This window comes from Ambystoma mexicanum, chromosome 9, assembly GCF_040938575.1.
Source record: "Ambystoma mexicanum isolate Mex_15411 chromosome 9, UKY_AmexF1_1, whole genome shotgun sequence".
In the NCBI taxonomy this organism is placed as follows: domain Eukaryota; kingdom Metazoa; phylum Chordata; class Amphibia; order Caudata; family Ambystomatidae; genus Ambystoma; species Ambystoma mexicanum.
In genome coordinates, this window is record NC_090931.1 from 868,620,207 (window position 1) to 868,908,564 (window position 288,358).

Sequence of the window (288,358 nt, forward strand, 5' to 3'; positions counted from 1 at the left end):
CCTCAAAAGGCCCACTAGGCCCCATGGACAGGGCTAATATAGCCCCCTCCTCCTACACCTCTCTGCCAACCTGGATGCCTCCCCAGCGTCTTCCGCAATGGATGGCCCCTGTGCGTGCTCATCTGTCCCCTCTGCTGCTGAGGAGGCCACATCCACCTTTGCCCTCTTGGACCTCCCCTCAGAAGCTGTGGCAGATTTTTGAGACGCAGCACCAGTCTCCTCGCTGCCCGAAGATGATGTGTCCAGTGGGCATGACTGGGCCTTGCGTCTCTGCCCGGTGGAGGCATCCTTGCTGCCTTGCTCCACAGCACCTTCTCCGCCCTCTTCTTCTAACACAACTGTGAATATGGAGACATAGAACATAGACATCAGGGTACTGCACCGATGTGTTTGGCACCAAAAATATGCGCATGAAGTACACTGCTAAAGGTTACAACCATCATCACCCTCCACAACACACAGGTACATGCAATATACATACATACACATACATGTCTGTCCTTCACAACAGACAATCACATCCGTGGACATGGCACTGTCTCGGACATGCACACAGACATCCGTACAAGAGGCATACTTGCTGTAAGGCCAAGGTGCACACTCCCACCATACATCAACATGCACATGCACTGTGGAGGCCAGCAACACATGGACACTCAACTGACGACTCCAGACTGAGCTGCAAATCGCTGATCTGGGTGTACAGCGCTGCGTAGAATTTCTCCAGGACCTGCATGTCGGTGGTGTTAATCCGGCCCCTGAGCCCCCCCTGTTTGGCACCAGCCTGGAAAAAGTGCAGGGCCCTGCTGTGGGTCCTGGGTTTGAGGTCCTCTCAGCGCTTGTTCACGTGGTGATAGTCACAGGGTGCCACCCCCTCCGCGTTGATGACACCCACGATCTGGTCCCAGATCAACTTCCGTCCTTCCTTGCCGACTTGTGTTGGTCCTTGTAAGAGGGCAACATAATGGCCCAGGACATGCTCCACCAGGATGCCACCTTCCCTGGCTGTGAAGTTGACAGCCCTCTGCCTCGCTGCCATGGGGTTGCCACTAACCTCGGAAGATGTTGGTTGAGACATGGCAACCCCTGATGCAGGTGTGGGTGGGCAATGTGGTCCTGGGGCTGGGCTGTGGAGCGGTGGTGATAGAATGGCATGTTGGGAGTCTTTGGGATCAGCTGAGGAGGTCACAGGGCCAAGGACAGGAGCACTGGCAATGGCTTGACAGCAGGCACTCAAATTGTAGGGCAGGTGGGCAGCATGTACACACAGTGGGCAGGCAGCAGCAGATGCTTCATGGGAGGCAGCCCAGGGCAGTAGGAGGCATGTAAAAAGGATCGCAGGCAGGAGCATGGTTCTTCCATGTTTCTCGCGTGGGCAGTCGGAAACAGTGATGGTTACTCTGCACGTGAGAAATTAGCACATACACGTGAAATCAGAGGAAAGGGCCTAATCACGTAAGTTACGTGATACGCAATGGCCATTGGGCATTGGCGTTCAGATTCAGGATAAAGGAGTGCGTAGGAGAACATCACACTGCACATGTGAGTTGGAGCGGACGGACGTGTGGACTTCAGAGATTTTTGGGGTGCCACGCAATTTGTTCACTACTGTGACAGTGCAAACCTCTTTTTTTGGTGGGGGATTTGCCTCTGCGCACACATTCATGTTTTTTTCCTTTTTTCTCGGTGAGTCGTATTATTCATACTCTGGGTGCCCCTGTGTGTCGCGTACCCCCATTATTAACATCACATTGGCTTTCGTGGGCTTCATGTACACATTTTTTGTGTTGCTGGGTGCTACAGCGTATCACATACTGCTTTTTCTTTTCATGGGAGCTACCGAGGGGTCGTGTACATGCATCTTTGATATTTGGGGTGCCTGTGGGTTATGTGCCCCATTCATTTTTTCACCAGGGGCAATATTGAGCCTTGCTGGACCACACTAGGATGTTTTACATCATGTACCCTGCCCCCTCACTCCTATTGCCCAGGACAATTTCTTGTTGGGCCTCCCATTGTACAAATCCATCTGTACCAGGGTTGGGTAGGCCCCAAGAGGGAAAGGGGGCAGAGGGGGCCGAGATGGCCAGGGTCGGGGATGTGCAGAGAGAGCTGAGCGCCATGCCCAACCGGGTCTGGGAGCTGCAGGTGATGCTGCTGTCCACTGCACCCAGGGTCAGGGAGCTGCAGGTGATGCTGCTCTCCCCACCACCCATGGTCAGGAAGCTGCAGGGGCAGCTCCTGTCCCCAACAAACAGGGTCAGGGAGCTACAGCAGTATCTGTTGTTGCCCCCCCGGTACACAGACACGCAGGGGCAGCTGATGGCCGTGTGCCCAAGAGGAAGGGACGTCCCTGCAAACACCTGACCCCAGCACACTGGGTCATGGATCTGCAGGGTCATCTACTCTCCCAAGCACCCAGGTTGAGGCACCTGCAGATGCAGCTGCTGCCCCCAAACGCCAGGGTCATGGTGATACAGCAGTATCTGTTGTTGTCCCCCCCAGGTACACAGACATGCAGGGGCAGCTGATGGTCATGTGTCCAAGGGGAGGGGACGTAAAGTTAAAGACCCTGGACCCAGCTCCCATGTTAAGGGACATACAGGGCCAGTAACTGACCCAACATCAGTGCCTGATGGCATGGCCAAGGCCACTAGTGGTCCAGCCACTAATGCCCTGAGTGGTCCCAGCCACACAGACAGGGTCTGCACCACCTTCCAAGAGGCAGAAGCGTGCAGAACCGGGAACGGCTCAATCTCAAAGCATGGCAAAGGAGACCGCCACATCGAGGAAGAGTAGCTACAATGATGATGAGCTCAAGATCCTCAGGGACTACGTGCGCGACCACCACCGTGACATGTGCATGCGGCCAGGGAGCCCACATATGCCTGCTCAGCGTATGGTCCACTGCCAGTGTGTCACGGATGGCATCAACGCCTTGGGGAATGAGAGGCTTGTGAGGCCATGAAGCTGTGGAATGAGCTCCACCGTCTAACCTAATCGAAGCTGGGTGCCAACCTTGCTTCTGCTCCGGTGACTGGAGGGGGGTCACCACAGGAGAAGGATCTCACGCCACATGAAGAGGCCATGAGCGAGTTTATTGATGTGGATCAGCTGCAAGGTGTGGGAGGCCTGCCAGATTACGGGAAAATGTCTGATGAGTGATGAAGCGTGTGCATCCTGAATATGTGTATGTAGATTAAATAAATATGTATGATTGTGCAGCACTTCTGCCTGCATTTGTATGACTACCATGAGTGAACCATGTCATGGTGTATTGACCCGTGCTTAGTGTCCTGCAGCGTGCATACAACCCATGTGCTGCACATCGGTTGAACATGGCTTTGGGACAGTAGTCATCCACAACCGTCAGATACTAAAAGACATTTCTAGCATGCCAACACAATGTGGAATCTGGCTATGTACATCATTGATATTAGTGACTCAGCTATGCTTGTGTCTGAAACACATGCTACACATCATGCACTGCATGTAGTAGAAATTCCATCCACACATCTCCATAGGTGGTTTCAGGCTATCCATACCTTCCATGAACACTGTCAGCGGGTGTGACATTTTGCCATGAGTGACATAGCATTTCACTACACTGTGCAAATCCCTGCCGCAACTATGGCACTGAGCCTCTTTTAAGATATTTGTCTGGAGTCTTCCAAGTTGACCTGCCATACTCAACACACCACCCATGGGTGCATGGCCCTGTCCCTCTTGTGTGGCACTGCCCCCTCTTCCTATCTCCCAGCACATGTCATCAATCTCTCCACATCACAACCCTGGTACATCACACTCAGTGCATTTCCACATTGTGTGCACTCCCTGTGCCAGTGGTACACTGGTGTTAGATGTAATTGTCGTGGACTTGGCTGTAATTAGGTGTGCACATGTTCTCCTGTAGGCTAATGTTATGTTGCATATCCACTTGATGAGCCACACATGTCATGTTTTAGTTTACTGTTTGCTGTTCCGTGGGACAGGGTGTGCGTCCACAGATACATGTATGTTGGCAGGCAATGTGTGCAGTGCTCACATGGTCAAGGACATGGGATGTAGTGACAAGTCTGCATACACCATGATCTCAGGGATTGTTGTGTATAGTGTGTGTATGCAAATTATGGCATGTTAACATGCATGTCAATGTGTTGCAGGACAGCATTGTGATGACAATGCATGTAGTATATGCAATTAACATGATTCTCTATGTCTTTACGTGTCCATGTGCAGCTGATGAGCCACCAGATTCAGGGGAGGAGGTAGAGGAGGAACGGGAGCCTGAGCCCCGAGAGAGCACCAATGGAGGATGTATTGTGGCAGCCCATGAGAATCAACTGATGCTACAGTCCATACGGGCCATGACTCCAATGATAACAGTAGCTCTGGTGGTGAACCAGATGTCCATTCCTCTATGCTGTCGGAGGTGAGTGCATCAAGTGTTGGAGCTGTTGTAGCCCATGCATAGGCAGGGGCTCACATCCCCTCACAGGGCCAGTCAGTGTTGCCACATCCATCTGTGGCGGTTATGGCTGCAAGGCCACGCTCCACTGTATTGGCTTTTGGTCCTGGGACGGATTACCAAGGGAGGGATGCAGTCCTGCAGCCACAGACAGCAGCTTCACATCAAGGGCCATGCTCCGTTGGGTCCGGCAGGTTGGGTCCGGCAGGTGTGGGGCATGCACATTAAGAGTACAGGCAAATTATCCACAAGTCAAGATAAACCGGATAGAATTATTAACAATCTAGAAAAACTCATTAGACGAGAAATCGCACAGAAATTGCATGCTACAACTCTAACTGAGTATTACAAATCACAAAAAATACCCAGAGGACTTCGAATTTATTTAAAACCTACACTCTGTAAGGACAATATTGAATTTGTGGCTAGGTGGGAACGAATTCTTAACAAATGTTCATTAGATCTCATTCTGTTGACGATTGAAGAATTAGCTGCATCATTATCTAAATTGGACACGGAAATAACAGAATTAAAAGAACAATTTATCTCGCTAACCTCAGTAGATGAATTAAAAAACATCTTGGCCCTGACAAATGAGAAACTTGATTCATACAAAAAGGATATAGAGCAAAGAAAGATTCGAAAATATCGTCGTGACACATTGGACTATTCAAGAGACATAGTCTACACGTGGCAAGAGTACTACCAGCAGCAAAATCAACAATTCCAGAATTTAAAACAAAGAACACCAACACAGAAAATACCGAGAAGAGGAAGTAAAAGTACAGAGCCATCAAGTGACGCATCGAGTGAGGGGAGAGACTTAGCTCCAACACAACAACCATCAACATCAGGGATTGTACCCACAGGATTAATCCCAAGTGTCCAGAACGAAGAAGGTTTACTAGATGTACCTGATTTTTTAGAAGACGGCGGGCGCGAAGAGGGAGGAAGAAACCTAAGGAGCAAGAAGAAAATTCAAACTTGATCCTTAATATTTCGACCAAAATTCTTAACAAACAACAATTGGATCTACTGAACCTAGGCCTTTCTTTTGTACCAACAAATCAAACAAATTTATTTTCAGAAGAAGTGAACTTATTCAAATTGGTAAGGAAAATGAAATTAAAATTATTTTTTGATGCTGTACCTCCAATACAAGAAAGATCGACAACATTTGAATCACTTGAAATGAAGTCAAAAAGTATGTTCACTCCTAATGTTAAGAATTCAACATTAGATCTGTTTGAAGCAAAAATGAAGAAAGATCTGCGTTCAATAAAATTTGCTGATATGAGACAACAAAATCTCCGGAAACACCAACATAAAATACTCAAAGAGTTAGCAAATGATAGAACAATCGAGATCAAACCAGCGGACAAAGGGGGTGCTATTGTAATTATGGATGCAAATTTGTACAAACAAGGATGTCTGTCTTTACTAGAAGACACCAATACATACATGACTCTACAATATGTTCCGACAAGAGAGACCCAACAGATGATTGAGGAAGTGGTGAACAAAGCAGCAGAAGAAGACTGGATAACAGAGAAAACTAAGGAATTCCTACTCAATAAAAATCCAATTCTCCCAGTATTCTATGGACTACCGAAAGTACACAAAAACTTAAGAAATCCCCCTTTCAGACCAATAGTTGCAGCAACTGAAAGTGTCTTTGACCCGTTGTCCAAATATCTAGACAAACTTCTTCAGCCCATTGTCCAATCTACATCAACTTATTTAAGAGACACGACCCACTTACTTAACATATTGAACACACTCCGTGAAGTAGAAGATAATTGGATACTATTTACACTCGATGTACAATCCTTGTATACCTCAATTCCCCATGAGGAAGGACTGGAGGCCTTTGAGTGGCTGTTACTCCAACAAGAATTCTTTCCATCTAACAAAACATTTGTCATCCAACTTGCTAAAATGATCCTTTACAATAATTACTTCAGATTTCAAGGACAATATTATTTACAGATTGCAGGAACTTCAATGGGGGCAGCCATGGCCCCAGTGTATGCCAACACATTTATGTTTTATTTTGAAACTCAGTTCATCCTAGACAACCCAAGATGGTCAGAGAAGTTAAAGATGTGGAAACGTTACATTGATGATGTGCTTGGCATATGGTGTGGCACAAAAGAAGAACTGGAAAACTTTCATGTATACTTAAATTCATGTAATGACAGAATCAAGTTCACACTGGAAATTGGAACACCATCAGTGCACTTTTTAGACACAAAAATCTATTCTGAAAATGGAAGACTACAAACAACAGTTTATAGGAAACCTACAGATGTGAACAACAGTTTATTTTTTACAAGTCACCATCCTCAACATTTGAAAAAAAACTTGCCCTTGAGCCAATTACAAAGAATCAAACGGATAGTTTCAAAAGAGGATACTTTCTTGGAAGTAGAAAAAGATCTTATGTCACGATTTGAGGAGAGAGGATTCCCTCATAACATTCTTACAGAAGCAAAAGAAAAATGCCATCAAAAGACAAGATCAGACTTGTTAATGCATAAAACCATAAAGGATAAGGACAATCCCCCACTGATCTATTTATCACAGTACTCTACCAAAAGTACACAAATCAAAAGGATTTTGCATAAGAATTGGAAGATTACCAGGTTGGATACAAAACTCAGTAGTTTATTCCCAAAACCACCATTAATGGCTTACACCAGAGGGAGAAACCTACGGGACTCATTGGTCAAGGCAGAGAGGGTAAATATGGTACAACAACAATTCTTGTCTAAAACAAAGAAAGGTACATTCCCCTGTTTGAATTGCAGTCAATGTAATAATGTTCAGAAAGGACCAACAATCAGACATCCATACACAGGCCAGAAAATTAATTTACAAAATTTTGCTACTTGTGACAATAAATGTGTAATTTATGGACTCATATGTCCATGTGGTAAATATTATGTGGGCCAAACACTGAGACGTGTAAAGGATCGTATCTCAGAACACAAGTCCAATATAAGAACAGGAAATCTAAAGTCACCAGTCACAAGACATTTCAGGGAGCACAAACACACAATCTCACAACTTAGATTTGTAGTTTTGGAAACAATCACACGACCAGCCAGAGGGGGCAATTTACAGCAAATTCTATCTCGTAGAGAGATGTTTTGGGTACACAAATTGGACTCTCTTGAGCTTAGAGGTATGAACGAGGAGTATTGCCTGAATGTATTCTTGTGAAAAGAAAAAATAATGATGTTAATGTTCCCTGTATAAATTGTCAACTGCCTTCATAATCTTTTTGTTCTATTACTGTCACATGTAAACAGCCAGATACACTTGAGAAATTTCTGGAGTTGTTATTATAATGTATACCTGTCTCCCACTTATTAATGTGGAATGAGGAAAAGACAATCTACAGATTATGTCCTTGATACTACAACTCCCAGAAAACACTGGGGCTAGATTTAGCTCGTTGAGAATAAGGTAACACTTTAAAGTTCAGTCTGGTAATCAGTGTCAATACGATATATACACATAAGTAATAGATCTTACAGGGTAATGACTATTAAAATTAAATATATACGGCCAGCATGCATTTGCGCACTATTTAGCAATCAACACTACAACTCCCAGAATGCTAATCTGATCACATGATCTACACCGACATATGACCTCAAGTCACATGACAATAAATAGGGAGAGAGGTTCGAAAACACGCGCGGCTCTGGCAGAGATTGCAGCGTTTGCGTTGGAGTGAAGGAACATTACCAATAAGGTATGATGGAAATGAGAGAGGTCACAATATCCATTAGTGAAATGGGTTAAGTTACATACATTGACATAATATTTTTCACGTAGGTTACCTTTGAGAAGTTGGGGACGGGACAACGAGGGGCCCAGCACTACAACATACACTACCTACAGTGCAAAGAGGTAACTTTTTGAATTCAAGTGAAGGAATCATACGAACACATGATGCGCGACCACATTCTGATAAACATTATTCAATCATTATTTATGACAGAACGAAGACTGATTAGAAGCCACAGATGCCAGTCATCTTTGAATTGAGAAACATACAGGATATAAACAAGAAACACAGGTAGGAATACTGGTTCCCACACGGATATATTTATTTATTTGATCCCCGGTTTAAATCACTAGTTAATGCAGATATTATTGTCATTCACAGCACATCAGATTGCTACTTCATTAGATGACGTTTTCACCATTCCACAACAAGAAGGGATGCTCGAAGTTCTGAAATTAAAGAAAAATGAAATAGCTATACTTTGAATTTAGTTGTTGACTGTGAATTAATAACAAGTTAAGAAAACATTGTGTTTACATTGATAAGTTATTGCTCCTGAAGAAGAGAGGCACACTCTCGAAACGCGTAGAGCTCTGAATTAGGAAGGCTTTCCCCTTTTTTAGTGAATTATTGTATATTCTTTTCGAGTGAATTAAACCTGAACATTCTTTTTTGTTATGTAAACAGTATTAAAATACTATTACGCCTTCATAAAGACTTTTTGAAACTTTTATGTATATTGAAACAAATCATTTCATGTTGGTATATGTAATATTTGTACAAAAGAGCGGCCTAATTGATATTTTTTAATGCTTAAAATCACCAACAAGTGAACAGAAAAGCATATTATATTTTGTTTGGATCTCTTATCCAATACCCAGAGGTGTGCAGGGGACGGGAGTTCCCATTGTCAATGGGAACACCATTTTATGCATGCACATTTGGTGGACATGTCGCGGCTGGGGAGACAGTGTGGGAGCAGTCAATGTTGCGTGTTGCACAGTAACAGGGTGCTTCCTATGAGATGTTGGTTTAGGACATATATAGGGTGGCCAATTCTATGTTCTCCCGACAAACACAGGTAGAGCACCAGCTGCAGGCATTGCGGTCCACATGCCGCACACACAGGCTGCACATGGAGGCCAGCAACAGGAGCTGATGGGTCGAACTGAGGTCTCTGCAGGCATCCCTGTTTGCAGAGGATCGGGCCCACAGGGAAGCCCTGAGGTAAGAGTTTCTGGCCCTTAGAGCTTCAATGGAAGTGTGAGAGGCAGCCTGCAGTACACAGTACGAACAGCAGATGCAACTGTTGACTCATATCATCTTGGAGGAACTCTGTGCATCCCGCAAGGTGTTGCATGCGGACCTCAGAGGCTTCATGTTGCAGATGCATTCATCTGGGTCTCGTCTGGCCGCTGCAATGGAGGACCAAGCCAGGGCTATACGTGGTCAACCTCCCTTACCAGTACCACCTTCGCATTCTACACAGGAAGGTGGCAAGAGCAGCAACAGCCCTCCCAATCCATGATAGCCGTGCAGTCCATGAACCCATGGAGGGAATTTTTTTTTTCAACATCCACACATGTGGGTGTTGATGTGCACCCTGCCCCACCCCCCTCGTGGTTGGACCCCCCCACCCCCGGGCCAAGATGGACATTGTTTTTCTTTTTTTCCACCCCCCCCTGGCCAGATGTTGGCATGTCATATTTTGTTTTGCCCTTTCCTGGTTGTGGTCTTTGTTATTTTTTATTATTGCCCTTGCCATTAACTCCTCAGGGACTACGTGCAGTGGTGTATGTGCAGGCATGCCTAGTGAAGTTATCTAGCATGTTTGCATGGGGGTGCACAGGATGGCATGTGCTGGGAATCATAGCTTTGTTTTTCCATGGCACAAGTGTGCTGTGTCAATTATACTGTACAACTGGTGTTTTAATATGTTCACCCATGTTGTTCTAATAAACCATGATGTGGCGGTGACTGCTGTCCCAGGTGAGACATCCTGCACCATTCGGAGTCCACGCTCCTCATGCCTTCCACCAGACAATGTCCTTCCTTTAACAAATTAGGAAACACACTTACTGGTGAAGGTCATGTTGGATTTACAACATGAAGACACAGTTATTTGGTAAGCATTTGCACTGTCTTGAATGTTGTGCATGCTTAATTGTTGGGCATCTTTGCTGCATGTGTCGGTTGTCTTATATGTTCTTTGCATTCTAACATGGTGTTGTGGTAATTTGATTAGAGCTCATGTCACTGCGTAAGCTACTTATGTGGATACCTCAATGGGTGCACAGACTGTGCTGTGCAGCATGTCATTGTACATCGGTAAACCAGGCCATGGACTCCTTGATCTGTCATTTCCTTGTTATTCACTCTCTGTGCCTCTCTCTCTCTCCCTCTATCTGGTGTGGTACACTGTACTCCTGTACAAATCAATGTCAATGGCCATTCACCCTGTGTAACCCCGTGTTGCTCCTGCAGTCTGTGTTGTGTGCATATTTTATTTCTGTTGTCAACTGTGATCATGTATGTGCATGTATTTTGTGCTGTTACTCTGCATTTCATTCCATGTAGGTATAGCGTCTCCTGATGGTGTGCATCGTATGCAAGGCAGGCGAGTTCCACAGAGAGTTGAGTGCATGGCATTTGCTGACATTGCCATGGTGTTTGCATGGGAACGGAGAACTGTGTGTGTTCACTCTGGCTTTACTAACCTTTACCTCTGTCACTATTGCTCAAGGGTTGTATTACTCACCCAGGGGTGATGCCAATGATGATTATGGTCTTGTTAATCTGATGGATTGCTGGGGACAGTGTTTACTGATTACGATAACTCTGCTTTCTGATTGTGTGTCAACCTTTCATAGTTGGTTGTGAGTATGTAGTCAGGGACATCATATAGGGGTCGACAGAGGTCGCAACTGCGACTTCTGAGGTCTCCCTTGCTACCCTAAAAAAAGTATTTATTTAAAAAATAAATTCCAATACAAGCTCCTGGGCTGTGGCCAGCACCATATGGCACTTTACTTCTGGAGTGGCTGGCTTGCTTGTTAAGGCCTCTTAAATAAAAGAAAAAAGGAAAAAGAGAAAAAAAAGAATGGTGTTGCCACAAGTCTAACACTTTCAGCACTAACCCTAAATAAGAAAGAATAGTAATACCAAATAATGTGTCGTTCTGGAATTTTATACAATAATTGCTATACTCATGAACAATTTATTTCAGGCACACTTCAGGGGGTGAGTCACTGATTTAGTCTTTTCTTAAACACCTCAACTCAGCCTTTCATCCTTCTGAGGTCGATAAATGAGTACCAACACAGGTTGGGTGATATTGGGAGATTATTTTTTCTATATAAAGCGCTTAAGCGTAAGTGCTATATAATAACATATCATTATCATTTGGCCATGCTTTCTTAGTAATTTGGTAATATGGGTCTATACACACTGATGGGAACGTCCCGGTGTGTAGTATGGTCAACTGTTTGTGGACTGTGGCAAGGGCAGATGTTTGAGCTGAGGTGGGCCTCATTCAACTTTTAACAGGTCTAATGAGTTGCACATCTGTTCCCTATTGGGGTTTGTGGTATTAGGAAAGTTTCTCAGATTTGCTGTGACTAATTTATGGTTCACCTATTAGTGTGTGCTTACTCCCTATCTGCTAATGTTCATTCCTCAATGCTGTCCCTCCAGAGCCATTTCTTCATGTTACTCTGACCTTCTTCAGGTGAGGCAGTTATTGATGGAGATTTTTTGCAGGGGATCTTTATCGTTAGCAGGGGCCAACATCTGGGATACACATCCTGCCGCCCTCGGTTTGGGGACTCATTTCTTTGCTTTCCATGACCTATCCATGTGTTTCATCTTCTACTCTTCCTTCTCTCTCCCTCTTCCCTGCTAAGCAATCCCTCTGCTTTATCACTCTCTCCATTCCTTTTGCCCTCGCTGCTTGATGACTGTCTGTTTAATGTGCCTCAAGGTCTCACACGCCCCTGTCAACACCAGCAATTTGTGGGGCAGTTGCCTCCGTGACGTGGACTAGTGTCATCATCACTGCACTTGGGGAATGACACAAGAGAGTTGCATCTCTTCGCACTTACCCAAGCATCCACTGACTGGTTGCACTTGAACCCTCCGAATACCACACCCCTCTGAACATCTGTGTACTTGTTCCTTCTGATTGCACCATGCAGGTACGGCGTCTGTCTGTTGCACCTTGTCCTCGGTCCATGCATGATGGCATATTGATGCACTTGTGAAAATATGATGAATCACTGTCCAACAGATTCACTGTTCCATGCACTGTTGATAGTGTAGCAAAGTTTAGTATGTAATTACTGTTCCTGTCCAGAATATTATGGATCTCTATGAGCGGGTGTTATTTTTGTACTTGTTCCATACATCGTTGAGCACATTGAGACACCTGTATTATGTATTGGCCATTTATCTATCTCCTTTGACATTACATACCATAGCACAGTCTGGTGATTAGTTAACATGACATATGGGACGGTGTATGTGACACACAGACTATTGGATGTCTAGTTTGGCATGCTGGTAGTGGCATAGTCCCTCTTCTATGTGTTTCTTTTGGAAACCCAAAATTAAATTAGTTTTACTTCTAAGGGATACACACAATGTTGCACTTTCAAGGACACATTCTCAGGGTGGTTTGGTGGGCAGAGATGATTGGCCATTTTTCATAATTGAATGGCACCTGGAATGTGCCAGGGCTGTGTGCACTCCACAGGGGTTGGATTTTAGGTGAAAAATGTAGCCACAAGCTGGGTACGGACAGCCTTGCCACGTGCCCTTTGACCTGCCATGTGCAAGCAGCGTGCATGTGGTTGCGGGTGTGGGGGCACCAACATGTCCACCGGTACGCCATGCCGTGTTGCAACATTGTGCAGGACATATGCTGCCACAATGATCCTGCACACTAGTGGTGGTGCATATAGCAACTCACCACCAGAGTGGTCAAGGAACGGAAATATGACTTGAGCAGTCCGAATGTGCACTCTACTATGCTTCGAGTTGCAATATGGGCTGTGTTGAATCTTACCTGGGGTGTTGTGGCAGGGTTTCATATTGGCGTCATCATGTAGGTGCTCAGAGGATAGGCACTATCCCCTGTACAGGTACATATTTTTGTCATTGGAGTGTATTTGTGTGTGTGTGTGACATGCATGTATGTGCACAGGCATTTATACTCACCAATGAGCCATGTGTTGCCATGCCTCCCAGCTTCCAGAGCCCATTGTGTAGGGGTGACATTCTGAATATGAAACTATCGTGGGTGGACCCTGGATAGTTTGCATGTACAGACGTAATGATACCCTTAGCATCACATCCAACCTGCACGTTGATGGAATGCCAGTGCTTGCGATTACGATATGTGTGCTCTGTTGCCCTAGGTGGACGTAGAGCCACATGGGTGCAATCAATGGCACCAAGCGCCCTAGGAAATTGCGCCACACCATAAAAATCCTGGACCATGGCCTGCGTTTCTGCAGGTGTTCTGGGCATGTAGATGTGCCTGCAGACTGAGGGGCGTGCAGTCATTATTGCCAACACCTGGTGTAGGCAGCGTGACTGCGTGGGCTGTGAAATGCCCCCAGCTATGGCAGTTGTCCGCTGAAATGACCCAGTGGTCAGAAAATGCAGAACATTGAGCCCCTTTTCCAAGGGGCTCAGTGCTTTGGAGCACAGGGTGGGTGATGTTAGGTCATCCTCCCACTCCGTGAACAGGTCTAATATGATATGAGGTGGAAGCCTATACCTGCTATTGACCGGGTCATCAGGCATCCCAAAAAGGCTGGTCCTAGGTAGAAAAATCCAGGCCCTGGCCATCCTCCTCCTCCTGCGGTGTCCCACATCAGTGCTGCAACAAATGGTACATGCATCGTAGCTGTATTTGCGCGTTTGTTGATCGTGCTGGCTTTTTATGCATTTATTTTTGTGCGTGTTGACGTGTCCGCCAGCTATCACCTGGCATACGTGTTTCGGGATTTGCATGTATTTTTTTTCCGGGGCGCCCGCAAGCCATGTTCAATTCCATGAATATGGGTTTTTAGCACACGCATGGGCGTTGCGAGGATTTTACTTCGGTACATCCCTCGTTACACCCAGATTTTCTCTGTTGTTCCCCATTCCATATGCTCTGCCCCCTTTTTAGGTGACTGCGCAGAACCCAACGCCTCTTTGCTACGACTCTTGCGCACGGCATTCGTGGTGTTGCAGTGACGTGTTGGACCAGCGCGGATTCCTTGCAAGTCCCTGGTAAGCCCGGCGCATTGTGTTCCATGAATACACAAACTGGCGCTTGCACACGATTTCGCGCGCAAACCCATTATTTTCTGCGCAAATCATTCCATGAATAAGGCCCTAAGTCTGATTATAACCCTTTATAAGCAGAAGGTCATCCTGATTTTGATATATGAAGCTGAAACAGCCTAGAACCTGCCTAGTGATTTCTGGGAGGTGATCAAGGGATATTTTTGGAAAAGGATACTGCACCTTCCAAAATGCTTGCTGATAGCATTTAATAAGGATCAATTGGGTCTGCAGTCGTTACATTCTAGTATTTGTTGGAAGGAAATCGTTGGCACTATTTAGGAAATGTCTAGATCAAGACCAATTTGCACCGTTTGAGATCCTAAGAAACACTGACAGTCTGGGGATCGGGGATTGGCTTGTAGACATTTGGAAATACAACTGCAATGAGTGGTTGAGTAATATATAGACTCCTCGATACAGACATTATTGAAGAACCCCGAAAAGGTTAAGGTAGAAATAAGATCAATGGACTGGATAGCTATCCATGCACAAAGACTGACCTCTAGACTTGCTCTGAATCTGGAGGGAGAAAGGAAGTTCATAAATCATTGGAGGCACACCAGGACTGGATGGCAGATAAGCAGTCTGGAATGATGGAGGAAGTAAGGAGAGGATCAGAGGGAAGTTTGAAGAAGAGTTGTGTGTCATCAGCATAACACTGGAAGTAAAAGGAGAAGGTGGAAATTAGGTGTGCAAGCAGAGCAAGATAGATGTTAAAGAGCCATGTAGAGAGGTTGGAGCCCTGGGGGACGCCACAGGTGGAGATAGAGGTGGGAGAGGAGAATTGGGTGTGCAACATTCATCTGTGAAGGAAATGGGGGGATATGATGTATTGCCCCCGTCCCCCCACACACTCTGAAGCAAGTGAAAAGAAAAGCTATTTTCTAATTGGGAAGCATAGCCTTCTTTTAAGAAATGTGCTTTTCTTTTTCCAAGTGATAGAAACATAAACAGACTGTGCTTTCCGTCCTTTGAATTATCCAATAAGGTCATTGTCCTGGTGGAGTACAGGGTGAGTGGGTGTATTGCTGGTTGTCATTGCACCCTCCCTCACCTTCCTGTCAGAGGCTGGACGGTAAATCCGAGAGATCAAAGACAATCTGCAGAGTATCCTTTAAAAGGTAGTGAAAATATTGTAATGTTAAGCCCACAAAGTCAGCAAGTAATTGTTTTATAATTCAGAATTAAACGTTGTGGATATACAAATGCAATGACTGTAATTTTATAATGTGTTGTAAGCAAATAAGATCATTCCAACCCCTCCTCTCTTGCCCCCAACATCAACTTATCTATACCAAAGGTGTAGGCATATTTAGAGTGCCAAATTATTTCAGATTGACCTGTCCACCATTTACTTTCAAATAGTTTTATTTAGACTTAGCAAGGTGAGAACTGCTTTCCTGTTAAGGACAGACTGTTTATTTTTTGTATGTGATGGGTTGGGGACGAGACCTGTGCTTTTATACCTACAGGATACAAAAAAGCCAAACTTTATCAAAGAGGGTGATCTACAGGCAGTTCATGAGGTGGCAACGACCAGCAATCTGTTGCAAAAGTAATATTTCACAGTTTGCCACAGACAGAAGATGTGAAAATTGTCGCTGGAAGACATATTAAGGAGAGGGGTGACTTTTTCTAACCATTTGGGTTGGGAGGGCTGGGTAAAATCTGCAATCTATTCTCTGCAAATCACAATGCAGCTACAGCCCATGTACAAAAGGAAAAAAAGGTAAAAGATATATGCTTGAGCAAAACCTCTCATTCACACCTGAATAAGAGGGGTCCTTGTGGAGCTGTACTGGTGTTCTCCAACCTGGACCTGCCTTTCAACTGAAGGAGCTTACCAGTCCCCGACCCTGGAAAAGCAACTTCTGGGTCTAATTTCCTTTTTTTGCCTCGTGGCCTTTCATTTGTTTCAGGTGAAATGGGCCCTGCAGCTCTGGCGGACGCCAAGCAAGTGCCCTGTGCTGGAAGTCTTATGATTCTGAAACAAGCTCCTTTCATTTGGGACATTAAACATGTATAGTGCACCTATTGCAGGCGGTCGCCGCCTTCTGGCAGTCTCTGGCAACGTTCTAAGCACTTCTTTGCCTATTTATTCAGTATTCCCCGACATTTGCACCATGCTGCCAAAGAGAAACTAATAGCTTTTCAGGGGACATTTAGTGTGTCAGCCCCCGCTGGCTGCTTTTCCTATGATAGTATGCAACCATTAACCACCTCATTCTATTCTTTTCACGTTATTATTATTTAAACGCCTCACTTGCATCTTTGTTTTTCCCAGATGTAAGGCAATGGGGGGCTCCCAAACATCAGGTTGAAAGTCCCCACTTGCCATGCCCCATCTTCAGCCTTCCAGCCCTGTCCCAAAGCTACCTTCCAGGCCTGTCCCAAAATCTACAGACTCCATCTTTGCTCCTCAGCTCATCAACACATGTAAATACATTCAGTAAATATGTGCATGCTTGTACAATTTAGCTACACATTTATTACATGGACATAATGTAAGTGGTTAAATAGCTCAGCCGGTTGATGCACCAGTTGCATCCCATCAGAGGCAACTCAGACTTTCATCCTACTGAAGGTAATCAAATGAGTTCCATTGCGCGGGTCTTAGAAACATTTGTTAATTACAAGTGGGCTAAGAAGCTGCAGGATTGTGCCAGGAAATGCTAAAAACAATGCAATTTTTGCACGCCTTGTGGAGCTTATATTTAGATGTCGTAATTTACAGTAAGACTTGGGAAGACCACCTTAACATATTTGAAGTGTAACTGTGGTTTTAAAACTGTCATTGTTTGGTGAGCTTTCATTAAATAAATCTGACATTTTATAGGGGTTTTAGCGATTCGACACCTGTCCCTGGGGCAGTTTGGATTGCGTTGTGTCGGTAGGAGAGTCCCCAAGGTGTCCTTTTGCCGCCCCCAGATTTTGTGAGACTCATAGGCCTCTGAGAGAGAGGAGTTTCCTTCCTGGGTGATGTGATGTGATAGGTTATTTATAACGCACTAAATACCCAGAGGTTTCTAAGCGCGTACCCGGGAATCGAACTTGTGTTACTCCGTGATGCCTTGCTTCGAAGGCGATCACGTTGACACTGAGCTATACCCCCGAGACTAGGTGGGGGAAAGAGATTAGAGTTTGCTGGAAAGGAATTCCATGTTGACCGCATTCTGAATCCTGCTTATGCTGGCTGGATGTGTAAACAGCAGTGCACATGTGCAGAAAGCCTAGGCCAGGGGTATGCCCGTTCACCTCATCCGCATAGCGTGGAGTGTTTGCACGCGTTTCTGCAAGTTCCCGGAAATTACTTCTGTGTGCTCCATGGATGTTTATAGAAAAGCCTCTAAACAGAACATTCTTTGGTCAAATGTTTAATTCGCAACAGAACTAGCAAAGGGTCCAGATTGTAGCGGTGAATATGCATTAGTTGAGGTCCAGGGTAGGAGCCCGTCAGCGCGTCATCTCGGTGCACGTAGCAATAATAGCCACTTTCCAGGGCTACATAAATGCAAAATGATTCTGTTTAATACTAATGGGATCATATCCATTTCCTATGCAGATTAGGGAACTGAGACACAGAATCAGTTAGTCACTTACCAAAGATCACACAATGTGTTCAAGTGGTGTGGCTAGGATTCTAACTCTGGTGCCTAGCTTCAGGTGATGTGTTAGAGAAGGCTGATTGCTGTGTTGGGATTTCCAGCTATCTATGGGCCTCATTATGAGTTCAGCGCTAGTAGATGACGTCTGTAGCCTGTAGTCCGTTGCCAAGTATGTGGAGTTGTACCACCCTTGGCAATTGTGCACACGCTAGGCGGTCTTCATTAAAAGGCATGCGGTAGTTTGTTTATGCGTCCGTTGGCGAACGTGCTGCTGCTCCCGGAATAGCTGTCCTAATTTCGCCTACAAACTGATCAGTTTTTAGCTTTACCACCTGCTTCCCGGTATTGCTAAATCCCAGGCGATCGAGTGACGCCGTCGATGTCCCCTCGATGTAGCCAAGGGGGCTCAAATATCGAACTTAAGGCATTTAGGAAGAAAAGCATTGCTTTGGCTGAGTACAGATGTACGGTCTGCGAAAGTGTACGAAGCTCGGCGCCACCGTGGCGGCCACTTCTGTTAGGCTATGCGGCCCAGACGAATGTCCACAGTGGAGGCCCTTGGTCTCAAAATACTATCTCAATGGAAAAGGGCCGCAGAAAAGGGTGTATTCCTCTGGAAGAGGGAGACGCTGATATCCCACGAGGGAAATGATTCTGAAATTGATTAAAAGAATCACTTTCTATAGATTCTTCTGCATTTTTTTCGGTTGCTGCCTATAATATCGATGTGGGTCCCAAGCTACATTGTCGGCATACACAACTGACTTGTTGGTGTGTATTGTAGTGCTTAGCACCCTCTGACACTTGGACCACCAGGCACTACTTGCTTGTCCTGCAGTGTGCCTGGTTGTCACAGGCCCTCTCCTGGTACTCCTAAAAGACTGATGCCAAGGGTTGGGCCTCCGGTTCTGCATGGGTCCTTGACTTTCGTGGGGTAGGGTGATCCTTAAGGCTCCACAATGACTTGACTGTGTGTCAACTGCTTTGTACAGTTAACAGGGGGCTGTGGTCAATAGGGTTCCCAATAGAGCTATAAATGAATCACCTAGCGCTGGGCTATCCAACTCCAGGCCTCGAGGGCCGGATCCCTGACAGGTTTTCAAGATACCCCTCATTAATATTCATGAGATAAATTTGCTTACAATGATTCTAAATGTATGCACATTTTTACTCATGGGCCTCATTATAAGTGAGGTGGTATTGGTGAAACAGGCAGCTTTTCCGAATACCATCTGAATTACTGCACCTGACTGTAGCATTAGTTTTACCCATGCACAAAAAAGGATGCTTGTGCGTGGAGGTACTGCCTCCCTTCACAATGGCGGTAATGGTGCAGGTGGTTTTACTACATGCAGTAATATCGCCACTGGCCATATGGAGTAAAATGCGACTCCAGATTGGGGAGTCGCATAGGACACCATTGGTGGTGAATACAGGTTACCAGTTGCATTAATAGTAATTCAGTATGGTGGTGTTAGCAATGCTAATCGCACTAAAATCATAATGAGGCCCATAGATTTAGCTTGAAATCCCAGCACAACTCTCAGCCGTCAGTGACACACCATCAGAGCGCATCCTCAGCTGTGTACTCATGGCAAAGACTGGGATAACTAAACACAGTGTTTTATAGACTCTCAAATATGGGTACATTTTTAGCAGCCATTTCCCACTTTGGAGGCTTCATTGAGGTCACAAAAGATCCATTGAAAGGCATAGGCTCTACCATCACGGCACCCTGGCCAAGCAGACAGAGGTGTTGCTAGGTCTGGAAAGGTTCCAGGGCTACGCTAAATTTGGGACTGTCTGGACTGAGGGCTATCTAGCCTTTTGGTTGTAGCCCCTGAGCTTCTCTCTGGGGGTACAACCAAAAGACCTGGGCAATATCTCCCCCCGCCCCAGACTCAATAACAATGCCTCTGCAGCCGCTCACTTTTGAACCCTAAGGGGATCTCACCCTTTCTTGTCCTTGAACTTCCAAGCCATTGTCAGCGCTTCCATGCTGGCCCCATTGTAATACCTGCTACTTTCGTATCCTGGTAGGACAATCAAAGGGGCTGCAAGTCATCCAAAACAAAACCATAGTCCCCAGCTCATGGCACTGGGGAGTGGATGACAACTCTTTGTAATTTCAGTTAGCTCAGAGTCCCGGATCGAAATAGGCAAAGTCTCCTAGGGACATTCTGGTTTTTAGAGGCATTGATGTACTGGACCCACTCGACCTGCATGGCATGATTTCTGCCTACCAACCAATCAGATGCTCCTTAACAGGAACACTGCTTACACCTAGGGACAAAGTAGCAGTGTAGGAAATCCCCTAGATGCTCACACCAGAAAAAATACAACCAACTAGGGAAAAAAGGCCAATACACCTCTTGCAAGGATAACATGTTTTATTTCCATACAAAAGGAAAAAGCGCCAACAAAGAATTCTGCTGCTGCGGAATGTTCTGCCAAAATATGCGTGGGCAACACAATAAAGTCTACAGGGTCATTAGTGACATCATGATATACAGTAAGAACATGCGCTGCTGGTTGGTGAGACCCTACACATAGGTCACCGGCTCCATAGGGGATGCCAGGCCATTGGTCCCAGCTCGGTCTGTCCGTCTTCTTCCACGTGGGCGATGTTGCAGTCGTCATCAGTCAGCAGCCGGTGAAGCAACAATTATACTACTTCCTAAGACAAACACATCTATATCTATGTAACAGTACACCTGGTACAAACAGATAGGGGCCCAGGAGGAAAGCCGAGTTCACACTAATTTGCACACTTCACTCTCTCCCGTAAAGGCCGGGATTTCTCCAAGGTCTGCCACCCTCGCTCTCGGCAATAATTTCATCCCTCCCTGCTCACACACAAATCCTGTGACCTAGAATTAAGGCGGGAAGGCTCTGCTTTCTGATCTTTTGATTGATGGGGGTCCAGTAGGTTTATGGTCAGCAGTATAGGGTTATCTGGTACATTGGAATTCAGGGGTTCTAAAGCCAGGGCATTGGGGTAGTAAAACCTAGGATCAGGACTCGTGGGGGTTAGAGGCCGTTCCCTCCTTCTCGTAAAATCGTGTCATTCAAGACACTCAGCCCTCCTCCTGTGGTCTTGCAGGGCACATTCTTCCCAGGGCGCAAAGATTGGCAACATTTTAGGACAATGAAGGGTTTTATGGATCTGTGCAGCTCTGGCCTTTCTCATCAGTGTGTGGGACCCAACCTATTCCCTTGCTCATGTTCATGGCCTAGGCCTGGAGTGCAGACTGCTGTGTTACATTTCAGCTTTGTGCCACAATATGGCTGCTCATATCTTAGGCGGCTGCTATCCTGCATGTGCACTACACCTACAAAACATGAAATAATATGATTGTGTGAAAGACTGTAAGGGCACCTCCCTCCCCCCTGGTTTCTCCCATTACTGATTAGAGCCTTTGCCTTATTCTAAAGCACCTGGGGGTGCAGGAGGATCGTGTCCTATCCCAACTTTCTGCCCTTTCATTAATTCTACATTAATGAACGCCCCTATAAGGCCACCTTTGCTAGTCCCCCGGTACCGTTTCTCTTCTAACCTTTCAGCCTCCAAATAAGGCGGCGATCCCTCCTTTAGAACCCATGCTCTACATAAATGACGCAAACTCTGGCCAGACTGCTGTACTCCTCAGGGGTGCAGGTCATGTATATAAAACACCCATCTCCTGCTAAATCGACTCAGTGCTCTGTATAATGATCAGGGTCAGGTGGGGGTGTAGGAATAGTGCCGAGAGGGTGTAAGGGCTGCTCTATCACCACCATGCATGGTTTGTTTGGGTCATCTGTTTGGACAGCACTATCCTTTGTACCACGAGGTGCATTTGATCCCCCAATTGAATCCATCATCATGGCACTGTTAGGTACTGTTTTGACAGGTGCAGAAAAGAACCAATATGAACACGATCACGGGGACCAACATCTTCACGATCACCCCCATCCAGGACGGTGTCCAAGTGAAAAGTCCATCAAACTAGTCATGTTCTTTTCATGTTCTTGTATGTCAGCTTCTGGTTGCCTTTGTGATGCGAGGGAGTGCAGTGCTCCTATTGTTTGTGTCAGGGAGCCATTCTCTGCATCATTTGATGGCACAAATGTGTAGGTAGTAAGAATCGCCAATTTTCTGGCAAACTCCTCCTTCCATTGCTGTGATCAGGTCTAACACATATCTTTTCTGAATGGTCATCAGTATTATGGCACACATTTTGATCTTTTTTGCTTAGAGTCCTTGTTCAGTGTCGTTTGTCAGCTGCACAACCTCGTTTGTACCCCAGATTGAAGCAGAGATGCGAAAAAAATGTCTTCTTTGCTTAACAGTTTATATTCATCAGGTATTTCTTTGAGCAATTCGGACGTCTTGAGACAGATAATTGGATCTTCTTTTCCGGCATAACTTGCTGCTCTTTTCTTTCTCAGGCAAGACACAGAAGATGGGGTGTGGTAATGGGTTACTGGTGGAGGTCCATTGCTGCTGGAACTGGTGTTGGGGCAGGCAATGATCCCATTGCAAGGTGTTCTTCAGGGTTCACAAGGATTGCTGAGTGCAGCACGGCCAATGAGCAATAGCCCCTCCATGATGGCGGGAGGTGCAGGAATGCCTCCTGTCCACACACCCTGTAGTAGTCCATTACTGCAGCAGTGCCTTTTTTTGAGGTCTGGGATAAACAGTGTCTTATTGCATTTGAGATTGGCCCCCACAAAAACAGTTCCTTGAGATTAACCCCCACGAAAACAGTTCCATTGTTATAAAAGCACAGTTCATGGGTTTCCTGTTGCTGCACTTTTTCTGGCTTCTCCATTGGTTCGACCCAAGTTAGCTTTGCGACTTGTTCATTCCAAAATTGTGCACATACTTCATTCACCTGAGCCAATACTTCATCTCCGAATCCCAGTAACCCTTCTGCGGTGCAACTCATTGAAGTCTCTTGCCACCTGCTGTCTACGTATTTCACTAAATTCAGGTATGGCTTCCGAAGACGCTGAGTGCCTTTCGGGTTTTGCTTGCATTGCAGCTGGTCAGGATCCATAGTTTGTAAATGCACATTTTGTGCCTGGAATGTGCCTTGCAGCCTACAATGTGCCAGATGAATCAGGCATTGAGCCTCTAAAATTGGTAGTTCTTGTGATATTAATACCTTGGGTGCCCCTGACGCATGTGGCATCAACAAAGAGACATAACATCTTCCATTCACCGTTCCCTTTCCCACCAAACTCATGTCTGCATACCAACTTTTTGAGAATTCTGGATCATACACATCTTCTATTGTATCTAGGAAGAGTCCATTATACTTATCATACCTATATTTTCAAAGTTGCCCTTTCTTTCGTACCATACTCATGTTATATACATTTTCAAGAGACCTGGTGAAATCAAAAGGTATCATGGACGGGGCAATAAAACTAGAAGTATTACGAGCAATGCTGTCATTTTTCATTTGATCATTAACATTGGTGTCTGTGGCCACAGTGTTGTGTGTGTAAAGTTTGTTTGTCACATATACACCCTGAATTACGATTTTGGTTAAATTAGCACCCTGAATAGACCCATTAATGTATTTATTTATTTTGCATTTATTTCAGTGCACAAAACCCATGGGCATCTATGCGCTAGTTACAGAAGGTGCATAGTACGTAGTACAGTTCATAAAGTGCAGAAACACACATATAGGTTACACGTGTATGTATACATACAGGCACAGTCTCACCTCATGGGGCATTGGGCTACATCAAGCATGCAAAGAAGGGAGTAAGATAGGTTTGTGTATACATACTGGCAAAGCCTCACCTCATGGTGTGGGGGACTAAATCAGACATGCAAACAAGGGAGTCAAGGTAGGTATGTGTATACATACTGGCAAAGCCTCACCTCATGGTGGGGGGGACTAAATCAAGCATGCAAACAAGGGAGTCAAGATAGGTGTGTTTATACATACTGGCAAAGATTCACCTCATGGTACGGGGGGCTACACCGCGCATGCAAACAAGGGGGTAAAGATAGGTGTGTGTATACATACTGGCAAAGCCTCACCTTATGGTGAAAGGGGCTACATCAAACATGCAAATAAGGGAGTCAAGATAGGTGTGTCTATACAAAGCCTCAACTCATGATGCAGGGGGGCTACATGAGGAGTGTAAGTGGACATGAAAAAATAGCATTTGGGATGGTGCACATACCGGTCACAGATTAGTATAAGGAATAGACAACACCTTAGGAAGATGCATAATCATCAACATTGGTGAGCAAACAAGGTTAAACGCATAGATAATGGGGACAGTTGTATAGTAAAAAAATAGGATGTGGTCCGGAAGAGGTCTCACCTGAGGGCTGCTTTAGATATGAAGTGCGTAAGGTGGCGGCACAATGTGAACAACGTGCATTCCTAAGTTCATTGAGTGGGTAAACAGTTCATTAATAGTACATATGATAAAGCAAGTGAGACAGCATGAGATAGGGAGCGCACGTAATCGTGCAGAAGTGAGTCGTCAACAAAGGCCTTGTAAAGCAATATTCAAGGTCCCAATGACTACTTCAGACATGGGCCATGGACTAAAAGTCACTAAGGCAGCAGGAAATGCAAACCTTACCTTTGGCTACAAGATCAGGATATGCGGTACATACAGTTCTGCGGGTATGATGAAGAGTATGGTCGGCATACCCCAGGAGGATATAGGTGCCGGAGGGAAAGCTGGGGAGGGGGATATGGCAGAGGGAGTCAGCTGTTGATCGTCCATGACCAGACAGGGCCAGACAGGGGAGATAAGCCTTACAGCCCAGCCTTTGTGCTTGACCGGCTCCACCTCCCGGCCGATGCTGGGTTGCACTAATAGGACCTTAGGCAGCCAATCAGGGCTGGTGATGGTGGGGGCATGACAGCCAGCTGCAACACAGCTTAGCAGGCAAGTCTTCTCCTTGGTGGATGTGGTCAGTGCCCATGTTGTCCTATGCCTCGCTCAGTATCTCCACCAGGGCCGAGATACACAAAGGAACAGGAGTGATCCCACTCCTGCAGGAGCTTCAGTTGAAGCTACTCCAAAGGTGGTGGGAGCATGGCAAATGAGATGGCCGGGCCAGAAAGGGGAGATAGGCCTTACAGCCAGGCCTTTGTGCTTGGCTGGCTCCTCCTGACGGACGATCCTGGGAGGCATACATAGGGCCTTAGGCAGCCAATCAGGGCTGGTCGATGGTGGTGGCACGACAGTGAGCTGCAACACAGCTTAGTAGGCAGTTCTTATCCTCAGTGGACATGGCGGTGGCCATGTTGTCCTGTGCTTCGCTCAGTATCCCAACCAGGTGCTGAGATGCACAAAGGAACACAAGTGATTCCGCTCCTGCAGGAGCTTCAGTTTGAAGCTACTCCAAAGGTGGTGGGAGCATGGCAAAAATTGTAGCATTTTTTTGTATATATCCCCATTCTTTTATATGCCCTCCCCATGTAAAAATGCACCCCAAATATACCAAATATAACCAAACTATTGCAAATAGTCCAGCAACGTAATGCATTGTACATATATATGAATATGAAAACCTTGACACAGTACTATACACATCACGTTTCCTCATATAAATAGAACTATTGGAGCTCGCCGGATCCATTGCAATGTTCACCTAGAAAGCAATCTGTGATTATAAGAGGCTGGAAATAAATATAGCAATAGAGAGAGGTAGAGAGAGAGAGAGAGAGAGAGAGAGAGAGAGAGGAATTAAGAGCGAGATTGAGAAAGTGGGAGAGAGTATGGGGAACTACAAGAGTACAATTCCTGTGCAAATGTAGTGTATTGCAGCGTTGTGTGGGGGTATTGGGTGATGCTTTTTATTCTTTAAAAAGGGTACTTTGGCTGACATGCAGGTGGAATTTCAGTATTGAGGACAAGGGGCAGTTCAATTTGTCAGTGCAGGTTGGGGCAGAGGAGCCTTTCGGACATTAGAGAGGTGTACCCAGTATTATAGCTCTTTCATCTTGACGGCAAGGGGAGTGGCATTAACGACCCGAAATGGACCGTTATACCTGGACTAGTTCCATCAGTGAACACAATTCCTAACATAAATTAGAGCACCAGGGAACAGTTGCAGAGGGCGTGACATTGCAGGCATGTCAGCTGCAGCGCCAGTTGCTTCGTATGTCCGGGGAGGCGCAATCTGTTGGGAAACACATTTTATTGCCTTTGTTAGGGAGGTCAGGTAGCTACTAAATTCCTCCCCCAAAATGAATGCTGCTCTATGAGCGTCTGACACGAGAGAGCGGTGTGTGCATGTGGTGTCCTGTGACCACTTTGTGGGGTGATAAATGGTGGTCTTTACAGGGTTTTGTGCGCAAACTGAATAATGTGAGTGGTAAACAGTGCACCCAGTTTTCTTTAAGGTGGTGCACAGTTTCGACAGCTTGCTTTTAAGCAGACCATTTATCCTCTCTAGAAACCTGTTGGCCTGTGGGTGGCAAATGGTGCAAAATCGATGCCTTTGAAGAGGTCATTGAAAAAATGTGTGCCATTATCTGACCTCAATACATTGCACACATCGCACTGAGGGAACACTTCCTGCACAAACAATTTGGCAGCACACTTAGCGTCTGGATGTGCACAAGGTCCTGTCTCTGCCCATCGTGAGAAGAGACAAACAACTAAAAAGAAGTAACAAGATCCATTACACCTTACCCCCATGTCTGCATAATCAATGTGGAGTTTGCGGAAAGGCCCGGTAGGGCGAGGCAGGGTTCCTTTGATAGTCCATAGTGTGAGGCATATGTTGTAACGTTGGCATGCAAGCCAAGCTTGTCAAATTTTCTTGGAGTTTGGGGATGAACCAGTCTTCCTAAATGTCTTCTGTGATGTGTAGTTTGAAAAAACATGTGATGGATGATATAACTGGTCGAACGCTACTAGTAATAGTTCATGGGGCATCACCGCTTTCTCTGATATTTCCCGTCTCCATAAGAGATCTGTAGGATACTGCAGAACTTGTGGCACTGAGATGTATGTTGCGTTTTCCACTTCTGCATCCGCTGCAGTATTACCGAGTGAGACCTCGTCTGTGTTATTAGTGTGGGCGGTGCATTTTACGTCTGCCACTACAGATGGCTGGGAGAGTGCATGGATGAGCTTGTTCAGTAATGCATTGTGTTGCACAGTGGATCCGTCCACCCTCCTGAATCCCCTTCTCTTCCACTGTGCTAGTCCTGCATGTACTGTGGTGGTAACATATGCTGAGTCAGAGTAAATGGTCATGTGATACCCTTAGGATGCTTGCAGTGATTTAATAAGCGCTTTGAGCTTGGCCGCTTGAGCTGAGAAATGCATTGGTAACCTCTTCTGCACAAGTGTCTTGAATTCCCCATTCACTAGGCAGACAACCTAGGCATGGGGAAGTAGATGGTAAAATTATCCCCTGACTTAGTAGGGCAACAATAATGTCCCTTATCCTTTCCTATGCCTCTCTTGACAAGGGGTACTGTCTTAACCGTGGCAACACCGCTCCTGGCTTGAGAGCTATCTAAACTGGGGTCACCCCTTGCAAGAGCCCAACATAATGAGCATTTGTCATCCTCAGTCTCTGAGGGACCTGTACTAAGTATGTGTCAGTGAAAGGGGTGGTGCTGCAAGGCCCATTAATGGACACTGCACTTTCCAATACTGCACCATGATGTCACAAGGGATAGAAATTGCCAGCACAATCTCAGCATCGTCTAATCTATCTTCAAATAAATCTGCATCTGTCACTTCCTTGAGGGGCATTGTATGGTCGCTACACAACACGGTGCACCACTTACCTCCTACATCCTAGTCAGTTCTGATTGCAACAATGCATTTCACTGACACCAACAGACCCTGCAAATCTAGGGACACTATTGTTCCTGCCACCAGTTCAGGGGACACAACAGGTCGGAAAATGAAATCAGACGGCACCAACAAGCTTTGCCAATTCGGGGCACTGCTTCGAGAAGCACTGTTCTGCCATACACAAACAAGTCAGGGTCCACGGGGATACTGCGAACCACAGCCTCTCCTCCCCTTGCATGTATTATAACCATTACTCGCATAACACACATGCCCGGAGTGGCACACACTACCCCTCCATCGTTGAAAGAAACGGTCATGTTCAATTTGCTCAACAGGTCTCGCCCCAATACATTTATGGGGGAGATTTCAGAATATAACAAAGGTGCACGCACCACAAGTTCTTTTGTATAGAGAACTGTGGTGACAGCCACAGAGAAGCCATCCGTGTCAAGAGTTTCACCTGATAATGGGAAGTTTCCCTCACTGATGCATGATTTAGTGGCCCCTGTGTCAACAAAGAAGATGAATTGTTTGTTACCTATTTCAGCGCCGACCAAGGGTTCCTCGTCAGGGTGGACTGTCATGAACAGGACTGGGCATGCAAGAGTTCTCTGTGGGCTGTCCTAGTCGGGATATGCGTTGGTACCAGGAAATGTGAAGGGATTGTTTTCCACTACCTCGGTAGGGTATGATGGTGCCATTCAGCACTGCGTCAGTCGTTGGCATATTACTCCCGTACATGGGATTCTGTTGGGGCATTGGTTGTGATATTCGTGGGTGTTGCACTTGTGCACCTGGGGGTTGTGGTGGTAGTTGAGTGTAAACCTGATGTATCTTGTGGGGTATGGTGGTTAGCCTCGGTGTTGGCATCTGTGGTTGGGCCATGGGTGGTGGACAATAGTTGCTTTATGGATTGTATCCTACCCCCTGCCTGCTTCTACATTCCCTAGAGAAATGTCCCCACTTCCCACAGCTTCAGAATTGTGAGGGACCCATACCAGCTCCTCGGGGTCCCATCCCTCCAAATCCCCCTCCTTGCCCCCCTGAACCCGCCTCTCCCGCGCTGCTGACCTCCTTGCTGCCACTCTGGCTGGGGGCACTGAGGTCCACCTCTCCATTGTCCTTGTCCTCCTCCTGGCCAAAACACTGCCATTCTGGCATCTGGAGGGGGTGGGGTCTGCTCCACCACCACCATTCGCACACTCTATGGTACTGCCCCCTCAAATGCTATCTTCTCTAGTTTACTTTGAACTAGTTTTGCTTCCTCCAGCTGCAGACTTGAGCAATTTCCTTTTCTTGCTCTTTTATTCTTTTATAGTAATGTATGATGATAGTTTGTATCTCAGCCCACCCCTTTGCTTCAATGCCCACTATTTTTTCTGGTTACTTCTGGACATCTTTGGGCAAACTCCTTTAAATAATGAAGTAAAAAAGAGGAACTGATTGGTCCCACTTGTCCCCCGTCTCCACACGCCACATCTTCTGAATCTTAATAATGTATTGCACAGGGTCCTCATCATCTTCCATGGTATACCGCATGATAGGCTGTAGGTCTGGCATATCGGGTATGTTTGCTGCAGCGCGTCTCACACCTGTGCTCTGATATCATTAAAAGGCACAACATCATGCGCGTCATTGTATAATTTTACTCCAGGGTACCCTTCCTTAACCCACACATCTCCGGCTTGGTGAACCGTTATTGCAACAAGCAAACTTTTCATTTCTCCAGCATCTAAGGGAATCCTTGCCATCTGTTTTTTGAAGGCATAGATTCATTTTCCTGGCCCCGGAAGTACGGGGCGGGAGCAGAGTAATCAACGTATTTGTATCCATTTGCACCCAGGGCACATTGTATGCTCTACCTGGGCCTTTGTGCAACAACAGCATCTGAGTACCCGTGTTCCTTCCTTCTTTACGTCCTACACTTCACTTTTTCGTTGCTACTGCCGCTCGGCCAAACCTGTTCTTTAACCGTGGTCCCCACAAACCTTCCACCCACGGCATAATATCCATCGTCTGTTCATTCCCTTCATCATCCTCAAACTCTTCTATTGAATCCCATTCCTCTTCCCTTACCTCCCTGTCCATACCCCTGTCTGACCTTACAGTCCCATACTCTGTGCTTCCTGCTGGTCCGTCGCCGACCTCCCTCCTTCTCAACGTGCGCATCCTTGATTGTCGAACTGTCTAATCTGAACAAAATACCTCCTTGTCTCCATTCCTGAAACCCATTCCGCTTCTTCCCTCCCCCATGCTGGGCCGCCCTCAATCAAGCCAATTCCACACACGTAGCCTCCAATGCCTTCTACAGCTCCTTCTGTACCTTACTGTCCTGGGGTGGGTTAACATATGGTGTCGGTATGTGGGGAGGTGGAGTTGTCGCTGAGATGGCAATGCATGTCAGGTTTGTGCACTCCGTGGCTGGGCAAGTGGTGAGTGGGTAAAGCTGTGTTGCGGGGGCCACATCCTCTATCATTTTTTACAAATCCAGTATATCCTTCCTCTTCTGAAGCTGTTTACCCTTATATTTAGCAGCAGCTAAAAATGGGCTAATATGGTCTAATATCTATCTATTGTGGGTGCCCTGCTCTAGCCAGGACTGCAGCATCCCTCAACTGTGTGTCTCTGCCACCCATTGTTTATGATACTTTTCAATGTTGTCCCTGTACAATGGTAATGCGCCACAGATATATTCTAATGGCATTCCCCCCTCCCATCTTGCAATTTGCGTGCCCCAGAAAGCCCAGCCCTTACAAATATGCACTGCGCACACTTCAATTACAAAAGTCTCTACCAGTCCACTGTCTCCGCCTCCCTGTCACACCTTGTGAACACCTCTCCTTCCCCCTTTCCGCATGCACACACACACAAATTCACCACACGTTCTCAAAACAATTTATCAACACCAGCCCACCTCTGGCCTCTGCCTCATACACAAAAATCGCAATAGAATAAAACAACAAGCTAAAATAACAAACTAAAACAAAAGCCGCCACATCCACTGAGCCCACTAATTATACAGAGCTCCTAATTTTTCCTTTCTTCTCCTTGTTACAAAACAAATCATCTTCCCTCCCTCTGCAAGGTTCCCTACACTCCTGTTTTTCCTCCATAAAATCCTCTGAAGTATCCAAAGAATAATAATAAAAAAAACTCTCGCCAAATGACCTTAACACACCTTAATTTCACCCATGCATGCCACACTCCCCTATGCTCGCTACCCCTCGTTGTTATCCCTTGCAAGGTGTGTACTCACATCTGCGTGTTCACCCAAGCTCCTCCATCTTTGGGTCCCAATAATGGTCTGCAATCTCCGATTAGCCGAGCCCCGCTTCAAAAAAAGCAGACAGGAATTCTGTAAAAATGTCTCCTGCACACCTTTGCGGTTTGCATGTTTGGGACTGGTCAATGTAGTTTGGAGTCACTGTAGTTGGGAGGGTCCCCTCTCCACAAGAGAAGCGGCCTGGAAGCCTGTCATCGTGGGGGTCACTGGGATCACGTCGGAGTCACCAAATGTAGGTAAGTCCCTATATGCTCACATCAGAAAAAAATACAACACACTAGGGAAAAAAGGACCAATACACCTGCAAGAATAACATGTTTTATTTCCATACAAAAGGAAAAAGTGCCAACAAAGAACTCTGCTGCCATGAAACGTTCTGCCAAAATCTGCAAGGGCAACACAATAAGAAGGTCTACATTATCATTAGTAACATCATGATATACAGTAAGAACCCACGCTGCTGGTTGCTGAGACCCTACACTTAGGTCACTTGCTCCATAGGGGATGCCAGGCCATTGGTCCCAGCTCCGTCAGTCCATCTTCTTCCACATGGGCAATGTTTCAGTCGTCATTAGTCAGCAGTTGGCCAAGTAACATTTATATTACTACCTAAGACAAACACAGCTATATCTATTTAATAGTGTACCTGGTACGAACAGACAGGGGCCCAGGGGGAAAGCTGGGGTCACACTAACTCAAACACTTCACTTGCTCCCAGAGAGGTTGGAATTTCTCCAAAGTCTCCCACCATCGTTCTGGGCTTTAATTTCATCCCTCCTGCACCTCGCAGAACAAATCACGTGACCTAGAATTAAAGGCAGGAAGGCTCTGCTTTCTGATCTTTTGATTGATGTGGGGTCCAGCAGGTTTGTAGTCAGAGGTCTGGGGTTATCTGGTACATTGGCATTCAGAGGTCCTAAAGCCAGGGCATTGGGGTGCTATAATTTAGGATTAAAACTGGTGGGGGTTGGAGGCCCGTGCCCTCCTTCTTGTGGGATTGCACCGTTCAGACACACTCAGCCCTCCTCCCTTGGCCTTGCAGGGCACATTCTTCCCAGGGCACGAATGTTGACAACATTTTAGGACAATTAAGTTTTTCTTGGATCTGTGCTGCTCTGGCCTATGTCATCAGTCTGTGGGATACAACCTATTCCCTTGCTCATGGCCTAGGCCTGGGTGCTGTCTGCCATGCTACATTTAAACTTTGTGCTACAATTTGGCGGCTCACATCTAAGATGGCTGCTATTCCTGCATGTGCACTACACCTACAAAACATATGATAATATATTGTGTAAAAGACTGTAAGGGCACTGCCCTCCCCCATGGTTTCGCACATTACTGATGACAACATTTGCCTTATTCTAAAGCGCCTGGGGGTGTGGGAGGATTGTGTCCCCTTCCCAACAGCATAAAGAACATACAAATAAAACTAGCCTCCATCCTATGCATCTTTACAAAGTACTCTTCTAGCTTCTGATCCCTTAGCATTTCTGGAAATGACCCCCCGCCCCAGTCCACCTTCCCATACATGCCACAGTTCCCACAATGTTTCTCTACGCATATCATTTAGCATGTATGCCCTCTTTTATTTGCTTATCCTATTTTGCTGTGAATGCTGTTTTATAAGAGTACTTTGGTTGAATGTCGCCATACCTCATTTTGTATGGAGGGGTAGTAATTAATTAATATAAACAATTGGGTGAGCCTTATGGTGTAGGCAAAGGCATGCCACAAAATGAGACGCTGCCCCTGAGGGCCCCTCGGCGTTCCTCAAAGAAGGGTATTATGCACCATAGACATTTTAGCTGGCCTGGGCCTCCACTGATGCCAAATCATTATGATGATCATGCTGCCGCAGTGCGCTGCCGCAGTAGTGTGATGCAGGAAATTACTTTTCATTTTGCTCAATGCATTAGTTGGACACTGAAACAATGGGCCTCATTACGAGTAGGCCGGTAAAAACGGGGTAATTACCGGCATGCCGGTAAGAGCTGGTCCGTGCTCGTATGAACCCGCTAATAGCGGATGATTATGAGTGCGCGAGCATGCGCGAACCCCCATGCCGGTAACGGAAATACCGGCATGCCGCTAAAGGCACTCCAACCCCCCCAATAGCGGCATCACAGGACCCGCCGATACCGGCACCGCCTCAGTGCAACCCCTAAATACCGGCACGGTAATACCACCATGCAAGAACCGGGTTCGCAAAAACGGACCCGGAAATTACGTCATCGTGCAGGAACGGGAAATGGGCCGGCGGCCATCTTTAAAAACACAATCCATTGCCATCCTCCCCAACCAGCAGTCCTTTCGTGTTGCGCTGCATCAGAAAACACTCAGGATGTCCAAGGCAACCAGGAAGATGACCTCCCGGAAGTGGAAACAGCGTTTCTCTGACGCTGAACTCAATATGCTGGCAGACACTCTGGGCCAGCATGCAGATATCATCAGGTCAAATGACATGAAGCATGCTGCCCAGATGAAAAAGAAGCAAATCTGGCAGGAGGTTGCCCAGAGGGTGTTGGCTGTGGGGACCACCCCACGTACAGTACGCGACTAACGCAAGCGGTGGGACGACCTCCGCCTGATGGTGAGGAACATCCTGGCAGTCAACAGGAGTGCGGCCATGGCGACAGGCGGGGGGCCACACTCACCAGCAAAGCTGATGCCATGGGAGGAGACTGCCAGCTCATTCATTGATCCCGAGTCAATAGAGGGATTCGGAGAGATGGAGATGGGCGCCGCATCATCCACAGAAGGAGGTGAGTGACCCAGCACATCCCTGTAGGGGAAACCATGACGTGGCACAAGTGACGTGGAAGTGAGACTAGGCAAGGCAATGCTTGTCCCAGACTCACATCAACATATCCAGTCAAGAATGCGTGCCACACCCTGCCACACACAAATGCATGCTGAGTGCCAATCCCGAGGGTGTCACAGTCGTGTCCACTACACCCGCCCCAAGCCCCATTAATACCCCCCCACCCCATTTGGAGGCCGACAGCAGTGACGATGCCTGCCTCCACGACTCCGACCTCGGAGATTCCGACATGAGCCCCTTCGAGGTGGACAGCACCCTGGATGTGGGCCCCACGCAAGCGCCATCAACCACCCTGGCTACCACCACCCCGGCTACCACCACCCCGGCCACCAGCACTCCCGCTACCAATGACACCTTTGAGGCTCGCCTGTCGAGGGTGGAGGCACAACAGGAGTCGATGCTAGATCTAATGCGGCAGTATATTGCTGATGGGGAGGACTCCAGGAGGGACATCGCTAATGCCATTGGGGAGACCACAGCAGCCATCGCTGCAAACACTGCTGCCGTTAACGCGTCCGCAACTCTCATGAGGGACTGTTTGGAGGGAGTGATGCAAGTCCTGACGTCCATCCTACACCAAATGCACCGGCCACGCCTTTAAGCAGGCATGGGACCAGCCTCTGACACGTCCACTGCTACAACCCCTTCAACCTCTGCCCACTCAGGCCCGTGCGGATGACCCGGAGGAGTGCACGGCACTCGGACATGCCACCCCCGGATACCAAAAAGGCGAAGAAGTAGGGTGGCCTGACAATGGTCGTCGGACACATGGACGTTGGTGAAGGGAACAATCTTCAGAGTACATTTGGGGACATCTGGGGTTTGTAGGGTGGGTTAGGGAGTTCACTGTGGGTTATTTGGGGTTTGTAGGGTGGGTTAGTGAGTTCACTGGGGTTATTTGGGGTTTGTAGGGTGGGTTGGTCAGGAGTGTTCACACTGTTGCCTGTTTGAAAATACACCTGTTGTGTGCCAAAAAATTAAATGGCTGGACATTCTTCATTTTGTGCATGTACTTTTAATGTGTGATGGTGTTCAGTGGCCAACTCCAAACAATACAAGTGTGCATGTACACATGGAGCCAGTGTGTCAGTGACACATGTCTATCACAGTCCCTGTGTTTCAGAAGTATTCGTGAATTAGTGCTTGGCGTACAGCATGGCCATCCCTTGCATCACGTACTGGCAGGGGGGCTACTTCACCTCCGTCTTCATCCTCATCATCCTCACCCAGGCCATGCATGTCAATGTCAGGTGGCAGTGGTACATTTCTCCGGATGCACATGTTGTGCAGCATGACACAGGCCATGGTGATCTTTGCCTCCTTCTCAGGCCTATATAGGAGTGCCCCACCAGACCTGCTGAGGCAGCGTAACCGGGCTTTCAACAGGCCAAAGGTCGGCTCAATCACCACACGGGTACGGGTGTGCACACGATTGTGCTCCTCCTCATGGCTGTTCTGCGGGTTCTGCACAGGGGTGAGTAGCCACGGCCTCAAGGGATATCCTCCATCACCTGCAAGCAGATACAAATAGGTGTGTGTCACTCTGAACTGCCGCTTTCAGGGAGCACAGTCATGGCGGCAGTTATTTGGTGTGGGCATGCACATGTCCCTGTACGCATGCAAAAATGTTACCTAGATGCAATCTATACTGTCATGAGGTGTTGTAGTCTGGATGGCGTTCAATAGATGATGCAGGGTGTAATCATGCACGCTGAGGCAGATGTGCTGTGGTAGTGCAACAATGTTTAGCCTCCAATTCATGCTGTTCATCCCTCACTATGCATGGTCACACTGACCACATTGCCACAGTTGCCATCCTGTTCATTCATGCATTGTTTGCCATCACCATGGTGGCCTGTTTGTGCCTCTTACTTCTTGGCATCGATATGCATTCATTTTCATATGTGGCCCAGTGATGTGTCATGTTCCCTTTGGCTGGTTCAGGTCAGGAGTGTTTAGCTCTGCATGCATTCTCCAATCACCAGCTATTGCCACCCAGGTGCAGTATGCCCCCCCTTTCCCACCCAGGTGCAGTATGCCCCCCCTTAAGAATCCCCACACATCAGTACCTCAAAGCACTGCCATGGGACAGTAGTGCAACTCACCAAGCAGCCAGGCACGTGGTCCAGCATGTCGCTCCATGTGACGGGGTAGCGTGGAGTTACGCAGTGCCATGGCATCATGTGTTGATCCGGGAAATCGGGCGCAGCAATGTGTGATGATCTTGCTGGAGTCATATACCATTTGCACATTGATGGAATGGTATTGCTTGCGATTGCGGTACACCGCCTCTATGGCATGGGGGACTACCAATTCCACATGGGTGCAGTCGAGTGCACCAACACAATTGGGCATGCCTGCCAGTGCATGGAAGCCCACTTTGGTGATGGCTATCTCCTGGGCATCCGTGGTAGGGATGTGTGGCTGCTTGCGTGCTTCAGGAGGGCATCCAGCACTTGGTTCAACATGCGTGAAAATAATGGCTGTGAAATGCCATGCAGCTGGCCCACTGTGTGTTGGTAGGTGCCTGTGGCCAGGAAGTGTAGCACAGACACCACCTTCAGTATCAGGGGGATGGCAGTGAGTATTTCTATGAGGCTGGCAATGTCGTTCTGTATCATGTCCACTATGGTGGTGATGGTGTCACGGTCCAACCGGTACAGGGTGTAGATCTGCTGAGGGGTTAGGTTAAAAGGGGTGGGTCTGGTGCGAGGGATTGGTGGTTGCCTACGAGGCACTGCTGCCTGCGCTGGTGGTAATTGCTGGGCCTGTCTCACCCTCCTTCTCCTCCTGCGTCTCCTCTGCGCTGCCTGTTGTTGCTGCTGTAGTTGTTGTTGTTGCTGTTGTTGCTGTAGTTGTAGCAGTATGGGCATGTCCTCCAGCGCCATGATTGCAACAGCTAGTGGTAGCATTTTGGTGTAGGAAGGGGTGTGGTGTGTGGGTGTGCTCATTTTATACTGGCCCAGCCTCCATTGACTCCACCTGTGGGGATTGTGTGCACCTGTGGCAGCTGCCTTGTATCCTGATTGCTGTTTGCGGGTGGTCCGCGGTGCCTGTATGGCCGGCATCGTGCAGCCGTGATTACCGGCTTCGCGATGCCGGTATTTGCATGTCCACGTGGGTTGGGATGTCCCCCTATTACTGGCATGCCGGTATTTGCTCCTCGAAGGGGTGCGTGTACGCGCCTATGCCGCTATTAGCGGCACCGTTGTTTAGGGTCCCGGTTATACCGGGTTTTGGGTCCCAATACACTGGAACGGTAAACGATGCCGGTATTTCAATACTGGTATTGGTTTTGCCTTACCGCCAACCTTGTAATGAGGCCCAATGTCTTTGGAGATGATTAGTTGGGGATAGCGGCTTGTTACTGTGGTCTGTTTGTGTTAGGGGTCCCCTCTCCATGGGGGCGCTGGGTCCCCAAAGGATGCAGGAACCCCTTCTACACCAGTGAATGCAGGGCCATTACGCAGTGGGTCTCTGCAGGTGAGCAACCCTTACCTCAGGCCTAGAAGAACCTAGCCTTCAAGGGTAAATCTTACAGCCAAGAATTAAAACCCCAATTGCACATGCCCAAAAACTAGACAAAGAGGAAGGGTTCAGCAAAATAGAGCATGCATGTCAACCTATAATAAATCCACAACGGCATGAAGCAGCACACAATACCAGTGGCACATATCATCATCACCAAAGAACATGATTTCAATAGTTGCTATAAAAGCACACAACATGAATAAGAGAAACAAGCACGATATCAATAGATGTTCTTAAATTGACTTTGATAAGCATAAACTACCCTATGGAGGCATTATTTATACAATTACGACAAGGAAGAGGACGCTATAGACTAGAACATCACAAAACAATGTGATCCAAACTGTTACTCGTCCCTACGCCATATCCAAGATACACTATATATAATGAAAAAAATACTCTAGGTTATTCAATAATCATTGAGATACAAATAAAACACACTTAATCAATTCAAGTGGTAACATTCGGACACAATAACATTTGTACTGCAATTAAAAAAGGATAACAGTTGATCTTGTTAGGGTGGATTACCGTGAAATGATTGAATGGAGAAATTACTGCATTCTTTTTTCTGTAATAATGTGGGGGGACACCCCCTAGTACTCTAACTTAACTATTACCCTTACCCCACCCCACACCTATGTTTTATTTTTAAAAAAAATCGGCAAATTTGAAAAACAATCGGTAACAAAATGTGATAATTTCTCCATTCGTTATTTTAAAGTCGATCATTTCTACGGATGCCTGTCAGGACTAGTACTGGATTTCAATAACTAGTTTCTCAAATTGAAGCCAGGCCCTTTTCAAAAGGTGTGTGCACAAAAACGTACACATTGTGCGCTTGGGGAGCAACACAGAGCCAATGCTTCTCTAAGACTTCATGTACCCTGAACCAGTAGGAGTGGCCATAACCCTTTTCTATTCAATTTAGTGTGCAAAGGGCACATGAATTAAAAAAAAGTGCCATATCGTCTGGCATTTTCCCCCCAACGAGAAGTCTTTAATGCCAGGGGTAGTAGTCGCAGTCAACGTTTTATGCATGACGTTTTAACAAAGGGTGGTTAAATAATGACCAAATAGGATTCCAATCCCAAAGCCACGTGCCGTGGCAGGCATTGAAAAAGTGAAAACTGGCTCTTAAAGCTTTTATGTACAAGAACATCTATTGGCAGGGGATTATCCCATGATTAGCTCATCCCTAACCTCGCCAACATGGCGCCAGGGGACACAAGAATAGTGCTTAATGCCTCTGTGCATTCACCGAGCTGCGAGTGACTCAAGAGCCTAACCCGGTAGAGAAGTGGTTTGATCTTAATAATACACACAACGCTTGGAGTGCTTTATTCTAATCAGGGGCTCGATTACAGAAACTTTGCACCGTTCAACTGCAACGTTGCATGGCACTAGGGCAAACTTTTCCATAGTGCCATAAACATTGGTGCCATGTTAAAAACCCTCTGCAACATGACAAGTGCATTTGTGCATGGTATAGGCACTATGGCAAACAAACCATGCATTTTTGTACCAAGGGCAACGTTTGCCCTAGTGCTAGTCCCAAACAAATTGCACTTGTCGCCATGGTGCAAAGGTTTTTGAATATAATATGGCCACAATGTGTTTTGCACGAGGGCAAAGTATCCCCTTGTGCTGATACCGTGCCACTTTGCACTTGCACCGGTGCAAAGTTTCTGTAATCTGGCCCCTGGTTGGTATACCCAGAGCGCTTTTCGGAGGCATGAGCAACCTCTTAACTGTCTCCACTTTCTCCCATTTCGACTCTGAGAATGGAGTGGAGTTTGGGCGCTCTTCTGGTCTAGCATGCTGTGGTAGCAATTCTAGACAGACCCGTGGCAGAGCATGCCTTTTGGAACATGCGCAGCTGCCTCTGTGAACCTGATGGGGTTTTGGAAATCAGTATTGAATCATTTGCGAAACAGAGGGTCCCGGTTTCTTATTAGTGAGGCTGCACCTTCAGGCTTTAGACTTGCCATATCGGTTACTAAAACATCAAAAATAAAGAAAATAGGACTGGGGCGAGGACCTCTCCTTGTCAAACTCCCGCATCACATATTAAGGGGAAAGGACACCCCCTCCTCACTCCTCTAACTACTAAAACAGATTGGGCCTCATTACGACCCAGGCGCTAATGGGTTAACGGCGCCGTAAAAGGCTACGGCGCCGTTAACCTATTAGCACCTAATTACGAGGTCCCTTTGCGGGACCGACCTTAACGGCTGGTTACCATCCGTTAAAGTAGAGTGCCGCAAAGGGACCTTGGTGCTAAGTATGGTGCCGCAATTTGCGGCACCGTACTTAGCGCCTTCTCCATTCCCATTGAGCCCTATGGGGCAAAAATGGGAATGGGGAAGGGCCCATGGTGAATGGGGAATTACTGCCCCGCCAACCTTGGAATGGGGCGGCGATTCCGCCATTCATCATGGCGGACCCCGGCATGGACCATGGTGCTAATAGCACCATGGTTTAGCGCTGGGGTCGTAATGAGGCCCATTGTGTGTATTGTCCACCCAATACCCAGCAAACCCCTGCCTAGTTCTTCTCTTAGAGACCTTGGGCCTTCATCATAAGTGTGGCGGGATTATGGGTGCTGGTCGCACCATACCCGCATCTATTTCCGGACCGCCACACTACAACTCAGCGGGCAGGGGGCGTTGCCCCTATTGGGCTCCATGGGAATGGGGACTAACATTTTCCGGCACCTGACTTCCTGACTTCCTGATCCGCCGGGACTTGTAATGTCCCAGTGGAAACGGGAAGTCATGCACCGCAAAAGTTTTGCGGGTCCGGCAGCAACCCGCCGGAAACACTGGCAGGGTTACCGCCGGACTCGTAATGAGGCATCTGGTATGGCTGAGAGCGAGTTTCTATAGATTCTTAGGGCCTCATTACAAGTGTGGCAGTCCAGAATTATGGATGCTGGTTGCACCGTACCGCCACCCATTACCGGTCCACCACACTACAATTCTGCGGGTGGGGGCCATTGCGTCTGGCCCATCTGCTGGGCATAACGGCCCCCGCCTGCAGATTTTCTGATGGCAACGCGCCGGAAGCACCAGCAGGGGTTACCAGACTCATGATGAGGCCCTTAATTTCACCAGCGCCTTGCATAGGTGGTCTCTAGGAAAGGCAACAAAAGTAGTTCTAAGATCTACAAAAATCAACCAAATTGTCCACTTTTTAAAGATGGAAACCTCGCGATTTTTTAAAACAACCCAAAAACGTGTACTACCGTGGTGATTCCCCTCCTGAAACCTACCTGAAGATGTGACAATAGCCCGTTTTTCTAACACCATGTTTCCTGTCCTTTAAGAACGACTTCACTACAGACCTTGGACAGTAGATCTTGCAATGTGATCTGTTGTTTGTTTGAGGGCACATACCTATCTTTCTGTTTAGTTTTGCTATAAGGTGGTGTTTAAGCACTGCTTGTGCACCAAAACTATTGCATTTGGGTACAGATAAGGGGAGATGGGATGTGAGGAGGGACACACAGCTGCTAGGTGTTATTTGCCTTTTTACCCACTCATTGACTGCTCATGGCCATGTTAATCCCTCAGGCCAGTCTCACCTACTACCTGCCCACTATGCCCAAAACACATCCGTCTGGTATCTCTTTGAGCTAACTCCATCAAGGAGCAACATCAAATTGTGTGCTCTATACTGCCCACCAGTTTTATTTCCAAGCAGTCTTCAGTGTGTTAATGGCTTGATCGGAGCTGTAAATATATTACTGGTGTAATCAAAATGTCTTCAAGAAGTTTGCCTTCAGCCACTTGATTTCTAAGGAGCATGCGTGTCCTTTCATCTGTTCATTGCACTGAAGTCCAGTTAAAAACAAGCATAGGCAAAGCCAAGAGTTTTGTATATGTATTAGAAAGGCATTTGGCAGGCATTGCTATTTTATGCCAGGTATTTAATTTTTTTCCAGCTGTTACTCTCTTATGACATGGTAGGGCCATGATGGCAGTGCCTTGAAAATACCTATCCCGTGCCTACACAAAAGCCAGAAATGTTGATTTTGCCAAAAGTTGTTATACATTGACACAATTATTGCACCCTGCCAACTGCATGAAACCAACATACTTGCATTTAAATAATTGGAGAATTTGAATATATAGGGGACCCAAATCCAAGGCTTCCATTTGAACAACAGAAGAGGTAATCAGTCGGCTGCTAGGACTAAGGCCTCCTCGGCCTCGCAGGAGGTACAGACCGTAGAATCAGCTGAGAAGCTTGGCAAGTAGTCTAGTGGCTGTTGCACCCCGCTTCACCATTAGCATCTTGCCCAGCGTGTCACAGCCAGCACAGAGAGACTGAGAATGATCTAACCACTGCCTCTGATGGTACGCTCTAAGGTTCTGAAATTCCAAAATGAGCCCTTCGGAAGTATTTGGCAAAAATCCTTTTTGTTTTTCTTCTGCCACTGCCGTTCTTAAATCATCCCCTCTCTCCTCGCATTGTTCCTGCTTTTTGCTAGTCCCTTAAAAGCCTTCTTCAGAGAGCACACAGCTACACTCTGGGCCTCATTACGAGGAATGCAGACCCATAATAAACGGTGCCGTTAAGGGACCGGCACCGTTCATTACGGGCCGCCCCATTAGGAGGTCTGCAGCGGGTCCCGCTCTGGAACGTCTGGTCAGACCAGGCGTCCTTAGCGGGACCCGCTAGCAGACCAGGATGCTAACAACGGGCCCATTATTAACGGGCCTGTTGTCAGCATCCTCCCCATTCCCATTGAGCCCTGTGGGGGCTCATATGGGAATGGGGATGTACCGGGTCCCGAGAATGGGAAGGGGAATTACTGGGCCCTCCAAGATCGAAATGGCCCAGTAATTCCCTATTCCTGGAACCCGGACCCGGTACCCGGTATGGGGGTAGCTATGCTGGTAAGAACGGCATGGCTACCTCCATACTCGTAATCTTCGTTTAGGGGATTGTAACACATTTATTAATTCTCCTATCATCTGCCTATGGGCTTTACCAGGCCAGCTGTTGGTTTGCAAATTAGTCATTCCTAGAGAAAGTGCTGGTTTCTTGACCTAGGGTTTACCAATACGTTCATGAAGTTCTCGTAGATACAAAAAGGGATTATCTACATCACTAGAAAGGGATAAACCATTCTCCAAGAGAGGTCGAAGACCACGTAGAGCTTGAGGACATCTGACCTCTCACTTAACTTCGACCAACCTGCTCCCAAGGAGATACCAGCAGATTTTTGACTACTTCTGTTACTAACCTGTGAATGACCCATGGCATCTAAATCGAATGACGTATGGGGCAAAGTTAGTAGATCACGGTCACACTCCACGCGCCGTGCAACTCTAAAATCCCTCTGCATATCCCAACTAGCTACATCGACCAATAGGTGATCAATATGATGGCACTTTGTGGCTGTTCCAAAAGTGGGGTGAGCTGGACATATCATCCCGTTGAATAACCAGGGTGGCAAAGGGACAGTGGCAAATAATAATCCCTGTGAAGGCACCGACCTTCATAAAGCGGGCCCTCAGAGACAGGTGCCAGAGCAGTCATCTGCAATCAATTTCCAGATGGGACTGCTGGGGTAAAAAAGCTGCATGCAGGTATGCTCTTTTCTTCTTCAGGCACCAACACATGTTAGAGAGACTTTTGATTTTGCACTCAACCACCAAGGTGTCCTCTAAAGACAATCCCAGAATGTTCACCATGGGCAAACAGAAAGCAATTGTCAAGAAGGGCATGGGTAGAGAGTTGGCCCACTAGAAACGGAGCAGGACAGGGATTCCTCGACTCACCCCTTCTCCCTTGGAAAGCCTTTGGCTTAGCAGCTGCGTGGGAGTTCTCCTAGTTCAGGGCCCAAAGGCACAGACTGGCCAGGACAGAATGATTTGGAAGAATGCTTTGGATAGAAAAGAGGCTGGGCTGACAGCCTTGTCAGACTGCCTCAAACATAGTCTCATGCACAGGAATGGGTCGGAGCTTGTGCAAGCCCCATTCCCTCTACGTACAATCGGAACACATCATGTATCGTCTGGACGCGTTACGTCAGTCTCCATACCTAGGAGTCTCTCTAGACAAGCTGTATCGTCTGGACGCGCTACGTCAGTCTCCATACCTAGGAGTCTCTCTAGACAAGCTGTGGATGAGATTGCAGAACCTCATCCCATGATCCATTACAGGTCCCCCTCCCCCGGGTCACCTTAGTTCTCACAGCCCTCAGGCATCCAACAGTGTTAAGAGTGGAAGACATGAGAGAGTTGGCCTCCAGCTGGGTCTAGAGAAGTGGTCCCTGCGTGCTTTGCTGTGGCCTTCCAGAACAGCAGGTTGGGTCCTGAGGAAAAGAGAGGCCCTCACCCCTCATTATACTCCTTGTCTACACCCCTGATAGGCACCCCACCACCATCGGTGGGAAACAGCCACTCAGGCCACAGAAGAGGGTCCTGACACAGATACAATTATACAGGATCCCTCCAACAGTAGTCTGTGGTGACATGACAAGCCCCATGGGTGTCATATAGGCGTGCTACCTGCAAGTCTCAAGTTTGAATGCCAGTGAGGCTGACTCCGCATGCCCTCCTTTCCTGGTTGAGCAAATGACTATCTTCGAATTCAATAGCGCTGATATATTTTATTTCTAGTGCTACGAAGCTGCAAGACTACGTCATAACACCCTTTGCAAATTAACAGGTTTCCAGGGAATGGTACTTGTGATCATTTGGAGTTGAACAATACGACAGAAGGCAACATGAATTGTTAGGAACGATGTCAGAACATCTGTCCGCATCTGGACCTGATTTGGATACTTTTGGTGTTGGATTCAACATGCAAGCTCTCCCTACAGCACATTGGAGACGCCCCTTTCCTTTCTGCACCCCCCTCCCCCTCCTTTCTTAACCCTGCCACCCCTACTCAAAGAAAGCAGTAACTTTGCAAGCATTGCTCTTTATAAGTTGAAATGAAGGTCGATATTAATGATATAAAACGTTATGGGCCTGAGTCACTGAGCATTTTCCTATGGGATGCAGCATTATAAAACGCTGCGAATCAGGCGCATATGTGTTTTACTTCATTAACAATAGCACAGATATCTGACCAATTAAGTGACTAGCACATTGTTCCCGAGTCCATATTTAAACTGCGGAATGCCGGGCAGTCTTTTTAAGACGTCTTGGTTTGCACCCAGCTTTCCTTTGCTATCCAGAGCTGGGCGCTTCTCGCGCGCGCACCGAGCCAGCTGCATTGCAAACATTGCTGGGCCGCGCTGCAACGCGATTGGAAACACAATCCCCCCCGCGTTGTGCTGGCTCCTGCTGACATGATTTATTTCTCTGGCCCTAAATGTGAGATGGAGCCCGGGCTTCCTCCTGCACCCGCGCCCCGCCCGCTTCCACCCCTCCCTGCCTCCCGCCGCATTGCATCATGAGCTGAAATGTTCTGGCATCATGTGGCACCTGAAGTTCCCCTCGCAGTGCACCATGGGAAGACGTTCAGCTTTCTCACCAGGGCCCATCAATAAGCAGCCCCCTAATGATATACAATGTTGCATAGGCAGTTCAATAGTTGCAATTTTATTTTTCGTCCACAACAAAAGCAAGACGATTTATTGCATGTTTCAAACTTTAAATCAAGACCTTTTGTCAGAAAATATTATTTTACATAATAAAATCCATATATGTCCTATTTTAGCGTTGGTTTCCAGTGGCACCCCGCCCCCAGTGGATGACAACACCCTGTAACCGTGGCTGGGTGGAATTGTCTGACCCAGTAGAGCAGGTGGCATTTTTTAGCATGGTTTTTTTGTGTGCTTCCTGATATCCTTTATTGTTGCTGCCAGTGCAATGTTAGGGTGCGATGTTCTGTGAAGAACACTGGGAAGCCCATCTGAATGTATTTGATGAATGCCTGCACAGTAGTTCACCAATTAAGTTCTCCAGAAGTTGTAATATACCTTTCCTTCGTCATCTCATTGCACAGAAGATGAACACGCGAAACTTAGCAGTGTTACAAATAAAGTGACATAATGAAATACAGAGAGAGAGAGAGAATTCAGCTCTGCGCTGTCAAAAGGTCACTGCATGAACATCAAAGCCTAAATGAAAGCAAAATAATGCAGACTTTTACACAGTGAAAAAATCATTTATGTTTTTCAGTGGAGATTTCTAGAACTTCAAAAATGATACTCGTAGGTGCGAAGTTTCCCAGTGTCATGCAGAATCTTTGAGCCAGTCCTTTTTTCCCTGCACTGCATGCTGGGACTTGGAGGCCCACCCTTGCAATGGGGAAAACAAAATTATAAGTTCCAGCATGCAATTGGAAGCAAACCGTAGTGAAGAGAGGGTCCCTGGAATGGCCCTTGTGACGGCTATATGCATGACAGCCCGAAGCCTGCGAAATGAGAGCTGCCAGTCTCTGTTTGGCCAATGTCAGGAGGACCTGTACATTCTATGTATGCAAGCAGATACTCTTTTTTATACAACTGTTCAAACCCTATCCAGCTGACGTCTTCGAAGACACAGGTGCCACATCACTGGACCAGGTTGACTAATGATAGATATCCAGCCGTCCTGATATCATTCGAGACACCACGACATAGTAACATTAGTCACAAAGTAAACTTGCATCCCTGCACGAAGTTACACAGACACGCATGTGCACACATGAAGAACACGCATACACAGCTCTGTAAATAGAGGACCGATACATTATTCTTTCATTAGCCAAATGCCAAAACGTAGAAACACAAGAAAGCAAGAATCACACAAAACAAACTTGCAACATCTTATTGCAACTAACTATAGGGGACTTCAGGGATGTATAAGAAACCTGGAAGAGACGAATACTACTAACCTCGAGAGAACGCAATACAATTTGCATATATAGACATAAAGGAACCATAGACCGACTGTAGTGAAATTGCACGAAGCCACAGGCCTCAGAATAAGGAATGAAGAGATGCAGATTCTGCTGCACGAAGCGAACGGCTGGTACTCGCAGCCAAGGACAAGTGCGGGTGGAACCTTCCTGATTTCAGGCGCAAGGAGCCTGCAAAATAACAGAATAAATCCTCAATAATTGTAGATCCAAGAGCTCCGTTTTGCGGTCCTCACCCACGTAACACGGCTGAGAGCGAACAACAGCCATTTACCCCTGGTGGGATGAGGAGCTGTTCCCAGCAAAGCAGACAAGAACTGATACATGTGTTGCCCAACAACCATTACAATCCGCAGGCATTCTCTCAGGCTTGGTGGATATACCAGTGGCAACAATTGGGACACAAAGTCTTTCTCATTACCGTGAGAAGGTACACTAAGTGCTGAGAGCACAGCAGGGTCTCAGGTCTGGGGAGACCCGCTCCAGCCAAGCATGTATTGACTCAGCCATGCGTCGAATAGGGGGGACCCCTTACAGTATATTCATGCTATTTAAGAGAAATTGAGACTTGAAATGCGATAACCGTGGGTCAAAACAATAGGATTATTCTACCATATACTATGTCAAGGGTTGACAGAGCAGGTGCAAAAAATGCCAGGACTTCCACTACATGATAGTGGTTTGTAAGCCTATTTTCCTGATGGATCAAAGCTGGTCCCTCTTCCTATCCTGATGCCATTAGAGCAGCAAAATTCTTGGTTCGTGAAATTTGCCCACAATGGCGTGCATGCTAGGTCCTGCGGTCTGACAATGGTCCTCATTTTGCCATTGAGATATTTCACCACATCACAACCATGCTGGGAATACAACACAAATTCTCTTGTGCCTATCACTCGCAAGCAAGGGGGTGTGTGAGACCCTCAACGGGCTGCTCAAGGAAGGCATTGCCAAAATAAAAAAGACACTAAGCAAAAGTTAGTTGCAGTGTCTACCTTTAGCATTATCCACATTGCGCAATAATCCCGGGTCTAACCACCATTTAACACCACATGAGGTGGTAACCGGGCAGCGCATGAGACTTCCACTGACTCCTCCCACTAGGGCGCTGTTAGATGCAGAAAAAATGTCTGATGTATTGGGACAGGAAATGTACGAATAGACCGCTTCCTTGATGGCTAGTTCCTCTTTTATTTCTTGCCAACTGCAGGGACACCGGGAAAGGCCCTAGGAAAGGGAGGAAAACAACAACCCAGAAGCAAACAGGTGACCAAGAGTTTTTAAGGGACTTCACATGATGGTGGTACAAGCCCTGGTTTACAGGACCGTACACAGTGGAGCAGGTCACAGATCGGGCAGGAAATTGCAAGATAAGAAAGCCTGGAATTACCCTGGACACGTCAAGCCCTGTCAAGCAGCTGCCTCTCCTAGCACCAACAAAGAAAGGGCCAGCGATCCACAAGCAGAAGAACCAAACGATTACATCGGAACAGCTCAGCCCAGCATAGGCCAACCTCTGATTACTCGCTCCAAAGCAAGAGAGATAGGGAAAGGACTTCCTACACATCCAGAGTGAAGACACACTGTCTGTTTATCATTTTTCTTTCCACACACTGACAGTATTCATCGTGAAAGTTGTGACTGTTATTACTACATTGTCCAATGCTTTCCCATGATCCTCATCAGGGGAGTTGCTAGGTCTGGGAAAGACCCGGGGCTAAGCCGATGTCAGAACTGTTGGGACTGGGGCTAGCTAGTCTTTTGGCTGTAGCTCCTGAGATTCTATCCGGGGCTACAACCAAAAGATCAGGGGCTATAGCCCCCTTACCCCCCCCCCCTAGCAACGCCCCTGATCCTCATCCTGTGACCCTCCAAGGCCAATTCGTCCACTTTGTTAGGAGATCCAACAGTACTAGAAGATTTATTTTCCTGGTCTATTTTTCCCAAGTATACCCAAAACTGAATACCCTTCTGAGCTTGCAGGATTTTGTGATCCTAGGATATGCACAGTTTTGGAACAATTGGCTTTCCTTGCAACGACTCAGCATCACGTTCACAGGGCTTGAATTAATTAAATACTAACGAAATTAACACATTTCTAGCGCATTGCAGGAGGTGAACAATCATCTTCAAAGCTGCACAAGATTGCGAAGAGGAGTAAGTAATGGGGTCCATTATTAAAAGCTTGCTAATTGCATCTTGTGTCTTCTTTTTCTTTGGTATTTTTGCTCTTATTGTTTGGCAAATGTCCTTTGTTATAAAGAATAAAGCTGTAACCCCTACTAACACAACCCCAACTTCGGCAGGGGGAACTACTATGTCAGGTGAAGAAGTATGCACTGCTGGATCAGTAAGGAGAGGTAGACGCTGTGCTTATGTAGATACGGGAGCGGTTGATCTTTATCTCACTGATTCGGCTCGAGTATCCAATAACATGTGGTACAAGCACATAACTGAAATAGGTAACCAAACCACTGGGGAGAGCTGCTATGTTTGCTCTCTTATCGACCTACACCATCAGTGCCTCAAGAACGTTTGTGGCAACTGAAATACCAGCAGCAAGAGCACAATGCCTTATGTACCTGTCAATGTGTACTACCCGAGGAAGGTTCCAGCGGAGGACAGCAACATTGAGGTGGATGTCCAAGACAACATTCCCATACGAAGATAGCTATATAAAAACACTTGACATGATGGACAATTATTGGAAGAAAGACCAGGCTGAACAATACATAACTGACGGCTGACAAAAAGGAGAGACAACAATGATAACACTGAAGGAACTACCATGTTCCAAGAAGGGATCTTAGGAAATAGGAGAATCAGGATGTTGTGAACGACCACAGATGCCTGTGTATGGCCAAATATACACAGCTGAAAGATGGAAAGAAGATGACGTAGGGAGAAAAGCACACAAGCTCCTAACAGTTCCAGTGAACACAGTTCAGGCAGAGAATGACAAATTCCTAAAAGAATGGGACACAAGTGTGAAATGACTGGCCTGGTGGAGATGAAGCTGGACCAATGCCCACAATACTACTGAAGAAAACAGGATTATGTTTCCAGAATGATTGAGCAGTAAAGGTTGGAGAAAACAAAGACTGCAAGCACACACTGAAGGGTCCAGACATGAAGGGTGGGGTGGCAGTTTTAATGGATCGTTATTTGGCGAGCAGATCTAGGGCATATGAAAAACTGCCACCCAACTGGGGAGGAGTATGCTCACTAGTGCACATCAATACGCCAGCACTACTGGTTCCACAAAAAGACGTCAAAACAGAAGGCTTCCCTAAAATGGATTATGCCAGTATAAAGAAGAGGTCAGTAGAATTGAGTAGGATAAAAGTCAGAAATACATGGCGTCAGCATCGGAAGCTTCTCTGGATGACATACCACCTGAACGGCGATTGCTCAGTAGGGCAGAAATGTTCTTTGCGTCAATAGTTCCAGCTGTACAGACATAGACAAACGCAAAATGGCTCCAGATTATGAGTTGGGAGCTGATTTAGACAATAAACTCAACTATCAACGGCTCTAACGCCAAAAAAGAAGAGCAGTAAGGTTGATGGCTCGCCAGAACAGATATGTCCTTGACCTTCTCAAGGCGATACAAGGAGGAGTTTGTGCCAAGATCGGGTCTTCTTGCTGCACGTTCGTGCCAGCCAATGATGAAGCAAATGGAACACTAACTGAAGCAGTTACCAGATTATCAAGAATTCCATGTCAAGATGCCGGAAGAAGCCAAAGGCGCAGGAAAAATATGAATATTCTCATGGATACCCACATGGAAGGGGATGGACTAAAAGTATTATTAGCAGCACTGATACTAGTATTATTGACACTGTATGCGATAAGGATATGCATAAGACAATGCAGGAAGATGACAGAGAAAACAGTAGGGATGAACATTTTAGTAGACAATAATGGTGAGGAGGACAAGATAGTTGAAGCATGAAATACAATAAGAACGCAGATAAAGGAGTGTCCACTGTTCCTGACTGAAATGATAGTATTCGATGATCCCAACGACTACACGAAATATTGGGCTAAATGGGTGTAGTGAAACCCGGAAGGAGAGTGCTGTTACATGACATGGAGTTTGGGTGACCAAGCAAATTACTATGAACATCTGGGAGGAATAATGAAGATATGGCTCCCGAGAGCTATGGTGAATAAGTTTGGAGATGTGTTTGACAGGTCAACCCGACGGGGGACTGAAGAGAAGGTCACTGGAATGGTTCCTGTGACCCCTATATGCGTGACAGCCCGAAGACAGAGAAATGAGAGATGCCAGTCTCTGCTTCGCCAGCCCCCAGGTGGCCCAGTCAATTCTACGTATGCAAGCAGATATTTTCATAGACAACCATTAAAACCCTATCCAGCTGACGTCTTCACAGCCACAGGTGCCACATCACTGGACCAGGTTGACTAATTATAAATATCCAGCCGTGCTGATGTCATTAGAGGCACCACGACATAATAAGGGTAGCCATGAAGCAAACTTGCATCCCTGCACAAAATTACTCAGACACGCATGTGCACACACGAAGACCACACATACACAGCTCTGTAGATAGAGGACAGATACATGTACATAATGGCAGAAGCCTTTTTCTTTCATTAGCCAAAAGCCACAACGTCGGAACAGAAGAAAGCAAGAATCACACAAAACAAGCTTGCACCCGCTTATTACAACTAACTATAGGGGACTTCAGGGACATATAAGGAACCTGGAAGAGCCTAATACTACTAACCTCGAGAGAAAGCAATACAATATACACATATAGACATAGGTGAACCATATAACAACTGTAGTGAGATTGCATGAATCCACAGGCCTCAGAATAAGGAATAAAGAGATGCAGATTCTGCTGCACGAAGCAAAGGGCCGGTGCTCGCAGCTAAGGACAAGGGCGTGTGGCACATTCCTGACTCAATGGGCAAGGAGCCACCTGCAAAATAAAAGAATAAATCCTAATTGCTTAACAAAGAGCTCAGTTTTGCGTTCCTCATCCACGTGGCGTGGTCGAGCCAAACAATAGCCATTTAGCTGTGGTGGGAAGAGGAACTGTTCCCAGCAACGCAGACTAGAACTGATACATGTGTTGCCCAACAAACATTACAATCCACAGGCACTCTCACAGGCTAGGTGGATATACCAGTGGCAATAATTGGGACACACAGACTTTCTCATTGGCTTCAGAAGGTAAACCGAGCGCTGAGAACAGAGCAGGGTCCTAGGCCTGCAGAGACCCACTCCAGCCAATCAAGGAGGCCAAATCATAGGGTGGTATGAAATAGGCAAGGGCCAATGATAGTCCTGCGATCCTGCAACAATGTACTAACTTGTTTTTGTAAAAGTTTCAGGTGACACCAACTGACATGGAATGACCTGTTAGCTAACGGTACTCCTAACCCAGCCACCCAATAGAATGAGCTCTTAGATTTTTGGGAAAGGTCAGAAGTTGTGACGCAATTTGGTAAGAAAAGCCTGTGAAATGAGCCCAGAGCTGTGATTGCTGGAGATTTTGTTTTCCTGTATGATCCCTGTCTGTTATGGAAAATAAAGGACAGTTCTAACTTGCCCATGGATGAGTCCTCCGTCATTGCCTGGGGAGGGTTCATTGGGCCTGGACACTCAGCTGAACGGTGACTGTGTAGCACGAACCTCAGTCCTCTGGTATCCCTTTACAGTGGAACTGTCTTGCAGTGTCACGCATGGAACTTTGAAACTTGGCAGATAGAGATACTGGAAAAATACACACAATCACCCCTTTGTACATTGCACTGCCCACCTACCACCTTTTCTCCAATCCACCATCCATATTGTCACAAAATTACTTCTGCTGTGCACGGGTACATGGATGAGTAGTGGCTAAACCGGCTATTCAGCCCCACACTACTACTAAACAAGAAATGAACCAGTCAAAAAGGTGAAACAGGTCCAACCCGACAGGAATGCCTGTTTCGCCTCTTTTGATCATGTGGGCTGAGGGCAGGCTATACTCTTCAGGAAGAATGTGAGCTGATAACTGTAGCAACTCAGACAATGGTTACAAATATAGGTGGATTGTGGAGGTAGAGTGTGGAGTCTGCTGGAGTTGCCACATTCCCTGTTTCTGTTTCTACTGAGGAGAAGCCTATTTGCCTCTACATGACCTCCACCTGCCCGCAGAGCAGGCCGCGTAGTGTGGAGGTAGAGTGTGGAGTCTGCTGGAGTTGCCACATTCCCTGTTTCTGTTTCTACTGAGGAGGAGCCTATTTGCCTCTACATAACCTCCACCTGACTGCGGAGCGGGCCGCGGAGTGTGGAGGTAGAGTGTGGAGTCTGCTGGAGTTGCCACATTCCCTGTTTCTGTTTCTACTGAGGAGGAGCCTATTTGCCCCTACATAACCTCCACCTGACCGCAGAGCGGGCCGCGGAGTGTGGAGGTAGAGTGTGGAGTCTGCTGGAGTTGCCACATTCCCTGTTTCTGTTGAGGAGGAGCCTATTTGCCTCTACATAACCTCCACCTGACTGCGGAGCGGGCCGCGGATTGTGGAGGTAGAGTGAGGAGTCTGCTGGAGTTGCCACATTCCCTGTTTCTGTTTCTACTGAGGAGGAGCCTATTTGCCTCTACATAACCTCCACCTGACCGCGGAGCGGGCAGCGGAGTGTGGAGGTAGAGTGTGGAGTCTGCTGGAGTTGCCACATTCCCTGTTTCTGTTTCTGCTGAGGAGGAGCCTATTTGCCTCTACATAACCTCCACCTGACCGCGGAGCGGGCCGCGGATTGTGGAGGTAGAGTGAGGAGTCTGCTGGAGTTGCCACATTGCCTGTTTCTGCTGAGGAGGATCCTATTTGCCAATACATAACCTCCACCTGACCGCGGAGAGGGCCGCGGAGTGTGGAGGTAGAGTGTGGAGTCTGCTGGAGTTGCCACATTCCCTGTTTCTGTTTCTACTGAGGAGGAGCCTATTTGCCTCTACATAACCTACACATGACCGCGGAGCGGGTCGCGGAGTGTGGAGATAGAGTGTGGAGTCTGCTGGAGTTGCCATATTCACTGTTTCTGTTTCTACTGAGGAGGACCCTATTTGCCTTTACATAACCTCCACCCGACCGTGGAGCGGGCCACGGAGTGTGGAGGTAGAGTGTGGAGTCTGCTGGAGTTGCCACGGTCCCTGTTTCTGTTTCTACTGAGGAGGAGCCTATTTGCCTCTACATAACCTCCACCTGACCGCGGAGTGGGCTACAGAGTGTGGAGGTAGAGTGTGGAGTCTGCTGGAGTTGCCACATTCCCTGTTTCTGTTTCTACTGAGGAGGAGCCTATTTGCCTCTACATAAATTCCACCTGACCGCGGAGCGGGCTGCGGAGTGTGGAGGTAGAGTGTGGAGTCTGCTGGAGTCCGTGGGAAAAGCAGGAGCATGCAGCAGATAAGAAATTAAACCGAAGAATGTTCACTCACAAGTTGTGCTGCCCGACTGCTACTGAGACAAATTAAGCGATAAGCCCTACTCTGCCTCTCAATTATAAGAACTGCCCAAATCATATACATCTTTTTCCAAGACCCCACCAGTGTCCTTGAGCGAGTGTCTGGCGTGTGGGGACTGCGGGAACCCTTCCTTTGACCCACACGCTCCTATTCATAAAGAACTGACAGAGCCATATTCACCTCTCCTCAACTCCTCTCCGGTGCCCCTGAGCGAGTGTTTGGCATGTGGGGACTGCGGGAATCTTTCCTTTCACCCACACGCTCCTATTCATAAAAAAATGACAGAGCCTTATTCACCTCTCCTCATCTCCTCTCCGGTTCCCCTGAGTGAGTGTCTGGCGTGTGGGGACAGCGGGATCCGTCATCCGACCCACATGCCCCTACAGTAAAGAACTGGTCAAACTACAAATGCCCTCCCCCAACACCTCCCCGGCCCCATTGAGCGAGTGTCTGGCGAGAGGGGTTTGCGGGAAGCACCCTCTGACTCGCATTTCTCCCCCCCCCTCGTGCTGACTCAGCTGCTTACCACGTTTGTCACCCGTTTTCCTTCCTGCATTCGCGCCGGTGCTGCGAGTTGCTGGCTGGGGAGAAGAGACAGATGTCTGCGCCGTGGATTGATCCTTTCTGCCCAACCCCTGATTCAGTTCTTCTTCTTCTTAATTATCGGAAGCGTGGGCGGACCCACGCAGGCGCTTCCGCATCCTACAGGATGATGTGCACCGTACCCACTAATTATTATTTGGCTCCATTTAAGCTCACAACTCCTCCCACCTCCCCGTCTGTCTCACAAAATCCAACATCACACTACTCCTCCTCCTGCCTCTCTCCCCGTCACCTCCCAGTATAATCCTCTCACTCAGCTCAGCCACTCCCAACGCATTCAAACGAACCCTCATCAATTCTCTCTCCGTAACATGTCTTTCACACCTAATCAAAAAATGTCCCACCGTTTCAGGTACCCCACACACCGCACAGTCCCTTGATTCACACTTCCCTATTCGAAATAGACAGTCGTTCAGCCCCACATGACCTATCCTCAACCGATTCAGCATCACCTCCTCCCCCCTCCTCCATTCTAAACTCCCTGCATCCACCTTCACCGACACTTTCCCACGAACACCGAACATCCACCTGCCCTTCACCCCATTCACCCACCTCTCCTGCCATTCATCCAGGACCCGTCTCATCATCACAGCCTTCACCTCATCCACACTCAAAGGCAACCTCACATCAATCGCTCCCCTCCTCATACCCTCACCCGCCGCCAGATCCACCAACTCATTTCCCAAAATGCCACTGTGACTGGGAACCCACGCCAACTCCAAATCCATACCCCCACACACACACCGATCAATCTTCATCCTAATGTCCAATATCACATCCTTCCTATCACCATCCCCTGCCACAATCGCCTGTAACCCACTCAATGAATCTGAGAACACCACCACTTTCTCATACCTCAACTCATACACCCTGTCAATCACCAATGCAATCGCCACCAACTCAGCCGTACAAATAGACACATCATTCGTCAGTCGTCCTATTTTATACTCCCCAATGCTTTCTAGATAATACGCCATTCCCACTCTCCCAGACATAGGATCCTTTCAACCATCCGTAAACACCTTGTATCCTTCCTTTCCTGCCACATACTCCTGACCCAAAGCTTTGATCTCACCCCGCATACCTCTCTTCTTCGATACCACATTCGCCAACTCCAAACACACCTTTGGAGATCTCATCATCCACCTCGGCCTTCTCTCCAAATCCGTCTCTGTCACAATCATCAAATCACCCACACCCCACTGCACTCCCTTCTCCCACATGTGAAACCCAAAAGTGCCCCCCTTCCTCCTCCACCGATCCCTGTAATAGTCAAACCTCCAGTTATACTTCAAACATTCACGCACCGGATGAGCCACACTCTTCGCACTGCACTTCACCCACCATCTCATATTTAACGCATCCCTCCTCAACCCCAATGGCATCTCTCCCACAAGCACCTGAACCGCATTCACTGGGGAGGACCTCATCACACCCGAACACACTCTCAATGCCCTCGCCTGTACTCTATCTAACCGCAACTTCTGACTCGACGTATAACCCACTGACACCTGACACCCAAAATCCATCACACTCAAAATCAACCCCTTATACAACATTCGTAAACACTTCTGTTGCGCACCCCATTCTTTCCCGTTGTTCTTGACAGATTGGGTGAGTACCGAGAGTGGTCCGGTGTTGAATTCTTCCTCCTCTCGCTTCTGCAGCTCATCTGGCGTCATCTCACTTTTGGGCTTGTTTAGGAGACTCATGATTGCTTTTGGGCTTTCTTGTCCGACACCTTTTGTCCGTAACACGCCACAAATTCACTTCTTCGCCTCGCTGAGCCTGATTCAGTTCCAGATGCGCGTTGCCTAACGTCCCAGTGCCTCGCCGTTGAAACACACTCCCCTGGGTCTTACAACTCGCCGGTTATCCAGCATCCAGAAGACACACAAAGTAAAACATGCCAGGAAACCATGAAGACGCACCTCATATTAAACACCCAAATACTAGACTGAGAACGAAAATAATGGGGGAGAAGCAGATTCCAGTCCATAAAACCTTGCAGCTCAGTGACATGAATTAATGCCTCCCCCCAGGTCCCTCAATTGACTGCCTAACTAAGAATAAAAAAAAAACCCTGCACTGCATAACAGGAAAAGAAACTTAAAGGCAACAACAAGTCCATCGCTGCTATGAGCATGGGCCAGGAATGCAAAGGCAGCCAACACACATCTGAATTAAAAGACACCAATGAAGAGCACAAAAAGATAGAAACACCAGAAGAACAAATACCGGGAAAAAAGTCCAAACACTTACACCTGGTACGAGGGCACAACAAGAGAGAGCCATGATTGCTAAAATGCAATGGAAAAACCAACATGAAAGCCTAATAAGAACTGACCTCAACGCAACGAGAACTCCACCCCTTAATGCTAAACGCATGGAGCATTTATCCCTGGACTTGACTGAAATAGAAGCTCAGATGGAATTACAGGAATAAAACAGGAAGAACAGACACTGTGCATACCAAGCTGCCCATTCCATCAAAATGGAAACTAGTTTTCCCATGGACTCATCAACAACCAGTCTAAAACAAATTACGAATCTAGACACAATGGAAAACATGAGGGCATGCACGAATGACACCAACAAATGCACATGCCCCATAAACACAACTGAACATCAAGAATCCATTGCAACCACCATGGTTGATCTCCAAACCATGTTGGCAGCAGTAACAACCCAAGCGATGATGCTGTATGTCAAGCTTCAAGAATAAATACTGAAACTGCTAAAGAGCACACAATGCTATTAGGATCAATTTATGCCAAACAAAAGATCCTTGAAGCATTAATATCCCCGATACACGAACGCCTGAGTACTGAAGCAGAAACCAGTCGTACCTGGCAGAAACGGTTAGCCGAAATTGCTTGACAAGACACAACGGATAAAGCATTAATCTCGTTAACATCGACATGCAAAACAAACACCCAACCAGAAACAAAGGCACAGAGACTGTACGAGCAAAGCCACAAGGCCACATGTAACCAAACTGCCGAGCACTTGAACCCCGACTTGGACACGATGCTAATTGACTTAACATCTGATGTGCCATATAGCAAAGAGAGTAAAGCTACTCCTGTATGCATGGACAAGCAAAACCCTGAAATTATTGGACCAAAAAGAACTCAAAACAAGGGGAACCAAAATTACAGTATCTTCGAACAACAACATCCTAATGGTTCACCTCACACAAAAACTAAAAATATGAAAAGCCAACCCAAAAAACAACAGAGAGGATCCAGAGCGTTTCTTAGAAACTTGCTCCGTTGTACAAACGAAAATAAGAAAGATGTACCCAACTAGCAGAAATAAGAATTGACAAACTGAAACAGAACTCTGCAGCTCAACAAACTTCCCAAATCAAAAAATTGCCACCTCGAATCAACACTGCAACAAAGTCTGACAAATCTGAAGGAACCGATCAAGGAAGCTTAGAATCACTGATGAACTTGTCAACATATTCAATGCAGGATTCTGAGCATGACCCTAACGGGAAAAACTACGAGATCTGATCAACACGAAGACCAAATAAATACGTTGTCAATGATTATCCTAGACTGCTATGAAGAGACCATCACAGAATCAAATACGATGGAATTATCATGTGACGACATTTCTGATGAAGATCTAAGATCAATAAACCATTCTCTAACCCCAACTCTACTGGAAACACCCAGAGAAGAAGAAAGGATGAAGACAAACAATCAAGCAAGACGTAATCACGAAAATAGAAGCTGGAGCAAACAAAATACATCATTAGTCTACCGCCACTTTGTAGACCCATCACACAAGCCCCAACGCTATATCCTGCGATTAGAAAGAAGACTGAAACATGACACCAAATTGATCCTGAACAGGGCCAACACACTTCAGTTATTCCAGGAAATACCTAATCTAAGATCTCTTACCACCAAAGATCTCAAAATAATTGAATTCATTGATGACAAGAATCTAGATAAAATCTTGATACACTGCCATCCTGCAGAAATGACGAGGAAAATCGTATCTTGCAAGAACGACATAAGACAATTAGGTTTTGATCTGACCACAGAAGAGGCCGTCGACCAAATACAAGTGGACACATCACCCCTGAATGAACAAAGAAACAGCAGAATGTATTCAGAAATTAGCAGTTCCGATAGCTTGGGAAGCAGTGTGAACCAAGATAGGTACATGACTTATGATAAAGAAAATAAAACAACCCATGATAATTATCCAGAACTACCATAATGGAATAGACGAGAACATAATAGAAGAGGTACTCACCAAACCCCTTTTAGGCGAGACTTTAATTCATCAACCAACTTCAACGAATCAGATGACAAAATACCACAATAACAATGAATGACAGAGAACAAACAATTGGTGACCTTGTGTTCATGGAACACACGGGGATCCTCACATTTATTTCACAATGACCAGCGAATCTTGAATGAAGCAAACATCATATGTCTACAAGAGACATGGCTCATCGAGCCCCCTAACTGCGAAGAACATTTCACACATATGAACCCTGTAATTGCAAGAATGACAGGAAGATCATCTTCTGGGATCCTTACCCTGATCAAACAGGACCTACCATATGAAATGATTGAATATGAAAACATAGAGTGTTGGGCACAAAACACAATCCTGAAAAAGCAATTGCAAACAACGCAAGGAAGGTCTGAAAAGTACACCATACCTTGTGCAACTTATCTCAGTATAACAAACCTTTACTGGAATCCGAAAAAACAAGAGGACGAGCATGTAATTGATACTGTTCTATCCATGATCGACAAGATCACACAGATATATGAAAGTATCGAACACATCATATGTGGTGACTTCAATTTCCACCTATACGATGAGGGAGGAAAGAAAATAGAAGAACATCTGCTTACGCCTCGAGCACTAAGATGGTCAATGGAGATACGAAACCGGAACTTTGATCATCTTCACGCAGTGAACAGTAACACGGCCAAGCCTACACCTACTTGGTCAAGTGGAAACATGAAGTCAATCCATAGACTACTGTTACACAACAAAAGGAATTTCTGAAACAATTAAAGATGCGGTAAATCTATTCAGTACTTCCAGCGACCACTACATATTGAAGCGCACATGGGAAATAAATGGAATCTGTCCGCAAAGAATTAACATTCCTTCCCTGACGGCAAACTTGAGAATGAACCGTCTAAAGATATCACAAGCAAAACTAGGAATATTGATGGAAACTTTCAAGAATTCTAAGCTAGAAGACCCTCACAAAGTCAATGATGGATGGTTACTTAATCAATTCAAACTGACGATCGTCCCGAAAGAACATCAAAACTCGAAGCACAAATACATCTACAACAAATCAATTGCTGAAAAAATAAAAGAAAAGAAAATTGCAGTGAAGCAGCCCAATACGAACCCCCATCAATCAAAAAAAGAAAAATCCAATTAGCGAAACAAAAACTCAAAAATTGGTTAAAAAATGCAAGAATGATACAAGAACAAGATAAAGCGGTAAGTATGATGGATGTCCTCAAAAACAATAACACCCAACGCTTGTGGGAATTGCTAAATCCTAATCCGAGTTCAAAGGACTCCATGATAGTAGATGTCCCAGAAGCTACCTGGACCTCCTATTTTACAGAGCTTTACAAAGAAAGAACATCAACACTCGAATATAGACAAAAAAGATCTCTCCTAAATTAAATGAATTGGAAAATAAGATACAAGATTAACGATCTTGAAAACTCGATACAGAAACACAATCCATCAAGAGACCCGGGCGCCGACGGGCTCTCAAATGCGATACTAAAAAAGAATCCAAAAATCTGGGCTGCCTTCTGTGGAACAATCCTTGATCTTATTAATTGCACTAAAAGAATACCAGCAACATGTCAATTGGCAACGATAATCCCCATATTTAAACAGGGCTCAACAAAAGATCCTGCAATCTATCGTCCCCTGGCCCTTCTTGACCCATTGGGGAAAATATTTGCCAACTGTCTTCTAACAAAGCTAAATGCCTGGTCGAACCAGACAACCCACCAGGTAGTATGTCAAACCGGATTCGTCCGAAATGTGGGTACGAGTGCTAATCTGCTAATCATGAATTTATTGAAGCACGAAGCTGACCACTCACGAACCCAAACTTATGTTGCCTATGTGGATTTAAGTCTGGCATTTCACAAAATCAACAGAGATCTACTTTGGGAGAAATTGGAGATGTGGGGTTGTTCGATGGATATACTCGAGCCGATAAAGCTCCTCTCGAACACGAAGATTCAGGTGAGAATGTCGTCCGATGGCATAGTAACCAACAAAATCAACACATGGCACGGTCTAAAGCAGGGATGCCCTCTTGCTGCTGCATTATTTAAGTTGTTTACATCTGACTGCGAGGAAAGCATCCACACACCCACCATAAATCTGCCCAAACTTAATGCTAGACCGGTACCATGTTTAATCTATGCTGATGACATTATACTCCTTGCAACAAAAAAAACGAGGACTGCAAATTGCTCCAAACAACACACTAGAGTATATGGATCACAATGAACTGTCAATAAACATAACCAAAACGAAAATCATGACATTAATCAAGAAATATCCAAAGAAAAAGCCACTTTCAATATTCTATCTTCAAAAACAAAAAATGAAACAAGTTGTTACCTATAAATATCTAGGAATCTGGATCAATCAGTCAATGAACGAACTTCCGTGGGCTCTCCTCCAGAAATCAAAGGCCAGAACCCTGGCCAGACAAGCACTAATTATCCATCGCAAGTTTGGTAAATTCTCTCTGAAGCCGGTTGTAGAGTTTTACAAACGAAAAGCGACAGCGATACTATCATATGGAGCCGAAACTATGATCAATATCGACCAAGCAATATGGATGCATCTAGAGGCCATCTTCTGGCGGAAAACTCTCGCTCTCCCGCAATCAACACCTATGCCACGTATATGTTATGAGCTTGGCCTACAATCCTTATATTCAATAGTCATGTGGAAAACCCTAGACATCTACAGGAAATTGCACAACGAAGACAACATACCGGCAATGGACATCTTAAGAACCTCTGAAATGAAGTCCAACAACAAGACTCTGACAAAATGGAGAGAAGCAGTAGAGAACATATGCCTGGAAAAGGACATTCCGCTTGACATGTTAATAAAGAGACCACAACATGCAAAAAAGTAATTAGCAAGAATGGACTGTATTGAAACCCAAAATGTAAAAGATGTATACAAGCTGAATCTGAAATGTGACGGAGAATCAAGAGCATTAAACCAATTGCCACACTATTTGAACTTATTTCCGGAGCGTCAAATCAGACATATAATCCTCAGACTCAGATTGAATATTCTCCTCACCCGCCAAATAACAGGAAAATGAAAAAAAAATGAAAATAACAGTACTGATTGTTGATTCTGTAAAATGAATGGACAGATTGAAACCATCGCCACATAATAATGGAATGTGAAGCACTCAATCAGCACCGCTTCACATACAGCAAAAGATATGCATATGCCCCAAACAAACTCGAAACTGAAGAACGCTGGTCTGATATTCTAATGGGCAACAATAGGAAAATGGTGACCACGATCGTTCATTTTTGGAATGAAATCGCCTCTGAAGACTTTGGGAAAAGCCCCTAACTTAACTAAAGCAAAAGATTGCACTGTAATGTTAACAAGTATAAATGTAAGGTTTAAGAAATAAACCAAATGCATTTTAATTAAAAAAACAAACAAAAAACAAATATAGACTATTAATCAAACTTCAAACTGCAATAAACATATTGAAATACACACAAAACACCCTGGAAAAGAAACCAGAAGATTCAGATTTTTGTGAATAGATTGACTATAAAGTTGCTGTTCGAGCAAATGTCTTTGAAGAAAAAGGTAGAGAAAGGGGGCTTTAAAGTCACTATGGTACCACCAAGGGGACTAGCTGGACAGGATCTCTTCACAGAACATTTGTTTTCTTAGTTCCTCATTACAAGGTAGGCGATGCAGGAAAGAAATGGTAGTAATTCCATAACCACCACTCTTCCTGCAACGCCAGATTTGCCACTGGTGGATTGCGGAGTGGTAAATCCACTGATTCTTGGAGGATAAGTGGAGGATTTACCTCCAGCTTGTTGCTGAAGTAAACCCTTCACTTTTTCTAAAAAATACGGGTGGATTTACCACTCAGTAATTTGGCTAGTGGTAAATCCGCCAAACGTCTCCAATGATGAAATGGGGATTTATACCACCCACCACAGCTTGTAATCCTGTGGTAAACCCACGGGACCAATAGCAGTAACAGTAATTCTGTCTGGTGATATTTTGGTAGATTTACCATTAAAATGCTACCAAACTCGTAATGAGACCTGTCTTTGGGGGATCAGCACTGTTGAGCCAGGCTACTAGGAGCTGCCTGAGGTGGTGATTCAGTGTTGGGTTGGTAAGCTGGTCGACTGGGTACAACATGCAGTGTGAAACAAGTGGCAATGGCACGTGGCACAAAGAAGCTTGGGACAGGCAGGTGATGTCAGAGTTGGTATAGATCAGAGGACTTGCTTGGCACCTACAGGAGAGCCTTCACCTCCAGTGAATAGGGCCCTGTTTCCAGTGGAGCCAGCAGAGAGTGGAGCCAGCAGTGAGTGAGGCCTTGGACCACAGCAGTCCACCTCCATTGTTCCCTGTGCATGGTTAGGGGACACAGATCTGTTCTGCCTTGGTTGCCTTCTGTATTCACCTCCCTGGCAGAGGCATTTGGGATAGACTGAGACCCCAACAGAGATCCCATGAATTCATCGCGTCCATCAGAGTCCAGAGATAAATCAAAGAAGGAGAGGATTTCCTCTTCTTATAAGGTAAAATGTCACAGGGGGTTGGTCAAGGCAAGCCTTCTACAAGGGGCACAATCCAGACTGTAGTAACAAGTGCCCTTTGAGTCTGACATCACAGAGCACCTTGTCTGAGAAAATGGTGGGGGACAGGAAGAGCATAGAGCTCTAAGAGATACCAGCCCACCTCCACATCCTTGGCTTTCTAGCTATGCCCCCTTCCCATGCCTGCTAATTTCAAAGGGACTCCAGTGGTCATCACCCTGGTGTGAGAATGGCATTGTTATGTCAGTGTTGTGTTTGAAGTGCCAGTTTCCAGGAAACATCCTGGTGGAATCAAAGAGGCTGCATCCTAGTCACTGTTCCACATGGCAGTTGTGGAGAGAGTCAGATCCGACACCAATATAGATCAGTCTTTTAATATCTGGGCCCTGCTCACAGAGCTGACATTAGTGTGATATCAAATTGCTGTGGGTGTACATTTGTATTCTTTTAGCAGTCATGGCTTATATTTATAGATGTACATGTCACCAGACTGAATAAGGAATGCTGTTATTACATTTAGAAACAGTAGTTAAGAAGATTAAAATTCCACCTCTGCCTGTAGGAACTTTGTGTTTCATCAGTTGTCAAGAATGCACATGCGACCTTTGAACCTGCCATGTGCCATTGCAGCGCTGTGGACCAGGGGGCCTGTAGACTATCATATCAGCAAAGGCATATCTGTCCACTATAATTTTGGCATGGAGCATTTATGAAAGAGGGTTCTGATTAGTAGCGTTCCATATCAGGAACAGAAATGCCTGCATCATTTTATGTTAATAAAAATAAAAAAGCTATAGCTTGTACTCCCTCGCAGATGACAATCGGTCAAACCTATAGTCTTACCTTTTTCCTTCATTGAACGTCCAACAACCTGTGATCATTTCCTCACTGAATTTCCCTTGCTCAGAAGGAGGACACTTGAGAGATAAAGGGTTTTGAGAGACAAGGGGGAGCCTTCCCAGCATTAGCTCGTAGCCGCACTCTGCGACATGAACTTCTCCCAACATATCTCAGCCCCTACTCATGCTAAAGGTCGCATTCTAGACTGGGTGCTCACTGCTAATGCTAACATCACCATATCCTCTATCGATCCAGTCCCATGGTCTGACCACTTCCTAATTAGTTTCGATCTCTCACTACAGATGACCCACAAAACGCCCACTCTGCCGCTCAGCCCTATTCTTGTCCGCAACACGTGAAACCTAAAGCACAAAGTCTTCAAACCATCCCTCCTTGCCTCAATCTATTCGAACTTTACAGCGCAATTACAATCTGCTCAGGACCTGGCCAATCGCTACCATGCTGGCCTGCTCCTTGCTCTTGAGCAGACAGCACTGTTAAAATCCATAATCCTCAAACCTCAAAAAGTGAAAAACACCTGGTTTTCTGAGGAGTGGGTTCTGGTTAGCAGGGACAAATGAGCCCTGGAACATCTTTTCAAAAAACACCCCTCTACAACAAACTGCCTTGCGCTTGCCACAGCAGCTTTGCAGTACTAACCTGTAAATCAGTTAACTATAATGACTATATTGCCAATGCCAGCTCTAACAGCAAAGGGCCATTTACTATTCTTTGCAAGCTTGAAACCCCCATCCCTCTTACTGTCACTACACGCTCTGACACAGCTTGGTGTGCCACTATCCAAAATGCTCTTTTGTTTAAAATCGACTCCCTGCTCACCAAAATGAGTGCAAAAAACCTTACTCGCCAGCAAAGCTCACCTTCCCCTCCCCCATCGCCGTACTAGGTCTCCTACCATGAACACCCCTTGCTTCTCCTTCTCTCAAGTTTGGCAGGAGTTAGTAGTGGACACCATCAGAATGCTCAAACCATCTAACTGCAAAGGATACACATGTCCTGCTCACATAATCAAACTCTGCGCACCTTCACTCACTCCTATCATCACAGACTTCACCAATGCCTCCTTCTCCTCCAGCTCCGTGCCCTCCTTCATAAAAATAGCATAGGACTCACTGCTCTTAAAAACCCTTCCCTTGGCCAAACACCCCCACTAACTACCGCCTCATCACTACCGTCTCCTTCCTTCTCATAATTCTAGACCGTCTCGCCTATACACAAGTCCAGCATTTCCTGGAAACGAACCATATGCTTAGTAATAGGCAATTGGGATTCCTCCCTAAAAAAAAGCACGAAAACAGCCCGACTTGATTTCAAAATCCAAGGAGAAACCATCCGAGACTCTGTTAAACTAGCAATCCTGCCCCTGCTAGATCTTTCAGTGGCCTTTGACCTGGTTGATCATGACATTCTATGCGAACATCTCCTTAATTAATCACTTCCACTTCTTTTGGTTAAATCATTCCTTAGAGTTCGTGTTTTCATAGGAGACTCAGCGGCAGGCACCCTCCCGGCACCACTTGGTGTCCCGCAGGGCTCTTGCCTCTCCCCCACTCTCTATAACACCTATACCAAAACCCTTTTTGATCCCCTTGACGCTAGAGATATCTATACAAATTTTGCTGATGATATGCAAATCCTCATTCCCCTTTCGGGTGATTTAATTTCTGACTCTATCAATGAAGTTTACAGCATAATACAGAACTGGATGGCCATGCACAATCTCTGCATCAATGATGAGAAAACTGTACTCCTCATCATAGGCACCCCACACCTCCCTAAGCATCTGGACTCCTCCTTCTCTGCGTTCTATATCGATGGCACTCCCATCCCGGTCCTGAAGAAAATCAAAACATTTGGAGTTCACCTCGAAGCTGATCTCCCTATGGCTAGACACATTAGTGCCTTAGCCTTGTCAACGGCCTACACAGCGAGACACATCTCACTCACTAGACAGTTCTTCTCACCCAGTAACTTTCTCACCCTCGCTCATGCACTAATTCTGTCCAAAGTTGGCTATTGCAACATTCTGCTGATGGGCACTTCCTCTGCTAACCTAAGCAAATTACAACTGCTCCAGAAAAAAGCTCTCTGTGCTGCCCTTGGCCTCAAGCGCTCTGATCACATATCAGCCACGAGACGCACGGCAAACTGGATCCCTATTAAAGCTCGGGTTTAGTTCAAAACACTCTCCCTCACACATCAATGTGTTCATTTGGTGGCCCTGCAATACCTCAACAATTGCATCTCCAAATCAACTCGCAGTTGTGCCCTCAGATACAGCCAGGGCTGGATTGGCCCACCAGGACGTTCCCTGGTAGGCCTCGGGGCATAGGCCCACTTTTCCTGCTTGGGGGTCTTGGGGAAGGTTGGGTACATAAATACATTATTTTGGAGCGAATCATCCAGGTCAGCCCGAGTGGTTCACTCTGCACTGGCTGCTGCCTGCCTCAGGCTGTGCATTTCTACCCGGCCGTGTCCGTGCCTGCGTGTTTGTGGGGGGCACGCCTGGGGCTGGGCATCTACCGTCCGCACGTGCCCTAGTGTGACATGCGCAGGTCAGGTGCAGGCAGCCCGGGCTGCAAGTCTGCCGACCATCCTCAGTGCTGACTGTTGCTGTCGAGACTGAGTGCTCTGTTCTGACGACAGGGCAAGGCAGGGCGCGCTCAGGCACTCGCTGCTTGATTGACTTATTCTGTTCAGGTCGCTTAAAAAAGAAACAGTGATTGCGCTCGTAGAAGATGCATTCGCTTAATGACAGTGTGAGTCTCAATGGTAAACATAATGTTAATGACAATATGTGTCATTAGTGCGCCAGAACATTTGGGATTTCAAATCTGTATTGTTGTATACCCTAATACGCAAATGCTTTAGTACTAGGCTAGCCTTGGCCTCTCAGATAAAAAGAAAAAAGCCTTTCCCCATAAACTTAACCCTGATATTTTGGGGGACCAGTGGCGGCTGCTGTGATAGGGCGGCCGGGCGCCACCCCCCCAAAAAAAAGAGAGAAGCTAAAAGAGATTCAGTCAGAGAACTTCTCTGATTGAATATCTTTTAGCTTTAGTGCTGCTGCATGTCCTTTGCCAACAGCGCGGGGCGCTGTGGCAAGGAAATAGGCCGGCCTGGCTTTCACAGTGGGGCCGCGGGGCGTGTCCCAATTTAGTATATTTTTTTTCTATAGTAGAGTGCGTGGAGCTTGTAGCTCCACGCACTCTACGTAGCCCCTTTAATTAGAAGCCTGGCGGGGCGCTTCAGGGGTGGCCCCGCCAGTATGAAATGTGCGCAAACAGCGCACCTATCCCTCCCCTGCCATAGATACAGTAATGTCATTGGCTGGCAAACAGCCAATGACATTACTGTATCTGAGGCGCAGGGTGTGTGCGTGCGCCTGCGCCCCCTTCACACCCTGTGTTTCTCTTTCTTTCCAGCCGAGTCCGACGACGAATCAACAACACGAGTGTGCTGCTGCCCAGAGACTAGGCGCCGCGGCCACGGTTAGTACCCCCTTTCCTTTCTTCTCTGGGCCCGGGGACTGGGAGTGTTACTTACACTCCCCTCCCCGAGCCCAAACTATGTGGTCCACCACACGGCCCAGCCAGGGCCAGGGCCCAGTCAACACTGAACGACGTGTAGGCCAGGGTCTACACGTCGTTCAGTGTTGCTGCCGAGTGCCGAGTTGACTGCCGTCTACTTGGGGCGAGCCTGGTGGTATCAGGCAGCCCGCTACTACCAAGGCTCGCCCCAAGCTGTCGGAATCGCGACATTTAAGAAGCAGTACCAAATTCTGCTTGTTGGGGAGAAAGTGACCATTTTGTCTGCAGTATTTTTGTTAAATGCATTTTTGGTTTAATGTGATGTTGAGACAAATCCTGGCTACAAATCTGTTGCATACTGTTTTCGACCGAGCAGGGCATTATGTTTCACGCATCGGTAGGCAGTGCAATACAACATTTTCCCTGGGGAGTGGGCGGTATGTGCTTGATCTAGCATTACGTTATGAGTGGTGGTTTTAAATCGAGTGGACCATACACATAAAAGGTGCCATATAATTCCAAGGAGTGGTTCTGGTGAAATGATCGTGAATTAGGTGTTTGGGAAGTTACGTTGGTTTGTTAATGTCAGCATCTGGTGATGTATGGTAATTCATTATGTAAAACATATGCACGTTATGGTAACCTCACCACCGATTGCCTCTGACATGAGGGCAGTCTCACTTTAAAAGTTTGTAACTTGTGGCAGGGCCAGCCAGATTAGTTTCATTATAGGTTGATAAATGGAGTACTATAGAACAGGGTAATAACACCCGTTTTTCTGCTTAGAAACTGGAGTGCATGGTTTACTTTGATAACTGATTACAGGAAACTCACCATGAACGGCAGAAGTTGAATACTATTGTAGGCTGCCAGCTGTGCCAATGCTCACAAAGTGTCTGCAGGATCAGAGGAGCCAGTGGAAGCAACCCACTTCCCACAGCCGCGGGAGGCCGCCGACTGCCTCACTGTAGCCGCGCGATCTCCCATTTGAGTAAGAACCTGGCATGTAAAGTTGGTGCAGCCCTTAAGCGCTTCAACATCATATGGCAGCAGAATACTCGAAGCAGTAAAATCGCTTCATAACACATTCAAAGCATTTTTTCCGCATGGCCAAAAGGATACAATGGTAAGTCCTAACGGGATGACTGAGTATTACAATCGGGAAAAGCTTGATGAAAAAACAGCATTGAAATCTTGGTGTAATTTCAAGAACCTCTAGGAGCACAATGCGCCCTGCAGAGCAAGAAAATGTCCTTACACATGTGCATTAACTGCTCCAGGGCCCACTGCAAGACTGCCATAGCCCGACCTGCAGGAAGCAAGCGAGATCTACATAACGTCCTGGCGTTTACCTCAGGCAGGAATAATTGAGGAGGGACTGGGGATACATTCTGAGATTACTCCACAAGTACTGTGTTGCCCCCGAATAAAAATGAGAAAATAACAAGCTGGTAATCGTCACTTTTAAATGGGAAAACATTACAAAGATGATTGCCGGCTCATCATAGATGACTCTACCGTCCTGCATTTTCAGAAAATAATCATATGCTTAATCAAATGCCTTCGTGCCTCCTACCCAGATTTCTGCAAAGCACTCTCCAAGACCAAGACCCTGGGTCACACTGCCGATCAGGGGTGTTGCTTGGACTGGAAAAGATCTGGGCTATGCTAATATCGGGACTGTCAGGACACGAGGCTAGCTATCCTTTTGGTTGTAGTCCTTGAGTTTCTATCCAGGACTACAATCAAAAGACCAGGGGCTATACCCCCCTCAGATACCCCTCCCCCTAGCAACGCCTCTGTGCCAACCACCTATGAAACGCTATATTATCATGTATTTCACTTGTCTGTGAAGAAGGAACCATGCCTAACAGTTAACATTCACAGGAAAGAGGAAAAAAGCAAGCAATTCAGCCTGCAGTACAAGCTGAAAAAAGAAGTGGAACTGTGGTCTGGGCAGGGGAGAGGCTAGGCGGAAGCATAGTGCAAAATGTGCTAAGGTCTTGCTGCCAGGGCATTGAAATATTCTAAGTGACTAGTAACTAAGGCTCCTATTACAACTTTACACTGGCACCAGGACATGAATGGACAAATCCTCTGTATAGAATGTGGGATATGGTTGTAAAAAGTAGAGGAATGGTAAACAGAAAAAAATAAAAGTAGTGGAACACCACTCCCGACTGTACCCGCTCACTTCGATCACTGGCTAGATTAAAGGTCACCATCATTGTTATGTAGAGAACAACACTGTGGTCTTTTAAATAATACAAGTGAATATTTGTAGTGCACGCTTAAATGAATCACTTCTAGCAGGCTAATGTTGAATGGGAAGCGTACAGTTAACAGAAAGTGTACATTCTTGGGTAAGGCTTTTATGCCTTCAATTAATTTTACCACCCACTTTCAATCATTTGTATGGCACAGTGTAGTGGCAAAACCCATTGCCGCCACATCCTTCCTCTCCTCAACAAATGGCTCCAGCATTTTCAGCTGCATGGATTTTCATGCAGCGCAAATGCTGGATATCTCTGGTAAGCTAAGCAATAGAGGCATCTGTTTACAAATCTGAACATTAAAATTGGAGGCCTTAAAAGTTTAAACTAGGGAACAGACTACCAAACGTTTTCCTCTAGGTTTTGGAATTCTTTGCTAACACAAGTGTGCCTTTTTCAGGCGATTGAATGTGTTCCATGTTGCTGGGTAATTTGGTGAGTTTTGTCACTTGATCCGCTAGGTGTACAGGTGCACTCAGGGACCTATATCTCGCAAGTGTCCTTTTTTTATTATATCAAATACATGACAATTCATTCTCTAATTAGGAAGGCGTGCCAAATTCTAAGTAAAACTGTTCTTCCCTCATTTTCATTTTTTTCGACTTGTAAATTGTTTAACATTATGTCCAATGTTGTGCCATTTAATTATTTAAGAGTAGTTTATTTGTTAATGCAGGGGAGTGAGACCTGCAAAAGAGTTCCAAAACAGTTGGTCTACTTACTTTCCCCCTTTCAGAAAATGCCTAAAATCCCACCTTAGTAAGAGGATGAGCGCATGTGAATGCCAGTAACAGCAGGACAAACATGTTTCCATCATTACAGACTATATAATGAATTTCTTTATGCATACACCATAGTACCAGCTATTCTCAATACAAGCTGCTGTGAAATACACCATCACACTTGCACACGTAAGAATAGTGTACCACCATTAATATGTAAAACCGAATGCTTTTTTTCATATTTCGGTGGGTTTTTTGGACAGTAAATTGCACATTTTGTTGGCCATTTTTCCAAAAGGTTCGCGGGGGGAGAGCCACCACGCACCCCCCTTGGGGGGGGGGTGAGTTTGCACGGTGCGCGCGCTTGCTCCTAAATTCACCCTGGAAAATTTACGCCCCACCAACTTTCAAACTCACCAGCAGCCACTGTGGGGGACACAATGTTGTTGGTTTTAGTGGCTGCACTATTCACCAGATATAAATGCCACTGAGATTGGCGTGCGTTTTTTCTTTTTGTTTCTGTTGCTTTGTTCAGGGGTCATTGGTTAGACAGTGTTTTCTGTTAGTGACAAGTGGAAATGGGGGAGTTGGCCTTCGGCTGGTGCTGATGTTGGAAGGCCAGAAGGGCTGGGAAAAGTCAGCCGCATATTAGGAAATGATCTCCTGGCAAGTCAATGCACCCGCAAGGCCTGCACAGCTGATGCCCCTCTGCCTTTCACGTGACGTGCACAGGCCTTTGGAGGATTCTGCACGCGAGAGAATACTACTGCAATGTCAGGCTTGCAGAACAGAGCGTTCTGAGCTTCCGTTCCGACTGGCGTGGTGATTGGCATGCACGAGGTGGGCAGGGTAGGGTGGCCAACTGTCCCAGATTTCGCGGGATTGTCCCGCAATTAGGGACTCTGTCCTACAGTTTGCAGAGTGGCTGTGCGGGATGCAGGTTGTCCCGACGAACCTGCCTCCAGCACAGCCACTCTGCAAAATGAAGTGGCCATGGACACAGCATGGCGCTGCCGCCTGCTGCGTTCTATCTCCAGGCGGCTCTGCAGCCCTGGCTCCTTTTGAGCCTGCAGGTCGAGCTGTAACGCTCTGACCCCTGGCTTCATTGAACTGCTAATGCTTGGTTCCTGGGGTCGTGATGGTCATGTTTGCCTTTAAAAAACGTGACCATCACCTCCCAAGGACAAACCATTTGCATTTCAATTAAGCCAGGAATTAAGATCCATTAAAAAAAATTACATTAAAAAAGGGGCGGGTCATATGTGAATGACGTGATGTCATCACCACCTTGTGGGCAAGTGTCCCGCGAAAGACCGTCAAAGAGTTGGCCACCCTAGTGGCAGGGTGCTCTTCGTTATGCAAGCAGCATACGCATTCTGTTGGGATCCGAGGCAGGGACTCTGGCCTCCTATGTGCCTAGGTTTGCTGCCCTCATGAAAACGCAGGCGTGGGCCACGTTCCTTAGAGAAATTAACAAGCATGCCTAGACGACGGCCTGCTCATCCCCAGGCGTGCCGCCTTGTTTGGCCTGCACTCGGAAACTAACCTGTGATTGGCTGCCCCGAGGCTCGCTTCTGCAGACGCTGTCAGTGCCGAGCCTGACAGTGACATGAGCGTCACACATCGAACAGCCTGCCTTTATGTCCAATAATGTATACTTAAGATGCGCAGTTAAAAGTAATGCCACTATTCTCTTCTAGGCAGTTACACCAAGACACTTTAATTAATACCAAGACCATGTGAAAGTGTGATCACAATGCCTGTGGAATGGCTCCTTAGTCGTTCTCTGCAGGGAATAGTTAAACACTCTAGTTTAAAAGGTGCGCACCATTCACTGTGCCCACTGCCAACAACATTATAGGAACGCTACTCTCTTGGGCTAATTTTTGGGTGCTCGTGGTTATTCCTCTGCGAGGCAATTGTTTTTTTGTTCAGTGCACTTTGCTGCTTTCTTCGCTTAAGAAAGATCAATTGAATGAAATGTGTATATGCCTCTTTAACATCTGTTCACTTCCTGTGCCATCACTTGCCATTGCAAGTGAGGTCTTGATGAAGGGTGGGACACCTCTCTATAACAAGACGCTGATTCCTGTGAAATGGCGCCTTAGGATTGCCCCTGCAGGAAATATGTTAACACACTTGGGCCAATCCTCCCATGTTTGTTTAGGTGTTTATGATTAATCTTCTACCAGGGAAATGCTTTTTTTGTTCTGTGCACTTGCTTCAATTGGGAAATACCAATTGCAAATGTCTATATTTCACTTAAGCATCTGTTCACTTCCTGTGACGTTGCTTGTCATTGCATATACTAATGACTCCCCCCACTTTTTTAAAGACTTGGGCCTTGGTTCTTTGGGAAATGTGCCTTTTCTTGGTCTTGGAAATCAAAGATCGGCCTCAGATGCATGGATTGTATTGGGCGGGGAAATAGCAAAATGTGAGACACTCATAATACAGTAAATCATTTCTACTGCTAAACATGCAGGCCCACCTGGCTTCAGTAATTCCTATTGCGAGCTATAGTTTCACACAAGCCACACACTGGGTGTTAAATGCATTCTGTGCACACTTTATGAATTGATATGGTATTTTGTTTGTATCACGCTCATACACAGGTGTTTCAGTGTGCGACGAGGCAAGGGAGGGCAAACAAGGGAGGGCAGAACAACGATCTTACTAGGCCTTACTAGTGACGTTGAGAACGCGCAAGTGCAGAACATACCAAACACAGTCAGGGCTCAGAATTTGCACTCGCCAGTGATGACTGATATTGTTGGCAAATACAGTGTGCTGTGTGTATCTGTAGAATTGAGGTGGCCAGTGACTTTTTATGGGTGGGTAGTAGCTTACAACTTGGAATGTTTCCCTTTGACATATTGAACATGGCCCGCACAGTCAATCGGTGCTGTACCCGAGTATTATGTATATCCTCTGTCCTAGCCTTTTATATGTGCCCAATGCAAGCAGTTACGCGCCAGAGTCTGACTGAACCTTCCGGTCATTAACAGTCCGTCACTGTTACCTGCCATAGTCATATTGTTGGCGGTAAAGTCCCCCCTTTGAGGCATACATCTTTGCTGACCCACCAGTTCTTAATTCAGATCTTTTCCTCCAAGGAGAGCCCCATCCTTTCTCCCATACATACACACTCGCATTTGGCAGGTTCAAACTCATGGCATCCCCTCTGTGCATCCATTGACTTCAATGGACGCTCACCCACCCAAAACAAAAACATCTAACTTGAACCGCCCTAGTAACTCAACAGCATGAGCTGCATGCCCACGAGCTGTGTTCCTGGCCATTTTGGAACAGGCATGTGAAGACCCCATACTCAGCTTTTCATAAACTGAGAATGATTTCAAAGTGAGTGATGGAGGCCATCAAGTTTTGGGCTCACATTCTGTCCTCTCGCTGTGTCCTTGCTACCTGCCAGTATAGTACGAGTGCGTGTGTTGTTTTATGTGACTGGTTAAGGCTGGGGCGGGCATTGACTGGACGGTATAAAACGCCACCTGGAGTGAAAAGTTATGGGGTGACTGACCATTCAGCACATTCTCAGCCCACATGGACTGAAAACAGTATTATTAACTCTGGGGAATTGGTACACTCGCCCAATATATTCGCATTATGTGTACACACTGGTGAGTGCACACAGTGCAGGCTGGCTTATTTAAAGCCAATTCAGTGTAATCATAGTGTATATATTGCTGGGCACAGTGCTGTCTTAACTTACACTCATTGGGTCTATTCAGATAGTTTGCACAGTACAGGTGGGCACTCTGTTGTCTACATCGAGACCTATTAGCTGCACTTGGAGTGTATGCTTGGGGTTTGTGCATGGTGCTGGCTTCATTGATCCCTATTCATTTGGTTCGGAGTGTACATGCAGTACAGGTCGGGCAGAGTATTGGCATCATAGTCGTCCACTATTATAGCCACAGTGCACACGTAGTATTGGGCCGAATGCTGCATTTTATTAGACCCATTTGTAATTTTAAACAGGAATGTACAGGGGTGACTTGAGACCTGTGTGTAATGGAGATGTACACCCAGTCGACGTTGGACACACCTGTTTCAGTGAGAGTATACTTTTAGCCTGTGTGCAGTGCAGTCTTCATTGACACTTCACTGGGTTAAGGTTTATTATAGTATTGTTACTGGGATTTCGTGTGCATGCACAATGCTGGCCCATTGACACATATTCTTTTACTCAGTGTAGACCCATTATTGGTTGGACACGTCTGGCTTCATTGGGAACCATTCGAGACAGTTACATGGCATACATAGTAGGTATTGGAGATGTTGCTACTTTCTTTGTGGTTCATTTATAATTTGGAGCATGTCTTCACTCAGAGTGTACACATGTAAGGTGGTTTGCACAAAACTGGTTTGAGACGCTTGTGCACTTGGGATGTCCTTGCAGTAGCAGAAGTTGGATTCGTCTGTTTTGAGACAATGGGCCTCATTACGAGGCTGCCGTTGGTATTCATTTTCTTCTGGCGCCCAGAAATGGGTAATTACCGGGTCATTACGGCGTTGCCGAACCCGGTATTTTCCCATTCCTGGGCGCCAGAAAAAATTCTTCCCCATTTCCATTTCAGCCGCATAGGGCTCAGTGGGAATGGGGAAGCCGGATGCACAGGCACTGTTTATAACTGTGCCGGTGCATCCGACATGCTGTGCTCGCTGGTGCCTGGCGGAATGAAAGGCACCCCGGAATGAAAGGCACCCGCGAGCACAACTCGGAGTTTGCGGGTCCGGATACAACGCTACCGGCAAGCTTACCGGTACCGTTGTATCCGGACCAGCAAGCTCGTAATGCGGCCCAATGTAGTGTAAACCTTGGTCATATGCACAATCCTAGCCTCATTGACACTCATTCACTGTGCTAGGGCCTATCATGTTATGTTACTGGAATTTATTTTTGTACTGTGCACGATGCACCACAGCCATTTGTATGGTACTCAGAAAGATATGGGTTATCAAAAAATCTACTCTTTAGCCACTTCTGAGCAACAGCCAGGCGCTTAACATAAGACCTATCCACCCGGAGTGGGTCCTGACTGCTCCACTATGAGGCTCTGGTCAAGGCATCCATTCCTCTTGGGATTCACAGACCTGCAAGGAAGGGAGTTGTTTCTCATTTAGCAAATCTCTGTACACCCGCATTTTTCAGCCTTAAAAAATGGGCTGTTATTATCAGAACAAGATGACAATGTTCTGACTAGCTTTAAATACTTTTTTTGATATTGCAACTTGTTTGCCCATTGCTTCCTGAGGAACGTGAGTGTTTTTGACTGCAACACTGCAAGTGCATGTTTCCCCATACCACTTTGTCTCGCCCATTTTTTGGAGATTTCCCAATTTGGGAAGCTAAGGGGCAGCGCAGGATCATCATTACAGGTGGATAACCCGGGTTCTACATTTTGCAAATGGCAGCAGTGCACTGGGGTGCATTTCTGTGCTGGCACTGACCCACTATTGCAGAATGGTCATAAAAGGATGTTTTATCTATTTGGAATGTTATATTTTATGAGCAAAATACAGCTATACAGTGGGTGTAAAGTAAATTAAACACCTCAAGTGAAGAAAGACGTGATGTTTATTGCAAGCAGAGCAGTCAAACATTTTGAGGGTTGGGCTCACTGGCTGTGCTTGCTCGTTTTGCCAAAATATGAGGCCACGTTCAAAAAACTTTCCAGGGCCACTTTTTGTTCCCAGTCCAGCCCTGGGTCCAGCTCCAGTGTCTCCCCTGCAAACTCCTCGTTTCAAATCGAAAAAAGCAGGGGGAGCGAGTTTCTGTGTTACAGCACCCGCCCCCTGGAACTCCCTCCCACCAGCTATCAGAAATGAGCAATCCTTCACTACTTTTAAGAAACTCGCAAAGTCCTGGTTATTTGACAAATAGGAGTAATGTTTCCTCTGCCTGATATCTAGGTTCTTTACCTATGAATTGTCTTTATGTCTACTGTAACAGCGCTGTGATACCCCTGCGTCTGGGTGTTTCAAAAATGCAACACATAAATAAATAAATAAATAGCTCCAATCTAGGTTTCTTCCCCAGCCATCCATATAGACGTCCCTTCAGGATACCCACTATTTACCTACTACCTAAACACCTTTCTTAATAAAATTGAACCGCTCAAACAGAAACTCTCTTAAAAATTGCATCCGTTTAGATTATTTCGTCCTCCCAGATCCCAACACTGTGTTCTGACAGGTAGACTGGACCATAGAGTGGGTATGATACTACAATCAGTCTTCAGGCTCAGAAGTGTCCCTCAGGCTCTATGAGGAGACACAGGGCAGAGTGGCTCTGAGCTTCTTTGAAACCACAGCTCAAAACCTCTTCAACTGTCCCCTTCCACTTTGCACCCCTCAAGCTTTCTTCTTCTGTTTCAGCCCCCAATGTTGCCCCATCTTGTTGTTTATGACCATACTTCCTTCTGGTTGAGGCTGGTGCAGTCACTGTCAGGCAATCACTCTCCTGAGGGCGCATCCATCCTCTGCACACCAAGAGTAGGCACACAACGCTATCAAGGTTTTAAAAAAAAAATGTAAACAATTTTTATTATTTTTTTAACAACAATACAACCAAACTTGCAGTACAGTTAACATTATTACAATATTGTATTTCTTTAATAATATAACTGCTCCCTCTGCCCACCCCCCTCCCGAGCCTATTCTTCCACACCTTCTGTTCCTGCGCCTTGCAGGTGGAGTCCTTCATCCGAATTCTCTACTGAGTCGCAATCACTCGACCCATCTTGCGTGGGCCCAAATATCGTAGCTACCAGATGCTTCCAAGCTATCAACATTTCTGCTTCCTCCTCCCCACCCGAGTTACTTGCCTCCTGCCATACTGCAGTTTCCGCTTCTGACCACTTTTGTAGATCTTTCCACCACACTTCTACTATCGGACCATGGCATGCCTTCCAGTTCATAGCAACTCTACGTTTTGCAAGTATATAAGCCAGGTCTTTAAGTTTACTGACGTGCTTCAATTTGCGTGGTCTGGGGAACCCTCCTATCAGGCACAGCCACGCCGATTCTATCATTAACTTAACCCCTTTTGTGTTCAGCCTATCCGCCACTCCCCTCCAGAAACTTTCAATCACTGGGCACGCCCAGAACATGTGTACCATCCCAGCATTATTCTCGTTACATTTAGGGCATGCTTGCTGCCCTGCATTCACAAATTTAGCTATTCTTTGGGGCGTCATGTAAGCTCTGTGGGTGATATACAACTGTATCTGCTGCAACCTGGCATTTCTTGACACCTTCTTGTGATATCTTTGGGCTCTCTTCCACATCCCATCTGTCATAGGGGTGCCCACCTCTTCTTCCCATTCCTGTCGTAATCGCATTGGTTCTTTCCCCACTTTGGACATAACCATCTCATATAGTCTGGATATCTCATGTCCTCCCTCTGCTATGTCGTATATAACTTCTAAGGTGGCATCCGGTTGGCCTTCCAGTATTATCTCTGACCACATTTGTGTAACCCGCCGCACCACCCTGTGGTATGAAATATACTGTCCCCTGTGTAATCCGATTACCTCTACCAAAGTCTCAAAACCTATAATCTTCCCATCTTGTCATACATCACCCAGCGTTGCTATCCCAACTGGTTCCCAGTGCTTCCTGATCATTTTCATTAGTTGGGCATCTTTTCCCACCAGTGCCATGAGTGGCACCTGCGGGGAGCATGGGGAAGGGCTCTCCATTACCCGACAGGCCCTGTGCCATATGTCCCATAACAGCAACATCATTTTCGGGCACTCTTTCATATTCTCTCTGGGCAGCCACATCATTTCTTGTAGAAAAAACGGTGCGCATTCTGATGTAAACAGCCTAGATTCCCAGGTCGTTTCTTCAGATGACCATTTCGCTACATATTGCAATTGACTCTCTAAGTAATAGACCTCGTAGTTCAGCAGTTTTATCCCTCCTTTCTCATGCGTATTGTGTAGCTTCCAGAGGGCTATTCTATTTCTAGACCCACTCCATAGGAAATCTCTACATATGCTATGTAATTGGGGAAATAATCGTTTTGGGATCAGATGCAGTATATTACTAAAGTAATGCAATAGTCTCGGCAAGACCACCATTTTTAACATTACCCCTCATCCCATCATCGCCAAAGGAAGCTCCGCCCAGAACTTCATGCTACTCTCGATACCCTTGACCGCCCTCTCTGTGTTGTGCAGGTGCTCTGCCTCCACCGTATGGTAAGTGTCTATTCCAAGGTACCTAAACGTGTCCACCTCCCACGGTATTGGCAATACCGGCAAGTGCTCTTGCGGGGTCCCCTTATATCTGCCCAGCGGGAACACGCATGGCTTTTTAGGATTTACTGCTATGCCGGACAGGAACGCAAATTGTTCCAGCACCTCCAGCACATATTGGAGGTTTTCTTCAGGGTATTTCAAGTACAAAAGTATGTTGTCTGCATACAGGGACATTCAATGTGGCTCTGCTTTAATGGTGATACCTATCACATTATACTGCTGTCTTAGGTATATTGCTAGTGGCTCTAGAGCTAAAATATATAACATTGGGGACCATGGGCAACCCTGTCTAGTGCCCCTGCTAAGCTGCCACCTCTCCGAGATTATCTCTCCTGTTTTTACCCTGGCTAGAGGCGCGCTATGTAAAAATTGGACCATCTAAGGTACCCCGGCCCTATCCCATAGCTGGTCAAGGCAGCCATCATCCAGGGCCATTTTACTGAATCAAAAGCTTTTATTGCGTCCAGTGATACGATTGCCATCTCTCCCTCTTCTTCATTCGCATACTCAATGATTCGATGGAGCCGCCTATGGTTATTCATAATATTCATGCCTGGGACGTACCCAGTCTGGTCAGGGTGTATGAGTTTGGTGATAATTCTTCTCATCCTGTTTGCTAGAACCGCTGTATTTTGATCTCCTGATTTAGCATTGACAATGGTCTATATGATCCACAATCCTTGGCCGGCTTATTAGGTTTCGGGAGTGGTATAATTATCGCCTCTCGCAGGGACTGTGGGAGCCTACCCTTGTCATATGCCTCATTTAGCATTGCCAACAGCAGGGGAAGTACCTCGTCTTTATATTTTCTGTAAAATTCACTCGGGAGTCCATCAGCTCCCGGGGTCTTGTTTGTGGGTAGCTGCACCACTACCTCCTCCAATTCTTCCAGGGTGATCGGGGCATCTAGCTCTTCTCATTCTTCCGAACTAATCTGTGGCAGACCTATGTCTTCTAGTGTTTCATTTATTCTCCCATGATCACTCCCCACTTGATCGTCATATAGGGTTTGGTAATATTCTACACATTCTTGATTAACCGCTTCTTGGGTGTCCGCCGTACTCCCATCATCTCTCGCAATTATCCTGATTGTGGGTCTGGGGGTTTCATTTTTATAGAGTCATGCCAGCATTCTTCCTGGTTTATCCCCTCCCGCATGCGACCTCTCTACGTACTTCCTATAATTCAGATTACACAGTCTCTCCCAGCATCCCACACATTATTGCTGCAGCCCCAGTATCTCTACATTCTCTGCCTCAGTGGTACCACCCCTTCCCAGCGCTTTCTCCAACTCGTCCTCAGCCTCTTGTAATTCAGCCACTACCCCCCCTTGCAGGCCTTTGGATTTCGCTATGGCCATTTCCCTCACTACTATTTTAAAGGCCTCCCACAGCACACCAGCGGATTCCACACTACCAGTATTAATTTCAAAGTAGCTTACTATGTCGTCTCGCAGGCTTTCTCTAAATATAGGGCCTCATTACAACCCAGGCGGTAAGTTCCCTACTTTACCACCATGGTGTAAACTCTGTTTACACCATGGTGGATGGCGGATTTACCGCCCCATTCCAGGGTGAGTGGGGCGGTAAATCCCCATTCCCCATTTACCCTTCCCTATTCCCATTTTTGCCCCATAGGGCATAATGGGAGTGGGGAAGGCGCTAATTACGGCACCGTAAATTACGGTGCCGTAATTAGCACCAAGGCAGGTTAGCGCCTTACATTTTAACGCCTGCTAAAAGCAGGCGTTAAAATGGTAATCAGGCGTTAAGGGTTAACGGCGCCGACGGCGCCGTTAAACCCTTAATGCCTGGGTTGTAATGAGGCCCATAGTATCTCTCAGCGCCTCAGCACGGAGGCGCCAAGTCGGTATCCTTGTTCTCGGGGGCTGATGTTGCCATTCCAGTATCAACGGTGAGTGGTCCGATAGGACCCTCACTTTGTATTCTGCAAGTGTTACCTCCGAAATCAGTTCATGCGTGACAAACATGTAATCCAGCCTAGTGTGCAAATTTTGTGCGGCTGAGTAATGGGAGTATTGTCTCTCTGACATGTGTTGCGTTCTCCATGCATCTCCAAACCCCAGGTCCGTCAGCAGTGTCTGCAGCGCTCTGGCCGCTGGGGCAGGTCTATCTATTTTATTATCCGATCTATCGATTCTCGGATTCAGCGCGCAATTAAAGTCTCCTACCCAGACTACCCTCCCCCCCAGGCAGCTACCCATCTTACTATATAGAGACCTAAAATACGCCGCTGTATCTTGGTTCGGGGCATATGTGTTAATAATACTTAATTCTCTGTTTTCTACCAGCCCTCTTATCATTACCATCCTTCCGTCCTCTGCCACCGTGGATTCTAGCAATTGGAAAGGGACATGCAGCACCACCTATGTTATCACCCCTCTGGAATAGGCCGAATATGTGGCACCTACCATAGTTCCCCTCCATTTTTTTTTTTATCACTTCTAACTTATCGCGCATGAGGTGTGTTTCCTGTATCAATGCTATATCGGTTTTTGTCTGCGCAAGTACATCATAACCTTGTTCCTATTGAGCCCTCTTACGTTCCACGTAGCAATTCTGAGTTCTCCCATTATTTATCAATCTGTCTCTCACCCACCTACCGGTGCTGTTTCTATTCAAAACATTTATTCCCACGTGGTGACTCATATAGGCTCGGTCCCCAACTTCAAACAACACACTCAACTCCCCAACACCCGTCCCACCCTCCCTTTTCCATCCCCTTCCCCAACTTGCCCAAACACAATATCTACCCCTCCACTACTTCCCAACCCTCCCAACTGTTGCCCAGCTGCATCCCTGGATCTCAGGCACCCCCGCATGTAGCCCTTAACCCAACAACACGCGCGCTTGGGGCTCAGCGGGGTGATTCAACCCTAGTGGCTTTTCTCCTCACTCTATTTGCCGGGTGTAGGTCATGTCCGTTTGTGCCTCCTGCATTATTAATCACATTGGAATATAAATATTTAACAGTGCCATCTATATTCCAGTCCAGTATGTCCAGCATCACTCATCTTGAGCAATCAATGTCATTCCACAAGGTAGCCCCCATTATATCTCTTTCGCGGCAACCCATAGCATTGCCACACATCACTTATCTTGTGCCTCTTGTCTCTGATCCTCTTCAACGTCCAAGCATCCTTGGGCATCCAGCCAGTTCGTCGCTTCTTCCGGGTTGTCCAAGAAATATGTTTTGCTCTTATATATTATCTTGAGTCTTGCAGGATACAGAAGCATGTATTTAAGGCCAGCTGTGCGTAGTCTCCTCTTCACGGCTACAAATCCGTAGCGGTGCCTTTGTACTTGCATGTTGTAGTCAGGGTATGCAGTTATGGTCGCTGCCGCTCTTTTTATCGTCACTCCTTTCCTGAAGAACTCCAGGATCTTCTCTCGGTCTCTACAGTTAAGCATTTTCGCTATGATCGCTCGGGGCGGGGTCCCTGGTTGCGGCCTTCGCATCAGGGCTCTATGTGCGCATTCAATTGCGAATCCTTGAGAGAGCTTGCCGGCCCCAATCTCCTGCATAATCATGCTCTCCACGTAGTCCGTTGGGTCTTAGCCTTCCTCTCTTTCTGGAAGGCCCACCACACGTATGTTATTACGTCTCGCTCTTCCTTCGGTTTCCTCTGCTCGGTTCTCTAGATTCGATACTTGTTGCTTTAGTAGGTGGACCTCTTTAGCATGGCTGGTGCTGGTTTCTGCGTTGGTTTTCACTGCACTTTCCAGATTAGTCGTCCTCTCCGCTAGCACCCTCATGTCGTGCCGCAATAGATTGACCTCTATGCCCACTCCGTCGATTTTGGTCTCCAGTGCCACTTTCAAGTCTGCCATTGTTGTCCCCCACGAAGTTTTCAGATCCGTGATAGCAGCCAGAATCGCCTGACCATCTCTCAAGGGGACGACTTCCGCTGACCCGCTGGTGGGGGTCTGTGCCGGGGTGGTCGGGGTCTTAGAGAATATATCTATCATTGATTGTTTATCTTTCGCTTTACCTCCTCTCACAGACATTATCCCACTCTTGGTTGAGTAATTGCAACTCGCCAACACCTGGGCCTTGCCCTGGAACCAAAGTCAGTACTGCTTTATGTGGTGTGTTGACCAGATTTTGGTCTCTGCCCCTCCGATGTCCGCCCGCACTGAGATGTCCGTGGGGATTGTGCACGATGCGTGCCCACTTAATCCTCCGTCTCATACAGCACCTTTCACCAGCAGTGTTCGTGTGTCTGGCCTCCACGCCCCAGCATGCGTTATGTTTATTTTCGGTCTATAGATACCGACCTTCAGGTGGGGCGGGCGCCATCTTGTTTGAATCTCCACTGTTTTCCGCTGCTTCACTTCACGGCGATGCTTTGATACACGTTGGCCGCAGTGTGAGCTGATCTGCCAGACTACCGGAGCATATCAGCTACGATCCTTGTTACAGCCATTCACTTGCATCCAGGTCCCCTCCAATAACGCTATCAAGGGCTGTGCACATTTCCTGCAACTTACATAGTAGGAGCTCCGCTCTGCAGGTCAACTCCCTCCCTCAGAGAATGGAAGGCTTAGGCCATACCTCTTGTGGGAGGCCCAGTACTTTTCCTGCTTTTTCCTGATTGATGTTCAGACCTGTCGTGTCCGGAGAGGACACAGTTAAAGAAATGTGATGGGGCTCCGTCAAGCAACACGGACCTACGGGGAAAGTCGTTGCTCGCATGCACAATGGGGTTGTAGCCGCAGTACGCAGCAGAGCGGGGAGAGAAGAATAAAGATAAGACAGACTTTCTTTTGTCTCCGTGCGCAATTATTTTGTGCTCATTTCTTCCCCCATAAACGCGCATCAAAGGGCCCGCCTTTGATAAGCAGGAGACACGGAAACTGGCGACGAGGAGGGGATGGTCGCAGAGCCATCTTTCTGTGACAATCTTACCCATTGACTTCTCATTATACAGATCAGTCAATCCCAGGCAGGCCCATCCAGAAGATGACTCATGCATCGCAGAGAAATTAATTATCAGATGAGGAAGGATCTAATGCAGCCACTTTCCTCAGACCACTCCCATTTGACATGGGAGATCAGCAAGCCTTAGGACGTAGATGGGAACACTGACTCAGGAGATTCAAATATTGTTTAGCTGCATATGATGAGAATGCCCCGGGCAAATTTGCCAGAAGGTTGCTGTTGAATTTAGTTGGAGACGAGGTAGAGGACCTGATCTCCACTTTCCCACCTGATGAAGTAAAAACATTTGAAGGACTCAAAGACACATTGGGCCTCATTAGGAGGTTGGAGGTAGCCTTGCCGATAAGAGCGGCAAGGCTACCTCCATACCGGCATGAAAGTCCGGCACCCGCGACTGGGCAATTACCAGGATATTCCAACCCTGCTGGACCCGGTAATTGCCCTTTCGCTGGTGCCGGTAGATCCCCATTCCATTTCAGCCTCATAGGGCTCAATGGAAATGGGGATGCCTGTAGCACCAGCACCATTCAGAACGGTGCCGCTGCTACAGGCATGCTGTGCTCACGGGTGCCTTTTATTCCACCAGGGCAGACCTGGCGGAATGAGAGGCACCCGCGGCACAACTTGGAGTTTGCCGGACCCGCAACCTCGTAATAAGGCCCACTGAGCACCTACCGGCAAGTCAGATGAGTGGGGAGTCCATGGAGGCTTTTGTAACCCGGTTGCGAAAACTGGTAGCTCATTGTGACTTCCATAAGTTCCCAAACAACGAAGCCATTAGACTGCAAATTATAGGAGGATGCCTCCTGTCCACCTTTAGAAAGAAATTGCCGCATAAGCACCTCCCTTTTGCTATAATTCTAGAGATGGCGAGAACAGAAGCAAGGGCTGATTCCCAGGTGGCACAAATCAAAACAGGAAAGAGGTCTGTGAGAGAGCAAGCATGCCAGGTCACCCAGAGAGGGAGAAGCACTTCAGCAGTCAACTTGCCGTCAAGGAGGTATGGGACAACTGGCCGATGCTACAGATGTGGCTTACCATTTCCCCATGAGGAAGGAGTAAAATTCTGTGCACCAATCGTGGGAGAGACAACCAAATGGCCAGAGTGTGTAATGCACAACCCAATGGAGTGCAAGGGAGCAGCAGCACAGGCAATAGACCAAACTACAACGCACACTTGCCAGTACCCCAAAGAGATGTCAATGCAAAGAGGGAACTGGTGAGTCACGTGCGACAAGTTACAGGATGGCCTCCCTCACCCCCATTTACACAGGAAAGAACCCAATGGGACTATGCATACATGACAAGTGATGTGGTAACAGCTCCAGAATAAGACATTTACATCCAAGTGGGGCAGCACTCTGCCAAGTTTGTCAGCGACACAGGAGCCACTTTAAAGATAATGTGCATATCTGAGGTTCGCAAGATAAAACACCCACCTAAGCTAGTCCCGTCAGAAGTAAAGTATTTCAGTGGGTGGTAGAATGACCTGTCGAAAACCATGGAAAGTTCTCAATGGAGTTGAGGTACAAAGGATGACATACCCTAGCGGAACTACATGTCCTCCAGGGAGAATTACCAGGGAGCAACCTCCTGGGTCGACCAGCAGCCGTGGAAATGGGAATTGCCGCCGTAACATATGTTATGACACACGAAGTACTGGTCAGAGAGCGATTTGCAGATCTATTTGAAGGAATTGATGTTTGAAAAGGGATAACTCAAAAGTGATGGGTGGAAGGTTTTGAATGAATCTGACCCACTGGCATTGCTCTGTGTAACCTTCCACACCCTCGTTGTTTAGCCCGTCTGTGTCATTGCAAAAGGGGTCCAGCCATATGCAAATCAGTCAGGTGCTGCCACCAATGGTAGCAGCCCAGCCCAAACTGCTAGGCCAGGTTGCCTCTGCATGGAAACACAAGCAACCCAGACATGTTTCGGCCTTGTTGGGTCTCCTCAGTGAGGTACAGTTTGGTTCCCTATGGCGCAGCGAGCAAGGGACTCATGTCTGGGCATACCCTCTCTCACATAGTGAGACAAACTATAACCACAAAAGTGATGGGTGGAAGGTTTTGAATGAAACTGAACCACTGGTATTGCTCTGCGCAACCTTCCACACCAACGTTTTTTTAGCCTGTCAGCACCATTGCAAAAGGGGTCCAGCCATATGCAAATCAGTTAGGTACTGCCATCAATGGTAGCAGCCGAGCCCGAACTGATAGGCCAGGTCCCCTTGGCATGGACTCAAGCTACTCTTCACTGATGAGGCCCAACAAGGCTGAAACATGTTTGGGGATGCTTGTGGTTTCATGCATGTGACCTAGCAGTTCGGGCTGGACTTCCCCTTTTGGGGTGGGACCAAGCCTGATTTGCATATGATTTTTCCCCTTCTGTAATGGCTTGGCAGTTGAAGAACAATGGTCTGGAGGGTTGCCCAGGGCAATGCCAGAGGATCAGATTCATTGTAAACCTTCCAGCCATCACCTCTGATAAGGGAACCAGTCACTTCACATTGACGAATCAGTCACCCCGGTTGCCCAACATCCCTGAAGAATACAAATCCACCTACAGCCACAAGTGGAGAAGGAGATCTAGTGTCTGTTAAGTGAAGACATAATAGATCCTGCTTGTGGCCCCAATCCATGGATTTCACATGTGGTAATTTGACAAGATTTGTTTATGTGTTGACATGAGGCAATCCAACAAGGCAAATGGCCAGGAATGCCATCCAGCCATGCACCTGGATGACATGATCAGCCTGTTAAATGGAGCCACAATATTCACCAAATTGGACTTATACAAAGGTTAACACCAGATCGAGTTCGATGATTAGTCACAATACATCACGACATTTGCAACTAACAAAGGTTTATTTCGCTACAACAGACTCTGTTTCGGAATATCATCCGCCACTGAAACCTTTCAGGAGAGCATCAGGAGAGTGATTTGTCACATTAAAAACTGCTTCAACTATAGTGACGACATTTTGGGTTTCGGAAAGGACATGGATCAACATGACCATGCACTTAATGAAGTGTGCTCGGCGCTGTTGCAAGCAGGGTTGACCCTAAACCCAGAAAGTGTGCTTTTCACATGAAAAACCTTAGGTTCTTTGGACATGTGTTCTCACTGAAACGAATGAGCCGGAACCAGGAAAGGAAGATGCCATCATTGAGATTTCACCTCCGAAGGATGTAAGTGAAGTACCTGGCCAGCTATTGCAGCTGGTACTTGAAGAATTGTGCTACTGTTAGCGCTCCCGTAAGATAAAGAATTCCGGTGGGATTGCCGTTGTGACGATGCATTCAGGCAGATCAAAAATGGCATCGGATCAGCAGAGTGCATGGCATGCATCGATCCGACCAAGTGCACTGAGCTCACACTTGATGCCAGCCCGGTAGGTCTGGGTGCGATTTTGGTGCAACACAGTCCGGGAAGAGAGAGCCCAACAGCAACAATCACGTATGTCTTATCAGAAGTGGAGAAAGATACTTGCAGCTGGAAAAGAAAGGCTTGACAGTAGTCTGGGCATGGGAACACTTTCAGATGTTCCTACTGGGAAAACCTTTCACAGTCGTCACAGACCACCAGGCATTGACCACCATATACGGGAATCCCAGATGCAAAATGCCTCCCCGGATCGAGAGCTGGGGGTTACGACTGCAGGATTTCAACTTTCCAATCATACACAAGCCAGGAAGAGAATACAATCCAGCAGATTTCATGTATCATTATCCCCTCCCCTTGCAGAGAGACGAAGTATCAATCACTCACCAAGGACCACCAAAGCCACTTACACTGAACATGGTGCGAGAACACACTCTCAGAGACAGAACAATGCAGAAAGTAAGGGAGCTCATAGCTTCTCAGAGATGGAGGGACATTGATGTGGAGTGTCGAGGAGTGTTCAAGCAAGAGATGCAGGCGTTCAAAAATTTGAAAGGGTAGCTGTCAATAAATGCAGACGACATCACAATGAGAGGGAATCGCATAATCGTACCAACTGATCTGCGATAGCAAGTGGTGGATTTGGCACACAAGGGTCATCAAGCAATGGTTGCCACGAAGCGACAGATAAGGGACACCATGTAGTTTCCAAGAATAGATGCCATGGTGGATAACACAATAAAAAGGTGTCACCTATTGCAGTGTACAGATAGAGGCAATCATCCAGAACCACTGAGGATGTCAGAGATGCCGGAAGCCCCATGGACACATTTGGCGGTTGAATTTTTCAGACCATTCGGATGCAGAAAATACTGGATGGTAGTGATGGATGAATTCTCTTGGTTCCCTTTTGTGCAGATTGGCTAGCATTGCCATCCCTAAGTTGAAAAATATATTCTCAGTGTGGGGTATCCCTGAAATACTGAAGTCGGATAATGGACCGCCCTTCAGCAGCTTAAAATTTGTGAGGTTCATGAATTACTTGGGTGTCCGGCATAGGAAAATAATACCACTTTGACCACAAGCCAATGGAATGGTGTAGAAATTCATGGGGAGTCTCAAGAAAGTACTGCTACAAAGCGAATTGAGCAAGATGTCACTAAACCAAGCCGTATGCAACATGCTCAAAGTCTACGGAAATTCACTGCACGAGATGATAGGGAACTGTCCCTCAGGGATTGGGTTTCAGAGGAAAGCAAAAACAAGGCTTCCCCACTGAGCGCAACCACGAGAAAGCAACGTCATAGCTCTACAGAGAAAAGATGCAGTCAAGAAACAAGAGATTAAAAGATATGCTGACGAGAGGAGAAGAGCAAGAACGTCAACACTACAGGCGGGAGATAAGGTGCTTGTGATTCACAGGCAAGAGAGAAAATGTGAATCCAAATTTGTGCCATCTCACCTAGTGATACCCCAGATCAAAGGATCGATGGTTACCGCCCAATCTCCAGGTCGAGTAATCACACGAAATATATCACAATTCAAACTATATTCTGAAGAAGGGGAAGAAAAGGTTGGAGAAGAAAGGGCGAGCGAAGAAGAGCAGTAGGAGTTGAGAGGTGAGTACTGGAGAGCCACAGGCACTGGATCAGGGCCGGAAATACAGCCAAGGCCAAAGCGGTGCATCAAGAAACCAATAAGACTGATAGAGGAATATAAGATAAACTGTGAGTGCATTGCATTTACTTGTCTGCAAGGGGGAGATGAAGTGTCCTGAGAGGAGACAGTTAAAGAAATGTAACAGTGCTCCATCACACAACACAGACCTATGGGGAAAGTAGTTGCGTGCATGCCTAATGGGGTTCTAGCAGTGGCACGCGCCAGAGCGGAGAAAGAAGAATGAAAAAAAGAAGCACTGTCTTTTGTCTCCATGCCCAATTATTTTGCGCGCATTTCTCCTCACATAAACGCGCATCAAAGGGCCCGTCCTTGATAATCAGGAGACACGAAAAGGCCCACTTTGTCTAATGAGTCCAAATCCAAAGCCTCTGCAGGGATTTGACTTTGTGATGTGCCCCTGAGAGAATCGTGGCCTCTTAGGGCTAATGTGTCCCAAAGACACAATGGCAGTAGCCTATCACAGTAAGCAGTGGCTTATTTTGTTGTTAGCCGAAAGTACCTTAGGGATGGTCTGGGGTGGATGGAGGGGATGGGGGCACCTCTGTATTGAAGACATGCATGGTCATGGATTCTGCCTGCCTAGCAAAGGGAACTCAGCGGCACCATGCTCGCCTTGGAAGCAAGACAACACAGAGCAACACAGGTTCGATCCCGGAGTCCAGCTTAGAAACCTCTGGTTATTAAGCACATTATAAATAACCTATCATATCATATCATTACCACACCTGGTTGATGTTTATACTGCTTGCTTGGGTACGTTCGAATATTGCGACTTCCTGTGAGTGGGAGGTTACCAAATGGTCGAATGGATGCACCATCCTGATTGGAAGCAGAATTCACACCCAGCTCCCAATAGTCCTACATAAACACAGAGTGTGTTCCATTACTTGGCCTAGACAACACTAACTAACCTGAATAAGCCTGTTATTAAACCCTGCTGAAACATGCCAAGGCCACCCTCACCTCAAAGCTCTGCCACTGGGTGAGAGGACCGGACATCTCAAGAGGGTATTACCCAAATTGTTCGAACACAATTGTTCGAATGACCCAATTGACCGAAAGTCAAGGGTCCGAAGTGACCTTTGCACAATTGACTGTATATATATATATATATACATTTATATATATATAAAAAATGGGGGCTTGCGGGGGGTTTCCCCTGCATATATGTAACAATTGACTTTCACAATGCGGTAAATTGTGCAAAGGTCAGTTGTAGTTCAAACAATTCGTATACAACCCTCAAGAGACCAGACAAAGCTGACAGATCGATGTTCCCTTCCCTTATTTCAGAGGGAAAGTTGAGTCGAAAGTTCCAGGGAACCTGTGCTCCCTCTGCGGATCAGACACAGAGAAGTGGCAGGACCGGTTACTGGACATATCACAAGGCCTATCATTATAGAACCAAAGAATCAGCCAAGAACATCAGTGGTGTTGTTGGGACTCAGAGGCGTGACAGCTTGAACACTTCTGCATATGACCAGCACTTTACAGTCTACGAACAGCATGGCTGCTCTGCACTCCATCTTCAAGTGCTCCTCCTTCTTCCTCTGGCTTTGTACATTCTCTAGCAGTCCAACCATCATCCTGCTTGCTGTGGCATCCCAGTGTCACCAACCAAACTGTCGCCGTAGAATCAGACACCACCTCTGCTACAGGTAAACTTTGACTTTACAAACTTTTACTTACAGCTATTGCTACCCTTCCATCAGTACCGTCAGGGCTCAAGTCGAGGGTACACGCGGGGGGCTGTATCCCCCACTTTATTCAGAGGGTGGACTCAGTCCCCTCCAGCTAAAAGAGAAATATTGGATGTCCTCTTTGAATTTATGAATTAAAGCAGACCTCTTGGATCAAACCGCAGTCCTCAGGTTTGTAGGCCAAACACTTCACCGCTGCACTATATAACCGATCAAAAATAACAAAAAACTGAAGTGAAAAATCCCATTTCGGTACTGCACGTCCCACGGAAAACATTTGTATTGATTCTTGGAGTTGAAAACATGCACACATTTTAACATTTTCAAAAACACTATTAGAAGAAAATGTCCTTTCTTGGTTGTGTGCGTGTGTTAATTTTATGAAAAGCAAATGCCATTCGTCCTCTGCAATTTGTGTGGTTATGCCAAGCCATTTTAATGAAATGCGCATATTTCACCTTGATAAGCTAATTTCTGGTGATGTCACATCCCATTGTGTTTGTTGATGAGTCCCCTCACTTTAATTTTTAGGACTTGACCCCTGAGTACCGTCCTATGAGATTGAGTTCTGTACTAGGAAGTAGTGCTTTACGAATGGAATTTATGAGATTCTGGTTCGACCGTCTCCCCAGCTAGCACATATTAGTGAGGAGACAATCGCTCCCGGCTGATCAAGCTTTTTGTGGCCTTTGTGACAACTCTAGTTGAAGAGAAACCTTGAAACATTGCATTGTTCACTGCCCGGCACTAATAACACATTACATGCTGTATTTTAATAAACAGATCCATGACCCCTCTTCTATTTATTGTGATCATTTGTGGATTGGCTTGCTAGTGGCCACCCTTCATCAGTGTCCCTTGCTGTGTTGGTTTTTAAAAAATGCATGAAGCTTACCGATGATGTTTTAAATACATTTTTAGTCTGAAATTATGACACTCTTCACTGTGGATCTTGGAGGTTTTTGTTGTGATTGTTATGGGCGGATTTTAGAGATCTTTTGGCTTTTTTTGATTGTTATGAATTGATATGTTTTTTATAATTATAATCGTATGAAGTGTAATTTCGTAAAAGGTTGAATGTTATTTAACAAAATACAATAACAAAAAAATCTATGTTTTAAAACTGAAAGCCAGTATTTGGTGTAATTTACAGTATGTTTAATTATTCGTCGTAATGCATCTTGTATTCACATCACCCTTATGTTAATGTTAAAGGACATTTGTACCGCACACTATGACCAGCAGAGTGGTCCCTGGCGCTCTGGTGGCTCTGAAAGAGGGGAATTGGAGGGTGAGTTAGTGGGAGGAAGCTGGACAAGTACAAGAGAGCAGTGATGTGCTGTTGGCACCCTCAGCGCGGTGGGTCCGTTGGCTGGGCCTGGAGTGTTTGCAGCCAGTAGTCGTCGTGTACTGTTGTGAGAGTCTGTGTGTTTGTTTTGTTGTTGCAATGTAGTGAAGTTTGTGCAGTTTGATAGTGCTGTAGGTTTGTGATTGTGTTTGGTTTGGAGTTTGAGAGGTGTAAGCAGAGGGGAAAATTGTTAGTGGATTGGTTAGTTGGCATTTCTGTCTCGAAGTGAGGCGCTGGGTTTGCGTAATTGCCCTAGGTGGGGTATGGGGGAATTTCTGCACCTCTGTCCTGGTCTGAGCTTGTCCGGTATTCACACTGTCCTATTCATATCTGACCTTCCTTCATAAACATGAACCTGAACCTTACCTGGAATCCTTTTCTACTCATACGGCCATTGTACCTACTAAAGTCCGCAACTCAGTTAAAGTGTGGCGATTGCTAATAGACAGTGCGGAACTTGGTAGCAATTATGGGTGAATGAGGAAGTTGGCTCGAATTGGCTGGGGTTGTTGATTGTCTTAATGGGTGTCACTTGTGTTTTATTGTGTTTTATTTGACCTGGCGTTGCCTCTCTAGTTGTGGTGGGAGTTTTAGTCAGTTCTGGGTGTTGTCAGTGTCCTCCTAAGTTTAGTCATTTTTTCCTTTCCGTTGTTTTGGTTTTCAGTTTGTGTCTGTGGTGTTGAAGAGCCAGGTTTTTAGTAATTTTCTGAATTTTAACTGATCTTTGGTGCTTCTTATTTCTTTTGGGATGTTGTTCCAGGTTTTTGCAGCTAAGTGGTAGAAGGAGGTGCCTCCAAGTTTAAGGTATGGTTTTAGTTCCAGACGGATTTCATTGCTCGAGTCTCATTGGCTTGTAGATTGTTATGTTTTTTTTTTTGGGTAAGAATTCCAGTAAGAGACATTGCTTTTTGAAATTCTGACCAAGAACAGATGGTTTTGTAACACATGCCTATTAAAGACATCACAAGTTGGCTTGTGTGAGATGTTCTGTGAGTCGTGGCTCCCATCAGATTATTTTCTGGTATGTGTGGTCCTTTGTTTTTCTACTGCCAAAACACAACTGCAAATACTGCACACGAATATAGAATTGTGTGAGCTAAAAAGACAGAACATATGGGTGTCTTTTGTTTCTTTTGTAACAAAAAGAGGCTTATTGTCAACGCTAAAAAAACAAAGTTGACGTGTTGGGTAATAAGGGCAAGAAGAGGTCCCGGTTTGAGGTTGATGATGTGCCTGTAGATGTGGTGACTGTCTAGATTTTAGGTTTGACAATAGGCTTACCAGGACATCGCAGGTTGAAACAAGCAAGATAAAAATGAAACGGGGGGGGGTGGAGGGGGTGGACGGGACAAGGGGATTCATATATTTCCAGATTTGTAGGTAACAACCCAATCCAGGCCTTGGATGTCCATGGGACTAAGGTGCTCCATGCAACTACCTCTTGTACAGATCTGGTTCTACGCCCAGTGCTAGGAGTTTTAGCTTTTTTAGAAAGCCTTTTTAGGTGAAGTCCAGAGACACTGTATGCCCCCTGGCTTTCAGAACTGGGAATACATTCTGTTATCGACATTGGGCCTCATTATGAGTCTACTGGTCCGGGAACTACGCTACCGGTAAGCTTGCTGGTACCGTAGTTCCCGGACTGGCAGGCTACGAGTTGTGCTTGCGGGTGCCTGTGTGCCCGCCAGGTCAGAGGCCCCCACGAGCACAACACGTCGGATGCACCGGCACCATTCACGGATGGTGCTGGTGCATCCGGCTTCCCCATTCCCATTGAGCACTATTGGGCTCGAATGGGAATGGGGACAAATTTTTTCCAGCACCCTGGAATGGGCAACTACCGGGTCTGCCAGGATTGTAAAACCCTGGTAATTGCCCATTCCAGGGCGCCGGAAAAAAACGACTCCGGTGGCAGCCGTGCCTGTAATACAGGCACGGCTACCGCCAGGGTCGTAATGAGGCCCATTGTTGCCTTAGTCCTGTCTGCTTTTGGCCTAGAAGCTAAAATATGCCAACAAACCTTGAAAGAGGTTCTTTCGTTGCAAGTCCACATGTAAATACATTCCCTGCTCACACATGTTAGAACAGCTCTCTCGGCACACGAGTTGTCAGATCTGTGGCACTTCCCAGACACGATTACAAACATCTTTGGGGACGTTGGGTAGCACAAGGTATTGGGAAGTAAGGAACCAAATGTTATTCAGCAATTCCCGACATCCCAGTTGCTCTTACGGCAGAAGGGTAGTAAAGAAACCTGAGGCGATGAAAGGGGATCTATGGGTCTGTGTGCGTGCCAAGATAAGCCGCTTGAGACGGTTTCCCACTTCCGGTTGAATTATACCCTTTGGAGGCATGGGTGGCGGCACCCTCTTTTTGAGAGAAGCAATATTTGTGATTGCAGAGGTGCACTAGCTATTTGCTCCTAAGAGCCAATGCTGTAATATAAAACTGGTTTCCTCCATCCAGTGTAGCATTTGAGAAGTCAATTACAGAAAACATGTGCATGGATTAATAATGCCTTGTAGAAAGCCATTCTGGAGCCGGAGAGTGAGAAACATGGATAGTTAGAGTTTTGTATTATGACTTTTTATATGAATGTATTATTCTGGGAATTATTGTGGGAGCCCTTTTTAATTGCATGAAGCTTTTATTAATTCATGTTCTTGGGTATTAATAATTATATGCTGTATTTCATTGTGACTGATTTGTCTCTAATTAAGCTTTATAGAGATAGCCTGAGGACCGTATCGGGAGTTATGAGCCCTGAAGACGAGATTTACAGGCCCATAACTGGACAGACGGCGTAGTCTATAAAGCTATTAAGACCCGGCCTTGGAGTGAAGGGGGTTAAAAAAACCAAGTCAATCTGCTGGGAGTGGTTGCTGGGAACTAGAGAACTAGGTGGTTCCCAGCAACTACGTACCATGCGATGAGGAGGGAGCTGCAGGGCATAGATTCCAGCTTGGCCGCGTCTGCCGGGTGGGGCCCGGTAAGGTGAGTGAGCAGCGTTCAGAGCAATCATGGTGGAGATTCCGGGCTGCATCTTCCAGGCGCGGCCGGCAAAGATGTTGGTTTGTTAAGGGAGTCACCACCCACACCATAATAAGGTAAGAATGAGGGACCAAGGCCAGGGGATTCTGCATGTCTGACCTGCATCTTTCGGTGCGACCTGGGTGAGATTTAATGGTGTGGGCAGGGGTTCTTAGCGCAGCAATCCGATGATGAGAGGGAGTGCTGCGCTAAGCAGCCTATTGGCAGCGGTGACCAAGTCATACGGCTCCCCCACACATTGGCCAATTTCCAGGCCATGTGAAATTTGCAAGCCATATCGGCTTGTACGGCACAGAAATTGTGCAATAGGGGATTGCCACGTATTATTGTATATTTTGTCTTATTGTAATGGCTTTGTGGGCTAAACCATAAAGGGCCTCATCACAAGTTAGGTGGTATCCCGGCAGTAAATATGCCTAGATACCGCCCAACGCTATTAGCCGGATCCCGAGTTGCGGTGGTGCTGTTAGTCCCCATTTATTTTGAGTTCATAGGACTCTATGGGGCTTTTCGGTGCTATTACCACAGACGGTAATAGTTCCAGTGGTAAGGGCACCGAAAATGGGTGGAAAGGGGAGGTTTTTTATCTCCAGCAAAAAACTGGAAGTAAACCTCCCACTTTCCACCCAAACGCAGGATTGGGCAGAGCGGTAATGCTGCAGCAATAATGTTACCGCTGCATTTTTACTGCTCTGCCCAACCCCTGATGAGGCCCAAAATGACTTTGACTTAGAAAAAAGAAAAAAAAACATTGCACCTTAACTCAATGTGAGAACATATTTGTATGTCTTTATTGGGAATTCTTAATTTCACTTCCTTGTATTGTGTTGCCAGAAACTGGAAGTTTGCTTTTTGCCAAAATATGAGGCTGAGACTATTGGCTTTATGGCAATCTTGTAGATCAACAACCCTGCTAACCCACATCCAATTTAATATGCTCCTTCCTACAAACATAGCGGGAAAAATGATAAGGCAAATATATCAGAGAGTGTCAGTAGTAGATGGGACACCATTTCCTCTTCAAGTACATTTTGACAGGTGGGAACGCCCTCCTGCCCCTTGTGTCTTTAGTCCTGCCCCTGGTAGGCTTTTGATATGAATTTTAATATAACATTTTTTTATATCAAAATGCTATCAAATATGTATTTTTATAGGAGGTTTGACATGTTTTGATTTGAAAAGGGTATCTTTTATATCAGTTTGATATGAAGTTTATATTAAAAGGATTTTAATATAAAGTTTATATTCAAATGTTTTTAATATGGGAGAGTACCTGTGCACTGTTGCTTGGTTTAGAGCATTGTGAGTTGTGAAGCATTAGCCGGCGAGTGTGAGGTGTTGGCAACGCTTTGATGATGCGGGAGTGAGTTGTGGCCTTGATGGTATGACATCATGATGTTATATAAAGCTGAGCTTTGATAAGCCTTTGAATAATTTTATATAAACGTTATATTATTTCTATTTATGAAAGAAAAACAAATAAAAAAATTTGCTATAAAAAATGTGGTTTGATATAAAAAATGTATTCCATTTTTTATATCAAAATGCCAAACAAATTGTTATCAAAATAATATCGATTTTCTCTATATAAAAATGTTAAAAAAAAACATTTCATATCACTTTATGATATTGGAATTTAGTATATCAATTTTTTTTATATCAAAATTAAAAAAAATTGATATCAAAATCCTTGTGAACATATTATGCCAAAATCTGCGCTATGTTTTTCAAAAATAGCTGAGTTACATGTCCTGTGAATATATAATTTATAATATATATGCCAAAATGAAAAGTGAAGCTCTAATTCCAGGGCTACAAAAAGAAACACAGGCAAATGCATCCAAAATGCTGGGGCACTGGATTCTACCATTCTCCCTGTTGTGCAGAAGGCAGTGTTCCAGCAACACAGCTGCAGGTGAAAATGCCACGGCAGGGCAGAGAATTCACAGATGACGACACACACACGAGGCCCAGAGGTCTGACTCAACAATTTCGGTTTATCTGTTTATTACAAATGATATGAAGCCACATCAGAATGATCCAACCTTGCAATGAAGCCCCAAGGCTATTGTTATCACGCGCCACCATGTGCCTGGTGTAACTAAACTGTATTTGCATTGCCCCATTCATTGTAAAGGAATCATATTTAGGAATCATTATTATTATAGCCCCAAGGAACCTGCGCATACATGAAATATGGCATTTTAAAACAGTTACCCTCAAAGCTCTTCGGTGAATATGTTTCCTTATTCCCACAGCAGAAACAAGAAGCCTCTGGCTTTCCTGCCGAGTGTGTGGACGATGCAGCTAAACAGGCCTACATTGATGATTATTATAAACATCAGGGCATACTCTTGCGTATGGAGCACATTGAGGACAACCCCGCTCGCCGCCTGTATGCAAAATGATGCTTTAATTTGTTGTGGGGCAAGTTTGTGCAAAGAGTTAATTTACCCAGTACAACCATCATTGCAGACCCTGATGTGCTTCACGCCTATCTATTTGATATTTCTTATGACGTGAGGAGCTGCGTGTTCATAGACAATGAAACTGTTTATCTGTGTTGGCGGTATGCCGTAGAATACCCAACAACTTCGGACAACACAATATATTCATAGCGGTGTTCACAACCGCTCATGCACATTTTGAAATTGCTTTCTGTAATGGAGCAATTGCAAGCACAAGTTCTGTATCATGATGCCGATAGCATTATTTTTGTCAGCCGCCCTGGGGATGTCAACCCGACCACCAGATAGCTTCTGAAGAATACATTGTGGAGTTCATTTCTCTGGGGCCCAAAACATACGCCTATTGCACATCCCTAGGAACCATCAACATGAAAGTAAAAGCTATAATGTTAAATGTTAACAACACGCCCCTGATACATTTCAACAGTTTAAAAGATATGGTGCAATCCTTTGTACAGGGAGATGCATGTGACACCCCACAGTCTATCGTCATTACACATCCGTGTATAGTGCGCAATAAAAGACGGTGGGAAATTAACACTGTCCCTCTACAAAAGACCCTCACGGTTGTGTTTGATAAAAGAACACTGGCAGCAGATGGGTTGACCCACCCCTAGGGCTATTAAATATTTTAACAAGAACCTCTACCAGCCCCTTGCTTTTTCACAGCACTTCTGTAGCTGTAATTGTGCCACAACCCTTCAAGTTGTGTGTCTGAGCTTTTGACTATTTGCAGCTGCATGGTTATTTTTTCTGTTACATTAAAATGTGTTTACACATGTATTTTTCCTTTCTGTATTATCTGTTTTATAAATAAAATGTGTTTACAATTCATAAACCTTTCTTGTTCTTTATTACGTGGTCCTGTATACTATATGTAAAATAACACACATCACTTGTTAATTATATGCCATCAGCTATGTTGTGCTTCGGGACACCAACTTTTAGAGAGCCTGGTTTTAAGCACTCTATAGAGTTCTGTTGTTTTCAAATGTTTACTTTTTTTATTTTCACAGGTTTTGTTATAAACTCTTGACATCTTTATGTCATAATATATTTCTACCATTTGCATACAGGGTGTGTTTGCCCTCCCTACCCGTTCAAAATAAAAAGACAACCAGGTTTTATAAAACAGTAGATTTTTATTCATATTTAAAACATGTGTTTTCATTCACATTAAATAACTCGAGTTATCATCTGTTGCACACCAATCTTCTCAGATAAAAATGTCGATATATCATCAATTACTTCATACACAGCCTGTGCCTCAACACGTCAATAAGCAGATTTTCATAATAGAGAGACGTTTGACAGGAATTCATAAAGTTCCCTGTCAAACAACCAGTGGCCTTTAACAAATCGAAAAATGTGTTGCAGGTTGGCTACATTTGCTCGCAATGTGGCCCGACCGGCGACCCTAGATCTATGTGACCTCCTTTGTGATGCTTTGCCAGTAGTTGTCCATTAGTGGGTGATTGCTGTTGACACATATGTTTGCCATGCATAAAAGATTGTTACATTTCTTTCTGTATATCGTTGTTGGTACTTCCAGATAACACAGCAGCCTTGGACATATAGTAGCCAGCTGCTCTTTAAGTAGATCGAAAAATAACCGCTGTTCACATCCAACGGCTGGTTTCACATTAAATTGATCACTTTTCAGCAAATGTAAATTTTTTATTCCCTGAAAATAAGCGATAATACATATGAAGACATATACAATCTCAGGTCTCATAGGTGAGTGTATGGGGTTCCATGCACATTGCTCTACCATACTGTCTTTGGCATTCTTTATCCCCCCATTTACAAACTTTTTTCTCGATAATGCTTCTAACACACATCGGCAGCCCCGTCTAAATTGCATCATTTTCAAAGGGGCGTTATTCGCTGTTTGTATCACCCACAATGTTTTAGATAGACATCGCTCCACCCCATTCCCAGCCCTTAGCTGTGTTAGCGCCTGCATCAAGCGTATCATTTCTGCAAGTCGTTTAGAGCTCAGCATGCGACATATTATATGCAGCAAATTATCTGTGTAAGTTTTTTCCAAACATTTGTGAGAATCCTGTTGGGGGGTCATCAATTTTGTCCCCTTAGCACCATCTGTTTATTTATTTATTTATTTTACATTTATAAAGCGCTCACACAGCCCGCAGGCATCGAGGCGCTGTTGCAGGAATTGTTTGTTTTTTCTTAGTTGCGTAATTGTGTTTTTTTTTTGTCTTAGTTACGTATTTATAACGCGCTTAAAAACCAAGAGGTTTCTAAGCGTGGACCCTTGGATCGAACCTGTTGTTGCTTCGTGTCGTGTTGCTTCCAAGACACGCACGCTGCCGCTGAGTTATCCTCCCGGGACAAGTGTCTGTGAAAGTGTTGTTTTAAACATGTTTTCCCAACAACAGCCATAAAACCTTCGATAGCAATGATATCGATCCAGATCATAACCGTATCATTTTGTACGCTATTGAACTGGGGTTATCGACCCAGCCCTTTAAGACAAGGTAGCAATACTTGAGATGGATAGGGATGCAGACGATACTCAAACATCAATAATCAAACTAACTCAGGAAGTTGGCAAATCACAACTTTTTTATTTGCAATTGTCTGAAACAGGGAGTTACAATGAACATCAACAATTCTCTCGATCTTCTTGCTCTCAGCAAGTTTCACAACAAAGCAGGTTATATAGTAAAAACTCATCATTACTAACATCATCCTACATAGTAAACTACAAAAACATAGTTGATAAAGTGATATGATTAGAGGGAACATCTAGGTATGCGTTCCATACTTGTCGGGAAGGTGATTGGGTCTCTAACATCAGGTGGGACAACTAAGCCCTCCTCTAGTGCAGGTCACTACGAACGTCATCAAATACACAACGTCCCATTGGATACACAAACTATAGGGCTCTATACTATGTGTGTAACATCTCTCAGGAACCGATGGTCCCTTTGGCATTGATGGTCTCGCAGACGGGTGTCGGCCATCTTTACTCCCAAGATGGCGACACATGTTGCCTGTTGCAGTACAATCTCCCAATTGTCTGAGGTTGTGGTGGCTCTGCCCCCTCTGCAGAGCACGGCATATCAACCTGCAGCTACAGCACGTGGATGCGTTGCTACTCTCTTCCAACAACGCTCCGTAAGTGCGATAATCTAGGCTTTGGCTTTCCTCTTCTGTTCTTCCCATCTAACCTCTCTAAGATCTAACTCTGTCTTCTCAATTTCAGACTATTTCAACCCGCGGCTCGAGACATTGCATCCCGGTCCACTGTTCGCAGCCTGTTGCCATTTGTCTGCCATTGCAGGCTCGCTTTCCTCGTCGGTTTCAAAAGATACATTTGGTGGGTAGACATAGCGCTCGTCCTATTAAACAGCCCACTTGAGGAAGTGAGGTGGGAAGAAGCATGGGAACCTTCAGGCGACCACAGGTTTTAAGAAGAGAACAAAAATCATAACCCCAAGGCTATTCGACGTAACTCAATAGCAATTGCAGACCAAGTACTCAAAGATCTAGCAGCCTTAAACTCCAAGATGGCATTTGCAAAGGTGCTAAGCAAAAATACTACAAGTGACATGATAAAGGAACCGCTAACAATCAATCTATCCCAGAACAAAGATTTGTTGAGCTCAGACTGCTCATAGCAGAGTGCTCCACTAGCAGGGCCACTATCAAGCCACTATGAAGTTGACACAAAAAAGCACTAGAATTGAAAAAAGCTTGGAGAGTGATTTTTGCTACTCCCAAAAACGATTCAAGGGGCAAGGACAGAGCGAAAGACCTAATTTTATTGCCTCCTGTGTGACAAGGACAGTACCCGTAATGTCACTGAATTGACGGACAGACTAAGTCACTTCCTCTTCCTCATCATCATACTATGAGTCCAGATGTCCAATTAAAACAAAATGGAACTCTCAAGCCCCAAAATGTCCAGCATTGAAGGAACAAAAAGGACAGCAACCAACAGCAGTGATAATTGAGAAATTGATGAATGAATTGCGACCAATTCTGATGTCGCCTACCTCAATAGCAGTTGCACATTTAACAAAACTGTTTGAGCAATTAAATGAGAATTATCGTGACCAAACTACCCTGATAGCACTGCTAAACTCTAAAATAATAAAACTTGAATCTGACTTGGTCGACATGATGACTCAAATTACGGTGAGAAGGAGAGGGAATGACATCTCGTTATCTGTGATGAAAGAATCACTGAAAAACAACTCTGAGGACGATAGACATCTGGCTGAAGTTACCAGACAGGCCCTTACATTATTGCAAAAAGAACATGATGGAAGATCTCATCCAGCACCAAACCAAACACAGAACGAGAGATGTCAAAATGCTCACCCACATGTACAGCTGGCATGCACATGTTGAATCCAATGCCAACTTCCAAGTGTTGACAATCTAGAACCAGGGGGTGCCATGGAGAACCTGAAAACTCATCAGAACACGGCCAAAGCTCTCAGTACTGTAATCAATCCCACAACTAAAGATAATGAGATAGAATGTAGCTCAAAAGAAAGATCTACCATAATGATGATGCGACAGAGATAACTGTGAAGATAACAACACCTGTGGCTAGTAAAACATCTAAGCGCCCGTCTAAGGAGAGAGAATCATCCATGACACAAATGCCTGCAGTGATACCATCAACATCTGGGATGAGGGAGGGAGCAAATCCAGCCTACTCAAAGGCAAAGTCTCCAGTATCTTCTCCTAAATCAAAGGAAGTTGAATGGTTTGATATATTTGAAAAACCTCAAATGCCAAACAAATCACAAAAGAACAATAAAGCAAATGAATCAGAGTTGAAACATGGCAAATGCAAAAAAAAAATGCCAATTCAAAAGAACAGAAATGCATGCAATGCCTCTAACTTCTTCAGAAACATCAAACCCTTGAATATAACGTTCAATAATCCTGATTTAATCAATGAAGAAGCAGGAAAGTGTTCAGTAGGAACCAAAAGAAATTCCAAACCTGCAAGCAAGAATGAGACCCCTGAGAAGGAGACCGCAAAAAAAGATACAATTGAGGTCAGTGATGAGGAGAACGGTAATGAGGATTTGATGAACATGTCCACATACAGTATCTCAGAAGACGATTGTGAGGACGAGGCCATGAGTGAGAACACAGAGAATCAAGCTGATATGAATTTACGAACCAATGTGGGAGAGCACCATGACACACCGAAATGCACTGAAATTGAGAACCAGACAAGATCAAACTCGGGTAAACGAACCAGGAAACGTGTGATATCACTGATGCTCACACCCGAAAAACTCACTGAAGCCAAACCATGCGAAACCATGAAAAACAGTACGAAAAAAGCATTCCATACCATCGAAGAGAAACGTAAGAGAAGTATTCAGAATAATACTATGGCACAGTTCGAGAACAATACCAAGTTACATCAGACCACAAACTTGGATCCTGGAAAAAGTAAGATCGAAGGCACCACAAAAGAAAGGACGATGGCCCAGGAAAGAGAGTGGAAAACAAACGAACGAAGTGAGACGAGTATGGCTCAGTCTCAAAAAGACAAGAAAATCCCTTGTTCTCAGGACTTGATGTACTCTACTCAAACGTATTGAATACTGATCAAACGAATGGAGAAAAAGAGAGATTCGCCAATAAATTGACATCTGGTATTGCAGTTATTCCACTTCATCCTGGCCTTAAGGGCTACACAAAGTGCAGAAATCAAACGTGTCAAAATACTGGATGATCTAAGCCGTAAAAAAGCCCTTTTGTACATTGGAGCGCTTAAACTCGTCCAATTAGTGATGATGTGTGAGAGACAGCTCATGGATGCAGGCTGCCAAGTTTATGAAGTTGATAATGCTCTACCAAACTGTGGAACACCAGAGTCTACACAACCAAGCCCAAAGACAAAAGGAAAGAGTGAGATGTCGTTATTAAACATCACTGCAACACCAACGCCTTTAACCAACAAAAAACGAAAGGTAGCAGACCATGAGATAATCGACTCTTCGTCACAAGTTGCTGATTTACAGGAGGAATTGATAAGGAAAAAAAATTAAATCACGGTGGAAAACTCAAATGTGAAGTACACCGGAATTCGTGAGGCTGCTAACACTGACCACATAAACAAAGAAGAGAACAGTTGGGCATGGGTAGCCAAAGGTTTGAGGATGAACTTCTAGACATCATTGATAGCGTAATGGTGGAAAACTCTGATCCACAAATAGTCCTGTGTGGAGACCTGAATATGAAGCTAATTGAATTGTCAGCATATAAAGATACAATGAAGAATGGAGTAAACTATAAAGAGATCCAAAATAGGAAAGTGTGGCTTGAAGAAATGAATGACCAAAGTATGAGACTGATGAACGGGGCTACAATTGGTGATATGCCCCTGGTTGAGATCTGGGAGAGAGGGTCCCAAAAATCAATCCTAGATTACTTCTTTATAACAGAAGCAATGGTGCTGGAGATTCTGACCCTAAAGGTAATAAAGACCCCACAAAGCGATCATAATTTAGTAACTATCGAATAGAAACAAAGAAATCTGTTACCGAATGATCAATGGAAACACAAAATAACCCTTGAACCTGGGCACAATTTCCTGCGCATAAATAACAGTGACATAAAAGCACTAGCTGAACACATAAAACCAAAGTCTGGACCTGAGAAGAACGACCTGATAGACTATCAATATTTAATGGAAATTTATAAGATCAAAACAAGAGGGCTCAAGAAACCAACCTATCGGAGACATAATTTTGATCAACAAGTTGCACAAAAAAAAAAGGAACTGAAGAAGGGTTTAAGAAGAATCAACATTGCAAACAACCTCAATCAAAATGAGGAAAAAAGGAAATTGAAGAACATCTATAAAAACTGGAGTAAAGTTCATAGACCGCTATTAGAACAAAGAGATGCAGAAGTAATTCTTGAATCCTTGAGCCAAAGGAATGCAAAAGGATTCTGGTTGTTAATAAATGATCTAGAGAGCCCACCTAAATGCATCACTAACAAATATGGTAAATGAAAGCCAATGGATAGCCCATTACAGCCAACTATTTAGGGAAAAACAGGACACATTATGCCCGCTCCTTAACACAAGCCATCTGTGGGAAATTACTATGGAACGAGATGACATTGGGAAATGCATACAAAGGAGTAGTTCCTCAAGGGCAGCTGGCCCGGATGGCCTATCCAATTATATGCTAAAAATCAACCTTGAGGAATGGTCAGACCTCTGTGACGTCCTATTTCAGAATATAATAAAAGAAGGACGTGTCCCAACTACCTGGAAACTAGGAATCATTGTGCCGATCTTCAAAAAGGGCTGCCAAACAGAACGAGCAAATTATCGGCCTGCAGCACTTTTAGATGTGGTCGGAATTCTTTTTGCGATTCTCCTGTTACTACAACTATCGAGATGGATAAGAACAAACAAAACCTTTGATGCTCGATGAACGGGTTTTATCAAAGGCGTAGGATGCAGCTTGAATCTTCTCATTCTGAATCTGCTAAAAATAGATGCTATAAGATCAGGTTGCAAAGTATATTTGGCATTTATAGACCTAGCCAACGCTTTTGGCGGTGTTGACCTAGAAATACTATGGTCCAAACTAAAATCTCAGACACACATGTGCAGATTCGTCTAGATAGTGAAGGCCATCTGACCATGCCCATACAAACGGCAAGGAGAGTCAAACAAGGGTGTCCTCTAGGAGCTACACTCTTCAGCCTTTATATATCAGAGGTTGGAGCTGCACTGGATGGAGTAATGTCGTCCCCACCAAAGTTGAATGGGTACCACATCAGCTGGATTCTTTACGCAGACGATATGGTCCTATTGGGCCTGACCTCTCTTGGCCTTATTGAAAGCTCAATGCACTAAAGACTTAAATTGAGGATATTGGTTTGGAGATCATCATAGCCAAATCCGAAATACCAGTCCTGGAAAATTGAAGGGGAAGTCACCCCAAAAAGAAAAAATACAGATGGACATTGGGAGCAGATGCCTTGAAACAAGTATTATACAGCCGATATCTGGGCACCCTAGTAAATGCTAGTATAAATGATGTCCCAATGGCTAAAAAGATTGCAAGCAATTGCAAACAGCTAACAGCGCAGGGTGCCATTATACAAAAAAAGTATGGAACATTTTCATAAAGGCCAATAATACATTTGTATAAGAGTAAGGTGGTGCTGGTTCTAGTTTTTGGAGTGGAAAGTATGTTTGGCTGTTCAAGCCAGATTTGGTCCAGGCGCGAAAGTACCTTTTGGAAGAGAGTCCTCTAGCAGCCCCAAGGATTTCCCACTGCATGTGTACTATATGAAGTAAACTTGACTACGCTAAATTCCAGAATAATGTGGAACAAGTTAACCTTATATAGTAAGACCTTGGAAGAAGCTGACCTGCCTCCTTCCGATGAATTGATCGAATGGAAAAAGCAGGAGAGTGAGACCTCACTAACAACGTGGAGACAACAATGTAAAGATATATTGAAACAACTGGTCACTGGTGAAGAGACCTTAAGAAATAATCCAAATCCTGTAAAAAAAATAATTGTTACAACTAGACTGGATTGAAACATCAGAAAAAAGAACAAATCATAAATGTATGAAAAATTCGCCCACGGAAGCTAAAGGTCTCAACAATATACCCAAGTACATGATATTATTTCCATGTAAACGTCTAAGGAAGAACTATCTAAAATTTAGACTGAATCTGTTCGAAACCAAAGAAATTCAAAGGCAAAGACAAATTATACGAATGGAAGATCTAAACTGTAGATTTTGCAATTGCAATGAGGAAACCTTAAAACATTTGGTCCTCTTTTGCCCAGGACTATGAACTATTAGAACGACCTACTTGGGCCAAAAGCTGAACAAATGCTTGACTTACAGCGTTGATGATTGGTGGGTGCAAATGCATAACAGTGAATGTAAAAACCTGACATTAGCACTTACAAAGTTTCTTGATCAGCTACAAAAGAAAATGAAGGAAGTGAAGTGAATAACACTGCTAAACAAATGGCTGAATAGAATCTGCAAGAATGCGCTGTAGAATAGCAGAAGGATTAACAAAACTTGACTCTTCTTTTTTTAAGTATAATTTTAAGTAATAGAGTAATTGTGTTTTAGAAAGCTTTTTTTCTTCTGTTATTTTTGTCTTTAGTGTTACATTTCAAAAGTTTGTAATAAACTATATGAAATTAATAAAAAAATAAAATAGTGTACCTCATCCATGACGACCTGGTAAGCCTCATCAACATCCAGACGGACACCCCCCCTTTGCTGAAGGTAGTGTCTGTGCTGCACTTCCTTGCCACAGGCACCAACCAGCACACAGTGGGGCAGCTGCATGGCATCTCACAACCATGTTTCTCCCGTGTGCTCAACCAGGTGCTAGATGCCCTCCTGAAACATGGAAGGGACTACATATATTTACCACGGACTGTGGAGGAGGTGAATGCTACCAAAATAGCATACTATGCACTGGAAGCCATGCCAAAAGTCATTGGTGCCATCGACTGCACCCATGTTGAGCTGGTAGTCTGTCATGCCTGAAGCTCTACCATTCCCTGAATGTCCAGATAGTGTGCGATGCAAGGCAATTAATCACGCATTGCTGTGCAAGACTCCCAGGATCCACATATGATGCCATCGTGCTGCGCAACTCCACGCTTCCCCGCTACATGGCACGACGTTCTGCACAACGTACCTGGCTGCTTTTTAAGTCCAAGAACAGGGCAATGAGGGGCGTTGCCTGGGGGGTACAAGCATAGACAACCTGCCTGCTTGCAGGGCTATGAGGGGTGTTGCCTGACGGGGGGCATAAGCATAGGCAAGCTGTCTGCTGGCTGGGGAATGAGGTGTGTTGCCTGACGGGGGGCACAAGCATAGGCAACCTGTCTGCTGGCTGGGGTATGAGGGGTGTTGCCTGGGGGGGCACAAGCATAGGCAACCTGTCTGCTGGCTGGGGTATGAGGAGTGTTGCCTGGGGGGAGGAAACAGCGACCTGGGTGGCAAAACTGTGACTCCATCACCTCGACAGAATGTTCGACACAGCCAATGGATGCAGATGTGGCATGTCTACACAGCTGGGCGTAAATGTAAGCAACATACACAGCACCCACCCCAGCACATACACCTTGAACAACATTGGACATGAACCATGGGTACCAGGATGCACCACGCTGCAGGCACAATGCCTGAAATACATGAGCGGAGCAAAGTCCATCACGGGACATGCTGCCATGCCTGGGGAAAATCCAACTACCACTCATGGAAATCTCTGTCACTGCACCCACCCCACAGGTGCACCGCAGACCAGTATACCGGCCCAGGCATCTGAAGGGACACTTACAATTGCAATGGTGCAAGCAAGGAAACTTATGTAATCACTGATCAGTTACCACCACTAACATATGAGCGAGTGGCGAGTGACCCATCCACAGTACCTCTGCTCCACCATGCCAGTACACACCCACCCCCCTCACAGAAATGTTTGCTGTCACTGGCGGACCATACACCATTGCCATTGGGGCTTGATCATATGGGAGAAGGCAGTGATGGAGAAGTACATGGTGACATCAAGTAGTCGTGAACATGATTAGCAAACCACAGTGTATTATGAAGCACATCAGGCAAACATGTCATGATATATTCCACATGTATAGTACACATTTCAAATGCAACACACCCATTAGATGTTAGCAGATCATGGCCATTATCAACTAATTTGTGTGAGTACTGTACCTGATGCAAAGGTCCCTTAGATGTGAACGGCACACATACCCCCAAAGCATGGGTCATCCCTAAGTACACTTACCTGGGTCTCACTATGAGGAAATGTCAAGTGCAGTCATGATGAATCTGTGGCATGTGACCATGAACGCTGTACAGGCATTGCACACAAGGGATGACAACAATGTTCACAAATACACTTTCCATTGCTCTTGTGCAGGTGATGCCGGGTATGCTGTGAAGCCGTGGCTCCTGACCCCCATCAGGCAACCAGTCAATAGGCATGAAGAGGACTACAATCGTGCACTTGTACTCACTCGTGCCACAATTGAGCAGACTTTTGGCCTGTTGAAGGCCTGTTTTCGCTGCCTCAGAAGTTCGGGTGGGGCACTCATTTACAGGCCTGAGAAGGTGGGCAAGATAGTGTTGGCATATGCCATGCTGCACAACATGTGCATCTGACGAAATATACGCCTGACCCCTGACACGGACCAGATTCCACCAGAAGATGAGGAGGATGATGGTGAAGAAGATGCATATCAACCACAGTACAATGTGAATGAAGGACGTGTTGTACAGCAAACTTTGATTGCACAATACTTTTGATGGACTGGAGAGTACAATGCACTCGGAATGGGGGACACTGAGTACTGGGCACTGTTCAGAAAGAAATTGACACACACTCAAGAAGCAATGTCCAGTCATGTGTTTTTCATATGCACACCAGGTGTATTAAATTAATGAAAACTATGTACAGTGAACAGGAACCAATGTGGACCTTTACCACTCAATATACAACAAACAACCTCCCACCCCCCACAACCCCACACACCCACGCCCCCACCTCCCTCCACCCAACATCCCCACATACCCACTCCCCCACCCCTCTCCCCACAACATCCCCACACCCCTACACCCTCACACCCCTCCCCCCAACATCCCCACACACCCACTCGCCCACCCCACTCCCCCCAACATCCCCACACACCCATGCCCCCACCCCTCTCCCCACAACATCCCCACACACTCACACCCCCCACTCCCTGCACCCATTTCAAGTTCAACTGTGTCAGGCTACTGATGCCCCCTTTTAGGTGGAGGGGGTTGTTCCTCTGGCCAGAGCATACTGTGCAGCGACCTCCGTACCGGGCTTGTCTGTGTAGAACTAGCCGGGGTTGACCTGCTCGATGGTGCGGGTTGTGGTCGGCCTGTGCATCGTGGTGTTGGGCCATGGTGGAACCAACTGGGTGACAACCTGTGTCATTGCTGCCTCATGCACGCACCGGGCCACATGGTAGACAGCATGGCTTATTGTCCTGCCGTTGTCAGTCCCTCTGCTCAGGCGTGATGTTGGCTTTTTAGATGTTGCGGTGTGTTCGGCCTCGCTGTCTGATCCCATGCCTGTGGTGGACAGAGCAGCACGGCATCAGTCATGGGTGAACGTACATCCTATATACATCGATGCTAGTACATTTAGAGCCCTGTGCATTGTCGTGTACATGTTGGAGGGGCGGACATGGTGCTTACAGCAGTTGGGGGGGTGCAGTGTCTGGGCATCCTTCTGGTGCAGCCATGATGGGCATGGTGTCTGTGGGTGGGCTACAGGTGGATCGTGGCTTGCGTTCTGTAGCCATACCTCAGGGGCTGTGTGCCATGTGATGTGGGTCACATGTGCAATCGGTAGTGGAGATGTGTGTAACATGCAATGGGATGGCACAGTGGTCAGGCCTGTATCTTTGCGGTGATGTATATGTGTGTGTGTGTGTGTGTGTGTGCATGCAGATGGTGCTTGTGTTTGAAATTGGGGACTCATGTGGCTTGTGTCAGTGGGGTTGGTTGTGTGTTTTCATGGCAGGGCTGTTGCAGTTTTGTAGGGGCTGACTTTAGGTGGGAAGTGATGGCCCATGTATTTGCTCTCATCTACTTGCCATTTTGACTCCACCATTGTACTTGGGGTATGTGTATGTGATGACTATTGTATTACGCTAAGGGTCACTCACCATCATCCGCCGATGATGGGACTCCCATCTCGGAATGGCCAACTCTCTCGATGGCCTCCATGTCTATAACAGAGCTGCAGGTTTCCTCCCAATGTGCGAGTTTTATGGGGGATGATGCTCCACCACCTGTTGCCTGGGCCTGGCTGCGGTTTGCCGAGAGGATGTTGCGGACACGCAGCCGCAGATCGTCCCAACGTTTCCTGCAGTCTTTGACTGTGCGTGGGGTTGTCCCCACCACAGAGACCTTCTGAGTCACCTCGTCCCAGATGTTCTTTTTTCTTATTTGTGCCGCACGGCGCAGGTCTGGGAAGAACACGACATCTGCATGCTCGACCGGAGTGTCGGCTAGAATGTTGAGTTCCTCATTAGAAAATTGTGGTTTCCGCAGCCGCACTATGCCTTTTCGGGTAGCCTTGGCTATGTCCTTGATAACACTGTCCACAGTTTGCCAATCCAGGTGTTGTAGGCAGAGGATTGCAATGGATTGTGTTTTTAAAGATGGCCTCTGGAGCATTTCTCGTTCCGGCGCAATGACTTTGCTTCCGGTGCCAGTATGTACGGTATGGGTATCAACGGTACCGTTCTGTACGGCATCTAGGATGCCGGTGCCCGTGTCTGCGGCATGGATGATGCCGCTATCAGGGTTTTGTAGGGCCTTACCGGCATGCCGGTGCTGCCGTTACCGGCATGCTGGTATGCGCGTGCCCGATGACTCGGAATCAACCGTTGATTTCCAGCAGCAGTGCAACACGGATACGGCTGCACCAGTATGCCGGTAATTAGATTTTTTTTAGCGCCCAACTCGTAATGAAGCCCATTGTGTTTTTAAAGATGGCCGCCGGAGCATTTCACATTCCAGCGTGATGACATTGCTTGCGGTACCGGCTCTACCGGTGACGGTATGTATGGTACTGGTATCAACGATACCCTTCTGTACGGCATCTAGGATGCCGGTGCCCATGTCTGCGGCATGGATGATGCCGCTATTGGAGGGCCTTACCAGCATGCCGGTGCAGCTGTTACTGGCATGCTGGTATGTGCGTGCCCGCTGAATTGGAATCAACCGTTGATTCTGGCAGCAGTGCAACATGGACACGGCTGCACCGGCATGCCGGTAATTTGATTTTTTTACTGCCCAACTCGTAATGATGCGTTGCTTCCGGTAACGACACTTCCGGTGACGGTATGTACGGTACCATTCTCTACGGCATCTAGGATGCCAGTGCCCGTGTCTGCGGCATGGATGATGCCGCTATCGGGGGTTTGGAGGGCCTTACCAGCATGCCAGTGCAGCCGTTACCAGCATGCCGGTATGCGCGTGCCCGCTGACTCAGAATCAACCATTGATTCCGGCAGCAGTACAACACGGACACGGCTGCACCGGCATGCCGGTAATTAGATTTTTTTTACCACCCAACTCATAATGAGGTCCATTGTGGTTTTTTAAAGATGGCCGCTGGAGCATTTCAAGTTCTGGCGGGATGATGTTGTTTCCAGTACCGGCACTTCCGGTGACGGTATCTACGGTACCGGTATCTATGGTACCATTCTGTACGGCATCTAGGATGCCGGTGCCGTGTCTGCGGCATAAATGATGCTGCTTTTGGGGTTTGGAGGGCCTTACCGGCATGCCGGTGCAGCCGGTACCGGTATGCGCGTGCCCGCTGACTCAGAATCAACCGTTGATTCCGGCAGCAGTGCAACACGGACACGGCTGCACCGGCATGCCGGTAATTTGATTTTTTTACCGCCCAACTCGTAATGATGCCCATTGTTTTTTAAAGATGGCCGCCGAAGCATTTCAGGTTCCGCCGCAATAACGTTGCTTCCGGTACCGACACTTCCGGTGACGGTATGTACAGTACCGTTCTCTACGGCATCTAGGATGCCAGTGCCCGTGTCTGTGGCATGGATGATGCCGCTATCGGGGGTTTGGAGGGCCTTACCGGCATGCCAGTGCAGCCGTTACCAGCATGCCGGTATGCGCGTGCCCGCTGACTCAGAATCAACTATTGATTCCAGCAGCAGTGCAACACGGACACGGCTGCACCGGCATGCCGGTAATTTGATTTTTTTACCACCCAACTCATAATGAGGCCCATTGTGTTTTTTTAAAGATGGCCGCTGGAGCATTTCACGTTCTGGCGGGATGACGTTGCTTCCGGTACCGGCACTTCCGGTGACTGTATGTACGGTACTGGTATCTATGGTACCATTCTGTACGGCATCTAGGATGCCGGTGCCGTGTCTACGGCATCGATGATGCCGCTTTTGGGGTTTGGAGGGCCTTACCGGCATGCCGGTGCAGCCGTTACCGGCATGCCGGTATGCGCATGCCCGCTGACTCAGAATCAACTGTTGATTCCGGCAGCAGTGCAACACGGACACGGCTGCAGCGGCATGCCAGTAATTAGATTTTTTTACCACCCAACTCGTAATGAGGCCCATTGTCTTTCTCAGTCCCTTTCTTTTTGGTCCCCCATGGGGCTCTGGGTCTAAATGTCAACATTTGGGCAAAGGCAACACTGCAACAACAACAGTAGCTCTCTCCGGGACCCTGCACTTGGCGACAGCCATTATCCTGGAGGAAGAGAGTGCTGCTCACAGCCCTAGAAAATTCTGATGACTGTCCCACAAATGACATGCCAGTGTTGTACGAGTAAAGTTCCTTCTCATGCTGGTCTTTGCAACCTCCCACTCATACGAAAAGTATTATGCCAGCTTCAACAAATCAATCACAGTGTTGCTGTTGCCACAGTAAATAATACTCATTTTTGTTGTGGTGTACCGAAACATGTTTGCGTAAAGATTGTTTTCATGCCGCACCACAATCTCCAATATTGGTATGGCATAGAGGGGTCATGGAACATAATTTGCGTTTCCGCATCCCCTTTGCTCTCCGCCATACAAATACACCAGCATTTACACCAGTATGACATTTCCATGACATGTTGTCGACATTTTCATGCTGTCATAAATGCTGTGGGTTCCCGTGAAATCCATCGTAAATGCTGCCTGCCATGCCTAAATGGCAGGCAGAGTTTACTCATTGCACTCCCTTTGGAGTACAAAAGTGAGACATAAAGGAAACTGCAGTTTACACCTCTCTTTTGTACTTAGTACAAATTGCGAAAATTGTGCAAATAGGTCTGGATTGCACATAAGTTCAAAAGTTGACAGTCCTCTCACCGCAATTTACAGTGACTTGCAAAATTAGCCCATTAACATTCCGGCCTGATAATGGAATGCCTTAGTGCAGCTTCACAATTTGTACTTGTCAATAGCCATTAACGATTCATTTACAGCAAGTAAAAATGGTTCGCATTGTGCATGGGGGGAGCTGACATTCATGCTAGATTGAGAGCAACATTTATGTCAGTTATGTGCATTTCAGGGCTACCACTTACAACCTATAATTTGTGTTTTCCACACTTCTCATTCAGGTGTGCTAATATAGCACACACATTCTGTCAGATGTATCATTTGGAACAATAAATAATTGGGGTGAGTTCTAGAACCTGGAGTATTGACCGTGCAAGCAGTGCACATTTCAAGCTCTAGTATGGCTGCACCTGCTCCTCACTCCCTGCAAACACCTTGGGTTTCTTAGGAGATGTAAAACCCAAAAGAGGAGCAAATCCACATTAATTTTGCTCCACTAAGTTCCTGAATTCTCTGATGAGCCCCAAGTGGGCCTCCCACTTGTATCTGAATTCCGTAAAGGCTCCAATTGAATGCTTGCTTGGAACTTGTTGGTTGCCTACACGACCATTAATCTGGATTCCGAGCATTCAGAAGCGTGGAAACTGCTCTCCAGAACACCCGTGAAGAATTGCTCAAAGGTCTTCACTCCAACTCATCCACTATTTTTATTCTACTGGATCTCTCCTCTGCTTTTGGCACGTTCAACCACTCCATTCTCATAAAGCGGCTCCAGGATACCCTGGGTATCTCGGAGCGGGCATTGGACTGGCTGACCTCCTTCCTCACTGACCAAGGTTATTTTGGGTTATTTCTCTTCACCCCCCTCTATCTCCACCTGTGGCATTCCCCAGGGCTCTGTCCTTTCGACTTGGATCTTCAAAATCTATCTCTCCCATCATGTTCACCTTATCTCCACTTCCTCCCAGCACTTCCAGTGTTATGCAGATGTCACCCAACTCTTCTTCAGACTACACTTTGCATCTCTTCCTACTTCCTCTTCTCATTCCTGATTGCCACTCCGCTATCCAATCCTGGTGCAGCTCCAATGACCCCTGTCTCAATGCCAGCAAGACTTAAATTCTTCCTATCGGGACTCCTGCTCCCACCTTTCTCCCTTCATTCTGGTCACCCTCTATGGCCTCTCCCTCTCCCCTTCCTCTGAGACCAGAAACCTGGGAGTTATCTTTGACTCCTCCCTCTCTTTCATTCCTCACATCTTCGACCTTGCCAAGAAGGCCCATTTCCAACTCTACCTCCTCCGAGGCATACTCCCTTTCCTCACTTTATAAGCCGGTCAAGTGGCACAGCGAGTAGAGCACTCGCTGTGACATCAGTGCAGAGTCTGCTAACGCAGGTTTGAATCCCGGCGGGGCCAAACTCAGCCTTTCATCCTTCCGAGGTCGATAAATGAGCACCACACACTGTGGGTAATAATAAGCAGCGCTCAGATACCTGAGGGTTTGTAGCGCTATATAAGTGCCAAATTATTCTTATTATTATCCCAGAAGCTTAATGTCCCCAGAGCTCTGGTACTCTCCAGGCTGGACTATTCCAACAGCCATGTCCTTAATCTACCGTCTTCTCCTCCCTGTCCCCTTCAGCTAATCCAGAATAGGGCAGCAAGTCTTATTCTTGGCCTCAAGCCGATGGACTGTATATCTCCAGCCCTATCATCTCTCCAATGGCTCCCTGTTGCTGCAAGGATCATTTTTAAATCCCTCTGCATCATCCATAAGGCTGTCTGGAGCTGGGGTCCACGCGATCTGCAACTTGCTCTCACCAAATACTACTCTTCCAGGTCCCTCCAATCCACCAGCTCCAACTCCCTGCTTGTTAAGCGCTTCTCTAAGTAGAGAGCGGGTGGCTGTTCACTTCACTGAGCTGCCCCCCTCTCTGGAGCAGCCTCCATGCCTCCAACTTTCTTTCCGCCTTGAGCCGGATCTACTCAAGTTCCACAAACATCTCAAGACTTTCCTCTTCTCCTCCTCCTACCCTCTCCCGTCCCATGCTAAACCCCCACAGTTGATGTGATTGATGGTCTGGGCCCTTATGTGTCCTTCTGGCTCGTGGCTGCATGTCCAATTGCCCGCAGCATACGCCCTCCACCTGCACTTGTCTTCGGCACCAACTTGCCTGTGATGACTTACAGGCCTGCACTTATTGTATTAGGCTCGTGGCCCACCTTCCACCAAGTTGTCACTCCCTGGCACTTATCTGTTGCCTTTACAATTGGCTCTCTGGTACTTCCCCCTCCGTGGAACCTCTAGCACTTACCCCCTCGCCTGTCCCTTCTCTCTCTGCACTTGCATGCTCTGAATGCTCACAAGGCCTCCTAGGACCGCTATTGTATTTTGCTCATCACTGTTTATCATATTGCACTGTCTTGCTTCCCTTGTTCCCTTGTCTCTGCCTTGTGGGTGCTTTGAAACACATTGTATTGATCTATAAGTGCCTTACAAATAACCAATAAAATAAAATAAATAAATAAAACATATTTGCTTTGAGGAGCTTAAACTTCCCACCACTAACTTCCTATCCAAGTTACATGACCGATCTTTGCCCCAAACAGCATTTAAATAACATTTTGGTCAAGTTGGCTCATGGAAGGGAGTAGGTTCTTGAGGCTGTTACAATGCTCTTCAGAGCTGACAACAAACATTTTAAGGATACATCGTAAAGCGTGATTCAAACTACGCTCATTTTTCCAAAACATTCACTTTGTTGTCAAAAAAGTGTCAGTATTTTCTCACTTAATTAAGGTGTATGTGTCATCTGGACCATGATCTGTGGGGCTAATAACAACACTGCCATCATTTACGAACCCACATATCATCTGTTTGATTGGACATGGCACAAGTAGGTTTTGACGTTTGTCCCCCTTTTGTGCATTTAGTGACCAAACGAAAGTAATGAGGGTTGTCTCAAAAATATATGCCAGAACTGCCCATGTAAAACCCATTTTCATGCTGCTAGTGTCCAAAAAGGCCTTTCTCAACAATATATGCCCACATTGCCCCCCTTTTCTACTGCTAGTGCACAAATCAAATCCTGAATTCTATCTCAATGTATCCACATGCGGACCCCGTTTCTGCATCATGTTGCTCTCAATGGACACAAACTGCACCTTTTCACCAGACACCCACAACCGCATGCATACACATATGTACACGTAAAAACATTCACACAAACAACGCTTTCTTAAAAAAAATACCCTTTTTCTTTGTTACAAGCCTTAAGGACAGACATTGTTAATTACTTCACACGCTTATATTGGAAAACCTGAGCCCTTCTTAAACTGTCCCAGACAACCTCGTATGTTTTAGACTTAGACACCTCCAGAACAGTCTTTGTGATAAACCCATCTGCTTGTACTCTTTGTTTGACAAAGGTCTGCATCATGTACACAACATTTGTGCATCAATCATCTGCAACACTTAAGGAGAGCCGAGAGTTTTGCGAGGCAGCGACTATCCCTGCATTGTTTGCCATATCTTCTGCCAGGGACACAACTCCACCAAAACTGGGGGGGAGGGTAGACTATTGTTTCAAATGGTGGCTTTGTCAATTGCTAGTTCAAGGTCTATTTCCATATGCATTTTACCATAATCCCATGTAAGCGTCAGTGACATCACATTTGGGGTGTCTATGAGCTGTCAGTAGGCAGTCAGAAGCTCCTGGGAAACTGAATAGAATTGGGGTCCTTGTGTTTGTGCAACAGCATAGTGTTACTTGACCTAGCATCACTTGGCCTAACATCCTCTTACATGGCACAATAAGGTATAACAGCTCGAGAAAGAATGTTTTGAATTGATAATAATAGAGAAACGTGACCAACTCTGATGTTTACAAAGTGAAGAAGGTTGTCCCCATCTACTGGGTTGTTCGCTGGGTGAAACATGTTGACAATAACCACCTGAAAATCCTTCTACCTTAGCCCTTACAGGAAACATATTTTGTCACACGATTCCAGCCCTGAAACAACACATGTTACACAAAGCAACGTGAATGACTTGAAGACACGTATTGATTCTTAATTTCAGTCGGACCAACAGAACTCTCCACACTCCTTAAATGCGAAGCTGACAAACACCACAGACAAGGACACAAACAATTTACATTTGCATAAGAGGTCATATCAAAGAGTTTCAGTCATTCGCCCGTGAGGCAGTACTCTGGAGGGCACAACCAATTTCATTGACTGGCATCAGCAGGGGAGGTAATACACTTTGGTCTTTCAGCAGTCAGCCTGCTATTCTGGAATCTTTGGTGCACTGACGGACTGGTGAGACTATATATCTGCCTGTCAAATCAATTGTTATGGGACGGAGGGAGAGCCAGTGCAACGACAACACAATTCTAGGTGACGCCTGAAGGGTCACTAAGAGATGAGCACCAGCAATTTGGCCCTGAAATCATTAAATCTGCCCCATTCTAAGAGATTTGTTTCAGAGTAGTGTGAACACAATAACTTTTAAGGTCTCCAATGTTTGCAGTTGAGTCAACGTGATATTACATTTTTCACCTCTGATCTCACAATTTGGATAAGCAGTGAATCCATGAATTTTAACCCACTGCAATTTAGGCGCTTCACCATATACTTTCCAAGTTTTAATTGTTACACATATGTTTTGGCTTTCATCGACTACTATAATATGGTCATAAAGTGATTACTTGCAAAGTAGACAAATCACATAGTAAAGCCATCTATGTAAATCGTTTGGAAGCACGACTCCATCAGCTGTTCCGGCCTGTTCTTAAGATGGCCGCCCGGCTCCTGATCCACAATGCAGGCCGCGTCACCTAGCAATGACAGGCCATTTCAACGCTGCCCGAAATCGCCGGCAGGAAGAAGCCGGCTCACCCCATCCGGCGAAGGCCCACGGATAAGGCCCTGTTGTGCACATGGGCATGCGGGGTAGCCAACACCATCTCTCATCCATCCTTTCTGTAAGGTAAAAGCCATTTGTCTCTCCTGCTCTAACGGCCACCGCTTCCCACTAGCCTTGCACAGCTCGTCCCACAATACAGCTGGGACTACGTCGTCATGTGCTGCTGCAGGAGCCACACCCCCACCTGCATCATGCCATGCTGAAGAGCTGCAGATGTACCAGCTGGATACATGCCGTGTCTCGAGTGCATTTTGATCACATCCCTTTGATAAATCACGGGAGAAACTGCCTTAAGATGGCCGCCGCATCGAGTGCAGCCTGTGCCTGACCCTGTCCTCCGTGCCTTGTCCAGCTTGCTAGACGACTCACGTGAATCTGGGCCAATCAACTTTTACATGGTGAGATTCTTACGCACCCCACCACTTTATACACCGCTGTGCCTCCATACCTTTGCACAAACCCTGTTATGAGACTTTTTATGAGACTTTTTTTCTCCATATTGCTACTCTCGTCTGTTAATAGAACACTTCTACAATATAACTCGCCATTGCAACTTTCCTGCCTGTACTTGTGTCCACTGTGGATTGCCTGTTTTTACATGCCTGCTCACTCCATTGCAATCCACTAGCATTAGCCCACCTTTGCCAGCTTAAGTAGGCACCCCCTAGATGTGTCTTTGCAAAACTGAGCTGCTTAGTACAGACCACTAGACCAACCCATTTGGCACCTGACCATCGCTCGCCAGACAAAGTTGCATCCTTAGTGCCTATTGCAAAAATTGCATATGATGGTCGCGTACGGGTCTCCTACTCAATACTGTATCAAACACACTATTACTTGCTCACGCATAGCATCCTGTAGAGTATAATCCTGCATACTAGCAGCTCATAGCCTCTTGTTGCCTATTGCTATAATAATAATAATTTGACACTTATATAGTGCTACGTACCCTCAGGTATCTGAGTGCTGCTTATTATTATCCATGGTGTGTGGTGCTCAGTTATCGACCTTGGAAGGATGAAAGGCTGAGTTTGGCCCTGCCAGGATTTGAACCTGCGTTAGCAGGCTCTGCACAGATGTCAAAGCGAGCGCTCTACTCACTGTGCCACTTGACTGGCTATACTAGCCATTACGTGCCAATTTGAAATAGCCCACTACTAGACTTGTGCGCCCTATTGTTGCCTATTATTTGCCACTATGTGCCAATTTGAAATAGCCCACTGCTAGACTTGTGCGCCCGGTTGCCTATTGTTAGCTACTATGTGCTAATTTGAAAAAGCCCACTGCTAGACCTCTGCGCCCGGTTGCCTATTGTTAACCACTATGTGCCAATTTGAAATAGCCCACTACTAGACTTGTGCGCCATCCTGTTGCCTATTGTTTGCTACTACGTGTCAATTTGAAATAGCCCACCACTAGACTTGTGCGCCCCCCGTTGCCTATTGTTAGCTACTATGTGCCAATCTGAAATAGCCCACTGCTAGACTTGTGCGCCTGGTTGCCTTTTGTTAGCTACTATGTGCCAATCTGAAATAGCCCACTGCTAGACTTGTACGCCTGGTTGCCTATTGTTAGCTACTATGTGCCAAGTTGCAATAGCCCACTACTAGACTTGTGCTACCTACCCTCTACGATGCGCCTCAACAAGCCACAGGTGGCCTCTCTACTGTGCCTTATCACACAGACACACTAATCATGTCACCCTCCAAATACGCACCTTGCCTAACTGTGGACAGAAACAACAGACTTTGAGCTAGATTACCCCGTCTCTACGAGCCTATATGTCATAGCAACAAGGACTCTAACCCTCAATACAAACCTACCTCACAGTACCCTAAGCCTTGCCCCAACCTAACTATACCTTGTAACACTACTACTCAGCCTAAACTCATTCCTATAAAAATTCAAAACATACCTAACGTCACCATACTATCTGGTGCCCTGATCAATTCCAGATCCTTAGTTGTCCATTCCACTGACATAGCTGACACCCTTACCTCCTAGCAGTCACCGAAACATGGTTGCACAAAGCAGCAGGCCCAGCAGTCTCTCTAGCTATTCCTGAAAATGATCAATTAATCAGAATGGACAGACCTAACAGCAAAGGAGGTGGTCTAGCTATTATAGCAAAAACCAACCTCATTCTAAGATTAATAACCCAACCTCCACTCAAATCATGCAAACTGCTCATAGCCAAATTGCCAATCTCCAACTGCCATACCTTAACTATCTACCTAATATATAGACCTCCTGGCCCCATTGGGACATTTGAGGAAGATCTTTCCAGCCTCATAGCCAACAACACGAAAGATTCCCCACAAATCCTTTTACTAGGCAACCTGAATTTAGGATTTAATGACCCTGACGACAAACCAGCCCAATCCATATTCACGATGCTAGCTGAACATGGCCTAAACCAAAAAGTGATCACCCCAACTCACATCAAAGGAAGGATCTTGGACTGGATCACCACCTTAAACTGTGATACCATGATTACCAAAATCTCCCCTCAACACTGGACAGACCACTACCTCATCGACTTTACACTAACTCTTAATAAACAAAATACCAAAGAGAAAATTATGGCACCACCCCTACCCACCAGAGCCAAAAAAGCATAACTCCAGATAAACTTCTGCCGCTACTATTACCCACCATCAATGCTCTCCCCAATCATTTGCATCCTGAGATCCTGGTAGAAAGCTACAATAATGCTGTGAAAAAAGCACTAGATACTATTGCTCCTCTAAAAACTTCAAAAAAGTAAACAACAAGCAGACCTAAATGCTTGGTTCACCCCTCACCTAAAAGAATTAAGAATGCAAAAAGGAAACTAGAATCTAAATAACGTCACACCCCATCTGAAGAAAATAAACTGAAACTCATACTCTTCGCCAACAACTATAAAAAAGAAACCCTACTTACAAAAAAAACTCTTTAATGAAAGAATTTGTAATGCAAGCTCCAACACCAGGGAATTATTCGCTATCCTAAGGGAGCTGGAATCCCCCATACCCACACCAGACAATATTGCCAAAGACAAACAATAGTGCACTAGCATACAAAATGCTCTAACAAACACAATTAAAAAAACTCCAAACCAAAATCTCCCTAAAAAAAGACACTCTAACTTCCAATGACACACCACCTACCACCAGCACCACTACAACGAACCTACCAAGCCCTGACCTATTAAAATTTGCCAAAATGTCCATTCCAGAAACTGAGAGGATCATCGCATCCCTCAAACCGTCCAACTGCAATGGTGACAGCTGTCCGGCACTGCTAATTAAGGACGCTGCAAGGGACTTAGCCCCTTTCATAACCAAACTGATCAATGCATCCTTCTCCTCTAATACTATCCCAAGTAATCTAAAAGAGTCTTGGGTCCTACCTCTGCTCAAGAAGCAAACGCTCGACCCCGCTATTACCACTAACTATAGGCCTATCACCACAGTACCTTTCCTTCTCAAAATAATAGACAGAGTAGCATACTTACAAATCCAGCACTATCTTGAAACCAATCAACTCCTAGGCACCCGCCAATCAGGCTTCAGACCGCAGCATGACACAGAGACAGCCTTAATTGATCTCAAAGTACAGATTGATGAACTCAATGACAAAGGAAACACTGCCATGTTACTTCTCCTTGATCTGTCGGTGGCCTCTGATCTGGTGGATCACACAGTCCTGTGTGAACACCTGGCATCGGCTGCCCACCTTTCAAACGAGGGCATAGCATGGATCCAATAATTCTTGGACAACCGTACAATAAGGGTCTTCTCCACAATGGCATCAGCATACCCTATCAAAATAGCTTGCGGTGTACCCCAAGGTTCTTGCGTCTCGCCAACCCTGTATAACATCTTTACCAAGCCCCTATTCGACAAATTGAACAGACTGGGTGTCACCTATACCAACTACTCAGATGACACTCAGATCCTCATTCCCCTTTTGGGCAATTTCGACTCTGATACGGCCTTGGTAAACAAAATATATCTTATCATTCAGGCATGGATGGCCACGCATTGCCTATGCCTGAATGATGATAAAACTGAAATCCTGCTGCTTGGCTCCGCTACCAACCTAAGAAAACTCAGCCCCAACTACTCGGCATTCAATATTGACGGCAAAGTCATCACAGTTGCCAAAGCAGTAAAAACACTAAGCTTTCACCTTGATTCGGCACTAACACTAAAGAAACAAGTTAACTCCCTAGCATCCTCTACTGCTTATACGTGAAGCTTATCAGGGCAAGTAGAGCTTTTCTCACCCAAGCCAGCTGCATCAGCATTGCCAACGCCCTAATGCTCTCCAAACTTGACTATATCAATGCTTTGTATTTGGGAGCCAAGAAATACATCGACAAGATTCAAATATTGCAAAGCAATGCCCTTAGAACGGCCCTTATCTTACCCTCTAAAGAACACATCTCTAACAAAAGAAGAGAACACAAATGGCTCAAAATCTGTGACAGAATCTCGCTAAAGACAGCATTACTCACCTTTAAATGTCTTAATAACACTGCCCCCCCCCCATCTGGCAGCAAGAATAGTGAGAAAAACATCGACTCGCCCCACCAGAACTGCCAATTCCTACTGCCTACAGGTACCAACATTTAGACTAAATAAAACAGGCGGCAGCAGCTTCCCAGTCAAGGCAGCCCAATACTGGAATGCTCCCCCCCTTGATGTCAGAACAGACCAATCTTACTACAGCTTTAGAAGGAATATCCGCACTTGGCTACAATCCAATGACCCCCAAGATTAACCTTCAAATTAATCAACACCTATCAATCGGACTGTATATATGTATATTCCTAACTGTTATCATTGTTGTATATATGCATTTTCTTTAACTGATCAATCTCAATGTAATACATCACATGCATCTCTTGCGTTGCAACTAAGTTTTTAAGTAATCATGTTTTCCTGCTCTCTGTAGCGCCCAGTTACCTTTGGGTTTGGCGCGCCATACAAATTCAATAAACAAACAAACAAACAAGTTACGCCAAAACAATATTATTATGGCTTTATTTGCATACCCTGAGAACTACAAGTCCCAGAATGAAAACTAATGCACGTCTGAAAAATTCCTGTTTTACACTACTGTACGTTTAGCACTTTAAGGAGACCCTCCAGGATATTGTGGCATAAAATAAAATAATACATTCTGCAGAAAAAAGCAAAACGTTATGGGCATCATTACGAGTAGCCCGGTAAAAACGGGTTCATTACCGGCATGCCGATAAGAGCGGGTCCATGCTCGTATGAACCCGCTAATAGCGGGTGATTACGAGTACGCGAGCACGCACGAACCCCTATGCCGGTAATGGTAATACCGGCATGCCATTAAAGGCCCTCCAACCCCCCGATAGCAGCATCACGGGACCCGCCGATACCGGCACTGCCTCAGAGCAACCCCTAAATACCAGCCCGGTAATACCACCATGCTAATACCGGGTTCGCAAAACCGGACCCGGAAATTACATCATCGCGCAGGAACGGGAAATGGGCCGGCGGCCATCTTTAAAAACACAATCCATTGTCATCCTCCCTAACCACCAGTCTTTTCGTGTCGTGCTGTGTTGGAAAACCCTGAGGATGTCCAAGGCCACCCGGAAGACGACCACCCGGCAGCGGAAGAAGCGTTTTTCAGAGGCTGAGCTCAATATGTTTGCTGACACTCTGGCTGCACATGCAGCCATAATGAAAAGCAATGATATGAAGCGAGAAGCCCAGATGAGGAGGAAGGAAATCTGGCAGGAGATTGCCCGGAAGGTGTCAGCCATGGGGACCACCCCACGCACCGTGCGTGACTGCCGCAAGAGGTGGGACGACCTCCGCTTGAGGGTGCGAAACATCCTATCGAGCAACAGGAGGGCGGCCATGGGGACAGGTGGGGGTCCACATTCACCTGTTAAGCTGATGCCCTGGGAGGAGACTGCCAGCACTTTTATTGATCCTGAGTCAATAGAGGGATTCGGAGGGATGGAGATGGGTGCGGCAACATCCACAGAAATAGGTGAGTGACCCTGCACATCCCTGTAGGGGAAAACATGACTTAGCACTAGTGACGTGGATGTGAGACTAGGCAAGGCAATGCATGTCCCTACACCCACATCAACATATCCAAGTCAAGATTGCGGCCCAAACCCTGCCACACAGAAATGCATGCTGAGTGCCAATCCCATAACCTACACACAGGCAACATACCAGGACCGTGCCCATGTAACCCAACACACAAACCCCATATCAACAGCATGCCACCTGCCATGCAGTGAATGCTAACATTCCCCCTCTGAATACCCTACGTGACACACCTGTAAGACATGAATGCATGATCAAATTAATAATGAACAGCACCATTGTATGCCTCTGCCATGTAACACCATCACTGATGACCTGCATCTCTTCTATCCCCCAGGCACCGATGAGGAAGAAGCAACCCAGGAGACTACCACAAGGGCATCCACCTCACACCCTAAGAAGAGGGCTACCACCACCACCTCCGCTGGAGGCAAGCAGGCCACAGCCACTGCCAGTGTGCCTGTGTGAGCTGGGACACAGCCAGCAACACCTGCTGCCAGTGTGCCTGAAACACTACTGACCCAGCAGGCCACACCTGTCGAAGGGGAGTCCCTGGAAGCACCCGCCTCCACTGGGGAAGAACTTGATGCCAGTGTGGAGCCTGAGGGAGACATCGAGGTGACATGCCTGGCCACCCCGAGCCCCGTGTCCACCCCCTCACCGCAACACCTGCAGACACCCACCTGCAGTGAAGCTGATCCCTGCCTCCGTGACTGTGACCTACCCACCTCTGATGAGTACAGTCCCAAAAATGGCGTCCACGTGACTGCACAACACACCACTCCAGCCCCCTCCAAAACCCTGGAGACACGATTGTCGACGGTGGAGGCCTGACAGGAGCCCATGTTTGATCTACTCTGCCAGTACATAGCAGACAGGGAGGAAACCAGGCGGGGTATTGCCACAGCAATTGCGGGGACCACAGCGGCCATCGCAGCCAACACAGCCACAGTTAATGCATCGGCTCGGCTAATGAGGGACTGCCTGGGGGCGGTGACAAAGGTGCTGACTTCAATGCTGCTCCATATGCAGCGGCCACGGCTTGCAGGAGGTGTGGAACCTGCCAGCGACTCACCTACTACCTCCACACCAGCTTCATCTGTCCCCACCAGCCCAGTGCGCCAGACACGTAGGAGTGCAAGGCACACTGAAATGCCGCCTCCGGACAGGAAGAAGTCCCCGAAGTAGTGTGGGCGGACAATGGGAGTTCGACACAAGGTTGGGCGTGAGCGGTGCATCTTGTGGAGTCTATTGGGGGTATTGGTGTTGGTTGGGGGGGTTTTGGAATTGGTTGGGGGGGTCTGGGAGTTTGTTGGGGGTTAGGGAGGGGGGAGTGGGCACATTTTTGCTGTTGTAAATAATACACACGTTGTGATAAGAAAAATCCATGGCTGGACATTGTTATTTTCGTGTGCATCCATTTAATGTGTTACTGTGTTCAGTGCCCAACTCCCAACATTCCCTGTGTGCATGTCCACATTGGCCCAGTGTCTGACTGACATATGTCTTTCATAGTCCGTGTGGGTCAGGAGTATTTGTGAATCTGTGCTTGGCGTACTGCATGGCCATCCCATGCATCATGTACTAGCATGGGGGCTACTTCACCTCAGTCTCCATCCTCATCATCCTCACCTGGGGCATGCATGTCAATGTCAGGTGGCAGTGGTACATTTCTCCAGACAAACATTTTGTGCAGCAAGACACAGGCCATGGTGATCTTTGCCACCTTATCAGGCCTATATAGGAGTGCCCCACCAGACCTGCTTAGGCAGCAGAAACGCACCTTCAACAGGCCAAAGGTCTGCTCTATCACAACATGGGTGCACACAAATGTACTCCTCTTCATGACTGTTCTGCAGGTTCCGCACAGGGGTAAGTTACCACGGCCTCAAGGGATATCCTCCGTCACCTGCAAGCAAATCCAAATAGGTGTGTGTCACTCTGAGCTGGCACCATCAGGAAGTACAGTCATGGCGGCAGCAATTTGGTGTGGACATGCACATGTCCCTGTACGTATGCAAAATTGTCACCTAGATGCATTCTAAACTGTTATGAGTTGTGGTAGTCTGGATGGCGTCCAATAGATGATGCAGGGTGTCATCATGCATGCTGAGGCGGATGTACTGTGGTAGTACGACAATGTTTAGCCTCCCATTCAAGCAGTTAGTTCTATGCATGGTCACACTAGCCACATTGGCCCAGTTGCCATCCTGTACAGTCATGCATTGCTTGCCATCACCATGGTGGCCTGGTTGTGCCGCTTACTTGTTGTCATCGATATGCGTTATTTGTTTAATTTGTGCCAGTGATGTGTCATGTTCCGTTTGTGAGGTTCAGGTCTGGAGTTTTTAGCTCTGCATGCATTCTCCAATCACCGACAATTGCCACCCAGGTGAGGTATGCATCCCCCCACCCCTTTCCCAAACAGGTGGAGTATGCATCACTACACATCAGTACCCCAGAGCACTGCCATGGCCCAGTTGTGCAACTCACCAAGCAGCCAGGCACGTGGTCCAGCTTGTAGCTCCATGTGACGGGGTAGGGTGGAGTTGCGCAGTACCATGGCATCATGTGTTGATCCGGGATATCGGGCGCAGCAATGTGTGATGATCTTGCTGGAGTCACATGCCATCTGCACATTGATGGAGTGGTATTGCTTGCGATTGCGGTACACCGCCTCTATGGCATGGGAGACTACCAATTCAACATGGGTGCAGTCCAGGGCACCAACACAATTGGGCATGCCTGCCAGTGCATGGAAGCCTACTTTGGTGTCGGCTATCTCCTGGCCAGTCCATGGTAGGGATATGTGGGTGCTTGCGTGCTTCAGGAGGGCATCCAGCACTTGGTTCAACATGCGTGAAAAAAGTGGTTGGGAAATGCCATGCAACTGCCCCACTGTGTGTTGATAGGTGCCTGTGGCCAGGAAGTGGAACATGGACACCACCTTTAGTAGCGAGGGGATGGCTGTGCGTATTTCTATGGGGCTGCCTATGTCGTTGTGTATCATGTCCACTATGGTGGTGATGGTGTCCGGTCCAACCGGTACAGAGTGTGGATCTGCTCAAGGGTTAGGTTGAATGGCCTGGGTCTGATGGGAGGGATTGGTGGCTGCCTACGAGGCACTGCTGGCTGCGCCGGTGGTATTTGCTGGGCCTGTCTCACCCTCCTTCTCCTTCTGCGTCTCCTCTGTGCTGCCTGTTGTTGCTGCTGTAGTTGTTGTTGTAGTTGGTGTTGTTGCTGTAGTTGTAGCAGTATTGGCATGTCCTTCAGCCCCATGATTGCAACAGCTAGTAGTGGCATTTTGGTGTTGGAAGGGGTGTGGTGTGTGGGTGTGCTCATTTTATACTGGCCCAGCCTCCATTGCCTCCACCTGTGGGGATTGTGTGCACCTGTGGCAGTTGGCTTGTTTACTAATTGCTGTTTGTGGGTGGTCCGCGATGCCTGTATGGCCGGCATCGTGCAGTCCGTGATTACCGGCTTCGCGATGCTGGTATTTGCATGTCCGCGTGGGTTGGGATGTCCCCCTATTACCGGCATGCCGGTATTTGCTCCCCGAAGGGGCTTGTGTACACGCCCATGCCGCTATTAGTGGCGCCGTTTATAGGGTGCCGCTAAACCGGGTCAGAATACACCAGAGCGGTAAACGATGCCAGTATTACCATAACGGCATCGTTTTTGCCTTACCGCCAACCTTGTAATGAGGCCCTATATATTTTGCCACATTTTTGCAGCACATTTTTATTGACTCAGGATAGGGGGAATCCAGGGTGTAAGAGCCAGGTTGCAAGAAGAGACAGTGGCCCTCATTACGATACTGGCACTAAACCATGGCGCTATTAGCACCATGGTTGGCGCTGGTATCGTAACGAGTCCACCAATGTTCAATGGGGAATTAGCACCCCATTCCAAGGTTGGCGGGGCGGTAATTCCCCATTGAACATTGGCCCTTCCCCATTCCCATTTTTGCCCGATAGGGCTCAATGGGACTGGGGAAGGCGCTAAGTATGGTACCGCAAATTGCGGTACCGTACTTAGCACCAAGGTCCCTTTGCGGGTCCCTACTTTAACGGCTGGTCTAGACCAGGCGTTCAGGTCGGGTCCCGCAAAGGGACCTCGTAGTAAGTATAAGGATGCAAATATTTTTCTTTTGATGTTCTCCAATCCACTTCGCACTCCAATCCCTTCGCTCTTCCAATCCCTTCGCTCTCTCCAACATCCCTCACATTCACCTCTTTTCCATCATATCTTACATTCCCAGCATTTCACTCTGCCAATCACGTGCATAATCACTAGCACTGTCACACTGCCAAGTCACAACTGGAACGCTGCTGTCCCCGCCATGCTCCCTACTGGGCTCCAAACTCCTACCTTACGCTCTTTAGCTCCTCATGCATTCGTTATTTATTGGGCATTTATAATGCACTCATACGACAGTGTTTCACAGCGCGACACTCTCCAGTCCTTCATTCTTCCTCTGTATCTCTTTGCCCCATTTTTCCCCATGTTCCCCCAATCTCTTGCTCATTTTACCCACTATTTTACATATTCCCTCCCATCCTCTCTTTCTCTGTCCCTCTTTCCCCTAGTTACTCCTTCTCTGGTCCATCGCTCCATCTCAGGCCCATCACTCCTTCTCTGGCCCATCACTCCCCCTCCGGTCTGTGGCCCAGTCCAATACTCATTGCTCCCTCTCTATTACACTGCTTCCCCTCTAGCCTTTGGCCGGTGTCTTGCCCTCTGGAATCTGGCTCACCGCTCCTTCTCTGGTCTCTGGCCCAATGCCAAGTTATCCCTCTCTGGCCTCTTGCCCAATGCCCACTGCCCCCTCTCTGGCCCACTTTTGCCTCTATGGATTCTGTCCCAGCGCTACCTCCCTGGACTCTGAGCCACTGCTCCCTTAGTGGCTACCCTCTTTACTAAAAAAAACTGGAGTTCTTGCGGAAAATGTTAAAACGTCAGTCTTTGCAATGAGCAAAACCCAGCCTATTTCGCTTTTTTTTAGTGATTGCCAAATTGCTATGGCCTGGTGGTCTATTTAAGACACACTAAGACACACACTAAAAGCAATTGTTTAGTAAGGCCACCTGGGTAAAAAGCTTGTTTGTCACAAACGTCCAGCTCACTGTGCTCTATGATGCTATGAACATTTGACTAGCCACTTAGAAGTAGACATTGTTGATATAAATTAATCTTTTAAAAGGCGCTTTACTGTGTTACTCACTTTAATTGGCCAGCTGGCAGACACAGATTTGGTAGACAACTGGGGGGTTGTAAGGGTCTTTCATCTGGAAATGTCCCAGCACGCAGCCAATTGATTAAACACTCATGCCTAAGAAAGGCAGTGCTAACAAGAGAAACCTTTTTCAAAGATAAATACAAGGCTTTTGTTAAGGTGCCTTTACTCTGTATTTTGTTGCCACTCAAGGCAGCAGGTCTATTCAAAAGGGGGCAACATGGAAAGGGAGAGGCGGGGCTATTAAAGTGCTGCCCATTAGCTCTGCCCTGCAAGAAACAGAGCAAGTGGGAAATCTGAGAGGCGAGGGGGGAGCCTGCCGAATGAGCAGCCAGGTACTCGTTCTCCCAGCCGCGACCCTCCTGAGAAGACAGCACCTGGGTAAAAAATCCCAGGCCTGCCCTAAAATGTCCTGGTTTGCTAATGCTGGAGGTAAGTCAGGCACCCCACCGGTAAAAATCAGCCAGTATTACCAGTGTCGGCAATCCCGGCAATCCCCTGTAAAGTACTCTTGCGGGCACCTGTAATCCGCCGGTAATTCCAAAGATCAGGCACTGGTAACGGTATTACCGTTTGCCGGGATCCTGGCAGATTTACCGGTGGGATACTGGCAAACTCCTAATGAGCCCTATTGTCACAGTTAAATAAGAAAATGGAAGACTTAATGAATAAGAAAAAGGAATGTCATGGTAACGAATGCGCCCTAAACCTGGAAACGGGAACTGTGACAATTGCTGAGGAGCAAACCACTTGGCTGCTTATGGGGAAGAAGGTGCGCTGAGCATTGCATGGATGTGAAAAATACAAAATGGAATGATGCACGCAATATGACTTTGCCGTGCCATTAGAAATCCATCGCAGACACTGGAGAAATGTGGAAAACCCAGAAGGATATCATCACATATTAAAATAAGGCTGGGATTTACATTTTATCCAATGGCTGGGCAGAACCAGCTTTTTGCTCACCACAGTTCCTCTCATAATGCCGCAAAGCTTACAAGATCCCGCCAGCCGCCTCCCATGAGCCCTTCCTGTCCTTGCATCAATGAGTCCTGATGCCCAATTCACAAAATGCAAGTTATTGTATTTAATTCGTTTTTATAATAAATCCTGTTCTGATTGCTTTAAAATTCTATGTAAATGTGTTTACTGACACGTCAAAAGGCTCATGGAAGAAAAATATAGTAAATAAATAAATGTGGAACTAGGAGCAGTCTTCCAGTCGAGCAAGACCGAGACTTTCCATTCTCTGGGATGAGTCGGGTGCTGGGATTTTACCTATTACAGCGGGGGTAACAAGATCAATGCAACATTGAAGAGTGACGGATGGAAGGTTCTGGATGAATGTAAACCACCGGCATTATTGTGGTCAACCCTCCAAACCACTGGTTTTCAGTTCACCTTCGACTGTATCTAGGGGGTCATTACGACCCTGGCGGTAGGGTCGGAGCTACCGGCGCCGTTAACCCCCTACCTCCTCATTACGAGGTCTGCTCGTGGAACTCCTTAGCGGGTCCTGCGAGCGATCCAGGATGCTAACAACGGGCCCGGCATTAACGGGCCCGTTGTTAGCATGCTCCCCATTCCCATTGAGCCCTATGGGGGCTCAATGGGAATGGGGATGCACAGGGTCTGGGTTCCCTGAATGGGGAATACCGGGCCCTCCAAGGTCGGAATGGCCCGGTATTTCCCCATTCAGGGAACCCTGACCTGGTACCGGGTATGGGGGTAGCCATGTCGCTAAAAGCGGCATGGCTACCTCCATACTCGGAATGACCCCCTAAATCAGGCTAAGTCGCACCCCAAAGGGGGAGTCCAGCACAGACCGTGAAGTTGCGTGCCTTTACCAAGAGACCGCAAGCAACCCCAGACATGTTTCTGCCTCATTGGGCATCATCAGTGATGTGTAGCTTGAGTCTCTGAGCAAAGAAAGAAAGCCCGGGAAAAACATCTTCGCATCCCCGTGCCACTTAGGGTGACTAATGTGAAGCGAGATGGAAGGTTTTGAATCCATCTTAACCATCGGTATTGTCCTGCTCAACCCTCCAAACAATTGTTTGCTGGCTTTCATTCCACTAAGGAGGAAATATTAGGCAGGCAAGCCCGAACTGCTAGGTCACATCCCTTGTGCGCGAGTCCATAAGCATCCTCAGACTTGTTTCACCCGCGTTGAGCATCATCAGGGAGGTCTAGCGCCAGTATCTAGTTTGAAGAGTTGTCCAGGACAATGCCAGTGGTGACAATTAATTTAAAACGTTGCGTCCATCACTCTTCAGTTTTCTTTAAGTCATCCTAAGTGGGACTGGTATGCCCAGACTTGGATACCGAGCTGAGAGTGCCTAGAGACCAAAACTAGACCCCACTGCACATTAATGAGACCCGATGAGGTTGCAACACTGTAGGCAAATAGTAATGTACTTGTAGTTGGTTATTTATAATGCGCTTAATACCCAGAGGTTTCTAAGCGCAGACCGGGGATCGAACCTTTGTTGCGCCACATTGTCTTGTTTCCAAGGCGAGCTCATTGCCCCTGCACTATCCTCCCAAGTCATAATGATGACAGGAGATGCAGCTTTCTTCTCAGGCTCTGTTCCGAAGCAGCCATCATTCTTTCCAACATGTTGTTGGAGTGCTCCCCCTATCCACTGGTGTATGGTTCGGAGGCTGTGGAGAGTTGACGAGTGGCCCCACATTCTGTGCACATTGCCTCCATGTCAAAAGATACAATGTGGTGATCACAACCGCAGTATGAAACAACCTCTTGGGGGAAACAGTGTTCCCAATGTGGGCTGTGACTGCAACAGAAGCAGTTACCCTGCTGAGGGCTACTATCTTATGGTACTTGGTTGCCTGATCCACCGCAACCCAGATGCATCTATTCCTGGAAATAGTAGGAGCGATCAGGGGGCGGACAATGTACATCATGGCACTTTCAGATGGTTCTGCCAAGGGGTGCTTTCACTTGCCCACTGGAATTACAAGACAATTGCCAGGTCCGCAGGCTCTGCTGAAAAGGTGTCAGTGCTGTAGGGGGGCAATTTCTACCTGGTATGTGGGTGCCCCTGCCTTATAAATGAGAGAGAAAAACAGTCCAAAGCACCTGTGGGGGGAGGGGAGAGTGGGGGGCTTACATTAGAATTAAGTCAAAAGAATAGCTGCAGCGGGAAGCTCAAAAGCAATTAGTGACTCTTTGATAGCATGGTGCTGATGTCAGGGAAACCAGACTAAAAAGGCAACCAGGCAATAAGAGGGAGATGGCAGCCACAAGGTGCCCGCAAAAGGCAGCTTGTAACGGGAATGCAGGTTTAATGTCCTGAATAAAGTACTAGGTTTCTATGTCATAAGATGGTCAACATGGAGCAGCTCCTCAGGGCACTCGAGAGTGCCGGGCCCCTTGCAACTGAAAGAGTTGAAAGGCCCTGACTCCGCCGCTGCAACCCTGGAAATAATGGTCCATGTTTCCACCCACTCTGCGCCGGTAAAAACTGAGAGACAGCCACTCTGCTCTCTTTGGATCCCAATGTGTCCTGCTCCGAGAACCCTGTGAGCTAACTGGGCTCAACCAGTCTTTTAATGGCTCCAGAACTTTCCCCACATCCCATATAACAGTAATTCATTTGGGGGCTTCCAAGCAGATACCTCATAGGTAGGAGCAGAAGCCGTGGGGATGAGCCTGGCAGGTCTGGAGAAGGGTGGCAGGAGAGTGGCCTCCTGCAGGTGTGGCAAAGCACTTTGAGTCCCACTTGCAGAATTTGAGCCCTGTGCGTATATATCACATCCCTCCTACCCTTTTCATTAGCATGAATGCTTAAGCAATGCTGCACATGGCTTCCCCTAAAGTACCAATGGTCTCAAGATGAAATATATTTATTCACACAGAATTCAAGCTACCGCATAAATAAATGGCGCGCAGGGGGCGGTGCTGGAGCCTTCCCCTGACTCCTGCAATGGCCCCGCTATCGATAAATGCATTACGTCTCATGAGTCATTGCTTGTTATATATGGGTTGGAAGTTAAGCACTTTTTGAATGATAAAACTGGCAAATAAATGTCTTATAGAAAATAAAAAACAACACATGGACTTTATTTTGGTGCCTCATGCTAGTTGCATGAGTGGATTCCCAGGTTCATGCCCTCTTTGGCCTGGCATTTCTTGGAAAGCTAGTAATGAAAAGCTGCCCAATTAAATAGGTTACTTATATGCCAAATAAATGGGCTGCTTTTCCCTGTTAACTTTCCATGAAAGCTCAGCAGCACTACTCAGAGGCTGTGGACGGCCGTTGGAGGGATAGTTGTAGAAAAGTGTTAATTTAATCTCTAAAAAAGAGGGTCTTAACTTCCAAATTTGGGTCACTTAAGAGCAGGACTCAGCAGGCACTAGGCGAGCGGCATGGCACTGAATATGGGGGCATTGGCAAAGCTTTGCTGCTAAGTGCCCCTGTGGCCCCAAGGACTGGTTGGGCTCCTGTGGAGCCTCTGTGTCTTGAGGTCTATGAGCCAACCTATGGATGAACCCCTAAAGCAGAACAAGCTGGACAGAAATGAAGGTGGACGCTGGGAGGCGGCATATGAGCTTGCACCCATGCTGTGCCCCTTCCTTGAGAATGACACTTGCGGTCACTCTGCCCATGCTGTGCCCCTTCCTTGAGAATGACACGTGCAGGTACTCTGCCCATGCTGTGCTAGTTGTTTCGTTGAGTGACACTTCAAGTGGCTCTACGTGCACTCATTTGTGAGGAGAGTCTTCAAGGAGCGGCCCTGCCCATTCTGTAACTGCGAGGGTTTTTTTAGGGCAGCTTGCACTTGCCCAGCACTTGCCCAGCCCTTGCTGTACGGGTGTCTGTCTGTGTGCGGAAATATGCACTGTCTTGGCCCATGCAATACCTGCACCCATGTGGGGGCTGCTTGCACTGTGCCTGTTCACCCTGTCACTCTGTTTGTTAAAGAAGCTTGCAATGCCCCTGCCCCATACCAGTGTCCATGTGCCTGAGCAAAGTTCCATCAGGGGTTGCCAAAGGCGACCTTGAATAAGAGTGTCTTAAGTCGTCTCCTGAACAGAAGGTGATTTTCCAAGGACCACAGAGCAAAGTGGAGGTTGCCCCATAAGAGAGCGCCTGCAGTATTCAACATTCTTCCAGCAATGTTCCTTTTTGGCATGAGCTGGGTGAGTAAGGAGTTGGCTGATTTTACAGAGTTTTAAGGGCAGTACTTGCTGATTTTCTGTCAGATATACCGCGGGCCGCCAACCCAGTGAGCGCTGTGAATGAAGCATGAGGGTTTAAGGAAAATCAGCAGCTCCAAAGGTAAGCATTGCAGGGGTTTTAGCTATGGTGTCAAATGCTTTCCAGTCTTCTGGCCTAGGATGAGCCTGGAGGATTGTTCTCGATGATTTGCAACTGGTGGGACAGGTCTTTAGACAGACCTAGAGAAAGGCAGTTGCAACAGTCAATGTGGCCGAGGACCAGGGCCTTTGGCGCCTCTACCTTGTGTGACCTGTCAAGGAGTGGCAGGATACATTTTACCATGTGGAGATGATTCTAGAACTTCTCTGTGATGTCTGGAATTTGAAGGGGGGCAAAGGAGAGAAGGTTATCAAAAGTGAAAGCTAGGTTTTTCCAGCAGTGTAAAGAGATAGAACCAAATCCATGTTATCAGGCCAAGAGAAAGACGATCACGGAATGGATGGATTGGCCAGCGTGGAGGATTTCAGTTTTTAAGGTGTTGAGGTATACAAAGGCGTCCATCATCCAGTCATTGATGCTCGACAGACAGGCTGACATGGAGGTGTTGTCTACCCAGATGAAAGGCAATCGGGGTACCATTGGTGTGAGTCTGGAAGGAAGCAGAGAAACTGGTGATTATGACAAGCAATTGCTTAAGGTAGACATTAAAATGCCACAGCATGAAGAAAGAGCCCTGGGTCATGCCACAATTTAGGGGGGGGGGGCTTCTAGAGGAAGGGTGCCCCGTCAAACTTCCAGTTCTCTATCTTGAAGGAAAGAAGCAATCCAACTGAGGGCCTGGCCTGTGACGCCAAAGGAACACCTCCGGGGGTTGAGAGGTGTGCTATGGTTTACAGTGTAAAATGGCACAGAAAGGTCGAGGAGGATGAGAATCCACGGGGTGCCTTGATCCACAGAGTGTAGCAGTTCACCTTTCATTAAGAGCAGCGTAGGCTCAGTTCCCCTGAAGATTCGGAACCCTGATTGGTGATCATGTCTCAGGTCATTTGGTTCACTCTAGCACTCTCAATGATTTCCCCCCAGAAGGGGTTGTTGGCCAGTGTTCTGTAGCTGGCTAGGACAGCCAGGTTTTTCAGATGCCTTTGTCAGGAGAGGCGTGATTCAAGTTCTCTTGACCTTGTGGGAAACTGCCTGAGTTTGGAGAACTATTAATCAAGACTGCCAACCTGGTTGCCTGTGTTTGTTACTGTTGATCAAGTCTGAAGATCGTGGCAGAGGTGCTCAGATGATGCCCTCATTTTCTGGAAGGACTTGATGTTGGCGGGGTTCCCTTGATTAGAGGTGGTTTCCAGGGAGCGTCAGGAAGCTGAGGGTTTGCAGAGCACGTGCGATTGGAAATACTGATGTGGATTAAATCAGGCTGTGGGTGCACGAATCGGTTGTGAAAGGAGTTTTTTTTCTGCTTCAGTCTAGAGTGGTTGCCTTTGCAAACCTTAAGCAGCTCATATTGTCTTCCTGTAAGCACGTCTTGCGCCATAGTCCTTGAGGTGCCGGTTTGTTTATGTTCAGGATTGCCAAGCCTGTGTCACACCAGTTGTTCATTCTAGGAAGAGGTTGTACCCTCTTAGTAATGGTGCCTGGAGGTCGAGGGAAGTGGTGACCTCTTTCTGTAGACATGAGAGGACAAAGGCGATGGAAGGGCTGTTAAGGTTTTCGGCAAAACATGTGATGGTGACACGCCTCAATGGTTTAACGTGAAAGAGATCATTGAGACCATGGTGAATGGCAAGGGTTTGACCCCATCTGGTGAGCTTGGTGGTGAGATCATGATCTGACCAGGACGGTGGGGCGACCAAAACATCTGACAGTGAGGTGAGTCTCCCAATGAGGATAGCAACTAGAGTATGAGCCCCCTGAATGGGATGCAGTAAAGGGTAAAGGGCAAAATGAGTTAACCTTGAGGTTGGACCATTTGCTAAAGAATGAAGAGGTATTCCCCCAGAGGTCTATAGATGGTGGCTATTGTGAGGGAGGTATGGGACAAGTAGACACTTGCAGGCCAAGCACTCAAAGGACTCTGGAGGTGCTGTAGGATCAGGTCATGTGATATCTTCACCAGGGATATGAGGAAAACTCACCCTCTAGTTCTATTTAGTATGTCTTTATGTGTATCTTGTAGCCAGCAGGTAGTAGGGTATCCACCATGGTCATGAGGTTGTCAGGGAATCAGGGTTCTGTGAAGAAGGCAATGTTGTAATCTTCCAGCAGATCATGGATATTTGCTGACTTGGCATTTAGGTTTCCAATGTTGAAAAAGGTCTAGGAGAGATAGGCTTGTTGGGGGGTAATAGGATTGGCATGTTTGGGGTTGGGGAAATACATTCCTTGAGGGAGCAAGGAGGGGCTGTCTTGTTCACTGGGGGAAGGCACCGGACTTGGAATTTCTAAGGGTACGCTGGGAGTGAACCAGTCACCCCTGAGTTTGCAAGGATGAGAATCTCTGTCACCTACTCACCTACACACCTACCCATCTACTGGTATAGAGGTAATGGCAGTTACTTCCTTAACACAGTTCTTAATATAGCATTGGACCAGTAGATATCACCATAGATGATTCTACTGTATGTTGATGTAAACCTATGGGACAACAGGACATCTAACAAACTAGTGGGGTATTTGGGGTATAATGTCTTCTTGAATGGAGGTTGGTGTAAAGGCTCTCCCATGACACTTGGAAGTCACTTTGGATAAATGAGGGTGGTGCTTGAGGTTGATGAAACAATTTCAGAAAATACTCACTTATCCCAAACTGTGTATCTGTATCTACATCAATCAACATAAGACCTAAAATCTGATGTAAGGAGCCTGGTCTTCACCCAGTTGATATTGATATAAATCAGTACAGACTACTCCGAAACGTGACTCCTGTTGCCTTCATGGAGACGCTCTCATCCATCTAGCCATGGGCCATGACAATTCCTCGCCCAGATGTGCTGCTACACATGTTCCATCCATCTGAAATTCTAGGAACACTAGACTTAGATTCCTTGTTCAACAGGGAAAAAATGAAAATCTGAGCAATAACCTGCCATTACATGGTTCCAGAGCCTGGAAGGAAGTTGGAATAGCACTAGTGTAAATTAGCTGTGAACCGAGATAGGTTGGCCAGCAAAATCAATACCAAAGGCAATTAGAAAGCAGCATTTAGAGGCAAAAGATACAGATTATATAAAAATAATTGTGGACCTATTCGAGATATATAATCAATCTAATCAGATTCGGCAAATAATGCAATTGTCCTTTACCAGAAGCCCACTGGCAGATGATTTTCTAGCTTTATTCAACAACACATCAAACCGAAAACCATCTCCTAACAAACACACATAGGATCTCTGTCAAAACTGAACATTTGTGCAATCTGTATCACCCTCTTTCTAATATTGGTGATACCCCTAACCAAATAGGGTAGCTGGATGAAGGCCTTTGCTTGCCAAAGAGTGCTTTGTCCAGCTTTCTCAAGGAATAAACCTCTGCTCTCTCTATATTCGTGATGGTGATAATTACTGGCCACTAAACCACGGCCTGGTACCAGTGAACCTGAAAGAAACAGTCACTCATTTCAGAAAACTATGAATGTCATTCTAAAGGACCTATCCTACTCATCATTATCCATCTCAGATCTCCTGCTTGGGGCCAGGATCATGGAAAGAGAGGTAAGCCAACAATTTTAACTCTAAAGTTAAAAAGCTCCCTCTTTCAAAACCATTGGTTGGAGTTTAGACTGGACATAGGCACAGGAATGAGGCCTGTACTTATCACACCTGATTTTCTGAGATGAGGACTATTTGGTAGAATTGATGCTGCTTGGCCTGTCATTGGTATAGAGCCCCCTGAGTCATTTCCTCTTGCTCTACACCGTCTGCAAGAAACTGTGGGACTTGCAGTGACAGCCTTCTTCAAAATAATTACTCCTTTCATCATCATCAAGTGTACTCCTTGCTCTGGGTCCACTTCCTGGATTAGACTGTCTGCCTCTTCTTCGAACCTAGCAGTTTGTATTCATATTTATCGTTGTATTGGAAAATTGTGACTATGTTGGAAACATTGTATATCAGGGCAAAATTAGTAATCAAAACTATTCCCATCACTTGGTGCTTTATCAATGACAACACAGTGATGGTGGACACATAAAGCAGCTGTTGGGGGGTAAAAGATGAGGTCATGGATAGGGGACAGTGCAGAGTTACATTACAGAGAAAGTACAGCATGTACAGATGATGGGGAGGATGACAGAGGAGACATGATTTCGGTATACACCCCATGTCCCCCCTCACAGGAGGTCCTTTTTTAGAGTAGTCTTACAGGTTGAACCTTAGTGATGCCCTTGATCCCAGTGAGTATGGAATTCCATTGGTAGTTAGCAAGGAGGGTAAAGGAGTGAGCACATATTGGTCATTAACAGAGGGGATGAATAAGGCTTAGTATCGCAGAGTGTGAGGGGTGTAGCAGGAGACAGAAATGGCAAGATGGGGGGCCAGTGCGTGAAAGTGGAAACAGTGTTGCATGGAGGGCCACTCACTTGGAGGCGATGGGGGAGGTAGGAGAGGTGAGAGAGGGGTTAAAGAGAGCAGGAATTGCAGAATGTGTCACTTTTTCAAGCTAGGCAAAAGCATAGAGGCATCGGATAATGAGGCCGGAGCAGTCTTATGTCTGCTGAGTCTAAAAGTAGAAATCCAGGTTTTGGTGGCTGGTAAGAATGGTAGAGCCACATCGTGTGCATTTTCTTTTTTTTTCATAACAACATTTTATTGATCTTACAAGATAGAGTATTTCATACAACAATGCAATATATGTCAATTTAAACATTAATCAGTGCCTTTATAGTCTCTTGTGAGTTGGAGGGTGGAGGAGTTGGAGGGCGGTTCATGGTTGTGGCGGTTGCGCGGGAAAGTTCTGGGTGAATGTTCCCATATGTTACGGTGTGTTCGGGGTCCAGACGGAGGTTAATAAAGGGGGCTACATTGGAGCCATCTTGTGAGTACAGGCCTCCTGGTGAGAGTTGGGTATCTGTCCACATAGTCTAAGAATGGGTCCCATATATTCAGGGTTCTATTTAGGGAGTCCGAGCGAATTGCTGTGATTTATTCTGATACTGCGATCTCCCAGCATTTGGCCCACCATAGGGCGATCGAGGGGCCGTTTTTGTCTTTCCATAATCGAGCCATTGCAATCTTCGCGGCTAGTAGTAGGTGGTTGCATAGGCGGGAGATATGACCTGAAATCGGGAATGCTCCATCGCCGGTTTCGCCCAGAAGGACAATTCCTGGGTCCCATGGGATTGAGAGGCCAGAGATTTCTTTAATGTGTTTCGGCACTTCTTTCCAATATATCTCCGCTTTTGGGCAGGTCCATACTAAGCGATAAAGGAATCCGGGGGCTTGGCAGCCTCGCCACCATGTGGCGGGAAAATCCGGGTTGGCTTTATGGATTTGGGTGGGGGTGATGTAGTATCTGTAGCACAGTTTATAGCCTCCTTCCTTATTCGTGACGCATTGTGAGCTTTTATGTAATCTGGACCATACTTGCTCCCAGTTTTCTACTGGTATTTCCCGGCCAATATCCTTTTCCCATTCCGTCATATATCTTTCTTTCTTTGCTGGGTCCGATCTGTCCAGGAGCCGGTATATGGTGGATATTCTGTCTTTGTTGGTCGGGGATGTTAAAGTGGGCTCCATGGCTGTTGGTTCTCTCGAGCTTTTGTCCCGAGTCCTTCTGTGTGACATCCAGTGCCTAATTTGCAAGTATCGGATTCTTTCCCGTTCCCCCACTCCGAATTTTGTTTTGCATCTCTCAAAGGTGATGGAAGAGCCTTCTTCCATGAAATCGCCAGTTTTCGCCAGGCCCCCTGCTATCCAGGCGTGGAAGTCTTGTGGTGGGTTTCCAGGTGTGAATTCCCCATTTCCACGCTGCGGTTTTCCAGCATTGGGTTGTGATAGTTGTGGCAGATAGTGGCCCGGAGTTGGCTTGTGGTTTTAGTAGTGGCAGGTGTGGGAGGTCATGTAGTGGGACCGGACACCAGGACTCTTCGATTTGATGCCATAACGGGGGTCTACTTCCTGCACCCAGGCAAATGCGTGAGATAGTTGAGCCGCTAGCGAGTATCCGGCTAGGTCAGGGACACCCATTCCTCCTAGTTGTTTTCCGTTCATCATGATTCGTTTGTTGATCCTAGGCCTCTTCCCTCCCCAGACAAATTCCATTAATTTCTTCTGCAGTGCTCGTATGGCCGGGGATGGGATTTGTAGTGGCAGAGAAGCACATTGATATAGCCATCTGGGTATCAGGTTCATTTTCACGGTTGAAATTTGTCCGAACCATGAGATTTCTTGTTGTTTCCATCTCTTGAGGTCATTCTGCAGAGCACTGAGTAATTGTGGTATGTTATTTGAGTAGAGGCGCGTTGGATTTCTGGTGATCTGGACTCCGAGGTATTCTATGGCCTCTTTGGCCCAGGGAATTGGTGAGAGTGGTGCGAGCGCGGCCTCGTCCAGGTGGGATAGATTGATGGGTAATGCTGAAGATTTGGTTAAGTTAACTTTGAATCCCGATAGGGCACCGAACGCCTCGATCTCCTTCCATAGTGTCCCCAGGGAGGATGGAAGGTTCGTCATGGTTAACATCACGTCATCGGCATAGAGTGCGATTTTGTACTTGTGGTTTCCCACCTGAATTCCTTTTATGGCTTCACTTCGTCTGATTCTGGCGGCGAAGGGCTCCATGGACAGAGCAAAGACCAGGAGCGAGAGCGGGCAGCCCTGTCTAGTGCCTCTTGTGATATGGATGTGTTCGGAGCTCGTGCCATTAACTCAGAGTTGTGTAGTGGGGATTTGATAGTTGGCCATGACCCATGACGTGAAGTTAGGGCCGAAGCCAAAGTGTTGGAGGACCTCGCGGATGTATCCCCAGTCCACCCGATCAAAGGCTTTGTGGGCATCTAATGAGATTACTGCCATTTTTGTTTTTGATTTGTGAGCGCATTCAATTAGGTTTAGTACTCGCCGAATGTTGTCGTTGGTCCCTCTGCCAGGGATAAATCCTGTCTGGTCACGGTCGATTAGGCTTGGAAGAGTCGGGCCCAGTCTTCTGGCTAACACTTTGGCAAAGATCTTCCCGTCATTGTTCAGGAGCGATATGGGCCGGTAGGAATCTGGCAGTTCGGGGTCTTTTCCGGATTTGTGAAGCAGGATCGTGATTGATTCGGCCATGGATTTTGTGACGGCTCTCATGGATAGGAAAGAGTTGAATAAGGCGGATAGTTGTGGGGCAAGCACTCTGGCGAATCTTTTGTAGAAGATTGCGGTTAGGCCATCTGGGCCTAGAGCGGAGGGTTTGAGGGCTTTGATGGCTTCGATAATTTCTTCCTCTCCAATGGGAACCTCCAGATGTTCCAGTTGGCCAGGGTTGCGGGGCGGCAGTGCGCTCAAGTATTCTGTTAGATCTTCTAGCTTTAACGGATCGCTGGACATTATAGATGTGTGGTGTCTCAATAGTTTGTTTATTTTCTCCAACTGGGAGAAGAGCAGTTTTCCATTTCCCCCTCTCAGTTTGAGTATGTTGTTCCGACTACGGAGCGTTCTCAGCTTCTGTACTAATATCCTGTTTGCTTTGTTTCCTTTGGCATAGTAAAACTGCTTTGTATACGCTAAGGACTTGGCTGTCCGGTCGGCGCAGTGCATTTCAAGGGCCGTTTTTGCCTTTCTCAGGGCCCGTTCCGTTTTCCTTGAATATTTAGTTTTTAGCTGTGATTCGTGGAGGGATACTTCTTTTTCTAATTTGGAAGTGGCTATGTTTGAGATCCTTCGCTGTTCCGCCCTGGCCCCTATTAGCACACCCCTAACCACCGCTTTCGTTGCATCCCAGATTATACTGATGGGGGATGTTTGTGTGGTGTTCTCTTCGAAGTAGTTGATCAATATGTCCTCCACTTCGGCCCTTATACTAATGTCTAGAAGGAGTGAATCATTCAATTTCCAGTACCTTTGAGGGGGGGATTTCTGGCCTGAGATGGCTAGGTTCACAGAGATCGGAGAGTCGTCAGAGATCATGCGTGTGTGGATTTCCGTGTTATTGACACAAGGGTAAAGGATGCCGGGGATTAAAATTAGGTCAATTCTTGAGTATCCCTTATGGACGTTGGAGTAATGTGTGTAGTCTCTTGAGGTGCCATTTTGTGTTCTCCATGCATCTACTGTCTCCGTTTCTCTGAACAGCTTGAGTAAGGCAAGGGCCTGCGTATAATCATTATTTGTGGCGGGAAGAGTTTTGTCTAGCAGTGGGTTAGGGATGGCATTGAAATCTCCGCCAATGAATAGGTGGCCTTCCCGGAATGATAGAATAGTTGGTAGGATGTCATTTAGGAATTTGCTTTGGGAGGTATTGGGGCTGTAAATTGATACCGATTTGATGGGAAGTTCTTCGAAGATGCCTTTGAGAAGCAGGAAACGGCCCTCTGGGTCTCTCCTTATTGTGATGTTAAGTAGTGGAATTTTGTTGCTGAGAAGAATTGCCACCCCTCTTTTCTTTGAGCCAGAAGTGGCGAAGAAGGACTGTTTGTATCTCTTGAATTTTATGCGGTGTTCATCCTCTGCGAGTAGATGCGTTTCTTGTAGTAGGACGATGTCTCAGGAAAGGTGACCCAAGCAGTGTTCTACCGATCTGCATTTTCTTGGTGAGTTCATCCCCTGTATATTCCATGAGAGGAATCTTAATTCGGTTGTATTAGCCACCTCTGGTGGTGTGGTGACGAGGTTGTCTCATGGGATTTATCCCTGGGCTGATCTGCGGGTTTTGGATAAGGTCTGTGAAATGTAATGAGTTGAGGGTTTGATTTCGGATGTTGTTGCATGTTGTGCTGAAGAGTCCTTGGATGACTCTAGCGACGGTGAGTGACCGTGATGGATAAGGCATTCTTGTAAGTTTCAAATTTCTCTCTGTATCCTTCCTCCTTTCCCAACGTTGAACTGGTAGAGGGAACGTCTATCTACTGCCACTGGGGAACTTGTGGCACCAATGCGCTCGGTGTGGCCAACTGGGCCATCGAGGTGAACCGTGTGGGAGCTCGCCGGAAGTCGCGCTTCTGCGCAGTTGCATAGGGGTTTCTTGCGATATTTCCAGAAGGGCTTCATTTGGGCTTGGGTGGACCCTGTGTGTGTGGTCAACTGGGTCTGGGATCATGGAACTGTAGCTGCGTGTTCAACCCCCGCCGCCATCTTTTTTCGGGGGGCCCCTGAGTCTGCGTCGTCTGTTGGATTTGGACCACGACACTCCTGGGGAGTCGTCCCGGTGAGGGCGAGCTGATTCTTCAGGTTCGGTGCTGGGGTCAGTATCAGCTATGCCCATGAGTTTCTCCGCCTCTTTCAACGATTGTATTTGCCTCTGAGATCCCTCCCATTTGAATTTTACTGACATGGGAAAGCCCCAGTGGTACGGGATTTTCTTGTCTTGTAGCCAGGCTGTCAAGGGTCGCATTGCTTTTCGCTTCAGGAGAGTTGCATTCGCTAGGTCTTGATAAAGTGAGATCGAAGAGCCTCGAAATGTAATCTGTCGCATTTGTCTTGCTTCTCACATAATGTCCTCTTTTATCTGAAAGAAGTGAATTCTGACCAGAACGTCCGGGGGGAACGTGGAGGGTTTCCTTGGGGTAGCTCTGTGTACCCGGTCTAATTCCAGCGGGGAGGTGTCCGGGAGAGTGATAATAAATCGGAGGAGGTCCGATATGTGAGCTTTCAGGTCTGATTCCGGGATAGAGGTTGCAATGCCTCGGATTCTGATGTTGTTTCTCCTTGATCGGTTTTCCAAGTCCTCCTGCTTTGTCTCCAGGGTGCTGCATCTTGCTTCCAGGGCGGATATCCTGTCCTTGTCCTGTTCATTTTCGAATCGCTGGTCACAGACTTCAGACTCTAATTCGGCGGTTCGGTGCTCCACTTCCCCCATTCTTTTGTCTAGGGAGGTTATTTTCTTAGTATTTTCCGCAGAGCTTTTCTGTATTTCCCTGGTCAGAGCCACTAGTAGATCCTGGAGATCAGCTTTGGTTGCAGCTTGTGTCGTGATGGAATCTGATTCTGCGGGTGCCGGGACATTATTCTTGGTGGAGTGCTCCGGAGAACCGCCCTTCTTGGCCCTGTCAACGGCCGCGGAGTTCATTAGGGCGACAATATCACCTTGTTTAGGTGTCTTCCCACTTTTGGACATTGTAGTGGGTGCCCGGAGGTGTGTGACAGCACCTCGGGGTGGACGAGGCAAAGGAAGTTCTGTGCTGTCAGGGAGTTACTGGTTCTGAGACACTGAGTCCGGTGGCGGGTGTCACTTGCGCTAGATAGTGGAAGCTGAGGCTTTGGGGGAGTTCCGAAGGTGTGGGGACCTCGATTGGGGTGGTGGTTAAGATGGCACCCCAGGAAGTACCAGTGGGGACAGATGAAATGGGCTCAGGGGCGCGGGCCACTGAGACTGTTGGTGGCCCCCCACCGATGCGCGCCCAGGGCTAGTAGGATGCCCTCCCAGCTCGCCCGACTCCTTACCTCCCGGCGCCGATGCAGGCGCGTTGTTGTGTTGCTGTGCTGGTTTCGGGGTCAACCCGTGATCCTAGGGCAGCCTGGATAGGTGGGGGGGGATAACAACCCTTGTAGGATTGTGGAGCGGTAGAAGGATCGATAGGTGGGCTAAAGATGTAGTGAGGCGGCTTGAGGCAGGCAGTCGAGGACAGGGTGCTGGTTCGCAAGATGGCCGACTGGACTGGACCCAGAAGATGCAGGGGCTGAGGCGAGAGTTTTTGAGGGTGTTGATGTTCTAGAGTAGTCTGGGCAGCCAGCGGCTGGGAGTGTATACCGATCCACCGAGTGAAGGGAAGAGATACTTGGGCCGGTGCCTCTGAAGATATTGCGCGGACCCTGTGCGCACCTCTGGTGGGACTGGCGCTCAGATGTTGTTGAAGCCTCTGCTCCCGGGCGGCGTTGTCTGGTGGTCAATGGGCCCCTGTCGTGGGCCGTGTGTCAGAAGTTGGGTTGGGAGTGCGTGGGGGGGGTGGTGCCCCGCCTTATTACGGGGCACGGTGGGGCAGCCCCAGATCAGCGGCAGCGTCCGGGGAGGGAGGGAGAGGCGGAGATCCGGTGAGTCCTTCTCTCAATGCGAAGCGGATGGCTGCTTTTGGCGGAATCAGGAGACTTTGGCCGACGCTGGGCCACCCGAGGCCGAGCGGCGTTGTTAGCTTTCCGTCAGTTGCTTGTAGTCGGATGGGCCCAGGAATTATGTTCGTGGGCTCGAGAGGCCGTCCTCAGGGCTCGGCGGAGCGGGGGCGGGCCAGCGGCCGCGTACTGGGAGGCGGGTAGAGGCGGAGAGCCGGGGGTCTCAATGCCCGGGGCGCAGCACTGCTCCGGGCGTCGCCAGCGAAAGGAGCCGGTCGCTGGGTCCAAAGGCAGTGTGGCACATCAGCGGGCGGCGAGCAGCAAAACACGGTCCACCTTAAACGGCTTCAGATCGGCAGGCTGTTGTAACTGTTCCGCCCCCTCCTGGGCGGTCTCCGGGAGTCGGAGCTGTGGCGGCCATTTCTCTGCCGAGTGGGTCCCTGGGCGATAGAGGTGACGTATCGGTCAATCCCGGGGTAAAACTGGGACCCACTCGGACGGAGGGTGCGGGGGGGGTTCCCCCACCGATGGGTTCAATCCCGGGCTCAAACGGAGGCGGAATATGGGTTTTATTTAAATGGGCGCATTGGGCCGAGCGGGAGCTCTCAGGAAAGCATTCCAGACGAGTCGGCTCCAGGCCACGCCCCCCTCGTGTGTATTTTCAAAAGGTTGATCTGGGTCACAGTGGCAGCGGAGGAAATGAGCAGGTGAAATTTGATAGCGCTTTTGAAGAGCACCTCACATTTGAGAGCCTAGGGGGTGGTGTGCGGAAGCTGGAGAAAAAGGATATGGGAAAGGGAAAGAGCAGGGAGGCATTAGAAGCTGGGACGTAGATGACCTCTGTTTTTGAAGAGATGAGCATTAGGCATTAAAGCCCCATCCAGTAAGAGGTGGCAGAAAGAAAGGCACAAGAGGACAGTTCAGGTGAGAAGGATGGGAAAATTAAGAAGATTTGCGTGTCGTCCGCAGGAAGCCAAATGAGGACATAAACTTGTTGAGAGAGGAGTTGTAAAGAGTGAAGAGAGGACCAACAATGGATACTTGTGGGGCCCCTTAAGGTAGGGCAGGACAGAAAAGGTTTCAGCGTTCTAGAAGATGCAGAAGGCGCAGCTGGGATAGGCCATGATCCAGATGATGGCAGTGTCCTGGAAGTCAAGTTATGTGAGAGAAGGATGCTAAACGGTGTCAGAGTGTTCGCAGAGGATAAGGATGAATGAGGGCTTTGAGTGGTGAGAAGATGCAAGGAAAATGAAGGCATTGGTGAATGGAGTTTCAGTGCAGTGGCTTCTGCAGGGCCATGATTGGAGCGGTTGCACAGCCAGTTGAGCTCTAGGCAGGCAATGATATAGTTGCACACCTCCTGCTCCAGAACTTCAGTCTCAACAATTATGGAAGATCGTGAGCTAGTCGCTGGGTAGTTAGGGTTACCGGTTTATGAAGATGGCTAGGACAGTAACCACATTGTACAAGGCTGTGAATATCCCAGAAGCAAGTCATAAGTTGAAGAGACGAGAGAGGCAGAATTAGTTCCTTGTCCATTTGAAGTGTAAATGGATTGACTGGAGCCCTGGATGGGCTGGGAGCCAGGTGAATGTGTGCTAGTTCAGCAGGTTTTGGGAGGAAAGGAGTGTAGGTGCTGGAAGTGGACGCTGGACGTTTTTGGGAAGTAGAAGTTACTCTTGAGTACAGTAGGGGCCTCAGTGGGGTGGAATTCAAGTAGGAGGAAAAGATCAGGGCAGATGGGGAGCATGCAAAGGGGTTGAGAGGTGAGGATGTCAAATGGTGAAGTGAAAGGGACTGAACAGAAATGTGCTAAAAAGTAGTAGGGGGCAATGTCGGTGGGGGCAGAATAGGTGGCTCTGTTGATCATCCCGCGGACACCACTGCTCTTTACAGCTGGGTTTGGGGAATGAAATGAAGGGACTGCACTTGTGTGGAGGGCTGCAAGAGTTGCTTTATTGTGGGTGGGAATCCATTTCTCAATGATAGCAAACACGGGCGGTGAGAGTCGAACTCGTCCGTGAGGAAGGAGGTCTTCTTGCACAGGGACTGAGCATCCCGTAGCCATTGCAAGAGTTTGGTGTGGGGGTAGGCGGGGGATTTGTTGGATGGTTGTGGAAGAATCTACTAGAATGAATGTGCTTGTAAGAGCCAGAGTGCCATTTACATGGTGCTCATGGTAACAGGATGGGAGTGGTGGATTGGGGGATAAAGTGGGGCACCATTCTGGGAAGGGACTGCTAGATACATCAAGTGAGGGGTAGAGATAGGGTAATTAGGAGGAGTGTGAGGATGTGTAGACACATGTTACGGGTGAACTCAATACCGAGATGAATGGAAAGAGAGTTTAGTGGGAGCAAGGCCAGTAGTGTTCAAAATGAAATTAATAAGGCGGTAGTGGCCAGAATTGGCCAACCAAAATGTAACACAAGGCTGGTATTTACCACAAATTAAGTACAAGGTTGGTGGGGAGCAAAATTAAAATTCAAGTTTGCAGAGATCAACGTTTAAAAATAAGTTGGGTAGTGACCACAATAATACAATAATATGCTGATAGGGACCGACATTTAAGTACAAGACCAGTAGTAACCAGAACAGAAAAAAAGAAGTTAAATGATCAGAGTAGGAACCGGTGGGCACTGAGCAACATTGGTATATGGAATTTAAGATTTCCTAGTTGGTGGTGGCCATGAAGTGGGAGGGCAAAGAAGGAAGGGCAAAGTGAACAAGCAAACAGGTATTAATTACCCTTTGATATGATATGATATGAATTGGCATTTATAACGCGCCTATACACAAGTGTTTCAAGGCGCGAGTGTCCTTCACCTGGTATTCCAATTGGCAAGGTACTGTAGCAATGAAAAATGTGTGGAGGGGCCTGTGTGAGATGGCATCTGGCTGGGACCCAATCTGCCCTCAGGTCCTCTGCCCTTTGTGAATTCCGGGATGATCAGGGGATCAGGTCCTCTGCCCTTTGTGAATTCCGGGATGATCAGGGGAGAATGAGGGCAGGGCGTGATAGCAAAAGAGGTTGCCCTAGATTTGCGGGTACCTAAGTCCCGCTAGCATACCGTCAGGGCAGGACCCAATGGTTCCTCTTCTCCTGGCGGATTCTGGGGACAAATAACTGGCCGTGTCCCACAAGGTTTAGCCATCTCCCTGTGGCTCTGTGTGCAGATTCTTAACAAAACGTGATCCAGATAGGAAAAGGCATGCAACCTAATCCATATGTTTTGATCACCCTCCCTGAAATATACAGAGACAGTATGAAGCTAGGCGGCCTATACCTTGATGCGTTCAAGCTGGAAATCCGTCTTTAAAAAAACAAAACAGCTTAAAGCACCTTCCTCTCATTTGACTGATGCATCTGGGAACTGTTGACAAAGACACGGACTTGGGGGGCTAAGGGCCTCATCATGAGTTGGGCTGTATTCCCGGCTGTAATACCGCCGACTGTAATAGCCCTAGCACTGACCGGCCCGGTGGTATTACCACCGGATCACGGGTTGGACCTTAACGGTAAATCCCCATTCCTGATTGGGTCCATTGGAATCCATTGGGGAATTTTCGGTGCTAATACTGCGGGCTAATATGTAGTACTGCCGAAAACAGGGATTTTCTCCTCCAGAAAAAAGCTGGAGTTAAAACAGCCGATTTAGCACCAAACTCGTGATAGGGCCAGCCCTTGAATGCGCCGGTAATACTGTTACCACCGCATTTAAGGGCTACAGCCCAACTCGTGATGAGGCCCTAAGTCAGGTACCTTATTAACCTTCTGCCCATAAGTGATCACCGTGACAGAGAAGATTAATCTACAGCAATATATGCTCAAGAAAGTTGGGCCTTTCTTGAATGTAGCCCCACAGTGTAACTGGCCCAGCCCTGAGCTTCCAAAAAAGAACTTAAAACAACTGCAAGTAGTCCAAACTCAGGCAGTGTGGACTAGTAGTTGGACTAAAAAGGGAATGGCACACAATCCCACCCTCTGAGTTGCCTGCATTGGCTCGTAATAGAACAAATGACAATGATGACGATGTTGTGTATGTCCCAACCAGCGTATAAATCTGCTGGCCCCAAGCTGTAAGCTGAGGCCACAGGACAGACCATTACGCAACATACAATGAGTAGCAAAAGGAAATACCTGTCCTGCTTTTTTAAACATTATTAGCACTGAATTGTGACTACCGCAAGACCACTACAAATTCTAGGATAAACTCTGGACCACCCTCTTCCATCCGACCTGCCCATCGTAAACAGCATACGCCTGAAGCCGCATGACAATCATCCAGAAATGAGTGAAAGGACCTAGGCTATGTAGCCTTCGGTGTGGGTTGCACACCATAACATCCACTATGTGGTTGGATTTATAGTGTTAATATTCATGTGATAGTTGAATTCACATTCTATGATCATTCGAAAGAATTGGTTTTATACAATAATCTGTTTTTTTATGGTTTAATTGCTTGGACAATATCGCAGATGCTACTCAGACATCACTTGTCCTTCATCAGGGTCTATAGATCTCATCTGATACGTATCATTCGCCAATGTACAGTATTCATAAACATAGCGTAAACCACTGGTGGACACATTTAGTCATATTATGGGTCACGCAATATCATGTCATAACATCATTATCATCATCATCGCACATATCCGATGACAAAAAACCACAGTAGACCACGTGACCTACACAACAGAGACAACATATAAGAGAACATATAAGAAAATAAGAGAACATGGCAAACATTATAACATGATATCTTATTATTCCTGTCTCTAACTGATTTTGCAATCTTACCATGGGGCCGTTCGCTTAGCTATGCATTCATCTGCTCATGCTGTTTGTTAACTGCTCCCATAGTTAAAAAGGAGCCTCACTCAGTTCAAGTGCTCCTGTGTGCCTTTTCTTAGAAGATGGTATGCCTCTCATCATCCGTCTTAATAATGTCTATACCAGTTAGATATATATATAAGCCTGTGTGTGAAAGGCTACCCACGGTGTAATAAAGTGCATGCGCCTAAAGACACCCATGCTTAATGATAACTCTGTGTGCTGCACTTCCCACATATCAGTGTACATTTACTGAGTTCTAAACGCAGCGCGTGGGGAAAATGAGATTAGCTGTGGAATAAAGGGATTAATGTAAGGCTCGGGAACATCATGCGCCACAGTACATATGGATCAATGTGCTTGTGCTATGTTTCCGCTGTGTCAAGCAGCGCCAGTTCAATCTGTTAGAGGCTCTGAGCGGCTCGGGAGAAGCAGCGTTTGTGGTGGCAATAGGAAGTGCAAAGTTAATCGTAAAGGTGGCGGCCATCTTTAAAGTGGAGAGAGAGACAGCCATTGAATAGTAAAACTATTATGGTGAAACAAAATCATTATAAACCCAACCACATAGTGGATGATAGGGTGTGCAACCCACACCGAAGGCTACATAGCATAGGTCCTTTCACTCATTTCTACAATCAGTGTGCCCAGTACAGAGGCACTGAATCGTGGGTCTGCACCCCACGCACAACTTATAATCACCAGTTCCTAGTAGAAGAACTTGCAAGCTAGATATTGAGAAGCGCTGTGCCAGCTCACTACATTGAACAATCATCCAGAACTCGCCTGTTCATTGAGGGCCTAGGGATGCCAGCTCAGTGTTTGCCAGGTGACAAGAATGTGAGGCCTCACCACCTTACAAACTTAGTCCCAAAGAATCCCATCAATTCTTTGTTTTTCCAAAACCGGTTTCTGGAAGGTGACCTTTAGCAGTAGCTGTGAAAGGGCCCGGTTTGCTTGTTTATTGTTCTCTTATATGTCATGAAGCCTGACACCCTTTGGAGAACATCAAATAAATACATCGGATTTGAAATCTTGCAGAAACCTCCTGTGCAGCAGATCCCAGAAGGTCGAATGAGGCCTTTTCATAACCACTGGTTCTGCCCTAGATTCATCAAAGGGCACAGCTTTCCTTCTTCTTTTTTAACAATTTCCAGGAACCGTTGTTGCACGGGTATATATGAGATAAGCTGCCTCTGCCATGCGTTGAAAGGATGTAACTAGTCACGAAGGCATTCAGTCACCAAATCGAGCAATGTAACTGGCAACATTTTACTTTTGTACGTACAATAGGGGTTATTTTATCCCTTATAAAACATGGGCAAACTATTCACTTCAATGCTTGGTCTTGGCTCACTACAAGAGAGCCTTGGGCTGGGGACCACTAATTTGGGTGGCGGTAGCGTCTATGGTCCTCTGGCAGTTGTATGTGTCCTCTGTGCTGTCTGAGGCAGCAGCATTGACGTCACAACCCAACTGTAATAAGTTACTTTAATTGAGTTATGCAATTTTTTTAAATTACAGGTGACTAGAGGCTTTGCACAGCTATTGCAGGCTTCCATGGTGCACGGGCGCAACATCAGTCGCACGACACCTTATGTCTATGGGCCATCATGCAGCCAAGGTCTTTTGAACAGTTGACAAAATACCTTCATTGGATGAGGGACAGGCCTCTGCATTTCCTGCAACTAAATGCAGGAAGCATAGCGTTTATATTTTGGCATTCGAGGCATGAGCGTCTTGGCAGGCATACACCTACTCCTTTGTTTGGGGAAGCAATGAATGTGTCTAAGAAGATAATTAATCTAGGAGAGCTAATGAACTAGGCTATAACCTGACGTCACGAGTAAGTGCAGTGGGTAATGGTTTTTTCTTTCAGCTGCACACATTTAAATATGGATCTGCGTGAAATGACCGAATGCAAAAGTCCGACTACCAAAAGTCTGACTTTTTTGGGTTTTTTCTTCCCTTTTTTCTGCAAATATATATGTGGGGAGAGAACCCCCACACCCTCCCCACCTTACTCATATACATTTTTATTAACTTCACGCCGCCACATATATATCTGCAGAAAAATGGGGCTGGGACTTTTGGTTGTCAGACTTTTTGCCCTCTGTCATTTTGTGATATTCCTTTAATGACATTGAGAAACCAGGTCCCATATTACAGAAGCTTTGACCTGGCGGAAGTGCAATTCTGCATGGTATTAAGGATGTGTGGTCCTAAAGAGTTTAGGAGGTCCGGAAATACATTTTTAATCAGTTACTTGGTAGTGAGTTCCTCTTAGTCGGCTGATTTCACGACCCTCAAGAAGGTATGTATTCGTCTTTCTTGTCATATCTTTTCACAAACGAATTCCAAGGGGAATGTGACCTCCTTCAACAGGAATTCTTGCTTTGGTGCTAAACTGCTTAATAAGTGGGTGCCACTAGGATGTGGTGGCTGAGGACATGGACGGCTGAGTCCTTGCAATTTAACAGTTTGCAAAGTTTTTGGCCCTCATCACGAGTATGTCGGTGCGGGGAAAGGTCTTCATGAATAATGGCTTTACCACTTCGTCTACTGCCCGGCTGTAGACCAAATTTGGAGGTGATGTAGCGGGAAAACCTCCAGCACTTAGCTAGAGGTTTTTCCTCCAGATTACCTCCAATAAATGCAATAAATGGTAAATCCTCCAAACCTTTCCTCCTCCTCTCATACTGTGGAATAACATTGCCACCCCATCACTCACACTTTGGCATACTTTCAAGTAAAAGGAGTGGTGGTAACAGCATTCAGGTTTGGAGGTATTTCCTATGGAAATGCCATTACATGTGCAATGTGGCCATTGAGTTTCTGCAAACACAATTGGCCTTGAGTTGTGTTTCAGACTTCAGTTGTATGATCTCTCCTCATGTACTCCCTCTCTCCATCTTGATATCCCTGACCCCGATTGGCCTTACGAGCCAAGGAATTGATTATAATGAGGGATGTAGGCAAAATGATCTCGCCATTAACTTGGGTAAGAGCAGGGCCATGGTCTTCCACCCGCCCCACAAAAAGCCACTGAGTTTACACATGAAATTGCATGGATACAGCCATGACTGGTGTCTAGGTGTGATTATCTCAGTGTCTGCTTCGTAGGAAGCAGCAAATGGACTGATCAGATGGAAAAAAAGCATGCTTCATTTTAGAAAGAAATAGTAATGTGATTCTGAAATATGCAAATTTGCATGGTAATGGGTGCTTTCAGCTGCATTGCACATTTTTAATCTGCAGGCTAGAGCGGTAGCAGTATAGAGCTATGGGGGTTCACCAACGGTTCAACAAATTGAGACAGTTGAGAATAAGTTCCTGAAAAAGCTTTGAACTTGCCCTCTAGCACATCCAATGTCACTTTACAGATGGAAATTAATTAACATTTAATAGGTGATGTTGTCTCACCTAACCCAGTATTGCAGTGGGTGATATTGTGGTCCTCGCTAGTATTGGGGAGCTACAGGGACACCATGTGTGATCTTGTTTCACAGGATGGTGGTTGTGACTTTCCATGGTACAAACAGGTTAAATCAAATTTAAGAGCATTGGGGTTCATACACCCAGTTGTGAACTAGGAACCAAAACAGGCTCTGAAACAAACGTTCAAAGTCACATTACACATTTTCAGCAATCTCAACCCTTTTCCTGTGAGAAAATGTGCGAATACCACAAACAGGCGGCTGCTTAAAGTTAATTTGTCAAAGAGAGCTGCTTAGTTGGCTGCTCTGGTCTAATGGGACTGTCCATTGAATGCAAAGCACTGCATACATGCAAGTCTACATGAGAGCTAAATTAATGTACTGAATATAATCATACTTAATAACTGTAGTCTGTGTATGGTTTCCTGTGGTATGTGCAGACTTTTATCCCATGACACAGTTTCTTGTCACACTACACATAAAATGTGTATATACCAGAATCCCTCAGGAAGAAACACTGACAGTGATCCACAGACGTTTACGTGCAAAAGAACCACCACTGGCAATACCAGTAACTGGTTATGCAATTGGTAGAACTGGCATTCACGAAAAACGTCTTCATTTTTTAAAGAAGAAAACTTCAAGAACATTTCAAGCACTGCAATGGGGGCAATTTCTGACCCCAACCTGGCCAGCTTATATGTGTCAGAATTTGAGAATGCACTATTTACGAGCCTAACAACCCATCCCGACAGAACATTCAGCACTGGGCACGTTATAGTGACGACATACTGCTCATTTTTGAAGACACAGAAGACCAGATAACAGCCTGTTTGGATTTGCTTAACAACCAGAACCTTTATTGCAACTTCACCATGAATTCGAGTAAAACACAGATTCACTTTCTTGATCTCACTCTCATGGCCATGGAGGGTGGCATAACTACAACTGTTTACCACAAACCTACAGACAGAATTTCATTGCTACAATAATTCCAAAGTCACCACCCCAAGACACTCAAACAAAATCTGCCATTCGGGTGAATTTCTGTGTTTCCGCAGGAATTGTTTGACCCTGAAAGAATATGACATACAATCATTGATGTTGGCCCAAAAACTGAAAAAAACGTGGTAACCCAAAAAAGAACTATCAGAAATGCATGAAAACGAGTCAGATATATCCCAGGGGATATTATGCTAACCCAAAATCCCACCAGAGAGACATTGGGTGATATAATAACTGCAGTGCTTAGTTATTCATCTATTGGGTACCGTATAAAAGGGACATTTTGAAACTTTGGTCCATCCTAAATAGGGGAAAAAGTAATATACCCACCCAAGGTCCGCCATAAAATGGAGAAAGAACTTGAGAGATTCCCAAGTGAATACATACCCAGAGAGAGAGAGACACCTATACAGGGTACTTTTTGGACTAACCCAGGACCTTCTGGTCATGCATCATGCGAGCAATGCACAGCCTGTGCACAAACCAGATGCAGCACTTAAATTGATAGAGGTGGCTTTTCCCCTGGACACAAAGGACTTTTACTAACTGTAACACAACCGATGTCATTTATCAGATCACATGCGCCTGTGGACTATGTCGGTATGACATCGCGTCCAGTCAAAATAAGAATTGGGCAGCAAAGGTCCTGCATTAGAACCAAAGAACGTAGGACCCCGAGGGTAGAGCATTTCATTAGACTAAGACATTCACATTTAGATTTCACATGGACCATTCTATAAAAAGTCAAGGTCCCAAAACGCAGGCGAGACATCGCTGCCCTGTTATTCAAGAGAGACCAGTCCTGGATATTTTGTCTCAAAACGGACAAAATGGGACTGAATGAATTCACCAGCTGGCAAACTTTGGTAACCTTGGCAAGTCCACTTACTACCCATTAGTGTTATTTGCAGTTATTGGTTTTATATGTGAGATGCTCCGGTGTGGCATACACCACTATTAACCAATAATAACTCTGAGTAGATTAGCCAAACTGATCCCATCCGTATATTAATATGCTAGCAGCACTTTCCACCCAGCTCTGCGTATTTAGTGGTGTCTGCCACCCTGAAGTCTACACATATCACAGGCAACCATACACACGACACAGTTATTAAATATGTTTGTACTCAGTACTTTGATTTAGCTCTCATGTAGACTTGTATTTATGCAGCGGTTTGCATTCAATGGACAATCCCATTAGACCACAGCAGCCAACTAAGCAGCTCTCTAGGACAGGTTAACCTTAAGCAGCCCTGTGTTCCAAGATGACGCGTGTGAGTTAGCATCCCACTTCTAATTGCAACTTTGACAGATCGAACTGCAATGAGATAATGCGCCTGTTATAACCACCATGCCGGCGTTCCCGATGGGTACTACAAAAAGTACCCAGTCACTGAATTTTTAAGGAGGACCGTTTACATTGTGGTTCTTAAAATTAAAATTATCCGGCCTCTTAGCAAACTCGTGAAAAGCGCAATGCTTATCTATACATATACATCCTACAGAGGCACATATATTACTAGTGCTTGCCTTCAACAAACCCTGAGTGTTGTCTGCCCCTTTTACAAATGGCGGCCCTGATGCTGGGAGCTCGGCAACCACACCAGCAGACTCCCACATGCATGCATGCAAATCATAGTCTACACAATAGGGAGTGCCCATGGCCCCACACTTCAAAATAACGGGAACTTTGCTCCAGGATAAAGAACCTTATGGGAGCGAACAACAATTTTTCACTTTATACACGATAGCCCACAATTCAATTTTTTATTTCCATCGTTGCCCTTTCTCGTGTGTTCCATATGAAAAGAGAACAAATGTAACGATGCTCATGCATAATAGTACTAACAAGTAGAGCTTCGCCTACTTATGCATGCATATAGATCATAATTAGAAAGTTCTTGGTCACAACATACATGAAACAGCATATGCCCTTAAGCCATTCCAAGATGGTGGACCCTGCGAAGCTCATACCTCATGGGTCGCTCTGAGAGGCTCTGAATCCAAGATGGAGACTATGTGCAGTACAGAGCTACACCAGCTACTTTTTGTCAGCCGCAGCGAGCGGACGCTCTTTTGTTGTTTATCTTCTGAACTTAAATTCTTGGTGAGTATATATCTAGTTGTATTGCTAACCTATTTCCTTGCTGGAGTGTTCACACAGCATAGAAGTGATTTCGGCACCTAACTGTAGGGAACCCAATACCTACCTACCCAATTGCCACTGTTTTTGCAGGGGAAATCAGATAGCGGCGACTAACGGCACACATCCCCACTCACTCCAATAAGGCATCAGCAGCAATATGCTAACGACCGTCTCTTGCCCTAAAGTGGCCAGCATAAGAAATAGATCCCCACAAAAGAAGTATTGACAACACGTCCACTCCCATCTTGTTCCACTTTAGGTCTCCGACAGGGGTTCTGGCACAGAAGTCTGATCTCGTGCATCGCCATTGTGACTCGTGACACAAACATTTTCAAATGTGTCTGGGCTCTGATGAAAGTTGGAAAGAAGGGATCGATACCCTACCTAAACCGGTCGACCATTTTTTCATGGAATGTTTGAATACTAACCAGACATCCTGGAGGAATTACATATGTTGTGTTTAATACTGTACATGTGAGCAGATGAGAAGGGGGTAATAAATTGGACTGAACTCCCTCCTGTGCTCCTTGTTCCGGTATCCCCAGATTTTACTACAGTTTGGGATTCTTTACGCACCTATTATTTGAACCTTTCTGAGACTTTGGTCTGCAATTAGTCAGGGCCAGTCTCTTTTGTCTATCCCCTAACCCTAGACAGGTGGCACTCCAACTCCCACTAGGGCAGTCACCACATCAGGGACATCTAGCAGTGTTTGGAGGGAAAGCTCGGCTAAAACATACAGCTCTTTAAAGGAATCGTAAGTAAGATAAAGATACATGGACTTTCTGTGTATTCAGCCTATGGGCCTTTGGTCTGGGTTCAGAGGCCCACTTTGGATTTTATGCATAGGTTGAAGACACGACTTTGAGAGACTGCCAATCTTGAGATGGAGATTAGGTATGGATCACTCAGAAACTGGCAACCCTGTAAAATGTACATAGGCAAACGCAGAAATGTTCCCCAATGGAAAAATTGTTCTTATAGCTGAAAGCTCAGCAAATTTGTCATTCAACTGATCTGGCCAAATCCAAACAATCCTGCTAAATTTTGCAAAGTTTCATTCACATTTTTGGATCTAAAATGATTTCTGAAAAACATGTTTTTGCATGGGAATTGCATAGAGGCTGCCAAAATCCACTCTTTAGCCCACAATATCTTGAAATTGTGCACTTTTGTTTTCAACATTTTTGGCACACTCGTTGGCCATAGACTGAACTAGACCATGCCAAAAAACAATTAAAAAATGAGAACAGCCAGCCTCGAGATATTCCCTTTTTAGAGCCAAAACATATATCTTTTTTTATGTTGTATTGATTTCTTGCCAACACAATAGAAAAGCACGAAGAAACCTTTAACAAAAAAAATTTCCTTTAAAAACTCCTACTTAGCATCACATTAAACCCGCAGATAACATCAGTCCAATTTAAAACAAAACAATTGCAGGCACGAAAAGAAAAGAAAAAAACTCAGATAAAAAGGGTGGAGTGCGGTCGTGAGTGTGACACAGTCTGGGCAGTCCGCTCTCTTCTACAAGTGATCGGATACAAGTCTTTCTATGCTGTTTACTACTGTTGGAAGAGAAGCACAGCAGTACATAACCACCTTCATACCGCAGAGTTGGCCGCGCAGTGCGGTCGTGAGTGTGACACAGTCTGGGCAGTCCGGGCGTGGATGGGCCCTCGGGCTGTGATACTCCATAGAACTTCTCCAAACCACTAAACAACAAAGAGAAAACCGGAGATTATAAGAACTTCCTGGAGAGGTAAGATATAACCAAATCTCCCAAATTAAAAGACATGGGCATAACATAGCCCTTAATGACCTTATGCCACAACCACACGAAATTACGTGACCACATACAGCGACACTTAAAAACTGAAGAACGCAGGTGGAGACTACAGGCTTTTAGCCTTTGCTCCACCAGCGCTCAGATTAGTTTGCTAAGGCAGTTACACTAACGCCTGCTGCCGACAACACACTGATTGAAGAGCCCTTGTTGGAAGTATAAGAAACTACGTGATAACACATTGTCACATTTAAAAACTGTACAATGCAGGTGGAGACTGCGGGCTTCCAGCCTTTGATCCACCAGCATTTAGAACATTTTGTGAGGGACGTATTGGATAGGTACACTGACGCTGGCAGAGGACGACCTATCGAAAACCCGGAAACCCCTGAAATTTGTATGCCCCCAAAACAGTCCTTGTAAGCATGCAATGGAATCCAAAGAAAAGGAACGTAATTACCCATGTTTTTCGTGTCCTAGGAAGCGGCGAGTTTGAACGGGGCTGGAACGTTGCTGTGGGGCTTGGCATGGCTGTTCCTGGGTGGAGCGTCAGCTTCCCGAGCTGCTGAGATTCTTGGAGGCGGAGCCGAGGTGAGAGGAGAGCTCTGCGAGTGACATAGGAGTCACTGCCTGGAGTAGAAACAAAACAAAGAGGGACGGCAAATGGTCCCACCCATCAACAAAGCTCCCACAGCCATAATCAAGCAGGTGGGAAAGACGCACATAATAAAGCACGAGAGAAACACAGAAATGACCCCGCTTCAGACGAGGCTGCAGAAAAAAACTATGGAATTCCCTTTCAGAAATCAGAAAGCATAAATGCATGCAAAAATAATGAAAAAGAGATTGCAAACGTGACAACTCCAAATGATGGAGACACCACAAAAGAAACAGAACTCATTAAATCAGGAACATCGGATGCATACACTCCATGTAATGGAGACACTTTAAAAGAAAGTGAAAGAAGCCTAACAGCAATACCGGACCTATTCACCTCTTGCTATAACAACTCAGCAATAGAAAGTGTACAGAAGCCGCAAATGCAGAGTACACCTCTACAGGGTAAAATAAACAGTCCGAGAAGCGAAGATGAGAACAAATCGTCAGGCGACACAAGTTCAATGTATAAAGCTACGCAACATCAAGGCTCAGAAAAAAAAGAGAATATTGACCAAGAGGCAAGCATGACAAGGAACAAACACGAGGAAAACAGAGCGATGGAAGAAGAAAAAGCAGCATATGATCAAAATGGGAGAAATGTGGAACGTAGTAAACCAAGACATGGCACAAAGTTAACGCCAATCAAATTGGTGGACAAATGCATTGAAGATTAAAAAAAAGGAGAAGAGACAATCTATTAAAGGTTGAAGACAGTGTGGTGTGGGATCCTCCCAGTTGCAATTTCGAAAGGAATGTGCCCACTACAGGAAATAACAATGAAAAAATAGATAACAAACAACAAGACTGGCCAACAAAAGAGAGAAAAGAACTAACCCAGCAAGAAAAGGCCACCAAAGCTAACAAATGGCAAGCTCTTTATGAAAGCCGAAGGCACTCACAACAACCTGCGAATAGAAAGAATGAGCAGATGAACCCTAAAGCAGCAAGATTGTCACTAGATATAACAGAAATTGAAAATCTCATGAGAAATCATGAAAAAAGAAGAGAAGTCTTTGAAAACATACATCCCCCCACACAGAGAGAAGAAAGAGAAACACTGACTCCTGATCAACGGACCGAAAAAGAACAAGCTCAGAACAAACAAAACAATAAAAGCAGCGACAGAAAACAGCATCACCTGCATGCACTCCATGCCGACCATAAATGAAAGTTCTACCAAGAGACTTTGCAGAATAAATGTAGATGCAAATCAGTCCACAATTAGGAAATAGCATCCATCCCAACGTCAATGCTAGACTTACAAAATATGTTAATAACAACCACATCACAATCATTAATCTCTTATATGAAATTACAAGAAGGTTTGACAGAGACGATAAAGGATCAAATGACTCTACTCGCATTAATACATTCCAAGCTAATTTTTTTAGAATCATGTATGAATAAAATACAATATCGATTGGAGGTGGAAGCTCAAACTAGCCATATGTGGCAAACTAGATTATTTGATATTGCACAGACTGACAGAGCCGAAAAAAAACAGATCTGACGCATGCTCTGATTACAATGATGACATCAAATAATAAACAGCAGAAACCCATGATAAAAGACTTGCCAAATCACAAACTACGAAATGAGCCAATGCAACAGCAGAGACTAGAGAACAACAGTGATTTAAACAAGACAAACAAAAGGGAGGAAGATAGAAATAAACACCATATTGTTGAAGAGAACCTGATTGATCTGAGAGAGGAAGTCCCTGCTGCTGCAAAGGTGGATAAAGCAGCGGTGATACCAAAAGAAGATCACAGTAATATAAAGAACAGCAATAAATTAAATATGAACTTGAAAGGTCTTGAAGCCTACGGGATCTTTACAAAGGGAAATAAAACACCAGTAACCAAAGAATCCACCAAAAAGGGAATACTCCCCAAAAATAAAAGACAAAGAGGATCACGCGCTTTTCTGAGAAACTTGACAATTCCAACAAAGGATAACCAACAAATAGAGATAAAGAAAAAGCTGCCGAAGCCTAAATCACCACACCAGGAAACATATTGATACTGTAATACCAAAAGCGAATACGCAGACACCCGACTGTTATACCGAAGAGAGAACATTAGAAAAACTGATGGAGCTCTCAATATATATGGAAGAAACGATCGACCAATGAGAAGAAGCGCAAATCCAAATGAGCTAAGAATCCAAGATCATATTGGACCAATATGATAAAAAATTATACCGAAGAGAGCTCAAGGATTGAACTGACATTGGACGAGATATCGAAAGTGGATTTAGAAGATGACTCACCGCAAACATCGGATGAAAATGAAATGTCCATGCAAGAACATAACCTGAATGAGGAACGACCATTATTAGAGCGTCAGACGAATAATTGTCAGAACAACATGGCCAAGCGGGCACTGGAATGTACAATAAAATTGCCAATTTTTGTCATCCCACAAAACAAAAAACAAAAAAGGAGCAAATAATAATACTACGAAGAATAGTACTGAAAAGTGATAACTTGATAATGAATCGCACAAATGTGCTGCGGTTGATACAGGCCGTAACAAATATGAAAGAAATAACAACAAAAGACATACACATGATACAGTTTTGTGAGGAGACAATAATGGACCTAGTATGGATAGAATTCAGTACGGAAAAAGTGCTTGACAGAATGATGGATAATAAACTGAAATTCCAACAGCTAGGATTTGAAGTAACTACGTCTGAAGAAACAAAAAACACAGAAACGAAAAAAGGAATGACAATGCCAATACACTGGCAATTTAATCAGAAAGAATACGTGATTAATTATGCTGACGACCAACTGAATAAATCACCTGAGCATGATAGAACGAGAAGAACGAAAGAGAGTGATGGAAGCGCCGGAAAACGATACCAAAACCGGCATGAGATATATATGCAGTATGGACTACGGAGCCAACTGGACGACACAATACCAGAAGATCAAGAAATGTGTAAACAACGAAGATAACAACCAAATAAAGAGAAGATATCAACTACCTCACTGTGTTCATGGAACACCCGGGGACATAGACACTTATTCGGTACAATAGACCAGCACCTACACACTTGCGACCTAATCTGTATACAAGAATCTTGGTTAACAGAGCAACCAATAACTGATTATTACCTCTCCAGAACTCTTAACTATGATAAAAAATGGACGAAACATCGACATGATCGAATCTGAAAATTTGAACCCCTTGGCACAAATAACGATAATTAAACATAAGAGCAAATACCCCGTGACAGCCGGGTTGATGATACACACCCCGAAAGAAGAAACATGGGGCTTAATGAATGTGTACTGGAACCCAACAGGAGTATCAGAGGAAAATTTCATAGACACCGTATTCTCTGCAATTGACCAAGCAAAAGAAAAATATAAAAAGATAGAGTTCATAATATGTAGAGATCTAAATATCCATCTTTTCGATATCAATGGTAAGGAAATTGGTGAACGTAATCTACTGCCACGCGCCAAAAGCTTGAATAAGGAAGTAGCTAATAGAAACATGCAAATGTCGAATAGCTACGACACAACTACAGGCCGGCTGATGGAAACCTGGGCAAGAGGAAATTCAATTGCTACAATTGATTACATTTTCATGACGAAAGGCATATATGATGAAATCTGCTACAATCGAAACATCAAATCTGATAACAGCGATCATTATATAATGGTGAGAGCATGGAAAACCGAACAACAAATCAATGAAAAAATTGCATTACCACAAATGGAGACAAACAACGGAAGGAACAGACTAAGGATCAGACAAAATATGATAGAAAAACTACCAAACAGAATTATTAAATCGACATTAGATGATGCACAAAAAGTCAACTACGAATGGTTTCTTTACCCATTCAAGTATCAGAATAGAACAAATCAGGAACAAACACCAAGAAACTATCTTCATGCCTATAATGTGAAAGTAACAACAAAAAAGAAGGAACTGAGGCTAAAGATAAAGTTGATAACAAAACAAAATGTGAGTGATAAACCCAAACAAATCAAATTGGCTAAACAGCAATACAAAAATTGGATGAGGAACAATAGAAATGTAATCATGCAAGAAGATGCAGAGAAGATGCTGCAAACCCTGAAGAACAGGAACACGAGACAACTGTGGTCTTTACTACATGGCCAAACCGATATGCAAGATGCAATGATTGCCGATGTACCTGAGGCGAGTTGGACGGTATATTTTACAGAGCTTTATGGGAAACGCCAACCCCAGAAGGAAAATATACAGACACTGAAGAACGCCGCATGGCAATGGGAATGGGAGCCAGAGGATATACAGAATGCAATACAGACCCTAAATGCCTCCAGAGCGCCTGGACCAGATGGCCTGTCAAACATGATAATTAAACAAAACCCAGTGGCCTGGGGATCAATATGCGACAGCATATTTAAGTTAATACAGAAGACCAAGACGATTCCAACAACATGGCGACAAGCCACTATAGTACCAATATTCAAGCAAAGGTTAACTAAGGAACCGAGAAATTACCGACCCCTGGCATTACTGGACCCTTTGGGGAAGATTCTTGCGAAACTGCTTCTAGAGAATTTCAACACCTGGGCAACAAAAGAAAAGAAATATGCCATCAGACAAATAGGTTTCGTGAAAACAATAGGAACCAACAAGAACCCTATTTTTACTGAATCTGCTAAAGCAAGAAGCTATAAGAACAAGAACCCAGATATTCGCAGCATTCATTGACCTAAAATTAGCATTCGATTCTGTAAACAGGAACTGCCTATGGGAAAAACTTGATTCATGGATCTGTACGAGTAACATCATTGAACCGATCAAACTATTGTACGAAAACACCATTATAAGGATCAGAATTTCCAATGACGGAACACTCACGGAGCATATCAATACATGGAATGGCCTGAAACAAGGCTGTCCTCTGGCTGCCACCCTCTTTCACCTATACACGGCAGATCTTGAAGCAAATATATACACGCCGCTAATGAACCCACCAAAAATAAACAACACAGCAATATCGTGCATCATGTATGCTGACGATATAGTGATATTGGTGAACACCCCCAGAGGACTACAGATTGCTCTCCAGAAATTAGAAGAATACATGAAGAAAAATCAGTTTGAAATAAACACTCAGAAAACAAAAATCATGCCCCTAATGAAACAAACCAAAAACAAAGGACCATCAATCTCCTTCCACATTGGAAAGGAAAAGGTGGAGCAAGTGAAGAAGATAACATATCTAGGGGTATGGATATCTCAATCTTCAAATGAGAAAGAATGGTGACAACATCTTAAAGCCAAAGTACTATCATTAGTGCGCCAGGCCAAAATACTCCATCGGAAGCATGGAAAATTCTCTATGACCCCAGTCATAACATTCTACAAACAAAAAGTAACAGCCATTCTAACATATGGAGCAGAAGCAATGATAAACATAGATAATTCCATCTGGACACAACTAGAAGGAAGTTTCTGCAGGAAAGTATTAAACCTACCTATATCTCTTCCTATGCCTCGCATCCGAGTAGAACTTGCCCGCCAGTTGTTGGCATCCATTGTTGATTGGAAACAATTCGATACATATCGGAACATTATGAGCGAATCATACGCGCCACCACTTGAAATACTAAGAAACAAAAAAGACGGAAACAACGAACAAGCTCTGGAAGTCTGGAAAAGATCGATCGAAGCAAAACGAGAATCATGAGGCATCTCCTTAGAGATGCTGTTGAAAAGACCACAAAAAGCAATGAAGAGAGTTATAGATAACGATTGGATACATAAGATCAAAACCAAGTATCATCACGACATACCATGCAAACTAGATGTTAGATCTATCAACCAATTGCCAACGTACCTGAAGATATTTCCATCACCCAAGATCAGAGATACGTTCATGAGACTAAGGTTAAATATTTTACTAATAAGAGAACTAATGGCAGCAAGGAAACAAATTCCCGGAATGCAAAAACACTGTAAAGATAGAGCGGTAACTGAGAGTCTCGACCACATCATTATGATATGTCCTGCGCTATCCGAAAAAAAGAAAAAAAGAAATCTATCTAGTGGATGGTTTATGAACAACCAAATCTCACTTTGCCTGAAGGTTGATCGGCATCACTAGTTGCAGGAAACAAGAAAAAAATGATATTTGCCCTGATATCCTTTTGGAATAATATAATGGAGAACAGACAAATTGGATGAGGAAGAACATGGACTATGAGATAAAATAGAACCAACGGAAAGTAACATCGAAGAAAGACAAATATGAGAGACTTTTGTGAAAATGAGACCAAGTAGAAAGAGAAATGCATAATGTGTTAATAAGATGAAAGGTTTGAATTGTAAACCAAAACATTTTTAATTTTTAAAAACAAAAAAACAACAGAGTCCTGCTTTCCATTACAGTAAGAAAGAAACACTCCTAAAAACTAACTGAAACTGGAGAAAGGGAAGTAAAGTTGACAGGGCCCCCTTAGTCCAGCCAATGATCTAATCAGGTTTTACCTTAAGGCCTAGAAGTAAGTCCACACATTTCAACATGCTCAGTACCTGGCTCACCCTTTTCCCCATTAATATCCAGTCCCACCATTCTATGGGAGATAGTGATCTTATTTCGTCTATGGATGGCCCCAGGTACAAAGTTCTCAATTCTGTAAGTGCGCGACATTCAGTCACAATATGGAAGAGAGATTCCAACTGCTCCCTCCTCTCACAATATCTACAGGAGGCACTGTCCACCTCTGTCTGATGTCTTTTTAGATGTAGCTCACAAGTGGACATGAGGTTAAATCGACATCTAAGAAGGCGGTCTCTATTGAAGACGGAGGGGAATTTTCAAAGGTATGGTGGCAGATCGTTCAAGCCCTTCCGCTCCTTCCACCAGCTGAAATTCAGGGATTCTTTGTTTCTCACCTCACTGGTTTCAATCTAATCAGCTCTTTCCAAAATGCCCTTTGCTTTGAGGGGGATTATCCAGCAGTACTTCAATTTCCACGCTGTGGTACAGCAGCACCTTCTCTATCATCAGGACCCACTCATAAAAGGTTTTGTCATTAGCTATTGTCATGAATCGGCGATTCTGACCTTCTGGACGGTCTGGTCCCTTAGATTATTGCAACTTGTTCCCTCCAAACATGGTTGACGCCATGGAAGTGCACGGTCTAGTCTTTCTGTTCCTGTCTCATGCTTCCTTGAAAATAGACACACCCCTGCGGCTCAGCGCGTCCCAACGCAACGCTTGTCTGTACTCCTTGTCCCGGCAAGTTGTTTACTCTAGCTCCTTTGTCCCCGTTTTTGCCTTCGTATTAGTTAGGCATTATCCTGAACTCTTCCTTGCCCCCTTCCTGGTATCTCCTCCTGAGCGCCCACGCTACCTCCGCTGCACGTGCCATTTTTTGGCAAATCCCAGTATAGTCTTCCTTCTTCCTCGACCCTTCCTGGATCCTTTCTGGAACTTTGAACGCTATCCGTATCCACGACTCCCCCGCAGGCAGGAGCCTCGGACTTCGATGCTTGCTACCTGCCTGCAGACTGGCTTCAGCGGAAACACGCCCGTACCTTTACAAGACCCACACCTCCAAGAAGAAAAAACCTGTAAACACCAGGAAAAAGACCACAAGGAACAAACAGGTGAGCAAGAATCCAAGGACTCGGATTCTGACAGCTATTCCATGGGTTCTCCAAATAGAAAAGGGAAGTGCACCTTCCGTTCTCATGTATTTCTGGTATAATGAAACCGATTTCCATAGTACTATAGAGACCAGCGAAGGCAGCTGTAATTCGTGGCGTATGGTGTCAATTGGGAGGGAGCAAACATATATTGATACTTCTGCACAGGCTCAGTGTGTGCGGGGGCGGGGGCAATCTAAAATAAATTACTACTGTTAAACATACACATACATCTGCAGCATAATACAACATTGAATGCATGCACAGCAACCTGAGGGACAAATGCAGAAAGGTTGGCGGGCCAGCCAAAAGGAACTGTATGCTGCCCAACAAGAACACAATAGCTGTAAACAGCACACTCACCATGGAACACATGTGCAGAAAGGTAGAGAAAGAAAATGAAATTAAGGGATATGTTGCACAATGCATACAACAGTCATGAGCACTACACACTCATACACACACACACCCACATGCTGCTGACTCTCCCGCCCTTCCTCGTCCCAGGCACCACTCCAGGATTAAGAATAAATACAATGGGCCTCATTCCAAATCAGGCGGTCCGGAAATAACGGTGGCAGTAAACCCGCCGCCACCGTTGTTTCCAGACCCCCTGATCCCGACTCCTGCAGGCGGGAGGTGATGTTCCCGCCAGGTTTGACCTGGCGGGTTTAACACCGCCCGCCTGCAGGCGGACGAGGAAACACCGGCAGCATTACGAGATGCTGCCGGTGTTTCCATGATCCCCATACCTATTGAGTCCGATATGGGAATGGGGATTAACACCATTCCGCCTTCGTGATTCCCGGGGTTGTAATGTCCCGGTAATTCTGGGAATCACGGAGGCGGAATGGTAATACGAGTCCGGCGGTAACCAAGCAAAGAAAACAAAAGAGTCATATGGTTGAACCCTAGACAAAACAGTAGAAGAAAAAAATGCATGAATTGAACAGACTATATTCGCAAAAAGTGACAGTGCAATAAACTATGAACCGTGCCATAACACAATTGCGCCAACCCCAACCCTGCTCCCACAAGCAAAGGAAAAACATGACTAATTACACATGACAATGCAAAAGCAAAGCATTAAACAAATCACATCTTTCACACGATATGGGCAACGGGGTACCCCGTCACATAGCCACATCCCTGCGCACAACGCTACACTTAGAGACACACCCATACTTGTGCTACATTCAGGTAACACCTCTGAAAAATTCAGCAGGTTGTCTCCAACACAAAGCCACCACCCTTATTCAGTCACCAACAAAGGGGCTGGGAAGTTAAACGCATACACTTGGCCATACCTACAATTCCCTTGCTGAAGCACCATGCATGCACTGCATCAAAAACAACAACCTGAGTTACAAATGCCCTCTCCCAAAACAACACCCCACCTCACTGACACATGCGCACATCACCAACACACAGACCTACAACATCATGCAGGCACCACCTCACAAAGAAATCCCCTGACTCACTCACATGCCAAAAACATCAAAGACCCTATGCTGATATTTGATTGGCTGTTTGTGCCACTTAGCTGTATGAAGCTCCTCAGAATAATAAAATAGACCCACAACTAAAAATACGCCCCAGTCCCCTACCTCACCAGTGAATGATCCCAAGGTGTACACCACTGATGAATAACACCACACAGGCACCCCTAAAAAACAACATGCAGAGGAACACGCCACCTGTTCCCTGATGCATGATATTACGAATGGCCAACCACAAAAAAGCATGCATATCTATATGGAAATCTGTCATGCAAAGGAAGAAGTAACATAGCCTGCCCGCAACTAAAAATATGCCACAGGTCCATACCCCCCAATGCGCTCCATACCGCACCTGAAACATTACACAACTCATGTATACTACCATGCAGGCAACCTTCACAAAGCAACCTGCAGAATAAAGTTTGATGTTCACTATCACTGACAACAAGCAAGGCCCCGCCCCCAAAGTAAAGCACATGTATACATGTTTAATCTACGATGTTGGCAAATGTAACACAAGTTCAATAGATGCCTCAAAATATTCTGTATATCGCATGTATGTATATCACAGATTCAAGCCCCTCCCAAACTGTAACCTATCCAAAAAGTCACAGCCCTGATCATTCCCGGGACAATCCACCAGCAAATAAAACAAAAAAAAGCAAATATGTTAGAATACACATACATATTAACCAACATGCATGTATTTGAAGAAACGCCATGCTTAATACTTCAGTGAAACCACACACACATAACTACAATACAATTAAACAGTGTTAGTAAAATCAACAAAAACATCCTACCGGGTCCCGCGAGGGGAAGAGGGAGCAAACATCGGGCCGCTCGTAATCGGCCCGTTGTTTGCACCCTCTCCCATTCCCATTGAGCCGTATGGGGGCTCATATGGGAATGGGGAAGGTTCGGGCCCCGGTTCCTGGAGGGAGGAATTACCGGGCCCTCCGAACTCGGAATGGCCCAGGAATTTCCCATTCTGGGAACCCGGACCCGAATTCGGCGGCCACCATGCCGCTAATAGCAGCATGGCCACCGCCAAAGTCGTAATGAGGCCCACTGTCTACAGCAGTTCAATTTAAGAAGCCACAAACAACTCCAACACACCATATCAAGCCTACAACACATTAAGAAGAAAAGGAGAAGCCAGGAACCCCTGAAACACTCTGCAAAGAATAAGCCCTATCCACCAGTACTATCAGGGAAAATTGGCAGACATGCACATTGCAATTTGTGGTTAGTGTAGCCATTGAGAAAATTTGAACCAATAGGGAGCCTGGTAAAATAGGCCACTTAGATATGGTCAATGACTAGTACCTTGGAAATTGCTCAACCGCTGCCAGGAAATTAGACACAGAACAGAATAATAATGCAGAATGAGTAAAATATGCAATGCTACAATATTTGTAGGAAAACATAAATGTGTCCCCACCAACACAACCAAAATGTAGAAATGGCCACAGTATGTATTTGCTCGTTATGCCTGACCTATTTACAGATTTACAATCCTGATAGGTACAAAGACACAAAGGGGCTCCTTAAGAGTTTGGTGGTAAGCAGTGAGAGTGGCGGTAACTGAGTTACCACCACTTTTACTTCACTGCCGAATTATGCACTTTTCGCTAATTCCATTGGCGAAATTACCACTTGCAGAATTACCACAGAGAATTGGCGGAATTAGCGCCAGGGCTAATTCCACCGGCACATTTACTGCCAGAGCCAGAAATGGTATTTCCACCATAGTATAAGTGGAAACACTGCTGGATTACCACCAAAAGTCTGCAGTAATTCAGCCAAAAACAGAGTGCAGTTACCTCCACCTGAAAGATGTAGCAAATGCAGACAGGTGATGGAAATCAAGTCAAAGATGCACCCAATACACCCAGGATGAGTACATAAGGCCCACACCTTCCCCAAACATTTTTCAACACCGTGCTGCCACTGGCTGTTGTGAATTGGGACATGCAGCTTATCCTGCTCTGCATTGAGCTCCACAGGCTGGAACAGTAGCACAGGGTGCAGAGAAGAGAAGGAGATGCCATGCAAGGCAAGCGCCCATACCCCAGGTCAGGATCTCACCCTGGACCTTAACTGACAACCAGTTGAACACCCTGTATTGCCTACCTACATGGAAAGGCACAGAGGGCAACAGCCATGGATACTGGGTGAGTACACGTCCCATCACACAAACTGATCTTGCAGCACCAGTGAAGTGCAATGTGAAGGGGAGACATTACCACAAATTAACAATGCATGCCCTGTCAAGGCCCTGTACATGCAGAACCTGCCCTCCCACCACACACATGACAGCTACCAACCCACAGGACTAGGACATGCTGGACAATGCAGTAGTGTGTTGGTGATGCATATTGGCCCAACAGGCAATCAATACACACAGAGGACTACAGGAACCACAATGCAAATGAACACATCCCTAAACATTGAATGTCATATTTCGACACTGCACAAAGAAAATGCAACACTGGCAGAAAGTTATGCTTTGTACTCCATCAACCATATATGTGAGGCCACAATGGAAGGAACGCAGACCCTACAAACATCCACAATTAAAACTAATCACCCATCAGGGCACATGCATGATAGCAACATACAGGCCCAACACAGCCAACATGAATTCTGCCATGCCAATCACAGACCAACAAAGCAACAAGTCCTGCCTGTGAGCTGTGTGCCTGGCATAACAGAAAAATACGCATGTTGCCTGGTAGCAAATGTCTCTACATAGAAGTACTGTGATGGCAAATCATATTGTACAAAAACTCTGGAAAAATGCATTCACATTTACAGAGTGTCCATCAACATGCCCTTAGAATAGTCAACACATCCACAATGCACTGTGCCTGACATCTGTGACCTTTGCCGTTGATTCTGGATACCCCCAGCTACTATGGATAATGACACCTGTGCGCAATCCACGTACGCCACAGCAAGTGGCCCACAATTAGGCACACGTCAGGACCAAGCTGTGCATAGAGGGGACCATTGGCCGGCTGAAGCGTCGTTTTCGGTGTCTACACTGGACTGCAGGGGCCTTGATGCACAGGCCACAGAAGGTTGGACAAATATTTCTTGTCTGTGACATGCTGCACAACATCTTGCTCAGGTGAAATGTCCCCGGTCCCCTGATGAGGACATGCCAACCCCAGAAGACAAATACCCACTACCTGCAAGTGCAGTACTGCCAAAGAGGAAGGAAGGGATGGAAGTCTGGTGCAGCAATAACTAATATACAATTATTACTGAACACATTGATAATCACATGCTGCTCACCTTCGTGCATAGACAAACATGGAAGGAATCACGTTCACACGAATAGGAATGTCCTAGCATTGATTCAAGTTAACTTGTATATAATACTCAAGTGTTAAAATCCCAAACACAATACCCTCCCCACACCCTCATCCCCAACACAATACCCTCCTCAAACCCTCATCCCCAACACAATACCATTGCAGTATATGTGACAGCTGTGTCTTTTATATCCTCCTCTTGGCACCCTTTGTTGTGGGAGTAGCAGCACGAGAAGTGCCGCGCTGAGAGGGCCTTGGTGGCGTGCTCATCACAGATCCCTCAGTAGGGGTCGCTGAAATGGAACTGCCCGGTTCACTGCCCTGACATGCTGATGGATGAGGGTAATGGCCCTGGAGATGTTCTCGTTGGTGGCCGACATTTGCGCACACAACTTCCGTACCCTTTGGCTCATTGGGGGTGGTACTTGCAGTTCCCGTAGCAGCATGACAGAGTCGGTCGAGGGCACTGGACACCCACCTGGAAGCATGGAACACCACATAATGCATTGCCCATGTGTCAGACTATTGCCCCACAGTCACGTGCTCCATTGCATTCTGTCGCCCCTCCATCTGTGTGAGACTCTCCCAGATGTGATCCGTGGTCTGTTGTGGCACTGGCCTTGGTGAGGGATGGCACTGTATTCTCTGGCTGCCAGACGCCTGCTCACCAGGCACCTCATCAACATCTGGCTGTGGTTCAGTGCCTTCTGTATGGTGCCAATAGAGGGCATGGCGAGAAGACAAGGGGGAGCGAGAAGACTGCATGTACGAGTTTCTGGACAGCAGGGATGATCCCTGGGACATCTCTCTCACAGGGGCAGCTGGAGAGTAGGAGCCAGGGGTGCCAGTTTCAGGTGCTGCTGTGACAGCGGGTGTGGTGCTGGTGTCCACTGTAGTGTTCGGTTCCACTGCCACAACTGTGGCAGGTGTGCCTGAGTCCCCAGAGGTGCCAGCAGCAGGACCATTGCACTTGGGCATCCTGGGGGTCCCCTTCTGGTGAATATCCTCTCTGGGGGTGGCATGGCTTGCTCCCATCCTTGCACTTGGTGGTCCAGGTGTGCCGCACACACTGATGCATTCCTTGGGGACCTGGGTGTTTTGTCTGCCTGTTGGCAGACAGTAAACAGTGCACCATTACCCTTGTAGGAAGGTTGTAGGATGTGCTGTCATGCAGTGTATGCAATGTACAATGGAGTCACAGTGACATACCACCACATGGTGGTCGTCTTCATTTGACAGGCAGTATGATGGATTAGTGGCATAATGTACAAGTGTGAATCTCAGGTGTCGGGTATGTGTGCCTTGCCTGGCCTGTGTTGTCATGTACTTGATGGCTGCGCAAGGGAATGTGTGTAAATGTAGGGGTGGCCCGTTTTTTCATGCATATCTTCTTCTCCTGTCACATGGGGGGTGAACTGCTAGCCATAGGAGTGTTTGTCCTTACTGCTACTGCTTTGTTGCATCTCTTGGGTGTTTGAGCAAGACATCTGCAGCTATTGCATCTATGCCATATGTGCAGTGTGTGGAAGTTCTTCAGCGGATGTGTTCTTACATGGGTGTTAATAGTGCGGGCACGAGATGGTGGGAATATACCTTGTAAATGGGTGACTGTACATGATACTTGCTGTGCCATGGTTGTATGGTATGTCCTACATGTGGGCCACCTCCTTGTGAATGGTGTGCTTTTAGGGGGTTCACACCAACCATGCCTATTGATGCACTGTCACAAGGTGTTGCATGTGTTGTTTCTTCATTGGCTGGGTGACTGCAAGTGTGTCTGTTGCCCTTCCATTGAAGTTGTTGTGCATGTGGCCCATGATTCACTTTTCCCACGGCTGCCGCCTTTTCCCTTATTTTGGTCAATATGGCATTCCTGCGCTGAGGGGACGTCTTGTGGTGGTTTGGCCCATATAGCTCTTCTGCATGGGCCACCACCTTCTCTGCCAGCGCAGAGAGCTCTCGCTCATTGGATTTGGGTTTTATTAGGTGCATGTCTGTCACCCTTCCCTTGCCTTTGACTGATGACATGTTTGGGGTGTGTTTTGGGCTTGAATGGCAATCCCTTAATGGTGATTTTGAGTGGATTAAGTTTTTCTAAATGGCCGCCGCTGTGCTTCCCATTCTGGTGATGATGCTAATTCTGCGAGCGGAATTAGCGCTGAATGTACGGCGGTAGTGGTAATTCCACTGAATACGGGTGGAATTACCGTTGTGTACTCCATCACCTTTACCACCAATGGTGTGTGCACGCTCCTGCCAAATTGTAATACAGCGGTAATTGCACCCGATACCTTGGCGGTAACGGTAATTCCACAGTGGTGGAATTACTGGCATATTAACACCAAACGCGTAATGAGCGCCAAAGTCGTGTCATCTTGTATGCTGATTCACATGCACCAAAACACTACATCTACTCTACACCTGCACCAAAACACTCAGCAATACAGATGACTGCACTAAACATTTAAGGTTCCCCATTTTACACTGCCACTACTACAACATGGCTAAAAACGTATGAAGCAAAACATCTCCCACCACACACTCCTGCACACACCAACTGAGACATATGCTGTGGCAATTATTTCAAACCCATTTCAATCCACATTGGTGAGTCATATCTCCTACCAAGACCACAATTTCAAATCGAGACAGCATAATTGGGTGTAAGCATATACTATTTAAAGTGCATGAATACCATTGCTGTGGTTGAAGTAAACATTGAGGTGCAAACACAAATTACAACATCATGCAAAATATAATATAGATTCTATAGATAATGACTGCAGGTTGTTATATGAAATTGAGAAAGATATACTATAGAACCTATGGTCAATGACTGCATGTAGTTGTGCAGATAAGATATAACTAATAACTGAAAACCCATGTTGCAAATAAGCAAGGGGAACATGGATTATGCTGAAAAAGAAATACTCCCTCTCATTACAAAAAACGTTCCATCATAAGAGAAATGCTTCCTGTGTACTTATTCCACAAATGTTTACTATGTAGAAAGGGGTCAACAATGAAAACAAATACAAATGTCACTCTCTGTAATGTTCTTGCAAGGTCACACTTCAGTGGCAATGACAAATGGAGAAGTGTCTCAAATGTAAAAGGGCCGCCATAAAATAAAGGTTCTGCTCTGAGTCCAGAGCATTACTCAAGAAACAATTCCACCTCTCAAAGAAATATATAGGCGATATTCTAAGTAATAAACACTTCACTCAGGAATGCTGCACTTAAAAAATCTTAAACACATAAACAACTGTATACGGTATAATACATCTGTTAATTAAAAAGAGATGTATTGGAACGCTCATCTGGCTACTTTATGTATGTACCTACCAAAAAATAATGTCCGTAAAGGGCATGCCAGAATAAAAGGATGTGCTAATAAGCACGGAAAGGAGTCTGCATAAAGGTCAAATATACAAGACAAAACCCTGCAAAAGCAACAATGCCACACTTAAAACATTTGCCAATTCATAAAAAAGTCACTAACTGCATGCTGGTTGCAATTGCTGAGTAATGGTTCACTGGCACAAAACAATGCTGCCATCAGTTTGAAACTCATTCTCATAAAGTCCACGCAATAAAATATATTATACATGTAGTAAAATCCCCACTAGGTCTGCAACAAGGAACACAACGTGCACACTTTAAAATGAGCCTCCCTGCAAAAGTACATAATGGAATGAAACATGTTCCAGTAAAACAAACATGAAAACAAGTCCTGCTGAACAAACATATGGCTTAGTAAAAAAAAACAAGTGCGAGAAAATGTTCTATCATGCCTAGGAAAAAACGTCATGAAATAATGCCAAATGTACTTACTGCATATAAATCTGCACACAAAGAAAGAGTACAACAACCCCAAAACAAATACATACCCTAGAGGTCTACAATGGAACAAAATAAAGGGTTCCAATTAAAGTCATGCAATCTAAACAAATTTAGCTATACAAATGTAACCCTTCAAAATGCCCCTTTACTCATGCAACACTACTCGCCTACCCAAAACCCCCATTTCAAATACACACATTTCTAAATGAGTTTTAAAGTCTGTCTGCAAAAAGTTGGACCAACCTGAAAGATAAAATGAAACGTATTACAATTTACTAAACAAACACTGCTTCATTAGAAATCCTAACAAATAAGCACACTCATTTGAAATAAGTAATGATAGGTTATTTATATAGCCCCTTAATCCAAAGCGCTTTATAAAGCACATATTTACATACAATTTCACCCAACCGAAATTGGTACTTATTTATGGACCACGGGAGGGTGAGAGGCGGAGTTGGCCTTGCCGGGATTCGAACCTGCGACCTGCACAGCAGCGAGCGCTCAACCCACTGAGCTATTTTACCAGTTTAGCAAGTACTTGCACATATGAAAGGAGCACATCACCCATGTGCTCTGGAGTCTACAAGGTACCTACTGATTCTAGCATAGGCCTGCTTTGAGCACTTAGGACAGGTCAAGACTTGACGTCAAGTTTAGCTGCTTCTTTTCAGCCTGGATTACTAGCCTACTCTTCACGAACAGGATTTCGAGTTAACGGCAAGTAGGCATGAAAGCATGTCCACATAGCAAGTTAAGTGACAAGGCATTCTGTTACTGTGGCAATTTGATTGACAGCTGCCAAATATTTAGATGACATACTATCATGTTTTATTAATAATGTATTATGATTTTAAGCATATGAACGCTCACTGGCATGCATAGAATCGCTTATGGCAACTTTCCGAAAAGCTCGGATCAACTTTTACCCAATACCAGCGCCCATGACAGGCCTATGTCACTCCTCTCCCTGGGGCAGAGGGTGACGAATGTGTCTCTCTCAGTGGAGCCCAAGCCCGAGACATGCATCCATCACAACTTCGAAGAGAGAGTAGTTCTTTCTCAGTGAAGGAAAAAAGGACCTGTCTCTTTTAGTTTTTCTGCTTCAGAATAGTTGCTAGCCAAACACAACCATCTATTCGCCCCAAGGGGCTTGGCTAACCAACGTGTTTAGCACTATTAATATAGATCCATGACCAAGTAGTGAGGCCTAGTTCCCAATAATTAGGAAGGGAAAGCAGTGTAATTGGTCTAACGCCCAGTCCTGCTCCTTTCCATCGGATTGTGTACACATGCTTGTCCTCATTTTTTAAAGGCCACTTGTTGCTGGCATCATTCTAAGGCCCTGTACATCTGAAATCAAGGAACCAGTAGGTTACACTACTTTATGCATACAAGTATACCCCATTTCTCTCCAACAAAAGTACTTGCAGGAACCACCTCCCCCACCCCCCACCCGCACCCTGCCCCCCTTCCCCAAACACACACCGACATCCCATCTCTCTTCTGTGGTCTATTTGTTATTCCCAAAGTGCCAGTGTCCTGCAGCGTTTACCCTACTTATAGTAGAGTTTTTATTTCCCTGCAAGCTCTTCTATTTCTTCTGTGTTCAATGTTCCTTGTGGAAAATCTCCCCTGACATCTGTCTTTCCCGAGAAGCATAACTCGAAATCTGCAGTTCATATCCGGTGATGGGAGCAAGGAGAATAGAGCTGGCACCCCACATCTAACATGGGGCCACTTCACATCTCGGAAAACTCTCCTCTGGCTTCTATCCGTGTGACAAAGTCGGGCCTGGTGTAAAAGAAACCTGCAGCCCCCCCACTAAAAATGAGACCTTGGCAGACATCCTGTTCATGTGTTGATGTCTTTGCAGTGTTTAAGAGTTTACTCTGCTGTTAATTCCACTGCTCATGCCAGGTTTCTAGTCTTCTGAGCAGCGCAGTACTTAAAAAATAGATCACTCGCCACAAAGCAGTGGCGTAAAATGTCATTGCCAGCTTGGTGTCCAGGGTCGGACTGGGGCATAAAATTGTCTCGGGCACCAATCAAAATGTGGCACACCGTTGCAAATGGCAATTCATTCCTTTTGTGACACAGTTTGAATAGCACCCAAGGGAGAGATTTTTGATAAAATGTTATGCAAATTGTGCATTTTAAAGATAACACTGGTCAAAACTACTAGCCGCATAGTGAAGTAATTCATTAAAATGACCCACATTGAACAAAAAAAAGTGCCCACTTTGACCCAAAAAACTGGCCCACACCAGCATTTTGCATTTCTGGTTCTGGCATTGCCCTATTGCGAGGACCAGGCAACAGGGCCTGGCCTGCTAGCCCCCTCAGGACAGATCTGACACCCTCCCTGCTCCCAATCGCATACAAGTAAAGATTGCAGATGCAAAAAACAGCATCCTTGAGTTGGGATTTTGAAACCGTCCCTTTTCCTTATTTGGATGAAGATAGTCCCCACCAAGTCCTCCCACTGAGGTCTTGGAGTATCAGAGTTACTGCAGGTAGCGCTTGCTGACTCGTAAGATGATTGTTATACTACTCACATCCTATTGGACCAATTAAGAAGACTTAGGGGAGAGCTAGAAGATGAGGAATGCAGTAGAAGAACTGAGATACTTGCTGCATGCTACATGGCTGGGTTGCTTTGCCAACCAATGGAAGCACTGTGTTGGAATAAATGGCGCCTTACCATGGATTTGGCAAGGTAAGTAACTAGTGCAAATGTGCTGGTATTGAAACGGTGCATGAATGTTCATTTGTGCGTGTGTTGTTGTGAAGCGCAACCAATGGCTTTTTCTTGCGCTGTGGTTAATAGCTCGAAAGTGATCTGTGGATTGACTGTATGCCAGAGCAGGCTTCTCAGCACAGATGTGGGTTCCCTTATGGGTTTTGATATTCCCACATGGTTTGGACGTTTGGAATTTCCACTAATTTGTTCACTTGAGCATTTCTAAAAACAATGCTACACAAAGTTCCGCATCATAAATGACAATAAACATAATCATCGTATAACCATGACCACTCAAAATTCTCCTGCCACCCACTCCGCCACCAACACCGGATACCACATCCCCTCATGGCGTTCTTACCAGCACATGACCACCAATGCTCAGAACAACATTCTAGAATCACTCAAGGCACTTATGCTGATGACTAAGTCCCTTGCACCCACCACCCCCCCTTCTTGAACACGATCAATCCCTCCCTCGGTGCTGGGGATACGCTTTGCGTTCATCCTTGCAGTCCGTGGTGTTGGGGGCTTGCTACCGGTTTCTGGTCGTGGACGTGGGCTCTGCGGAGCAGTGTGTGTTACTGGGCATCAGGCTCGAACTCAGCTTCTGGAGGGTTTTATTGCATGCCAGATGTGTGGTGACAGATTCTATTGACCTTCCTTACTTGCCTTCCAGCATTTCTAATCTTGCTTCCTTTCTAGATATTGACACTGGGAGTTTCCCAAGCCAGCAGGTGGCTGAATACTTCCCTCTAGTCACATGTTTCTGAGTAGATTGTTAGGTTGCTGGTGCAAATAGAAGATGCGTCACAACTCTTTTGTTCCTACCATTGGCTTTTTGTTTTTGAGCCCCGGAGCACTCCTTGTTACCTGAGGAAAGCTTGCCTCATCTCTGAAGAGTACTCCTTCAACTGATCTGAAGCTCGGGAGGGGTTGTACCTGGAGGGTTCCCCCCAGAAAGGGTTTTCACCTTTTAGCCACTCCACATGCCTCTGCATCCAATACAGTGGTTGTGCAGTGACATCAGTGGAGGGGCCGCCCACATCCTCATGCCAAGGAGGACACAGAGGATCTGGGGTGATATGAATCTGACAACTGGAAACTTCTACCCCACCCTGAAGCTGGTTAAATGGTTAAATCCCCCCTCTATTCAATAAGAACTCACCTAAACAAAGGCATAATCACCAACTCCCAACCCATCATGCACCTCGCCTTGCTTGGAAAGGTTCTGAATAGTCATCACTGACATTGTATTCTGGTTCAGACTTTTCTTCTCAACAAAAATCCATCTGTTGAAATGAATTCAACCAGATCCACCATCACTCCCAGATACATACAGAGTTCCCCAGGATTTGATGCTCTTTCTTCAGATATTCGAAGGATGGATAGGGAACCACTAGAGTTCTACTGTTCAGGCAGAGCATCACCCTTTACCACTATGCACATGACACACAACTCCACCGCACAATGTCATCCGCTAAGTGACGGCCTGCCTGGAAAGCATCTAAAGTGGATGTCCTCAAATTGAATCCCAACAAGATGGATTTAAATTTCGCTGCATAAATAACGAATCATCATTATAATTAAAACCGGCACAGTACAACTCCAAATCTGTGCTCGGCTGGCCCACATGTGCCTTCAAGGCTTCACCCTCAATCTGGCAGCCTCTGGGTTTGTTTATAAACTCACACCTCTCCTTCAAAGATCAAATCAATAATAAAACATAGGCAAGGTGGCACCAATTATGTTTCGGCAGGAGAGTTTAGTGAACACACTTCATTGTGGATTGTGGTGTACATGTTTGTATGCCTGATGTAAATTTTGCACACATCATTTCTTAGCTCCCAACATTATAAGGTCAGAGTGTCCTTGTTAAAACTTCACAGGCTTTAGAGCCATGTATTAGGGAAGTGGAGTGCAAGTACTTTTTTACTTTTTGGGCTGGGCTGCACATATATTAATTTGGATGATGTCCACCAGAGCCTTTTGTAATGGCTTATGGTGGAATACCACCTGCCCCTGTCGTTGTGTGAAGTTTGAGCTGGCCCTCAGAGAAAGTGACGAGGCACGTTGGGTGGAGAAAAGGAATAAAGTTAGTTCCAGCAAACACTTATGGTGTGTGGGTGTATTTTATGGGAGCTCGCTGCCACGTCTCAGTGAGACAGGATATGAAATTGGCCATGAGGGGTCTTGGATCAATTTGAAGTGGCGCGTCGCGTCTTCATAACTCTTGTCCCGGAGGCCCTGCTGTCCTCGCAGTGGCTCTCCAGCCTGCGATCATTCTGGATCATACTTGCTGGAGCCCGCTTGAAAGCCCTCTGCTCAGGCCCCTCATGCAATCCCAATAGGGTGACCTCTCCCGTGGTAATAGACACCATGCATTACTATGCACCGAAAGAGATAGGCCCATCCTATTTTTACAGCGGCCTATGTCTGGACAAAGGAGGAGGCTGCAACATTTTATCATTGCCAAATACGCACATCCACGCATCTACAGGAGGGGTAGGGGATTGAGATTGAGAAAACAAAACCAAGAGACTGGTTTTCTTCTATCCTACAACAGATACACATCTTACAAAGTGACATCACTCTTATCCATTGCTAATAAAAATAGTGGAACACCCTTCTCTCTACGCACATGAGCCCTGCTTACATAACACCACCATGTCTGATCTAGAGCCCTCCATGTCGAACCAGGGTGTCGTGGCCCGGCTGAGGTGTTCCCAATCCAAACACTGCTGCAGATACGCACAATCCTGAGGCCTAGATGGGCAGGTGGCTGCGTGATTTTGAAGTATATGTTGATGCTATGAGGGCGCAGGATATAGAAGAATAAAAGGTCTTCTCACTTTAACAGCAGGACCAGCTGTGAGAGATATAATATAATATATATAAAATTCCAGAAGACAGGAAAACACCCTAACTTGAATTAAACCAGCAATTAAGTGATCATTTCGCAGTACACTAGTACGTAGAGTACGAACGGTACGTGTTTCACACAACTACCCAGTTAAAAGTTGAAATTATGTATAGCTTTGTGACCTGTTTGTGCACACGAGTTAAATATTGTGACTTTCATTTATACTGCAACGAGAGCCATACAGTCACAGGTAACAGCAGGGTGCAAATCACTCACTTAAAACAATTGTTTTAATTACTACAGAAAACTTGCATATTACATGAAATTCTCATAATGTCCAGGAATACCTGAACTTCCTTGGCAATTGATATGCAAGTTACCACGATGGAGAAACTCAGACTTATGCCAAATCAACTGACGACGGTCAACCAAACGATTTCAAAACAAATACCAGAACAATGCACAAAACGACTTTGATACAGATTTGGCAATGAATTCCCACATGAAGGGGTCTGTCCTGTCCTCCGACTGGAGTATTCGGCATGCAGAAGAGAGAATAATTTCCGTTCAATGTTTCGTGCACCCAGAATGAGTGCCGAACATACCAAAGACAGTGAGAAGTTCAGCAACAATGTCCTGATGCACAGACCGAAAGAAGTAAAGAGAAGATTGACAGAAAGTCAGAGATCAGTGCGTCCAGAGAGAGGGCCGCAAAACTAACGGTCTGTATCTCCCAGAAGACAACACAAACCTAAAGTTCTCTGAGTATGACCACCGCTTCCACAAGCGACTCTGACTCAGCATTGAGTCACGAGAAAAGAAAGAAGGGATATATGTATAGGTCATTGGAAACCCTACAGCAATAGAACACAACCCTGTTTTATCGTTGAAGATACATGGGCAGACATACCATTTCTTAATCAACACAGGTGCCACTGTAAATGACATGTCAGAAGATGAATTTCAAAAGTTGACCAAGATGCCAAAACTAAGAAAAGTCCTAGTCGACATATATGTGAATAACTCTAAACAACTACTACACTGCAAGGGTACTGTGATGAATCTAGCAATGTCACCGCTATTTTCCCTGGGAGAGTCTCTTCCCATATGGCCAGCGAAGGGCAGCCACTACCTGATCGGGAGAGGACCATGTGGGGGGGAGACCATCCTAATGGGAGTAAAGTGGACTCGCTAGATGGAACACAATATTCCCATCAGTCAAAAGACCTTAAACCACTGTCCTATAAACCTAAAATCCTATAAACCTATAAATACCCTCTCCTAATAGACTCATACATTGTACCCCTCTTATCATTCCCCTAAAAAGTACTGGGAGGAGGAAGAATAAGAGCCATCTCAATGAAGATCACTTTGTCAGTACTGTGAAGAGGGAGAGGAATGGAGGAATGATGATCGCTTCAATGGCAACCACTGTCAGCAGTATAGGCTCTTTCCAACAACTGAAACGAGAAAGAGATGAGGAGCAATGATGATCACTTCTAATGAGAACCACTATCAGCAGTCTAGTCTTTCCCCCAGTACTATTGGTGAGAGCCAATATAAAAGCAAGGAAAGACTCAGGAAGTGTGAGAGGAGCCCTCCCTGGGCAAATCATATGGAAGGAGTGAAGCCAGTGCAGCAAAGCCAAAAGAGGAAATACCAGGACGCTTACTTGGAGGCAGTGGAATCCCTGACAGAGGCAAGGAGGAGACACTGGCCCAGCAGAAGAAGAAGGAGCTGCCCCGCTGAACTGGAGAGCTGCGGCTCACAGTCTGCTGAAACTGCACAGACCCCAGGAGAGACTGGTCCAGCAGAGGGAGAGATAGCCAGCCAGCTGAGGAGGAAAGCTGGTGCTCCCAGTCTACTGAGTTCACCAGACTGGCAGGAGAGTTTGTTTCCTTACCCTGCAGGGGTGAATCCCATTAGAATCTACAGAAAGGAGAGAGAGAGAAGCAGAAGGAAATAGGGAGAGCTGCAGATGTGGGTCTGCCTTCCATTTGGTAACACAGCTGAACACCACGCTGGGGGAAGACGTGCTGCAGTAGACAGCAGAGAGGCCGACTCAACTTCACCAATGCGATTTACCGCGAGCAAGGGAAATGCTGTGGGAACCACGCATCGAGGAGGAAGGCTCAGTGGCAAGATGGTGCTTAGCAGGGCACCCACCAAGACAATTCTATCAAGCAGATGGAAAAGAGACAACGTCAAATGCAACCGGTAAACCCAGGGGAAGTGAAAGGGTTACTGGGTGACCGATGCACCAATGCTGTTACTTAAAAATAGAACAAGGGGAAAGAAATATACATATGGGGAATTCATAACTGGTGAGAAACATAAAATACATGGAGGTGAAGGCAAAGCCTGTGAGAGTCCAAGGGAAGAAAATATCTTGTTTGGCCTTGTGAACTTATCAACATATCTTGGAAACCTTGAGCTATGGCTCTGACATATTAACAGAAGTTAAAGGAAAACAATAACATTGTGAACTGTGAACAAAAGTGTATAAAGGGAAGGAAAGGTCCCTGGTGAGAAAGGTGACTTTCAAACTATAATTAAAGAGACATTTTGGGGAAGGGAGCAAGATCCTCAAGTTACGTGAACACTCTAAGGGGAAAGAGGAATTTCTCTGGGAAACTTGGTGATTCTTTTGGAACTGGAGGTTAAATGAAAGAACCTGGGGAAGGAGGTTCTCCCTAGAACTGTGAACTTTTCTCCATGGGGAAAAATCTTTCGGTTGGATTTTTAACTCTTATGTTGAACTTTGATCATGTTTGAACACTTGAAGAGGACAAGGAACATTACCCTTTGCACCTTAGAGTTTATTTTGTTAAAGTTTGAGCGCCATTCTAGAACTTTGGGCACGGGACTGTTGTGAACATCTGGACATTGACAGATCCATTAGCTTTTTGTTGAGGTAGGGAAATTCCTCTGAGGTAAGGGATATAGAGGCATTTTTCCAAACCATTTTCTTATAAATAAAAGTCTTTAGCCAAAACCATGTCTAACTTGTGTCCGCGTTTCCTTCCTGGCTCTTCACAGTACCTTCACATCTAAGTACTCAAACAAGTAACAATTAGATGACTTAATCTTACTCGTTATAATAGCTGACATTGACTGTGGATGCATTCTGAGCTTCAAACCGTCTATTCAATTGGGTTTGATACATGTGTTATACCAACTCATGACAAATTGTAACATAACAACATCTGCCAAGATAGAAACCACCTTCCCATCTTTATTCAAGGGAATTGGGAACATAAAAGGATGCCAGTTTAAGCTTTACATCGACCCAAATATAAAATCACTTCCTCAGCACTACATGAGTATCCCCTTTAACATCCAAGATCAAGTAGAAAGTGAACTGCATTCTCTCAATAAGGCTGACATTATAGAACCTGCAAAAGGCCCCAGATCCTGGGTATTACCTGCAGTGCTGGTGCCCAAGAAAGGGCTAGAAAACCACATACACCTCTGTATATACACGAGAAACCCAACCAGGGTAGCATCAATAAGAGATCAGCGAAGGCTCTAGATACATCACAACATTTACAACACACCTAGGCCTGTTCTGATACCGCCAGTTATAATTGGGAATATCGTCAGGGGCTGAGATATTTAAAGAGGAAATACATAAGGTTATCCGCCATATACCAAACTGTCTAAATTACAGCAATGATATTCTTGTCTTTGAGATGTCGCACAACAAACATTATGCCATGCTCTTCCAAGTCCGCAAAGCACTTGCAAATGCAAATCTCAACCACAAATGGGACTTCAACAATTCGACCTCAAATTCTTTGGGCACATATTTTCACCAAAGAGTTTTGAACCAGACCTATATAAAATTCAATTGCTGATGGATGCACCCCGGCCGCTCAACGTCGTTTAGCTAAGATCTTTTCTGAGCATTTCAGGCTACTACACATGATACCTGTCATGACCACTGTGAGGGGGCACACATTGTGCCACAAGCAGGCTCCCAGCAGAACCCTGAGGGCCTTAAAACCACTGCAAAAGGGCTCCTGGAGCAAGTCCTGGCACCTTTGGCACCAGGCTCATATGTAGGAAGGAAGGGCTGTTCAACCTAGGTCCCATTTATGTACATGGGCCTATAAATACAACATGGAATTACCCACACAGTCTAGTTCTAAGAACCAAGCCATGCGGTCTAGTGTTTTGGGTGTGGCAGGCCTGGAACTACTTTTCCTGGTAATACATTACCTGGGCTATATAAACCACACCCTGACTGCAGAACACTCTTCGTGTTATTCTGCAACCAGCAGCGTGACACTCACCGTGTCCAGCTCCTGGTCTTCAGCATCTTCCTGTAATCCTGCAAGAACAAGAACAAGATAATTCTGTCTTACCTGAGAAAACACTATCCAGCACTCAGCATCTCAACTGGGCTGCAATCTGTGGAAACCGAGAGAAGAAGAAACATCACTCACCTGTGAGTATTAGCTGAAGGACTTGTGGTCAACCGCTACCACAGCTGCTGTTCGAACATTGTGACCTGCAATAACTAGGAAAGGGAAAAACAATATTAGAACGTGTGCTTCCAAAACATCGAATTCTATCAGTCTTACCTGAATTCCATCGCGCTACGCCATGCTTCCATCCGAGCACCACAGCAACATCTGCAAAGGAAAAGAGACATATTCAGGTTCGCTTTCAATATTAAACAACCGCACAGCGCTGTACTTACCTTAACAGATTCCTGGGGCATGTTTTTCATCACGCTCTCATCCACTTGCAGCACCACAGCGGCCTTTGAGGAGAAGAAGAAGAAAACACAGGTTAGTTTTAAAAGACAATAAAGGCGCAGCGCTTTGCGCTTTCTCTTACCTAGAAACGTGCCTCTCCATCGGCACGCCAGCATCAAGACCTTCGTACCTGAAAAGAAGGAGATAAAGACATTAACGAATTCCCACCATAAACAGAACAAAGACTTGCAATTAACAAACCTACCTGCCTACCAGCAGATTCGGGGTCACAGCAGGCCTGGGCCCAAGGAAGGTGTACTGCACCGGTGAAGCAAATCGGGCAGCTCGCCAACAAGCGTCAAGCGCCCCTGCACAAGAAACGCAGGACGGATAGCTCACCCTACAAATAACTAAGGTGAGAAAAGAACCCAGTGGGAAGGGAATCAGTCAGAGGGAGGTGGGAGATTCACCCATTAGAGACAGTTATCACAAATCCTCCCTTCTGTAATTGCAGATTCATTATTCAGCACTGGGCAACTATGCATCCAGGGTTCCAGATCTCAGAGCCTTCCAGACACCCCCGGGATAAAGATTTTGTGAAGTACAGTGGCTACCAAGTGGAGTTTGAGAAGATCCGACAGGACATGGCATATGCCATATGTATTTCATACTGCGATCTAAATCTCCAAACAGAGATCACAGTAGATACAAGCCCCATGGGTATGGGAGTCATACAAGCTCAATAAACTGAAAAATTGACATCCCTAGGCTGAATGCCTCCTATGCCAGAGCCTCACAGAAACGAAGCAAGCTTACTCTCAGGTGGAAAAGAAGAGTTTAGCTGTGGTGCAGGTGTGTGAACACTTTCATCTATTTTTGTTTGGAAATCCCTTCACCATAATCACCAACTACCAGGCCCTGCTGACTGTATATGGAAAATCGTCAACGCACGTGTCACAGCGCTGACAGTTTTCCATGTACGATGGGGTCTGCGATTGCAAAACTACAAATTTAACATCGTACATGTTGCGGTGGTCAGGAAAGGTCCAACTGAAGAAGAGGGGTTCACATTGGGCATGCGCGTAGCAAGAGAAATGTCAAAATCGCCAATGAAATATAAACATGATCTAGATATGATGTGCTATGAGGTGGCTAGAAGCTGGTTGACGAGGAATTTCATAATGCGTAAGCGAGGAAGGGGATTTGTCATGAAGAACCCATTGTGAAGAAGACACAATAGTTCTTGCACATGCATGCACTTCTGCACACTTTGGGAATTTACAAATCTAAACACAGTGTGCTCTTTTTTTATAAATTTGTTAGACTCTGCGGACAGGGGTTCACAAGTTCAATTTTAAGTGACTGGCAAACACTGGTTTTGCAGTGTTGGAGGCCAAAATAGAGGTAATGATTAACTATGACATTAAGTAGATGGTCAAACCAACAAGCCGACTCGGGTTTTTTATGGCCTGGCAGTATTGCAGAAGGAAGATGTAATCTTTTTAAGCGCATGGGAGTTTGTTATTTATTGTTCAGGGAGATACAGCCATTTTCTTAGACCAACAATAAACTTGGGGTGAATTGATGCTCAAGGCCAGAGTGATTTCGAGGCTTCATGTGTTTCGATTGTTTTCTCAGGATGTGATCAGAGGCCATGCGTGTTCAATTGGTAGTTGTTTAGATTAGAATTTTCCAATGACGACAGCAAGTCGGGTGGGTGAGATAGTTATCACTAGTTTAAAGGGAACCTGGTTATTCTTCCCCTCTTCATATTGTTTGAAATGCTCTTGAAAACCATGTGCAATTGCGTTTAGGGTTAGAACGTCTCAGTCCAGCTAGGACGTGTAGTGATTTATGTTTGTATATGAGTCTGTAACTATGTGAGGATGTCACAACCTACCATGGACAAATCCTAAAAGAGGATGTGTTGTACACATGAGCTGAAGATGGTAGTAAAGAGTATCATGAACAATGAAAACGGGAGAATTGGAGAAAGATTGAATTTCTTTTGTATATGTCTTGACCAATCACATGTGGTGGGCAGATTTAATAAAATATATGGGAATATTTTAACTGTTGCAAAAAGGTATATAATGTGTCAACTTGTGTGGTTCAGATAGACTCAGGTTAGTTTGAATCTATAATAATTTAGCCCCTCCTGGCTGATTGTACAATAAACTTCTTTATGTACAAATTCTTATTTCTTAACATTTGGAGAGCAAGCGGCAGGAGAATACGCTTCCTGAGGCGTTGGGGGTTTCCTGTCCACACATCTCGGATGTGGCACCTCTCTGCAGAGGCTAGTATTCCATGCATGGTTAAAAAAAAAGAGGTTTACGAGTGCCATATTGATTGAAGGCCTGTCTGTTCCCCGAGGCATGGTACCAGTGTCCAGCTGTGTAGGACGAATTGAAGGAGCACAAATTCGGAGCGCTTCAGGTTCATGTGAGTGCACTAATGGGGGGTAAAGCAAGAGGGGAAATAGGGGAAAAAGAGGCTTGTTTCTTTGACTTCAAGGGTTTGGAAAGGGTAGAATTTGAGTGCATGCATGGAGTTAGCCAAGGCTATGGGGACTGAAAAGGTGAATGCTGTGAAGGAGTGAGTGAACTGTTTTACGTTGGAAGTCCTTGGTATATATTTTACTTAGTTTGCTATTTTTGAGGTGTGAGTTGGTATCCCCACCAGCATGTCCATTGTGAGGGTTGTCCTGATACCCTTCATTTTTCTTATCTGGTGGGCTGGAGCCCTCATCTAAGGGTGAGGTGGCATCGTATCGTAAATCCACCCATAGATACCTTTCTGAAGTATACCCTTGGCACTCTTCATTTTGTATTGACTGTGCAGACAGAGCCCTCACCTCGCTTTTCTTGGTTAGTCGAAGTAGTGAAGGGTAAGCCAGTGTTGTAGTAGAAAATACCATACTAGTGATGAAGAGAGTGATAACAGTGGTGCTGTACTGGAAATATTGGCCATTGTGTGTTTTTTGGTTAAAGATGCTGCCTTTTGTGTAAGAGTGGGAAGTATAATTAAAGTGAAAAGCTAAGCAGGATGATTGCAGTGAAAGTGAGCAATATAAGTGATTGTGGTGCAAGACTAAGAAACTGGGAAGGGGATAAAGTGGTGTTTTTGGTTGAAATTTGTGCCACGGGTTCGTCTTCTGTGTTTCAAGTAATTTATTCTGAAGTGATATTGTTGGACTAGGGTTAGAGTACGGAGACTCCATTGAATCACTTGTATCAGACACTTCCTGGCTATAAGGTAAAGATTTTTAAGTATCAGTGGGAATGGCTGTGGGAAACTAAGGGTAGAATGCTCAGTTTTTAGCCTACTGAGGGGACCTATGATAAGGGGATGTTGGAAAACCTGCATACTTGTTTAACTACAAGGCACAAGGGTTCAAAATTAGAGCAGCAGTTAAACATCTTAGAGCTATGGAGGATGTTTGAGAAAGGTAGGAAGGACATAATGTTAAAATGTAGAGGAAGGGCCCAAAAAGAAGGGTGTGAGAATTCCTTCTGGACCTTCTCAATATGGGTGCTAACCTTTCATCGCTCGCAGAAGAGTATACAGACCCTGAGTTCGAACTTCCATTTTCTCCAGTGGATACTTCAGTGGTTGCAAGATGAACACAGGTAACGCCTCCTTCTGCTACAATTCCCAGAAAATGGGATAATGAGGAAATTGGAAGGATAAATCCTTCAATGGTTAGGGCTGAAGAAAGGTTGCGAATGGAGAGTGGAAAGGGAATAACTCCCCTAACTGCTATATTAGCAGAGAGATTAAGGGTAGAGGAACGAGAGAGAGTGAGGCCGGTAGCCAGAAGAGTAGAGGAAAGGTTGAGAATGCGGGAGAAATGGTAGACTGTGACTTGTACCGCTAGTTTAGAGGATAGGCAGTGAATGGTAGTGGAGACACAGGAGTGGAAGCAATTGGAAGAAGCAGGAGGGTAGTGCTGTTACGGCAGCAGAGAAGTAAAGAGCAGGAAGACGTGACTAGACAGGCAAAGGACATAGAGAAAGGAAGGTGGCGGCATGAACAAGTTCTTGTTAGGTTGGATAAATTGATTATCAAAGAGCTCAATGTGGACCTGGAGGACAGAAGTATTGCTATGGGTACAGGATTTGAGCTGGGAGAATGGGAACTGGCACCCTATGGTTTTGCTGCATATACTTGTGTGCCTGTAGAAGCATCAGGGAAAGTGATAACAGGAGTAGGAGGGTGAATCGAAATAGTATGCTGAGCAGGGAGAGCAGGGTGTAGCAGCCCACCTCCCGCTCCAGTAGCAGTGACAGATTGTAGGATGCGCCGTGGAACTTGCATGGCCATACTAAGTAGCAGGGAAGTGATGGGAAGCCCCAGAAAAAACGTGTCTAACTCAATTTCTGTTGCTCCAGAAAGGTCTGGGAAAGGCGTATTATGTCCTGTGGTCACATACGGACCACAATAATTGCATGAAGACACTCCCTTCACTCACTGCAGGGGTGGAGAAGTGGATTTATGCATCAGAGAAGCATACTGCCGGTGTCATGTTGGCTCTAGGGGATATGAAGAGCTTATTCAGGGCTCTAATGCGGGAAGGGTCAGATGAGCTTTGGAGGAGAGTGGGGTGTCCGGGAGTTGAGTTGGTTACAAATACCCACAATGGGACAGTTTTTAATATTTACAGGGCGCTGGTATGGGGGGGGGCATGGATTATGTATCCTGATACGCCTAATATCAATTATATTCTTGCTAAAACAATGAAGTTGGATGATGATCCTGCTGCACACATCCAGTTAATTCAGGAGATGTGGAGGGCAGAGATGGAAGAAGCGTGGGATAAGAATGTGGCAATTGTTTCTCACATGCTAAAGAAGGGGCTTACTAAGGAAGTGCAACACAATCTAGATAAAGTAGTAGGGATGGAGGACAACAGTTGGCTGGAAATTCAGGCACATATTGTGCATTTTTGTAAAGGGAGGCAAGAGAAGAACAAGGAGAGTATAGAACAGGTACAAAAGGCAGAGGCCAAGCTTGTTCTGAAAAGCTAGTGAAAATCTGTTTGCAAGGAGCAGTGATTACCAGCTCCATGGAAAGACAGCAGGTACAATTGGGACAACATGGACATATTGAATCGGGTATGACACAAGGTTGGATGGACGGGTATGCTCCTGGGCCAAGGCAAATGCGAGGGTTTCCGAGGGGTAGGGGAGTATTTTCACGAGGAAGTGGGTCATTTGGCAGGTTCGGAGGAATGGGGCCCTGGTTTAACAGGCCAATGGGAAATAACTATGGAGGGTTGTATGGGGTTCAGTGTTGGTCGTGCAAAAGGATGGGGTATGTGGCATGAGATTGTCGGAACAGGCCGCAGTATTTTAAAGTAGGAGCTCAGCATATTCAATCCCTGACCATGCCATAGGCCCCAGGCTCTGTGCAATCGCAGCAGACACGGGTTGAACAGAACCCAGCGACTGGGGCTGCACAAACCTATGTGATTCAACTGACCATGCCAGCACAGGCACCAGTACAGACCTGGGAAAAAAATCCTTTACCACAAGGAACAGTCACTCATTACACTGGAGCAAGTGTTTTTGGAGGGAATCCTTTTTCGCTCCCCGGTGCTAAGATGTACTGAGATTAGGATAGCCCACAGCGATCTCTGATGTGTCCAGTCCTGTACACTACCACCGATCTGGAAGAGGAACCCTGGATAGGTGTGCAGGTAAGTAACCAAACATTTTCACTCATGGTCGCTACAGGGGCTACACAATCTTCCAACAAGGAAGGTGAATTCCCCTTATCAGGCAAAACAATGGACACAAAGGGATTCTCTAGGGCTATCCTGTCAGTTCATTACACTGAAGATCTATGTATTAAGGTAGGTACACAAAATGTATCTGCTTGTTTGTTGAATTACGCAGATACCCCAGCAAATCTCTTGGTCATAGATCTCCTAAGTAAGCTCCACACGTCGATCGCTTTCACAGAGGAAGATATAGTATGCTTGACTCCAGGTTTGGATACAGTAAGAGAAGTGGCGCATTTGTATGCATACTGTAGAGACAACGCAATAAGGGGGGGGTGCCTGTTCATTAAACTTTCTTTCATTATCGGGTAATGGTTTTGTTGAGTTATGTCCCTGGAATCAGAGATCAGACATGGCAGGTACCAATTGAGTTTTTGTTTTCGGCCTGTTGTGCTGCAGGAGGTAACACCAGGCACCATTGTTATGATTCTCCTGGAAGCAGTAGTTATCAAGAACAGGGTCGTTCTCTGAGGCACTGAAGAGGAAGGCGGAGAGTGGCGCACAGCTTTGTGCACCGATCTGACCTTATCGCCAAGGGACGTGTCCGATGAGCAATTGTTCAAAGATACCGAAGACAGTAGAGATGGTTTTTGAGATTGGGGTTAGTGATAGAGCAAAGGGAAGTACAACAGACCATGCTCATTATTAGAAACACATTGCCACATTGGACGGAGGATTTGGAAAAAGTGCTGGACCATTTATGGACTAGCCATCTTAATGATGTGGGGCTGCTAAAGAGTGTAGGAGCAGTGCATATCAAATTGAAACCTGATGTGACATTACCATTAAGCAGTACCCCATGTCTAGATAGGTGGACAAAAGGATTTATGAGACCATCATGGCATTGTTGAATCAAGGCATAATACAACATTCTGATTCCCCATGTAACACAGCCATCTACCCTGTGAAGAAATGAAGGGGTCCAGTTGGAGGATGGTCCAGGATTTTGACCCCTTCAATAATACTGTTGTGGTGGAATTTATCTGTGGTACCAAATCCTGCTACCATTCTCTGTAATATCCCTTTTGGGTCGACCCAGTTAATGGTGAGTGAGTTAAACAATGCATTTTTCTCAGTCCCCTTACACTCCTATTTTCAGTACCTCACAGAGTGTACATATCATGGACAAGGATTCAAGTACCCGAGGTTTCCCCAGGGGTACTATGAATCAATGAGTGTATTCAACAGGGTGGTTCAATTGGATTTGGGAAATTTGCATGTGTCCAGTACAGTAATGCAGTGCTTGGATGATGTGCTAGTCTGTAACACTTCAGAAGAGCAATGTCGAGTGGATTCAATAACGCTCCTCACCCCGTTTGGAGAGAAGGGGTACACAATGGACAAAGAAAGATTGCAGTACTGCCAGACAGAGGTAGTATATTTGGGGCAAGTGATATCGCCTGCAGGAAGGAAGATAATGCCAGAGAGAGCCACTGCAGTTCAAAATACGCCTCAGCTAGTCACAGTAAAACAAATGCAGATGTTTTGTATTTATTTTCCCACACAAACGGGCAGGTTAGGACAGCGGTCCTGGCACAGCAAACATTGCTAGGCCATAAACCTTTAGCATACTATAGTGGACTCCTAGATCCAGTGATGCAGGGACAGATCCCTTGCGAGCAAGCTTTATCAGCAGTGGTTTTTGCAATTCAAAAGTCTTTAACTTGCCTAGTGACATTGTACATGAAGCATGCAGTCTTTGCGATCTTGGAAACATCTAAGTTGAGTTTGATGAACCAAAGAGTGTTGGTGTACAAAGTTATTCAATCAAATGCATATATACAACCCATACAGTGTCAGCTGGTCAAGACTGTGACATTTGTAGCTGAGCTAGTGAAACCTGATAACAATGTCCACGATCGTGCAACATATGAGGGAGAAGAGGAAGAGAGGACGAGTGTTAAGGAGGATGCTTTGGAGGAAGGTGAGGTACTTTTTGTTGAAGGGTCCTCGACGATCAATCAGGACACTGGTGAAAGGCAGACAGGTGCAGCCAGTGTGAGCCTTGTGGTTGGGGAATACCAGGTCAGACTGAAGACACAGTTGCCTTTGCATTACTCTGTGCAAGTGGCAGAACTAGAGGCACTTATAGAGGTGCTAGAAAAGAGTAAGGGGAAGGTGGTCACTATTTATTCTGACTCTGCATATGTAACCTCCACTGTGCACTCAGGGTTATCAAGGTGGCAGAGAACAGGGTTTACAAGATCGGTCGATACCCTGGTCCAGCATGCTGCACTACTATACAAACTAATCAAAGCGCTAACACTGTCCACAGAGGTAGGATTGTAAAGTGTGCTGCAAACACTAATCGTATTAACTCAATGGCACTTGGAAAGACAGGGCTGCAAAAAAGCCACATATTTGCAATTTACAGATTCCCAGAAAATGGAAACTGTGTCCCAGCAGATAGAACTGCCAGCTCCATACACTACAGTTCCTTTGCTCCAAATCATAGAAATGCAAGGAAAAGCACCTAAAGTGGAACTGGAGCTGTGGGCAAATAGGGGATGTGCACTGTCGCCAACGGATTTGCTGTGGAGACAGGAGCTGATGGGGAAGGTAGTAATGCCTGTACAACTGCTTCTTGTGGCTCTAGAGCAACTACATTACCTGTTGCACACTTCTCAGTGACAAATTGCAGCAAGGCTCCAGGAGGGATGGTTCATACAAAACTTCCAGGAAAGGGTAAGCATATTTGTAGGAAAATGCATACTTTGTAGGGAATTCAATCCTGGAAACACCATGGGGTCAGTAACGAGAGTTTTGCCTAAGTCCTCCAGGCCATATTGACTTTGTTGATATGCTTGTGAGATGTAACAATTACTGATATTTTATTGTAGTAGATTGCCCATTCACCTGGTGGCTTGAGGTTGGTCCCCGTGTACACCCTGATGCTAAGTTTGCAGCAAAATGTCTGTTGAGGGAGGTATTTCCATGGTGGGGAATTTGTGAGGTCTTGAAGTCCGACAATGGAACCCACTTTTATAATGCCTCGTTCTCGGAAATCACTTCACTCTTGGGTATAAAGCCATGGTTGTGTTCAGTATACCACCCACAGGTCAACAGGATCATGGAATAGCTAAATGTGGTTCTTAAGGTCCGGTTGGCAAAAATGTGCAGTGATTTAAGTAAACTGTGGTTACACTGTCTGCCTTTGGTTTTGTTTTATTTGAGGAACCAGCCAAGGAAAGAGCACCACCTTAGCCCTTGCGAGAACGTGATGGGACCAGGATTATCCACACCACTTTCCCCTGCATGCACAGCATCAGATGCACACAAGTCCGCAGAGGTCCTGGTGAGTAGTTTTTGGCAGGACCTTAGGGCCTCAACCAAAAGTGTCAGAATTATATCTTCACACGTTGTGTCTTCTCACCAACAGCCTACATGAGGAAGCAGCAAAGAATCTGATGCTCTGCACAAGCCACTATTGTTCCCCTGGGACCGGATTTGTATCTGTACCTCATACAATGCTGGAATGAGTGGTCTTTCCATGGGTCGCACTGCAACTCCAACTGCTGTGAATGTGGAGGGCAGCAAGGGCTGGGTCCATATCAGCAACTTACTAAGGGATAGCAGCGCCCCACCTCCAGAACTGGAGCAGGAGCAGGCTCAAAGTTAGGTATACCCTAAGGAGTCACAGCTCATTCCAGTTGAAAAGGGGTGTTTGAATGAAAGTCAGGAATTTAAATTTTTCAAGAAGAAGAAGAAAACTTTGGATTTATATTGTATATTCAAATGATTGTTTATATGTCTTTTTTGTTTATTTTGTCATCATGTTCAAAGATGGCAAACAGTATGAATGTGAATGGTTTGAATGTCTCTAGAATCATAGAATTTGATGAAATATTATTGAGGTAACAAAGAAATGTTGATGCTGATTTCCTAAACAATGAGGACAATGTTAATTTAGACCCAATAGTAGATTCCCGTGGTTTTGCAGCAGATAATTTATGGTATAGCCATGTGAGGAGAGTTGGGAGAGAGAGAGATCTGTAGGATTTTGCTACATTTTCTCTCTCCTCCCTCATGCTTCTGGTGTCCCTAGGGTTGGTTATCCCAGATGAAATAGATTTCGCAGACGCACCTAGCTGGGTACAGGGTCCGAGGGCAGTTCCAAGGACACTCAGTCACAGCATCTATTTTACCTGTTGACGAAGAATGTTCAACTAAGGATCATATAGAGCAGAAGAATGTTCAGTGTATGCAAAGAGTCCAATTGAGTTTAAAAGGGGCTAATATCAACAATAAACACTAATAACCAATGGGAGCATGGGGTGAAGAGTTGCAGAGCTGGAGGGATGAGGGGATTCTCAGAAAAGGGGGTGGCACATGTAAACCAAGAATATTGAAATGTGTGGCTGAAATATTTAAAACATCTGACATGGCTTAAGAAGCCAGAAAAACCTGTTAAGATACAGACACTTACCCATTTCTCTGTGTTTTAAAGCTGATAGCACATTGCCTGTTTACACAAATGGGAACTGCAGCCACACGCTTTGCATTACCGACTTGGCTGGATGTGCAGCTGCTGTTCTGGATATTTTTGGGACTTGTGGACCGTACACTTACAGGCAGTTACCTCCAGCCTGGCGGGGTGTGTGTAGGGTCAGACTGGGACAAGAAATAGGCCCGGACAACAACAGAAAAGTGGCCCACCCCTCGCCTCAAAAAGTGGCCCACCCCTCGCCTCAAAAAAAGTGGCCCCTTTCGGGATACCAAAGCCCCTATGCCCTCGACAAAGACACTGTGGGGTGCTTCCGAACTGCACACAGTCAGCAACAAAGGCTAGCTATCATCCGGGGTAAGACTCGACCATGCAATTGTCTCAGGCACCAAAGAAAAAGTGGCACGCAGTTGCAAATGGCTTTTCATTCCTTTTGTGATACTGTTTGAATAGTACCCAGGCGGAGCTTTTTGACAAAGTGACATGCAAATTGTATATTTTAAAGAATATTTATTCAGCAAGCAACACTGGTCAAAACTACAAGTCGCAGTGTGAATTAACTCATCAAACTGGCCCACATGGGCCAATAAGGGTCCCACTTTGGCCAAAAAAACGGTCCCACACCAGCATTTTGTGTTTTTGGTTGGCCCTGGGCCTATTGTCCTACAGGCCAGTCCGAGGCTGCTCCCAGCTCAACTGACTTTTCAGTACTGACACTTTTTCCCTCATCTTTTTCCCCAGTTGCAACCCCTCCCCACAGAAAAAAAGTCATGTTTTACCATGGGCAGGACCACAATCCATCTCTATCAAGGAAGCCTAAATGCTTTGAGAGCAATGTAGCAGCATGCAATACTTTTTACCTAACTATTCATGCCAATGAACAGGTACAGCCAGCTTCCAAATACGGATACGGTTACATTTCGCTCATGCCCACATTGCCCAACAAATACAACCAGCTCTGATGCCCAAGGGGCCGTACAGCATAACTGGTACAGCCTGCTCCCAGCTATGGTAATGCCAGCTCAAACACAATCGGCTCCTGATCATTCTCTGTGAACGTTGCTGCACCCATTTAGTAACAGGTAGAGGAGCGAATTCCCACATATGTCAGGCAATAGATAGCGCAAGGTAATGAAACAGGTATTTGTAAATCAAACCACATCTGGCAGGGATGTCATGTAGGGGTTGCCAGGGCTCTGCTTGGTGACCCCTGAAGCCTCCCTTGCTACCCCTGTGGTCTCCCTTGCTACCCCTAATTTAAAATTGGGGCTCCTGGGCTGTGGTCAGCAGCATGTGGCTCTGTGTTTCTTAAGTGGCTAGTTTTCTGATAGCTATAGCCGGTAAAATAGCTCAGTGGGTTCAGCGCTCACTGCTGCAATGTGCGTGTGCTCTGCAGGTTGCAGGATCAGCTCCCAGAGAGGTCAACTCAGCCTTTTATGCTGCTGAGGTTGAGTGAGTACCAACACAGGTTGAGTGACTTTGTAGGTATATTTGGTCTATATGAAGCTCTTACAAGTAAGTGCTATATAATAACACAACATTATCATTTGGCCTTGGACATCTGCTTGCATTCACAGTAATTTGGTAAATTGGCCCATATGCGCTGATATACTGGTATGGAAACACGCTGCACCTACTAAGGCACGTAGGTGGATAACACACACCAGCAGATACCCAAACCAAATGCACATATACAGCAGACAAAGATTTGACACACACACACACACACACACACAGACAGGTGCCTCCATAATGCATCACAAACAAATACTCAGAACACATACTCCGTCTCCGCACACCTACACCACGACATACCATCCACAACATAGATACACACGAAACACACACATACACATTACAGGCTTGATTGTTACACTAACAAAACACATGTTTGCATGTCGCATCTACATAAGCATAGACCAACTCACAGACAAATCCAAGATACACATTCTCTGCAGAGACATACACAGGCAGACACACACACACACATATATACTGCGCCAACCAACCACATACAGACATGAGCAACATAAACTATATATTCACACATAATCACACACAGTACATATGTGGTGCACCCAACACAATCATGAACCTCCAGTAACACACACGCGATACTTACTGCACGTCCACCACACATACCCCCTCAAACATATACAAGGTGAACTCGGGCAGCCAGATGCACGAGACGCAACTAAACATACCCCCCCCAAACCGCAGCACACAGCTCCGAGCCTATCAACATTGTAATGAAGTCCTCATGCGTTTAAATATTGACACTATTTATTTGCACATTCCATTGAAATGCAGTTGAGATCAGATGGGGCATCATTTTTGTGTGGGGTGGCCGTGGAGGGGTCACAGATGGGATATGGCCATTTTATAACTAAATATGAGTGTTAAACGCCGGCCCTGACTTGCAAAGGAAGGCGATTTCAAAGCTATGCATAGAATCACTCGCACACACTTCCATCGCTCCAGGACGTCATTATGGCGGGTGTAGGTGTGTGCAATGTAAATGTTTATAAATGTGTACATTTGTCACAGTGACCCCAGACGATCACAACAGAACGGACAGAGGGCAGACGGCACACTGATGATAATAAGTAGGAAAGTCACCAAGGAAATGAGTGCCATAAAGTTGTTCATTTATAGTTAAGAGTTTTGCCAGGACTGTCCCGTAATCGGGTGCTCTGCTCTGTCCCCCTTTCTCAAGATTATTTTTTTCACTGCATTGTTCCCGGTTTTTGGTAGTAGGTCTTCTTAGCTGACAGGCAGGAATGCACAATCTTAAACAGTAGGAATGTGACATTTTACGAATTAAGATTGTGATTGTGATTATTTGTAAAGCGCTTAAACACAAGTGTAGTGCTTCAAAGCTAGTGGTAATTTGTGATAAAATAATTATAATATGTGTTTATTCCACCAATAACACTTGAACCTCCTTAAAAGGAGAGAGAGAGAGAGAGAGAGAGAGAGAGGGGGAGAGAGAAAAAAGAGAGAGAGAGAGAGAGAGAGAGAGAGAGAGAGAATGTGACTTCATCAAGGAGATTTGATCGACTCCAAATCCATCGAATATTTTGTTCTTTTAAGCCATATTTCAGCAAATATATGCAGGTGGGAGACCCCCGGAGCCCCACCTTGCCCCACCTTAATTATTACCCTTAACCCCTTTCCCCACATATGTTTATAGGAAGGTCACAGAGTCGTAAAAAAACGCACTCATTTTGAAATACTGCTGCAATGCTTTAACATTCAAATTTGGAAAAACCAAAAGACGGTCCTAAGTCTCTATGTGCAGGTTACTGCCTTTTCTGGCTTACACATTTTCTGAATTTGACCTTTTGCAGTCAAGCAGAGAAGAAACGCGAAAAGCAGTACATTCTTGTAACGTAGTCCCCTCACTCTGACCGATCCATCATTACAGAAGGCGCGTCGCCCACATGTAATGCACACACGTGCCCTCTCCTACAAATGAGCCATTTGCCCTAAACATAACTTAAACCGTTCCCATCTGTAGACTACTGGGTTGCTTTTACCACCTAGCCACATTTCACCTCCTCGCTCCGGAAACGGCTAAAATCCCGGCTCATCCAGACCCTGCGCTCTTGTTCATAGTAGCGCCTAATACTAGTTTTTGTGGTCTCTGCACCATTCAAGCACTTGAATGTGTACTGTACATCTTAAACAAATAAATGCGTGGGCTTTTCTAAAATAAAACAAAGTGAAGGGTAAAGGGGTGGGTCAAGTCATTGAGACAAATAGGATGCAGGAATGAAGTGGTGCGATTCTGGGCTTGCCCCCTTGCCCCCCCCTCCATTCGTTTCCTGTAAAGTGTGCTAGTAATGAATTCATTATGACTTGACCAGGTCATCTGCCCTGACAATATTCCATTCATGGATCCCAGCACTGCTGGTTTGTATGGCCAGTGTTCCACACTCCCTCTTTTCTGGAATTCGTATAGCCCCCATACTTCACATGGCAGGCAGTACAGCAGGTGCCTAGTGTCACTGGCGTTAAAACAAACAAAAAAATCAACCCAAAAAAAAACCACAGTGATGAATGAAGCGAAATGCTCAGGGAGCGGACCCGGCCATTTGCGGCCTAATCTGCGTGAAGGAATTGGCTACTGTCGACGAATGATGCCCTGCTCAAGAGAGATGGGAGGCGAAACGTGGGTTATGTTACTTATGTGAGATTCTGGCAGGAAAGTGGGGGAAAAAAAACACAGCCGACGCAAAATGGCCATGGTTTAAAGTTGACAGCTTTACTCAAAGCTGCCTGGAAGTATTTTTTTTTTGTTCTCATTTGAATTTCTGAAGATTTAATGCACTGCACAGCGGTACATGAGTTTTATGTACTCAGATGAAATGCTTGTTTCCGTGAAATGACTGTGAAATGGATTGTTCAACTAATTCATACAGCTGGTAAGATAGCTCAGTAGGTTGAGCTCTCGTTCGTGCAATCTGTTTGATTCACAGGTTCAAATCCCAGCAAGGTCGACTCGGGCTTTCTTCCTGAGTAATATCTTTTATTGGGTAATATAAATGTATGTAACATTTGTTCTATGTAAAGCGCTTTGGGTAAAAGCGCTATGTAAATAAAAAAAGTTATTATAATGTACTTGTGTCTCAGGTAGGTTTGCCGTCAGGCAAGAGGTTAGCCGTTGTGCTTTGTTCTGTTCTAATGTTTTACACATGGTTCTTTTTATGTCAAAGCAGGTAGAGAGAGATTTCTTTTCTGGAAACTTCTAGAAGCTTTGTATATCTAAAATAAAGAACTTGGGGACAGATTGTAAAATGTAAACATGAATAGAGGGGGAATTTGCACCCAGTCTTAATAATTAGTACCCAGAACTGTTGAATCATTAGAACTCGCATTCCTCTACAGAACCCTGCAGCTCCCGTTCTGCAGCCTGCCAGGCTATTAAAAAGGGGGAAAAACATGTGCCAACCAGGCTTTGTCTCGGGAGGATAGCTCAGGGGCAACACGCTCACCTTGGAAGCAAGACGACACAGAGCAACACGAGTTCGATTCCCCCGGTCCGCGCTTAGAAACCTTTGGGTATTAAGAGCGTTATAAATAACCTATCATATCATATAAGGCTTGGCTCCACCCCAAAAAAGGACGGGCCAGCTCAAACTGCAAGATCCCAGCCAAATTCAGTTGAAAAGATTCGATGGATTTGGCTTCGACCAAATCTCCTGCCAGTAAACCTTTGGTTGGCTGCTCGGATTTGGGTGAAGTATTCCAAACAAAAAGTTTCTAATGCCCCACCAAAACTGGAAAGATTGGGAAAGATCCATTAAAAAATGTTAAAGTAGTACCTGCAGTGATATTAATGATACATATGGTGATCCATTCTTGTCTCACTTCACACAGCAGATCTGCATGCAGCAACCCCCCCCCCCTGCCCCACCCCAGGCACACTCACATGGCATGGCATGGCAGGGAAAGCCCCTGAAAAGACAGTCCACTCCTTACCTCAGTTGGCTGGCTGTTGGCTGGGCTGCCTGCTGCTGTCTGTGTGGCCGGCACTGTCACTGGGCACAGCACTCCACTGTCTGCTGGCCGGCCGCCTCAGTGCTGCCTTGTGGTCCTCCTGTCCTGTGTGGGCTGTGGGCTGTGGGCACTGGCACTGTCGTCGCTCGTCGGTCTCGAGAGTCGAGGTCCACTGCAGACGGTGTGTGCTTCAGTGCTTGTGTTGTGGGGCACTGGGGCTCATATAGCAGCAGCCCAGCCACTCCAGCAGCATAATGTATGAATGCATTTGGCGGCAAATTGGGCAGGCATTCGTCCACGGCGCAGGCGGCCCCGGGGCCCAGCCCAGCCCCCAGGCACACAAGTTGAAGACAGTTGCTAACTTGCTTTCAACTTTGCAAAGAAGTGTTACTTACTTCCTGCAGCAAAGTTGAAGGCAAGTGTAAAATCAATGTGGAGTGTCAGTCACTGTGTTTACAGTGCCGGGCTCGGCGCCTCGGCCCCAGCTCAGCAGAGCCCGCAGGCAGGCTGCACCCCCCAGGGTCCGGAGGTCTCGGAGGGGGGAGGAGGGAGGCAGGTGTTACAATTGCTTTGGTCGGTGTACCTTGTTTGCAATTGCTAAGTTCAGCCTGCCTCCCTCCCACAGTATAGATTCACAACTGTCGTTCTCTCTCTCTGTGGGCTGTGGCCGCCGCAGCCGCAGGCCAGCTGACGGCAGGCGCACCGGCCCCCTGTAGTGGCACTGGCGGGCGCCCAGCAGGCCCACCGACGCGACACCAGCCTGTGAATTATGCACATGCATCTGCATGCATCATAAATTATGATGCATGCATGATGCAGATGCAGATGCAATCATCAAAGCAAGGTAACATCTAGTGACTACTAGTGTTACCTTGCTATGATGATTGTGCAGAGCACCCGGCGTCACCGGCGCGCGGCACCTCCCCCTCGCCCCTCCTGGCTGGCTCCCGCCTCCCGCCTCCATGCCCTGCTCCTCACTCACACCAGGGCACTGGCAGGCGAGGCGACTCACTTCCCCCCACACCCCTCTGGCCATCCCCATCTGACTTGGCCGTGCGCGGGCCGCGTCGCCGCGAATACTCGCAGCTCGGCGCACTGTCTGCAGCGCACACACGCAAAAAAAAATACTTTTTTTTTAAACGGCCCAGAGGTGGCTGCCGGAAAACCGGCCCCAGGGGACCCCAAAGTTGTTCGGCCACGGGCCGAAAGACCGAAAAGGCCAGTCCGACCCTGGGTGTGTGCAGTTTCACCATGTGACATGTGCCTCTCCTTGTTATTCCTGAGGAACGCTTGATCCTTGCCCGTCCGATGTCAAAGTCACATCTGTGACCCCTTTCTCAACTGTGCCCCTTGCATCCCTGTATCACCACACATGGACATATCAATGACTCTGTCTGATCATAGAAAGGAGGGACCATTGCGATGGACCAAGCGCCCCCAACTATCTTTCGGTGGCATCTTCAGAAAATTTTATGGACATCCCAGAACAGTATCAGTGGGTTTTACATGTAGAAATGTTCTTTTCGGCCCTCCTAGCACTGGGCGCCCAAGCTGTGGCAAATGTAAAGTGGCTCCAGGTGACCCAGTATGAGCTCCTGCTATTTGTAAACTCCTCTGAATCAAATTTCAGTGCCGTCAATGAGGACCTGCAGGCCCTGAGGCTCATAGCCTTGCAGGACAGGTATATCCTAGATTTGCTAACAGCTATGGAGGGAGGGGGTCTCTCAGAAGATTGGGAGCACTTGCTGCACGTTTGTGTTTCCTAATGATTCAGAGAATGAATCCCTGACTCAGACTGTCACCACCTTGCACAAGCTCAGAGTGATCATGGAGAGTGAGACAGGAATCACAAATGACCCTTGGTTGGACTCTCTCTTTTCTTGAGTATTGTCTTGGATGAGCCTAGCTGTGAAAATTCTAATGCCAATTTTTGGCGTTTCCTCGTTCTTTTTTGTTCCTGTCAAATGCTCTTATGATGTTGTTCTGCCCAGGTACCAAAAGTAGCTGCCATGATGACTGCGACCCTGTCCAATGCTAGAACCACTACCATTTCATACCACATGAGTACTCAGACTGATGCTGCCTTGTGTCCTTCACCAAATTGGGATAATTGTGTGGTGAATCGGATAGATACCCAGAAATGGTGGGGGTGGGGGGACGAGTTGGTTTTGTCCAGGAGAGGAGTATGCCCATATTCGGACCAATGTGAGAGATGAATGTAGGGTTTTACCCCGAGAAGATGGTTGTAAAGAACACAAATTTGGTTAATTAGTTAAAGTATTAACTACAGGGGGGAATGTTGGGGTGGTCAGGAAAGGTCCCACTGCGGAAGAGGGGTTCACAAAGCACGTGCCATATTTGTGACTGGGGGTGTGGTGAAGAAGGCGCGATGTTGTTGTATCCAGCATATGATATGATAATGATATGCAATGATATGATATGATATGATATAATTCATTTATAATGTAGTAAATGCGAATGAGATGTGTTACTTTAAGTGTTACTTTGTGTTTAAATTGATACATTTTAGATAAATGTCAAAATCGCCAATTAAATATAAACACGATCTAGGTATGGTGTGCTACAGGGTGCCTACAAGCTGGGCAACGAGGAGTTTCATAATGCGTATGAGAGGAAGGAAATTTGTCATGAAGAACCCATTGTGAAGAAGACACAATAGTTCTTGAACATGCATGCGCTGATATACACACATAGGGAATTTACAAATCTGAACACAGTGTGCTGTTTTTATAAATTGATTAAACTCTGCAGTCAGGTGTTCACAAGGTGAATTTTAAGGGACTGGGAAAAACTCATTTTGCAGGGTTGGTGGCTGAAGGAAAGGTAATGATTAACAATGACATTAAGCAGATGGTCAAGCCAACAAGCTGCCCCATGGTTTTTATGGCTTGGCAGTATCGAGGAAGGAAGATGTAATCTTTTTAAGTGCATGGAAGTTTGTTATTTATTTTTTAGGGGGATACTGCCATTTGCTTTGACCAATAATAAACTTGGTGTGAAGTGACGCTTCAGTCCAGAATGACCGATACTTCTCAGGTTTTGATTGTTTCCTCAGGATGTGACCAGAGGCCATGCATGTTGAATTGGTAGTCATTTAGATTAGAATGTTCCAATGATGCCAGCAAGTCAGGGTGGGAGAGATGGTTATCACCAGTTCAAAGGGAACCTGTTTATTCTTCCCCTCTTCATATTGTTTGAAGTGTTCTTGCAAACCATGCACACTTACGTTTAGGGTTAGAAGGTCTCAGACCAGCTTGGACGTGTAATGAAGTATGCTTGTATATGAATGTCTAACTATTTGATGATGCCATGACCTACCACAGACAAATCCTAAAAGAGGGTGTGTTGTATACAGAAGCTGAAGATGGTAGTTAAGATTATCATGACTAATGACAACGGGGGTACTGGAGAAACATTGGATTTCTTGTGTATTGGTCTTCACCAATAACATGTGGGGGGTGGATTGTAATAAAATATATGGGTGCATTTTAACTGTTGCAAAAATGTATATAATCTGTCAACTTGTGTGGTTTGGAGAGACTCGGGTTAGTTTGACTCAATGGAATAATCTAGCTTCTCCCAGCTGATTGTACAATAAACTTGATTCCCGTACAAATGTGCACTTGCTTCTTAAGTGGTGGGCAGGGGCGTTGCTAGGGGGGGGGCTAAAGGGGCTATAGCCCCTGATCTTTTGGTTGTAGCCCCGGATAGAATCTCAGGAGCTACAGCCAAAAGACTAGCTAGCCCCCAGTCCCAACAGTTCCGACATCAGCTTAGCCCTGGGTCATTTCCAGACCTAGCAACTCCCCTGATGGTGGGCCTGCTTTGGGTTAAGGGGAGTAGAGTCCCACCCCACAGACACAAGCCTTGGAAAGGCACAAACCATGCAAACTTCCTAGTGTGGCACCCATGCCCTCACATACTATGAAGGTGTCAGTGGCAGACCAATACATCAACTACCTAACACATCATGTCTGTCCAGCGTGACTATCACTTGAAGACCTCCGGTGACACACAGCTGAGGACCCAACTTTGAACAGCATCTTCTCCTGCCTCCATTCAAGAAAGTGGAGACATGCAAGATGAGTGGGGGAGATAAATGTGTCAGTAGACTTGCAAGCCATTCAGACACTATTGCTGGTAAAAGATGAACTATTTATTTCAAACTCTCAATTACTCATCAAGAGGAACAAGATTGTCATTCGTTCGGCCCTCCACCAACCAGTAATTGACCTGGCCCACAAGGCTCGCCAGATAATACTATCAACAAAACACCTATTATGGTAAAAGTATGGTTTCCTACGATGAACCATTTGCTGGAATCAACCCTGAAAGGGTGCACTATATAGCAAAGTTTACAACAACAGACATATGTAGAACCGCTGAAAACGACACTGTTACCCTATGCCGTATGGGAAGAAATAGCCATTGACCTCGTTGGCCTACAACACTCAAGCACAGACATACTGGTAGCCCTGGATTAACATTCCTGATACCCAGACGTTCAATACTCCAATTCACTGCTGCATCTGATGTCATACTAGCATTAGGCATAATATTCTCAACATATCGAATAACAAAGACAGTCAAATTAGACAATGGACCTCCTTTTACCAGCCATGAATTCAGAGGATTTGCAGAATACAAGGGCTTCCATTACAGGAGGATAAACCCATTTTAGTCTCAGGCAAATGGTGCAGCTGAACGCTTTATGACCAACCTCAAGAGGGCTGTGTGAATAGCTAGCATTGCATGGAAGCCTCTGGAGCAGATAATCTCTCAATTATGGAGAGATTACAGAAATATACCCCACAGCACAATGGACAAATGTCCAGCTGAACTAATGTTTGGATTACAAGTGCGTACAAGTTTACCCCAACAGACTAGAGACAAAGACATGCCACGTGACAGGAGGGAACTACAAAGACGTAATGCTGAAGTAAAAGATAAGATGAAGGCATGTGCTGATAGGAGGAAGGCCTGTATGATATCAAAGTAGGCAATAAGGTATTGGCATGCCAATCAATATCTCAGAAAGGAAGCCCACCATTTGACTTAAACAGATCCATGATAACAGCCGAGCAACATGATTAAAAATATCACATACAACCCATAGTTTTTCAGAAAGCTGCTACATTCCCCGCATCTGAGTGAGGATGAAGACATGCAACACGATGAGATAAATGAGCAATCAGGATATACAGGTGATGAAGAATGGTTCGCTCATAAATATGTAGCTGAGGATGAGATTGAACTAACTGAGCAACATGAACATGTGAACAGTTGACCTCTAAAAGTGGTAACGCTTCCCATGCGATGGATTGAAGAGATGGGGTAGTTATACTGCCTAATTGTTAATTGATGGGGATAATGTAATGTCTTATTATGCAACCTGTCCGTGTCATTGTGTGAAGTTTGGCCTGGCCTTCAGAGGAAGTGAGCCAGACGTTGGGTGAAGGAAAGGAATGAAGTTAGTTCCAGCTGATGCTTGTGGTGTGTGGGTGTATTTTATGGGAGCTCGCTGTTGCGTACCAGTAAAATGCGATATGAAAACATTTATGAATTGGTGCATTATTGACGGGTGTATGTTACTTTGTGTTCCTGGGATTTAAACTGCACACTGCTGCCATTTGCATGTTGTCCAGGCTCTTGTAAAGAAAGTTGTAACGAATGAACTTTTAAGGTGGAAAACTAACATGAGCAGTGCCTATGTGTAACTTCCAGGGTGTACAACACAGTTACCAAGGAAACCAGTGAATGCTGTCCTGTACATGAGGACGCAACTCTGAGCAGCATATTCTGGTACGAACTCAGGCTTTTGGTGTCCGAGTAGTTTAGAACAATTAATGTACTCACCTACACATTTGCCTGCCACAGGTCACTTAGCAAGTGTGAGAAATCCGGGTTGCCGGCTATCCCTGCCACACATCCCTGCCTCATCCTCTTGTGCGTTTTTTGTGATGGTTAGGATCACTGGGTTCTTCAAACGATCTTCCATTTTTGGGTACATCTATGATCACTCCGCCATAGACATTTAAGATATAATGATGTAATGAGGATACCGAGATAAATAGAATACAGTTGAGTCCCACGATACATTCGGTCCAATTGTACACATAGCACGTCCACTTTTTCCTTCTCTTGCCTTCCTGAGCATTTTCTCTATCCTCGTCCTCATTCCAACTATCTACCAGACTTTGCTCCTCCGTACCACTATTGAATGTTCTATTATTCTGCTCATTTGCCTCTCTGACTGGCAAAGCCCTTCAACGGCATTACCTACGGCAGGAGGCTCTATACTAATGCAAGATAACATGACGTGTGTCTAGCAGCACCAAAACATTCAATAGAAGTCTATACTTGATGAATGGATGGTTGGATGGATGGGTGTTTGGATGAATGGATGAACGAATGGATGAATGGATGTGGGTGGATGGATGAATGGATAGATAAGTGCATGGAGTGCTGGATGTATAGATGGATGAATGGATGGATGGATGGATTGATGATTGGAAGGGTGGATGGATCTATGGGAGGGACCATGGATGGGCGACTGGCTGGATAGATACGAGGAAACTTCGAACCTTTATAATACGGCACCTTTCATATATATGTATATTTAATTGATTAACGCTATGTTATGTTCTTATTTGTTATTGTGAAAAATAAAATATCGAAAAAATATAATACAGCACCTTTTAGTTTGTTATTTTTCAGCATAAGTATGCGATTTAATAACGCGAGAAGTATGAGGAAAGTAACAAAAACCTACACCCTGGCCACATTGCTCATTTATGCCACCTTCCCTCTGAACTCCTGGGATAGTAGGAGATACTCCCGGGCTCCCCTGCCCTTGCCTTCTTGGCAGCCAGGCACATGGGATCACCTTTCACGTACCAGGAAGAAGGATCCGATGAGTTGCCAAAAAAGCACATCCTGTTTAGGAGGATTTATTTTAGCCGTGGTAGGGATACAAAACAGGAGAGCTTGCGGAACCTGACACCCAGGATGAATGTCAACTGAGTAGTGTAAACACACTCTGAGCACATGCTTCCAGAGATATTAGCTTTCCTTAGATCATATGTATGCAATATTTCCAGCCCCTTCTTAAAATCCTTGAGCCAAAGAAAAAATATTCTTAGGAAAGCAGTTCCTCATTTAGAGTTTTGCGAGATGAATACAGGTGTAATCTCCTCCCTGCCCACCAAAGAGTTTGGAAGAGGGGGAGCCCTTAGGAGGCGTTGATTGCTTATCTTCCAGCACACAATTTAGAGTGAAAGGTTAATGGTCGACAGCGTAAAGCCTGTTACCGCCATGTGGATCTCCCGCTCTGGCAACCTACGCGTCCTGACTATGTGGGGGGTATCTGGAAGCCCACAGAGGTACTTACCTGCAAGTCATGTGGGGAACTCGGCATGTGCACAGCCAGTTGCCAGAATAGCACCCTTAGCAGCAGAGCAATTGGCAGCAAGTGCAACGACCTTTGCAGGGTGCCTGCCGAAAGGGCAACGTGCAAGTCCTCTGCTAATCCCTTTAGGGGCGTTTATAAATTCAGAGAAAGCCCAACATCCAACAATAGTGACCATGAATCCAAAGACTCCCATATATTACACTGTTTTAAACATAATAGCACAAAAGGCGGTCACACGCACAGGGTGTTTGCAGAAGAAACAAATAAGTGTGATTTTTATGTAGCACCAAACATGGCTAAAACATGCTAGCACTGAGCCTAACCAGAAGCCCACCCTATCCCTGTGAGGGGGTGCTCTCCCCAAGTTCATGGTGCTGTGCCATTATCTAAAAGAAAAGGGGGGAGAAGCTGTCACTCCACTAAACAAAGGAATCGTTTTTTGATAGCTCAAAAGTCAACATTTGCATAGGGAAATAATGTGCATTCACTGCCCACTTCTCCAGTCATATGCATCCATTATTTAGGTTTCAAATTAGGCGCCAATGCTGGACGATGGGCCTGAGGATTCAAGCTTCACCATTCTGAGATATTGGTGAGCATGCAGGGCCTCTATTGAAATCTCCAACTGCTGACTAGCAATTGCATGCTTTTCCTAGCCGAAATGGAGTGGGGCTGCAAAGAAACTTTTTTGGTGGGATGTGTTGTGTGCCTGGAACCTCATCTGGTGATGTGTGATATGGGTAGGCACGGGGGGGGGGGTCACCTGTGGTTGCAGGATACACTGAGGGGTGTTATCTCCTAGGCAAGGGTTAGCCGTGCCAACTCTTCCAGCAGGGAGGAATCTCTCACACTTGAGTGTCATAAGCCAGGGGCTCTAAGGGGTGGAATATTTGGATCAGCACTGAAGGGCTCCCTGAGGCCAACAAAGGGGAAAAGGACCTGGTATCCATGTGCTCAGGATTCCTGAGCACATGGATACCAGGTCCTAGGATGAATTAGAAAGAGGTGCCCCTGGTAGACACAGCTTTCCAGCTGTGTTGTAGAATGTTGCGACCCCACATATGTCTTTACATTTATAACATTCCTGCCAATCGAAATTCTTGAAGTTGCAACTATAGGGTAGGTGCTCTCTGTGGGATAAACTAGGATGTATATATATACATTTATATTCCAAGCCCCTGAACTTGCTAAAGAAACTGGCCAGTGCTTGCATCTTTCAGGATGCTTGTCAAAATACCTGTTCTATATGGTATCAGTATTGTAGAGGGTCAGGGATAAGAGATAAAGCAAAAGGTTCCAGATTACTTAGTGCTGGCACAGACTATGTATGTGTATACACTAACAAAAAACATTGTTAAAGGGACGTTATGGTTAAGTTGCACTACTGCAAACCTAGTGAATTCCATAGGTTTTTAGTAGGGCACTGTAACCGGAACGTTGCTTTAGCATAGTGCTTTCTGTAAAGATGATAGGTTTTTGGTACTGCAACTGAACCATAACGTCCCGTTAACAATGGTTTGTTACTGATTCCTTGGCTGCCCTCATGATGAAGTTGTGGAAAGGCCAAATTCTCTGGTGTATGAATCCATTTGTGCTACCCCTTCCTTTTCCTAATAGTGTTGTTGTATCCTAGCAATTACAGATGTATATGGTAAGTGTTGGTGAGTGTTTGAGTGGTTTTCCTTTTGTGTTAACATTGCATGGTGAATCTGTGCTGCACAGTACTGTCCAAGATGACTGCAGGTGAGCAATATGGACGTTTCCTAGGGAGACTGCTCCTGGCCGGAGTATGTGCAATCACACTGCAGGTTGCAGTTAGTTTGTAGGACTCCATTAGTAGCCACATGGCCGCATCTTCTAATGTACTTTTAATTAGTTGTGGGGGAGCAAGTGTTTCCGTTGTACAGCTATACCCATGCGTAGGGCATCCTCTGTGTGCTGTTAACACTGCCCCTGTCGCCAGCCCTACAGATTCATACGGTAGGCTATCGCATTTCAAGTAGTCCTGCCGACTACGTGGGTGGCGGTGCAAACCTGCCAATGAATGGCTGCATTACGCCTGGCTGCATGAGACCCACTGGTAAGCAAGGAACAGCAACCTCCAGTGCAACGTCGGCGTGTTAAATGTCACATTAATTTGATTGATGTGCTGCTTACCTTTCCAGGACCTGTGAAACAGACACACTGCGCTGAGCACTGTGACAGAAAGTGTCAAGGGGTCGACCTGCGGGTCGTACAGTTGAAGAAAACATGTAACTACGATGTGACAGTTTGTGGTGCGGCTTGGTCACGCTCATACTAGTGCATGTAAAGACAAGTAAGCAAACAGCAGAATCTTCAGAGCGCAATGTTAGTGGTGGTCGGAAAGTACTGTAGCCACATGGGTCTCGCTGAATAATTATCTTCCTGCTCCACGTAATGAAGCTGTGTTTCGCGTTGTTGTAAGCATTCTTGTATTTCAGAATGTATGCATCTCCGTGAATGCTAGTCCTACGGCTAATGACATAGCATGAAGTGTTTCTACTGCATGTGACGACAACTGAAATAGAAGCACAAGGGAACAATGGGCAGGGTACTGGCCTTCCAACAATGCAGTAGGGTCATTTCATGTACAGCATTTTCCACATCTGCACGGCCAACAACAGAGGCACTCCTGTAGGGCAGCAGAGCTCTAAAACATCCTTCCAGACCATATGCCACGCTACAGACCCTTACCCGTCAAAGGGCATTGTATTTTGCATGTACTGCAATGTGCTACTCTACAGAGGGAAGGTACTTGGAAGTGCGTGGGAAGGGTCAGTCCGGTAGCATGGCAATGACTGACGCCTATGTAGGTGAGGGCCACCCAAAATTTCCCTCTCTCTGCACGACCCCTATGTTATCCATGCAGGTGCTGCCCCGCTGCCCCTTCCATACAGGGCCTTGCCTGCCGTTCCTTCTGTGGCATGTGTTAGAAGACCAAAATAAATAGAAATGAACTGGGAAAGGAAAAAGGGGAAATAAAGAAAGCTCCTTTCAGAGTTGAACAATGGAATTGCCAATGAACGGATGCAGGGAACAGTGCACTGTATACGCTCCACACAATGGCCCTCATTACGACCCTTGCGGAATTCGGAAAACGATGGCGGAAATGCAATACCGCCATCGAATAGCGCTCGGTGCGACTATGACCCGTCACCGCAAAGTACGAAGCCATCAGCGACACCGTAGTGAACGCCAACGCTAACTGCACCAAGCACGCGCGCGCGCGCCATGCGAAACCGCAAACACCACCATGGCGCAAGGGTACGCCAATTCCGACCCTAGCGGACATGTACCTAACGCCATCAGGCATGGCGTAATGTACCATTCCGCCATGGTGAGAAGTACGGCATCGCGAATCAACCGTAAACGGCCCCACTGAGTGCCTGTACACCGCTCCCTGCCCACAAAGTACAACTCCCCGTAGGTGCAATGAAGTCACAATGCAACCATTGAAATGTACAAGTCACCCATGCATGGCAACGAACAAAAGAAACACAAGAGGGGCCAATGGGAGCTGCAGGGCACAGATGGCACGAATACAGAAGCCATCCCAATGGACATGACCACAGTCCCCCACCAAGAAACGCACGCAAACACAGGCACCTGTGACCAGCAATATTCCGAGAATCACATCATTCCACCAGTCCACCTGGCTGACCGGCATCTGTTACACAAAACCCAATCCCCCGCCCCTGAGCATGACAACATTCAAACTGTCATATAGGCAGCCCCCATCCCTGACCTCACGGGCTTAGTAGGCAAACGCGCCCAGTACAGTACCACGCAACTAAACCCCGAAGCTGGAACCCAATGCAGATCTCCTCACAATACATCGCCCCCCAAATAGGCATATGCCACATCACTTGCAAAGAAAAACGCTACACGGGCCAAATCAGAATAGAAATTTTATGCACATCAAAGTCACCAAGCCCATACAGCCATCAGGCCATGAACTCCAAAACACTAAGCACCATTGTGGGCTGCATCCGCAAGAAATGACCAGCCACTACTTGTGTGTCGCCCTGTTCCCCCATGGTACACAGAGCCACATTCACGTACGAAAAGGCAACATGGAAGCGCACAGAACCGCAGGGCCGTCCCAATGGGGAGGCACTAGTCCAGCTGAAAGGCCGAAATGTTGCTCCGAGCCACCAGTACTGCGTAAGGGCATGTGGGCCATTGGCGATCGTCCCATAAGATCGTAATGCTGCTCCACTGATTAACACGAAGCAGCAGGTGTCGGGAGTAAAAGCCATCTGCAGGAGTGGCATACAGATGGCAGTGGCAAAAGGGGAGGAGATACCTGTCAACCAAAAGAAAAGAAAAAGAACAGAATGGCCATCAGAACTACATTCCAACAACTCACTTCAATGATCACACGAAATCCACAGCCATATGCATGCTAGCCCACTCCAAAGGATCATCACCACCCCAAAACCACTTGCGACTCATAACCATCTATATCGAGGTGCAAACACCATCACAAACGAGTGTACCTGTGCATGCGTCTGTCAAAACAGAATCCATCAGATGGGAATGTTAACGTGCATGGGCCCTCATTACGACCCTGGCGGAAAGGTGAAAACGATGGCGGAAATGCAATTCCGCCATCGAATAGCGCTCGTTGCGACTATGACCCGTCACCGGAAAGTACGAAGCCATTAGCGACACCGTAGTGAACGCCAACGCTAACTGCACCAAGCACGCGCGCGCGCACCATGCCAAACCGCAAACACCACCATGGCGCAAGGGTACGCCAATTCCGACCCTAGCGGACATGTACCTAACGCCATCAGGCATGGCGTAATGTACCATTCCGCCATGGCGAGAAGTACGGCATCGCGAATCAACCGTAAACGGCCCCACTGAGTGCCTGTACACCGCTCCCTGCCCACAAAGTACAACTCCGCGTAGGTGCAATGAAGTCACAATGCAACCATTGAAATGTACAAGTCACCCCTGCATGGCAACGAACAAAAGAAACACAAGAGGGGCCAATGGGAGCTGCAGGGCACAGATGGCACGAATACAGAAGCCATCCCAATGGACATGACCACAGTCCCCCACCAAGAAACGCACGCAAACACAGACACCTGTGACCAGCAATATTCCGAAAAACACATCATTCCACCAGTCCACCTGGCTGACCGGCATCTGTCACCCAAAACCCAATCCCCCGCCCCTGAGCATGACAACATTCAAACAGTCATATTGGCAGCCCCCATCCCTGACCTCACTGTGCTACGTAGGCAAACGCGCCCAGCACAGTACCACGCAACTAAACCCCGAAGCTGGAACCCAATGCAGATCTCCTCACAATACATCGCCCCACAAATAGGCATATGCCACATCACTTGCAAAGAAAAAAGCTACACGGGCCAAATCAGAATTGAATTTAATGCACATCAAAGTCACCAAGCCCATACAGCCATCAGGCCATGAACTACAAAACACAAATCACCATTGTGGGCTGCATCCGCAAGAAATGACCAGCCACTACCTGAGTGTCGCCCTGTTCCCCCATGGTACACAGAGCCACATTCACGTACGAAAAGGCAACATGGAAGCGCACAGAACCGCAGGGCCGACCCAATGGGGAGGCACTAGTCCAGCTGAAAGGCCGAAATGTTGCTCCGAGCCACCAGTACTGCGTAAGGGCATGTGGGCCACTGGCGATCGTCCCATAAGATCGTAATGCTGCTCCACCGATTAACACGAAGCAGCAGGTGTCGGGAGTAAAATCCATCTGCAGGAGTGGCATACAGATGGCAGTGGCAAAAGGGGAGGAGATACCTGTCAACCAAAAGAAAAGAACAAGAACAGAATGGCCATCAGAACTGCATTCGAACAACTCACTTCAATGATCACACGAAATCCACAGCCATATGCATGCTAGCCCACTCCAAAGGATCATCACCACCCCAAAGCCACTTGCGACTCTTAACCATCTATACCGAGGTGTAAACACCATCACGAACGAGTGTACCTGTGCATGCGTCTGCCAAAACAGAATCCATCAGATGGGAATGTTAACGTGCATGGACACAAGTGTCTGAGGGCGCGTCGAGACAGGGAGGGCTCAACAAGGCCAGATAGACGATGGTCCCACTATGGCAGCCCTGCATCACATAGCGTAGGGGAGGCGGATAGATCCCAAGAAGCCCTGTACATGGCAAACTCTGTATCAAATCACCTGCCCATGCATCCATTCATCATTCCCTCATCCCGGGATCAAAACGCCTGAATAATTACTCACATGACATTAGAAACATCCATTGAGTCTGTGCGTAATGCAGCCTGCTAAATCCACAGTGCCCCAGCCCGTAAATCCAGTGTTGTGAAGTAACATGTATTTGGGAATGGCCGGCCTCATCGCCCACGTAGCCATTGCGCATCCCAAACTATTCATATCAATCATTGCTCCCTCGCCATGGGCCCTGTCTCAAGGACATAGAACAATAGAACGTTATATTTGCAGTCAGACCTGTGGGCATCTCCTCGCCGCTAGCTGGAAACCGAAAGCGCCGCCCTTCGAATTCCTCATTTGCAACATCACGTCGAGAAGGCATCTGTGGCCGTTTGAGATCACTAATTATTCCATCTAGTGCGGCTGTGTGTGAAAATGGCAACTGCCTTCACCCACAAATGGGAAGCCACGCCCGTCGTTGCAACTCGGTACAGTGATGCATGAGGGCCCACCGTTACTCGAGTACTACGTTCCACTGACCCTTCACAAGTCCGTTCGCGACTGCACAGATAGTATGGGAAACAATGGGACCACAGCAGAATGAACATATCAACCAATCTTACACGCCCATCGGGTACAAATACATGATTGCAATAGCAAGATACCATTACCCGATTTGCAGCGTTGTGCGCGGGACGTGCTCGGCCAAAGGGGAGAGCAGTTTGCACAGGTGGAATCAATCACCACAGGTGGAGGCCATACAGCCTGGAAACACATAAATTGCACACCCAGTCTCCTCCCACAACCACAGCGAAATGCTACCGGCAGGACTCGCGATGTTGGCCCTGGGGGACCTGATAGCACTGCAAGTGCTCCGACTCCAAGAAGAAGACGAACAACAACTACAACCAGCCGCACGGAGGAGACGCAGGAGGAGGAGGAGGCCAAGGCAGGGCCAGCAAGGCCCAGCAGCACAGCCACTACCACCACGCAGGCAGCCCGCAATCCCACGCCTCCGAGCACATCCGTTCAACCTCACTGATGAGCAGATCCACACCCTCTACCGTCTGGACCGGGACACCATAGCCGCCATTGTGGACATGACACAGGCTGACCTAGTCAGCATGATAGATAGCCCAACCGCCATCCCACCCCTACTGAAGGTGGTGTCTGTACTCCACTTCCTGGCCACAGGCACCTACCAGCACACAGTCGGACAGTTGCATGGCATTTCTCAGCCACTGTTCTCACGGACACTTTTCCAAGTGCTCGATGCCCTCCTGCAGCACGCAGACGACTACATCTCTCTACCACGCTCGGAGCAGGAAATAACCAACACAAAAGTGGGATTCCATGCACTTGCCGGCATACCGGGTTGCATTGGTGCCATCGACTGCACCCATGTTGAATTGGTCGTCCCACATGCCATGGAGGCCCAGTACCGCAACCGAAAACAATTTCATTCCCTGAATGTACAAATGGTGTGTGACTCCAACAGGATCTTCACGCATTGTTGTGCCCGATTCCCTGGATCAACCCATGATTCCATGGTCTTGAGGAACTCTACAATACCACGCTACATGGAGCGACATGCAGGGAACAGATCCTGGCTACTCGGTGAGTCTCATTACATGCATGATGATGTGGGGTATGTGATTTAGCAATGTACTGGCAGGAAGGGGGGGGGGGTGTGCGTACGTATCAATGGCATTCCACATCCTACGTTTCTCGTCCACATACAGGTGATGCTGGATATCCACTGAAGAGATGGCTCCTCACACCAGTCCGGAACCCACGGGACCAGCATGAGGAGGACTACAACCATGCCCACTCACGTACCCGTGTAGTCATTGAGCAGGCATTCGGCCTACTGAAGGGCCGTTTCCGCTGCCTCAGCAGGTCTGGCGGGGCACTCCTGTACCGCCATGAGAAGGTTGCAAAGATGGTGATGGCATGTGTCATGCTCCACAACATGTGCGTACGTAGAAATGTGCCCATGCCCCCTGACGCAGAACTGCAAGCACCTGATGATGGTCATGATGAGGGTGGGGATGTGGCAGCACCTCATGGAGTCTGCGAGGCACCGGAGGCCCGTGACATTCGTCAGCATCTCATTGATGTATGCTTCTAGCACTCATGCCTGGTGGCTGATACATGGACACGGGACTCGTGGCACTGTGTGTGTCTGGAACATGCACAATATGGACTGTACGCCTATGATGGCCTAGTACACAAAGATCAATGTCCACACATCTCATTGGTTGATCGTGCACTGTTTATGGCATATGTGATATAATGTTGAACACCCTATCGACCCGCCACCCAAGTGAGCCCAACACACCCCCTCCACCCTCCTACCTCCCACCCGAACATCAGCGTCCAAAGATGCTCATTGTCAGTGGGCTGTCGCTATTGCAAGCCCCCTCTGCGGGTATCAGGGGCACCCCTGCCTGTGGAGCGCAGGTTCCTTCCAGATCTACGTTGGGGGCTGCCCTGGACGGAACTTGCAATGGATGATGTGTCTGCCTGCTCACGTCCATGCATGTCCCTAAGGGTTTGCGAGAGCTCAGTGAGCACACGGCGCACTGCGGCAAGTTCGGCACATACGTCTTTGGACGTCGCATGCAGTTCCCCCCTCAGGCTCTCGGTGCTTCTCTCAATTTGTGCCCTTAGCGTCTCTGTGCCTCTCTCCATTTCTGCCCTAAGTGTCTCAGTTGATGTTTCTATGTCTGCCTTGGTGCCCCCACATTCATCGGCATGGTCCTTGAGGAGTGTGGCCAGTTGCTGCTGTTGTTCGATCAACTGGTCGAGGGACTGTTGCCTCTGCTGGGCCATGGCCATTTGCGGGGGTGTCGCAGAGGGGCTGTTGACCTCATGTTGCCTTGCCACAGGGCTTGGGGGGGATGGCCAGTCGTCGTCTTGTGGGTGCCCCTGCGTGGTATCCTCATGTTGTACGGGATGGGACAGACAGGGGGATTGGGACAGGTCATGGATGGATCTGACTTCGGCATCCCCGTTTTCTGTGTCGGAGCATGCTGCCATCAATGGGGTGTCGCCTATGGTGCTGCTGCCACCTGAGGCAGTGCCTTCTGTGGCATCCATTGGGGGGACCTGTGGTGGTGGTGTTGTGGGCATGCTGGCTGCTGGGGTGCCTGTTGATGTTCCCTCCTCTGTGCTGCCACCTGATTTGTGCTGCTGCCGTGTCTTGATGCGTGCAGCTGAGGTGGAGGGTCTCTGGCCGTTGGTCTTTGCCCTCTTTGCAGGTGTGCTGGTAGGGGTGTCCTGTGGCTCGTCGTTTGGATCGGACCCTGTGGTGGAGTAAAGGAGGGCGAGGGTTATTGATGGGTCTGTGGGAATTGGAATGGCATTGTATCACATGCATTGGGGTGGTACCTGAGGGTGATTTGGGTCGGGGCCTTGGAGGTGCTTTGATTTGTGTGTGGAGTGAGGGTGCAGTTGTTTGGCAGCCTGCAGTTAGGGTGTGCCTGCTGCACGTGTAGTGCGTGTTTTAGGGGTTTTTAATTATTTATGTATTTATTGTGGGTTTTAACGTGCGCTATCAGGCCGATGTGTGTGGACGTTCTCCTGGACATATGTTTCTGTTGCACTATGTGGACGCATGGTACTTCACATGGATGGACTGTGTGGATTTGGCATTGTTTTGTCTGGTCCACCTACCTGATTCTTCGGATGTCTGCACTCCTTTCTCCATCCCTCCGACTCCCTCTATGCTCTCCATTCCGATGGTGGAGGCACAGATTTCTTCCCAGGGGGTCAACTTGATGGGTGATTCAGGACCTCCCCCGGTGGCTGTGGCAATGTTGCGGTTGGCAGAGAGTATGCTGCGGACGCGTATCCGCAGGTCGTCCCATCGCTTGCGGCATTGCTGTGGGGTGCGGGGTGCGGTCCCCACCGCACTTACCCGCTGTGCCACCAGAGCCCATATGGCCTTCTTGTTTGCAAGTGCCGTCCTGGTCATTTGCGTGGAGAAGACGACGGCAGCATTCTCCTGGAGGGTCTCTGTTAGCACGGTGAGTTCCTCACGGGAGAAGTGGACCTGCCGCTTGCGGTCGCACGCTTTCTTCGCTACTTTTCCCATTTTTCTTGGTTTCGCTAGGGTGGTTGACGGGTTGGGGTGTGTTTCAGGGTGGTGATTTTAGTGGTTGTGTGGTTTTAGTGGTTTTATAGGTGTACGCCGGGATGTTTCCCGTTCCGGGCCCATGTTTTAACTTCCGTTTCCGTATATTTCCGGTCACCGTACTTTCCGGTAGGCGCACACTGCGGTGACCGCTGAGAGGGGTGGCGGTATTGCACCTAGGGCGCCGTACGGCGGCGGTGTGGGCCGTTTTGGGGTCATTTCCGCCATCGCGGACTTTGCACTTCCGCCGTGGCGTGGTGCTCGTGCCCGATGGGTCGGAATGGGCCGCACTTTGCTCCTTCGTGCAATGGCGGAAACGCTATTTACGCTGTGGCGCTCCGGTCAGTCGATTTCCGCAAGGGTCGTAATGAGGGCCATGGACACAAGTGTCTGAGGGCGCGTCGAGACAGGGAGGGCTCAACAAGGCCAGATAGACGATGGTCCCACTATGGCAGCCCTGCATCACATAGCGTAGGGGAGGCGGATAGATCCCAAGAAGCCCTGTACATGGCAAACTCTGTATCAAATCACCTGCCCATGCATCCATTCATCATTCCCTCATCCCGGGATCAAAACGCCTGAATAATTACTCACATAACATTAGAAACATCCATTGAGTCTGTGCGTTATGCAGCCTGCAAAATCCACAGTGCCCCAGCCCGTAATTCCAGTGTTGTGAAGTAACATGTATTTGTGAACGGCCGGCCTCATCGCCCACGTAGCTATTGCGCATCCCAAACTATTCATATCAATCATTGCTTCCTCGCCATGGGCCCTGTCTCAAGGACATTGAACAATAGAACGTTATATTTGCAGTCAGACCTGTGGGCATCTCCTCGCCGCTAGCTGGAAACCGAAAGCGCCGCCCTTCGAATTCCTCATTTGCAACATCACGTCGAAAAGGCATCTGTGGCCGTTTGAAATCACTAATTATTCCATCGAGTGCGGCTGTGTGTGAAAATGGCAACTGCCTTCACCCACAAATGGGACGCCCCGCCCGTCGTTGCAACTCGGTACAGTGATGCATGAGGGCCCACCGTTACTCGAGTACTACGTTCCACTGACCCTTCACAAGTCTGTTCGCGACTGCACAGATAGTATGTGAAACAATGGGACCACAGCAGAATGAACATATCAACCAATCTTACACGGCCATCGGGTACAAATACATGATTGCAATAGCAAGATACCATTCCCCGAATTGCAGCGTTGTGCGCGGGACGTGCTCGGCCAAAGGGGAGAGCAGTTTGCACAGGTGGAATTAATCACCACAGGTGGAGGCCATACAGCCTGAAAACACATAAATTGCACAGCCAGTCTCCTCCCACAACCACACCGAAATGCTACCGGCAGGACTCGCGATGTTGGCCCTGGGGGACCTGATAGCACTGCAAGTGCTCCAACTCCAAGAAGAAGACGAACACCAACTACAACCAGCCGCACGGAGGAGACGCAGGAGGAGGAGGAGGCCAAGGCAGGGCCAGCAAGGCCCACCAGCACAGCCACTACCACCACGCAGGCAGCCCGCAATCCCACGCCTCCGAGCACATCCGTTCAACCTCACTGATGAGCAGATCCACACCCTCTACCATCTGGACCGGGACACCATAGCCGCCATTGTGGACATGACACAGGCTGACCTTGTCAGCATGATAGATAGCCCAACCGCCATCCCACCCCTACTGAAGGTGGTGTCTGTACTCCACTTCCTGGCCACAGGCACCTACCAGCACACAGTCGGACAGTTGCATGGCATTTCTCAGCCACTGTTCTCACGGACACTATTGCAAGTGCTCGATGCCCTCCTGCAGCACGCAGACGACTACATCTCTCTACCACGCTCGGAGCAGGAAATTACCAACACAAAAGTGGGATTCCATGCACTTGCCGGCATACCGGGTTGCATTGGTGCCATCGACTGCACCCATGTTGAATTGGTCGTCCCACATGCCATGGAGGCCCAGTACCGCAACCGAAAACAATTTCATTCCCTGAATGTACAAATGGTGTGTGACTCCAACAGGATCATTACACATTGTTGTGCCCGATTCCCTGGATCAACCCATGATTCTATGGTCTTGAGGAACTCTACAATACCACGCTACATGGAGCGACACGCAGGGAACAGATCCTGGCTACTCGGTGAGTCTCATTACATGCATGATTATGTGGGGTATGTGAATTGGCAATGACCTGGCAGGAAGGGGGGGGGGGTGTGCGTACGTACGTATCAATGGCATTCCACATCATACGTTTCTCGTCCACATACAGGTGATGCTGGATATCCACTGAAGAGATGGCTCCTCACACCAGTCCGGAACCCACGGGACCAGCATGAGGAGGACTACAACCATGCCCACTCACGTACCCGTGTAGTCATAGAACAGGCATTCGGCCTACTGAAGGCTCGTTTCCGCTGCCTCAGCAGGTCTGGCGGGGCACTCCTGTACCGCCATGAGAAGGTTGCAAAGATGGTGATGGCATGTGTCATGCTCCACAACATGTGCGTACGTAGAAATGTGCCCATGCCCCCTGACGCAGAACTGCAAGCACCTGATGATGGTCATGATGAGGGTGGGGATGTGGCAGCACCTCATGGAGTCTGCGAGGCACCGGAGGCCCGTGACATTCGTCAGCATCTCATTGATGTATGCTTCTAGCACTCACGCCTGGTGGCTGATACATGGACACGGGACTCGTGGCACTGCGTGTGTCTGGGACATGCACAATATGGACTGTACGCCTATGATGGCCTAGTACACAAAGATCAATGTCCACACATCTCATTGGTTGATCGTGCACTTTTTATGGCATATGTGATGTCATGTTGAACACCCTATCGACCCGCCACCCAAGTGAGCCCAACACACCCCCTCCACCCTCCTACCTCCCCCCCGAACACCAGTGTCCAAAGATGCTCATTGTCAGTGGGCTGTCGCTATTGCAAGCCCCCTCTGCGGGTATCAGGGGCACCCCTGCCTGTGGAGCGCAGGTTCCTTCCAGATCTACGTTGGGGGCTGCCCTGGACGGAACTTGCAACGGATGATGTGTCTGCCTGCTCACGTCCATGCATGTCCCTAAGGGTTTGCGAGAGCTCAGTGAGCACACGGCGCACTGCGGCAAGTTCGGCACATACGTCTTTGGACGTCGCATGCAGTTCCCCCCTCAGGCTCTCAGTGCTTCTCTCCATTTGGACTCTCAGGCTCTCGGTGCTACTCTCCATTTGGACTCTCAGGCTCTCGGTGCTACTCTCCATTTGGACTCTCAGGCTCTCGGTGCTACTCTCCATTTGTGCCCTTAGCGTCTCTGTACCTCTCTCCATTTCTGCCCTAAGTGTCTCAGTTGATGTTTCTATGTCTGCCTTAGTGCCCCCACATTCATCGGCATGGTCCTTGAGGAGTGTGGCCAGTTGCTGCTGTTGTACGATTAACTGGTCGAGGGACTGTTGCCTCTGCTGGGCCATGGCCATTTGCGGGGGTGTCACAGAGGGGCTGTTGTCCTCATGTTGCCTTGCCACAGGGCTTGTGGGGGATGGCCAGTCGTCGTCTTGTGGGTGCCCCTGCGTGGTATCCTCATGTTGTACGGGATGGGACAGACAGGGGGATTGGGACAGGTCATGGATGGATCTGACTTCGGCATCCCCGTTTTCTGTGTCCGAGCATGCTGCCATCAATGGGGTGTCACCTATGGTGCTGCTGCCACCAGAGGCAGTGCCTTCTGTGGCATCCATTGGGGGGACCTGTGGTGGTGGTGTTGTGGGCATGCTGGCTGCTGGGGTGCCTGTTGATGTTCCCTCCTCTGTGCTGCCACCTGATTTGTGCTGCTGCCGTGTCTTGATGCGTGCAGCTGAGGTGGAGGGTCTCTGGCCGTTGGTCTTGGCCCTCTTTGCAGGTGTGCTGGTAGGGGTGTCCTGTAGCTCGTCGTTTGGATCGGACCCTGTGGTGGAGTAAAGGAGGGCGAGGGTTATTGATGGGTCTGTGGGAATTGGAATGGCATTGTATCACATGCTTTGGGGTGGTACCTGAGGGTGATTTGGGTCGGGGCCTTGGAGGTGCTTTAATTTGTGTGTGGAGTGAGGGTGCAGTTGTTTGGCAGCCTGCAGTTAGGTTGTGCCTGCTGCACGTGTAGTGCGTGTATTAGGGGTTTTTAATTATTTATGTATTTATTGTGGGTTTTAACGTGCGCTATCAGGCAGATGTGTGTGGACGTTCTCCTGGACATGTGTTTCTGTTGCACTATGTGGACGCATGGTACTTCACATGGATGGACTGTGTGGATTTGGCATTGTTTTATCTGGCCCACCTACCTGAATCTTCGGATGTCTGCACTCCTTTCTCCATCCCTCCGACTCCCTCTATGCTCTCCATTCCGATGGTGGAGGCACAGATTTCTTCCCAGGGGGTCAACTTGATGGGTGATTCAGGACCTCCCCCGGTGGCTGTGGCAATGTTGCGGTTGGCAGAGAGTATGCTGCGGACGCGTATCCGCAGGTCGTCCCATCGCTTGCGGCATTGCTGTGGGGTGCGGGGTGCGGTCCCCACCGCACTTACCCGCTGTGCCACCAGAGCCCATATGGTCTTCTTGTTTGCAAGTGCCGTTCTGGTCATTTGCGTGGAGAAGACGACGGCAGCATTCTCCTGGAGGGTCTCTGTTAGCACGGTGAGTTCCTCACGGGAGAAGTGGACCTGCCGCTTGCGGTCGCACGCTTTCTTCGCTACTTTTCCCATTTTTCTTGGTTTCGCTAGGGTGGGTGACGGGTTGGGGTGTGTTTCAGGGTAGTGATTTTAGTGGTTGTGTGGTTTTAGTGGTTTTATAGGTGTACGGCGAGATGTTTCCCGTTCCGGGCCCATGTTTTTACTTCCGTTTCCGTATATTTCCGGTCACCGTACTTTCCGGTAGGCGCACACTGCGGTGACCGCTAAGAGGGGTGGCGGTATAGCACCTAGGGCGCCGTACGGCGGCGGTGTGGGCCGTTTTTGGGTCATTTCCGCCATCGCGGACTTTGCACTTCCGCCGTGGCGTGGTGCTCGTGCCCGATGGGTCGGAATGGGCCGCACTTTGCTCCTTCGTGCAATGGCGGAAACGCTATTTACGCTGTGGCGCTCCGGTCAGTCACTTTCCGCCAGGGTCGTAATGAGGGCCAATGTGTGCAAAATAAAGGGAGGCGTGGCACTGTGGAAAACACTGTAGTGGAACCAGGTAGAAAGGGGCTTGCTGTAGAAAGAGGTTTCTTTAGGTGTTGCAGAGCGTTTCGAAGAGTTTAACAGGCCGATTCATGGAATAATTAGCGCGGCGCAAGTGGGCAAAAACGTGCGAATCGCAGTGGAATAGCGAAAAACGCAGTGCAAGGGCGAAAATCGCACGAAAAGCAGCGCACGTCGATTCATGGAAGTCCGTGCGCGAGAAAACCAGCGGATGTGCGATAAAAAAGTGCGCGGCGCACGTTGGCGCACAGGCCATCTAACAGAGTGCGCCAGGTCACAGCGAAAATCGCACAGGCCACAGCGAAATTCGCACATAGCGCGGCGCACGCAACAAAAGTAGGCGGAACACGGGCGTAACACTCGGAATGGGGAACAACTTGCCAAAACGTGGGCGTCACGGGGGAAGTACAGGGCACAAGTGCGCGGAACGCCCACACGCTCGCCTACAACACGTATTCATGGAATAGAATAGGGGAAAAAAGCGCACGCTCAAACCAGCGCACAGGCACAAACACGACCGCCACAAGAAAGCAGGCGGTAGCGTCTCTGCGGCTGTAAGAAATGTGCGCCAAAAAGTGCGCCAACAAATAGCACCTATATACTGCCATGATGAATGTCCCATACTGTGGCCCTCCAGGAAAAATGACGTGCAAAGGGGTACCCACAAACACGGACACCCGCTGACAAAAAATACGTGTGCGTGTATACCGGGGTGCGCGGGAAGTCTCACACGCGATTTCAGCAGGGTACGTGCATCACAGGGGTTCGCGTGAAGTTATTCACGCGATCGGGCCTGGGGGAGCGGGCTACGTGTATTTCAGGGGTTCGCGTGAAGTTATTCACGCGATCGGGCCTGGGGGAGCGGGCTACGTGTATTTCAGGGGTTCGCGTGAAGTTTCTCACGCAATCGGGCCTGGGGGAGCGTGCTACGTGTATTTCAGGTGTTCGCGTGAAGTTTCACACGCGATCGGGCCTGGGGGAGCGGGCTACGTGTATTACAGGGGTTCGCATGAAGTTCCTCACGCGATCGGGCCTGGGGGAGCGTGCTACGTGTATTTCAGGGGTTCGCGTGAAGTTTCACACGCGATTGGGCCTGGGGGAGCGGGCTACGTGTATTACAGGGGTTCGCGTGAAGTTCCTCACGCGATCGGGCCTGGGGGAGCGGGCTACGTGTATTCCAGGGGTGCGTGAGAAGTTCCACACGCGAATAGCCTGGGCGCGTGTATTTCAGGGGTGCGCGGGAAGTTTTACACACGAATAGCCTGGGCGCGTGTATTTCAGGGGTGCGCGGGAAGTTTTACACGCGAATAGCCTGGGCGCGTGTATTTCAGGGGTGCGCGGGAAGTTACACACGCGAATAGCCTGGGCGCGTGTATTTCAGGGGTGCGCGGGAAGTTTTACACGCGAATAGCCTGGGCGCGTGTATTTCAGGGGTGCGCGGGAAGTTCCACACGCGAATAGCCTGTGCGCGTGTATTTCAGGGGTGCGCTGGAAGTTTTACACGCGATTTCTGCACGGTACGTGTATTTCAGGGGTGCCGGGGAGTCCCACATGTGATTTGACAATGTGGGTCCTCCCAGGTGTACCCTGTACACCCTCCACGGCCCCTGCAGGCAGCCCACACCACAGGGGACTACCCTGCATCCCTGGTCATGTCCCGCAGGCAGCCCACCCAACATGGGCATGCCCCCCAGCAAAGGCACATGTCTCCTTGAACTAATGAACACCAACTCATGTCCCCCACCACCCCCACCCCCCAGCACTGTGGGGCACCTGCCAGCAGGCCCCCACCCATGTCCAACTCGTGTCCCCCACCACCCCCACCCCCCAGCACTGTGGGGCACCCGCCAGCAGGCCCCCACCCATGTCCAACTCATGTCTCCCACCACCCCCACCCCCCAGCCACCAGGGTCACCCTCCACCAGGCCCACACTCATGTCACCCACCACCCCCACCCCCCAGCCACCAGGGTCACCCTCCACCAGGCCCCCACCCATGTCTCTCACCACCCCCACCCCCCAGCCACCAGGGTCACCCTCCACCAGGCCCCCACTCATGTCTCCCACCACCCCCACACCCCAGCAGTGCAGGGGCACCCTCCACCAGGCCCCCACTCATGTCTACCACCACCCCCACCCCTCCAGCCACCAGGGGCACCCTCCACCAGGCCCCCACTCATGTCTCCCACCACCCCCACACTCCAGCAGTGCAGGGGCAGCCTCCACCAGGCCCCCACTCATGTCACCCACCACCCACACCCCCCAGCCACCAGGGTCACCCTCCACCAGGCCCCCACCCATGTCTCCCACCACCCCCACCCCCCAGCCACCAGGGTCACCCTCCACCAGGCCCCCACTCATGTCACCCACCACCCCCACCCCCCAGCCACCAGGGGCACCCTCCACCAGGCCCCCACTCATGTCTCCCACCACCCCCACACCCCAGCAGTGCAGGAGCAGCCTCCACCAGGCCCCCACTCATGTCACCCACCACCCCCACGCCCCAGCCACCAGGGTCACCCTCCACCAGGCCCCCACTCATGTCTCCCACCACCCCCACACCCCAGCAGTGCAGGGGCAGCCTCCACCAGGCCCCCACTCATGTCTCCCACCACCCCCACACCCCAGCAGTGCAGGGGCAGCCTCCACCAGGCCCCCACTCATGTCACCCACCATCCCCACCCCCCAGCCACCAGGGTCACCCTCCACCAGGCCCCCACTCATGTCACCCACCACCCCCACCCCCCAGCCACCAGGGTCACCCTCCACCAGGCCCCCACTCATGTCTCCCACCACCCCCACACCCCAGCAGTGCAGGGGCACCCTCCACCAGGCCCCCACTCATGTCTACCACCACCCCCACCCCCCACAGCCACCAGGGGCACCCTCCACCAGGCCCCCACTCATGTCTCCCACCACCCCCACACCCCAGCAGTGCAGGGGCAGCCTCCACCAGGCCCCCACTCATGTCACCCACCACCCCCACCCCCCAGCCACCAGGGTCACCCTCCACAAGGCCCCCACCCATGTCTCCCACCACCCCCACCCCCCAGCCACCAGGGGCACCCTCCACCAGGCCCCCACTCATGTCTCCCACCACCCCCACACCCCGGCAGTGCAGGGGCAGCCTCCACCAGGCCCCCACTCATGTCTCCCACCACCCCCACACCCCAGCAGTGCAGGGGCAGCCTCCACCAGGCCCCCACTCATGTCACCCACCACCCCCACCCCCCAGCCACCAGGGTCACCCTCCACCAGGCCCCCACTCATGTCACCCACCACCCCCACCCCCCAGCCACCAGGGTCACCCTCCAGCAGGCCCCCACTCATGTCACCCACCACCCCCACCCCCCAGCCACCAGGGTCACCCTCCAGCAGGCCCCCACTCATGTCTACCACCACCCCCACCCCCCCAGCCACCAGGGGCACCCTCCACCAGGCCCCCACTCATGTCTCCCACCACCCCCACACCCCAGCAGTGCAGGGGCAGCCTCCACCAGGCCCCCACTCATGTCACCCACCACCCCCACCCCCCAGCCACCAGGGTCACCCTCCACCAGGCCCCCACTCATGTCACCCACCACCCCCACCCCCCAGCCACCAGGGTCACCCTCCACCAGGCCCCCACTCATGTCTCCCACCACCCCCACCCCCCAGCCACCAGGGTCACCCTCCACCAGGCCCCCACTCATGTCTCCCACCACCCCCACCCCCCAGCAGTGCAGGGGCACCCTCCACCAGGCCCCCACTCATGTCCCCCACCACCCCCACCCCCCAGCACTGTGGGGCACCTGCCAGCAGGCCCCCACCCATGTCCAACTCATGTCTCCCACCACCCCCACCCCCCAGCCACCAGGGGCACCCTCCACCAGGCCCCCACTCATGTCCCCCACCACCCCCACGCCCCAGCACTGTGGGGCACCTGCCAGCAGGCCCCCACCCATGTCCAACTCATGTCTCCCACCACCCCCACCCCCCAGCCACCAGGGGCACCCTCCACCAGGCCCCCACTCATGTCTCCCACCACCCCCACACCCCAGCAGTGCAGGGGCAGCCTCCACCAGGCCCCCACTCATGTCCCCCACCACCCCCACCCCCCAGCACTGTGGGGCACCTGCCAGCAGGCCCCCACCCATGTCCAACTCATGTCTCCCACCACCCCCACCCCCCAGCCACCAGGGTCACCCTCCACCAGGCCCCCACTCATGTCTCCCACCACCCCCACCCCCCAGCAGTGCAGGGGCACCCTCCACCAGGCCCCCACTCATGTCCCCCACCACCCCCACCCCCCAGCACTGTGGGGCACCTGCCAGCAGGCCCCCACCCATGTCCAACTCATGTCTCCCACCACCCCCACCCCCCAGCCACCAGGGGCACCCTCCACCAGGCCCCCACTCATGTCTCCCACCACCCCCACACCCCAGCAGTGCAGGGGCAGCCTCCACCAGGCCCCCACTCATGTCCCCCACCACCCCCACCCCCCAGCACTGTGGGGCACCTGCCAGCAGGCCCCCACCCATGTCCAACTCATGTCTCCCACCACCCCCACCCCCCAGCCACCAGGGTCACCCTCCACCAGGCCCCCACTCATGTCCCCCACCACCCCCACCCCCCAGCACTGTGGGGCACCTGCCAGCAGGCCCCCACCCATGTCCAACTCATGTCTACCACCACCCCCACCCCCCAGCAGTGCAGGGGCATCCTCCACCAGGCACCCACACATGTCCCCCTGCCCCCAGGTCCTGACGATACTCAATCATGGCAGTAATGGGCAGCATACCCAGCACAAACACCCAGACAAGGATTGCATCCACCCACATAGTGAATGCAATTACATGATACAACCCCAATGGCAAGTCTGTAAATGAACACATGTCCGTCACACACACATACACAATGGGTGCAAGTGAATGTCAAAACCCATATCATGACATGTATGAAACCAATGAGAAAATACCACAAGTGAAAGTCAAAAAAACATGTATTAAAGAAGAAAAATAAGTAAACAAATCAAACATACAACAATGGGGATAACAAAATAAATGGTCCATGTCCGAGAACAAATGTAAAAATAAAAAAAACAAAGTAATCCAAAAACAAATGTTGTCCAAAGCAAAATCATGTGGAAGTAAAATAATGAAAAACCATTTCCTCATGGTGAACACAATAATAAATAAAAAAAAAGTTTCTTCAAAAAGCAAACTATATACACGAAAATTCCAGGGTCCATGAGCCCAACACCATAAATGAAACCTACTACTACCTAATGAAAATAATATATACAAAAAAGTGGCCATTGTCCGAGCGGTCCAAAAAAACAAAAATTAATAAAGGAAACCTAACACTAACTAACTAAATAACTATATACAAAGGCAGCGGGCAAGTCCTGCGGCTCACTCGGTGATGTTGCTGGCCAGGGCATCATCGAACTCCATGTCGATGTCCTGGAGGCGGGACTCTGTCCTGGCCCCGAGGTCTCGCAGGGATAACCCCATGTCCAGCTCAAACTCCCTGCGAGCTTCCTCGAGGCACTCAGCCCGCCTCAACGCCCGACGCATGGAGAACTCCGCCCTGACCATGGTGAGCCGCTCCTCTTCCGCCCGCTGCCGCTCCGCACCTATCCGCTGGACCAACTGCTCCCACACGGAAGACACCACCATCCCAGGGTTGCCCTGCCCTCCGGCCGATGCCTGCCCCTCTGATCTTGAAGGCCCCGAGCCATGATGCCTCCCACGTCGAGCCTGCTGCTGCCTCCGACGCCACTGCCTCTGCCAGCACGACGGCATCCAGGCTGATGGAAACCACAGACGCCGTCGTGCACGTGCCCTGCCTGATGATGCTGTCACATCTTCCATCTGCTGGGGTCCAGTTGCTGTGTTGTCCACCCCTGCTGGACCTCCGACTCCCAACTGTGGCAGGGATGGGATCCCCACCGAGCTGGCTGCATTGGTCGGGGCAGGTCCACAGGGGGCCCTGGTGGCATCTGGGCCGGAAGACGGCAAGGAGAACGACTGGTGTATAGCCTGCACAGAGGAGGAGAGGGCCGCCAGATTGGACAACACATGCAGGAAACCCCCGAACATGGCCGATCCCAATTGGGCCACGTCGGCACGGTGCACTTCGTGATGACGTGCGTCCTCCTCCCGGGAAGCACGCACGGCATCACGAATCACAGCCGTGCGCATCGCGACCCCAATCAGGACCTGGGCCCAAACACACCAAACACAGCGGATACAAGGGTAATTTGCCTGCTTCACTGAATCTGTGCTTGTCACACACATGTGTCATGCATCCATGGCATGCACAAGTCACAGACACGCAGGTCAGGCACACAGACATGGCTACCATATATGTACCTGGCATCAGCATCCATCCCTCACCCCCACCCATGTCCAGGTACAGAGACTGGCATGCTCTCATGTTCAAAATCTGCATAGGGCTCCCCATGCGGCATTTGAACACATGCAACAACCATGTGGGTCACACATCACTGGTCGCACATGCATTACCATGATGTCCCTGCACACATACATGCATACATGGCCTATGGCACACATACAGGCAAGTATCATAGAACCAGCACACCGCAACATGCCCTGTCTCACACAGTAATGCTTGGACACTTACCGCTCAACTCCAGACGGGCCTCCCTCTCAAGGATCTGGGCGTGGAGCGCTGAGCGTACGCGTTCCAGGACCCTCATCTGGATGGAACTCATGCGGCCCCGGCCCCCCTCCACGAGGCGCCGGGCCTTCACAAGGGTCTTGGACCTCAAGTCCTCCCAGCGCTTCTTGATCTTCAGGACGTTGCGGGTTGCCACCCCCTCCGCGTTGATGGCAACCACACAGTCGGCCCAGATCCTCTCCCGTCCTTCCTTGCTGGCGCGGGACGATCCAAAGAGGGCATCATACTGCCCCAGGACATGCTCCACCAGGACACCAACTTCGGTGTCAGTGAAGCTGGTGCCCCTCTGCCCCTCTGGCCTGGGGTTGCCACTGGTGCCAGATGTGGAAGTGCCCGACATGGCAACCCCAGAGGCAGGTGTGGGTGGGCAACTGGGTCCTGGGGCTGGGCTGTGGAGCGATGTAATCCCAGTCGGGAGTCTTCAGTTCCAGCAGGGGTGGACACAGCAACTGGACCCCTGCAGATGGCTGATGTGCAGGCACCAAATGGCAGGGCACGGTGGCAGCAGGCAGGCAGGCAGGCAGGCAGCAGCAGATGGCACGTGGGAGGCTGCTCGGGGCACTGGGGGGCAGTAACTCGGCCTTCTGGGCAGGAGCGTGGTCTTCCGTGTGTTTTCGCGTGGCCAGCTTGATACGGAGTGATTTGGCACGTGAAAATCCTGCACGTGAGCGTGAAATCCGAGGAAAGGCCCTTAGCGCGTAAGCGCATCAGCACGCATACACGATTCTATTGGACCAGAGTCCCTCAGCGCGTAAGCGCGTCTGTGACGTGACCCGCACGGGTGTTCCCCACTCAGCACGTGATGACGGAGCACACGTGGAAATACTGCACGTCAGAGTGTCATCGCGTGTAATTGGACAAAAGTGCGCGTACACGCGATTGGCCTATGTACGTGTATTTCATGGGTGCGCGGGCACTTACACACGCAAGTACGTCAGCGAACCTGTATCCTGTGGTGCGTGTGAATTTCTACACGCTATTGGACTGGGAACTGGATTCCAGGGGTGCGCGGGTCACACGCTCGCCTAGAACACGCGCAAAGCATAAATTTGCGCACTTTAACAATAACAAGCTCAGACTCCAGGATGAACATACCGTTCCTAGCAGCAGTGGCAGTGGGCTACCAAAGGAGGAGGAGGAGGATAGTCAGGGCCAGAATATTCACACCCAGAACCAGCCTTTTCGGGATGCCTGATGACCAGGTGTATGGGAGGTACAGGTTTCCACCACACATTATACTGGACCTGGTGAGTGAGTGGGAGGATGACCTCACATCACCCACCCTGTGCTCCCAAGCACTCAGCCCCCTGGAGAAGGTCCTCCATGTACTGCACTTCTTAGCCACTGGATCATTTCAGCGGACAAGTGCCATAGTGGGTGGGGTGTCACAGGCCATCCAGTCACGCTGCCTACACCAGGTCTTGAACATCATCACTGCACGCCCATCAGTCCGCAGGCACATATACCTGCCCAGAACACCTGCAGAAAGGCATGCTGCCGCCCTGGATTTTTACGGTGTGACACGATTCCCCAAAGTGCTAGGTGCCATCGACTGCACCCATGTGGCTCTACGTCCCCCCAGGGCATCTGAGCACATCTATAGGAACCGCAAGCACTGGCATTCCATCAACGTGCAGGTAGCATGTAATGCCAAGGGAATCATCACCTCAGTATATGCCAACTATCCCGGCTCCACCCACGACAGCTTCATTTACCGAATGTCCACCCTAAGCCGGGACCTAGAAGCTGGGCGGCATGGCGATACATGGCTGCTTGGTGAGTATGTATGCCACTGCACATGCATGCATGTTGGATACTGAGCAAGGTCACAACCCCACCAATGATACCAATCACCACCTCCACAGGGGACAGTGCCTACCCTCTCAGCCCCCACATGATGACGCCAATTCGGAACCCCACCACGCCACCCGAGGTAAGATATAACACAGCCCACATTACGACCCGGGGCATAGTGGAGCGCACATTCGGAGTGCTAAAGTCACGCTTTCGCTCCCTTGACCGTTCTGGCGGGCAGCTGTTATACGCTCCCCCAGTAGTGTGCAGGATCATAGTGGCAGCATGTGTCCTGCACAACGTTGCAACACGCCGGGGCCTGGCCGTGGACATGGTGGTGGCCCCACATCCCCAACCACATGCACAGCCGCTGCGCATGGGAGGGGAAAGGGCACGGGGGGAGGCAGCCCGTACACAGCTAGTGGCTAATTACTTCACATAGAAATCACACCCCTGTGGAGTGCACACTGCCCTGGCACATTCCATCTGACAATCAATGATGACTCAACCTGACACTGATCCTGAATGTCTGGAGAATGAACCGTGAATACCATATCAGCCTGAGATTGTTCACCTGGAAGTGTCACAATGTGTGCATCCCTACCCACACAGACACCACCAATGCAGTTTTGTGAAGTTACACATTCAAGCAGCTAAAATGAATACCCACTTGCAAAATGCAACAAGAGGACAGTGCCATGTCAGCCAACCCAACCCCAGCACCGCCACACGACACACCGTGCCATGTCATGCTAATTGCAGGTAAACAAAGTAATCCCCACAACATGACACTAGTGTCACTATGTACAGTGTCCCTATTAGAAACCTGCAACACCTGAAATGCTCACAGCAATGCCGGACCAACAACATACTTGAGCACGTACTACCATTAACATGACATCACAAATGTTACATATGAGTAGTCTCACCACCTGGAAATGCCTGCACTCCCACCACTACCAACTGTGCAGTGTTGGCGCCATGTAGAGTTGTAGGTGCACTGCTGCCAACATGGACCCCATCTCCAGACTAGAGGTCCTTGTGTAGACATGAGGAAGGGACCTGCAAATTGGGAGGTAGACACAGAAGAAGAGTTACACATCAATGCAACATGCAGTGTACAACACAACAGCAATATGCACTAGGAATGTATACACAGTATTGACTACAGACTGCCCACACAGCTCATGGGAGTCCAACGTCACTGTGTAATTCACTGTCACTTGGGCACACCCTTTGCAAGCCCATGGAAACGGGAAGCAGGAGGGGTGTGTGTGACTCAAACCCAAGCATCTGAACCAAATACATTACAAGCCTGCATGTGCCCAGCCACAATGCAGCGTATGCCCACAGGAACCACGGAAGCCAACAAATCGTCCCAAAAAAATTGGGAATAAAAGAAATCAAAATAAAAATAAAAATAAGAAACAATCAAAAATGGCCATTCATGGGCCCGGGGGGGTTGGGGAGGCCACCCAGGAGGTCCGAGGACAGGATGCACACCAGAACCCACCTGCGTGGATCCTGGGAAGATAAAACACCTCCATGGGCTCATGGCCCACACGGCTACCCTATTGTGGGAGTATCACTGCTGTCGCTATTATCACCCTGTGCAGCTGCATCCGGAGGTGGTTGCACTATGGGAGGCAGCCCACGCAAGGCCCTAGTCTGCTCCTCCATGGCTGCAAGCATGCGGGTGTGGTAGGTCTGGTTCTGGAGGATGAGTGTGCGGAGGTCCCCATGCAACAACTCACGGGATGCCCGGACCTCCGCCCTCGTTGCCTGCATCTCAGCTGAGAGCGTACGGGTGAGACGCTCCAGCTGCTGTTCTGTCCTTTGGTGTGTTGAAGCCTCAAGCTCAACAAGAGTCGTCCTGAGGTGAAGGAGTCTTGCCTCAGGGCTTCCCTGTGGCCCTGGGACTCAATGGAGATGGCCTCCTGCAGAGTCGCCAGTGCCGCCCGCCTGTCCCTGTTGGACCCCAACATGTCCTCCCTGTGTGACTGGCAGATGGAGTCGGTTGCCTGCTCTAGTCGCTCCATCAGCCTTTCTGGGGGGACAATGGAAGTGGCCACCCTATCCATGGCCTGAGCCATCATCTCGGATGATGCAGCCTGTTGGCTTGCCATACCGTAAATGGATTGCTCCCATGCGGTATTGCCGGGTGGCGTACGGCCACCACGTCGGCGGGCACCACACCTGTCTGGGGCAAGGCGAACTGCGCCTTTCTGTGCCGGCACTGCCGGAGCCTGCAGGACTGCATTCCCCCTCTGATCTGCTGGCCCAGGAACAGGATCAGATGTCGCGGAGTGTGACCCTGCATCCGTAACCACCGAAGGCGTAGCTGCCAACACTGACATCCCCATGGAGGGTTCTGACCCTGGTGCAGGTGGGTGAGACAGAACAGAATCCCTCCCTGGAACACTCACCTGCGACGGCACGTAGGTCTCATCCGAATCAACACCTGAGTACAGCTCGGGGGAGGTGCAGCCAGAGACACCCCTTGAGAGCACGACCTGCAGCACTTGTGGGTTCTCCCCCACCACCACACCACGTCCCTCACTGGTGGTTGGTCGGCCCTCGGACCCCTCCTGGGTCTGCACCATCTCCACAACCCCAGCAGTATCAGGTGCGTCTTCCCCTGCAAAGACATGAAAACAAAGAAATGGAAACAGGCATTAGCACCATGGCACACAATGAGGGCTGAGAAGCAAGAGAACCAGTACTTGATTGACACATCTCCCACATGACTAAAACCCTCCCATGCATGCATCCTCACTGCGTATGAAGTGCAGGCAAATGGCACACACTGATGACACCAAGATGGAAGATGAACACATTTTCTGCATGCTGCCTGGCAGTGGCATCACACATTGGCCTGTGATTGCCAGGTGAAACACACATGCCATCACACAGATGGCATGTACCATTGCTATTGAGTGAAGATGGAGAGGAGGGCAGCACCTATTCATTCAGTCCAGTTCCCGCATGTAATCGCTTTTCTAATTCTAACAGGTCAGATTTTTCACCTGGAGCTGCCAGTCTGAAATGGTCCAATTGCACAGGGACATGTGTGTACAAATGATATCCATGTAACAAAGTCACTCCACTTTACCATAGCCATGTCAGACATGTGACTAGTGGACATCGACATGCCTAGTAAAAGTGGTGGAATGCAAACAAACTGACTGAATGAACAGTGAAAAATAAGCAACTATGTTGTGGCAAGGTGACACTTCAAGGGCAACTGGCGTGCAGTTGGGCCTAGATGTCTACTGTTGGCAGAAGGGATACTGCTATGGCCAAATGCAGCTGCGCAGGAAGTATTGCATGAAGCACATGGCTGACCCATACGACTCAGGCGCACACACTCTCACCTGGCACACAAACAGAAGCCCTCACACACACACCATGCACATGGATGACACACACATGCATGTGCACTCACCGGACAATGCCTCGTAATCAGCCAGATCTCCCACGCCTTGGATCTGTTCCTCCGTGACGTAGGTCCCAGCGACTGACTCATGTGGAGTGAGTTCCATGTCTACTACTGGAGACCCACCTCCAGTCACTGGAGTTGCGGCATGACTTGAGGCAGCTACTCTTTGCCCTGCGCTTTAGGTCATTCCAGCGCTTATAGCAATCATTGGCTGTGCGCCTCACGATTCCAAGGGCACTTACGATGTCCGCAACGGTCTGCCAGTGTGCCTGGCGTTGTGCAGGTGTGGTCTTGGATCCTGCAACAATGACCATCTCGTTGTCATGTCCGGACACATACTCGACAAGTGCATTCAGTTCGTCATCCGTGAAGCTGGGCTTCCTGGATGGGCCGGACTGTGTAGCCGTGTCTGGGGCATCAGCCTGTGCCGGACGAGCACTCTTCCTCTTCCGCTTGGAAGGTGGTGGTGATCCTGAGTGTCCTGCGCCGCTCTGGACACTAGGGGCAGGAGCCCTGGTGGACTCTGTATCAGGAGTGTGGGATTGCACACTCAGCATGGGAGTTGGTGCAGGCATTGCTCTAGTGTGATGGTGTCAGGGGGAATGTCAGCAGCATGGACTAGGACCGACACTGTCCTGGCTGGGTGTGTGAGGGCTGGGGTGGATGGAGCCGCAGCTGCCCCTGCAGTCTCTCCGTCCTGCCTCCTTGGTGCAGCAGATGACCTTGCTGGCCCAGATGTACGTGGCATGGTGACATCAACGTGCACCAGCCTACGTGTCATAGGCCTGCTGACCTGGAAGTCAGCCATGGAGTCAGCCAGATCTGGTGCCACAATGGGCTGGTCCAACAAGGGCTGAGCATGGATGGTGTCAGCCACATCAGCCTCAACGGGAGGGGGGGGGATTATGGGTGCCCTTGACTGGTCCTCCACACATGGAGGGACAGGCTCACCCTGCAAGTAACGACCACGTCCCCTACCGGATCCACCACGGCCACCACTTGTGGCTCTTCCACCTTTGCCACCCTTACGGAATCCTCGCCTCCCAGCCATGGCACTGATGTAAATGTGCGTATGGGAGTGGCTGGAAACTATTGTCCTGGGCAATTGGGGGTCAAAGGGGTTGGGTACCAGATGGTAATTGTACTCTAGTGCTCTTGCAAGGCTGATTGTAACCCTGGGGAAAGATGACGGGTCACGCTACGCACAGGAGCCCCAAAAAAGGGAGATGACGTGCACGCAACCCCTCCTAGACCACGTGTGCAGAAAGAAAAACCTGCACTACGCTGTGGCACCCAGTAACACAAGAATGAACGTATGCGTTTCACACGCAGCCTAGAATGACCTCTGAAGGGGTAGGCTACACACGGGGCAAGCACAGATGTTAGATACGTGCGTGACTCACCGTCTGCCTGGTAAACGAGCGTGTAAAAGGAGCACGTTTGGTTGGCAACACCCCCGCCAAAAGAAGATTTGTACGCTGTCTGAGGAGACAGGACAACAGTAGAAGGGAACACTGTTTGAGGGAACAGGCCCAGGTAAACCAGTAAAAGCGAAAAAAGAGAAAAAGCTGTCAGAGGTAACAGGGAATACGAACTTGAAACGCCGTGAAGTAAATCGCGTGTGAAACGACAAGAAGTACAGAATTCACCCACTCGCTCTCCACGAAAAGCACGTACAAGGAAATGGTGTTCTACACATACCTTTTATACAGGGCCACACGTCCAGCGTCACTTACGCGGCGTGTACGCGCTAGGGCCATTTCCACCAATTACACGCTTTGTCACTTCTGCGTGTAGGGACATTTCCACCAATTACACGCTTTGTCACTTCTGCGTGTGGGGCCATTTCCACCAATTACACGCTTTGTCACTTCTGCGTGTAGGGCCATTTCCACCAATCACACGCTTTGTCACTTCTGCGTGTAGGGCCATTTCCACCAATCACACGCGATTACACTCTGACGTGCAGTCTTTCCACGTGTGCTCTGTCATCACGTGCTGTGTGGGAAACACCCGTGCGGGTCACGTCACAGACGCGCTTACGCGCTGAGGGCCTTATCTCTGTTTTCACGCTGACGTGCAGGATTTTCACGTGCCAAATCACTCCGTACCAAGCTGGCCACGCCTACACACACGGAATACCAGGCTCCTGCCCGGAAGGCCGAACTACTGCCCCCCAGAGCCCGAGCACGCTCCCACCTGCTGCTGCCTGACTGCCTGCTGCCCCTGCACTGCTGGGGGGTGGGGGTGGTGGGAGACATGGGTGGGGGCCTGGTGGAGGGTGCCCCTGCACTGCTGGGGGGTGGGGGTGATAGGGGACATGGGTGGGGGCCTGGTGGAGGGTGCCCCTGGTGGCGGCGAGGTGGGGGTGGTGGGAGACATGGGTGGGGGCCTGGTGGAGGGTGCCCCTGGTGGCTGGGGGGTGGGGGTGGTGGGTGACATGAGTGGGGGCCTGCGAGGGTGCCCCTGCACTGCTGGGGGGTGGGGGTGATAGGGGACATGGGTGGGGGCCTGGTGGAGGGTGCCCCTGGTGGCGGGTGGGTGGGGGTGGTGAGAGACATGGGTGGGGGCCTGGTGGAGGGTGCCCCTGGTGGCTGGGGGGTGGGGGTGGTGGGTGACATGAGTGGGGGCCTGCTGGAGGGTGCCCCTGCACTGCTGGGGGGTGGGGGTGATAGGGGACATGGGTGGGGGCCTGGTGGAGGCTACCCCTGCACTGCTGGGGGGTGGGGGTGATAGGGGACATGGGTGGGGGCCTGGTGGAGGGTGCCCCTGGTGGCGGGGGGGTGGGGGTGGTGGGGGACATGAGTGGGGGCCTGGTGGAGGGTGCCCCTGGTGGCTGGGGGGTGGGGGTGATAGGGGACATGGGTGGGGGCCTGGTGGAGGGTGCCCCTGGTGGCGGGGGGGTGGGGGTGATAGGGGACATGAGTGGGGGCCTGGTGGAGGGTGCCCCTGGTGGCTGGGGGGTGGGGGTGATAGGGGACATGGGTGGGGGCCTGGTGGAGGGTGCCCCTGGTGGCTGGGGGGTGGGGGTGATAGGGGACATGGGTGGGGGCCTGGTGGAGGGTGCCCCTGGTGGCGGGGGGGTGGGGGTGATAGGGGACATGAGTGGGGGCCTGGTGGAGGGTGCCCCTGGTGGCTGGGGGGTGGGGTGATAGGGGACATGGGTGGGGGCCTGGTGGAGGGTGCCCCTGGTGGCGGGGGGGTGGGGGTGATAGGGGACATGAGTGGGGGCATGGTGGAGGGTGCCCCTGCACTGCTGGGGGGTGGGGGTGATAGGGGACATGGGTGGGTGCCTGGTGGAGGCTGCCCCTGCACTGCTGGGGGGTGGGGGTGATAGGGGACATGGGTGGGGGCCTGGTGGAGGGTGCCCCTGGTGGCTGGGGGGTGGTGGTGGTGGGAGACATGGGTGGGGGCCTGGTGGAGGGTGCCCCTGGTGGCGGGGGGGTGGGGGTGATAGGGGGCATGAGTGGGGGCCTGGTGGAGGGTGCCCCTGCACTGCTGGGGGGTGGGGTGATAGGGGACATGGGTGGGGGCCTGGTGGAGGCTGCCCCTGCACTGCTGGGGGGTGGGGGTGATAGGGGACATGGGTGGGGGCCTGGTGGAGGGTGCCCCTGGTGGCTGTGGGGTGGTGGTGGTGGGAGACATGGGTGGGGGGCCTGGTGGAGGGTGCACCTGGTGGCGGGGGGGTGGGGGTGATAGGGGGCATGGGTGGGGGCCTGGTGGAGGCTGCCCCTGCACTGCTGGGGGGTGGGGGTGATAGGGGACATGGGTGGGGGCCTGGTGGAGGCTGCCCCTGCACTGCTGGGGGGTGGGGGTGATAGGGGACATGGGTGGGGGCCTGGTGGAGGGTGCCCCTGGTGGCGGGGGGGTGGGGGTGATAGGGGGCATGAGTGGGGGGCCTGGTGGAGGGTGCCCCTGGTGGCTGGGGGGTGGGGGTGATAGGGGACATGGGTGGGGGCCTGGTGGAGGGTGCTCCTGGTGGCTGGGGGGTGGGGGTGGTGGGTGACATGAGTGGGGGCCTGCTGGAGGGTGCCCCTGCACTGCTGGGGGGTGGGGGTGGTGGGTGACATGAGTGGGGGCCTGCTGGAGGGTGCCCCTGCACTGCTGGGGGGTGGGGTGATAGGGGACATGTGTGGGGGCCTGGTGGAGGGTGCCCCTGGTGGCGGGGGGGTGGGGTGATAGGGGACATGAGTGGGGGCCTGGTGGAGGGTGCCCCTGGTGGCGGGGGGGTGGGGGTGATAGGGGACATGGGTGGGGGCCTGGTGGAGAGTGCCCCTGGTGGCGGGGGGGTGGGGGTGGTGGGAGACATGGGTGGGGGCCTGGTGGAGGGTGCCCCTGGTGGCTGGGGGGTGGGGGTGGTGGGAGACATGAGTGGGGGCCTGGTGGAGGGTGCCCCTGGTGGCTGGGGGGTGGGGGGTGGTGGGAGACATGGGTGGGGGCCTGGTGAAGGGTGCCCCTGGTGGCGGGGGGGTGGGGGTGATAGGGGACATGAGTGGGGGCCTGGTGGAGGGTGTCCCTGCACTGCTGGGGGGTGGGGGTGATAGGGGACATTGGTGGGGGCCTGGTGGAGGCTGCCCCTGCACTGCTGGGGGGTGGGGGTGTTGGGAGACATGGGTGGGGGCCTGGTGGAGGGTGCCCCTGGTGGCTGGGGGGTGGTGGTGGTGGGAGACATGGGTGGGGGCCTGGTGGAGGGTGCCCCTGGTGGCTGGGGGGTGGGGGTGATAGGGGACATGGGTGGGGGCCTGGTGGAGGCTGCCCCTGCACTGCTGGGGGGTGGGGGTGATAGGGGACATGGGTGGGGGCCTGGTGGAGGGTGCCCCTGGTGGCTGGGGGGTGGTGGTGGTGGGAGACATGGGTGGGGGGCCTGGTGGAGGGTGCCCCTGATGGCGGGGGGCTGGGGGTGATAGGGGGCATGGGTGGGGGCCTGGTGGAGGCTGCCCCTGCACTGCTGGGGGGTGGGGGTGATAGGGGACATGGGTGGGGGCCTGTTGGAGGCTGCCCCTGCACTGCTGGGGGGTGGGGGTGATAGGCGACATGGGTGGGGGCCTGGTGGAGGGTGCCCCTGGTGGCGGGGGGGTGGGGGTGATAGGGGGCATGAGTGGGGGCCTGGTGGAGGGTGCCCCTGGTGGCTGGGGGGTGGGGGTGATAGGGGACATGGGTGGGGGCCTGGTGGAGGGTGCTCCTGGTGGCTGGGGGGTGGGGGTGGTGGGTGACATGAGTGGGGGCCTGCTGGAGGGTGCCCCTGCACTGCTGGGGGGTGGGGGTGGTGGGTGACATGAGTGGGGGCCTGCTGGAGGGTGCCCCTGCACTGCTGGGGGGTGGGGGTGATAGGGGACATGTGTGGGGGCCTGGTGGAGGGTGCCCCTGGTGGCGGGGGGGTGGGGGTGATAGGGGACATGAGTGGGGGCCTGGTGGAGGGTGCCCCTGGTGGCGGGGGGGTGGGGGTGATAGGGGACATGGGTGGGGGCCTGGTGGAGAGTGCCCCTGGTGGCGGGGGGGTGGGGGTGGTGGGAGACATGGGTGGGGGCCTGGTGGAGGGTGCCCCTGGTGGCTGGGGGGTGGGGGTGGTGGGAGACATGAGTGGGGGCCTGGTGGAGGGTGCCCCTGGTGGCTGGGGGGTGGGGGTGGTGGGAGACATGGGTGGGGGCCTGGTGGAGGGTGCCCCTGGTGGCGGGGGGGTGGGGGTGATAGGGGACATGAGTGGGGGCCTGGTGGAGGGTGCCCCTGCACTGCTGGGGGGTGGGGGTGATAGGGGACATTGGTGGGGGCCTGGTGGAGGCTGCCCCTGCACTGCTGGGGGGTGGGGGTGTTGGGAGACATGGGTGGGGGCCTGGTGGCGGGTGCCCCTGGTGGCTGGGGGGTGGTGGTGGTGGGAGACATGGGTGGGGGCCTGGTGGAGGGTGCCCCTGGTGGCTGGAGGGTGGGGGTGATAGGGGACATGGGTGGGGGCCTGGTGGTGGCTGCCCCTGCACTGCTGGGGGGTGGGGGTGCAGGGGGACATGAGCAGGTGTGCAGGATAGTCCCCTGTTTTGTGGGCTCCCTGCAGGGGCCGTGGAGGGTGTACAGGGAACACCTGTGAGGACCCACCCAGCCTAATTGCGTGTGATAATTCCCGCACACCCCTGTAATACACGTACCTGGCCAAATCGCATGTGAGAATTCCCGCGCACCCCTGTAATACACGTACCCTGGCCAATCGCGTGTAGAACTTCCCACGCACCCCTGTAATACACGTACCAGGCCAAATCGCGTGTGATAATTCCCGCGCACCCCTGTAATACACGTACCTGGCCAAATCGCATGTGAGAATTCCCGCGCACCCCTGTAATACACGTACCTGGCCAAATCGCATGTGAGAATTCCCGCGCACCCCTGTAATACACGTACCCAGCCGAATCGCGTGTAGAACTTCCCGCACACCCCTGTAATACACCTACCTGGCCAAATCGCATGTGAGAATTCCCGCGCACCCCTGTAATACACGTACCCTGGCCAATCGCGTGTAGAACTTCCCACGCACCCCTGTAATACACGTACCAGGCCAAATCGCGTGTGATAATTCCCGCGCACCCCTGTAATACATGTACCTGGCCAAATCGCATGTGAGAATTACCGCGCACCCCTGTAATACACGTGCCCAGCCGAATCGCGTGTAGAACTTCCCGCACACCCCTGTAATACACGTACCCTGGCCAACCGCGTGTAGAACTTCCCGCGTACCCCTGTAATACACGTACCCTGGCTAATCGCGTGTATGACTTCACGCGTACCCCTGATATGCACGTTACCCGCTTTGCGTTCCTTGTTTGGCAGCCCTGTAGACTGGTCCAGGGTTAGCGCAGCCCTTTGCGATGATTTAGCGATTTTGATGGCTTTTCCTTGCGCGAGGGCGTTCTTGGGGGCGTTACTGGCGCTGCTGCAGGGTCGCTGCGATACTCTGCGCCACGGCTGGTTTGGGAGCCTGAAATCCATGAATACGCTGTGCGCGGAAATCGGTTTTAGCGCACGTGCCTGGCGCAGACAATCGCACGCGGACACTCTGCGCCAGCCGCTTGCGACACTTTTCTGCGAAATTCTATGAATTACCCTGTTGCAGGCCGGTTCATGGAATAATTAGCGCGGCGCAAGTGGGCAAAAACGTGCGAATCGCAGTGGAATAGCGAAAATCGCAGTGCAAGTGCGAAAATCGCACGAAAAGCAGCGCACGTCGATTCATGGAAGTCCGTGCGCGAGAAAACCAGCGGATGTGCGATAAAAAAGTGCGCGGCGCACGTTGGCGCACAGGCCATCTAACAGCGTGCGCCAGGTCACAGCGAAAATCGCACAGGCCACAGCGAAATTCGCACATAGCGCGGCGCACGCAACAAAAGTAGGCGGAACACGGGCGTAACACTCGGAATGGGGAACAACTTGCCAAAACGTGGGCGTCACGGGGGAAGTACAGGGCACAAGTGCGCAGAACGCCCACACGCTCGCCTACAACACGTATTCATGGAATAGAATAGGGGAAAAAAGCGCACGCTCAAACCAGCGCACAGGCACCAACACGACCGCCACAAGAAAGCAGGCGGTAGCGTCTCTGCGGCTGTAAGAAATGTGCGCCAAAAGGTGCGCCAACAAATAGCACCTATATACTGCCATGATGAATGTCCCATACTGTGGCCCTCCAGGAAAAATGACGTGCAAAGGGGTACCCACAAACACGGACACCCGCTGACAAAAAATACGTGTGCGTGTATACCGGGGTGCGCGGGAAGTCTCACACGCGATTTCAGCAGGGTACGTGCATCACAGGGGTTCGCGTGAAGTTATTCACGCGATCGGGCCTGGGGGAGCGGGCTACGTGTATTTCAGGGGTTCGCGTGAAGTTATTCACGCGATCGGGCCTGGGGGAGCGGGCTACGTGTATTTCAGGGGTTTGCGTGACGTTTCTCACGCGATCGGGCCTGGGGGTGCGTGCTACGTGTATTTCAGGGGTTCGCGTGAAGTTTCACATGCGATCGGGCCTGGGGGAGCGGGCTACGTGTATTACAGGGGTTCGCGTGAAGTTCCTCACGCGATCGGGCCTAGGGGAGCGTGCTACGTGTATTTCAGGGGTTCGCGTGAAGTTTCACACGCGATCGGGCCTGGGGGAGCGGGCTACGTGTATTACAGGGGTTCGCGTGAAGTTCCTCACGCGATCGGGCCTGGGGGAGCGGGCTACGTGTATTCCAGGGGTGCGTGAGAAGTTCCACACGTGAATAGCCTGGGCGCGTGTATTTCAGGGGTGCGCGGGAAGTTTTACACGCGAATAGCCTGGGCGCGTGTATTTCAGGGGTGCGCAGGAAGTTTTACACGCGAATAGCCTGGGCGCGTGTATTTCAGGGGTGCGCGGGAAGTTTTACACGCGAATAGCCTGGGCGCGTGTATTTCAGGGGTGCGCGGGAAGTTCCACACGCGAATAGCCTGGGCGCGTGTATTTCAGGGGTGCGCAGAAAGTTTTACACGCGAATAGCCTGGGCGCGTGTATTTCAGGGGTGCGCGGGAAGTTTTACACGCGAATAGCCTGGGCGCGTGTATTTCAGGGGTGCGCGGGAAGTTCCACACGCGAATAGCCTGTGCGCGTGTATTTCAGGGGTGCGCGGGAAGTTTTACACGCAATTTCTGCACGGTACGTGTATTTCAGGGGTGCCGGGGAGTCCCACATGTGATTTGACAGTGTGGGTCCTCCCAGGTGTACCCTGTACACCCTCCACGGCCCCTGAAGGCAGCCCACACCACAGGGGACTACCCTGCATCCCTGGTCATGTCCCGCAGGCAGCCCACCCAACATGGGCATGCCCCCCAGCAAAGGCACATGTCTCCTTGAACTAATGAACACCAACTCATGTCCCCCACCACCCCCACCCCCCAGCACTGTGGGGCACCTGCCAGCAGGCCCCCACCCATGTCCAACTCATGTCCCCCACCACCCACACCCCCCAGCACTGTGGGGCACCTGCCAGCAGGCCCCCACCCATGTCCAACTCATGTCTCCCACCACCCCCACCCCCCAGCCACCAGGGTCACCCTCCGCCAGGCCCCCACTCATGTCACCCACCACCCCCACCCCCCAGCCACCAGGGTCACACTCCACCAGGCCCCCACCCATGTCTCCCACCACCCCCACCCCCCAGCCACCAGGGTCACCCTCCACCAGGCCCCCACTCATGTCACCCACCACCCCCACCCCCCAGCCACCAGGGTCACCCTCCACCAGGCCCCCACTCATGTCTCCCACCACCCCCACACCCCAGCAGTGCAGGGGCACCCTCCACCAGGCCCCCACTCATGTCTACCACCACCCCCACCCCCCCAGCCACCAGGGGCACCCTCCACCAGGCCCCCACTCATGTCTCCCACCACCCCCACACCCCAGCAGTGTAGGGCAGCCTCCACCAGGCCCCCACTCATGTCACCCACCACCCCCACCCCCCAGCCACCAGGGTCACCCTCCACCAGGCCCCCACCCATGTCTCCCACCACCCCCACCCCCCAGCCACCAGGGTCACCCTCCACCAGGCCCCCACTCATGTCACCCACCACCCCCACCCCCCAGCCACCAGGGTCACCCTCCACCAGGCCCCCACTCATGTCTCCCAACACCCCCACACCCCAGCAGTGCAGGGGCACCCTCCACCAGGCCCCCACTCATGTCTACCACCACCCCCACCTCCCCAGCCACCAGGGGCACCCTCCACCAGGCCCCCACTCATGTCTCCCACCACCCCCACACCCCAGCAGTGTAGGGCAGCCTCCACCAGGCCCCCACTCATGTCACCCACCACCCCCACCCCCCAGCCACCAGGGTCACCCTCCACCAGGCCCCCACTCATGTCACCCACCACCCCCACCCCCCAGCCACCAGGGGCACCCTCCACCAGGCCCCCACTCATGTCTCCCACCACCCCCACACCCCAGCAGTGCAGGGGCAGCCTCCACCAGGCCCCCACTCATGTCTCCCACCACCCCCACACCCCAGCAGTGCAGGGGCAGCCTCCACCAGGCCCCCACTCATGTCACCCACCACCCCCACCCCCCAGCCACCAGGGTCACCCTCCACCAGGCCCCCACTCATGTCTCCCACCACCCCCACACCCCAGCAGTGCAGGGGCAGCCTCCACCAGGCCCCCACTCATGTCTCCCACCACCCCCACACCCCAGCAGTGCAGGGGCAGCCTCCACCAGGCCCCCACTCATGTCACCCACCACCCCCACCCCCCAGCCACCAGGGTCACCCTCCACCAGGCCCCCACTCATGTCAACCACCACCCCCACCCCCCAGCCACCAGGGTCACCCTCCACCAGGCCCCCACTCATGTCTCCCACCACCCCCACACCCCAGCAGTGCAGGGGCACCCTCCACCAGGCCCCCACTCATGTCTACCACCACCCCACCCCCCCAGCCACCAGGGGCACCCTCCACCAGGCCCCCACTCATGTCTCCCACCACCCCCACACCCCAGCAGTGCAGGGGCAGCCTCCACCAGGCCCCCACTCATGTCACCCACCACCCCCACCCCCCAGCCACCAGGGTCACCCTCCACCAGGCCCCCACTCATGTCACCCACCACCCCCACCCCCCAGCCACCAGGGGCACCCTCCACCAGGCCCCCACTCATGTCTCCCACCACCCCCACACCCCAGCAGTGCAGGGGCAGCCTCCACCAGGCCCCCACTCATGTCTCCCACCACCCCCACACCCCAGCATTGCAGGGGCAGCCTCCACCAGGCCCCCACTCATGTCACCCACCACCCCCACCCCCCAGCCACCAGGGTCACCCTCCACCAGGACCCCACTCATGTCACCCACCACCCCCACCCCCCAGCCACCAGGGTCACCCTCCACCAGGACCCCACTCATGTCACCCACCACCCCCACCCCCCAGCCACCAGGGTCACCCTCCACCAGGCACCCACACATGTCCCCCTGCCCCCAGGTCCTGACGATACTCAATCATGGCAGTAATGGGCAGCATACCCAGCACAAACACCCAGACAAGGATTGCATCCACCCACATAGTGAATGCAATTACATGATACAACCCCAATGGCAAGTCTGTAAATGAACACATGTCCGTCACACACACATACACAATGGGTGCAAGTGAATGTCAAAACCCATATCATGACATGTATGAAACCAATGAGAAAATACCACAAGTGAAAGTCAAAAAAACATGTATTAAAGAAGAAAAATAAGTAAACAAATCAAACATACAACAATGGGGATAACAAAATAAATGGTCCATGTCCGAGAACAAATGTAAAAATAAAAAAAACAAAGTAATCCAAAAACAAATGTTGTCCAAAGCAAAATCATGTGGAAGTAAAATAATGAAAAACCATTTCCTCATGGTGAACACAATAATAAATAAAAAAAAAGTTTCTTCAAAAAGCAAACTATATACACGAAAAGTTCCAGGGTCCATGAGCCCAACACCATAAATGAAACCTACTACTACCTAATGAAAATAATATATACAAAAAAGTGGCCATTGTCCGAGCGGTCCAAAAAAACAAAAATTAATAAAGGAAACCTAACACTAACTAACTAAATAACTATATACAAAGGCAGCGGGCAAGTCCTGCGGCTCACTCGGTGATGTTGCTGGCCAGGGCATCATCGAACTCCATGTCGATGTCCTGGAGGCGGGACTCTGTCCTGGCCCCGAGGTCTCGCAGGGATAACCCCATGTCCAGCTCAAAATCCCTGCGAGCTTCCTCGAGGCACTTAGCCCGCCTCAACGCCCGACGCATGGAGAACTCCGCCCTGACCATGGTGAGCCGCTCCTCTTCCGCCCGCTGCCGCTCCGCACCTATCCGCTGGACCAACTGCTCCCACACGGAAGACACCACCATCCCAGGGTTGCCCTGCCCTCCGGCCGATGCCTGCCCCTCTGATCTTGAAGGCCCGAGCCATGATGCCTCCCACGTCGAGCCTGCTGCTGCCTCCGACGCCACTGCCTCTGCCAGCACGACGGCATCCAGGCTGATGGAAACCACCGACACCGTCGTGCACGTGCCCTGCCTGATGATGCTGTCACATCTTCCATCTGCTGGGGTCCAGTTGCTGTGTTGTCCACCACTGCTGGACCTCCGACTCCCAACTGTGGCAGGGATGGGATCCCCACCGAGCTGGCTGCATTGGTCGGGGCAGGTCCACAGGGGGCCCTGCTGGCATCTGGGCCGGAAGACGGCAAGGAGAACGACTGGTGTATAGCCTGCACAGAGGAGGAGAGGGCCGCCAGATTGGACAACACATGCAGGAAACCCCCAAACATGGCCGATCCCAATTGGGCCACGTCGGCACGGTGCACTTCGTGATGACGTGCGTCCTCCTCCCGGGAAACATGCACGGCATCACGAATCACAGCCGTGCGCATCGCGACCCCAATCAGGACCTTCTCCACACGGCCAGGGGTTCCCACGTCCGCAGGTGGAGGGGAGTCAGGTGACATGGACATCCCCTCTACCTGCGGACGGGCCTGGGACGGGGCATCCCTGCTGGTGCATGGTGGTGCACTCACAGGGTCAGGGACAGCGACATGCACAGGCCCCTCCACGGTGACCTGTGCTGCCTCCTGCCCCTGGCCCTGGACTGCACCACTTGCACCAGCAGGGATGCTCCCACCAGGCCCCATGTGTGCTCCAGTGGCGGCCTCCTCCTCCTGTGTGCAAACCACCAACCTGGATGGCTCCTCACCGTCTCCCACCGTAGCAGGCCCCTGTGGGGGCTCACCCACCCCTTCCGCTGCAGCCGTGGGGGAATCCCCGCCGCCTTGCTCCACAGCGCCGTCTCCGCCCTCTTCTTCACTAGCCGCTGCGTAGAGGGAGACAAAGAACACAAGCATCAGGGCACTGTACAATGGTCCCCTAGACAGGAAGCAATAGCAGATGAGCATCACTGTCAAAGTACACTTCCATCATGTCCCTCCACAACACATGGGTCAGTCCAGGCAAAACACACACAGTAACAGGCATGGTGCATGCCATGGACATTTCCATGCATGTCCAATGGACTCTTCAAACATTCGATGATATGTAACTCACATGCATCATGGCTCATGCCTATCACATGCACACACTTCACCTCAGTCACATCCATCTGGGCCCAAACACACCAAACACAGCGGATACAAGGGTAATTTGCCTGCTTCACTGAATCTGTGCATTGTCACACACATGTGTCATGCATCCATGGCATGCACAAGTCACAGACACGCAGGTCAGGCACACAGACATGGCTACCATATATGTACCTGGCATCAGCACCCATCCCTCACCCCCACCCATGTCCAGGTACAGAGACTGGCATGCTCTCATGTTCAAAATCTGCATAGGGCTCCCCATGCGGCATTTGAACACATGCAACAACCATGTGGGTCACACATCACTGGTCGCACATGCATTACCATGATGTCCCTGCACACATACATGCATACATGGCCTATGGCACACATACAGGCAAGTATCATAGAACCAGCACACCGCAACATGCCCTGTCTCACACAGTAATGCTTGGACACTTACCGCTCAACTCCAGACGGGCCTCCCTCTCAAGGATCTGGGCGTGGAGCGCTGGGCGTACGCGTTCCAGGACCCTCATCTGGATGGAACTCATGCGGCCCCGGCCCCCCTCCACGAGGCGCCGGGCCTTCACAAGGGTCCTGGACCTCAAGTCCTCCCAGCGCTTCTTGATCTTCAGGACGTTGCGGGTTGCCACCCCCTCCGCGTTGATGGCAACCACACAGTCGGCCCAGATCCTCTCCCGTCCTTCCTTGCTGGCGCGGGACGATCCAAAGAGGGCATCATACTGCCCCAGGACATGCTCCACCAGGACACCAACTTCGGTGTCAGTGAAGCTGGTGCCCCTCTGGCCTGGGGTTGCCACTGGTGCCAGATGTGGAAGTGCCCGACATGGCAACCCCAGAGGCAGGTGTGGGTGGGCAACTGGGTCCTGGGGCTGGGCTGTGGAGCGATGTAATCCCAGTCGGGAGTCTTCAGTTCCAGCAGGGGTGGACACAGCAACTGGACCCCTGCAGATGGCTGATGTGCAGGCACCAAATGGCAGGGCACGGTGGCAGCAGGCAGGCAGGCAGGCAGGCAGCAGCAGATGGCACGTGGGAGGCTGCTCGGGGCACTAGGGGGCAGTAACTTGGCCTTCTGGGCAGGAGCGTGGTCTTCCGTGTGTTTTCGCGTGGCCAGCTTGATACGGAGTGATTTGGCACGTGAAAATCCTGCACGTCAGCGTGAAATCCGAGGAAAGGCCCTTAGCGCGTAAGCGCGTCAGCACGCATACGCGATTCTATTGGACCAGAGTCCCTCAGCGCGTAAGCGCGTCTGTGACGTGACCCGCACGGGTGTTCCCCACTCAGCACGTGATGACGGAGCACACGTGGAAATACTGCACGTCAGAGTGTCATCGCGTGTAATTGGACAAAAGTGCGCGTACACGCGATTTGCCTATGTACGTGTATTTCATGGGTGCGCGGGCACTTACACACGCAAGTACGTCAGCGAACCTGTATCCCGTGGTGCGTGTGAATTTCCACACGCTATTGGACTGGGAACTGGATTCCAGGGGTGCGCGGGTCACACGCTCGCCTAGAACACGCGCAAAGCATAAATTTGCGCACTTTAACAATAACAAGCTCAGACGCCAGGATGAACATACCGTTCCTAGCAGCAGTGGCAGTGGGCTACCAAAGGAGGAGGAGGAGGATAGTCAGGGCCAGAATATTCACACCCAGAACCAGCCTTTTCGGGATGCCTGATGACCAGGTGTATGGGAGGTACAGGTTTCCACCACACATTATACTGGACCTGGTGAGTGAGTGGGAGGATGACCTCACATCACCCACCCTGTGCTCCCAAGCACTCAGCCCCCTGGAGAAGGTCCTCCATGTACTGCACTTCTTAGCCACTGGATCATTTCAGCGGACAAGTGCCATAGTGGGTGGGGTGTCACAGGCCATCCAGTCACGCTGCCTACACCAGGTCTTGAACATCATCACTGCACGCCCATCAGTCCGCAGGCACATATACCTGCCCAGAACACCTGCAGAAAGGCATGTTGCCGCCCTGGATTTTTACGGTGTGGCACGATTCCCCAAAGTGCTAGGTGCCATCGACTGCACCCATGTGGCTCTACGTCCCCCCAGGGCATCTGAGCACATCTATAGGAACCGCAAGCACTGGCATTCCATCAACGTGCAGGTAGCATGTAATGCCAAGGGAATCATCACCTCAGTATATGCCAACTATCCCGGCTCCACCCACGACAGCTTCATTTACCGAATGTCCACCCTAAGCCGGGACCTAGAAGCTGGGCGGCATGGCGATACATGGCTGCTTGGTGAGTATGTATGCCACTGCACATGCATGCATGTTGGATACTGAGCAAGGTCACAACCCCACCAATGATACCAATCACCACCTCCACAGGGGACAGTGCCTACCCTCTCAGCCCCCACATGATGACGCCAATTCGGAACCCCACCACGCCACCCGAGGTAAGATATAACACAGCCCACATTACGACCCGGGGCATAGTGGAGCGCACATTCGGAGTGCTAAAGTCACGCTTTCGCTCCCTTGACCGTTCTGGCGGGCAGCTGTTATACGCTCCCCCAGTAGTGTGCAGGATCATAGTGGCAGCATGTGTCCTGCACAACGTTGCAACACGCCGGGGCCTGGCCGTGGACATGGTGGTGGCCCCACATCCCCAACCACATGCACAGCCGCTGCGCATGGGAGGGGAAAGGGCACGGGGGGAGGCAGCCCGTACACAGCTAGTGGCTAATTACTTCACATAGAAATCACACCCCTGTGGAGTGCACACTGCCCTGGCACATTCCATCTGACAATCAATGATGACTCAACCTGACACTGATCCTGAATGTCTGGAGAATGAACCGTGAATACCATATCAGCCTGAGATTGTTCACCTGGAAGTGTCACAATGTGTGCATCCCTACCCACACAGACACCACCAATGCAGTTTTGTGAAGTTACACATTCAAGCAGCTAAAATGAATACCCACTTGCAAAATGCAACAAGAGGACAGTGCCATGTCAGCCAACCCAACCCCAGCACCGCCACACGACACACCGTGCCATGTCATGCTAATTGCAGGTAAACAAAGTAATCCCCACAACATGACACTAGTGTCACTATGTACAGTGTCCCTATTAGAAACCTGCAACACCTGAAATGCTCACAGCAATGCTGGACCAACAACATACTTGAGCACGTACTACCATTAACATGACATCACAAATGTTACATATTAGTAGTCTCACCACCTGGAAATGCCTGCACTCCCACCACTACCAACTGTGCAGTGTTGGCGCCATGTAGAGTTGTAGGTGCACTGCTGCCAACATGGACCCCATCTCCAGACTAGAGGTCCTTGTGTAGACATGAGGAAGGGACCTGCAAATTGGGAGGTAGACACAGAAGAAGAGTTACACATCAATGCAACATGCAGTGTACAACACAACAGCAATATGCACTAGGAATGTATACACAGTATTGACTACAGACTGCCCACACAGCTCATGGGAGTCCAACGTCACTGTGTAATTCACTGTCACTTGGGCACACCCTTTGCAAGCCCATGGAAACGGGAAGCAGGAGGGGTGTGTGTGACTCAAACCCAAGCATCTGAACCAAATACATTACAAGCCTGCATGTGCCCAGCCACAATGCAGCGTATGCCCACAGGAACCACGGAAGCCAACAAATCGTCCCAAAAAAATTGGGAATAAAAGAAATAAAAATAAAAATAAAAATAAGAAACAATCAAAAATGGCCATTGATGGGCCCGGGGGGGTTGGGGAGGCCACCCAGGAGGTCCGAGGACAGGATGCACACCAGAACCCACCTGCGTGGATCCTGGGAAGATAAAACACCTCCATGGGCTCATGGCCCACACGGCTACCCTATTGTGGGAGTATCACTGCTGTCGCTATTATCACCCTGTGCAGCTGCATCCGGAGGTGGTTGCACTATGGGAGGCAGCCCACGCAAGGCCCTAGTCTGCTCCTCCATGGCTGCAAGCATGCGGGTGTGGTAGGTCTGGTTCTGGAGGATGAGTGTGCGGAGGTCCCCATGCAACAACTCACGTAATGCCCGGACCTCCGCCCTCGTTGCCTGCATCTCAGCTGAGAGCGTACGGGTGAGACGCTCCAGCTGCTGTTCTGTCCTTTGGTGTGTTGAAGCCTCAAGCTCAACAAGAGTCGTCCTGAGGTGAAGGAGCTCCTGCCTCAGGGCTTCCCTGTGGCCCTGGGACTCAATGGAGATGGCCTCCTGCAGAGTCGCCAGTGCCGCCCGCCTATCCCTGTTGGACCCCAACATGTCCTCCCTGTGTGACTCGCAGATGGAGTCGGTTGCCTGCTCTAGTCGCTCCATCAGCCTTTCTGGGGGGACAATGGAAGTGGCCACCCTATCCATGGCCTGAGCCATCATCTCGGATGATGCAGCCTGTTGGGTTGCCATACCATAAATGGATTGCTCCCATGCGGTATTGCCGGGTGGCGTACGGCCACCACGTCGGCGGGCACCACACCTGTCTGGGGCAAGGCAAACTGCGCCTTACTGTGCCGGCACTGCCTGAGGCTGCAGGACTGCATTCCCCCTCTGATCTGCTGGCCCAGGAACAGGATCAGATGTCGCGGAGTGTGACCCTGCATCCGTAACCACCGAAGGCGTAGCTGCCAACACTGACATCCCCATGGAGGGTTCTGACCCTGGTGCAGGTGGGTGAGACAGAACAGAATCCCTCCCTGGAACACTCACCTGCGACGGCACGTAGGTCTCATCCGAATCAACACCTGAGTACAGCTCGGGGGAGGTGCAGCCAGAGACACCCCTTGAGAGCACGACCTGCAGCACTTGTGGGTTCTCCCCCACCACCACACCACGTCCCTCACTGGTGGTTGGTCGGCCCTCGGACCCCTCCTGGGTCTGCACCATCTCCACAACCCCAGCAGTATCAGGTGCGTCTTCCCCTGCAAAGACATGAAAACAAAGAAATGGAAACAGGCATTAGCACCATGGCACACAATGAGGGCTGAGAAGCAAGAGAACCAGTACTTGATTGACACATGTCCCACATGACTAAAACCCTCCCATGCATGCACCCTCACTGCGTATGAAGTGCAGGCAAATGGCACACACTGATGACACCAAGATGGAAGATGAACACATTTTCTGCATGCTGCCTGGCAGTGGCCTCACACATTGGCCTGTGATTGCCAGGTGAAACACACATGCCATCACACAGATGGCATGTACCATTGCTATTGAGTGAAGATGGAGAGGAGGGCAGCACCTATTCATTCAGTCCAGTTCCCGCATGTAATCGCTTTTCTAATTCTAACAGGTCAGATTTCTCACCTGGAGCTGCCAGTCTGAAATGGTCCAATTGCACAGGGACATGTGTGTACAAATGATATCCAGGTAACAAAGTCACTCCACTTTACCATAGCCATGTCAGACATGTGACTAGTGGACAGCGACATGCCTAGTAAAAGTGGTGGAATGCAAACAAACTGACTGAATGAACAGTGAAAAATAAGCAACTATGTTGTGGCAAGGTGACACTTCAAGGGCAACTGGCGTGCAGTTGGGCTAGATGTCTACTGTTGGCAGAAGGGATACTGCTATGGCCAAATGCAGCTGCGCAGGAAGTATTGCATGAAGCACATGGCTGACCCATACGACTCAGGCGCACACACTCTCACCTGGCACACAAACAGAAGCCCTCACACACACACCATGCACATGGATGACACACACATGCATGTGCACTCACCGGACAATGCCTCGTAATCAGCCAGATCTCCCACGCCTTGGATCTGTTCCTCCGTGACGTAGGTCCCAGCGACTGACTCATGTGGAGTGAGTTCCATGTCTACTACTGGAGACCCACCTCCAGTCACTAGAGTTGCGGCATGACTTGAGGCCAGCTTACTCTTTGCCCTGCGCTTTAGGTCATTCCAGCGCTTATAGCAATCATTGGCTGTGCGCCTCACGATTCCAAGGGCACTTACGATGTCCGCAACGGTCTGCCAGTGTGCCTGGCGTTGTGCAGGTGTGGTCTTGGATCCTGCAACAATGACCATCTCGTTGTCATGTCCGGACACATACTCGACAAGTGCATTCAGTTCGTCATCCGTGAAGCTGGGCTTCCTGGATGGGCCGGACTGTGTAGCCATGTCTGGGGCATCAGCCTGTGCCGGACGAGCACTCTTCCTCTTCCGCTTGGAAGGTGGTGGTGATCCTGAGTGTCCTGCGCCGCTCTGGACACTAGGGGCAGGAGCCCTGGTGGACTCTGTATCAGGAGTGTGGGATTGCACACTCAGCATGGGAGTTGGTGCAGGCATTGGCTCTAGTGTGATGGTGTCAGGGGGAATGTCAGCAGCATGGACTAGGACCGACACTGTCCTGGCTGGGTGTGTGAGGGCTGGGGTGGATGGAGCCGCAGCTGCCCCTGCAGCCTCTCCGTCCTGCCTCCTTGGTGCAGCAGATGACCTTGCCGGCCCAGATGCACGTGGCATGGTGACATCAACGTGCACCAGCGCACGTGTCATAGGCCTGCTGACCTGGAAGTCAGCCATGGAGTCAGCCAGATCTGGTGCCACAATGGGCTGGTCCAACAAGGGCTGAGCATGGATGGTGTCAGCCACATCAGCCTCAACGGGAGGGGGGGGGGGATTATGGGTGCCCTTGACTGGTCCTCCACACATGGGGGGACAGGCTCACCCTGCAAGTAACGACCACGTCCCCTACCGGATCCACCACGGCCACCACTTGTGGCTCTTCCACCTTTGCCACCCTTACGGAATCCTCGCCTCCCAGCCATGGCACTGATGTAAATGTGCGTATGGGAGTGGCTGGAAACTATTGTCCTGGGCAATTGGGGGTCAAAGGGGTTGGGTACCAGATGGTAATTGTACCCTAGTGCTCTTGCAAGGCTGATTGTAACCCCTGGGGAAAGATGACGGGTCACGCTACGCACAGGAGCCCCAAAAAAGGGAGATGACGTGCACGTAACCCCTCCTAGACCACGTGTGCAGAAAGAAAAACCTGCACTACGCTGTGGCACCCAGTAACACAAGAATGAACGTATGCGTGTCACACGCAGCCTAGAATGACCTCTGAAGGGGTAGGCTACACACGGGGCAAGCACAGATGTTAGATATGTGCGTGACTCACCGTCTGCCTGGTAAACGAGCGTGTAAAAGGAGCACGTTTGGTTGGCAACACCCCCGCCAAAAGAAGATTTGTACGCTGTCTGAGGAGACAGGACAACAGTAGAAGGGAACACTGTTTGAGGGAACAGGCCCAGGTAAACCAGTAAAAGCGAAAAAAGAGAAAAAGCTGTCAGAGGTAACAGGGAATACGAACTTGAAACGCCGTGAAGTAAATCGCGTGTGAAACGACAAGAAGTACAGAATTCACCCACTCGCTCTCCACGAAAAGCACGTACAAGGAAAACATGTTCTACACATACCTTTTATACAGGGCCACACGTCCAGCGTCACTTACGCGGCGTGTACGCGCTAGGGCCATTTCCACCAATTACACGCTTTGTCACTTCTGCGTGTAGGGACATTTCCACCAATTACACGCTTTGTCACTTCTGCATGTAGGGCCATTTCCACCAATTACACGCTTTGTCACTTCTGCGTGTAGGGCCATTTCCACCAATCACACGCTTTGTCACTTCTGCGTGTAGGGCCATTTCCACCAATCACACGCGATTGCACTCTGACGTGCAGTCTTTCCACGTGTGCTCTGTCATCACGTGCTGTGTGGGAAACACCCGTGCGGGTCACGTCACAGACACGCTTACGCGCTGAGGGCCTTTCCTCGGTTTTCACGCTGACGTGCAGGATTTTCACATGCCAAATCACTCCGTACCAAGCTGGCCACGCCTACGCACACGGAATACCACGCTCCTGCCCGGAAGGCCGAACTACTGCCCCCCAGAGCCCCGAGCACGCTCCCACCTGCTGCTGCCTGACTGCCTGCTGCCCCTGCACTGCTGGGGGGTGGGGGTGGTGGCAGACATGGGTGGGGGCCTGGTGGAGGGTGCCCCTGCACTGCTGGGGGGTGGGGGTGATAGGGGACATGGGTGGGGGCCTGGTGGAGGGTGCCCCTGGTGGCGGGGGGGGTGGGGGTGGTGGGAGACATGGGTGGGGGCCTGGTAGAGGGTGCCCCTGGTGGCTGGGGGGTGGGGGTGGTGGGTGACATGAGTGGGGGCCTGCTGGAGGGTGCCCCTGCACTGCTGGGGGGTGGGGGTGATAGGGGACATGGGTGGGGGCCTGGTGGAGGGTGCCCCTGGTGGCGGGGGGGTGGGGGTGGTGGGAGACATGGGTGGGGGCCTGGTGGAGGGTGCCCCTGGTGGCTGGGGGGTGGGGGTGGTGGGTGACATGAGTGGGGGCCTGCTGGAGGGTGCCCCTGCACTGCTGGGGGGTGGGGGTGATAGGGGACATGGGTGGGGGCCTGGTGGAGGCTGCCCCTGCACTGCTGGGGGGAGGGGGAGATAGGGGACATGGGTGGGGGCCTGGTGGAGGGTGCCCCTGGTGGCGGGGGGGTGGGGGTGATAGGGGACATGAGTGGGGGCCTGGTGGAGGGTGCCCCTGGTGGCTGGGGGGTGGGGGTGATAGGTGACATGGGTGGGGGCCTGGTGGAGGGTGCCCCTGGTGGCAGGGGGGTGGGGGTGATAGGGGACATGAGTGGGGGCCTGGTGGAGGGTGCCCCTGGTGGCTGGGGGGTGGGGGTGATAGGGGACATGGGTGGGGGCCTGGTGGAGGGTGCCCCTGGTGGCAGGGGGGTGGGGGTGATAGGGGACATGAGTGGGGGCCTGGTGGAGGGTGCCCCTGGTGGCGGGGGGGTGGGGGTGATAGGGGACATGAGTGGGGGCCTGGTGGAGGGTGCCCCTGGTGGCTGGGGGGTGGGGGTGATAGGGGACATGGGTGGGGGCCTGGTGGAGGGTGCCCCTGGTGGCGGGGGGGTGGGGGTGATAGGGGACATGAGTGGGGGCCTGGTGGAGGGTGCCCCTGGTGGCTGGGGGGTGGGGGTGATAGGGGACATGGGTGGGGGCCTGGTGGAGGGTGCCCCTGGTGGCGGGGGGGTGGGGGTGATAGGGGACATGAGTGGGGGCCTGGTGGAGGGTGCCCCTGCACTGCTGGGGGGTGGGGGTGATAGGGGACATGGGTGGGGGCCTGGTGGAGGCTGCCCCTGCACTGCTGGGAGGTGGGGGTGATAGGGGACATGGGTGGGGGCCTGGTGGAGGGTGCCCCTGGTGGCTGGGGGGTGGTGGTGGTGGGAGACATGGGTGGGGGCCTGGTGGAGGGTGCCCCTGGTGGCAGGGGGGTGGGGGTGATAGGGGGCATGGGTGGGGGCCTGGTGGAGGCTGCCCCTGCACTGCTGGGGGGTGGGGGTGATAGGGGACATGGGTGGGGGCCTGGTGGAGGCTGCCCCTGCACTGCTGGGGGGTGGGGGTGATAGGGGACATGGGTGGGGGCCTGGTGGAGGGTGCCCCTGGTGGCGGGGGGGTGGGGGTGATAGGGGGCATGAGTGGGGGCCTGGTGCAGGGTGCCCCTGGTGGCTGGGGGGTGGGGGTGATAGGGGACATGGGTGGGGGCCTGGTGGAGGGTGCCCCTGGTGGCTGGGGGGTGGGGGTGATGGGTGACATGAGTGGGGGCCTGCTGGAGGGTGCCCCTGCACTGCTGGGGGGTGGGGGTGGTGGGTGACATGAGTGGGGGCCTGCTGGAGGGTGCCCCTGCACTGCTGGGGGGTGGGGGTGATAGGGGACATCGGTGGGGGCCTGGTGGAGGGTGCCCCTGGTGGCGGGGGGTGGGGGTGATAGGGGACATGAGTGGGGGCCTGGTGGAGGGTGCCCCTGGTGGCGGGGGGGTGGGGGTGATAGGGGACATGGGTGGGGGCCTGGTGGAGGGTGCCCCTGGTGGCGGGGGGTGGGGGTGGTGGGAGACATGGGTGGGGGCCTGGTGGAGGGTGCCCCTGGTGGCTGGGGGGTGGGGGTGGTGGGAGACATGAGTGGGGGCCTGGTGGAGGGTGCCCCTGGTGGCTGGGGGGTGGGGGTGGTGGGAGACATGGGTGGGGGCCTGGTGGAGGATGCCCCTGGTGGCGGGGGGTGGGGGTGATAGGGGACATGAGTGGGGGCCTGGTGGAGGGTGCCCCTGCACTGCTGGGGGGTGGGGGTGATAGGGGACATGGGTGGGGGCCTGGTGGAGGCTGCCCCTGCACTGCTGGGGGGTGGGGGTGTTGGGAGACATGGGTGGGGGCCTGGTGGAGGGTGCCCCTGGTGGCTGGGGGGTGGTGGTGGTGGGAGACATGGGTGGGGGCCTGGTGGAGGGTGCCCCTGGTGGCTGGGGGGTGGGGGTGGTGGGAGACATGGGTGGGGGCCTGGTGGAGGGTGCCCCTGGTGGCTGGGGGGTGGGGGTGGTGGGAGACATGAGTGGGGGCCTGGTGGAGGGTGCCCCTGCACTGCTGGGGGGTGGGGGTGATAGGGGACATGTGTGGGGGCCTGGTGGAGGCTGCCCCTGCACTGCTGGGGGGTGGGGGTGCAGGGGGACATGAGCAGGTGTGCAGGGTAGTCCCCTGTTTTGTGGGCTGCCTGCAGGGGCCGTGGAGGGTGTACAGGGAACACCTGTGAGGACCCACCCAGCCTAATTGCGTGTGATAATTCCCGCACACCCCTGTAATACACGTACCTGGCCAAATCGCATTTGAGAATTCCCGCGCACCCCTGTAATACACGTACCCTGGCCAATCGCGTCTAGAACTTCCCACGCACCCCTGTAATACACGTACCAGGCCAAATCGCGTGTGATAATTCCCGCGCACCCCTGTAATACACGTACCTGGCCAAATCGCATGTGAGAATTCCCGCGCACCCCTGTAATACACGTACCTGGCCAAATCGCATGTGAGAATTCCCGCGCACCCCTGTAATACACGTACCCAGCCGAATCGCGTGTAGAACTTCCCGCACACCCCTGTAATACACCTACCTGGCCAAATCGCATGTGAGAATTCCCGCGCACCCCTGTAATACACGTACCCTGGCCAATCGCGTGTAGAACTTCCCACGCACCCCTGTAATACACGTACCAGGCCAAATCGCTTGTGATAATTCCCGCGCACCCCTGTAATACACGTACCTGGCCAAATCGCATGTGAGAATTACCGCGCACCCCTGTAATACACGTACCCAGCCGAATCGCGTGTAGAACTTCCCGCACACCCCTGTAATACACGTACCCTGGCCAACCGCGTGTAGAACTTTCCCCGTACCCCTGTAATACACGTACCCTGGCTAATCGCGTGTATGACTTCACGCGTACCCCTGATATGCACGTTACCCGCTTTGCGTTCCTTGTTTGGCAGCCCTGTAGACTGGTCCTTGCGCGAGGGCGTTCTTGGGGGCGTTACTGGCGCTGCTGCAGGGTCACTGCGATACTCTGCGCCACGGCTGGTTTGGGAGCCTGAAATCCATGAATACGCTGTCCGCGGAAATTGGTTTTAGCGCACGTGCCTGCCGCAGACAATCGCAGACAATCGCACGCGGACACTCTGCGCCAGCCGCTTGCGACACTTTTCTGCGAAATTCTATGAATTACCCTGTTAGTGTGCAATATTTACTACGAAAATTCTTCCACTACTTTCAAGAAGGGCAGGAAGGCAATTTGGATAGGGCGTGCAGAAATTGGGACGGCAGGAACAGTAAAATGAACGTTATTGATGGGGAAAACTCTTCATGCTGTGAAACGTCATATTCCCATGTGTGAAGTATGCCATTGGCACATGTCATAGAAAGGCATAAATAGACTTCTTCACAATGTACCACGCTTTCTCCATTTGCGGACCAAATGAAAAATTATGCAGTCACATCAGTGTCTGCGTAATGCAATAGAAAGTTATGTAGGAGATCGGAAACAGACGCATGACCTGGGCAAGTGCCTCCTTCATCGCAAACGGCACTGAAACTCGTGTAACATGCTGTGCAATTTTCCCTCCACAATGAAGAACAATAATGTCGGCGTGATCGCACGTCACCAAAGTGTCACACAGACAAACCAAAATCAGTCACTTCATTGTAGGTACTCCATAGCAGTACACATCCACATGATAGAATCCAAAATGAGCAGCCACTGCACATTGATTTCCGTTCACTTTCAATCAATGTATTTAGAACTCCCCCAAAAACCGTACGCTGTGGCTCGTGAAACACATAGCCATAACCGCACCCTCAGCATTTCTGTCGACAAATACACTGTGTACCACAGTCTGTCTGTACAAACCACATCCAGAAACCTTATTGACCAATCCCGTAGCCTCTACAGGTCCATTTCTATGGCTGTCATCTGCAAAAGGGGTGTATGTGATACCTGCAACCCTGCAACTGCTGCAGTGTCCGCAGACTTTTCGTGCTGTGCACACGCAGGAGTTGGGGAATACATTTCAACCAGGGTAGGGGACCTCATTAGTTGTGGCAGCTCTGAAAAGAGCCTTTTTTTAAAGGTGCTTCCATAGAAACATCTTCTTTTGCGGTTTTTATAAGCATTTTTGTGTTTTGTAGATCAGCTCACATTCTTACAATTTTATTTATTTATTTATTTATTTGAATTTGTATAGCGCACTACAGCCCAAGGGCATCGAGGTGCTGTTGCAAGAATACGACTTTTTTACAGGAACTGCATGATTACAATATTATAGAACGAATTGCATGTTCATATAGTTAATTAAGGCTTGTCTCGTGGTTACAGTGAGTGCAGGCCTTGTTTTTGTGAGTACTGAGGCAGGTAAATACACACAATACAGTGGTTACACAAATAAAAGTGTCTTGATAGATTTTCTGACTGCTGTGTAGGAGTCAATGCTCCTGATGTGAGGAGGGAGCAGTTTCCAATTGGAGGCTGCAATGACCGGAAAGCTGGTCCCTCCCGCTCTTTCTCTGAGTGTTTTGGGGATGGGGATCCTGTTTACATAGGCCATTCTGGTGGGTCTATCCGAGGAGGGTTTGGTAATCCTCTGAGATAGGTACAAGGGAGGAGTGTCGTGCAGACACTTATGTGTAAGTGCCAGGGTTTTAAACAGGATACGTTCCCTAACGGGTAGCCAGTTGACAGGTTTTCTGGTTGCTGATATATGCTCATGTTTGGCTATGCCCGTGCCAGCTCTCAGTGCATTATTCTGTGCAGTCTGGAGTTTCCTAATGTTTCTAGCTGAGGTACCAGCCAGGAGTGCATTGTAATAATCTAGCCTAGACCCCACAATTGCTCTGGCTATGGTAATGCAGCTGTCTTTTGTTAGTAATGGTCTGGCTGCCGTGATCAATTTTGAGTGGTAAGCTGCTGCAGAGGAGATGGCGCTAACCTGCCTATTCATGGAGATGTTTGATTCCAGGAAGACTCCTAGGGTTTTAACAGTAAGCGCATCTTTGATGGACGTGTTGACAACCGAGAAAGAGTTGTATTTCACCTCCAGTTTTTTGAGGATACCTGCTGTGCCCAAAAGAAGAATCTCTGTTTTTTCTCCATTCAGGCATAGTCACTTTTCCGCCATCCATGTTTGGATTTCAGCATATATGGAGTGAAGAGATTTGCTGTCTGCTTCGTAGACCCCTGTGAGGGGGATGAAGATCTGCGTGTCATCAGCATAATTTGTGTATGTGATGCCACACGTGTCCAAGAGGCTAAAGAGGGGCCTCATTAGAAGGTTGTATAGGGTGGGCGATATGCCGGATCCTTGAGGGACCCCACATTTAATGATGTTGGGGTTGGCACAGGCTTTATCTGAAAATACTTTCATCACTCTTTCTTGAAGAAATGAAGTGATCCAGGCTGTTGCTGCCAGAGAGAAGTTGGCAGGAGATGTGAGGTGGTGGCAGAGTGTGTCATGGTTCACCAAGTCAAATGCTGCTGACAGGTCTAGTAGCAGGAGGATGGCTGGTTTTCCTGCGTCCCTGAGGTTGTTGATCTGATTTTTTTAAGTCTAGCAGTGCAGTTTCGGTCCCATGGTCGGGTCTGAAACCTGACTGCCTGAGACCTAGCAAGTTGTTGGTTTCTAGGAAATGGTGAACTTGCAGGTAAACTGCTTTGTCAAGTATTTTTTGTAAAAATGGTACTGTCGTAATTGGCCGGTCGTTCGTTGGGGTGTTAGGGTCGAGAGTTGGATTCTATAAGAGGGGTTGGACCCAGGCTTCTTTAAGGCATGCCGGGACCTGTCTAGTTGAGAAGGAGGCATTGATGAAGGCAGTAATGAATGGTGTTATGGTGGTTGTGCATTCTTTAATAAGCTGGGCTGGCCATGAGTCTCCTTTTCAATTAGAGGGTTTTATGGATTTGATGAGTGCTGCCACTTCAAGTTCACTAATTTCTTTAAATGAGAATAGCGGAACCTTTGGTGAGGGTTTATGCAAAATAGATGAGATAAGCTTTCCCAGCGCTTGTTGGTGTTCAGTAATGTTTTTTTGCAGCGAGTTGAGTTTGTTGAACATGGCTTCTTGGATACTATTACACCATTCCTTATCCTTTGAGAGGGTATGTGTTTCCGGAACTGGTGACTCAAGTTCTCTAAAGATGGTGACTATCTCTCTTGAACCTGATTTGGCATTAGAAATCCTAGTGTTGAAGGAGTCTGATTTTGCTTTAATTATCGCATTTTTGTATTCTTTGGATAAGGTTTTGAATGTGAGTATAGTGGCGTCATTAGGTTTGGTGTGCCATGAGGACAATGCAGTTCTTTTCTTGGCTCGTAGTTCAAGGAGTTTGGTTGAGAACCAGGAGTTGGTGTGTTTGGAGCGTTTACCCTTTCTAAGGGTAAGTGGCGCAATGCCGTCAACCGTATGGGAAATGATGTAGTTAGTGGCCAGTGCATCTGGGTTTGTGGAGAATGGTGGTTGAAGAGCAGGTACGAGAAGGTGCAGTAGAAGTCTCTCTTTGGTGAGCAGGCGGGAGCTTCTAGCATGTGCTGGATGGAGGGGAGGTCCACTGGCCGAGGGCTCTTTTCTCAAACTGAGGTCAAAGTGGATGGCGTGGCTGTCTGACTACGGGATGGGAGTGATGGAGGTGATATGTGCAGGGCAATTGTGATGGGCAATCCAATCAAGGGTGCAACCTTTTATGTGGGTAGGCTTTGTGACTGCTTGCTTGAACCCTATAGAGGGCATGGTTTAGGGTGGCTGCCTGAGAGTCAGAAGCATCATTCAGACCTAAATTCAGGTCACCCAGAATGATAGATTTTGTGGATATTTTGAGGTTGCCCGAGATGGCGTGTAAGAGGGAATCTTGAAAATCTAATGCCGGTCCAGGGGGACAATGTGGCAGGTAATGGTACAGTTGGGCGAGGGGGAGGCTTTCACAACCAGGTAATCAGTGTTGAGCCCTAGTTCCCCTTGGGCCTTTCTAACATTGATGGATTCTTTGGTGATAAGGGCTACTCCTCTCCCCATTGAGCAGAGGGCGGTCTTGCCTAAGGATGGTGTAACCAAGTGGGAGGGCTAGGGCTAAGGAGGGTCCTGAGGTTTCATGGGGCCAGGTCTCAGTGATGACCAAGAGATCTAGGTTTCCTTTCGTGATGAGGTCATGAATGTCCAGGGCATGGGATGGAAGGGACCTTGCATTGATTAGGGTGCACATAAATAGGTTGGTGTGGAGCTGCAGTGGGATGGGGCAATTACCATCAGGCTTAGGAGTTTTTTTTGTTGGTGAAATGCAGTGGGGTAGTGGTCCCAATCTGTAGTGCAGAACCAGGATGGGCACTCAGATGGTTTCCTCCCAATGTCACCTGGTGTTCACCAAGACTGGAGAGCACATGGGTACTAACATCAGGTACAGGCAATGCGTTGGTACTAGTTCTAGGTACAGGCAACATAGTGTTACTACTTTCAGGTACAGGCAGTGCATTGGTACTAGTTCTAGGTACAGGCAACATAGTGTTACTACTTTCAGGTACAGGCAGTGCATTGGTACTAGTTCTAGGTACAGACAACATAGTCGTACTACTTTCAGGTACAGGCAGTGCATTGGTACTAGTTCTAGGTACAGGCAACATAGTGGTACTACTTTGAGCTACAGGCAGTGCAATGGTAGTCACACTAGGCAGTAACATGGGTTTGCACATGGCATTATTAGACAGTGACTGGGTGGCAGCGCTAGGGGGGATGCAGGGGGCTGACTCGGCTGGGGAGGAGGCAGTAGTTCTGCGGGGCCACCTAGGGGTGAGCCAGTCTGTATATTTATGAGGAATGGGCATTTCATTGCTAGGATGCATGCTTCGGGGCTTTGGCACTTCAGCATATGTTGGAGAAAGTCTATGGTCATGAGCCTGTTGGCGCGGTTCTCTTACAATGCCAAGGAAGTGACTTTGAGGCAGGCCGTCTGTTGATCTGGGATGTACACTGCTGTTGATGTGTAGGGGCTCCTGTGGCAAGGTCTAGCATTCCTGAGAGCGGTAGGCTGCGTGTGGGTTGCCAGAGGGGCTAAAAGCGTGATTGCTGTTAGGCAGATGAGTCTACGGGCGAGGAGCTTCTGCAGAGCCACATAAGGGGCAAGGGTGACACGGGGAGGTGCAGGCTTATCCTTAAGGGGTCGCTTACCTTGATGATATGGGTAGCGGCATTCGTAGTCAGCATGAGGCAGCCTCGAGCAGCAGAGAGCTGCCGAGAGAACTTCTGACCTTGTCCCTTGGCATTTGCCCGGCGGCTTTGCCTGTCGGTCACTCTCCACTCCCTTTAAAGCAGGAGGGGAGGTGCCGGCGGGCCAAGGAGGACTGGGGCATGTGGATTGAGGCTTGTGTGGAGCACCGGCGGCATTCTCGTTGTGGCGGATTGCCATGGTGACGCGGTTGTGGCTGCTGCCTGCCATTTTAGGTCGGGTTTGTTCCTTTGTGTTGGCGGCAACTGGCAAGGACACGGGGGAGCACTCCAGTGAACTCCAAAGCAACGCATCTGTGGGTTGCAGGTCGGGGTGATTGCCGGATGGTGGCTCTCTCAGCAGAGCTGCCGAGAGAACTTCTGGCCTTGTCCCTTGCCCTTTGCCCGGCAGCTTTGCCTGTCGGTCACTCTCCTCTCCCTTTAAGGCGGGAGGGGTGGTGCCGGCAGGCAGGGCGGGCCAAGGGGGACTCGGGCATGTGGATAGGGTCTTCAGTGCAGGCTGCAGATAGTGAAACAAAATATCATTGCCACTGGATGACAAAGACATGCCATTTGCTTTGAAAAGGTGTATATATATCGAGACCAATGCTGTCATTCTCACAGGAGAACATCCCAGCAGCACTCAAGAAGTCACACATGCTTCTGTTGATGAGACCCCTTCCGGCCTCTGGCTTGCGACAGGAATCATGGGAATAGTCCCATACTATTCTCAGTGGTATACATTAGAAAAGCACCTTAGTAGTGGGAAAAAGGCGCTTCACTGCTTTCATCAACTTCTTCAATTGACGATACACACGGGAACAAGCCATGGAACCCAAATGCAATGCTCCATAGTGCACAACCGCACCATGTACAGTTGCGAAAGTGGCCACTCATCAATATTCTGCAAGCAGACCGCCAAAACTACACACATCGCCACAGCACCACAAAGCCTCCACTCCCTCCAAATCGAAATTGCCATGAAAGCCTTTTTCAATGGCATACTAGAACAGATCTTCCACAAAGGTATCACCGACTATCAAAACAGTGTGTCTCTCCATCTCTGCCTGCCAACCTCACTACACAGAGTAAGGAGTAAAATGTTGCTGCCCTTTCCCGTGACGCACACCCTGAGCACCTGATTGGACAATTCGCACAGTCCCATTTCCATTGGCCAGCAAGGTGGGAAGCGCAGAAAGTGGCGCGTGTGATTCCCGAAGTATCGTGTGGGCCGCACCCCAGTACAGCAGGAGCAGTCCTTCTTCACTTTCCACTATTTTATGTCCATCGCTACCTCATTGGGTACTGTGAAATAATCACACGTGCGTCCACCAACGGCATCCAAGATGTTAGCATCTAGCACTGTCACTTCTGTACAACACTGCATATGTACCGTTGCACATTGAGTCTCCAAGTGTTCTGTCATTGGAAAGCACGTCCAGTTGAAAGTTCAGTAAAAGAATGCAAGTTGTGTGCATCAACATTCATCCACATGAGCACCCAGGTATGAAAACTGTTTCTTCAGTATGTTTACAACTCCATCATAAGTGCCTGTGCTCACGGTATCTGACAGCGAGCGTCCATTATGTTCTTAAAAAGGTTACTGTTTTTTTCTCCCATCCACTATCGTTAAGTGGCACTTCAATTGTATATGCTTGCAACATTTTCATTTACCGGTGTCACACATTGTAATATCGAAACAGAAACTCTCTTCTTTCCTTCTGACAAAACTACAATTTTGTTTCCCCACTAATGCATCTCCTACATAAATCGTAAAAATATGCCACCAAAACCACCACTGAATGTATGTTACCAACCTAAAGCAATGCCTGAAAAGCTCACTTTTTCTACAGCTGTGGATCGCTGTAGGCTACACCATTGCAACAGCCTCAATCTAAATCTGCCCGCTTGTACTCTCTGCCCTCTGCAACTTATCCAGAAGAAGTCTGCGTGCCTTGCGCTTGGACTCAAGCCCAGGGATCGTATTTCTCTGGGACTGAAATGTCTGCATTGGCTCCCAGTAGCAGCGAAGAATAAGGTCAAAATCGTCTACATTATGCACAAGGCCGTCTAGACCCTGGGGCCTCAATACCTGCAACTGTCACTTCCTTAATTTCTCTGTGCTTGACCGCTTCCCTCATCCACCTACAACTCCCTCAGGGTCACTCGCTTCATCAAGCAATCAGTTGGTGGTAGATCTCTTGCTTCGGCTGGGGCCTCCCTCTGCAACAGCCTCCCTGCATCCCTGAAGAATGAGGAGAACCACCATCGGTTCCGGAAGTACCTCAAAACCTTTCTCTTTGCCTCTGCTTTTCCTCCTCCTATCCCCTGTTGACTTTAGGGGCTGAAACTGATTCTGCACTGGTTACCTGGCCACCCTCTGATCTCGGGCCCAGGCAACCTTCCTCTGCCAGTTGCACCCATGCACTGGCTTTCTGGCAAACCCCGCACTTGGGGACTGTTTTCTGTATCCCTAACAGTTACACCACCACCTGCTGTCTGCACTTATCCTTGCACTTGCCACAATCAGGCCGTATGTTTACTTATTGTCATTGTTTCTTCTTCCAATGTACTGCAGTTTCTCCTCCACCTCCCCATGCACTTCGTCGATCTGAGTGACACCTGGCATAGTAGGTTCATTGTGTCTGTCTCCCCTGTGTTCCCCGCCCTTGCCTCAGCGCGCCTTCAAAAACTTGTGTTTATGCGCAGTACAAATGCCATATCATACAATATCACATTGTATGATATTATACACACATTGCATGCATGACAACAGGATGCCTGCCACTTACTCTGTACATGTTACAAAAAAAAGTCTGCAGCACCCCACTTACTGCAAACTTATGACAACTTATTGCAGAAAATAAACACTAAGTGTATGTTAGCAACTGCAAACAAGTACATTCAGTGCATGCATACAAACAGGATGCCTGCCCCTTAGCTTGCACACTTCCACCATAGTCTTCTGCATTTCTCTGCACAAAGAGACCTTCTGCCACAGTTTTCCCATACACACCACAACCAGAAACCTTATAGAGTAATTCCTTTGCCTCCACAGTCCCATTTCCATGGCTACCATCCTGAAAAGGGACGGATGTGGTACATTTAATCTTGAAACTACTGCAGATTCCGTGGAGCTATCTATCGTTCTAGGAAGGGGGGACTAGGAGGAAGAAGTGTGAAATTCGTTAGAGGATTGGGTGTTTATTGTTCCCTTGGAAAAGAGGTTTTTCTAGATGCTTTCAACAAACTTTTTTTTGTTTTTGCTCTTTATTTGACTTTCTCTTTTGGTTGTCTCCTTACATTGTTACAGGATTGTCTTCAACACTTTTTGCGCAGTGTAATACAGAACCGCATTGCCAATGTTGGACAAAAAAAGGGCATTTGCATGGAACCAGTTCAAATTTCGCTCATTAATGAGGTCCTAGTCGGTGGAGAACATCCCAGCAGTGGACATAAATTCATACATGCTTCGTTCAATGAAACACCTTCTGACCTCTGGCTGGGGACACATTACACCGGCATGGTCCCATGCGCCTCTTGGTGGTATGCTTGAGAAAACCACCTTGGGAGTGAGCCTCCAAGTGTTCTGTCATTGGAAAGCACATCCAGTGGAAAGTTCAGTAAAAGAATGCAAGTTGTGTGCATCAACATTTATCCACATGAGCACCCAGGTATGAAAACTGTTTCTGCAGTATGTTTACAACTGCATCATAAGTGCCTGTGCTCACGGTATCTGCCAGTGAGCGTCCATTATGTTCTAAAAAAGGTTACTGTTTTTTTCTCCCATCCACTATCGTTAAGTGGCACTTCAATTGTATATGCTTGCAACATTTTCATTTACCGGTGTCACCCATTGTAATATCGAAATAGAAACTCTCTTCTTTCCTTCCAACAAAACTACAATTTTGTTTCCCCACTAATGCATCTCCTATATAAATCGTAAAAATATGCCACCAAAACCACCACTGAATATATGTTACCAACCTAAAGCAATGCCTGAAAAGCTCACTTTTTCTACAGCTGTGGATCGCTGTAGGCTACACCATTGCAACAGCCTCAATCTAAATCTGCCCGCTTGTACTCTCTGCACCCTGCAACTTATCCAGAAGAAGTCTGCGTGCCTTGCGCTTGGACTCAAGCCCAGGGATCGTATCTCTCTGGGACTGAAATGTCTGCATTGGCTCCCAGTAGCAGTGAAGAATAAGGTCAAAATCGTCTGCATTATGCACAAGGCCGTCTAGACCCTGGGGCCTCAATACCTGCAACTGTCACTTCCTTAATTTCTCCATGCTTGACCGCTTCCCTCATCCACCTACAACTCCCTCAGGGTCACTCGCTTCATCAAGCAATCAGTTGGTGGTAGATCTCTTTCTTCGGCTGGGTCCTCCCTCTGCAACAGCCTCCCTGCATCCCTGAAGAATGAGGAGAACCACCATCGGTTCCGGAAGTACCTCAAAACCTTTCTCTTTGCCTCTGCTTTTCCTCCTCCTATCAACTGTTGACTTTGGGGGCTGAAACTGATTCTGCACTGGTTACCTGGCCACCCTCTGATCTCGGGCCCAGGCAACCTCCCTCTGCCAGTTGCACCCATGCACTGGCTTTCTGGCAAACCCCGCACTTGGGGACTGTTTTCTGTATCCCTAACAGTTCCACCACCACCTGCTGTCTGCACTTATCCTTGCACTTGCCACAATCAGGCCGTATGTTTACTTATTGTCATTGTTTCTTCTTCCAATGTACGGCAGTTTCTCCTCCCCCTCCCCATGCACTTCGGCGATCTGAGTGACACCTGGCATAGGTTAATTGTGTCTGTCTCCCCTGTGTTCCCCGCCCTTGCCTCAGCGCGCCTTCAAAAACTTGTGTTTATGCGCAGTACAAATGCCATATCATACAATATCACATTGTATGATATTATACACACATTGCATGCATGACAACAGGATGCCTGCCACTTACCCTGTACATGTTACAAAAAAAAAGTCTGCAGCACCCCACTTACTGCAAACTTATGACAACTTATTGCAGAAAATAAACACTAAGTGTATGTTAGCAACTGCAAACAAGTACATACAGTGCATGCATACAGACAGGATGCCTGCCCCTTAGCTTGCACACTTCCACCATAGTCTTCTGCATTTCTCTGTACAAAGAGACCTTCTGTCACAGTTTTTCCATACACACCACAACCAGAAACCTTATAGAGTAATTCCTTTGCCTCCACAGTCCCATTTCCATGGCTACCATCCTGAAAAGGGGCAGATGTGGTACATTTAATCCTGAAACTACTGCGGATTCCGTGGAGCTATCTATCGTTCTAGGAAGGGGGGACTAGGAGGAAGAAGTGTGAAATTGGTTAGGGGATTGGGTGTTTTTGTTCCCTTGGAAAAGAGGTTTTTCTACATGCTTACAACGAACTTTTTTTTGTTTTTGCTCTTTATTTGACTTCCTCTTTTGGTTGTCTCCTTACATTGTTACAGGATTGTCTTCAACACTTTTTGCGCAGTGTAATACAAAACCGCATTGCCAATGTTGGACAAAAAAATGGCATTTGCATGGAACCAGTTCAAATTTCGGTCATTAATGAGGTCCTAGTCGGTGGAGAACATCCCAGCAGTGGACATAAATTCATACATGCTTCGTTTAATGAAACACCTTCCGACCTCTTGCTGGGGACATATTACACCGGCATGGTCCCATGCGCCTCTTGGTGGTATGCTTGAGAAAAAAACCTTGGGAGTGAGAAAAATCTTCCATCAACTTCTTTAGGTGACGGAGCAAACGTCCACACGACATGTACCCCAAATGTACAGCTTCATATGCAGTACGACAACATCAACAGTACTGAGAAAGGCCACACATCTGCAAAGGTGAACCATACCGCAGAAACTGCCCTCATAGACAGTGCCCCAGAAAGCCTCCACACCTTCCAACACAAAATTAGTAGCCATGCCTCTTTGTGCAGCATACATGTACAGATCTTGCACAAAGGTATCACCCACTATTAGGACTCTGCACCTCTCCATCGCTGCCTGACACCCGCACTACACAGACTGATGGGGGAAGATAGTACCGTCCCTTCCTGTGAGCCACACCCTCGACACCTGATTGGCTAATTCCCACAGTTCCACTTCCATGTCCACCATGCTTAAAAGGGCAGGATGTGGCACGTGTGCTTTCTCAGCTACAGTGAGGGCCGCGCCCCAGTAAAGCAGGGACAGTCCTTCTTCCCTTTCCACTCCAGCCATGCATCCAAGGTGCTAGGCCCTCACCACAGCCAACACACCATAGTACACCTTATGTTTAAATGCTTATTTCATGTGCAAATCACTCCCCATATGCAATTGAGCCTGCCAGCTTTCATCGTAGCCACATGTTTGCATGCATGGCTGCATAATGTTGCATCAGGTGTGCTGAATGGTATGTAGGTGCATGTGTACATTGGCCATTTTACATGTGTGATGCTGAGCACTTCCTTTTATGCCGCAATATCTTACAGCACTTCCTAAAGCAAGGGTCTTAAATGGGCACAAACACAGCACATGGAAATGGTCACATGTGGCTCCCTATTGTGCAACTGGTGCAATGATGTACACCATATGCTAATCTACGCATAGCAGCTCACTTCCGCTGTTCTACCAAGTCTACAATGTCCTCCACAACCATTGTGTAAAACTCACCAACTTCAAATACATGCAGCGTTATAACTGCATGCCTATATTGTATTGTGGTGGATGTGGTGAAGGGCTATGCTGTTGGGTGCATGGCCTACATCCTACGGTCTTAGGTCATGCACCCAAGAGTTTAGGCCTTGGCCACACCCACCACAACATAACAGAGCCATGCAGGCAAACATGTAGCCAGCTTCCAGAATTCACAAAGGAAACATAGGCACCAGCACTTCTACCCAACTACCGCCCCATAATGCAGCGATGCATGCTAACATGTTCCAGTTACCATAATCCACACACATACCACATTGGTTGGCACCCCTATCCACTTCCATTCACAAAGCATTCTATTACTGCCAACCAAACAACACATTCTTGACAACATTGGTCCTGCTCCGAACACTCTAGTAAGTGCATAGAACCAATACTGCCTAGTGCACGACAGCACTTACTAATCTGCAGAAGGATGAAATGGCATCAGGATATAGGTGCGGAGGGGAAAGAGAACACCAATATTATAAATGTTCTTTTATAACAAGCTTAATGACAGAGAGTGGTTTCTAAGTGCAGGATCAGGATTCAAACCTTTGTTGCGCTGCAGTGTCTTGCTTCCAAGACAAGACAAACGCTCTGTCCCTGAGCTATCCTCCCCCACCATGCAGAATTGGTGGGTTTTGAAGGGCTGGGGACCAAGTTCAGAGCCTGAATATTTTCTTATAACCATAGTTATTTTTGCATAACCAGGGTTATAGTAGAAAATGGAATCGGGAAGGAAAGTGCATGACATGAATAACTTGGGTTATTTCACGCAACCAGGGTTAATTGTAGTACATTACTATTATCGAAGTTATATTAACTGTGGTTATGGGAAAACATATTTTTTTTAAAAAGAGCTTAAAAAATGTTGATTAATACAAAAAAAAGTGGAATGTTACAGTTACAGGGAGGTTTTGGGTAATGGGTGAGGCCAAAGACTATGTCTACTGGGTTACTTGAAGGAACCGAATGGTGTAATTTGGAAAGTGGACACGGCTGAAGGCCAATGCTACTTGGCCAAAATGAAACCAATTGGGGCAACATGTCAACCGATGTCATGCCTGTGCCACTGGCGCACACACTGGCAACCATCATGGACTATTTTGAACTCATTTATCTTCATAATACTCTTTGAACAACCCCTATTCACACTTTGGTCCTTAATTTCCGTTTGCACGATGTTGGTACTTTCTTATTTAATTCAGCTAACTACATGTACCATAATGCACCTTGCTACAGTTATCAATTCCTGGCTATTGCCATTCATCAGTATTGGAACCACAATCCCCAGAAGCCCTAGCGATCAGTGCTATTTCCAACTTCTCAGGACCAGAGAGGGAGGAGGCAGATTACCTTCAGGTGTGCTGCTCCAAGTGCTGCCAATTAGCCTGCCTCAGTACAGGGCAGGGCTGTATTTAAGCAGCAGCCTGCAGAAGCTCAGTCTCTTGCATTAAGAGTTCTCCCAGCACCTTTTTGCCTTGAGCCACGATTTGTATGCTGTTCCTGTTGCCGTATTATCCTGCTTCTGATCCAGTGCCTCGCTGCCCTGCTCCTCTGGGCTCCCTGCCTTGCAGCCTGCTACACTCCGATGCCTTCAGCCCTGCTCCTCTGGGCTCACTGCCTTGCAGCCTGCTAGACTCTGCTGCCTTCAGCCCTGGTCCTCTGGGCTCCCTGCCTTGCAGCCTGCTACACTCCGCTGCCTTCATCCCTGCTCCTCTGGGCTCCCTGCCTTCAGCCCTGCTCCTCTGGGCTCCCTGCCTTGCAGCCTGCTACACTCCGCTGCCTTCAGCCCTAGTCCTCTGGGCTCCCTGCCTTGCAGCCTGCTACACTCTGCTGCCTTCAGCCCTAGTCCTCTGGGCTCCCTGCCTCGCTGCCCTGATCCTCTGGGCTCCCTGCCTTGCAGCCTGCTACACTCTGCTGCCTTCAGCCCTAGTCCTCTGGGCTCCCTGCCTCGCTGCCCTAGTACTCTGGGCTCCCTGCCTCGCTGCCCTAGTACTCTGGGCTTCCTGCCTCACTGCCCTGTTCCTCTGGGCTTCCTGCCTTGCAGCCTGCCACACTCCTCTGCCTTCAGCCCTAGTCCTCTGGGCTCCCTGCCTCACTGCCCTGCTCCTCTGGGCTTGCTCATTGCTGCCCTGCTCCTCTGGACTCCCTGCCTTGCAGCCTACTACAGTCCTCTGCAGTCCTCAACAGTTTGCCTGCACCTTGTGCCATCCGTTACTCCAGCCCTGCTTCCTTGTTTGCAGCCCCCCGTTTCCTGACTACTGCTCCCTTACTCTCTTCCTTGTTTGCAACCCCCTGTTCTTGATCCCTGTCCTTCTCTTCCTTGAGTCTTTGATCCTCCCTTAAGTTATCCATTTCAGTTATACTGTTTCTGTACAGACACCCACAGCTGTTGTTCCCAGCCATGAGCATACAGGGTGGGCTCCTGTAATAGCAATCTGTGCAGAAAGCTGGAGTTTCCAAAGATCCGTGGAACACTCTTTCCAGTTTCCAGAGGGAATCCAGTTTGTTTGTATCTTTGTATTCCCTGCCCCTTTTTGTTCACAGCTACTGTTACCTATTCTTCTTTCTTGTTGAGCTTCCTGCTGTGTGTGCTTATCTGTCACCTTACATCTGCACAGCCCCCCAAAACCTACCTGGGTGCCCGGTGCCACTCTTGACAGAGTGCCATCCCTGACAACCGAGCACAGTGAAAGGCCATGGCTAGCCCAAAAGAAAACTAGTGGTGAGGTTACTGCCGACAGACAAGACCATGGCTAGTGGGCCAATTTAGAGTGGACATGACTAGTGGGATTGGAAGAAACCTATTGGGGAAACATGTAAAGGGGCCTCGGCCAAAGACCGGGGTCAATGGTCATGGGTGAAGGCCATGACTAATGAGTGGGAAAGAAAGGTGGTGTTTTAAAAGATACAGTGGGCCCGGCCGTGGCCACCTAGTGGGTCCAAAAGAAACATATCGGGGGAACATGTACAGTGAACATGTGGACACGGACACAGCTAGTTCCTGTTGCAAAGCCCATGAGCACATACATATTATAAGAGAAGGGATTCACAATGACATACAAAATGGTATTAAGGGGGAAAGCCATGGGAGCGTGCCGGGTTAAGCTGGTCATGACTTCACAAATCTGCTGAACTTCAAGGGTTTTGGTGTGTTAAATATGTACAACTTAACTGCACCTTAACTAAGGTTTTTTCAGTGAGATAGCGAGCAAATTCACACCATATTCTGTGTATCTGTCCTGTGTCAAAAATAAGTGTCTTTGGTTCTGTCCAGACCATTGACCCCAGGTTTCGAGGCACTTTAAGACCACACTCTTTGGGAGCTCCCATGTGCTACTGCGAGAGCTTAGGAACAGCCCAATTTGTGCGATGCATTGACAGGGGAGCCAGTAGCTGCTGCTGAGGCTGGACACACAGCCACCCAGTAACTCCAAACCTTATCTTAAGTTAATGTAACCTGTTTTAGTAGCGGTGCACCTCACATAGGTTCATTTTTCCTATTGTTGGATTGGATACGAGGAGCACTTGTTGCTTTTAAGCCCTTTTGATCCGTGTATTCCTGGTTGCCAGGCAACGGCAAACCTAGCCTCGCTGCACCGGGCATGTGCGGTGGAAATAATGGCTGCAGGTACACATCCTACAGTGCAGGAGGTGCATCCCTGCTACAGCGGAGGCATGACAGTGATCATTGTAAGCCAGATAGATGGCTTTATTAATCTAGTAACCTGGTGCAAGATGCAGAGAGAATAACAGACTGGACACAGTTACTGATTAACACTTGGAACACAGGAAAGCCTAGCCGTACAAGTTTCGTTAGAGGGTGGGGGCGAGTACTGTAAGCACAGTAAGATCAGGAGTGCAGCAGATCTGCAAGCCACTGCACAGAAGTTGTTTTAAAGTGGGGGTGGTTGTTGCCATGGAAAACGTTACAGATTAGGAGATGGCATATATGTAATGTCGATCCAGCAGAAAACAACAAGCCAATACCATAATTAGGCTAGCAAAGTCATGTATTGTGCACATTTGCGAGCTTTTGTGGACTGTCTCCACCTCCTCAGGCAGAGATGAGACGAAGCATTTGAAAAACATCACAGAATTACAGCTTACATAGCCCTTCCTGCAATTACCCATTATCTGTGCCTGTCTGTATCTGATTTGTAGTTTTGCTTAGAGAGGCATGTATTGGATTCTCAACTCCCCCACACATTGCAATCTTCAAGGTGTAAATGGTACACTGTGTTAAGTGGGGCATGGATCGGATCCGTGAAACAGAGATCACGGAAAAGAAATGAAAAAACAATGCACCCTGTTAGTGTGCTCTTAGGAAGGCAGGAAGGTTTGCTTCAACTGGACTGCACATACAATGACTAACAAGTCATTGTATGTGCAGTCCAGTTGAAGCGTGGTATGTCAGGCCAGTTCCTTTCTAATATCAGTGCTAGCTTAATCATCAACATATCAGTCTTGTGCCTCTAGACGTCTGAAAGAGGTGATATACAGCCAGTTTATGTGTTAATCCTGTGACACGTGGTGCCCAGTGTGGTAACTTTGTGTCAAATACCATATCGGATTGTGTTAATTCCCAATCAAGATGAAAGAGTGGGGTTTGACTAGGGACAAGGGCCCTGATAAGTTTCTGGGAAGCTTTTCAGCTGGGGCATTTTGATGGCAGATGGGGCTAGGTTGGAGGGAGTCTGGCAACAATTCATTGCCTTAGAGAGGCTGGTGGGGTTGGTGCAGTTCCAGTTGAATGTCTGTGAACGGCTTTGGAAAAAAATGATGTAAAGTGTCAGATATGGATGTTGTGATCCCTGTATCTCTATGAGTGGTAAAAGTGAAAGTCTGTTAGTTGGAATAGTGACGCATGAGACCGCATTGTCTGTTCAAGCCTTCTACCCGTTTATTGAAAATGTGCATGCCTTTGAATTCATAGGTCTTTCTGGCTTTATCACTCCTTAAATTTCTCTGGAGTACAGCAATCTTGAGATCATCAAGGGTATGATTAGCTTCTGAAAAATGTTCACCCCCTTGGCCTCTCGTTGTTAGTACATCGCTTCATACTTTGACGATGGAGGTTCATGCATTTATGTAGAAGTTGACTTGTTTCTTTTATTGTTATAGTGGTGTCGAGGTACTTGACTTTTTCAGGAGAGTAGGAGAGTAGGAGAGTTTGGGGTTGATGGTTGTGTGGAATTCATTAAATCTTTTGTGGAAGTCCTATTCCCCAGCAGTCCAGATCAGGAGGATGTTATTGATGTAGTGCAGGTATCTCAAAGGTCTGCAGTCACAGGTGCCAAGGAATTCCATCTCTAATTGTGCCATGAATAAATGTAGATACTGTTGTGCCATCCGAGCGCCCATGGCCTGCCCCATTATTTGGAGATAAGTATCAGTACCAAACGTGAAATAGTTGTGGATCAGGATGAATTCTATGCACTTGTCTATAGTGACAGCAAGAGGGTGTTGATTGTCAAGAGCATATTTAAATGCCTGCCGTCAGTGTGGGAAATGTTTGTGTAGGGTGACTCCACATCCATGTTTTCCAGCAATGTGCCCCTTGGGAGTGGGCCTTTATCATCCAGTTTATTGAGTAGATCAGTGGTGTCATGGATGCAGCTGGGTATCACTCCTACCAGTGGGTTCAATGTGTTCTCGACCCAGCCAGAGATATTCTCAGTCAGAGTGCCTGCCCCAGAGATGATTGGTCATCCAGGGTGGTTTTCTTTGTGTATTTTGGGGAGCATGTAGAAAGTACCGGATATTGGGTTATCTGGTACGAGGCCCTGAATGTGTTGCTGGAAGTCATTCGGAAGTTTCGTGACGATCTTGTTGATCTTTTTTTGCATTGCTTTCTTGGGTCTTCCTACAGCTTTTTGTAATAGCTTGTGTCAGAAAGGTGCCTGCGCACCTCCTGCACAGAGTCACAGGTGTTCATGATAAGAACTGCTCCTCCTGTGTTTGCTGGTTTGATTGTAATACTATTGTTGCTGTTCCGAGATTTTATAGCCACACTTTCTGGAGGTGTCAGGTTATAGGAATGATTCATGCGTTTGGTCAGTATGGCTTATGTTGCTCTATGTCTGAAGCTTTCAATGTATCAATACAGTTTTGGGTTGCATCCGATGTTGGAGTCCAGTTGAAATTTCTTTTTCTGGCTTTGTTTTTGTCCCAGTTGTTGACAATTTCATTGCTGTCATGGCTGCAATGAAACAGGACAGCAATAAAATGATAGATGTAATGAATGCTTTACTTACGCTCTTCTTCAGGGTTTGATTCAATAAAGTGATGTAGGATTTTACTTAGAAAGGAACTTAATATTTTATAGTAGATTATCTTTTGTGTATCTTCATTAAATTGGATGCCTGGAATGGGTGCATAAAAAGACGTCCGTATTTCTGGAGAAGACCAAAGCTTCTTTGGTTTTTCCAAGCTTTCCACAATATTCGCACACCTGTTACATTTCATGTTTATATTTTTAAATAATACCCTATTGTTATTGTGCTTTGTGCTACTCCTTTCAGTATCTATGCATTTTAAAGAATAGTTTTCTTTATCTTGGATTCCCTTAATGAGTGAGTGCTGTGACTGTCCTAGTTGGCTCTAGATTGAATTATGCCAACAGACCCTAAATAGACATCCTGCAATACCTTTTCCAGTGGCCCTTTTTCCCATTTATCCAATCTCAGTTGCGTCATGATGCCCCAATTATACCTCTGCACTTTCCATGAAATCCATAATGTAGGGTTCTCACATGAAGAAGGCCCGCTCTGCAGGCAGATTGTTCCCTTATGTCCTCCCCTGAACTCTGGAAGAGGCCCTTCCTGTGCCCATGTCTTTTTTTTTTCTTTTTTAATGATCTCAGCACTTACATTTCCATATATAATTATTACTTCCTACCCAGGTATCAGGCACAATACAGCTTCAAGAGGTCCAGTACTTAGCGGCAGTCTTCTGAACAAACCTTTACTGATACTAGTTATATTTGTATGTATTCCCCATATCCCTATTGACTTTAGACTGTGGTACTATAGGGCACATTGTCTTCCTTCTCAAGCAATACATATCCTGTTGGATTACATTAGAGGACCTTCCCTGAAAGAGTGACTGCAAGGAGCATGGCGTGGATCCCAAGGTTTTACTGGAGGACCTCTGGGGGATCGCCCACATACCACCTCCAGGGGTTGCATCGCATCGATGGTTCCATGTAGAATTATACAATGCGGTTGTTGCACCTAATGCTCAAATTAGGTAAGTAGCACCTAGCCCCACAGGTGTCCCGCGTTGCATAGTTTGTCCTGTGTTCTATCTGGTTGCCGCAGCCTCAAGTTATTTAGCTTCTGAAGATCCACTTACTCTTAGGAGTACATACTAAACAATCACATAAAGAATTGATCTTGCACTAGCTCTGGTCCAATTCTACTGGCACTTGCCAATCGCGTAACTTTGGAATGAGACTCACAATTTTCTGGGGTGATATGTTGTGATTTACTTTGATTTACACAGATTCTGGCTTCATAGTTCTAGATCCTCCTCTCTGGAATTTCTGCAGGAGCACTTTGGCTCCAAATTCCCTAGCCCCCCTCCATTGTCACCCCAGCGGCCACTGATCTCAAGATACCAAGTCCAGTTCTAGATCTTTGTTCCACCATTTCAATCATGGTATGGAAATCAATTTTTAGAGCTGCATAACACATGGATTACTTATCGATTAGGGAAACTTCCCTGTGCCATAAGGAAACCAAAGCGGAAATTTTGAGAACCAGGGATAATGCCTAATACCACCTTCTTTATGAGTAATCCCAGGTACTGTGGGCAATCTCCTTAACCAGTCCAGAAAATAAAGCATATGTGTTTCAAATTAAACACAGACCTATCCTTCAAACCAGTGATAAACATGTCTGTGAAAAGCATGTAGCCAGTAACTTAATTAGTAAAATAGCTCAGTGACTTAAGCGTTTGTGTCAGCCATCGATGGCCAGCCTACAGTCACAGGTTTGTATGCCAGCAGAGCAGACTAAACCCTGCATGCTTCAGATGTTGATGAATTCAGTCCCATTAAATGTGGTCATAATAACACCTACCTTTTATAGTGCTTAAAAGCCTGAGGAATACGGCATGGCGGGGTATATACATAAGGGATATTATAATCAACGTTCACCTCATACTGGTAAGAAAAGTCCTCCCAATCTTTCAAGACAGTCATAAGGTTGAACTGACAGGAGTCTCAGGGCCTCATCACGAGGTGGCCAGTATCCCGGTGGTAAATGTGCCAGGATACCGCCCAACGCTAATAGCAATTACCGCAACTCAGTCCGGTGCAATTTGCACCGGATCGCTCATTGCAGTGGCTCTCTTAATCCCCATTTATTTGGAGTCCATAGGACTCTATGGGGCTTTTCAGCACTATTATTGCCAGCAGTAATAGTGCCGGTGGTAATAGCACCGAAAATGGGCGGAAAGGGGAGGTTTTTACCTTCAGCAAAAAGCTGGAGGTAAACCTACCACTTTCTGCCCAAACTCGGGATTGGGCAGAGCGGTAATGCAACGGTAATAGCGTTACCGCTGCATTTTTACCGCTCCGCCCGCCCAACCACTGATGAGGACCTCAGTCTTATCCCATCTCAATTGCTACACAACATTTTCCATATTGGAGGCGCTGAGAATAAACTGCAGAAATTCCATTGGAGAGAATCCAGAAATGTGCAGACAGAGTCTCCTGAAATCTATGGAAATCCCAGCATATCACCCAGATAGCAAAGCTTGAGTCTCGTAATGAATGTATGAAACACAGCACTCCACAACTCACACGCTCCACTCAAACGAATAGTCTGTACATCCTGGTCATCTTTATCAGAAATGAGGTTTGCGTGTTGGGTGAAAACCCCTGGATACATTTCGTCTTGTAAAATCAGCTGCGATACATTCTGCATATCATGGCAATAGTAATTCCCATGTTATTATATAGCATCAATTACTCTCTCAAAACCATTTGGTGGTCATAAAACATTTCACGTCTTAGTATCAAGCGTAATTCAAACATCCAATTAAAACCAGGGACGTCATTTGGGGGTCGCCAGAGGTCGCAAGTGCGACCTCTGAGGTCTCCCTTGCGACCTCTGAGGTCTCCCTTGCGACCTCTGTGGTCTCCCATGCCATCTCTAAAAAATAAAATATGAAACTTTTTTTTTTGCAATGCAAGTTCCTGGGCTGTGGCCAGCACCATGTCGCTCTTTAATTCTGGAGTGGCGGGCTTTCTTGTTCAGGCCCCTTAAAAAAAGAAGAAAAATAAAATGAGGGCCACAAGTCTAACACTTTCAGCACTGAACCTAACTAAGAAAGAATAGGAATGGCAAAAAAATGTGTCTTTCTGGAATTATATACAATAATTGCTAGACTCAAAGGTTTATTTCAGGCACACTTCAGGGGTTGAGTCACTGATTTAGTCTGTTCTCAAACGCCTCAACTCAGCCTTTCATCCTTCTGAGGTCGATAAATGGGTACCAACACAGGTTGAGTGACAGTGGGTGTATATGTCTTCTATGTAAAGCGCTTAAGCGTAAGTGTTATATAATGACGCATCATTATCATTTGGTCATGGACGTCTGCTTGCATTCATAGTAATTTGGTAATATGGGCCTATATACACTGATCGTAACGATACATATGGCAATCCATTTAGGTATGAAATGTACATCACAGTGATATAGTGATATCGTAAACATATTTTTCCTAGTGTACAATGCTATGTGATGCCACTTCCTGTTTTGTGAACGGGTGAAAAGTTGTGTTCCACGCTTCCGGCGATATCACTTTGGGGTGGGGTCAAATGACACCACTTCCTGTGATGTCATCAGGGGGTCAAAGGTCATGTGATGTCACTTCCGCTACCCCTGGCATTTTGATGAAATGACGTCCCTGATTAAAACCCCAGTCCTTTTGATACCCTGCTCTCTAATTCACCTTTGCACTTATGAGTGCTTAACTACATAATCACTGTTTGTCATAATATCATGATACCTTATTGACCTCCTGACGTGACAGCCTATTAACTGTTTAGCCTCATGGCCTCTTAACAACCTGATCTCTGTTTGGCCTCATGGCCTGTAGATAGTTTATTCACTTTTTAGCCTCATGGCCTCTTAACAACCTAATCACTGTTTAGCCAACGCGTGTTTCTATTCCAAGACTGTTGTGATTGAAGATATGTCCTTGTTTGCACCAGTTTTAAAGTGGTATATATTGTTGTCAACTTGATGACAGGTTCTTGTTCTCTATATCCAATGTATGGTTTGTTGCTTCTCTGGCTCCACTAAAGTGGGATTGGGGTTCCCCACGTGTTGTTCTGTGTTATTTATGTGCTGATGCAATCCGTCTGGTATCTACCGGTTCCTCTTGAACACCTATTGTCTCCCAGTTCTTTACTGACATCTGGTAGGAATTAATTGTAAGTAATTGGAGCTGGGAAACATTGTACATAGTAATTAAGTTCCCATTAAAAGAATAGTTTGTAGTAGATTTGGAGTGTTTCACCATGTATCCGGGCAGAAGGCCTGTGCGCTCGGTTTTAGTGCTCAAACCCCACCCTGCATAATTAATTTAAAATGTGCGTGTAGAAGTGGACCGAGGCCCGCATAGGATCAATTATTTAGGGGGTTACTTCGCATGTACTCCTAATGATAAAAATCACATTTTCTGCCCTTGGAATGTATGTCTACCTGTTTTCTTCCAGTTAATGCATATGGGACAGCATACATTTGGACTTGTGGGATAAGGGGAAGCAACCCAATCCGTGTGGTATACTTGCCTTATGTTAAATTCCCTGTGGTGGCTGGGTGCCCATTTGTTGTGGATGACACTGAGCTGAACAGGAGGAAAAACATGTCCTTGCTATTGTTTTATACTAGCAGGTGATTGTTGTGCATTCTCTACGTACATGATCAAATTGAGGATCTCGATGAGGACGACTGTCGTGGGGAATCATTTTGGTGGAACCCTGAAAACAAACAAGCCAAAGACGAAAACAAACTGTCCCACCCAGGAAGCACAACAATAGTCAGGGACTGTATTACAGTTTACAGTAGGACAACAGATTCATATCACCGTTATATTCCCAACATCTTGTAACACACAAAAACGGGTTTTGGAGCTCTTTTTAGTGGAGAGCAATTCAACCCAGGGTTAATCATGAAGCCACTAAAGATGTCTCTAGGTAGAAATACAGCCTGTCCCTATCAGGGGGTGCCACCACTAGGATGACGGTGAGGCGCTGCCTATCTAAAAGTAAAGGGAAAGAAATCTATCCTTACTTGACAGTACACAACACATTTGGCATCTGGATTCCTCTTCTAAAAACCCACATTAATGGTAACCCATGAAAGGAACAGATCATCCCTGTCTCAACGTTCTCATGAGATGAACATTACCGAGGGGAATATCCTATGTGGCTAGTGAAGCCCTAATTTATTAACCAACAAAGCAATATGTTATCAAAGCATTTGTACTGGGTTGCAGTGGGTATCTAAAATTCCTTGCAGTGTGCAGGGAAGGAGCAGGATCTATAATACTCAAGACACGTTTACCAAATAGGTGTTGATTCTTTTTCGAAACACGTATCCTATGCACTTTGGATTTCGTGACAGGAAAAAGAGTGACCGGTTTCTATGACTATGGCAATTAGTGTCATCATCTTCAGGACCAGTTTCGTTAAACGTGGGCATTACTCCCTTGGACCTAGGGAAAAGGGGACAAAGAATAAAGCCTTTTCAGCTGTATCTTCTAGGGGGATAGGTTTAGTAGCTACCAAACAGTGAATATTAATGCAGCCTATTCCAGAAAGTAATATGCCATTATTGCAAGCACTAAAAAGGGCTCCATCCAGGAGTGAAATGGGCCCCTCCTTAAAACCCTCCCATTCGCTGTGTATTAGTTGTTCTCATTCTTTTAGTGCACTAGATAATGCTAGAGCCATATGCATACACATTACCTCAGTTCCATATGATTGTACAGAGAGGAATCATGAGGACCGGAACATTGTGTGCTTGCCAGGGTAGCAAATACAGGGCATTTACATATTGTCGGTGACGAGTAGTCTCACTTGCTCGATGTGGCTCCACCGCTGTCTGGTTTGCCAACTGCAAAGGAAAACAATTAGCAATACGCGGTCAACCAGCGCTGGCTCAATTGTATGTGTGGATTGGGCGGAGCCTCAAGTTATTGCAGAAACTGCCTCTCTGAGGGCAGCCATCCTGGAAGGGAGCACCGCAGAGTAAGTAAGCTATGCAACCTATGTCCTGTTTGAGCCCAGGGCACCGGGTACTCAAGCCCAGAGAGGGGGAGGAGGGGAGGAGTTGTTTTTTAAGTTTTTCAGTGGTTCAGGTGGTGGGAAGGATTTCTGGCCCATTGATGCTCTGCCATCTCAATGTAGGACTGCTAGGTCATGTCACTGAATGGCTTCATTCAGGCCATTAGTGCACGTGTTAAGCCAAATAATCCATTGTTGCTCCCTTTTTAAGAGCACATTAGGGAAATGACCCCCCACACCCGATGTCCCCCATCTTGGAGGGTGTAGTTTTTCCAAGGCTGTCCATCGGACCTCTTCTGGGGTATGGCCCATTTCCTTGACGTGTGGTATCAGAGGGGCTGTGAGTTTAGCAGTTCTGAGACAGGATTTCTGCCGATCACTCTCTTCCTGATCCGTCGTGTCGTCATCCCTAGATAGCGTAGATTGCAGGGGCATGTGATGAGATATAATACTCCTGAGCTGTTACAGTTGTAGAAATGCTTTTGCTGACAAGGTGTTTTCCACTCAGTGTCCACACTCTGCCTGCGATGTGTCTGTGCACACACTGAGCATCGACCACATGGTGCGTGCTCCTCCAGGGGCCTGTTGGACCAAAGGGTTTGCTGTCCATTTCTCTTGTCATCTTGCCGGATATCATGGGGAAGAGTTTTCACAAGTCTGTCGCTGATGTTTTGTCTTCTTTTGAGAGCAAAGAAGGGGGAGGCAGAGGGCATGATCCTGTACTTAAAAGGGGCCAGAGCTTCTTTATCTTTCTTTTCATCCTGTTGAATAGGGGAGAATAGCTAAAGACTGCAGTTATGTGCTTCCTAGCTGGTGGCTTGGGATGTTGTTGAAGAGTAATCTCTCTCTGGATGTTTCTAGCTCTCTTGTATGTTGAGTTGACAATCTTCTTAGGATATCCCTTTTGAACCAATTGTTTTTTCAATATTCTGGTTTGGATCACATAATCCCCTGGTTGGGGACTGGTATGTCTATACCTCAAGAACTTGCGAAATTGGAGGTGATCCCGCAATGCTTGTGGATGATAGCTAGAAAATGCCAGGAGGGAATTTCTGATCCGTTGGTTTTATGTATACTTTAGATGTTAGTTGACCCCCACAAAGGCATGATGTGGAGATTGAGAAAGTGTGTTTCATGCTTACTGGGTTCACATAGGATGCAGACATCCTCATTCTCCATTTAGCAAGTAGAGAGAGCAGAATCCTTTTCCTGTTGATTTTGAGTGACAGGTTATATTACACCTCCCCTCACCACCAGCTTGAGTTCTTAGCATCTGTGCAGGAGGGGCCAGGGGTGTTGAATTTCCAGGCGGCAGATAATATATTTGACCGTTAATACAGTGCCCACCACAAACTGGGATGTCTCTTGGCACTGAAAATATGTAATATTGTCACCCAATTCATTGGTACTCAAATTATTGTTGGAAGGATGAAGGGCTGAGTTGACCTGGCTAAGATTCAAACCCGTGATTGCAGGCTACACACAGACACCATGGTGAACAGTTACCTCGCTGAGCTATCTTACTAGAATCTTTTTCACAGCATGTATGTGTTTGAAGTGATGATAAATAATTGCATACAGGGAGCACCACATCACGGACACAGGTGTGGAGAAGTTGAGCCTTTCCAGATGTCTTGGCCTACGACTCCTATGATCCTTGATCCCTCACATTTAACAGTATTGGCCAGGGATAAGGTGAGCAAGCCAAAACATCCTAACAAGGAGTGGGAACATCTATGACTCTGTCTGTGCAAGGGCTGTAGGTTTGGGATTAAATCTGTAGTGAATCTTTCTAAACTGGGATATTAATAAATAGGATGATTGTCCTGAGTTTTGATTATTTTAAAAAGGCTATGGCCCTCATTACGACCCTGGCGGAAATCGAAAAACGATGGCGGAAATGCAATACCGCCATCGAATAGCGCTCGGTGCGATTATGACCCGTCACCGTAAAGTACGATGCCATTTGCGACACCGTAGCGAACGCCAACGCTAACTGCACCAAGTACGCGCACGCGCGCCATGCCAAACCGTAATTACCACCATGGCGCAACGGTACGTGAATTCCGACCCTAGCGGACATGTACCTAACGCCATCAAGCATGGCGGAAAGTACCATTCCGCCATGGTGAGAAGTACGGCATCGCGAATCAACCGTAAACGGCCCTACTGAGTGCCTGTACACCACTCCCTGGCCACATTGCACAACTCCTCGTAGGTGCAATGAAGTCACAATGCAACCAGTGAAATGTACAAGTCACCCATGCATGCCAACGAACA

The 288,358-nt window shown here is 48.2% G+C and overlaps 1 long non-coding RNA gene across 1 annotated transcript; it reads right to left on the reverse strand.

The window, feature by feature from the left end:
* Nucleotides 1-157,259: 157,259 nt before the first annotated feature.
* On the reverse strand, nt 157,260-160,023 carry LOC138488712 (uncharacterized). The gene is made up of 2 exons (XR_011274701.1): nt 159,899-160,023; nt 157,260-159,367 (listed from the first exon to the last, which is right to left on the reverse strand). It is a non-coding gene; the product is annotated as an uncharacterized lncRNA (long non-coding RNA).
* Between the last annotated feature and the right edge of the window lie 128,335 nt (nt 160,024-288,358).